Source organism: Rousettus aegyptiacus, unplaced genomic scaffold, assembly GCF_014176215.1.
Source record: "Rousettus aegyptiacus isolate mRouAeg1 unplaced genomic scaffold, mRouAeg1.p scaffold_m13_p_9, whole genome shotgun sequence".
In the NCBI taxonomy this organism is placed as follows: domain Eukaryota; kingdom Metazoa; phylum Chordata; class Mammalia; order Chiroptera; family Pteropodidae; genus Rousettus; species Rousettus aegyptiacus.
Window position 1 is genome coordinate 68,279,765 of NW_023416312.1, and position 288,358 is coordinate 68,568,122.

The 288,358-nt window shown below is 36.1% G+C and overlaps 1 protein-coding gene and 4 pseudogenes across 1 annotated transcript; all 5 read right to left on the reverse strand.

The window, feature by feature from the left end:
* Positions 1-10,477: 10,477 nt before the first annotated feature.
* On the reverse strand, positions 10,478-77,929 carry AMOT (angiomotin). Its single transcript, XM_016142753.2, has 14 exons — positions 77,545-77,929; positions 69,906-69,983; positions 63,280-63,428; positions 60,448-61,381; positions 53,646-54,171; positions 51,604-51,748; positions 50,668-50,760; positions 47,997-48,142; positions 30,065-30,214; positions 29,132-29,322; positions 17,451-17,573; positions 16,439-16,671; positions 14,619-15,341; positions 10,478-14,256 (listed from the first exon to the last, which is right to left on the reverse strand). Exons 4-14 carry the CDS (start codon positions 61,317-61,319, stop codon positions 14,159-14,161), a joined length of 3,300 nt encoding a protein of 1,099 aa, XP_015998239.2. The 5' UTR covers positions 61,320-61,381; positions 63,280-63,428; positions 69,906-69,983; positions 77,545-77,929; the 3' UTR covers positions 10,478-14,158.
* Positions 77,930-97,081: 19,152 nt separating this feature from the next.
* Positions 97,082-235,254, reverse strand: LOC107509879 (annotated as a pseudogene).
* On the reverse strand, positions 99,647-99,765 carry LOC118608311 (annotated as a pseudogene).
* Positions 235,255-237,601: 2,347 nt separating the features above from the next.
* Positions 237,602-255,601, reverse strand: LOC107509871 (annotated as a pseudogene).
* A 1,822-nt stretch (positions 255,602-257,423) lies between these two features.
* On the reverse strand, positions 257,424-257,736 carry LOC107509891 (annotated as a pseudogene).
* Between the last annotated feature and the right edge of the window lie 30,622 nt (positions 257,737-288,358).

Below are 288,358 nucleotides of genomic sequence, written 5' to 3' on the forward strand. Positions count from 1 at the left end.
AGGGAACTCGCCACACTTTCTCCTCTCTCCCTTGTCCTACAGGTAACACTGGTGGCTGCGAGAGGCAGCTTCTTTCTTTCTCCCAGTCCACCGCCCAACACCTGTGGTCCTGACCTGCAGTAGCTCTTATGCACAGATCCCACTCTCAGACGTGCTTGTGTACAGTTTGAGCATTTTTGTTTTTTGTTTTGTTTTGTTTGAGTTTTAGATATTCAACTTATTGTTGTTTCAAGAGGATAAATCTGGGGACTTCTCTCACTCCACCATGTTTCTTCAAACTCGGCACTGACTTTTTTATTATTATTTCATATACCTTGAATTATAAGTTTCTCAAAATCAGGGACCTAGGTTTGTATATTATTGAATTGCTTATAATGCCTAGTATAGGGCTGAGCCAAGATTATGAACACTCACTGAAAATACTTATATGTTTGTATAGCACTTTTACAGTTTGCAAAGTGCTTTCGCATATGTTTTATTTTTCTTCTTTATGGCAAATACCAAAATATTGTTTTAAGAAAAGTAATTTTGTCTTCTAATCCTCACGATTTTTATTTTAATGCATTCATTTTATGAGAAATTTACTGAGAATTAGCATTATTTTTATCATTAATAACTAACAATTTAGCTCCTATTATGTAACACACAGTAAACTAAGCACTGTGCCAAATGATGAGAATACAAAAATAAATCCTATGTGTCCCTCCCCTAAGGAAGTCTTGTAAATAATTATAACACAGTTTGATAAGTGCCCGTTAATAATCATTTGGCCTCTGGACTATACAACTCTTATGAGAATCTAATCACCCTCTCATCAGATAGTTCCAAAAGAAAGCTCTTCCGTACTTTGCATAAATCTTCCTTTCCTTTGCTTTTCCCCCCTTCCTCCCAGACCTAGCCCTGGGGACACATAATGTAAATCTTCCTTTTTACTTGACAGCTTTTCAAATACTTAAAAACAACTATTATCGTGAGTCACCCTCTCCTCAGCTTTCCTGTCTCTACCTCTTCTTGACCCCTGCTACTCCATAGCTTGGCTCACTCATCTACCCCCAAAATTCAACCCTGTCCCAGTTTTCAGAGCAACAAAAGCTTGAGATAGGAAGCTCTTAAGTGTCTGGCCTCAGTCTCCTCCATTCCAAATTCTAATCATTGGGGCTTTGTATTAGTGTACTCTCCTTGTTCTGTTAGTTTCTGAATCCCAGCTTCTTTCTCCACCTCTGTCCTGTTTGTAAAACAAGAGATGAACCTGAAGTTTCAGGAAATTAATTAGTTTGGGAGGAGGAATCCGGGAGGAGGGGTGAGGTTGCAGATAAGTGAAAGAGGGGACTTCATGGGTGGATCAAAGTGCTGGAGAAAATCAGTGTGAAGTCCAGAGCAAAGGTAGTGGGGTTGATCTTGGTCTGGAAGAAGGATAACATCCTCAGAGACTAGAGGGAAAAGGTGAGTTGAATTAAGTTGTAGACAAGTTAGTTTGCTAAGTGGGAGAGCTGGAAGTTGAGGTTGTTTCTGAGGCTAATTTTGAGCTAATTAACACCAACATTGCAATAGCAGTTGTTTACAACCCAAGTGCTTTCTAGATGTTCAGTGGCAGTGCTCTACCTATTGTTATATATATATTTTTAATATAAACCTCAGGTTGTCAGCTGAAAACTCTGCTTTCGCATTGAAGTTGGAGTTGAGGCCATCCTTGAGTGAGGGATGTAGATATTTACAGGCTGTGTAAGAAGAGTGCTACATGTGGAATGCTTTCCCAGGGGAAGAAGAAACTGGCCAAGGGCAAATACAGAAGTTCCCAGACCCTAGAATGTGTAGTGGCACCAATCTACTCATCTTTGTCCAGCAACCACGATAACTTACATACAGAAATGGAGAATTCAGTTTGTTGAATTGAGCATTCAGTCATTTATATAAAGAACATATTTATATCAGGCAGCTATGAAGATATAATAATGAACAAAAATAGGGTCATTTATAATATCAAAATAGCTGAATAAGTCAGCATTTTCCTTTTCACTTCCTAGAAAGCATGCAAGAGTAACAAGGGAATTGAAAAATAAAAAGCCCATGTGCTCCATCTATCTACTATCATAGATGAAATCTACAGACAAAAAAAAAGTTGCAGATGCTCAAGTATCTGATACAGGGGAGGAATGAGGAAAAAAGTATGGAAAGTGAATAAAAGAAACACTGAGAGTGTAGAAAGGAAACAGATCTTAGGAAACTTCAGCAAAAATATACTTCCTAAGGATGACTGGTATATCCTGAGGTGTTGAAACTATTTCTTAGTTTGAAGAAAGAGTCCCAGGGATTGTGATGAGTAGAGCAGGGGCAGATGCCTTTCTGGACAAGGCTTGGCTCAGAGAGGATGATGAAGTGGGACTAGACAAAGAACCATGCAGACATGCAGAGGAGCCATAGTCACTATAAGATATCCATCTCTCTGCCTGCAGGGGATAGACTTTTGGGGATAATGATTCATGAAAGGCATCACTAGAATCTCCTACAAATACCTGAGACAGGATAATCCAAATTATTCAATGATAGATAACAAAAAGGAATCAACACAATACTGATAAAAGTATACTGCCTTTTCTTTTAGAGACATAGTGAATTCTCTATTGGTGATTACTTGGTACTTGTACATAATTCATAATCTGTTTTCTCTTTTGTCAAACCACTCAAGCCTATGTAATCGATAGTAGATCTGAGCTTGGTATGACTTAAACTTGGGTCCATTTTTAAAAATCCTGATACCTGATCCCACCCCCAGATATTGTGACTTGATTAGTCTGGGTACATGCTGGGCATTGGGATATTTTAAAGTTCTCCAGGTGATACTAAGGTGGTGTCAAGGTGGGGAACTACTGGACTAGATGGAGGAGGTGTATGTGTTCCTTATCTGGTTGCAGCATTCCCAATTTATTCCCTTGAAATCCTGACCCCAAAAGACTGTTATATTCCCTTTAAGTAAGACAGGAAGGCTAGAGGGGGTTGGAGTGGGAGGATGCCCTTCTGTAAGCTAGGTAAGGCTCAGATAGTTCCATTCCCTCCCGCCCCCAATCCAGTAAGTAGATCTTTGTTATGGAGAAGGAGGCTCTGGGTAAAAAGTATACCATCTGATGGAAAAGTACAACAAAAATAAACACTGTAAAAAATGTTGCCACTCTATCTGACTTATTTCACTCAGCATAATAGCTTCTAGGTCCATTCATGTTGTTGCAAATGGTAGGATTTCATTTTTTCTAATGGCTAAGTAATATTCATTCCATTGTATATATGAACCAGAATTTCTTTATCCAATTGTCCATTGATGGGATTTTAAGTTGCTTCCATATCTTGGCTATTGTGAATAGCGCTGTCATGAATATAAAGATGCATAGATCTTAACAAATTATTGTTTCCATTTTCTTTGGATAAATACCTAGAAGTCCAATTCCTGGGTCAAAAGTAGATACATTTCTAATTTTTTGAGGAACCGCCATACTGTTTTCCATAGCAGCTGTACCACTTTGCAATTCCACCAACAATATATGAGGGTCTCCTTTTCTCTCCATCCTCGCCAAGACTTGCTGTTTTTTGATTTGTTGATGATAGCCATTCTGACAAGTGTGAGGTGATATCTCATTGTGGTTTTAATTTGCATTTCTCTGATGATTAGCGACCTTGAGCATCTTTTCATATGTCTATTAGCCATCTGTATTTCCTCTATGCGAGTGAAATAAGTCAAATAGAGAAAGCTAGATACCATATGATTTCACTTATACACAGTGCCTAAGAAACAAGAAGAACAAACTGATCAAAAACAGACTTGCAAATATAGTGGCCAATTTGGTAATGGGCAAAGGGGAAGGAGTTTGGGAGGCTGAGAGAATAGTGTGAAGGGTTAAAGAAGTACAAATTAGTAGTTGATAATTGGGCATGGGGAGCATAGAAAAGGGAATGCAGTTAGCATTAATATGCTGGCTAAGTGGATGGCCAGGGGAGGGTGGGAGCAATTAGGGGGATCATTTTATGAACATTATAGATGTACTCTATACTTAAACTAATTAAAATAAATAAATTTGTTTTAAAAAATATTGCCACCGAGTAGATGAAAACTGCATCTACACATTTCTTGTAAAATTTAAAAATAATACGTAATCAACTCTATGAATGAAAAACACAAAACTGGGAAGGATAAACTCTGGAAGAGATGGTGATACAACAGAAGATGAAGCTTACAGAACTCAGTGGAAGAGATCAAATACTGAGTATATTTTGAAGGTGGAACTGGGAGGGTCCCTAGCAATGGGATCACATGGTAGGTGTTTCCACAATATTTGCAAAAATGGGAAAGCTTAACTTATTAGTTAAAATTGGTTAAAACTGCTGTGATTACTAACTTTATGTTCCAAATTGCCTAGGCTATGGTGCCCAGTTGTTTGGTCAAACACCAGTCTCATTGTTGCAATGAAAATGTGTTTTAGATGTGATTAACATTTAAATCAGTAGACTTTGTGTAAAGCAGATAATGCTTCATAATAAGGTTCATCCCATCAGTTGAAGACTACTAAAGCAAAGACCAAGGTTCCTCAGAGTAAAAGAAATTTTGCCTCATATTTCAGACTTCTCAGCTTCTCACCCCTATATCTATCTATCTATCTATCTATCTATCTATCTATCTATCTATCTATCATCTATCTTCTATCATCTATCTCTCGAATCTACATCTATCATCTATCTACCTATCTATAATTGTTTTACTTGTTTCTCTATAGAACCCTAATTAATATGACTACTATCTCTTTCCAGACTGATATTCCTCCATTACACTTTTTCCCATGTTTGAGATCCAACAAAGGGGAAGTTTGGTTGGAGATATATTTAGTTTGTGTTTAATGACATATATTTATGTGGTCTTCAGTCAGTCCTACGTATAGACAAATCATTGCTAAACCATTCTGGTAAAGGAATGACTTCTAAAAATATCCCTCCTGTTCACTCTGCTGACTTCTCTGGCATGAGAATACAAAGGTGCAAAGCTGGAGGTCTTTTCACTATATAAGTGTGTCTTATGGTACTTGGCATGAAAGCATGTGGGTACTAAAATAAGGTTTGCGATGTATGGTTCCAGAAGCTAATCTGTGGAAAATTTCTTCCAATCACCTAATGCACAATATGGTATGCAGAGTATTCAGTTCTCACTAATGCTTAAATGAAGATGAAATTTTCCTCTGTTAGTAAAACACTCAATAATACAATGTAATCAACTATGCATAGTACTTTTATTCTGTTATAGGAATTGCATAAAATATAATTGATCAGAATCCTTATGTTTATAGAGCATAAACTAAATCAGTTCTAAAAGCGTCAGTTCTACTTCAACTGTGTGAAGCTGCATGCTTTAGCTTTCAAACTATCAATAATAGAATTATATTTTGATCAATTATGTTAGTCCAAAAACTAAATTACCTCCCTATTTTCTCAACAGAAAGTATTATAAAACCATAGTCATACAAAGAAGCAAACAAAAAAAATATGAAGCCAAAGTGTAGAAACTAGTATATTGGAGGTGTGTTGGGTAGTTAATTAACAAAAATTATTGTGTCTCTCTCTCTTTTTTTGGGGGGGGGTCATGTTTGTGGTATTTGTCAACTTTTTAAAATTTGTAATTTGTTGCAATCTCTCATTCCAATTAAATACTTTAACATCTGATTGTGTATTCATAATTTTTATAATTTTTTTTTCATAAGGAAGTCCTTCCAAATTGTCAAGACTTCAAGGCTCATGAGATGTGAATCTGTCCCTTGGTATAAAAGGAAAGGCATAATTTTTAAAAATATATACTTTGTGTTTTTTGGATCTTTTAAATTTGGTTATTGGGAATAATATGTTATGTATTTGTCACACAACTAGTTTCTAACACCGGTTTAGAAATATTTCCCTTTTCCCTTTTTCTAGCTCTACTTAGTCCCATGGGTATCATGGTGGCTCGGTGATTGCCATCCTTCTCTTGGCCATCTACTGCAACATGACACATGTCTTAATTCTCTTTTACTCTCTCTTTTTTGTGCCACCCAGTCACCTACAACTGGATTAATGCAAATTACCATAAACTCATATCTTTAAAAGAAATGTTAACTATCCCACCTTCCCTCTGTTTTGATCTCCTCGTATTTTGGGGGGGAAATTTATTCTTGTGGACATGTCATTTTTTTGGAAAATGATATGCATTGTAGGAAAATGGAGTAGGTATAGCTAAGACAGGAGAATACAATTTCAAGTGCGGGCAGAACCAGTGGGGGAAAAAATTGAAGCTTGAAGAATAGATCTTAGGCCTGCAGAGTATTTTCAGTATATTTGGGTTTTAAAACGTCTTTTATCTATGCGGCATAGCCAATTTTAGATCCATGTAAAGGAATTTCTGACCTTAGAGATAGTATTTAGTCTCATGGAATCAAGGAATTTAAGAGCCAAAGGAACATTAGAGATCATAATCCAGTGACCTCATATTACAGAAAGGTCATTGGTGCTAAATGAGCTGGCCAAGATCATAAATATAGTCATGGTTGTCTCGAGGACTATAAGCCATGTAAACCAACAACAAAAGTAAACAACAACATGTCTTGTTCAATCACAACAGTAAATCCAATCACTTAAGAGTCAAATCTGGGGAGAATAGGTAGTTATTTCACTATTGAGATTAAGGGTTACTGAAGAAAATAAAATGTGTATCTACTGAAATAAGGACTTACTCATTTAACTATGTGCAGTTGGGAGTCTGTCATGTAGCAGGGGAACTGAAGAGAAGGGAAGCAAGATAAATGCCAGGAAATCCTTGGTCAGTGTTTCTCAAAGTATGTAGTCTCAGGATAAGCTGCATCAAAAACTCCTGGGAAACTTGTTAGGATGCAAATTTTGGGGTCTTACGCTGGAACTACAGGAAGCTTCTCTAGGTGTAAGGCAAGAGAGTGCACATTGAATAAACACCTGAGGTGATTTCAATGCAGATGGTTTGGAGAGGACTTCAAGAAGTACTTTTAGGTTAATATCAGAGAAAACAATGATGTCATAGCAGTAATATCTTGTAAGCAAGAAAAAGAAATACTCAAATAATCTTGATAATGATTCTACTGGAACAAGAGTCCAAAATATCTGGATTTTAGTTTCAAATCCACAGCTAGAAAACTTGAATTAGTTGTTTTACTTCTTGTGGCCCCATTTTATTCACATTGCAATGGGAAGCTTTTAAAAATTTTAAAGCAGGGGAATGACATATAAATTATATTTGTTACTGTATAAATATTCATTGCTGGATAAATATAATAAATGAGTCAAACAATTTAGAAGTAGACCAGTGAATGTGCTATTGAAATATTCTAGATGAAAGATGTTAGCTTAAAGTAGGTTGTTGACAGTAGAGTTGGAAAATAGTAAATGGGTTTTGCAATTTATTTTGTTAGGATCAGTGATGGATTAGATATCAGCTATCAAGGAGAGGTGAGTGTCAAAGATAATTCATGAATTTCTGGCTTGTGATGAATGGATGAGGTTTTAAAGAATACAAATGATTTGAAGGTTTAGGTACTTGAGCATGAGGGCCAGGTCAAGTAGTTCAAAGCTAAAAGCCTAGAAAGAAATGCATGGCATGCAGGGACTTGAGGTCTCTCAGAAGTCAAAGGGCAGACAAAATCAGAGTAGAAGAACTGGGAGGATGGGAGATTGTGGCTAGAGAGTAGGGTAGTGGTGTATGTGATTTTCATGGTAGAGCAGTTCTGCATGATGGATGGCCAGGTCTGTGTTAGCCATGAGCACAGTAGGCTCAAGTGGAGTAGATGTGGTCAGGGGGGTTGATTGGCTAGGATGCTGATTGGTTCATTTGGGCCTGGAAAGGACAGCAGTGATCCAGCGGCCAGAATTGGGATAGTGACCAAATCAGTAGATGAGGGGAAACAAGGAACATCTGGATGACAGGGACTTTAAAGGAGCTGGAGATTTTTATACACATGGAGGAAGAATAATAGCTTAGAATCTGCATTGGGGAACCACTAAAGAAAATATTTTCCCCTTTGATATGTACATTGTGGGAGAATGAATCCTTTCATTTTGAAACAGGTTTCAGTTTGGGGCAGGAGTTGTGGAAACAAAACAAGAAGCTTTGTAAATACTAAAGAACAAATATGCTACCATTTTGTTTGGTTGGTAAGTTACATATTTTGATTCTGGGAATAGCACTTTAAATTTTTCATTAGTAAAAGTTTCATCTGTATGCATACTGAAATATTTATTGATGAAATGCTATGAATGTGCTTCAAAATAATATAGGATGGATAGGTAGAAGCAATAAATAAAGCAAGATTTACTATGTGTTGATAACTTTATAATTGTCGAAGCCCAGCAATAAACACGTGGAAATGCATTACAATATTCTGCCTGTTTTTGTTTATGCTTGGATTTTTCTTTAATCAAAAGTTTAAGAAACCATTTCATTTTTATAGATTTAGCTCATTGCATTGCCCGGCACTTTTTTATATTCTTACTTTTTGAAGCTCTCTTATTCCCTTTCCATGACCTCCACAGGTATACATAGATATTTACCACCATTTTACTGATAAACCTCTCTGATCTTGTTAAGGGACTTGTCCACTAGTAAACATTTGCTTAGCTGCTGATTTAGGACTACTGCATGTTCTTTGACTTCTGGACCAGTAAGTTATGCCACCTAATTGAGTGAATTTGTAAGTTTCCATTAAGAGGTTATTAAAATTCAAGGTAGTTCTCTGGGGCCTTTGATCTTGGAAACATAGTCTTCATTTGATCTCAGGTCTGACAAAATTAGATTGCTTTTGTACACTCTATTCCTTCTAAATGGAATGTTCTTTCCCTTTCCCTAGTTCACTAAATTAATGTCTACGCATCCTTCAAAGCTGAACTTAGTCTCTCCACACATATTCTCTGCCATCCTAACAATCGTTCCCTTTTTGCATTAGTTCTGCATCTCGTTCAAATTTTTTCCATGTCATATATCACAATAAATTTTAAATGTGTGTATGTGCATATGTGTGTGTAGTTTTCTCTCATAAACTAGAATCATGAACTGTATTCTTTTTCAACTTAAGGGCATTTTATATAATGGCAACATCTAATATGTGGTTATTCAACAACTCACACATGCCCAAAATGATTGGTCGAGGCAATAAGCAAATGAAAAAATATAGGAGCCAAAATAAGTACCCTGGGCTTGGTCAGTTTGTGCATCTGAATAAGTACTCTGTTATATGGTATGAAATTCTGGCATTGTGGAGAACATTTTTCTTTTTGGAAACTAAATCCTGTCACTCAGGGGTCTTCACTCAAATACCAGAATCATTGCCAATAAATGTTGAAACTGTTCTAAGACAAAATCATTTATACTTTTTTCCTCCAATTAAAACCTTCCTGCAGGATAAGAGGGAAGTAGAGAAGGTAGAAACCACATTGCATTCGTTTCTGCAACTGTGTAACTCATAACTCATAGACTGTGCAAATCATGTATTAATGTATAAGGGAAGCTCATAGAAAGGAAGATGACATGCTACACAGATAATCAGATCAGTTATAATACTGGATAATATCTAGAAAGGCTCTTATGATGTGATCTTTTAAAGGAACCCTTGCTTATTATCCTCATAAATGATTATATTTCTGAAAGAAATGCCTCACAAAACTTTGTAAGAAGGTATGGTTAACTTAGTATCATTTTCATTGTCCTGAAAAAGAGGAGTAGGTTTTCACACATACAGTTTTGAAAGTACTCATCATAAGTATGGAAGGACTGTAGCCCAATTTAATTTAAAAAAAATAAAATTTGGAATGAACTTTATACACTCATCCCATTTATTTTGTAACACCCATCAAGCCTATTCCATTGTGAAAAGTGTCACTTCCAAGCCTGTGGGCATTTTATCCTCTTAGTAAGGTTGGGGCTCAGTGGTAAACAGGAGACACAGGAAAGGTAGTGTAAAGGCAGCTTTAATGTTTTCAGTGAAAAGAGCCAACTTGTTTGTGGTTTTGATTTGCTTTCAATAAGCTCCCTCAACCAAAACTGATAATTGGCATAAGAACAAGAATACAAAGGAACATCAAGAGACTTTCCAAAATGCTAACGAAATGAAGAATTCTATACTTCTGGTGGCCATTGCTTTATTCCTTAAAACCAGGAGATAAAAATATGCAAAGTTTTTAACACGTGCTGCCTGAATCTATAAAGGAACCAATTACAGCATGAAACCAGTGGTTTTCTTTTAATACTTTATAATCATATTCCATACCTTAAGCAAATGCAAATTCTGCTGCATGCTGCCCTTGAAAACTGATTTCACTGCTCACTGAACTGTAATTAATCACAGATACAACACCAATAAAGCATCTGTTGGGTAAATACCAAGGTATTTTCCACATAGTACTGCATTTTAAAATAGCTAACTTTATTGTCAGTGAAAAGATAGGCACAGAGTGGATTCAAACTTGCTTAACTTTATTGGAACTAGCTCAGTTGATTACAGAATGGGGTCTTAATCATAATGGGGGCAATATATTTCAAATCAAAGGTGATTGTTCTCTAGCCATCTGCCAATTACAGCTATCCACTTTACAAACACATGCCATTAATAACATGGGAGGCCAGAAGGAGGTTTGATAGTTTCAGGTAACCTCTCACTGCTACCAGAAAAATAATAAACTCCTGGACACTTGTCCTACTGATGATGGATGGCACTTAGAAACTTTATTTCCAAAGATCAAGGTGGGCTAAAATTAGTGGCAATTAACCCATAGGTGATGCCTTCCTTTGAAAACATGTTCAGTAAGAATGCACACATTTTAAGTAGCACATTACATATGTGAATAAGTAACTGAGATATAACAGGAAATAGTATGGCTAAAGGACATGAGAATACAATTTATAAAACTTAGTGCATAGATATACACTTTAAGCTGCCACATTATTAGTATTTAGCCTCTTCATAAAAAGTATTTTACACAATAAGTTTATTCATTTTCCAATTGTTGTATCCACCCAACTGTGTAACAAACTAAAAGGAAAGTGATGGGTCTCTTAGTATGTTACCTATAGCAGATGATGACAGGTATTTCAGGCTTCTGCTATCCTGCCATCATAAAGCTCAAAAGCAGCACTGAAAATAAATCCTTCATTAAAACAATAATAGGATACATGATTTTAAAAGAATGCTCAAGCTACTTTTATTTAAGAAAAAAAATTGTTAATAAGAATTTTATATCAAGTAATTATTGTTCTAATGAAGTTTTTCTGTACATGGAACATTGGGATACAATTGACTTAGAAGGTCCCCCAGGGACCACTAGGCAGTACAAGTTAAGACAACAAGGTCACCCTCCTGTTCTGAGGTGCTAGTAAAATGTATAGGTAAGTGGGAGTCTAGAAGGAGCCCCCAAATGTTACATCCACGCATTTGTAAAAAGGTGTCTAACTTGAGAGTTGTCTCATAATCCTGAATTTTAAAAATGACACCTATTAGAGATCTTCCAAAAAGGCTTAATCTATCTTCTTTGTAAACATAATACACTGACATGGACTTCTTCCATCTCTTAGATGCACACTATTATTTTAACTAATTACCCGGGATTAAAAACTGAGCCAAAAGGGACTGTTTCTAGTGTGAGGGGTCAGAGATGTTGCAGAAAGTTCAAAATAGTACTTAGCCAAGAACTACCCCCTTTCCCCCAAAATACACGCGCCTAAAGAGATGGCTGACACACAGTGTGGAATGCATGACATTTGTCACCTTACAGAATGTGATTAAAATCATGGCTCCCAGAGCTAGCAAAAATTCTGGCAATGTGTTATAATCATGAAAGGGGTAAATAAAATTTTTGTTTTTATTTATTTGGATATAAAGTAGGAGTCCTAAAGTTTACTACTTGCTGCTTGTACTATTTGAGTTTCTTTTCCTTTTGACTAAAGGGTAGTATGAATGGGTAGTAACACAACCGCACCTTTAATTTCTATTTGGGATTCACTTGATAACTGAGGACTAATGTGTAAGATGATTGCTTCACTACTGAAAATGTCAGGCTGGCTGAAAATCACATCACTTTCCTCTTGTCTCTTCCCTCCTCATACATAAAACAATTCCTTTGGAAGATAATTAGGAATGAAACAAGAATACTGTTAAATAGGCCATTCCTATACTCATAGATGACCCTGTAAGATTATCCAAGACAGCCAATATCATAGCAAGAGAAGAAGTGAGGTTGATTTCTTAGGGGGGATGTTTCATGTAACTCCTAGGATCAGAAAAGGAAAACCTTGCAAAAGGCACTGCAGGAAAGGGAAAATAGGAATTCATAACCCTGGACAAACTACTCAATTCAGAGACATTATAAAATACATAAGCTCTGGATGATGAACATACCTTTTTTTAAAATGGGGCTTTTTGTATATAAGGGTATTTCCAAATTATCATGGTATTTGGCAGAGTGGAAAGCTGTGCTGAGTGCTATTGAAAAAGTCACTTAACCTCTCCAGGTCTCAGATTCCTCATCACTAAAATGAGGGGGTAGAGCTATAGTATTGCTAAAGTTCCTTCTAGCCACTATATCTCATAATGTAACAAATCAGGCCTACTCTTCTATTAATCTGATTTCTAACTAATACATCCCCAAGCCTCCACCCTCCTACCCTTACCTAATATCCCCACTCCCCTCACCTCCCCCCATATCCTTGAAACTGATAGTGACACTGTCTGTGGATCTGTCACCTTAATGAAGGGCAGAGAAGTGACATAGTGCAGGGACCTGTGGCAACAGGAAGCCTTTCTGTGTCCCTGGAGGTAGCCCTTAGGCAAAGTTTCGAGCCATGGCCTCCTTGATCCCTGCCCACATGCACATTTCCTGCTATTGTCTAAAGTATTCCAAGATGAATTCACTAGCCATGAGAAGAGGTAGCTGAGGACACTGTGGCAGACCACCTCTCCCCCAACTGCAGCATAGTACTTTGGGCTTCTAATGCTATTCCCTTGAAGGTGATAGTCAAATATGCCTTTTATGACATAGGCTAAGAATTTGGGAAAACAGAGTTATTTCAAAGTAGTTACCAGAAATCCAAGGTGTTCAACACATCACCAAATATGTTTCCTCACTTTGAAAATGACTGGCAATTTAAGCCTGGTGACATAGTCAGTGAATTTGTGGTAGAGAAGAAATAGAAACTAAGCTGATTGGTCTCAGGAAAAGCTGTTCATGGCTAGTCACAGATCACAAAGGTCTGCACACAGTACCTCATGCAACTCTCCATCAAGGCCTCTGATGGTCTAACTCCCTAAGAGAAAGGAAGTTTCTCTCCTAGCATCTGAAAGCAATATATTAATTATCCAAATGCAGAAATTACTCCAGAATGTATGTATGTATGTATGTATGTATGTATATATATATGTATATGTATACACACATATGTACATGTATATGTGTGTGTGTGTACACACACACATATATACACAAACACACACACTCCATCACAAGGGAATGAAAAAATCCACTTCCAAAGCACCATTGAAATGAAGATAAACACAATCTCCTGGCACAAGATAGCTGGAAAACTGGGAAGAAAAATGAGCTCCAGCATCCTTCCACACCCCAATACTCTCTACCTTTCCTCTGGCTTACATGGCTCCTAAAACTATTCCATTTTGTGAGCCTGAGGCAAGAGTTCTCTCTCTGGATGCTGCCTAGAATGTAACTCTACACAATAGCACATGAGCAAATTCTCTCTGACTTTCCATTTCTGAACTACATGTTACACACTGTCTTCTAAACATAGTGTGCTCTTAAATAAAAACAATGATCTGGAATATGGAAATGCTAGACAAATTTAAGCACAGTAAAAACACTGATATATATCCAGCTGTTGTTAACAGTCCTAATATTTGCATAAATCCATATAATATCCTTTCGAGCACATTCTGACTAATCTGTCTTTAGAGGTACTCTCCAAGTGTACCAAAATAGACTGGAGTTAATGTTATTACTTAAGTACTATATTGTTTCAATAAAAAGTCCCTTTAAAAAACATTCCCCCAACCCTTGTCCTCACCCTCAAAATAAAAATAACAAAAAGGAAAAATGCTTAAAAGCATTCTTGCTGATAAACTGCAGTTGTTTAGATGAGATATTCCACCATCTCTGCATCAGGCTCTTGTCCCAAGATCTGAATGGCAGCTTTTCTTTCCAGAGTATTGGAGTGGAAAGCAGGACCATCTAAATAGAAACAATGGGTTAGAAAAGACTTAGAGACAAGGAAAAAAATGCAAATTTCTAGAAATAGACAACTTTAGAGCCCCTATGAAGTCAATGGCTAACTGAAACTTGTTGCAGCCACCCCACCTTGTTCACCAGAGGATTTATTTACTTTTACTGGAAGAATGGTTTTGACTCCTCCACATTCCCATCCTGGTGTAGAAGTTGTCTACAAACTCTCTGCCCTTATCTGTTCTGATTAATCCCCTTTAGAATATGAAAATATTCCCTCCAAAGGACCAACTGTGCCCAAGTATCAGGCACCAACAAACAATTTGTAATTGAGGGCAGAACAAAAAGCTACTGGTACAGAGAATTATTACCTGTCTTATCTGAATTACAGGTCAGACTCGGTGTAGACAAATGACGTGGTCCAGAAGTGGTTGCCAGAGTTGCAGGAGACTCAGCTGGAGCCAAAGCTGGAGCTGGAACTGGAGCTGGAGTAGCAGCCAAAGCCGGAGCTGGAGTTGATGTCTGAGTCTGAGATGGAGTAGAAGCCTGAGCCGCTGTTGGAGCCGGAGCTAGAACTGGAGCTGTAGTACCTGGAGCAACCTGAACAACTGCAGCAGTAGCAGCAGCAGCAGCAACAGCAGTAGGAGAAGGAGGAGGAGGAGGAGGAGGAGGGGGAGGAGGAGGAGGAAGAGGAGCAACAGCAGCAGCAACAGCAGAGGCAGCATCTGTAATCTGAGCAGCAGTAGCTGGAGAAACCACAGCAGCAAGAGCAGTGACAGCAGTGGCAGCTGGAGCAGCAGCGGCAACAGCAACTGGAGCAGCAGCTACCATGGTGGTGGTATTGGTGGCAGAAGTGGCAGCGTTGGTGGCAGCAGTGGCAGCAGTGGCAGCAGTGGCAGCAGCAGCAACTGGAGCAGGAACAGAGATTGTGGCAACAGCTGCAGTTTTGTTTGGTTCCATTCCCCGTTCGGTTTGGGTGCTGCAGTCTCGGCTGCCTGTCTTAGAGTGAGCTGAGAGCAGGGGAGTTGAGGGTGGCACAGGTGAGGGTGTGGAAGGAACAGACTCTGCATGGTAGTCTCCACCTAGGAGAATACCTACAAAGGAAAGAGGCAAAGAGGTTAGAAAACTATAGGTTACTCAAATACTGCCATCTCATTACCTCTACTTATCTGTAGGAGGTTTAGGAGAAATATGAATGGCCCTAAATTATTTACTTTGCCCGCCAGCAAACCCAGGAATCAGTTTGTCAGGAACCTCCCATCATGGTTAAGTTTCTTTCAGACTTGGCAGATCCCTTTAGATCCTCATTCTCCAACCTCCAATACATCATATTAAACGTTTAAGTTTCCTGGATACGTGTTTTGATTTATTTTTTCCAATGGTGATTGATTTTCACCGAGCTGTCAGAATGCTTCTGCTCGGTTCCACTTATAACCAACACCACCTGTTACAATACAGCTGGAAAAGCCTGGTAGAAGAAGTCTGTATTCACAGATGGGTGTGATAATAATTGTTTGAGCTAAGGTTCTAACCCTGACCATGGTCTCTAAAATGCCTACTCTAACCAAAGGATACTACAAGTGTCAGAAAACGAAGAAAGACATTAGAAGCAACAAAAAGAGCTAAAATTTAAAAACGTACTTGTTTATTAAGGCTCTAATGGTGTGCCTTGTGGTATCCACAATACATCTGGGGTTTCAATTAGAGGGGAAGGAACAGACAGGAATGAAATAAAAAAGTACATTTTGTTCTTATCGCAGAACATTCTGGTAGCAAAAACCTGCCACCCAGCTCCATTCGGCTTAACTAAAACTCTGAGTCTTCCAACTTCATGAGAGAAAAGAAGATAGAAAACGCTAGAATTTTGAAATTTTAAATGACATGAAGGCCACATGGGCTTTGGACTCAGACAAAAGGTCACATATGGTAAAATCTGAGAATATTTTAGAGGAAACAAGTTATTTTCCTTCCCACCCAAATAAAACTCCAGGATTTTTCTAAGGTCATGACTTCAATGAGTGTTCTTTCAGTGAGACTTCACAGTATGGAGGAGCTCCTGATATGTAGCTAGCCTCTCAGGAGGACAAAAACAACCTGCTATATCTTCCTCTCTAGAATCTGAACCAGCACTCCTTTTCCTTGCTGCATTGATATGTATCTAAGTCAGGACTCTCTTTAAATATGTCATTACCTAGGCTCCCCTTCCAGCTCTTGTCATCCCGCTTCTCTTCCACAATAGGGGTGCCAGTCAGGGTGGAAGAGTGGGAGAGCAAGCCTGATCCGGCATTGGAAATGGACATCAGAGACTTTGCTGGCCGCATGGATGATAGCTGCTCTGTCTTACTTGGTTCCTTTCGAGAACGTTGCTGGAGTACTTTGATCATGGCATCCTTCTCAATAATCTGGGCGTGGAGGGTCTTAATCCTAGAAACCAAAGACAAAGAACATATAAATACCTTTTTGCCACTTCCATATTCTGGTCTCACTGCCTACATGGACTTGAGTTTCCATCATCTTTTTGACTAGGAGGTAGTCTAGTTATTTCCGAGTTGTAAGACAAGGGACACTGGGCTACCTTAAAAAAATTCCTTTTCTTCACACCCAAATGGATGGAGTAGAGCACCTAGGAATAGTTTCTTAAGCTTTAGTAAGCCAAAGTAAAATATCAGTGAAAAGAAAGATCATATATGAGAGTAAACCAATGTAGTGGTGCTGTAGTGAAGAATCTGAGTTAATAGAAATGATGTAGTCAGTGAGAAGAAGGAACCCTCTATGAATGGGCCACCACCTTCTGGTAATAAGTAAATGAGCACTGAGTTTGTAAGAGACATGAGGTGCTACATAAGTGAATGTTCTTTTATTGAGCACTCTGCTATCTAACAGGGTTGAGGTGCAGTGTTACAAATAATACCCCAGAGTACAAATACCAGTGGTTCAGTTCTGCTAGAGGGCAGATGGAAAGCAATTACCAAGACCAATGGGGAAAGCACATAACTTGGAATTCCACAGTGAGTGGAAATAATCTAGGTAAAGGTCACTGCATCTCAAATACTAAGTAACAGGCTGGTGGGGGTGCAGGGGTGAGTGGAAGTTACATTATCAGGTTTCCCAGTGGAGAATGAAGATGCTTGCCCTCCCCTACTGACATAACTGGTTTCTAAACCAACTTCTCAGATCCACCAGGGTCCAGATCAACATTTTACCTGCCCTCCATATCAAGGCAACGCTTGTTGGCCATCAAGATTTCTTCCTCCTCCTTCTGGATACGAGCTTCTAGACCTGTGTCATAGCTAGTGTTAGGAGAGTGGCTGATGACTGTTGTGTCCCTGGGAAGAAAAATGGCAGTAATATTAATGGGAGAGCAGCAAAATCAATGAATCCTATCTCCCTCCTAAGCCAAATGTATTGTTGGGAAAGCCCTAAGTTAAAATCAAACTCATTAGGAATGGTTGGTTTCTGGGTGACTTACTGATAAGAGCCTCTAAGATAGGAAAGTTCAGCTTTCAGAGCTAGAAGAGATTATTAGCATGGATGTAGCTGCAAAAGTCAGTGATGTATTCTATGAGAGATGCACAGGTTTGTTTTCAGAAGTAAACATATATCCACCCCAAACCTTCTGGTTTTTAGATAATGGCCAGGCAATAGAAAGATATTTATATTTCTACTTTGTATTATTTATATTACTTATAATATATTATATATTTCCACTTTATTCTCATGATAGTCATGAAACAGAAAAAAGCTAGACCTTGAAGGAAGTCAGAGAATGTACCAAATAGCTATTTGCTACAGATGATTAGCAATAACTACACTTGAGTGCTAGAAACAAACTATAGATATGTCAACAGGTAGGACACATGAGCTGAGTGAGAAGCAGAGCCTTTGAGTCAGTGCCAAATGATTCCTATCTAACATATCTGAAAAAGTCTACTGCCAAACCACTGAATCTTCCCCAAATAAGTGACTGTTCTTTTGCCAGAGTCCAACTACATGAGGGACCATCGTGTTCCATCTTAAAGTGTCTCAGGCCATTGACTCAAAGACTAATTAATAAGGATGAAAGTGTGTGTGTGTGTGTGTGTGTGTGTGTGTGTATGTGAGAGAGAGAGAGAGGAAGAAGGGGAAAAAAAAGAAAAAGAAGAGGGTCTAATTTATGGGCAAGGTTGACATCTAAGCAACACAAGTCAAAGACATGGGAATCCTTAATCCTGTTGATAAATGAGATTGTGCATCTTTCTTTAATTACTATGAGTGGTGGAGATGAAAGAAGAAGCAAATGAAGAAAGCCGTATCTTATTTGAGTAACTTGGAGAGAAACAAAAAGATTAGGAAGGATATCAATATAATTATATTGCCCTTAAAGGAAATCAGACAATAAACTGGGAAAACAATGAACTGGCACTGCTTCATTATATTTCCTATGAGAACAGGGATCTGTAGGAGACCTCCAGGCATATTTTTTGCTGGTAGCTAGCCGTGTTCTCTTAGCTTAGAGATTGTAACCAGTGTAGACGGGGGTAAAGTGACAGTGGAACAAAGAGGCCAAAAGTTGATATTGAAGTTGAGAAATTTGGGTAGGTTTCTGCAAAAATACTATTCCTCCAAATGCTTGCACCTTATATGCAAGGCTAAAGCAATTTATTTGAATAGTGAAATAACTGGATAACAAGAAGGGCAAGGACCACAGTGGCTCTTATCATTTGCTAAATTCAAACTATTTTAACATCTCAGAATTCTATACTTGTTCTAATGCAGTTCAGTTGCTTGTAGTACTACTGGGAATGGCTCCTGTGTTCCAAAGTACCCAAGAGGAAGTGGCATTGTGTAGTGTTGAGAGCACAGCTCTGACTATAGACCACCCAGCTTTCCCCAGTACACTGCCACTAACAAACTCTATGAGCTCAAGAAGTCAGTTAACTGTTCTAAGCCTCAGTTTCTTTATATGCAAAATGGAAATAATAATTGTGTCTATATCTTATGATGTTTTTAGGGGCTAAAATTAAAGTATGCATGTAAAACATATAGTGCCAGACACAGGATTAGAGATACACAGTAAAAACACTTGACAAAGTTATTATTATGGGGGGAAACATTGCTAGGAGAGATAATATTCAAGAGAATATGACCTGAAAGAATTCCAGCTCTTGATATAATCCTGAAGGCAATTCCTGCAGTACGGAGTTCCAATTTGATGGCCGAGGCTTCAGGGCCAGGCCTCTCTAAAAAATGCATGGTATCTATGGACACTGGGGACTTGAACATATGGATTATCACAAGGGAATCTAGTGTTGCTTACTGCTACTTTCATTGAATAAAATACCATTTGGTGGGCTCAGGGCCCTGCCAGTTAATTGATATGTACATTGTGAGCTCCTCAGGAATGGATCCTGAAAATGTAAGCCACTTAGTGAATTTTTATAGAACTGCCAGGATGGCCTGAAACATCAATATTCATTCAGAAGACTTGGGCTACTACACCAATGGCTTATGCAAAAACAAGCAAGCAGTATTTGAAAGAGCAGCATGACCTGCTAACTTTCAATACTGTGAGAAGACCCTTAAGCACATCAGCAGAGAGATGTTGGGCTTGAAAACACAACCTGCAAACCTCAAAACCTCTTTCCCTTAATTTGACATCTTCCATCTCAAATTCTTAAGTAAGCAATTTCTGGAGACTATCCCTCTGGTCATCTTTTCTCTCCGTCCTTCCTCTGACAAAGTTATTCCCCATCACATTACTTACTCTGTTTTCTAGAATGTCACCTATGACCTCCTAATTAAAACATATAGTGGCCTTTTAAACTTGAAGTCCATCTTTTCATATTGATATCATACTTTTGTTCATTTAATATGTGAATGCAACCATGAGTAGAACACTGGGTTTAAAGCTCCTGGGAGGCTGGAGAGGGGCTAGACATAGATAAGACTAGTCCCTGACTATAGAAAACTTGTTAGGGGAAGTAGAAATGTAAATATTTAATGGTTACAGAAATGAGTTTGAACTTTACTCCAATAGGCATTGAAAATTATTAGAGCTTTCTGAGGGGAATGAAATGATCCCAGCTGTGTGTTACAAAGATAGCATTATCGCTTGCCAAAATGTGATGGAGGGATTAGAGAAACCATATACTAGAATCCATCAGACCAGTCAGAAAGGTTATATCATAATACTTCTAGCAAGAAACAATGAAAACGTGAACCAATGAAGTGGTAAGGGAAATGGAAACAGACTATAGAAGGTAGACTTACTAGAACATGGAGACTGTTTAAATGTGTGTGTTAGGGAGAGGGAAGAATGAGAACTTTTTTTGTTTCTAATTCAAAGGACTAGAAAAGACAGCATACTTCTAATTTTCTGATGTGAAACCATGAAGAGATTTTGTTCAAAAAACAGTATGATGGGTTTTGAGTGTAGGTACATTGGAATTAAAATGTCTTATGAATAGCCATATTTTCAAGTTCTTGAAAATTCTAACTCTAATCTTTGAGATGTCAGAGTTATTATCTGAACGTATAGTACAGAACGAGATAACTAAAAATGCAGAATGAGAAGAAACTGAGGATGGAAACTTACAATGAAGGAAAAGATAGGCACGCGTAATATAACAAAATTCTACCTCCTGCTTTCCCCCTCTTCCTTCTTTCCCAGATTTACTTTGCCCAAAATAAAAACAAAACATTGCAAATTCTGAGAAAGATAGCAATCTGATTTAATAAATGTAAAACTCACAAATTACTGGTTAATCAGGTATTTTATCTTTTTATTCTTTTGCTGATCTTCCAAAATAAATTCACCATTTGTGAGCTGAAACTAAAAATCTGCACTGCCAAATCATTTCTCCTGGGATTTAACTTCTATTTGGTAATAATTTTCCTCATCTATATTAGGCATCTAGAGAGGAATCTCTAGGGATACAATATGGAGTTATAATAGAGGCTTTATTATTGTGATTATAATATTTCTAAATGACTAAACAATAAGTCTCAAATATTAACTCTTGAAGAGGTAACAATCCCTATTTCATCATTTTTGAAATTATCATATCTGGGAGGTAGCAGAGTACAGTGATTAAAGCGTCAGACATGTAGATTCAAATCTCAGTTCTTCTGCCTCTTAGCAGTTGTGTGTGATCTTGGGCAAACTAACCTGTGCCTCAGTTTCCTTATCTATAGAGTAGATAATAGTATTTATCTCAAAGAATTATCATAAGGATGAGCGATAATTGTAAAGTGCTTAGAAGAATACCTTATATATACAGTAAACACTATATGTGATTTCTTGCATGGACATCTTTCCCTTTGACATAAGGTGCTTCACAGAAGAAAAGTGCTATAAGGGGTATAAATAGATCACTAAATATGTCTTTTCACCTGAGGAAAGATAGTCTTCTATTCTTATACTAAAAATCTGTATTTTATTATTCACAAAGGGCAAATGTTGGGAACAGTCCAAATATCCATTATCAAATGAATGGATAAATGTCTATAGTAAATCCATACCATAGAATACTACTCAGCAATAAAAAAGAAATACGCCATTGATATATGCATTGACTTGGATAAATCTCAAAATAATTATGCTGAGTGAAAGAAGTCAAACAAAAAGAGTACATACTATATGACTCTTTTAATATGACATTCTAAAAAAGGCAAAAGTATAACATAAAGCAAATTAGTTGTTGTCTGGGATCAGGCATGAGAGAAAGAAATCAAGTTAAAGGGGTACAAAGACCCTTTGCAATGTGTCTGCTATCTTGATTGTTGTGCTGGCTACATAACTTTACACAATTACTAATAGTCATCAAACCATACACTTAAAATACATGATTTTAACTATGTAAATAATCCCTTAATCAAAAACAAAAAAACTACAACTACCATTGATACCATCCAAACAACATGTCCTAATTGTGTAATCTGTTATTTACCTATGAGTTATTACATTGGGAATACATTAAGGTGAGATACTAGCAGAAAACATAGAAACCAAGAAGGCCATTAAAATGGGGTACCAGATTTAAGAATTTCAATTATAGAGTTAGAAATCATCTCTTTCCTTCTTTCTTTATTTCTTTCCCCTCCCTTCCTTTTTTTTCATTCTTTCTTTCCTAACTTACTCAAATATATGCTAGGTATTTTCCATACTGGGTACATAAATATAAAATTTATTTTGGAAGAAAATGGAACCTTGGTCAATACATTTATTTAGGGCTGAATGCAACCATTGCACAGAAAAGTAATAGCAGGAGATGTTGGAGGAGAAGGCAGAAGAGCCCAGTTTTTGAAATAAAGTTTTCTGAACATTACCTTCCAAATTTAAAATCTAATAAATAAAAAAAAAGTGGAGAAGAAAACCAATTTCCATGGCAGAGAGTTGAGAGGCACTATCTTTAGAAATGTAGTATATAGTTCCAGAAATAAAAGAATTTGAAGGAATCACCTAGTCAAATTCTCTCTTTTTATAGGAATTTGAATATATCTCTCAATCTCTCCCATGGGTTGCATACAAAAGGCACACAGTCCAGATACAAAACATTTGCCCAAGGAAATGTCATGAGGAGTACCCATTAGGAGGAAACTGGCTGCTTTTTTATCATATTAAATTATAATTACTGAAAACAGTGATTACATGGAAACTTTATATCTAGGGATTTAATGGAATTTGATTTAAATTAAATCTATCTTTCTGTTTTGTTTGTTTGCTTATTTTGTTCTTTAGCTTCCACATATAAGTGAAATTGTATGGTGTTTGTCTTTCTCTGTGTGACTTATATTTCACTTAGCATAATACTCTCTAGGTTTATTTATGTTGTTGCAAATGGTAAGATTTCATTCTTTGTATGGCCAAGTAATATTCCTTTGTATATATTATCATAGTTTCTTCATCCGGTCATCTACTGATGGGCACTTAGGCTGCTTCCATATCTTGTCTATTATAAATAATGCTGCAATAAACATAGGAGTGCATATATCTTTTCAAATTAGTGTTTTGAATGTCTTTGGATAAATACCCAGAAGTGGAATTGTGAGGTCATAAAGCAGTTCTATTTTTAATTTACAGAGAAAAAACTGAGGGTTGCCAGATGGGAGGGTTTTGTGGAGCTGGGTGGAAAAGCTGAAGGGATTAAAAAGAACAAATTAGTAGTTACAAAGTAGTCATAGGGATGTAAACTACAACATAGGAAATATAGTCAATAATATTATAATAACTATATATTGTGCCAGATGGGTACTAGCCTAAGTAGGCGGGGGGGGGGGAGGAGGTAACCTTGTAAATTATACAAATGTTTAACCACTATATTGTACACCTGTACACCTGAAGCTAATATAAAATAATACTGAATGTCAACTTTAATTGAAACATTTAAAAATTAATTAAATCTACCTTGTGGAAGTCAACAGATCCTAGAAAGAAATCCATCTGCAAGGGTGTTCCCTCAATACTCAAAACTTTCCAGGAAGAGAGTGACATCAGAAGCATGGTGGAGTGAGGGATCTCCCTGATCTCTGTCCTTGAAATTACAAGCTGAATACCTATAATCCAACAAATAATACCCAACCTGCACACAAGCATGTCTGAGATCTTTGCACCAGAGCATCTGAAGGTGGGCGAATTGCATGAGAAAAGGAGGTGGAAAGGGAGAGAGGAACAAAGCCAAGTGCTGCAGAATGCAGTCTCAGAGCTCCCTGTAGGGTGAGGGAATTATGCGGTGGTTGTTTAACTCCTTAAAGCCCCATACGTTCCTGTCTGTGGGATCAGAATATTGCATGCAGGAGAGTCCAGTGATGAGGGCAGAGAGCAGGGGAGAAATAGAATGCAGAGGGGTGACACATGTGTCTTAACAACTGCAATTGCTAGGCAGAAAGCTGAGTCATGGAGCCTGGCCACCTCTCCCCACCATCTCAGAGCAGGCCCTCTCCCCTCATACCCTTCCAGAGCTAGCACCAAGCCCCAAGGAAATCTGCAGTAACCGAAGCTGAAACACACACTGCAGCCATTCCCAGTGACAGGGGCAGAGATATAGAAGCAAGGCAGCTGAAGATTGAGGGCCAGCGTTACTGGAAGCAAAAAAAGCCACACACACTGCAGAATTGTCCCAGTCCACCCTAACTCCACTTAGTCATGCTGATTGAGAAGGAAGCAGCAGAGTATTGCATCTGACTGTTAGGGCAGTACTGCGAATTCAGGACATTTTCAGAGTCTTTGATCACCCATCACCCTTTACATTCTCCCATGGGGTTGGAGTCCTGGGACCGAGGTGACCTGATCACAGAGGTGACACACACTTCCTCAGAGAATAAAGGTTTTTTTTTTTAAATCTCAAAGCATAAATACAGGAGGCTTGGGCAGTGCAGGAGGCTTGGGTGTCACCTACTAGAAATAAAAAGAAATCCCTCTTATCAACCTGCTAAAGAGAGATCATTATATAATAAATGTTCTTAAAAAAAGCTGCGTGCAGTCTCATTAATGTCTAGGCAGAGAAATAGTACATTAAACACCATGAACAGCCAAGGTGGCAAGGCAGCTCAAAAAGAAAATAAAAAATCTCCAAAGTAAGCTTTAAGATATAAAAATATTCATTTTAAATGACAGAGAATATGAGATTTCACTTATGAAAAAAAACTCAACAATATGCAAGAAAAAACTGTTCGACAGTTCAAGGAATGAAGAAACAAAATTAACAAACAAGGGGAATACTTTACCAAGGAAACTAAAACTCTAAAAAAGAACCAAATAGAACTTCTGGAGATGAAGAGCTCTTTAACAGAGATAAAGAATGAAACAGCAAGCTTAGGAAACAGAGCCGAACAGATGGAGGAAAGAATTAGTGATATTGAAGACAAATATGGAAATGATGCAGATGGGAGAAGATGAGAGTGAAAAAAAATGAAATAACTATACAAGAACTATCTGATACCATCAGAAAAAGCAATTTAAAAATAATGGGTATACCAGAAGGAGAAGAGAGGGAGAAAGAAAGAGAGCCTATTCCAAAAAAATAGTCGAGAATTTCCCAAACTGATGGAAAGACCAAGATCCTCAAATCCAAGAAACAAACAGAAGACCTAATTATCCCAATACAAAATGTCCTACTCCAAGACATATTACATTAAAAGTGTCAAAAATTAATGATAAAGAAAGAATTCTCAAGACAACCAGGGAAAGAAGGTGGTAAATTATAAAGGAAAACCTATTAGATTATCACTGGACTTTTCAGCATAAACTTTATAAGCTAGGAGGGAGTGGAATCAAATATTCAAACTACTGAAAGAAAGAAATTACCAGCCAAGAATAATATATCCAGCAAAGTTCTCTTTTAGATGTGAAAGAGAAATAATGACCTTTTCAGACATACACAAGCTTAGGGAATTATCCACCACAAGGCCTGCATTACAGGAAATATAGAGAAGATCATTCTGCCTGAAACAAAGGACAAAAAAATATATGACTATGAGTAAGATGACTAACAGGCAGACAGAAAGAATAAAGTGCAATCCTTAGTAAGAACAGGATATTATAGCAATGAATTTTCAGAAAGAGCAATGAAAAAAAATTCCTTTTCCAGTTGCTACAAAATGAATAACCAGGAAATAATCCGAATGAAGCATGTTAAGGACTTATACACTGAAAACTAAGAGATATTATTATTATTATTATTTTGCATTTGGTTAATTATCATTTTTTAATTTAATTTTATTATTAGTTTTAAGTATACAATACAAAAGAAAAAGGCTGGCGGTATCACCCTGCCTGACTTCAAATTATACTACAAAGTGACAATAACCTAAACAGCATGGTAGTGACAGAAAAGCAAACACACAGACCGATAGAAAAGAATCGAGAGTCCAGAAGTAAACCACGGTATATATGCACAAATACTTTTCAACAAAGAAGCCAAAACAGACAATAGAAAAAGGAAAGCCTCTTCAATAAATGGTGCTGGGAGAATCAGAAAGCCATATGCAAGAGAATGAAAGTAGACTGCTATCTGTCACCATAGACCAAAATTATCTTAAAATGGATCAAAGACCCAAATATGAGACATGAAACAATAAATTGCTTAGAGGAAAACATACATACTAAACTCATTAAGCTCGGATTAAAAGAGGATTATATGAATTTGACCTCAAAGGCAAGGGGAGTAAAAGCAAAAATAAATGAATGAGACTATGCCAAACTAAAATGTTTCTGCACAGCAAATGAAACCGTCAGCAAGACAAAGAGGCAACCATCCAAATGGGAGAAGATATCTGCAAACAACGCTTCTGATAAGGGCCTAATATCCAAAATATGTAAAGAACTCATACAACTCAACAATAAAGAAACAAACAAGCCAATTAAAAAATGGGCAGAGGACCTGAACCAACATTTCTCTCAAGACATATAGATGGTGAACAGACATATGAAAAGGTGCTCAACTTCACTAGCTATTAGGGAAATGCAAATCAAAACCACAATAAAATACCATCTCACACCTGTTAGAATGGCTATCATCAACAGGACAAGTAATACAAACTATTGGAGAGGATGTGGAGAAAAAGGAACCCTCATACACTGCTGGTGGGAATGTAATAATTTATGGTACAGCCACTATGGAAAACAGTATGGAAGTTCCTCAAAAAATTAAGAATTAAATTACCATATATAATTACTATGAATCCAGCAATTCCTCTTCTGGGTATTCACCCAAAAAACCTGAAAATATTTATCCTCAAAGATATATGCACCCTGATGTTCACAGCAGCATTATTTATAGTGACCAGGACACAGAAACAACCGAAGTGTCCTATGATAGATAACTGGATAAAGAAACTACATTGGATAAAGGTAGATATATACGATGGAATATTATTCAACCATAAGAAAAGATGAAATGCTGCTATTTGCATCAACGTAGATGGATCTTGAAATTATCATGCTAAGCAAAATAAGTCAAACAGAAAAAGTTGAGAACCATATCATTTCACTCATATACGGGATATAAAACTAAAAACAACAAACAAACCTGACAAACAGAGATTTGTGGACACAGATAGTGAATTCATGGTTACCAGAGGGAAGGTGGGGGAAGGAAGAAGATAGATAGGGGTAAATGGGGTTAAAATTTTCATGATAGAAGGTAGTATAATTTTGGGTAGTGGACACACAATGCAATATGTATATGACCTAGTATTGAATTATACATTGAAATGGATTTGATTTTATTAACCAATGTTACCCCAATAATTTTAATTTAAAAATGTTAAAAAAGAATCTTTCCATGGAGGAAGGAAAGGTGGTCATTTCTTTATACCAGGCCCCAGTAACAATCCCTTTGCTTTCCTGCATCTTGACTTGGAGTCCACTATGAAATCAGTTTCAGCAGAGAACCTCCTAGTACCAAGAATCCTGGCTTTCCAACATTTTCTCATAGCGCACACCTTCATGAGCCATATCTTTCTAAGTTTCTGTCCAAAGGTGTCAGAACTACCTTGCATCTCCTTTACAGTGTTAGGGTTTCCTAAATAAGCGCTGAATAAGTGCTGCGCACAGGTTTTTTTCATGGAAGCTAGCAGATAAAATTAGAATTAATTCTGCTTCTATTCTGCCTACAAACTTCTCAATCATCTAGCACAGCTGGGGTTTCTGTGCACTGTATTACTATACTGGTATGTACTGAGCACACTGTTCTGAGAAAACAAGACAAGTAAGCTTAAGCCTATGAGGACCTCAAAATCAAGATAAAGGAGATTTAAATCTATTTAAGGTTTATAGGTAATATCTAGAGAAAGAGCATATGAGAGAAACGTTAAGATTATTCCTGGTGGATTGGAAGCAGGTTTTAAAACCACCAGTCCATCTCTTAAACTAATCTCCCTCAGATTTGGCATGAGAAGGATTCAAAACTAAATGTATCCACTGCCCGCTCCACACACACAACCCAGCCCAATATCTGGCAAGCACTTCCAGACTCTGCCAACTCATTGCTAAAACCAACACCGTGATTCTTAATAAGTTTCTGGACAGAGACCTAGCTGGGCGCAATATGCTATATCCCAATTTAGATACCCAAATCCAGACCTAGATTCTGACTGTATCTCCACAACCAATGTCATCTCTTGATTTGAACTTACTTATTGTCATTGTTTCTTTCTTTTCCAGCTGATGATTATGAACTATAGTGAGACGACCTGGATAAGAACATTGTTTCCTCCAAAGATCAATAATTAACATTTATAATGTGATAAGGGGAACATAAGAAGCAATAAATTTTAAAAAGTACTCCTGCTACTTTTTCTTACCAAATGGAATGTGACTACTTACATGTGATGGACTCATGGACACAGAGAATTTAGCCCTTAAATATAGACCTTCTTAAAGGGCAAGGGTGGATTCATGTTCAGCACAGGCTTTGGCATACCTTGGACAAGCCAGAGCTATCAAATGGCAACAGCCACTCCTGAGTGACATTTAGTTGTTGAGTGGCATTTCTCTGGAGAGGCTTTCACTCTAGTCCAGGGGCTAAACAAAGAAGTCTTCATATGTGGCTAAAAGAAACCATGACTCTGTCAAAGTAGGTGTGCAAATGTTCAGTTGATTCCATTTATAATTGTTCTGGCTCCTGAGGAAAGTCGAACTATGGTTCCAATAAGTTTGTAAGTAACTTTCATTTTCAAATCCTTGACCCTCTGCCCCCATAGTTGTTCAGTTCCTTTATAACCAGTGCAAGAACACACTTAAGCAGAAACTGGGCCGGAGGAAGGGTGGGGGGGGGTGGAAACACAGAACATTACAGAATAAATAAAAGCACACTGGGAAATCTATTAATGTTACCTTTTTGTTTTACCCGCCCTCCCCTCTCCCATGCCCTTCAAGGAGTGACTCTACCAGCCAAGTACTTACCTCTGAGCAGCTACGGTTGCAGCAGCATCCAGAGCAAAATGTCTCATTACATTCTCCTCTAAATACTTCTGCTCCCACTTAGTCATATCAGCTTCCAAGGCCAGGATCCTCTCCTCCTTCTCACGAAGGAGCTCCATCAGTGCCATAGCATTGTATTCTGAAACATTGGTGGGCTGAGAGTTGCCCTGGCGCTGTTAGGGGAGATGCCAAAACCCCTTAGATTAGTGAAAGAAGAACCATGGTGGCTAAGTTCCATTTGAAGAAGCCCTGTGTTTGGAAAGGATTTTTGTCCAAGCCACTTCAGTTTGGACTCTGATTCTGAAGCAAAGGGAATTCAGATTTCCTCCTAAGGCCATATGACTTTGTCTCTTGGGCTTGAATATGAGACTCCCTTGATCAGGAAAGGAGCTTGCCATACCAAATTGTCATGCTGCTCAGCAAGTGGATCAATGATTTAAAAGCCACCATCCCTGCCTGCTGGCATGGTACAAAATAGAAATGGGAATTAAAAATCTAGAATTTGGTCTCTACCTTGCCCCCAGCTTGATATGTGAGCTTCAGTGAATCAGGCAACCTCCTCTGGGTCTTGATTTTCTCTCAACTAAAAATGGGGAGGGGTATAGCCAGATGATTCTAAAGACCATTTCCACTTCTAAAATGATTAGGAGTGTATTTGTATAGTATCTTCACTTCTTGTTGGTTCTACTGTTTCTGGGGTTCATGTGAAAAATAAAACATGCAAAATAATAGGCATTAAGGTTTTTGCTGGAATGGAAAGCTAAGGAAGCAGGCTTCATTTTTATAATTGGGAGTTAAAGCAAGATCACATGGGGCAAAAATCCTAAAGATGAGCAAGAGTGTGATTTTTCTCTTTATGCCAAACACCAAGTGAGAAGTAAGCAATGAAGAACACTCATTTTCTTTTCTCCAAACCTGTTGAATTCTGAGGGATTCCAGCTCTCTCTCCAGCCGTGTCCGGAGACGTTGTTCTAGCTGCTCACGTTTTTCACATGCTGCCTGGAGCTGTACAAGGGCCTGCTGCATCTTTTCCACCTTATCAACATACACCTGCTTCTTTTTCAGCTGAAAACCCAGGTTAGGAGAGTCACAAGATGGAAGGAAAGAGAACAGCAGGGTCAGTTATGCAACTCCAAATTCCAGCCCTCTGTTTAGATCTCTTCATGTCCAGCTCCAAAACAGAATGAATGGCAAGAAGGTTCTTCTTGAAGAGTAACAGGCTGCTTTGTATTTATCATACAGAGACTGGGATGAGACATAGGAATTAGGAGTTCCCTTTTAATCTCTTCCTCTCTCCCCATCTCTAAGTCTGCCCCAAGTCTATTTCCACCAATAGAATCTAAGACAGACTCTACTGCTGGAAGTAACAGTAGAGGGAAAGCTCTTAATAGTAGATGGCAACCATTTATGAATGTCCTCACTTCTGCTCTTCTTCACTTTAAACTGGAATATTCTAGGGGAAAGGCATATCTTACCTTTGTTATTATAGTAGAGAAATGCTTTAAAAAAGGAGGACTCTCCAGGGAGAAAAGCTTAACTTGGCATGGAAAGGAAACCCACTCCCCTTTATATAGCTGTCTCCTCTCTAAGAAAGAGAAAAAAGTATGAAGAGGCTATAATTGTCTTTTTGAAGTCTGTAATCTTGGTAATTACCCTTTATTAAAAGAATATATGTTATTTGCAATTTCTGCCTCACCCATGAGCCTGAGTTGATAACATTGGACTGTAATCTTTCAACTTTCATTCTGAGACCTTTAAAGATCCCTAAAGAATCAAACTAATGAATCAAATATAAGACTAAATTAGTAAAACATGATTCTTCCTCTTTGGAAGTCTATGAGCCATATATAAAAGCAAAGGCAGAAGCAGGCTGAGACTAAGAATTTGAATTCTTTGTACCCTTGCAACTTACAAGCCAAATCCTGGCTCCACAGGGAGGAAGAAATGAGGAGGATCTCTCTTTAAAGAAGGTATACACACCTTCGACAACTAAGAAAACAAGAGAAAATGCATCCTTCCCAAATTTGTGAGTAAGTTAGTAGATTTTGTTTTTCATAATACTTGTGGGGTGCCTTTCTTGCTAATAAAATCAACTGGACTCTTTATAAAGCATAATTCTTCCAACCCATCAGCTTTTTCATGGAAGCTGAGGTTAGGGATTTTTTCATTATTACAATTTAAATCTGAAAACATTGTCGAAAACTTGGTCAAAGGGAAATTCAAGATTTTATCTCAACTCTAACTTTTCAACAAATTCTCAAGCCCTCGAGCTACCTAAACAGACAGTTTCAGTGTAAGAGGTCACCCACACTACCAGCATTGCCCACACTCATTTAGCTGGGGCCAACCCAGCAGGACCAACTTGACTTTCCTATTGCAGAAACTAGGTGATTCCTTAATTGTAATGAGTCCAAATCACTGCTATGCAGAATGTCCATTCAGACAGCAACGACATGTAATAATGGGGAAATTCTCCAAATTGGAATTGCTGAACTTTCCCTAGGTGCAAGAAAACCTATCTTATATTTTCCTACCAGACCTATGGTATGCTTTGTCTACACGACTGGGAAAAGAAAACATTTAAAATTTTTCTTTACTTTCTTGACATTTCCTTTCACTCCAAGGCCTAGTTCAAAACTAACCTTATAAACCAGATGAGACAAGTTGAATCTAGAGGTTTTTATCCATTAGACCTTTTCCTGAGAAATAAAACAAACAAAAATCATCATTCTCTTTGTCTCAATAAGCTTAAACCCTTCTTTCCTTGATTATGTAACTATTTATTTGTTACAACACTTGAGAAGGGCAATGAAGACCTTTAGGTCATGGGTGCCTCTGCCTTCCTATTTGCTAAGATTTGAATAATTGGAATGCAGGAAATATCCTCCATTCTTCATCTTTGGGGTTCTATAATCCTCATGAGCCATTTAAATTTGAATGCATTTATTTGTGAATCACTCTGAAAATCTTAGGGGAGTAGTGCAGTGTTAATGCAGAGAATGCTAACTATAATTACTGAGGCTTAAAGCAGTTATACTTAAAAGCAATTAAAGTTAGAATGCATGTAGTTCTTGCCTTGATGGTAAAGTACTGCAATGTAAGTTCAGAGAACTGAAAAATAAGCAGTCCAGGTCCAGGTGAATTTCTCCATGATCTGTCTTTCTTGAGAAAGGAAACCTCAATATCATATAGCAAAGGCATCCTCAGCAGAAGTCACTAAGTCAACCCTATGAAAGGGAAAAACCATAAAGGCCTAGAGACTTTTCTGAGTTGGCTGAAGATAGGCATGCAGATAAGACAACTTCCACAAAGCAGGCCATGAAAAAATCCCATTGTGATTTTCCAAAAGGTACCAGGACCTCTATTGCTGGCATAATTCTCCTAACTCCTTTAAAAGAAGAGTGCCACTCACCTATAAACACCATGATCACCTAGTAAAAGCTTAATCTCTGGATAGGTAAGGATAGAAAAAGACAACTTTTGGATGTTAACAATGCAAGACCCTATAGATGCAATCAGCAATGTCACCTATCTTCTAAGTTACATACTGTTTTCTAGATCTCCTCTATATAGAGAGAGACTCCTCTACTATCCTAGATATTATATGCTCCATTTTTATCTTTATCAAGATAAATCCCCTCTGTTATCTGCCTCTCCTTTACAAACTTATCTTATGTGCTAAGCCCCTCAAATGTTATATCAATAATTAGGACATCCTGGGCCCCCAACTTCATCTTCCAATGCCAACAGAAATGTCGGTCATTCCTTCTTAGGTAAAGAGAGAGGCCATACAGTAAAAGGGTAAAGGTCACAAGCTCTGGCCTCAGACTGCCCAAGTCCAAATCTTGGCTCTCCCACTCACTAGGCGTGCAACCTCAGGCAAGCTACTTAATTTCCCTGAGCTTCCACTAACTCATTCATCAATAACATGGAGATAATAATACAATATACATCTATAAGGATCTAATGAGGTAATACATGAAGTGGTTAGTAGACTGTCTGGTACAAAAAGTACTCAGAGTCGTTTTTCTTTATTAAAAAAGTTGATGCCAGAGTTATGCTCTAGTCCTCTCAATTTTGAACATTCACTTCGGGTAGCCTTGGCAGAATTCTCATTATGTCAGTAACTCTAAATATCATATTAGTGTATAGTCAAGACAGTAAAATCATAGCCATTTTCCCCAGAAAGACATATAACACGAGGCCTCAAAACTTCATGCAGGAGAGATTTGGTTATCTTTATACAGCAAGGCCCTTCATTGGATATACAATTAAAGGAAAGCAATGAGTAGCTGCCAGGAAACCATACTCTCTCAAAATGACATGATTTAGGGGCACTTCTACTTTATTAGAAATGGTTTACCTATACTCAAAGGTACTGTTTAACTAAAGACCCTTAGGCAGAGCTCATTCCCCACCACATACACACATTGTGAGTACACACACACACACACACACACACGGGGGGGGGGAGGGAGAGGGAGGGGGAGAGGGAGAGGGAGGGGGAGAGGGAGAGGGGAGAGAGAGAGAGAATCAGAAATTTATATTTGACACCAAAATGAAAGGTGAAAGAACAAGGTGGCAATCATGAAACTTAGGATCTAGTCCTAGATCTGCTTTTAATGATAATCTGCTTCCCTGCTCTCATCCTCAGAGTCCCAATTTGTGAAAAATGAAGAGGGTTTTAGAAGTCAGCAAATTAAAATAGTCAGCAGTGGACCAAATCCAGCCTTAGCCATTCATTTATATATTGGCTATGACTGCTTTCCTGCTTTAGTGGCAGAGTTGAGCATTTGCAGTTGCAAAAGAAACTGTATTGTCTACAAAACCAAAAAAACGTACTGTCTGGTCCTTTATAAATAAAGTGCAAGCCGCTTGAGTTCTTCAGAGGGCCCTATGGTTGGTGAGTTGTATCAAATGGCTCTTCTTTTATGTGTTTTATATAATAGAGCTTTACATAAAACTTCATTTAAAAATATTGCTATATCTTTGAATATATATAACTTGTGTTGTCTGTCTTCCCTGGAGAATGGGCCTCCTATCTCATTTATTTACCTCACTCCATTATCTTTTCACACTTGACACTTCCCCATGGTTACAAACTTAAGATTTCTGAGGACCCCATGTTATTTCACCATTCATTGCATGTACATGTATACAAGACACAGAACATATAATGTGTATAGTATCCATAGGATATTAAATTATTTATTTTTCTATATCTTCACTGTTCAAGGAAGTAAAAGCTTCACATGAAAAGTTCCCAAAACTAAGGTTTTAGCTCAGGTCTAGAGATGAATGAGTTCTTTATAAATTTTGGATATGAACATCTTATTACATGTATCATTGGTGAATATTTTCTTCCATTTAGTAGGCTGTTTTTTCGTTTTGTTGATGGTTTCCTTTGCTGTGCTAAAACTTTTTAGTTTGACATAGTCTCATTTGTTTATTTTTTCTTACATTTCCCTTGACCAAGGAGATATATCCAAAAAGAAATTACTAGTAGCAATATCAGTGAGTTTACTACCTATATTTTCTTTGAGGAGATTTATAGTTTGGGGTCTTACATTTAAGTCTTTAAACCATTTTGAGTTTATTATTTATATTTTTAAATATGGTGTAAGAAAGTGGTCTAGTTTCATTTTTTTGCACCTATTTTTCCAGTTTTCCCAACACCATTTATTGAATAGACTGTCTTTACTCCATTGTATATTCTTGCCTGATGTGTCATAGATTAAATGATCATATAAGCATCGGCTTACTTCTGGATTCTCTACTCCGTTACTTTGATCTGTGTGTCTGCTTTCATGTCAGTATCATGCTGTATTAATTCCTATAGCCTTGCAATATAGTGTGATATCAGGCAGCATGCTACCTCCAACTTTGTTCTTTTACTCAAGATTGCCATGGTTATTTGGGGCCTTTTATGGTTCCATATAAGTTTTTAAATTCTTTTTTCTGGTCCTATAAAAAATGCCACTAGTATTCTCTTAGGGACTGTATTGAATCTATAGATTGCTTTGGGTAGTACAAACATTTCAATAATGTTAATTCTTTCTATCTATAAGCATGGCATATGCTCCCACTTATCTGTATCTTCTTCATTTTCTTTCTTCAGTGACATAATATCTTGAGGTCTTTTACCTGCTTGGTCAAGTTTACTCCTAGGTATTTTTTTTGATGCAACCATTAATGGGATTGTTTTCTTAATTTCTCTTTCAGATAGTTTATTATTGGTGTATAAAAATGCAACCATGTTCTGAATATTAATTTTGTATTCTACTACTTTACCGAATTCATTTATCAATTCTAATAGTATTTTTTTTTTGGTGTGGAATATTTAGGGTTCTCTATATACATTATCATGTCCTATGCAAATAATGACAGTTTTACTTTTTCTTATCCAATTTGGATGCTTTTCCTTTCTTCCTTCCTTCCTTTCTTTTTTTTTTCTCTCTGATTGCTGTGGCTAGGATTGCCAATACTATGTTGAATAAAAGTGGTGAAAGTGGACATCTGTGTCTTGTTCCTAATCTTAAGGGAAACACTTTTAGCATTTCCCCATTGCATATGATGTTCACTGTAGGTTTGTAATAGATGGCCTTTATTATGCTGAGGTATGGTCCATCTATTGACACTTTGCTGGGAGTTTTTATCATAAAAAGATGCTAAATTTTGTCAAATACTTTTTCTGTATCTATTGATCACATAATTTTTATCCTTCATTTTGTCCATGTGGTATATCATGTTAATCGACATGTGGCTATTGAACCAACTTTGCATTCCAGGAACAAATTACACTTGATCATGGTGTATGATCTTTATAATATATTGCTGAATTCCATTTACTATTATTTTGTTGAGGATTTTTGCATATATGTTCACCAGGGATATCGGCCGATAATTTTTTGTAATGTCTTTGGTTTTGAAATCAGCATTACTACATAAAATAAGCTTGGGGGCCTTCCCTCCTCTTGAATTTTTTGGAATCATTTGAGAAGGATAGCTGTTAATTTTCTGAATATTTAGTAGAATTGACTTGTGAAGCCATCTGGTACAGGACTTTTGTTTATTGGGAGATTTTTGGTTACAGATTCAATTTCTTTCATAGTAATTGGTCCATTCAGATTTTCTGTTTCTAGGAATTTATCCATTTCTTCTAGATTGTTCAATTTGTTGGTATATAATTATTTGTAGGATTTTCTTATAATCCCTTTTATTTCTGTGGTGTCAGTTGTCACTTCTCAAATCAGTCTTACTCTCTGTCTTGATGTTTTAGACCCATCTTCCTTTCCAAACTCACCCCTACTTTCTGTTGTACCTCAAAGATCCAACTGATGGTAATTTACTCTTTTGCCTCTATCCAATGCTTAACTGGGGGCGATTACACTTCAGGGAACATTTAACAATGTGTGGAGACATTTTTGGTTGAAATAGTTGGGGGATTGGTGCTACCTTGATCTCATGGGTAGAAGACAAGGATATTGCTAAATATCCCACAGTGCATGAGACAGCCTCTTCCAATACTACCACCAAACAATTATCTGGCACCAAATGTCAATAATGCTGAGCTTAAGAAATCTTGTTCTACACTACTGGAGATCACCTTCATCCATACTTTCAACAGCAGTGTATATTTATATTTTTAGAGTTATCATGTTTTCTCTCATCACAAACTTCTACCGGAGTACAAAATTTCTTACTATGACACTTAATATGTCCAAGACTACTTTCATCTTTTTCCAAAATGCTATCCCTTCTATAGTTCAGTCATTGTCCTCACTTACCCTATTTTTCCAGTATCAACATTTTGGAAATGCTATTCTTCACTCTTTCCTTTGTCCACCATATCCAATCTATCACTATTTATCACTATGTCTTAATTCTAACTAACATTCTCATAATCTTTAATTTCCTTATATTTGCATAGCCTACATAGTTTAAGTACTTATTTTACAACTAAGTTGTTATAATAATAACGTAAGGCTTCCCAGGCAAGAAGGCAGAGTAAGTAAATACTGTATTTGCCTCCTGCCATGACCATCTCAAAATTACAACTAAACTACAGAACAACCATCATTGAGAATCACCTGAATTCTACCTGAACAGAAGTCCTACAGCTGGGGATATACAGAAGAAACCATCTTGATACAGGTAGGAGGAGTAGTGATGTGAAACATGCTGGTCCCACACTCATATGCAGTGGTTAAATGTAGGGAGGAATATCTCAAATATGGAAGTTTCCCCGTGGAGTGAGGGGTCCCAGCTCCACATCAGGCTTCTAAGTTCAGTGTTCCAATGCTGGGAAGAGAAGTCTACATAAGTTCTAGCTGTGAAAACCAGTGGAGATTGTGGCTGAGAAAGACAGGGCTGCTGGAATCTGAGTAATTCCTCTTAGACAGTGAGGCATTCCTCTTAAAGAAACTGTGTAAGGGCTTATTCTCTGACAGATTCATAAACTCTGAGTTCCAGTGCTGGAGTAGAAACTCTAAGGTTACCAGGGTCATATGGGGAGGAAGAGAATTGTCTGCCTTCAGGCCAAGGGCTAGAGGGGCAACTTTCACCCTGACAGAAATGCTGGCAGAAGTCACTGTTCCATTGTTGAACTCTCCCATCACCAAGCCTGCACTCATAGGCGGGCTCTATATCTGGGTGTCTATAGACCCAGCTAGCACCATTTGCCCCACCCTGGTGGTTTTCTGGGACTCTTCCCCACCCAACCTGCAGGTCCACCTGAGCTGCTTACAGTGGCTTTTCCATACAAATGGCCTGTCTTGGCTCATGCCAAAGACTCTCCTAAAATCTCCCAAACTAGCAGCATCTGGCCTACATGTGCCCTGTACCTCTTGCTAAGCAGCCTGAAGCCTAACACTAGTGGCAACAGGCCTCAATCTGCTGTTTAGCCTCTCCCAGACACCTCCAAGCATAGCACAAGTGGCAATCATCTTCATATCACTTGGTAGCTCATATCAAATGGCCCTGGGTGGGGCACAGTCAGCAGCTGACCCTGGCCTGCACCAGAGCCTCTCACAAAAGGCCCCAGAACCAACACACCAGTGCACAACTTCAGACCACACCAGAGCACCACTCAACCACCTCCAAAAACAACACAGCCAAACTGCTGACTCAGAGAGGCACCAGAATGCCACTAAAGTGAATCTTGTTCCATCTGGTCAGCCCCTCCTCCACTGTAGTACAGCCAGTCTTCAAAACCAATTGGCCTGGGGTCAATACCTCCCACAGACGTGCCAATAGCAATTAAAGCACAACTACACTAGGAGGACATATACAAACCACAGAAGGGACATATCTGGCTCACTGAGCTCAGGTGACCAAAGAGACTGCACCATTGGGACCCACAGCACACCTACTACATAAGGCCATTCTACAAAGATCAGGAGACATAGCAGCCATACCTAATACATAAAAACAAACATAGGGAGGCTGCTAAAATGGGGAAACAAAAAAACGTATTCCAAATGAAGGAACAGAATAAAGCTCCAGAAAAAGAACTAAACAAAATGGAGACACACAATCAACCAGATGCTGAGTTCAAAACACTGGTTATAGGATGCTCGATGATCTAAGTGAGAACTTCAAAAAAGAGATAGGAAACATAAAAATGGAAATAACAATATTTTAAAAGTCAGAAATGAAGGATCAAATAACTGAAATGAAGAATACATTAGAAGGAATTGACAGTAGATTAGATAAAGCAGAGGACCGAATCAGTGTTTTGGAAGATAAGGTAACAGAAAAAACTCAATCAAATCAGCAACAAGAAAAACTAATCCAAAAATATGAGGGCAGTTTAAAGGCCATCTTGGATGACATCAAGCATACCAACATTTGCAACACAGGGGTACCAGAAAGAGAAGAGAGACAGCAAGGAATTAAAAACCTATTTGAAGAAATAATGACAGAAAACTCTCCTAAGCTTGTGAAGGAAATAGACGTTCAAGCCCAAGAAGGAGCGAGAGTCCCAGACAAGATGAACCCAAAGAGGCCCACACCAAGATACATTATCATTAAAATGCCAAACATTAAAGACAAAGAGAGACTGCTAAATGCAGCAAGAGAAAGGAAGTTAGTTACTTACAAGGGAGCTCCCATAAGACTGTCAGCTGATTTCTCAACAGAAACTTTGCAGATGAGAAGGGATTGGCAGGAAATATTCAAAGTGATGAAAAGGACTTACAACCAAGATTACTCTACACAGTAAGGCTCTCATTTAGTACTGAAGTACAGATAAATAGCTTCCCAGACAAGAGAAAGCTAAAGGAATTCATCACCACCAAACCAGTATCACAACAAATGTTAAAGGGACTTCTTTAAGAAGAAAAAAAAGGATAAAAAATATGAATAACAAATGACAATGACTACATATCTATCAACGAGTACTTCAAATGAAAAAGAATTAAATGCTCCAATGAAAAAAATAGGTGGCTGAATAGATAAGAAAACAAGACCCTATATATACTACCTACGAGAGACTCACTTCAGAAGGAAAGACACACGATGAACAGGACAAACAAAGACTCACGGACATGGACTACAGACTAGTGGTTACCAGAGGGTAGGAGATGAGGGGAGGGAGGAGGTAGACGGGGTAAAGGGGGTCAAATATAGGGGGTAGGGGTAGGGTGAAGTGGGTAAAGGGGATTAAATATATGATAGCTGAGGGAAACTGGACTTTAGGTGGTAAACACACAATAGAATATACAGATGTGAAATTATAATGTACACCTGCAAAAATATAATGTACAATTACATAATTTTATTAACGAATGTTACCCCAATAAGCTTAATTAAAAAAAAGACACAAAAACTGAAAGTAAAGGGATAGAAAAAAGATATTTCATGAAAATGGATACGTAAGAAAAGCTGAGGTACTTATGCCAAAGTATACTTTAAAACAAAGGCTATGCCAAGAGATAAAGAAGGGCCCAGTAATTCTACTTCTGGATATTTATCCAAAGAAACTCAAAATACTCATTTAAAATGAAGACACATCTATATGTTTATTGCAGCATTATTTACAATAGCCAAGACTTGGGAGCAAACTAAGTGTACATCAACAGACGAATAGATAAAAATGAACTGGTACATATATGCAACATTACTCACTCATAAAAAAGAATGAAATCTTGCTATCTACAACAACATGGATGGACCTAGAGGTTATTATGCTAAAAGAAAAAAGTTAGACAGAGAAAGAAAAATACCATATGATTTCACTTATATGTGGAATTAAAATACAATATAAACAAACAAAGAAAGCAGAGACAAAATCATAGATGCAGAAAACGTTTTGATGGTTGCCAGATGGAAAGGGGTTTGGAGAGATGGGTGAAGGGAGGGAAGGAATTTAGAGGTACAAATTGGTAGTTAGAAATAGTTATGGAGATGTAAAGTATAGCATAGGAAATATAGTTAATAATATTTTCATAACTATGTATAGTGCCAGGTGGGCATTATACTAAGCAGGGGGGTAACTTCATAAATTTCATAAATCTAACCATTATTATGTATACCTAAAACTAATATGAAACAGTAATGAGTATCAACTGTAATTGCAAAATAGAATAACGATAATAATATGATAATAACTATGTATGTTGCAGGTGGGTATTAGATTATTGAGGTGATTCCTTCGTACATTATATAAACATCCAATCAGTATATTGTACACCCAAAACTAATATGATATTGTGTATCAACTGTAATTAAAAACAAAAATTATTAATAAAATAATAATAACCTAACATATCTCCCTACTTTCCAGCTGCCCTCTTCCATCTATACACAAGTAGTCATGAACACAAGGACACATACACACGATCAGTCCAGCCTACATACAATGGCTATAACAGACTTTCCCATGGAATATATTATGAAAGTGCAGTATTTAAGAACAAAAGCAATCTACTGCTAGCACATCCATTCAAGCAGTATTGAGTAAGTACCTACTATATCCGAGGCACTTTTATACTACCTCTCTTACTTTTTCAATCAGAACTCTCTCTCATATCTCAAACTACTTGATTCTTTTCAATCAACCACCCCCCAGTTTACTGTCATATTTTCTCCAGTCTAGCCTACATATGGCTCTTCAAATGCCTTTGTCAATATTCTAGGCTCCTAATGAAAATTCTACCAGGTCTATAATGTAAATGATCAATATTTGTATCAGTCTGATCATTTCTTCATCCCTCCTCACCATCTCACTGAACTCTCTAGTTCTTCCTTGAATAATCTTACCTAGCCCTCCCTGATTGCTGCTTTTTCCTTAGAGTCTCTCATAATGTGTGCTTTATTAGCAATCATTTTAGAAGATTTCGTTCATTTGTACATTCATTTATTCATTCATTCAAGAGATATTTGTTGAATGCTTATCATGTTCCAGGCCCTATTTTACATCTGAGAGCAGTAGTAGTGAAATGGGAAGCAAGACAAAGTATTTGCTCCATTGGAGGGCAGTATCCCATAAGCCACTTAAGGGCAGGGTCCTTGTATTTTCCATCATATTTCTCTTAGGTTTTGGTTCTAAATCATTGTTCCCTATACTCTTGGTGACCAGTTAATATTAAATAACTATCAAATACAAAAAAAATGAGCATAACATAGCTTAACTATAATACTGCAACTATACTATAATACCGCAAACAATAAACACATATTCTTAAATGTATTTACTTTGCTTGGCAAATCAAGATAAGGGTTTCAAATTATTCCTATGAAGAAATAAGTTTTTAAAGGGATAAATTAGGAGAAATAACAGCAGGAAAACAACCTATTGAAGAATAGAACAAATACTCTTGAGCTCAATCTCATACTTTTCCATTGCACTTTTGCAATAATTTGAACACATTCCGAAGCATTTGGCACACCTCTTAACCCCCTTCTGACTCAGGAAAAATCTGATCCCTGCAAATGAATACCATGTGATAGCATATCTTTCTTTCTTCCAACAACTGTGGATGTCTTTCAAATTTATTTTTTAAAGAATGGCTACATACGGAATTACTTCCAGGGCCCCTAATGCTACTCATTTGTCTTAGCCATTTCCAGAGAAGTGATTTAATCATTAACCTTCTCTATTTATTCACTGGTGGAGAAATTATAGGATAGAATATTTTAGAATTAAGAGATATGGGTTTTCTCCTAGATTTATCACTAACTATATAATCTGTGTGCACTTTATATATATGAAGTAGGAATGAACAGGTAGAACATGGGATTTTTAAGGTAGTGAAAATATTACATATGGTACCATATTGATGGATATATCTCATTATACATTTATCCAAACCCATAGAGCCTACAACACAAAGAATGAGCCACAATGTAAACTATGGACTTTGGGTGATTATGCTATGTCAGTGTGAGTTTAACTGTAACAAATGTACCACTCAGGTGGGGGATGTTGATATTGGGGGAGGCTATGCTTGTGTGGGGGTCAGGAGATATATCGGAATTCTCTATACATTCCTCTTAATTTTGCTATAAACCTAAAAGAGCATTTAAAAAGTAAAGTTTTAATAAATTATTTTTTAATGTAGAGGAACAGGTAGAGAGAGTGGACTATTATTAATAGCTGGATGAACACCAATATATACACACACTGCATTGTTTAAAGGACATTGAGACTATTAATACAGAGCTAAGTCCAGTGCCACAGAGGATATCCTTCATTATGTCTGATTTTCATCTTTCCATCTATTGCCTATAACTCTAAACCATCATTGTGTCACAAATATCACAATAGAAGTATATGTTCTTTGTTCCTCTCCTTCATGCAACTAGTTATATGTTGCTCCATAAACCTTCAGTGATTTCCATTTGATTTGATTTAGCCTTACCCAGGAGCCCCTGGCTCCAAGAAAGAGTTCCCTCTGAAGCAATTTGGTAACACTACCCTGGTATTAGCAAGCTGCCTCTGTCCATTGCCAAGAGGCTGTGGTTCACTGGTGGATATTAAAAGAATTTAAGAGTAGAAACCACCTCTAGAAACTTGCTATCAAGGGAATGGAGTTTATTCTCTTAAGGAGATTAAAGAAAAAGTACACAAAGCTTCCAATTTGGGAATTTCAAAAACCAAAATTTTCTGGGGAAACTGAGAAAAATCAAGCTTGGAGAGGTCACTACATCCATACTTGGGGTGGGGGCATAATTTCTTAAAATATTGGGTGGAGCAACACATACTTCAAAGAAAATAAGCTGCCTTAATTATGGGAATTGTCATCCTTAGATAAAATGTACTTCAAATATGTTCAAAATTCATCAACAGAACATTCTGGAAGATTCCTGGGTATATATGTATGTTATCTGAAATCCTATCAACCCTTTAAATGCACACATAATTCACACCCTCGGATCCTCCATCCACATTTATGATCCATCATAACCATTGTGAGTTTTACTTATACAACAAAATCCTATCGTTTGAAGATTATTTTGGATTAGACATATAAATGTCTATGCCTAGAACATCTTCCTCTAATATTGGGAAAGGAAGAGACTAGTTATGGTACATCATGGATAAGTGTGATGGCAGAAAATTATGCATCTATAATCAAAAAAGTTAAATCAAGTAAGTGGCAAGAGATCTAGAAATAAGATAAAATATTAACTATGAAGAATAATGGAGAAAATATAGTGAAACAATATAAATTTAGTTTTGGAGAATCAAGTGGAGTTGCAAAAGGGCTCTGGAAAAAGCAATGCCACCAAGAGTAATCCCTGTGAGGTCTAAATCATCAGCAGCCATTGCAGTTCAGAAAGGGTTAACACTTGGGCCCTTTTTTCCTAAATTTCTGTTAACACTTGGGCTTTTTTTTTCTTTTGAATCTCTGTAGCTATCATTCTAGCCTAAAGCTAAAGAACAAAGCTCACTGGCTTTTACTTCCAGTCCTCCCACATTCTGCTCTGTCCCTTCCTGTGCATTTTGCTCAGTTAAGCAACCCACCCGCAGCCTCTTCTCTCTTTGATTTTGCCAGGGCCTTTTTCCCACCATCCTTGAAACAATTACCCTAGTGGTAGCTCAACTCTGTATCCTAAGACAGCAGCCAGCCTTGAGCCTTGTAAGTGAATATGCTAGGCATCTGTCAAAACTCTCCAGTGAGGTCAAATTAGTGGGTGAGGACAGGGGGAGGTCTCTTTGAATGGTTAATACCATGGTTGCTGTAGGACACAAGAGTTCTTTTGAGTTGGAGTTTAATGAACCTCCACTTCAGTAAGACCTATGTGTACTGAAAGATAAAGGCAAGGATAGAAAGGCACCATTTGTCTCGGCTGGCTGCCTACTGTGTAGGCAGAAGATTGGTGGCAAGACCTGGATCATAGTGACTCACCAAAAACAGGTCTGCTCTTTATAGTGCTACCCCCCTTCCTAGTAAGATACCTCCCTCCATGTCAGTACAGCAAAGTCCATGAGATAATCTGTGCTGAACTTCAAAGAGAAAGTTGTGATTGGAGGAGAATATTCTCTATAAGCCAGAGGCACCATTTCTGTGTAGAGCTTAAAACACAGTGAATGTAGTATATCATGGGCGAGACACTTAATGTGATTAGAAAGATGGAGTGGGTTTCAGAAAAAGTATCTAAATGACGACATTGTTGAGAAAGACATAAATGAAAGCAAGATTCCTCAAACCATTAAAGTAGTCATAATCTTTCCTTGACCATCTTTTATTTTATTGAGATATAACTAACATATAACGTTATATTAGTTTCAAGTAAAAAATATGACTCGATATATGTATCGACCTGCCCATCTTGATACAGTGCAAAATAGTTACCTGAGTTACCTTGCACTTAGTAAGCTAACAAAATACTCTCTAGACGAAAGGTTTAATTTGAGTAAGTTTCCCAATTTCTCATTTGCTAAGTAGACTAGAAAGGTTTTCTTTGGAAGAATTTCCAAGGAAAATTTGTGGTGCTGTTTGTAAGCCATAATTAAATTATTTGTTTATATGAGACACAGGCAGTCATCTGACATATTCCTCTGCCTTCAAACATTAACTTATTGACCTATTTCTAACAGATAGAGAAGGCATTCATTTATTCATGAATGCCCTTTTTTCTTTAAATTTTTTCACCAATTTTGTAAAGGAATCACAAGAAAGACTCCTTCCTAAAGTAGTTCCAGAGCTACCTATTCACCTTAAATACCTTCTTTATGTTCCATAATTTAAAAATTACCCCAAAAAGAACAAGGCTTGATGGGAGTTGTGTCACAGAAGAAAATCAAAACTTCAATTATCAATTCCTCTATTTGAGGGTGAGGGAAAGGAGTGTTTTCCTTTGTATATTATAGAGTATATAGGATAAACACCACCCAGGAGTAAATCCTGCTCTGATAGTCTATCAGAACAAAAATGAAGATAAGAATCAGTTGATTTTCCCTGAGATATGATTTTGAGCCTCTCTATGTGCTAGAGGTGATCTGATTTGAGAGCATAAAGATATTACATGGCCTCTGCCTCTGGATTCTGCTGGATAGGAGGTTCCCAGCCTACTCTCCCCATCAAATGTTCCACCGCTTTCAGCAACATCAATTCAGAATTTCCCAACAACTATACTCCAAGACAAAGTACAAGTTGGATGAGGACTAAAAAATTAACAATAATTGATGACCTCATTTGAGATATCTGTCCAGTAGATGTTATCATACAATCCTCACCCAATATTAACTTCTTCTTTAAATTATAAATTATAAATCTACATATTTGGGGGTAGGGCCCTGAAAAAAGACTAAAATCTCTGAAATTCCCAGAAAAGCCTCAGAAGTCTGAAACCAGATATATAGTTCAGTCAACTATGTCAATGAGGGCTGCCCAGAATAACATTCTCTCCATACATGTATATTATTTTCATGATTAATAAGTAACCAGTTACTATTGAGCCTTCGTTCAGTGCAAACCGGAATGGTTACAGAGTCTTTGTCCCCATTTATCTCCAACTAGATAGGCCCCTTTCTCGGAGAGACCATGGGGCTGTTGTGTACACCCCAATCTCAGCACAGTCTGAATAAGCTTCTCATAGTCTGTCAAAAAAGAAGGGCCCAATGGGTGAAACAATCTTTTTTAAATTAAAAGATGCAGAGGTTACTAAATCTAAACAAGCGCCCACATTTTCTTTTTGGGAGTGGAACCAAAGGATGATTCAGACAGGGAGACAGGCAACAAGGTCTAAGAAATGAAGAGTCATGAGATTATAGTTTTATTCTTGACTCTATCTAAGACTTGCCATTTGACCACCAGCGAACTACTTCTTCTCAGCAGGTCTCTCAGTTTTCCCCTCTCAAAAAAAATGCAGTCAGCTTCATCCTGTAATTTACTCTGTAATTTCCTCACAAAAAGGGAAAGGAAGGGAGTATATGAGATATAGCAAAAGGCTAAAGGGTGTGCTAAGCTCTTTAGGCCTGGACATCATGAGTATACAAGTATTCCTCATTTTCAGTAAAGCGACTTAGCAGTATTTCTGATGTAGACAATTCATGAAACAGGACATTAGCCTGATTTATACAACCCAATATTTAACAATTAAGCAATTAGGGTTAAAAGACACCATAGATTAGATGGTACTACCTACTAGAAAAGTATAAACCCACAACCCAGCTCCAATAAGTATTTTAATACCCTCCAAAGGAAGCAAAAGATATCTGTAAGTCAAGAGATCTGTAGGATGCCTAATCATTCTTACTGAGGGAAAAGAACCCAGATAATGAATGAAGGTAGGAAAAATACTTCACATGCAATAACCACAATTCTGAGGGTTTGGCCACTAAAGATTTTTTTTGTCTCAAGTTTATAAAGCTTTCGACTTGTTATAATGGAGGCTACTTATTCTCTTAATTCAAATTTTAGAATAGATAAGTCAGTGAGATGTGAAATTTTCTTTACCAATTTATACTTTAGCACCAATTTTTGCTGGAACACACCCATTCCTTGAAGTATAAAACATCTAAGAGTTAGTAGTACTCCAATATAATAACAACTGACATGCAAGATTAATTAATGACAAGCCAGCAACAAATCTCCCTCTATTTCACACAAATGCAGTTTAGTGTTATAATAGAGTAACATCTACATTGAGATTAATCATTATGCTTAGTAGTTTGGGGTCCCCTGCATTTATCAAGGGAAGGCTCCATCCTCAGACAGAAATAACTGACAACTTCATCCCAACACATATCTACATTCCAGAACCAAGCCAGTAAGAGCCAGGACGTAGCTCCTGGCCTTCCATAAGCTAAATCATCCCTGGGTTCCATCCCATTCCATATCCCTCAGATTGCTTCCATCCTAAAATCCATCTGCTAAATAAGTCCAACAACAAGAGGCAGAGCTGTCAAGATTCATTTTTTTTTACCTGAAGAGACCAAGTTTGCACTGAGCATGTGGAGACAGGGATCATTCTGATTTCAAAATCCTTGGGGTACTTTAAATTATCTGAAATCATTTTCTAGCCCTTCCAAAATAAAGCTTTAAAGCCCTGGAAGGGCAGGAATTTAAAATATGCATATATGTCATAGGCTTAAGGCAGGGCTAGGCTCATAGTAAGAACCTGGGAGGGTTGTTAGCTTTTTATGCGAATGAGCAAATGGAAATTGCTCCTTGACCTTGGTGATTTTCTATTCTGGAGCAAAAAGAAGGAACTTGCAGAGAAAATAAATCAGAGTCCACTCACATCAGCACAGCTGTAACTAGAAGTAGCAGATGGTACCTTCTTGTTGGAATATAGTGCAGCTGCCAATTCACCAAAATAAGGAGCCCCCAGGGCCCTAGATTTCCCAGATCTTCCAACCTCAGGCTTGTATGATACCTGAGGAAACTACACATACCTCTTCCTCTAGCTTTACCACCTTGGCCTGGGCGTTGCTCAGAGCCTGGTCTCGGATTTCGATGTGTCGTCTTTGGTCCTCATTGGTAGAACGGGCAGTGGCCAGCTCCGCTTCCAGCTTCTCCTTCTCCCTCTGGCTTTCCTTATCTATCAGGACATGAAATACCAATACTGCCATTCTGGAGCTGGCTCAAAACCTAACATGAGGAAAACTGATAATCATACCAATCACTAAACATTCTAGTATTCTAACATACAGCTAAATGAACCAGGACACCAAGATCTGGACTCTATCACTGGCTCTACCACTAGCTGTGTAAATCAAGAACAGTCACTTAATGGCTGTACAGAAGCAATGAGAAAGAGGAGATATAAAAACTGTTAGAAAAGTAATACACACACAAAAAACACACACACATATCATAAAAACAGGTAGGCTTACCTCCTCAATTTTATATCTTCAAATGGTCTTATATTGGCAAAAGAACAATTGATCCCCCTCCAAATTTTCCCCAGTTTCCTCATGAAAGCATATTAAATCAATCTAAAAATGGCATTTTATAAAACATATAAAACCTCAAATCCTACCCTTTAGTTATTAACATTATTTTTAAACTGAGATCAATCCAAGATTGCATTGTAGCTACAGATGATCATGACACATGTAGTTATGTTCCATGCCTTTCTAGGTTCCTCCCCTTTTAACTAGGACAGACCTCATACCAGATATTCAAATTAACAGTTTTGATTCCTATCTGGAAGTAGAGTATCCTTCTTCTTGAGACATTAATACTTAAGTTTGTAGGAGAAATTTTAATAAGGCAGCCTGGCCTTCCTTCCCACTCTGACTTTACATATCAATTCAGATGTATCTTGGGAAAAAATGAACATTTTCTGAATACTTATTGAGTACTAAGTGTTATACTAACTTAATCCTTAGAACAACCATATAAAGAAGTATTATTCTCTTCTCCATTTTGCATATGAGAAAATAGAGACTCAGAGCACAAGAGTAACTTGCTCAAGGTCCCACAACTGGTAATAAGTATTGGAGATCATACTAAAGGACAAGTTGTTCTAAACATTGTCTACCATGCCAGACTGCCTTCTAGTAGGGTCTAGTTGGTCTGGCCTCTCTAGGGTGGATTGAGCACATTCCCCAGGGAGGCTTCTCAAGAGGGCTTTCTTTTCTCCTGCCACAGTTTCAACCACGCAGCACCCTGTTGATGTCCAAAGGCAACAGAAATTAAGGGACCATAACTCATGTCCTCTTCCCTGACTACTAGATGGAGTCTATTTTTCTCTTCTAGAACCAGTTAACAGTCTTTCACTCTGCTGTTAATACAGTTCAATTTACTAAATTACCACATTTTATAAATCAGTATAAAAGCTACTAGGGCACCTGAAATGCCTTCTCTACACAGGGAGGAATGTCAAGTAGCAGTTTCAGGTCAAGAATCCATACATTTTCTGTTTTGCTTTGTTTTTCCCTGGGAGTCTGCCACCATCTCCACCAGTTAGCTAGCTTCCAGGATAACTGTGACATCAGAAGAACAACTTCACAATTTACCCTAGGTACCAGTGATACTAGAAAAATTACATTCCTTCTTCTAAGATATGCTAACAAAGGAACAGGAGGTTCAGAGAAATGAGGAAGAAAAAAATCCCAGTTCTGAAGCCAGAGCATGACAGAGTAACCCAGGAAGGGAGGACAGATATTGTAAGAAAAGAGCAAAAAACGTGTAAAAGCTAACTGGAGGCTACATGGAATGACCATCAAAGGTCATGTGGAAGCCCAGAAGAGATGGGGGCTGACAGACAAGTCCCTACCAAGCATTACTCCAGCTGGGAGCTGCACTGAGGGAGGCTGGAGGTAGGGGACACCAATTATAGGCATCTGAAGAAATGAGGGTAGTTCATCTGTTTTTTGCAAACTCATTCTCCCTATGGATTCAATCAAATGTGCTGTTTTTATTGCTGGTTTTATTGTGGCAAATGGAAAGAATGAGGCATTGTCTAGCTGAGTGGAGTCCATTAAGGACCAATAAAGAAGAGGATTAATTCATTGTAACTGTCCTAGTATTTCCAGACAAAGGAAACACTATTATTAGGAAGATATAGCTCTGCCTTCCCCCATACCCTCCGACTCTACCAGAGTCATTGGTTCAGGCTCTAGAAATGGTTCCCCTCTCCTATGCTTGCAGTCCACCAAGGTGTAATGATATAATAATACAGAGTGTTATAACTAAGGGAGCCCCACGTGCAGGTTAGGTACGGCAAACAGCAATCATCAATCCTGCGTGTTAATCCCATCTCTACCAGAGCCAGCACATGAAGCCTTCAATAACAAATCCCTTCAAAATTAAGAGACTTCATGGTCACTGAGGTCCTTTTCAGCTAGCCATGACAAAAGCAGGGATTTCAAAGGGCTTCTCTGGCTTAATACAGAAGGAGCCATGCTGATGTGACTAGATGTTTTTGAGAGCAGCCTTCTTGGCCTAGGAGGAAAAAAACAAAATCTCCCAACTTCATGCTTGAACACAAAAAATACTCCCTAGATGATATTCATTCTACCCTGGCTGTTCTAGAAGGCTAAATGAACTGTATGACATTTCCACATACCTCATTCCCATCCATACATTAATACCTACTGCTGAAGCTTTCAGACTTACTTTTTGCAAAGAGCTGAGAGATGGTTTTCCTGGTATCCTCTGAACCTTCATATTCCTTCTCTGCAAGCTGCTTGTTGGCCGTCTCCAGACGCTCTGTGGAATTATGACAGAATAAACAGGGCCCTATACGCAAACTTCCATGCTGTTGGCTCTCTGAGGGCTGATCTTGGGCAAAACAGGCCTACTTCTTCTTGTTACACAGGAATGGGCAACGCAAACATAAGTTTGCAAATGTGGGCCTAGACCATGGCAGGGAAAAGGGAGGGGAATACTTAACATTTTCACTCCTTGCTAACAAAATCAAAGTGCAGAATTCTAAATTTCCACAAAGGAATTTATCCCTGAATATATACCTTTCATTCACCTTGCTAAAGAGCATCAAAGTTATTATAAGTCTTTAAAATCATGTAATGTCAAAGCTGGAAGGGGATCATAGGCAGCATCTAGTTAAGTTCCCTCATTGCATATATAAGATACCCTAAACCCAAAGATAGAAAATAACATCTCCAACATCATCAGTTTTGAAGATGTTGAAGAGGTTATTTTTCACCATCTTCAAGATTACATGTTAAGGTAAAAATACAAGGAGGGAGTCCTAGAAACAATAAAGGGTATCACTATTTCAAGGTTGCACATCGAAAAGATAGGCTTCTTTCTGAAAAAGCTATAAAGGAAGAGAGGCAGCACAGATTGTGGAAGCCAGGTAGGTCCAGGAGTCCCACAATGGGTGCCATCTGATTAACACATCAGCTCACCCCACTTTTATTAAGCAAGTTTGGAACCAAGTATTACTGTGGCCACCAAAACCTAGCCTGGTCTATGCCCCGCAATTTACTGATCATACTAGTGGGCTGGATGAACTTAAGAGCCTTAATGTATGCTCCTTAGCCCTTCCCTTCACAATCTTGGCCAGTGTTTCAAAAGTTATTCCCTCACCTCTCAGATCTCTGTTGAAGTCATGCATCCTTCGAATCTCACCCTCAAGCTTGTTTCTCATGGCTTTCTCCAGGGCCTCCCTTTTGGATGATGACTTCACAAGGTTCTCATATGCCTCTGAGACACGCTGGATTTCTGTCTCCACCTGAACAAAAAAAAAAAAGGAAAGATAGTCGGATGGTTGGAGCTTGATGGGAAAGATAGTCTGAAAATATACATGCAAATCCTTAATGACAGCTTCTCCCAAGGCTTTTTCAGATGGCCAGGAGGCAAGCACAACACAGAGAGGAAAAGTTTCCCAGAAGGACGTATAAATTAAACTTTAAGCTCATAGTCAGTAGGAAACCAGTACAGATTTCTGAACAGAAATTCATGATCTAAGCTGTGTTTTATGACAACCTTGAAAATCTTGTAAAATGGAAAAAACAACAACACAAAACCTCAGAAGGTAAGAGTTTTGTCCCAAATCTGGAAGAAATAAAAAAATTATACTCCAGAATATTTCTGTAACCAGTATAGCTTCATTGCACTCATAATAACCACAGAGATATCTGTATATAATTTGTATAAGAGAAATAAACCCCATGGCCTATTAAGCAATTTTCAAATTAAATTTAATTCCTGCAACCATTCAGCATTCCTTCTCAGTTTTCCACTATCCTCCTTAACAAAGCTCACAGTAATTTATAGAGAGAAATATCAGGGTCCCAGTGGGAAACTGGAGGAAAGGTGGGTTTGCCATAAAACTCAGATTCTACCTGCCCCAGCTCCAAAATTAGGCCTGATGCAAGACTGACTGCAAACAAATGAGGCTTACACCACAGAAAAGAGCAGACTTGAGAGTGTTTTTCTTTTTGCAGATGGCACCAAGATAGCAGCACAGAAGGGGAAAACTGGTGAATGGCATTCAGAGACATGATCTGCAAGGCCTGGGCCTGATAAAGCTTTTGAGCAAAATTCAAGTGCTGAGCTAAGAAAATAAACATTTCCATTTCAAAGAGCAGCTTGGTGTTGCTCTGCTCTAGGTAGCCTTTAGAGTACAAGCCTTTCCAGTCCCCCCACAGAATGCCACACCTGGAAGGCAGTCCTTCTCCTCAAGTTGTTCAGAGTACTATTTCAAGATCTTATACCAATCCTTTCCCTACCCTGTGTAGACACTGTACCCTCCAAAAGGGCAAGTTGTACGTCCATTAACAGAAGTTTCCAGGAAAAGAATTCACAGAAGGCTAAATTCACTACTTTGATCTGTGTGATGGTAAGGGCAGAGAAAAGGGGGAGTGGTGGTGAGTTTCCAGACTAATTCTGTCTACTCACTCCTCTCATGAACCTCAGGCCTTCTTATTTGTTCTAGCATCAGCTGTTATCTACCTTATTCTCCTCATTTTCCTTTTCCTCTTCTACCTGACATGTGCCTCTCATCCACTGCAGCACTAGGTTGGCCTTCACTTCCTTAACACTCATTCTGTGTCCCCTAACACACTAGAGAAAGAGAGTAGATGTTGAATTTCAGCTGCAAGGAAGGACCAAAGCAAAAAGGAGGAAAGAGAAAGGGCACTGAAAAAGAGTTACCATGGGAACTCTCATTTGGGAAAGTGCTATAATCCCTTTTCAGAATAAGGCAGGGGCAGGATCTAACTTCAGTGGTGAGATTTCCTAGGAACTATAATTTTATATTTAGGATTCAAATTCAGTATTTGGGAAAATATAATCAAGACAAAAAGTCTTTATGCTGGCAGGTCCTTCACCTACACAGATACACCAGTGTTCTTGACCTTATGAAGAAGTTTTCTTCAGTGCTATGGTGTCTGGGAAAACTGTATAAATATGTTTTTTTCTCTCTCCACATAAATGTAAAATGTTACTTCTCCTAGAAAGACAGGTAGAAAATTTTTCCAAAGTTTGATCCATATCTAACCTTCAGATATAAGAATCCTGAAGACATGCCCATAAGCTATGCAGGTACCACAAGTGGAGACTTTTACATCATTATTAAACAAGTAAGGTTTAAAGGAGACTCTAATATTCCAACACAGGGACCTCACCTTCTGCAGTCTCGCCACCTTCTCATAACATCCTTCCAACTCCTGCTGCAAGTTCCGGTTCTCATCTGAGAGGATCTCAACCATCTGCTGGGCTCTGGAAACAATGGCAAAAGGGTCTGCTGGCATTGGCTGATAAGAAGATGGCTGCTGAGCCCTAGGCATAGCTGAATAGCCTTCTGGCTGCTGCTGCTGCTGCTGCTGCTGCTGCTGCTGCTGCTGCTGCTGCTGGTGATGCTGCTGCTGCTGCTGCTGCTGCTGCTGCTGCTGCTGCTGACTCAGACCCGGCTGAGTGAGACGGTAATGATCACCCTGGTGAGCCTGATTAGGAAGGAAATATTGCTGCGGCCTAGGTAGGTGAGCTTGGTGGTCTCCTTGGTTTGAGACCAATGGGTGCTGGGCAGGAGATAATCTAGTGGATGGTGGAGACTGCAGCAAGGGCAAGGAACCCCCAGACGTGAGGGAAGAAGTAGGGCTGTGAGGCTGAGAGTTCCTGGCCGACAATGGCAATAAGATGTCCTGTGTTGGCCTGTAAAACATGGAGGGCATGCTAAGGTTAAGCTCTCTCTCTGAAGGCACTGGGGGAGAACACAAGAAAGTGAAATGAAGAGGCTTCCACTGCCCCCAAGACACCTTCAACATGAGGAGCAGGTAGTGATAGACTATGAGATCTCTACAAAGACCTCTACAGTCTTTTCCAAGCCTGACCTTCTGAGACTTCCAGACAAAGGTGTGATCCCATGGAGGACTGAACAAGATGATATCAAAGGTCGCTTTGTGAAAATCCAAGTATTTGATTGTATTCCTGTACACTCGGTGCTCAAGTCGAAGCATTTTAAATAAGTCTTTTATAAAGTAATTTTCACCTCGTTATTTTAAGCTAAACCCTTTCTGACACTCTATACATGTTCTGGCACATATAAAGAGTCAAATTTAGAAAATATATTCTGCTTGCCCAGACAGAAACAGCAAACAGCAGTCAAAACCACCCCTCATTTTGCTACCTGCATCTCTCTTTGGTAACACATATATTTACAAAAAATTACTTGAGGATATGTGGATACTTATTACATTAGAGATACCAAATAATTATCATTTATATTAACAACTGACTGATGCCTATTAGCATTAATAATACCATGGTTTAGAGAGGATTATAGAGAACACTATCATACTATTTTTGATTTAATGAATCACAAAATATAAGAACAAGAAAGGACTTAAAAATACTTTAGACCAATTCTGTCATTGGAGGGAGGGGAAAACAGATCTAGAGAGAGGAAGCACTCTGTCAAATATTAAAGAGTGAGTTAGTGGTAGTGCCAGGGTAGAACCCTTGTTTCCCAATTCCCATTTTCAGGCTCTATCCACTACCATAATACATTGATTTCCATGCACTGATGTTCAGATTCCTAGCCTAATATTTACAGAAAGCTCCAGAAAAAGAACTTTGGTTCTCCCAGTTTTATACCTAATACCAGAGTATTAGTCATTAAGAGAAACAATGAGAGTATGTGAATGGATCCTTCCACCATTATCACTACCGGAAATAATATCTGTCAATAAATACTAAAGACAAAAAGCTTGTTCACTCCCCAGCCCATTTCCAACTAACCTCATACACTCCCACATCCTATGGATGCTTATCCTACAGTTGATATTTCTCAATCCATGGAGGACATATGGCTAAGAGAATGGGAATTGAATCCCAACAGAGTCTGGAGACCTTTTCTACTGCTTATTAGCTGTGTAACTTTGCTCAAATTACCTAATTTACATGAGCCAGTATTGTTCATGAGGTTGCGAATTAATTACAAAAACACTGGGTGCTTCTCATTTTTGAGCTCAATAGGAATTACAAAGAGTCTCTTATCTACCTCTCAGTAAGATAGGTTGACCTTGTTAGTGATTTTACTTATGGGATATCCATAAAATCTTTACAATAAGTTGCATAAAATTCATGGTAGAACTGGGATAAATCGCCAGGAGCAATTAACTTTTAACTGGCATTTCGTATGCTAAAGCACATCCCTCCTATACACACTCCAATTATCATTATTGTTCATTTATCTATCCCTTCAATAGATCCTCACTATCAGGCCTTTTTATAACTACAAAATCATTCCAAATACTTGCTCATGAATACCAAATTACCCAGATGTTCACCAAAGCCATCAAACGTACTCAAACCCTAGGTTCTGTTTCTCAGTCCCATTGACACCTCCAGTGTACCCACATTCTTCCAATTTCATACATATGCCACTATAAATAATTGCTGAATATCAAACAGAGCACGTGAACTATTTGTGGATAGAGAATTTACATGGTTCTCATGATTACAACTGGAAAGTTGTTACCATACATAACCTTTCTAAGAACTCAAATCATTCATCCAATCAAAAGCCCAGGAGCTGTGGAATAGTATTTCTCTATTTTCCATACTGTGGATCTTCAGTTTCCTCAGAGGTAAATGAATTATGTGTTCTTCCTCTTTGAGTAAAAGCTATTATAATTTATATATAATACATATTCCTAGAGTTAAATATAATGTTCTGGGATTTGTTGGAGCTTTTGAACACCCTGGGCAGAAAAGAGGGGCTTACATTTCATGTTCTCCAACCTAGCTCTCAAAATTTAAGGGAAAAACATTCATATTAACTTTCATCCTCATTGTCAGGATTTGAAAACTCAAGGCCTAGAAGGTGTTCTCTTTTAAAGATTGAATGCCCAGTTCTGAACTGGGCTTCCTTTCCCCACCTACCCTGGGCCCCATCAGAAGACAAGCCTCTCTCTTGAATAGACCAGACACTGGCCTCTCTCTTGCCTGCCTGAGGGCTTAAAGGCCCCTACATACCCTAGAGAGGACATGGCCTCCTGGAGGTCTCAGGAAGGAGGAGACCACAAGGTCTCTGGAAGGAGGTCTCCAAAGTCAGATAAGTGCAGGACTGCAGTTACCTTGGCTATGACTCTGGGCTCTGCCTAGAGATAAGTGTAGACAGGGCAGCTGCCTCTCAGGTCCCCCAAACTGGAAAAGGAAGTAGATTTCAGTGTACAATGATGTTGGGAAAACCAAGGGAGTCCATCCCTGGCGGGTCTGAAAACATTAAGCAAGGCTTGGGTAGTTGGAAAGAGAAAGAAAGCCCTCCAGCCAATGAACTACACACACACACACACACACACACACACACACACACACACACACAGAAGAGTACTATTAACACTCTTATGAAGTTCCCCCTGAGAGGAGGGGACTGAGGAATGACAGGCATGAGGGAATGCTGGGGGGATGTCAGAGGAAGCAAAAATATACTCAAGATTAAATAATAAGAGTAACAGTAAAACTAAAGGTGGCAGCTGGGTGAGTAGCATATTCCCCAGGTCCTTCCACAGTACAGCAGCTTGAATTGCTCCCCACAAACACATTAACCAGGAACAACACTGCTGGAAGACAATAGAATCACACGATCCCATGAAAGCCCTGACCTGCCTCCTTGCCCCTTCCCTCCCTTTATCTTGTCCCTTTTTAAGACAACCTGGGTCCCTGGTACTCTGTGGAAAAGAGTACATGGCATACATTCAGGACAGAGGCCAAAGACCAAAATCAGCATTAGCCACCCAAAGCCAGGGGAAGTCACTCTCAGAGACAATTTTCAAAGACACAAAGAGAAAGCAAAAGCTGACCCATTGAGCTGACAAAGCACCTTCCACCCTGCCACCTCACTAACTGGGAGCCCTCACCCTCCCTAGCCACACACCCACCCACAATCCACAAATATACAACACACTCCTGGCCCACATCTGTGCAAGCCCACACACTCACACTCTCATCAGAGTAGGTGCCACCAACAGCCTGGAACCCAATTTATTCTCCCCAGAGAAACAGCGCCTTTCCCAGGCTCAGTGATGGTGAATATGTGAACCTTGGAGAAAGCTACAAATTCCTGATTATTTCTCTTTCACAACCAGCTCTGCTCTGAACTAAAGTGAGGTCACTCTTAGATTCCACTAAACAAGGATTTCAAGAAACCTCAGATCTGAGCATGATTTCAACAATTGAAAAAAGGTGGCTGCTTTACAAACAGAAAGGATTTAAGTTTTAAAAGCAGTTGATGAATGTATAAACCCCAGATGCAGAAATGGCTCAGTACTTAAAAAGACAAAGATTCAAAAAATGTTGAGTTCTTCACAGGGTTTGGCCTTATTTCCCATCTGGAGTTTAGGGCATTCGGGATATTTATTTTGTTTTAAGTGGGGAGGAGGGCATAGGGAAGACAAAGTAATATAAAGATTGTTTAGAACATTTTGTTCATTTTAACAGTAAATGTCTAGCATTTTACTGCACCTCTAAAGGCAAACAAAGATTTTTCTAAGAGTAATTTGTTCAAAGAGTTTGCCTTGCATCCCAATTGGTAATCTGTAGATTGAGGACTAAGAACTTCATCTTCTAATTCTTTGGTTCCAGCAGCAGTTACTTGGAAAGGTACTCACAAATTCTCTAGCTAGTTAGTTAAACAATATAAGGAAGACAAATGTGTCACCACCTAAAAGCATACATTTCTAGAAAGCTATTCAACTACCTCCCCTTGCTAGTAATTTGTCAATAGGTGCTACTCCCTCACTCCATGCCCTACAAACACTTTATTGCCAGAATTTGTCCGATGCAGACCCAAACTTCATACAGAGCATCTTCTGACTAGAACCATTTTAAGTATGATTATACATTGAGCATAGTCCATATTGGAAAAATCTGTTCCTCTCCTATTGAGAAAAAGAAAAACTGTTAAACTGTTAGAGCAAAGCTGCATATTATAATACTGCCCAATAAAGGGTAATCGGTGTGGCTCTACTGTTTTGGGGGATAGGAAGATAGATCTACAGATAATGTAGGAGTGAGGAGAAAATATAAATATCTTCTTGTAAAATATATGCAGCTAAATTTCTCTGGTGGTTTAATCAGGATGAGAAGAAAAGAAATCCCTCTTTGGGTCCCTTATTATTTGCTTAGGCAGATCAAAGAGCTTTTCCATCTAGCTTCAAATACTGTGGGAGTCATTTCAGATCACAAACAATATTGTTGAATGAATTCTGAAAATAGCTTTTCTGGAAAGGCAGGCCATGTGCTGAGTGGGGCTTTAGATTCTGCTCCACAATGCAGCCAACACACTCCCCTCCCACAAGGCAACAGATGTCAGCTCGTCCACATAAGGGAGAGAGTCTGACAGACTCTTCCAGACTGATTGGAAGAGCAAAACAAAACCCCCAGCTTCATTGACATTTCGCTGTCTTAGATGGGTTTCCACCAAGCTAAGCAGTCCATCAGACCAACCCCTCCCTTGTTCTTCCGTTTCACTGGGCAGATGGGAATCAGGTTCTTGTTCTCATTTAAACCGGAAGGGCCCTGTCCATTACCCCATTTCCTGTTCCAAGCCACTTATCAGAACTCAGGCTCCTGCCCTTTGAAAGCTATACAGAGAAGGTTGAAAAAAGGTTAGAGATCCAACTGGGTTAAGGAAAAGAATTCTAAACTGGCCAAGTTAGAGGTGGAACCCAAAGCGAATTACCTCTAGCTAAAAAATGGACCTAGAAGAAGAAAAGAATGAAATACCAGAAAATGCCAGGTGCATTCTTTTACATTATGTTTACTCCACCCCCTGACTGCCTTGTCTTCTGAGCCACCACATGAAACTCAAGCCGAGAGGCTCTTCCCCAAAGAGTAAGAAGGGGACAGAAGGCAGTATTAGATATCAAAGAGATCGCAGGCCTAGTGGTGGGGTAGGGCTTTGGAAAAGGCAACCCTAGGTTCAAGGACTTCAAACATTGTGGCTTCAAACATTCGTGGCCATCCCTAATTACTCATAGTAACAGGACAAGAAGAATACTACGTAACTTCCACCACCGTTCCCATATCTGAAACCTTCCCTTTGCCCCATTTGCTAAAATCCCACTGATCAGAGACATGGCCATTATAACACTAGGAATGATGAATAGAATCATGGAATCATAGGGTCTGGTTGATAGAATGGACAATTCAAAAGTGTATTTAGAAAGAACTGAATATATGAAATAGTCCTCATGAACTAATGGCAAGTGGTACAGAAGTCATGAGTATATTTTTATTTCTATATTTTAGTACCTGACCAAAACCTCTCTATAATATGATGTGAAATTAACTTAGATGTTTAAAAACATGTCAGACGACTAACGAAGTCTCTAAAGAAGAAAGATGAAGCAATCCAGACTTCATAAACTATAAGGAAGTACATGACAAGTTACACTCTGAACTTGCACGTATATAGTTCCCCCCACAGTAATATCTGGGTATTTGTTTAGTGTCTGAAAGAAGCAGTAATTCTGCAGAAAGATGTGTTCACAAAAATATGTGATGAATTTTGTGGAAGGGAATAAGTAGAAGTGATAGGATATTCCAGACTAACTAAAGTCCAAGACAATTTGCTTCTGCTCCTCAAGGAAGGGCTTAATAACTCACCAGATGAGGAACAGTGACCCTTCCTTCAATATTCAAGGAGACAGGACAGTGAATAGCTACTGAAATTAAGTCTTGTGCTCCTGTTCATTCCTAGACAGCTGAGGCCAGTTCAACCTATAAAGTTATGGGAATATTAATACAGTGCTAATTATGGCTAGAAATTCAGATTGGTAGGAAATTTACTAATCAGAGGCCAGCCATGCATTGCAGAATCTATTATACCAAACACCTGTCCATTCCTTCCATTAAGATTTCCAACACACCGCAAAAGCTGGTTAGCGAGGAGGTCAGGAAATTACAGAAAGAGAACTCTCTTACCTGGCTGCTCCATACTCAGGGGGATGCTGATACCTCATCAGTTGCCCCTCTGGTCTCCCTGGCTGGTTCAGACGATGCTCACTATAGAAGTGCCCTGTCTCTTGGGCCTTGCACACTAGAGACTGGGGTGGCATGCCCTTGAAGGGATACTCTGGTGGGGGGCCTCGGTGTTCCATGCCCTTCAGGCTGTGCTGGCTGGGAGGTGGCCCTTGGGCCTTGTAGAACTCATTGGAACTTGTGGAATTCTTGTAGAGGTCATTGGGTTGTGGTGGGGAGAGAGGAGCACTGGTAACAGGTGGATGGGCCTTAACTCCACTGGTGGCCAGTGACATCTGCATTAGTCGTTCACTCAAAGAGCGGACATGCCCTTGCTTAAGGTCTCGGAGTCCTTCATCCTGGTGCATCTTCCCAGGATTGAGCCGCTGAACTGAAGGGCGTCCCTCAGTCCTCATCTTCTGATTGGTGACTCCAGTGACATAGAAAGCAGCTCCAACACTGGCATGCTGTTGGCCCCGAAAGTACTGTGATTGGACTTTGGCTTCTTCATAAGTTGGGAGTTCTTCATTATTCTGCATTCGAGGGGAAAGCTGCTTCTCCATGATGATGTTTTCTGACTGGATTTCCTGCCCCTGGGGTTCTTGTCGAGCAGCATGTGCCACAAGCTGTTGGTGGTGGTCCTGGGGACTCAACACATCATTCTGAGGACCTGGGTTCCCACTGCCACTGAGGAAAGGAGGGCCATTCCCTGTGGCTTGCTGGTGTATGGCAAGCAGGTTACGATTCTCATTAGGATTGCCATAGCGAAGCTGCTCTTGTAATAGACGCTGCAATACCGTGATTCCTCCACTTGGCTGTTCTTCAGAATTTCTCATCTCTATTGCTGGTGGTGCCTTGTGAAGAGAGAGAGAAATTGGGCACCTGGGCTGCCCTTGACCTAGGAAGGGGAAACAGGAAGCTTAACACCCAGTTGATGGATAAATCATTCCTCTAAAGGGGATGAAAATGGGTATTTGGGAGTAAGGATTCCATTGCAGTGACAAAACAGATAACTGAATCTAGAATTAACAGGTTAATTGCTGGCAACTTCTGGCTCTTGCATTGATATGATGAGGGACTTGGAGGCATAAGAGCTCTCTATTTTCTCTTTCATTTTTAGCATATGTTAAATATTCAATCTTGACTAACTCTTAAAAGATCTGGGCAAACCTGGAGCAGTCAAGTAGCGTGATCAGAGAAGGCAATTTTCCTAGGTCCTTTCAAGGTTCATCTCTCTGTATTCTATTTAAATTAAAAATCCAACTCTTATGGCTGTGGGAGAGGGGGGCAGGATGGTAGGGAGAAGCTACCCCATAGACAGTATCTGAAAAGTGGTTCGGCATGTGAAGAGAACTACAAAATGCCAAATAATAAGTAAAATAAATAAAAAGTGAAGAAAGCTTGGCTTGTACTAGATAGATATGATCCCTGCTTGATGTATATCATTTTCTCTGATCTCATAAAATTCTGAAATATATCTTTTTTAAAAAAGAAATCCTTTTTGTATTGTCCATTTTGAATGCTCCTTGGCTTAATAAGAGAAGGCCTTGGGATAATTGCTATTGACAGTCTCTCTTTCAACCATCCAGGAATTGTCTTTGAGATGTTGTTGCTGTTATTGTTGTTGTTGTTGTTGTTATTGTTGTTGTTGTTGTTGTGTAGGAGGAGCTTAAAGGGGAAACCCTCTTTCATTTGAAGTATGCCTCTGAGAGCATTTAGAAATTGAAAAATAAAAAGGTCATCCTTCTGGAAAGTGTATAATTACAACATACACCACCACCACCACCAATTCTTCTTAAGGAAGCAATATGGATTGAGTGAAACAGATACCCGTAGTAAGACAACTCAAGATTCAAATTATAAGCATTCCATGGGTGTATAGGGTAACCTAAGGAATTGATTCCTCTTTTCTTCTGTTCTCCAACCTGAAAATTGTAGTAGATGACCTCTCCGCTCCTCTCCTCTCCACTCCTCTCCTCTCCTTACTTTCTCTCTCTCTCTCTCTACCCCTGCCATGCTAAGTACTGTAATTCGATATTAATGTTCAATAATGAAACTTTCACTCTAAGGATCATAAGTAGTGTTAAAGAATTGGCATGATGTGACACCAAGTCACAATAGAGGTCAACCTAACCAGCCTCAGGTTCCTAGATGAGAACTCTGGAATCCTGGTTACTAGGCCCTGATTTCTACATTAAATAACCTCCAATCTCTCTGGCAACATGAGCTCCTTTCCTTTAGTCTTACAGGGAGTGATCCAGAAGATGTGTATGGTAGATGGAAAAAATCATCTTTCTTTTCATACTTCTTGCATGATTACTGCTACCTGGTTTTCTTATTGTATACAGCAGTTTGATCCCACAGTTAAAACCTTCCAAAACACCTTTTTAATCTCATTTATCATATTCTTTGGAGAAGTGAACACCAAGAAGCTGAGCAACCTGCCCTCTAGTCTTCTTTTCCTTCTTCCCAGAGACCCTCATGGACTCTTGTCTTTGAACTGTCAGATTGGTATTTTCCAATAAGGTGACATATAAAGCTCTTTTGCTGCCCGAAACTGGAAAGATGACTACCAAACTACTTTTCCTTCCTCAAAAAAAAAAATGGAAATGAGAGCAGGTATGGTTACAATAAAATCACTTGTAAACCCGCCTTGCAAGGCAGGGAAATCCAGACATTGAGCTGCCCCAGACCCTGAAGAGTAGACCACCCCCTCCCATCCCACACCCACCCCACTCTGCACGCACAGGCTCACACATACACACAAGCACACATGCACACACCAATGGTCCATACCTATTTCTGCTTTCTTTCAGGCTTAAAGCCTTGATCAGGATAGGGAATTCTTGCTTATGAGCAGCTCCAGAAACCGCAACGGCAGATTCCCTCTACCCTAACACTCAGGTTCAGGGTAAGCGCCGCCAAGAGTCCAACCACTGGTCACTCTGAAATGTTCAGGAGGGGGAGGGAGGGAGAAATAAAAATGTTGTTTCTATTTTGCCACCAATGGCCAACAGTTAACCAAACCAGTCCTTCCAATGGAATGACTTGTCCTCCCATGTGCTTGCCTTTTATATGAGTGGCAGTGTCCATTTATACCAGGAGAAAAAGAAACCTCACCATCCAGCAGTGTGTTCAGAGGGTTGGCCAGTCTCCAGGGAGTGGAAATGTTTAGGTCTGAGACTGGAAAAGATTGCTGTTCTAGAGTTACACTTCCAAAAAGTTGCTACTTCCATTCTGAGTTGGAATTGTGGGTGATGACAAAAGCCACAAAACTGTCATCTTTAGGGTGCGATCTTTAAAATGCTATCAATAGAAGGGCAGGTGAGTAAGGCTCCCTGCCTAGACCCCAGAAGGAAAGGCAGTCATCAGAATGTAGGTTTTTGGTCAAGGATAGAATGCTCAGTGAAACTCTCAATTTAACTGCCACAGCCTCAGATGGGCAGAAGAAAACTCACACTCCTTTTTAACCAAGTTACTAAGTACTTATTGCATGCTGGCTATTTCAGACATTGCCAGCCTCATGCTAAACAAAATGAGGAATACAAAACACACACAACATGTAATTCTTGTCCTCATAGATTTAACAATCTGATCAATGGTCCATCCATTCTTACCAGAGTAGCAAAGGCAATTGCCATTCTCAATGCATAGCAGCAACTCTCCGTCTTCAAGGAGAAGATGCCACTGCTTGCTTTCTCAGCACTTCCACTTCCCCAGTATCTCCACAAAAGGAAAAAAAAAACTAGACTCACACTATAGAAACTAGCTGCAAACACCCACCACATATGGATTTGAGTGGGGAAAATCTCATTTCTAATTACCGCTTTGACCTTCTGAAAAGGCCTGTAGTTCCAACCAAAATGGTTACCAAACTGAGGAATTTGTGTTTAGGTGAGATGTACGTGATCCACATTCCTATCTTCCATCCTAGCTTAGCCATGACTCACTCATATCACTTAAAGAAAAAAGGCTTTAATCTGCACCAGAGACACCGTTTGAGAGGCAATGCAATGCAAAGAAAGCACACAAGCACCTCTTTATTTTGGGGGCATGTCCAAAATATCTAAGTTAAAAGGAATCCACAAAACCACACAGTGATTAATTTAACATCATTTCCTTGCAATGTTGCCAAAAATAAAGTGATCAGATACAGAGTGAACAGACATGGAAATTTGTCTTTCCATCTTGTTTCAGCCCAACGTGTAATCACAATAAAAAATGAAACCATCTCCAATCTGCAAAGTAATTATTTTGGGGCGTCTCCCCTAATTTCAAAGAGAGGACCAACTTCTAACCGGAATCAAAGATGGATTATTTAAGAGTTATGGTAAATAACCACCATGCTTCTATTATCTAATTCTGAACAAAATAGTTTTCTTTTTCTTTTTAACTGAAACACATGGAAAACAGTCCAAGGCTTTTAAATTTGAAACCCTTTAGAGAAACCATCATACAACTATTTGCCAGTACTATTGAGATTCTTCATGTGGACTTTGACTGGCTTTGCTCCTGACACCCAGCTCCTAAAAAAAAAAAAAGCAAAATAAAACAAATTTAAAAAAACACTTTACTGTCCAAAGTCTTGCTCTCTTCCATCAATTTTGTCCTCTGTCTTTCATATCCTTTTCAAAACCCCAAATCATTTTATGTCAATGGGACACATACAGATTGTTTCTCTCCACCTCCCCACCCCCTGGCCTTTCTTGTTTCTGTTTAAAAGAAGAAATCTAAGAAAAAAGCTTTGCAGACTTCTCTCCAGTTTCCTGATTGTTTTCTTAGAACTTATGTTCACCTACATGTTGAGTCACATAAAAAGGAAAACACTATTCCATTTACTTATTAGAGAAAAGAAAGGAAAATATCCCTTGTCTCATGCACAAGAACTAAAATAGTATGAACTCTGCAACCTTTAATTTGCCCATAGCTTTAATCACACCACTGTCAGAGGTCTGACATCATCCTCAATCAATGAAATAACCTTGTTTCTCCTGGATAAACAGACTGTCCCTGAGGATATTTAAAAGGGGAAGAAAGGATATTTGTGGTTCTCTCTGTAAAAATGCGATTTGGATCTATATATTCGACTCTTCTGTAATAACAACAGGGCAGCAAAGCCGAGCTAAATTCTTACTCCATTTGCAGTCATTGGCCTCTCTCCTAGTATACCTGGAAGGTTGAGCCAAAACACATTACTGAGAGTTCCAGATATTTCCAAGCCAAGTCCCAGAAAATCAAAATTGCAAGGCAGCTGGAGCAGACCAAATTCCCACCCTTCAAATACATTTTGAAACATGCTTGTAAGGTCTTCTTTCTATCCCTTCTATCTCCTCCTCCTATTCTGCCCCCACCCATCACTGCACCAACCAAAATGAGGAATCTAAGTTTAGGAAACCTGTTTCTCTGCTAAATCTTGGCCAACTTGTTTCATACAATTTTACTTCCAGCTAAATGGAAAAGAGCCAGTTCACTTTTCCCTACCTCTACATGCATATATTCGTGCATAAAACAAACACACACAGACACATAGACACATAAACACACACACACAAACACACACACACACACACACGCACACACACACACCCTCACACACAAAGAGAAAGGCAAAAATGGCCCACTGAGTTCTCTAGTGTCCTCTTAGGTTGGTCCATATTGTGGCCCAAAGCATCCTAGGGAACACCTTTCCCAACAGTTTTTCAACCCAGGACACTAATTTACTTTCTTTGGGAGGTAAGAAACATTAATCCTTTTGCCGGTTATCCCTAAACTTTCCATGGGAAATGGGGCTGGCTATATAAACACCATAATTATGAACCTGGACTTAGAGTCACTCTGTCCAAGTTCAAATCCTAGATCTATGGCTTACTAACTGACCTCATGCACGTCTCTTGACCTCACCAAGTCTCAATTTCATCATCTGCCAAATAGGGATAACAGTTCTCATACCTCATGGGGTTGTTATAAAGATGAAGGGAGGTAATCCATGTAAAATGTAAGCACAGAGCCTGGCACACAGTAAAAGCTCAATAAGAGTTAGCTATTATTATTTTAAAGTGGCCTTTTCTAGAAGGGTGCAGTAATTTTATTAAGTAGAGTCGTTTTTATAAAACCTTTATTTGAAACTCAGTGTTTTATACAGGGGTCCTTAAATCAGAAAAGGTTAAAACTAGACTTGTGGAAGACTATTTAGTGGTCCTACCTCCTCTTTTTACAGATGAGATGCCACACCTTAAAAGGGGTAAGAGCCTGTACCAGAATGCAAGTTTTATTACTCCTAGGGCCATAGTTCTTCCACTACAATATATTATCTAGCACATTAGCTTGTACATAGAAGATGCTTAATAAGTATTTATTAAATTCAACTGACTCCAGTTTTAAGAGACTATACACCCAGATTAATGGTACCACCAATTTTTCAATTCCATTGGAAGTAAAATGATAATGGCAGAGGGAAAGTCCAAAGAAGTGAGAGGGATGGGTTTAGTTAGAAGTATAACAGAAGACCTTTACAAAATCTCTCCTCTTTAGGCCAAGAGATGCAGGTAAGTCATAGAGTAACATGAACATCTACTTATCAATCTTTCCAGGCCCCTGTTCTATGTCTTGTCTTCATCATAACAATGGCATTTACTTAAGTCCAGCACTAGTTTAAGAAAAAGCTTTGAGTTGGCCCCACCTATTTGTTCCTATCTCTACCTCTATCTAGATCAGGTTGGAAAATTATTTTGAGAACTACATTTCTTGGTATTTCCAATTTACTGAGGATAACTGTTAGTTATCTGTTTCTGAGATGGCAGTTCAAAGGTTTGATCAATTTGGTCCTAGTTTTACTTTTCTGTACTCTAAAGCAATTAAGTTCACCATGCTAATATGCAAAAGTGATTAAATCTAAAATGTACGTGAGCAATGAAATAATGGGTAACAAAGAGACTCTTACTGCCACCATTCTTCCACCTCCCTCCACACATACCCATTCCAAGGAAGGAATAAATAGTTCACTCCATCACATCCCATTTCTTCTTGCCTCAGAAAAAGTATAGGCAGTCCATGAAAACAGATTGAGCATAACCGAGAAACGTTTAAGAATATACCTAGAAGCTTCTGCTTTACCTATATCCTATCTTCAGTGGCAGACTACCCACTTTTGGTTTTTTTTTATTTTTACTTTCTTACAAGTAATATAAGCACAATATGCAAATATTTATAACAAAAGGAAACAATCATTCATAATCCCAGCACCTCAACACAAACACTGTTAGTATTATAGACTATTTCCTTTAGTTTTTTCTTTGTGCATTTGTGTTTTTACAAAGCAATGAAATATGAATGCACATATAATTTTGGGTCCTACATTTCATTTTATCATAAGCACTTTATCCATGTTATCATATATACTTCATAACAAGCATTGCAATGGCTGTGTAAATAAATGAGTATATTAAGATTCAATTATCAATTCTCCAATTGTTAAGACATTTAAATTGCTTTAAATTTTATTCTAGTTTAAATAATGTCATAAAAACATATTTTTGATTTAGCCAGTTTTTCAGTATTTTGGATAGTTTCCTAATGATAGGAACACAGAAGCGAAATTAATGGGTCAAAGAGCATGAATGTTTTTAGACAGCCCACTAAAAAATAAAACTAGCAAAACATCAACGTCCCATGAAATCTCTCCTTCATTTAATGAAAAGTTCTTTTGCTCCCAATTTTCCACCAGGGCAGAGCAGGACTCCTAGGAGGGAAAGAAGTCAAAAGAAGTAGTGTAGTATCCCAGTGGCTTGCAAAATGTCAGAGTGGAATGTAGGCTCCCTCTGTGAATCCAGCTTGTATACACTTGCCCCAAATTGCCACCAGGCCAAGAAGCTAATTAGTAAAAGCATCAGGTGGGTGAGAACAGGTTCATGGCCTATAATGGCTTATATGTTTCATTTTTACCCTTAGAAAGATCTGACAGTCAGCCTAAAAACATTCAGTTCTTGGGACTTGATCTACTACATTCTCAGAATTAAATTTATTAGCTTTCAGATTCCAATCTTCAATATATTTTAAAGGGTATTTTGCTGTACAGAACTAAGTATGCATAACCAATGAGCCTGTGTGTGTACCTCTATTTTTCAGCCACGATTAAGGAGGCATATTTAAGGTCAGCCCTCTTTAATAGTATATGGCTAAATGGCACCTGTCTTAAGTGGTCAATGTGTTATAGAAAGAGGTTTATTGGCAGACCCAACCATAAAAGTCATCCAGTCCTAAGGCAAGGGAGGCCAACAGGCCAGAGATGCCTCTGGCTTAGCAAGAGTAGACAGAACAGGCATTTCTTTCTGGGTTGCTTAGAACTCTCAGAGGAGAGCAGTACTTTCCACCATCTCTTTGAAGGTTTTTTTCCTAATTGTCCATCTTCCCCCTGACCCCAACTCTCTTCAATAAGCAAAAGTATTTTTTTCTCCTCAGTGTTTCTACTGAACTTTATGTACATCTCTATTAGAGCTCTTATCACAATGTATTTTCCACAAACATTTATTAAGCACTAAACTATAGCCAGGCACTGTACAGGTCATAGAGTGGATGAGAGAGAGAGAGAGAGAGAGAGAGGGAGAGAGAGAGAAATAAAACAGAGTCCAGTCCTCAAGGAGTTCCCAGTCAAGCAGAGGGGGCACAATCTAACAGGAAACCAGAGGTGTGATCAGATATCTCTGGCAACACAGAGGACCCTGCAAAAAACTCTGGGACACCTGAGCAAAGACCTATGAGTTAAGTAGGAGACATAGAATCTGATCGACAACTTGATGCTAGGGAAGTTGGAAAGGGAGGAGTCAAATATAGGTTGAGATATATCTTTGGAAATCATTAGCATATGGATAATAGCTAAGGTCAACCAGTGGGCTGGATCATATATAGTAGGAGCAGAATGGAACCAAGTGTGAAACTAAGAATAGGTCCCTGAAAACACTGAGAAAGGGTCAGGTACTTTGCAAATGTGGAAGTGAGAGAGAAATTCCTTTATTTACCCCATGGCTCTCCACCCTTTCCCATATGCCTTCAATCTAGACCTTGGAGTACACTGCTCCAGGAACAGAAGTCCCAGTTACAATGCAGAAAGAAAATAAGAAGTTAATTCTTGTCTTGTAAGCTTCTAAGTACTGAGGCATAAATTACTGTAATAGGTTGAGCCAGAAATTGAAGTTGCTAGACTGCAAGATCTTAAGAGGGCATGGGCTGGGTGCAAGCTTTTTCTCTGTATCATTTCCAACAGCTAAAACATTAATTGGTACATAAAATATGCTTAATAATTGCATATATATATATATATATAATAACTGCACATAAATCACAACTTCTAAAAGACTTTGCTAGAGGCCACAGAAAGAGAAGAAAAGGAATATAAGACAGGATAGCAGGAACGATAATACTATTACCTTTAGTTTCTCAGCCTTTCTTCTAAGGAGACAAGAGCTCTTTCACTTCTGTTATCTTATTTGTCCTTCTCAGCAGCTCTGTGAGGAAATAAAAGCTGATGTGATTAATTCCATTTTACAACAGCAGAAGTTTAAGTCCAGAACAGATAGCTAATGATAACTAATTTGACCAAGGTTTCACTGTGGTTCACTGGTGGGGCCAGGATAAGGACCTGGGTCTTGTGATTTCCTGCCCTGTGTTGGGTTACTAGACAAAAACCTCTACAGAACTGACTCTCCAGTTTGCAAGAGAGCAGTTTACAAGTGAAATTCATTAGGAAAGCAGATTCCCTCAGGACTCCAACAGTATCTTGAGCAAGCCAGTGCACTGCACCTATAAGAAAATACCTAAGGTTTCCCCTCACCAACACTGGAATAGCTAAGTATAATTTACAGTGGTGCTCCACTAACATAATTTTTGTTGTTCCCCTTTTTTGAAGGGAGATCCGGTTGCCTTCAGTCTGGTTTTTGTGTCTGAGTGGGGCTCAGGTGCTGACTGTAGGTGTGGCATCCAGCAGGTGCATGGATAGGAGCCAGCGTTTCATATCTTCATACCAAAGGGCCTGAATCACTCCCCAAAGTCAGCCCCTCCTCCTCCTGCTTATTTGCAAGTCCCAACAACCTGTCTTGACTGAGTTGCTGTTGCAAAACTAAATTTAGATCCTATCTTCCACAGAAGGACTAGGGTGAAATCAGTTAAGCTACAATTCATATAATCCAGGCAACTTTCCCACTTTCTAGAACTAGCGCAGGCATATGCTGCAGGTATAGCGTCAGAGAATATATGTAAAGAATGACTGTCCTAGTCATTCTAAGGAAAATTGAGGACCATAACAGACCCATATTACATAGTTAGCATTTATTATATTACGAATTGCCCTGAAACCTCAGGAGTAAGTATTCATTTCCCTAAAACAGACAGAGTACAGTAGAAAAAAATGTGCTAGGAATCCTGCACTCCAGTTCCCATAATAAATACTTTTCTGCAGGTTTCCAAGGGAGAACTGTTTAGCCTAGTCACAAAAAGTACCAGGTCAGGAAAGTCATCACATTGCCCTAACGAATGCATGAAAGTCTGAGGCAAACAGAATGTTCTTGGGAGTAAAGGGGGTCATCAAAATTTTCTTAGCTCCTAAAATTGTTTGCTTTTAAAAATTTCCTCTCCTAAACACACATATACACACACACAATTATAAAAGAAAAAACAAATGTTACCTTAATAAAATGATTTATTGTTATTCTTTGTTTTTCTCCACTTCATACAGGGAACTCAAATTAATAAGCTTTCATTTACAGCCCATGATCTAGAAAGTAAAACGCTACTAAACTAAAATGCGATCACTGTACATAAACAGAGTGGAACAAAAATCTGAAAAACTTGAAAACCTAAATGTAATAAGAGGAAATTAGATTTCTTCAAAATGGCCAATCTAAATAATTTCTCCATCTGTGATTTTTATCTTAGTTTGCTATCACATGGAAAAAATGTCATTAATTCAATGCAAATCCATGCCCCTTGAAAACAACCCAAATGAGTAAGTGATGTACTAATTAGCTTCCTAATAGGGAAGGTTTTAATTGAACTATTCTATAACAACCTTCATCAAAGTTTCCAGGGCAACTTCATAAAAGGATGTCAAACCTGGCCCATATTTTTATCCCCTTAAAAATAATTCTGAATGCACAGAAACACAGAAAGCTTATTTCTCTTCAGTGCTGTTAACAGTCAGGCCACTACATTATCTGATGTCAGCAATCCCCTTCCCACAAATATTCCAAGTATGCACCACCGTCATTCTCCTTTCAATTATGTGGTTTCTCTGCTCCTTTACTGATTGAGTCCAGGCCTCTCAGATAATGAGAAGCATGTGCAAGGAAAATGTGCTCTTAAAAAACACATATATCAGTTGCATCTGCATTATGAAGGCAGGGAGAGATCATTTGTTCATATCAAAAGAATCAAAATGTAAAGTTTGCTATGGGTTATACAAAGGGGAAAGAAAAGATCAGCATCAATGCCTAAGGTTGGGAGGGGGCAGTTATTGCAATCTTGAACAACACCAATAAGAATTAGGGAGACTTCATCAAAAAAAAACCCCACAACATTAACAGCTTTGCCACATTAATATTTAATGTTATCTTAATGTTGCTTTGGGGGGGGTATTTAAGTCATGACATACATATGGAAATGAGCCACGAATTGTACAGCAAGCATAAATATTCCATCATTAATAAAAACCAACTGTGTATAAAACACCACAATAGCTGGGTTTCAGTTACTGGCTATCATCAGTATGTGTCACAAGCAAATATTACTCAAAACTTTCTCCCTTGAAATACACACACACACACACACACACACACACACACAGATAGACACACGTAGAAATTTGCTTTACTCTTTAATCTTCTGGAAGAGCTTTGAATAACCTCACTAATCTCCACGGCGCGTTTCAACTAGTGTCTCTTTCTGAAGCTATTTTTCATCATCCTGTCAGATGCCAGTGTCCTCTTAATAGAACTTCAATTTACCACATAGAATGAAAATATTTATTTTTTTAAGAACCAAGAGAGTCAATAAAAAAAAAATTGCTACAATCAATTATAGTTGGTAAAGCAACAAAACACCAAGGGCCATGTATGTTAAATGAAAGCAAAGCTCATTAAAAGTCAACACCTGCTCAGGACCCTATAATAAACCTGCTCTGCCATCATACAAACATACACCTTTCATTCAATGACCTCAAATCATGTGCCCAATATGAAACACGCCTAAACACCTCTGTGAAGTATTAATATCCTTGCTTCCCAGAAGGGTAACCGAAACTCAGAGTAGCTAATTCATTTACTCTTGGTCACATGACCAGAAGGGCAGAGAAACTCAGATCCCGGCTTCATGTCACACAGTCTAATGATATTTCATGGAGCTGAGGCAATAGTGAAAATGACCTGACACATGCCAAGGACAGCCTATAAAGTTAAAAAGCAAATTTTCAAAAATTACCTTAGGAAATATTAGCAAATATATCCATTGCATTTTCCACATGAACATATATCATTAAAAAAAAAGTCCCTGTACAGAACTTAGTACTAAGTACTAAAAACCTGTACTTTACTTTTCTATTCTAGTTAAAGAAATTTAATCTAATTTACGATGAGCCACCGGTTTCCAGGAATGAGTCCATCTAAACTGGAGATCATACATATGTTATATCTTGAAATCAAAGGAAAATTAAAGAACCATGTAACTGAATTTTCACTATATGATGAAGACCTCAAACAAAAAAAAAACTCATTATGTTTTGGTTATACTGCTACACCTACATGTTTTTATTTAATTGTCTAAGATCCTTAGTTCCCTTATTATTTTTTGTCTAATTTAAACATATTATTTTCTAAGCTATAAAACAAAACATTTGTGTTTTCCTGCTTTTCCTTTCTTGTTTGGGAGATTTAATTGTTTACCCAAATTTGTACTCTCTTGATGGGATATCATGATACAGTGAATTGAGAATCATTGCTAATGATTTAAGCAAAGTAAGCAGTGAACCCTAGTTTTCTTCTTACTTAAAAAGAATGAGTAGGGGGGTGACAGGAGGTCAAGGGAACAGAAGTAACAGTGTCACTAGATACATGAACATCCCTAAATCATACAAAGGATTGAGGTATTACTTATTAAATTTGTTAGTCTTTTCTGGCATTTGAGGAACAAATATATGTGATTCTTCATGTGTAACTCGGTCAGATTCTGACTTCATTCCTCCACACGAGTTTACAAAGATAAGTCTTAGGTGGGCTCTTATTTAAAAACGACAGTGGACATTTTTATGACTCTACGTAAAATTCATGTAAGTACAGAAAAAAGGACTGAAAGGAATAAGGAAAAATGAAAACAGGTGATATTTTCCAGTGATGGGATTCTTAATGAAGTTTTGAGCAGGGTCTTGGCTTTTTAATTCAGTACGTTGTTAAAATGCAACACACAATGCATGTACTTTTATATATCTTTACAGGCATCAATTAATATATATTTGATAATGCGATGGTGTACTTCATTCTATTAGGAGTCACTCAAATTCACACCAGAAACTAAAGCCTAGGAAGAGAACCATAAACTTTTAAGAACTGGTTCTCAAAATCACCCTGTCAGACCCTCACAAATTACAGAAGAGAAAACTTGCCAAGGGTGGCCAACTGAATTAGAGGTGGGTGAAGAGCCCAGGTCCCTCTCACCAATAAGCTCACTAGAAAAGCTTATCAAATATTCTTCTACTTAAAATGGCATCGGTTGCTGTTATTTACCAACAATTTTCTGTATCCTTGGACTATTTGAATATAATAACTAGAATTGTTTTGTTTTTCATCTATATGAGATAGAGAGTCCCATCTTTAGACTTACCAAAATCTGTGAAGTATGATTCCAGAAAATCAAACTAGCTTCCTTCTACAAGTATTGTAGCCTGGGGCTGAATGTGGCCAGCATTAGTACAAGCCAGAATGATTTAGACAATTAATTCCATCCCATGCAACAAAAAGATTTCAAAAGCCAAATAATGGCCTCACTTAACTAAAGTGAAAATTATTACAACAAAATTTTAATATCTTCCTTTATGCAATAAATATGTTTTTGAGAAGGCCCAGTTATAGTGGATTTTTATATATCAAGTTATAGCTCAAAGGCACTTAACTAGGAAAGCTAATTTTTTCAAAGAAACCTGTAGTGTATTCTTTTATAAAACAAGTGATCTCCTATTTTTCTTCTTTTTCCTTTTCTTTAGTTCAGATTTTCTGTGTAGTGAATGGAAGGGTTGACTTCCCTCCTTTTCTGGGTTAAAAGAGGTCTGGAGCCCACTATGGAGCAGAATAATACAGTATTAGCAGCCAAATTCTAACCTTTGACTTGGAAGTGAGACCCTAGATTTTAACCCAAAGTCTACAAAAAGCAGCAAGGAAGGAAGAAATAAGACTAACGACAACATGTCATAATAAACCACCAACAAAAAAAATTCCTGGGAACAGGAAATCAATGGAGCATAATTTTAAGAAATTGGTTAGTCTCACGCTAATTAACTTGTCAAGCAAACCTCCAAACCCACTGAATCCATTGGGGAGGGGTGCTGTAATAGATTTGAGAACATTTACCCACTTCCCATCCTAAAAGGCTCAGCCACGACCACACACACACACCTCTGTTTACCCCTCTCAGTGGCTTTAAGCTGGGCTTAATGGGTGCAAAGGACAATTTCTTTCAGACAATCCCTAAGAAAAGACTGTTCTCATGCATTCCAAATGCTCAGTCTCCATGGAGGAGGCTACCTGGTCACAAGCATTTCCCAACATGGAATGCACCCTCTACTCCTCTTCATTGGTAACCCTCTACCACCACCACCAACAACAAAACTTCTAACCATCTAGAGGATTTGGGGGGACTTATATTTTGGCGGGGGGGAGGAAAAGAAATCTTAAGAGGGGAGTTGGAGAGTATGAGAAAGTCCTCTTGCTGCCAAATGGGAAAAAAAGGCCTTAAAAAGCTGGATCAAAGGAAGAAAGGAGGATGGGGAAGAAGAGCTACTTAATTACAGTGACACCCTTTTAAAGTAGGCACAGGGCCCGAGAGAAGGCTCTTTGGAGAGGCACAGAAGCAGATGTATCCACTTAGAGTTCTGGCACTGAATAGGACTTCAAGGTCATAGCATCCATCCCTGTTTTCTGAATAGACTGTTCTTAAGGCATTCTAGAAAGAGTCTGATTCGTTCTCAGAAAAAGCAACTCCATAAACTGCCTTGGCTATGCATTAGCCTAATAAATCCTACTTCACAAACCAGAAATGAAATTTAAATGTCCAAATCCAAACTAATACATTGAACATGAATTTTTAAATTCCCTTCCAAAGTCTTTTAAATGGGTAAACAGATGCACAACTTTCACAGAGAAGTTCTACTACATACAAGCATGGTTAGAGGTTTACTTCATATCTAGACTATGAAGTTAGAAAAAGCACTTTCAATTTTATAGACCTAACTTTTCCAAAGAAAGAAGTATCTTAAAATGAAGTATGATGTAGTGCCAGAAAGTGTCTGTAAATGATACTGGATAAACCCGTACAGAATAGCTGGAACCTGAGTTGTCATCTGTAAATAGATGCAACTACTCTACAACCACCTGGCTATTAAAATGTCCCAGGCCAGTTATAAAACGTAGTTTGGTCAGGCCAATTTTTCCCTCAGCTGATCTGAAACATGATAGCCTTTAAAATTGTCGCCCTGTTTAAGTTCCTTCTCTCCCTCCTTTCCTTTCCCCCATTAAAATAAACCAATGAAATTACTTTAAAAATATGTCAATAATTTGTTTCCAAATAAGCAATGAGTTGGAGACATCTTGGTAACAGGTCTCTGAACACCACCATTCTTATAAGTTTTACCATGCTTGTCAAATTGGAGATAGTTGGGAGATGGGTGAAGATTTATCCCACATCCGAAAGGGTATCTCAAACTATTCTTAGCTACCAAATTAGGGTGCCTGAAGGTCTAACTGAGACGACTTCACAAAGGCTGGCCTGAGAAAGGATTTTTCACAAAGGCTAGTTCAAGGAGACCTAAATAACCTTAGCCCTCCATTATTAAAGATTATGGTGACTACTTATCTTCTCTCTGAATGCAAGAAGAGGGTTATATCAAAAAAAAAGTTTTTAACTGTCTCCCAACTTCCATTCTTTAAGGGGTGGGAGAGAGGAGTGGGAGGAGGAAGGAGAGCTAAATTAGATACTCCAAGGCATTAGAAAATTCTTTCTAAAATACATGCTAGAGACAAAAATGCTGTTTCTCACCACCTTTCCTTTTCTTACCTCATTTGAGTCTATTTAGTCCCTTACTGAAAATTGCTGTTATATTATTAGTGGCAATTTACCAGGAACTGCTCACAGTCTACAAAAACTGTCACTTTCCCTTCTCTTCATTTTCATATATTGGTAAGACTATCTTGCTATTGAAGAACCAACATACAGTGAGTGACCCAGGCTTGGGACCCTCAAGACGCCTGAATGATCTCGCAAAACTAGTCACTAACATATATAAAACAAACGGCAACCTCCTCCTCACCAACACATACACATACACATAGAGTGTAGTGTTATAGATTACTTCCAGACTTTAAGACTTCAAGAATTCACAGCCTGCACAGGAGGCGAATGTGAGCCCCCACTCCAACCCTAAGTATTTAAGACGAAAGCATCTAGCAATCTGAGATAAGCATGTTGAGTTAAAAGTAGACCTCAAGTTACCGTACGCCTTTATTTATTTGTTTGTTTGTTTGTTTTTGTGTGTGCTTAACTACCTAGAGACCTACACGGACCCCAGGAGGCAAGAAAGTAAAAGTACCGTCAAGTTGTGGTACCAACTAGCATCTCCATCGGGGAAGGAGCACACACTTTTTAACCAATTTAATTTGCTGTGCATCTCAGCCAGATGCAAAGGAAGTAAAACACACGGGCACCCCCACATGCATGTAGATCGACTCACTCACACCGAGGGCATGATCGAGTTCATGCCACCATGGATTTCTGCCCCAATTCCCCCCGCGAAAAGTACCCCGCGTCTCCTACCCCTGAAGGCAACGAAGACAAAGTGACGACTGTCTACTCGCTCAAGTGGCTTCTGTCCCGGGCCAGAGGCCAGAGATGGGCAGTGGGGAAGCCCCAACTCCCGGCTGTTTCCCTCTTCTCTGCTCCCTTCAGGCTCTCCTTGGTGGCAGTGGACAGGCAGGATACCGGGCCGGAGGGTGGAGCGGCAGATGGTCGGAGGCGAGACAGACTGGAGGTGGGGGTGGAAGGGGCAGTGAGGGAAGATGAGGCCAAAGAGAGAGATGGAGGAATAAACCAGGGGTCTACCAGCTTGGGCAGTCAAAAGCTCCTCGGAAGGAAGGGGCGTGACTGCGATGATGGCAGCTCCGGAGCAAAGGATGGGGCGAGGGGGGGCGAATGAGTGGCTTTTCTTCTGGCGGTGAGCTGCTAGGACCGCCCAAGAGAGGGGAGTGGACTAGAGAGTGGGGCGGAGTAGAGGGCGGGGAAAGAAAGGAGGGAGCCTGCTTGGATCCTGGAGTAGGGGGATGGAAGAGAGGCGGGGCCAAAGGGCGGGGAAGTTTCAAACAATTGTTTGGGGGAAAGCCGGAGGGCCTCGTCCTCTCACTAACGTGGCACAGCTCGTTTAGAGTAACTCTGAGACTCTACCCAAGGGCTGGCTGGGAGGAAGAAAGGGGTTTTGCAAAGACTGCAATAATAATGTAAGACAACAGTGGAACAGAATCTCGTGGGAGAGCCAGTGCAGCTTCCTGCCCCACTGTGGGAGGAAGAAAAATAAATAATAGAAATGCTGAATAGCAGCTTCTCGAAAAAGTCTGCTTAAAATAATGCAGGAAGTAGCAGGGCTCCTTCGTGTTCCTTCCCTCTTGCTTCCTATTATTAGCAGGCCCGAACCCAGGTCGCGGCTCTGCAAAACACCCTCCTTTTTTCACCTCCACTCCTCCTAAACTCCCCTTCCTCCCACCACCACCACTTCCCAGACTCCCAATGGCCCGCCGCAGGGGCGGCGGGGGTGGTGTGGGCGGGGCTCTGCGTAGCCTCCACCTCTGGAGTGGGCTGGGAGGGCCGGCGGGGCGGAGCGGGCCCCAAGGGTAGGTCCCATCCAGCACTCTTTTGCAGCTACCGGTTGGCTAATCCTGACCTGGGGTTCGCTTGCGATTGGTCGCTTGCACTGTCGATCCGATTCTTTTGCCCACCCGGCCTCAAAATTAATAAAACTAAACTAGAGGCTATTGTCTTGCTCTTGGTTTACCCCCAGCTACTGTTGAAAAGAGGGAGAAGAGAGACTTAGTTTCTCAATCTCCTAAGAGAGGACGATATGTGTCAGCCGGCGCTGGTACACCTTTAGGGCGCCGTCGGCTCTCTGGGAATAGGTCATTTTCTTCCCCTTTAATTCATTAGGCCAGGAGTAGGAAATGTTCTTGAAGTGTCAGTGCGGTGTTCACATTTCCCGGCGGCAAAAAAATTGGTATTGCGTAAGAACACAGTGTTGAGAAGAGCATCCTGGGACCCTGAAAATCTACCCTTTTACATCTCGGAAGTGAAAGCACAAACAGTGTAAGGGTAGCAGAATTTCATGGAATATGGAACTAAAGGAAAAACTTATCTCAGGCTGTAGCACTTACCAGCTAGTTGGGCGACTTCGGTTAAGTCGCTTAACATTCCTGAGCCTTAACTGTCCTATCTAAATAAACACTATGAGACATACCCTATTAACTTAATGGCACTATGAAAATAAAATGAATTGTGTGTGAAAACTAAGCCACAAAGCACTCCACACGTGTATATTCCTACTTGTGTATGTTACATGGTGGAGAGTCACATGTGTTTGAAAATCAAATATTGTGCTCATCTGTTTTAAGCGTTTACATCCAAGATGTGTAGGTTTTGTGGTTATATTTTAAAAAGTCAACTCTTCCTACAGTTTTGGGGGTGGATATGAACTTGGCTCCCTGCAGTTAGAATAATAAATTACCTTTTTTTCTAACAAGGGTAGATGAGATTACTTATTTAAACAGTTCTGCAGTGGCACCACAACCTAAATCTACTGTGGTGCTGGTACTGAAAAAGGAAATCATGCTGTGTATGTCCAAAGTGAACTTGAGAAAACAAATATGAGGGAACATTTACATAGAAACCACCATTCTCTACAGATCCGTATTTCCTAGAAAACATTAGAAAGAGGAAGCAAGTCTAAATGTAAAGGCCAAGACAACACAGCAATTATAATGAGCTTATGCTCATTATAATGAAATAGTGACATCCAATTCAAGCCTGCCTAACGGGAGCCTTCTGAGGGTCCATGGCTCAAAATATGCAAAAGGAAGTGTGCCCAAAGGAAATACTATCTCACTGTGAAAAGAGTCCCAGAATAATTCGTGTGCAGGTAAAGTAGTGGACTAGTACCATGATGTGGGGTAGCATCAGTGTGGGCTGCTGAAAGATTCAGAAGCAGGATCATGATGAGCAAAATGCATTCTTGATGTGATTCTGTTTATGGGTGAGGTGAAGTTATATGGGTAATTTTTAAAGGATAAGGTGAGATTTTGAGTGTTAAAAGACACAGAGATACCTGGTTTGTGAATCAAGGGAAAGTTATTCCTGCCCTGTTATTTGGAGTAGAAGATATGGACAGCTAGATAGAGTAGATATATGCTGCAAGACTACTACTGATCACAGTGGCAACAGGATACTTATTAAAATTAACATGCCGCTAAAATGGAAAAAGTGAAATATGGACAAGGTAAAATTAAAACAGTACTGAAAAGAGTAAAGAGTTTCTCTCTACCACTCTATTCTCATAGTCCCTTTCTCCCTTTCTAAGTCTATGTGTAATATTCAAAATATATTATGTCTCTTAAATATCCTTCCATCTCAGGGTAACTTCCTTTACCTCATTCTTCGTAATGATAGCTCAGTGTTCCATTGCATAGATTTGCCAAAATTATTTTACTCATTCCTCTATTGAGAGGTGATTTCAGCCATTTCCCATCCTTTACCATTACAGAAGATGCTGGGAAACATTTCCTAGTTAAAAGGCCTGGTGACTATGTTTACAGGATGTTTACCCACAACCTTGAAGTTGCCCTCAAAAGACTTTCCCAACCTGTGTTCCCAACAGCTACTGGGGCCTTCATACAATGGAATCTCCTAAAACACTTAATACCCCCTCCTCACTTCCTGCCTTGGGCATTACTCTTATCCTTCGAATTTAAACTCTGATGGAATAGAATGAGCACAACTCTGAAATTAATGGTGGATCAGGTCGTGCATAAGTCACTTCTTAGCCTGTGGCAAACAACAGATTTTTGGTACCTGGGCTTTACCCAGGTCTCTAAGTGTTTTAGGTATTCCTTATTTCCTGCCTCCCAAAACTTACTTTTGTTTTTACCCTAAAAACGGTTTGCTTTGTTTAAACCGAGTTTGAATTTAAAGCTATGCATTGGCAGCTTTACTTAAAAGAAAGGGGGAGAGGAGGCCAACATCAACAAACATTGATGGAGCTGCTATTATGGATGAGACTGAAAAAATAAAGAGGGATGAGACTTAGCTCCTTGCCTTCAAGGGTATATACAGAAAGAGACAACTAACAAGTGTATGCTAAGTGCTAAGTGAATGGGATTGACAGTAGAAGCTGTCGGAGTTGAGAGCAGGGGACAAAAACTAGTTCCAGGAAGTGAGTTTATACAGCAAAGTATGCCACACGTTTTTAACTAATTCCCAGAGCATCCCTGTGTCTTCATATCCTGACTCTAAAAGATGGAGAAGCCTCTGGGGGATACCAGGAGAATTAACCACTAACTATAAAACACCTGTGTAAAGACACTGGGTTGACTAAGTACATTAAGGATCTCCATATATCGATAATGGATATATATAATGATCATTTTAAGCTCAGAAGACAAGAATCTCCATCCCAAATCACCCGTTCTGTCTGGCCTTTTATTTATTTATTTCAGTAAAATGCAACTCCTCCTTTAATATACAATAAAAATCAATGACTCTGCTCTAAAAAAAGTCAATTAAAAAATCAATGTCTCCCTTGAAAATGTTATGCTAAGTAAAGAAGCCAAACAAATATGGACAAATATTATATGATTTCACTTATATGAAGTACCCAGAGTAGGCAAATTTATAGAGACAGAAAGTATAAAGGTAGCTATCAGGGCCTGAGTGGAGGAAAGAATGAGGAGTTATTATTTAATGAGCAGTTTCCATTTGGGATGATGAAAAGTTCCAGAAATGGTGGTGATGGTTGTACAATATTTTAAATGTACTTAATGCCACTAAGTTGTACACTTAACATAGTTTAAAATGGTAAGATTTTATGTATATTTACCACAATAAAAAATTAAAGGTAACAGCCTTTAGGCTTGGTGGCAGGAGACAAGACCAATGATGGAGGCTGCCAAGAAAAGAGCAGGACCCATGTAAAGGGGGTAGCTTTCCAATTGTCAGTACCATGAGAAAAGCAGGCTCAGTGTGGCCAGGGCTTCTGATGTTTCAAGAGAAACCAGAGATCAAATGTTTTCATGTAAATTTCCTGATTCTTAATTTTGGCAACTAATTAATGTTTTAATTAAAAAAGTCTTCCCTTTGCATGTAATATTTTTGCCCAATGTACAGGAAAAGTATGAATGAAACACTGCTTACAGTCTATTCTTCCATTTCTGGCTAAGTTCTTCTAGGAGAAAAGACTACAAAACCATGGTGCTTTTAATTGAATGACCTTTTCCCCCACCCAGCCAATCAACTGTAAGTGTGAAATGAGAACATCTTACTCTAATTCCTTGGTGAATAACTAAATCATTTAAATTCATTTAGAAACAAAAGCAGAGGCAAACTTGTACACTGAGGAGTATAAATCCCAAGGATTTATGGCTCTACATAACCCCCACCTCCCAAAAAAAACACCCTACAAATATATCAGAAGCTCTGAAAAGCAATCTTCTCCAGGACACCTTCTAAAGTCAGTCTCCTATTTATTAATAAGGATACTAGCCCTTCTCATGCAGAAGCCAGCTGATCAGAAGACAGTAGCTTTGCCTGAATGGGAAAGGAACAAAGGGACACATGCAATCCAAGCATGGAGGTAAATGCTCTTTCTTTTGGATCCCCTTACCCCCTTTTCCCACCCTTTCAAGCACATAAACACACACATACATGAGCAAGCACATGTGCAACACACACACACACACACACACACACGCACGCACGCACACAGTCCAGACACAGGAAGTTTGAAGCCTGATCCATGTGTGGAAGACAGCCATGTGGGAATTCAGGAAACAATGCCAGAACTGTGCTCCAAGGCCAAGACCTGCTCCAGCATTTGGGAGCCAAGTTACTCCTGGGGTACTCGGAGGCCCCAGCATTTTGGAAGTAAATCGTCTGTAAAAAAATAAAGCTGCCTGCAATTCCATTTCTCAAGTACCTCCTAGGGTCCTGTTTGAGTAACCTGGGTTCTCCTCTTTATGATTTATGCAGGACTTCACTTCACCTTAACTAAATACTATATCTCCTTTCATAGCTTGAGTTTCTGGAAAGGCCCAGACAGTCCATACTTCTCAGTGGATTTGTTTGCAAAGTCCTAGGTTAGCTGGAGCAAGAGGGAGGTAGGGAGATGCAGGAACACAAATCAAAGTCTGTACTCTAAAAGGTGGTGGGGTGAGAGAGAGAATGTGATTTTGTGATTTAGTCAATGATAAAAAACATATCACTGAAAGCAAGTCATAGGGGAATCAAATTCCTGTGCCAGTAAGCTCTTTAACGGTACAAAGTTTGCAGAATTGAGAGAAAATTCATCCTCTGGCATTGCCCTTTGCAAATAAACTCTGATTGATTCATCGCTTTTTCTGGTTCTATAGTTGCCAGAGTGTATAAGAATTGTTATCCCAGTTGGAGGAGAAGGTTGTGACTGGAATAGATTTATCATCTCTGTTATGCTGCTCCACTTCAAGAACTACAAGCAGAAGGTAGGTCAATGCCATTCTAGCCTGGCTTAAGGCAGGCCCTCTTTGAAGTCCCCAAATAGCGTTCTCTTCAGGTCTGCCATGGTCCTGTGATAGTCGCACAGGAAAGACCCTTGTTAAATTGCAGATATGTAACCTGTGAAGGGTTAAATATTAAGCCATCTTTGGTGTGCTCTGATGGAAAGGAAATAGACTTTGGGAGTCACTCGAGCCTGTATTCCAGTCTTACTTAGCTCCAGTACTTAACCATGAAGGAAATTACTTAACCACCTTGAGCCACAGTTCCCTCACCTGTAAAGTGGGGATAGTAGATTCTCCACCATGAGGGGTTGCTGTGAGGATTAATTGAAATAACATGTTTAGAGGCCCTATCATGCTGTCTGGAATGCAGCAGTCACTTAACACAGTTTATTTCTTTATGCCACTTCATACAATCTTCTTAGGAAATTCGAGGGACAGGGGTCAGGGAGGCTGTGGGTAGGACAATGGGTTTGCTTAGTGGCCTACAGGGATTAGGGCTCTCTTCCCTACTAATCCTGCTTGGTAGTTTAGTGTAGTACTAAGCATATGGGTTTTTAGTCTTCATTCTGTCACTTATTAGCTATATGGCTTTGGAAACTTTTGGAGCCTGTTTCCTTATTTATAAAAATGAGAGTAATAACAATGTCTATTTTTTTAATACACCAAATATTTTTTATTCTCATTTTTAAATTACTAACTACTTATTCTCAGACAAGTTCGATTATATCCCAATTACCCAATTGAAAATGTGTTTACCTGTGAAGCATTTAAAAGTGAAAATTATACTTTCAAAGTATACTTTCAGTCTTGAAAATTTCTCCTCCAGGCCAGGTCCCCAAGGAGAAGCCCTGGCACACACACCCATAACTTTCCTTTGGGATCCCTAAAGGGTTGCTCCTTGAGTGGAGGTGAACTGGAAATAGACCAGCCCTCACAAAATCTGAATGAAGCTCAGTTTCAAATTGCTTAATCCCCAATTAGACTAAGGAGACATTTCCATATCAATATATATATACATATATATATATATGTATACACACATATATATATATTATATATATATATATTATATATATATATATATATATATATATATATATATATATATATATATATATATATACCGCCTGCTGGAGAAAAATTATTTCCCTCCAGAAAAAGATAAAGTCATCTAGAAGCTATGGGGAATCTCCAATTAGGAGAGTGATTATATTAATGATTCTTTACACATGGATGAACATTTCTTTTTACAATATCCTCTCATAACATAATTTCTCCAATGACCCAGCGAAGTAGATTTAGCTTATTTTACAGATGAAGAACACAAGATAGACTTTATCAAGAATTCCAAAAAGTAGTTACTGGATTCTAGGTGTATTTAGCTTCCTTACCTCACATATTCATAGGCTTTTAAAGAAGTGTAAGGATGTGATAGATTCCTTAAAACAAATACGATTGCTTATATATATATATATATATATATATATATATATATATATATGTAATATATCAGTTTTTAACATGTTTGACCAAAAAATAAATACTTGTTGAGACTATGAAAAAAAAAAAACTTTTTCCTCCAGTGCCTGAAAAGAATTGCAATTATTTAAATTATTTAAATGTACAAGAAGTTTTGAATCAATAAATTTTAGTTAATTTCCAAATAAGTTTTCTATAGCAGCATTTTAGATTTAATTTACATACCGTAAAATGCCAAATCTTCATTGTACTACTAGATGAGTTTGGCAATCATATTCATCCACATACCCACCATTAAGATATAGGACATTCCCATCACTCCAGAAAGTTTTCTCCAGCTGCTCTCTAGTCATTTCTCACCTCCACATGCCATACAGGGATAGCTGCTTCTGCAGGCAGATTTTATTCTTATTTGGTTAGAAAATTAGGCCAAAAAATTATTTTATAATTTACAACTAATAAAATAGCACTAAGAACCATAAAGCTCCATGTTGCCTGCAGGTACATTTAATATATTTTAATCTTCTGTCAAAAGTTTGTCTACTGTGTGATAGAAGGAGTGCAGAAGTCCTTGAGCTTGGTTCACTTAACAGTGTGAATGTTAATACGATTTCAACAGCACCTATTTTTTAGGGCGGTGATGATGATAAAATGACAGTCATATACAAATATCGGCTGATACTGTTATTAGTAATACTTTGTGCAATGGGCTGACTAGAGTTTACTTTTATATGAAGAAGTTTCTAATCTAAACCAGTTTTAGCAAGTGTTGAAAATCCTTAAGCAATGACAGCTATGTTTTCCTTGCTTCCTGGTCTCGGCTAAGGAATTTGAGGTGAAACTGGAGCATCTGTAGACATCTTTCCAGGCTGTTGGATCTCCTCTCTCCCAAGATATTCAGTGTTTTGGCAGAATGTGAGTGAAAAGAAGGACTCCTAGGAGGTCCTGCAGGAGATCCTGGAATAATAGAATAGCTTCGCTGTGAAGTGTGTGCCTGGGACACTCAGGCCTCCAGCTCTTTGAGTTCCACATTTTTCCCTGCCTTAGAACCCTTGCACATACTATTCTTTCTGCCAAGGACACTATACATACCCTTCCTTCACTCCACTCTCTTCCCATTCTTCACCTTGCTCACTCAATCTTATTTCTAAGAGTTCAACTTAAATGTCACTTCTTCAAGGAAATATTCTCTGAGCCATAACCTCTGCCCCAGTCTCCTGTTTATCTTTAAACATTCATGTGAATTGTGTATTCTTAGATAAACTATATCAGAAATGATTTTAATATAAAAATATTTAAATTATTCGATAAGCCAATTATTTGTCTCCCAATATAGAAAATTATTGGTTAAGGAAGAAGTTTCAGGCTTATCCTGTAACATTATATATACCTGGTACCTTCTTGCCTGCCCCCATAGGGATACCCATGGGCTAGCCTGAGTTCGTACATTTTTAGAGTTTTTCCTTACCTAAGAGGGAATATTGAACTAGATGACCTTTAAGGTTTCTTGCAACTCTTGACTACTGACAGTTGCCAGAATGCCAATGTAATACTAGAGTGGGGAGCTATATCAGAAGTGTCATCCACATCTTCCCATCTCCTAGTTCCTTGATCTTGGTGTATAACGGGGAGTTTGGAAGTGTGCTGAGAAAATGTGGGTGTGACCTGTTTAAGCAGAAGGTGGTATATTTATTTGGCGCCTAGCAAATAAGTGCTGTGAGGTCAGAAGAAAATAATACAGTCATAAGCAGTAGGGAGTAAATGAATTAGAGTGTGACTGGCTGGCTCAGTGCCTTTGATGGCAAGAAGATGGTTCCAGATAACTTTATGGATGGTGTCATTTCCTATACCCGCATCAAAACTGTAACCCAGGAACATGTTTACCAAAAGGAAGCACAATATAGTGGCAGAAACAAAGAGATTTTTCATTCAGATAGAACTGGGTTAAGATCTCCACATTTGACAGAATATGTGACCGTGGATAAATCGCTTAACCTCTTAAATCTCAATTTTATAATTTATTGGTTGAAAAAATATGTATTGCATATCCACAATGTGTTCAACATTGTTTTAAGCATTTGGGATGCATTGGTGAGCAAAATAGACACAATCTCTGCTTCTATGGAGCTTACATTTTGGAGAGATGTGGGGATGGTAGGTCGACTTCTAAGGATCTGTGAAGATTCATGATGTTGTCCACACAGTACTAGAACATGGTAGGTATTCAATAACTTGTATCTATTATTTATAATAACATTTTTTTAAAAATAAAACAATCATCACCTGTGAAGCCAAATAATTTGTGTACAAACTCAAATTTCTATACAAAAGCTTGTTAAAAAGAAACAAATAAGAAAATTCAGATAAAACCAGATAATTTATATACAAAAGATAATAGATGACTTACATAAAGTTCTTGAGATTCTTGTAATATCGCAATGGCAGGCGGCTTGTATGAGTTTTTCGATCCTAGGTGGCAATATATTTTTTACACTATGGTTTCCTCAGTAGCAGTTCCATCTGTAGCAAAATTTAGCTGAGGGTGACCCTGAGCAGTAAATTTAACCCCCATTTGGATAAACTTTCTTCCTTCATTATCTCCAAGAGATTAAAGGGCATAAATCTGGTATCATGACATTCCCCTACAACTATTTCTGTCATGCTCTTACCCAGGAGACATTAACCAAACAAACTTTTAACATAAGTTCTATTCAATGTCTCACCTCTCTAGTCTCATAACTCTCTTCCAAGAAGCTTAGCATCAGAAGGGGAGAAGGAAGGGAATGATGCTTGTAGTTTTTCACAGTTCGTAGTTTCCAGCTTGATAAAAGATTTGCAGTTTTTACTTTGTTACAGAACAATAGAGTCATGATTTGTTTTGCAATTTATGTAGTTCATTTCATGAGGTGTCATGTTCCATGTACTATCACCTTTCCAGAATTTCAACTCTCCCCTCCTGCAGGACTGGAGCTGGCACTAAGTCAGTGTTAGAAAAGCATGGTGTCCTGTGGGCTAGCAGCACTCTGGCTTCCTTTCCTTTTCCCTAGGCTTCATATCTCATCATAGTTCTTCTCTGTATCAGATTACTTAACACATCATTTTGTTGCTATTTATTCTCTGGATTCCCAAGTTCCTCCAAGATCACATATGCACTGTTGTATCTATCCCAACACCTAGGACATGCTATACCTGACATATAGTGGGTACCCAGGAAATATTTTTTGGGGTGAAAGAAGCATGTATTTCATTGCACAGGTTTTTGTGTAAATGAGTCATTTACAACACTTTTCACTTCCCCATCTTTGTGTTTAAATCCAAAATCCAAGTTATTTTTCTCAGCATCTATGATTGAAGAGGAATTTTCATTCAAAAGGCTAATCAGCTTTCTGTTCTGCTTCCATAAATATGCTTGCTGCATGGACTGTACTTGAAATTGACTAAAGACTCACCCTCCCTTTTTGTTTGATCTGTCTAAGCTACAAATATAACTGTTTGTACCTCCCAGCAACTCCCACCCTTGTAATGCAATGTAACTACCTGCAACCATAGCAACTCCCACCACTTGGTAGCAGCCTGAGTTCAAATTAACCAATCAGGCTGTGCCAATAAGGGTCTACATAAGGAATGTCGCAACTGAGTTCTGGACCCAGATCTTTAGAGCACTAGCTCCTCTGGGACCACCGGCATAATAAACCTGAGTTCTCCAACTCTCCAAGTGCTGCTTGGTTTTTCGCCAGTCTGATTTTGGATCTTTTCCACAACATTTCTGGAGTCCCTAGCAAGATTCCAACCATGCTGGTCCTTTGGGCCATGGGACCGGTGGCTCGGCTGGGCTGGGCCATAAGGGCTCTGAGATGAACTAGGAGGTGTGCCATCTGATGAGTATTCAAGGTTCTCTTTCAGACCAGTGCCCTGACTCCAAGGACAGCTGAGTCCCTAACCGGATTCGTAGGATGGACATACCAACTCACCAGGAATGGCCACAGGATAAGGAAAGGTCCTGGGATCAGCCCCAAGGCAGGTCCCATCTCTGAATGGAAAAGGAGCTTGATCACCTCTTAGTCTTCAGTTAGAAGACATTGGTCAGGGTCTCCCCAGTGGGGGAGACATAAGATTAGGGCCTTCCAAAAGTGGGAAGACAATGTTTTAACCTGATGTATGAATGAATGAATGAATGAGCAGCTTGGCCATATTGATCAGTCAGATACAAGTTTGTAGCTCCACAGCTGGGCACTCTTAAGGTCCCCTAAAGGCTACAAAGTTCATGTGGGCTTATTTCGTGGTTCTGTGATGAATGGCATATAGTCTAGGGCGGCATTGGACTAGAGTTCGATCGTAAGTCACAAAGCTGAGTTTGCTACAGCTAAGCACCACCTAAGTTCCTTCAGGACATGCCCAGATGAGCATTTGAATGGTCTCCTCTTTGGAGGGGGCACCCACCTTTGTTTGTCTTTGCATCACTGTCACAGGGTGGAATGTATTTGGTTAACACTGGGCAAAGAAAGGCCCAACCATCCTCCACAGAGTAACCAAGCATCCTCTACAGTTTAAGAAGATCAAGTGCTTACTCTCCACAGGACAGGTTAATGAAAGGTGGGAGGTTGCATGAAAGAGAGTGAGTGCTGAATGATTGAGACATGGCCCTGCCATGAAGCGAGAGTTGAGCCCCCATTCACAGTTCTGTGATGAACCTCATATAGCTTAAGATGATGTCACTGGATCTTCGTGAGGCATCTACTCCAGTGTTCTGTGTCAGGGATTTATACTGACCCACCAATGCTAAGAGGTGCCTGAAAAATCCCCATGACTGTGAAGCCAGAAATGGGCTAAGCAAGTGACATCTCTTTCAAAGTTTCCCCAACCCTATCCTCAAATCCTCCATGTGGCATGATTGTTGTCTGTCGTGGGAGGCATGGGGGGAGGTTCCTCTTAGCCAACTGTCTTAAATTGTATGTTGAAAAAAATTAAGAAAGGTTTCTCAGAGGATTACAGGGTCAAGCTGACCCTGGGAAAGCTTCATACTCTTTGTGAGCTTCAATGGCCCTAAGAAGGGTCCCTAGACTTCCCCACTGTGAGAGCTGTGTACCAGGTAGTGGCAGGGAGCCCTGGACATCCAGACCAGTATCCACACATAGACTCATGGTTGCAAATCACCACTATAGTGCCCCCTTGGGTCTGGTTCTGTGTGAATAGGCAGGGACAGAGTAAGGTACTTGTGGCCCGACCAACTGAGGGAAAGAACAAGGAGGGGCCAGCAAAAATAATCCACCAAGGGGACCCTGAGGAAGAACCTATCTTCTCACCACTGTACATCCCAGAAAGCTCCACCAGTCTCTGCACAGCCATTCTACACATAATTGTCAGACAGCTCTCCACCATCGATACCTTCACTGTCCCAACAACCCAAGTGACCACCAAGGCCGAGCCCACAGTACCTTTGCTCAGCCACGCAAATCAGCTCAGCAATTTTCAGCCCTTCAGATGCCCCTCTGAGAGGTGCAAGGTCCCTTTGAGATCAGAGCAGATGACACACTCCAGCCAGGCCACCCTGTCCCCTACTATCGGCCATTCAGCACAAACGATCTCCTCAAGTGGAAGCAATACACCCCACCATATTTGGAGAAACCCCAGGCAATGATTGATCTGCTTGAGTCCATCTTCCAAACTCATCAGCTTACCTGGGATGACTGCTGTTAGCTCCTCCTAACCTTCTTCAACACCAAAGAATGACACCAGATTCCGTCAGAAATGTGAGAATGGCTTCAAGGTCAAGCACCAGCTGGTGTAGTGGCCCCTGTAGCATGGGCCTCAGAGGCTGTGCCAGACTCCAGGCCCAATTGGGACTTCAATGTCCCACATGGAAGAGAGTCTGTCAACAAGTACCGGCAGGCCATACTGCAAGGCGTAAAAGCTGGGGCTAGGAAACCAACAAACATGTCGAAAATGGCAGAGGTACTCCAGAAGCCAAATGAGTCACCCACAGAGTTCTATGAGAGACTATATGAGGCATTCCACCCTGAAGCATGAGAGAACCAGCGCACGGTCAATGTGGCATTTGTGGTGCAATCCTTTACTGATATCTGCTGCAAGCTTCAAAAATTAGAGGGCTTTGCTGAAATGAATGCCACCCAGCTACTGGAGGTCACAAACAAGGTGTTTGGAAACCGTGACCAGGAGGCCCAAAATGTAGCTGACAAAAGTATGAAACAGAGGCATCCCTGAGGCAGCTGCATTAGGGAACCCGGGTCCAAGACAACAGACTGCTGCTGCCCCACGGAATAGAGAAACCCGAAGGAGACCTCCACTTTGTTGCGACCAATGTGCCTACTGCAAAAAAACAAACAAACAAACAAACAAAAACGGTCATTGGAGAAACGAGTGCCCTCATCATAGAAAAACGCCTGAAAGGCCGAAGAAGTTCAATCAACCCCATAAAGGAAAGTGCCAGCTTGAACCAGTTGTCCAAAAGCTTGTTGGCTGGGCCAAAGAACAATCAGACTAGGAACAACAGAGCTCCCTGATCCTAGGCCCCTAGGAGCCTACGGTTGCAATAGATGTAGGGGGATGATCAATGACTTTTATAGTGGACACTGGGACTGAATACTGTGTGGTAACTAAGCCTGTGGCTCCCCTCACGTATCAAACGACAACTATCATTGGGGCTACGGGGAACCGAGTCATCTGCTCATTCTGTAAAGCCTGCTCATATCAGTTAGGGGGACACCGAGTGACTCATGACTTCTTGTACCTACCAGAGTGCCCGATCCACCTTTTGAGTAGAGACTTATTAATAAAGCTTGGAGCACAAATCACCTTTATGTAGGGAAGCCCACCAGTCTCAAACTGAGGAGCCAGCCTACTCTAATGATGGTTGAGACTGTGCCCAGGGAGGATGAATGACATCTTTATTTTCTGAGAAGAAAACAAATAAATTCAACCAGTCTGCTAGAAGAATTCTCTGCTATCTGGGCAGAAAAGAGGGCCCCTGGTCTAGCCAAAAATCACACACCCATCATGGTAGATCTGAGACCAGGAACCTTCCCTGTCACACAGAGGCAATATCCAGTGCCATGGGAAGCATGCCTAAGAATTCTGGACCACATCCAGTGTTTACATGATACCGGAATTCTAGTTGAATATGTCACCTTGGAACACTCTGCTCTTGCCGGTCAGGAAGCCCAGAGAGAATGACTACCGCCCCGTCCAGGACCTCCGCACCATTAGCAATGCAGTAGCCACTATCTATCTGGTTGTCCCAAGCCTGTACACCCTCCTGAGTTTATTACCTACTCGAGTGAGCTGGTTTACATGTCTCGACCTTAAAGATGCCTTCTTCAGTCTCCAATTATTACTGGACGGGCACCCTTTACTCACCTTTGAATGAGAAGACCCACATACTGGGAGAGAAACACAACTGCCCTGGACTCAACTGCCTCAGGGCTTCAAGAACTCATTCACCCTGTCAGGCAAAGTTCTGGCTGCAGATCTGGCTGACTTCTCTGGAGAAACTTTGAACTGCACTTTACTTCGGTACATAGATGACCTGCTACTAGCTAGACTATTGGAAAGGTACTAGAGCCTTACTGGCCCTACTCTCTACCATGGATACAAGGTGTCATGAAAGAGGCTCAAATTTGCAAACAGGAGATCAGATACCTTGGGTTCATCATTTTGGAAGGATGTTGAGCACTTGGACATGAAAGGAAACTGGCCATCTGCTCAATACCTCAGCCAAACACCAAGATCAGTGAATTCTTAAGGGCTGCCGGATTTTGTCGGATCTTGATACCAGGATTCTCTGAGATTGCCAAGCCACTGCATGAGGCCACAGCTGGGTCTGATAAAGACCCCTGGAATGGGGCTCCAAACAAGAAAAAGCATTCAGAGAGATAAAGAGACTCATAACCAGCACCCCAGCATTAAGGCTACCAGATGTGACATGGGATTTTAACCTCTTCATACATAAGAAGAATTGCACTGCATTGGGGGCCCTCACACAAACAGTTGGGCCATTGCGATGCCCAATTGCATATTTGTCCAAATGGCTAGATCTCGTGGCTGTGAGGTGGCCATCGTGTCTCCAGGCCTTAGCTACTACAGTAATCCTGGTCAGAGAAGTGGACAAGCTTATGCTGGGACAAAATCTAAATGTAAATGTCTCCCATACTGTAACTGCATTAACGAATAATCAAGAACATAAGTAACTGACCAATGCCAGGATAACATTATCAGGGACTACTGTGCGAAAATCTATGAGTCCATCTCAAAACTGTACGTACATTAAACCCCGCTACATTTCTACCCACTGAGGAGGGGCCTCTCAACCACGATTGTGAGGAGGTCACGGATGAAGTTTACTCAAGCAGGCCAGATCTGACAGATGTTCCTCTTCAGGACCTAGAACTGATATTATTCACTGATGGGATCAGCTTCATCCATGAAGGACAGCACAAAGCTGACTATGTAATAACAACTACCAATGAGGTAATCAGAGCTGAAGCTCTACCACAGGGCTGGTCAAAACAGCAGGCTGAACTATGGGCACTTATCTAGGCACTACAACAGGCTGAAGGAAGATGGACCAATATCTACACAAAGTCAAGGTATGCCTTTGCTACCTTGCACATACATGGGGCCATTTATAAAGAGAGGGGATGTCTGATGGCAGGGGAAAATAAATCAAAAACGAAGAAGAAATCCTCCAACTGCTAGAGGCCATCTGGAAGACTTCCAAAGTGGCAGTCATTCACTGCAAGGGCCACCAGAGAGGAACCAACTCTATCAGTAAGGGAAACCACCTAGCAGACCAAGCAGCTCAGGAAGCTGACAACCAACCAAATGCTGCAACGGGTCCTAAACCAATCTCCAAGGTTCTCCTAGTGCCAGAATTGCCTTTATCCCCAAAATACACTAAGGTGGAAAATCAATGGGTTTCAAGTGAAGGGAGATACAGGAGGAAGGAGGGCTAGTGGGAGCTTCCAGATGAGAGAATCATTATTCTCACTACTCTAGCAGTTCATCTAGTAAAACAACACCATGAATTAACTCACCTAGGGAAGGTTCTTTAGAAAGCCTGTTAGGCCACTACTATTTCATAACCAAACTCCCAATCCTGTGCACCCAGATCAGTGCTACATGTGTGACTTGTGCACAAAACAAAGCTGGTCAAAGACCAAGGTCTAATCCAGGGGTGTAAACAATTGGAATTATGCCATTCAAAGACCTAGAAGTGGAGTTTACTGAGGTCAAGCCCTGCAGAGGCCACCGATACTTGCTTGTGTTGGTTTGCATCTACTCTGGATGGATTGAAGCTTTTCCTACACACACTGAACGAACATGAAAAGTAGCTAGCTAGAACCTTATTAAGACAAATTGTTCCAAGATAGGATCAGACAATGGACCTGCCTTTGCGTCTGAGATAGTCCAGACCTTGTTCAAAGCTCCAGGAATCCAATGGAAGCTCCACACAACCTACAGGCCACAGAGTTCAGGGAAAGTCGAATGCATGAACCAGACCCTCAAAACCACTCTAGCTAAGCTTTGTCAAGAAACCCAGTTACTTGGATTGATTTGCTACCTTTGGCTCTACTCCAAACACAATGCACCCCAAGGCCTTCAGGCTACTCCTCATTCAAAATCATTTATGGGAGACCTCCCCCAGTATTAGGAAAGTTAAAAGGATACCATAGATTAATAGCTCACCTAGAAGTGTCCCAACACCTTCACGCCTTGGGAATGATCCTCCACCGTATCGCTCAGGAAACTTTAGAAAGAGCCCCTATCCCTTTAGGGAATTGGGTCCACTCCTTTCATCCAGGAGACAAAGTATGGGTTAAAGATTGGAAGAAGAAGCAATTCCAGCCAAGCTGGATAAGCCCTCCCACTGCTATTAAAGTTGCAGGTATCACACCCTGGATCTACCAGGGGAGAGAGCAGCAGCATCTCCAGAAAACTGGGAAACTTGGACTGCAGAGCCTCTTCCTGATCAGTCACTCTGAATCAGAGGCAGCAGAAATCCACCTGAGATCTTCGGCCCTGCTCTGGCCACTCCCGGAACCTGGCCAGTTCGTGCACAGCAGAAGCTTGAGGATCAACTGTCTAAACTGTCCAAACGTTCACCACAGTCAGCCAAAACTGGCTTCTCCTGAAGAAATCCCTTTGTGGATGGTGCAGATGGATCCCACCAACCCTTGTAAGTTGACCCTGAGAAAGACGACAAGCCCTGCTCCAGCCACAAACCAGAGGCTGGCTGGTCCATGCACGGCCGAAGCCTGAGAAACCTCATCATGCGGCTCCTTATAAATTAGACCCTGGGGTCTGAGGAAAATTGGGGCAGAGAACTGTGAACTGTGTATCCATGTCACCAAAGAAGGTCAAAGAATTTCTACTACCTTACTTTTCTATAGCTACTATGAATGCAAGGGAACTCATAAAGGGACCTGTACCTATAACCAGATTCAATATTCAGTATGTGACCTAGGAAATAACCAACCTTATGTACATTATAACCCAAATGACCCTCCCACTTAAACAGTTTTTGAAATAAAGGTAGCTTTTGGGACTGGGGATGATGGACAGATGGACCCACTTTGGCCCAGGCTAGAGTAAAAGGAAACCCCATTCAGATTACTGTAAAGTTTAATGCTTATGCTGCCGTGAGTCAGGGTCAATGGAAGGAAGGGAGATCCTGCAGCTCTCTCAGTTGAGAAAAAAAGCTCTCAGACAGAAGAAAAGTATATATGTCCTCGCAGCTTCATATGTGAAAGAAGCTGTGCATATTGGTCATGTGTCCTATGGGTTACTTGGGAAAAAGACAGCACCAACAAGAAAGAAACATATTTTTTTAAAAAAGGTTAGCTCTATAAAACTGCACCACACATAAGTGCAATCCATTAGAACTAATCATAGCCAACCCCCTGAACCCCTGTTGGAAGTCTGGAGAAGTATTAACACTTGGCATTGATGGGATAGTGCTAAATCCTTATGTTCAAATTTGTATCAAAAGTCAAATACTAGACTGTGCAGCTCGAGCCTTTCAGGTTTAAAAGTCCTTCTACAAAGAAGTAACTGAACCACTACCCCCATCACCACAATCAACTAAAAACTTATTTCTCAAAATGGCTGAAGAAAGTGACTGAATGACACTTTCTGCTATGTATGTGGGGGAATTCTAATGGGGGATAGGTGGCCATGGAAAGATACAGAATTAGTTCTCACCAAGGCAATGCCCCCACACCTCTGATGATGGTCAATGGATTTTAAAACATACTATTATAGGACAATACTGCCTGGCTAGAGGTAGAGGCAATCTCATAGAGTCAGTCGGAGACTTAATTTGCCTAAGCCAATGATATTATAATGACACCTCCAAACAAAACATGTGCTGGGGAAGCAGGACAGAAAGAAATCCATTGGCCGGATTCCCAGAGCTAATTAGAGCCTGGCAGGACCCAGGCAGGGTCCAAGACTGGATAGCCCCACGTGGGCTTTACTGGATTTGTGGAAACAAGGCCTACATCTGCCTCCCCCAAAATTGAGAAGGGAGCTGTATAACTGGCATGATAAAGCCTTCTTTTTTCCACTTACCTCTGAAAACAAGGGACTGCTTGGTTACCTGGTCCCGCAACCATTACAACGAGTAAAAAGAACTCCAAATAAGGGATTGGAATGATGATGAATGGCCCCCAAAGCGAATAATCCAATACTTTGGACCTGCCACTTGGGCAGAAGATGGATCTTGGGGATACCGTGCCCCCATTTACATGTTAAAACGGGTTATCTGACTGCAGGCAGTCTTAGAAATCATTACTAATGAGACTGGGAGAGCCCTGACCCTCCTTGTGCATCAAAAACTCAGATGAGAAATGTCATCTACCAAAACAGGTTAGTACTAGACTATCTATTAGCCGCAGAAGGAAGTGTGTGTGGAAAATTCAATCTCACCAACTGTTGCCTGTAAATAGATGACCAGGGCCGAGCAGTTGAGAATCTTGTTGAAAAAATGACAAAGCTGGCACATATGCCCATGCAAGTATGGCTTGAATAACCTTTTGGGGAGATGGTTCTCTACCTTCGGAAGCTTTAAAGCCTTAATAGTATTCCTCCTCCTCGAGGCCTGCCTCCTTTTCCCTTGTCTGTTGCCTCTTGTTGTCCAGTAGATTACCTCCCTCATAGAGGCTATAGTTGAGAGAAAGACTGCAGCAAGGATCCTTATGCTGTGGAATTACCAACCCCTGACCCAGAGGGGTCAAGAGGTTGATGAGGTTGATGCCCTATAAGAATTTAAATGGGCATCAAAAGGGGGGAATGAAAAGGAATTTTCATTCAAAAGGCTAATCAGCTCTCTGTTCTGCTTCTATAAATAAGCTTGCTGCATAGACTGTTCTCGAAATTGACTAAAGACTCATTCTCCCTTTTTGTTTAATCTGTCTAAGCTAAAAATGTAACCGTTTGTCTAAGTTACAAATGTAAATGTAAAGTAAATGTAAATGTATCCCCTAGCAACTCCTATGCTTTGTAACACTTTGTTACTTCCGGTAACCCATAGAAACCCATAGCAACTCCCACCCTTGTAATGCAATGTAACTACCTGCAACCATAGCAACTCCCGCCACTTGATAGCAGCCTGAGTTCAAATTACCCAATCGATAGGCTGTGCCAAAAAAGGTCTATATAAGGAATGTTGCAACTGAGTTCCAGGCCCAGATCTTCAGAGCACTAGCTCCTCTGGGACCACCAGCATAATAAATCTAAGTTCTCCAACTCTCCAGGTGCTACTTGGTTTCTTGCCAGTCTGATTTTGGATCCTTTCCGCAACATGATCAACTGAGCAGGCAGTCATTGCTCTGGTGTATCCCTCTGCCCCTAGTGGAAACCCCTGGGAGCCATCCCAATCCTATCTTACTGGTTACCCTGAACATTTTAAAAACTAATCCCCCTGTTTCCTTGGAAAGCAGACTCTAGATTCAGAACTGTTTCAATTTAAAAGCCTTTTCAATTCTCAGTCCTCTGTAAGCCTTAACTTTGGTTCACAGGCCCACTTTCTAATTACTCATTTCTGTCCCACCCTCTCCAGCTCCTGAGTCACCTCTTCCAGGGATACACCTCTTTGCTAGCCATTTTCCACCTTGTTGTTTTCTCACTAGGAATAGGGACAGTAGTGTAAAAGTAGCATTGGATTTGGAATCTTGAGGGATTTGAGGAAAGTAGCTCAAACCTTTGGACCATCAATTTCTTCTATAAAAATTGGCAGAATAATCTCTGTCATGTATTAGGGACTTCAGATCAAACAATGCTTGCAAAAATACCTTGGAAACTGAAATACATGGTTATTTTCAGGAGACCTGTGGTTGTTGTAGTTCTAACTCTTCCTCCTCCCAATTAGGTGCCTAGCTCTTATTCAGTCTTAAAGGTTCTAGCCCCAGGCTATAGTGAGTGGGATGAAGCATTATTCTGCCTATCTTCTTAACAAGTTGATCTAAGTTTAAGACTTTTTGACCTCTGGTCTTTTCAGTCAGCATCAGGGAGAGCCTCTCCTTTAGTCTCTCAAAAACTTATTTGTCAAGTGATGTTTAGATACTCGGTAGTTTCTCCATAGTTTCTATCTTCAGCCTTGCTTTCTCCTCCCTAAGGAAAAGCAGTCCCCATGGGGGGAGGGAAAAAGGAAACATTTCTAACCACTTCCTTTCTAGCACCAGAACTCCCAAGGTTTGCAGACTCCAATTTTTCAGGCATAATTTCTCTACATCCATCAGGGTCTACCCCATAAAGTATTTTAGGCTGATCTCAGGCAGGTAAATTACATTTTGCAGAGATTTCACTTAATCCCAAAACATAGTCTAGGCTACTTGGTAATTATAAAACCCTGGACTTCCTCTGCCTTGTGGTCAAAAAATACCCTGAGGGTTTGCCTCTCCTTGACGCTAGCATCCAGATTGCATCTGGGTTTGTTCTGAAACTCCTGGGGGAGTTCCCCAGCTTTAAGGTTACCAGGTGCTTCGTGTCCTGCTCAAATTACACTCCTTGATTATTTTTTCACTTTGAATAGGTTTTGCACAGATCCTGAGATTCACTCAAACCTGGTCCCCTCCACCAAATAGCTCTTCATGCTGGGAGTAGTTGCCCTATGTGCGGGCTGAGGATCCCTTGTTAGTAAGTCTTGGATTTAGTCTTTCCCTTATTCAGAATCTTCTTAGCATTTACCTCAGAGTAGGAGCCCTCAACTCCCCACCCCCCCAACTGTGGACGGGCGTCAATCAGTGGCCTGTTAGGAACCAGACCGCATAGCAGGAGGCAAGTAGCAGGCTAGCCAGCGAAGCTTCATCTGTATTTGGAGCGGCTCCCCAGCACTACCATCTCCATCTCAGCTCCACTTTAGATGATTGGGCATTAGATTCTCATAGGAGCACAGGTCACTGGTGCCAAAATAGTTGGGTACTGCTGCCCTAAGGGTTTCCACTGCTAATTCTGCAAAGTTGACCTTACTACAATAAGTATTCTTCCAGGCCAAATCAAATTGTAATTTACATACACACCGTCTTCTAGAACAAGTTTTGATAAACTCCTACTAAGAATTTATTTTATTTTATTTTATTTTTTAGGCGAGGCAACTCTTTGTTTACCTCACAGATTGCAAGGACCTTGTCACCTTACAATCCCTACAACACCTGGTCTTCCTAGGTGGTCTCCCATCCAAGTACTAACCAGGCCTGACCCTGCTTAGCTTCCAAGATCAGACAGGATCGGGCTTGTTCAGGGTGGCATGACCGTCAAGAGTTTTTTTTTTTAAAAAAATGTTTAAATATTTGTTAAAAGTAACAAAAGAGAATGTGTCTCTGAAGACGACGGGTTTGTAGCTTGCTATCTGGACCTTTACAGAAAAAAAAAATTTGCTGACTCCTAGTGTGTTCCTCAATATACAAAACGAACAAACAAACAAACAAACAAACAAACAAAAAAACAAAGTTTGAAGCAGTTTTGACCTTATTATCTTATCTTCCAAGTTACAGGAAATTGCTACATTTTACCATCTTATCTATCTCTTCCATTCAATTTCTAGTCTAGCTGTGAAAAGTTTAAAAGATTTCTGTTCTACCTTCTGAACTCACATTTCATTTCTTTGTTAGTGAATAAACTAACTTCTTTTGGTGAGACCAGCTCCCTGTTCCTTCCCTCCTGCCTCTAATTAATATGTCTTTGGCTTTGGTGGACACTTAGAAAGTTAGAGCTTCTTACTCATTTTCAGAGTCTTAGAAAAATGCCCAAGGTAATTTGAAAATGGAACAGATGTTAAATATCAGGAGATTTTTGTGAAGAAGTAAACCATAGAGACACTTAAAATTCCCCTGCAAATAGAGACTAAGTCTATTTCACCCACGAGGTTATTTATTTCCACAGCCCTTTACTAGGGCTCAGCTTGCTCAGCAGAAGGCTAATCTCCTCTGTTAAAATGTATTTTCTGCTGAATTTAACCTTACTTTCATTAGTTTTCCTCCTGCTCTACCTTCATAGTTACTGAGGATGGGCTGTACCTAAAGCTTCAAACAAGGAACAGCAGAAGTTAGTCCAAACACAAATACTTACTGAAGAACTATTAGATCTCTAGAATGTGATTGGTGTCATGTGGGGTACCAAGGAGTCTAAACTTGGACTCAGCCTCCAAAAACTCCAGTGTAGTTGAAGAGACAAAACACCAATATTATTACACAAGGTGTTCTCTAATACAATTCAGATGAGAATAACCTCAATTTTAAACAGTCTCTTCTTAGTGTCCCGTAGCACACATATATTTGTCAAAACGACATTTTATTTTGGATTTATGGTCACTGTAACCGTACTTGCTATAATATGGAAGAGAAGGGAGAGAGCTATATGAACCTAGATTGGCATAGGAGATACATAGTATGTGTTCAATGAAGATTCCTTGATTGACTAGGTAGAGAAGTTAGTAGGGAGCTTTCCAAGTTCATGGAATAATAGCATTAGCAAGGGTTTACAATGTGAAAATGTCTGGTTTGTTTCAGTATAAGTGAGTAGACAGTTTGTGTAGAGACTAGGACAAGTTCAGTTCAGCTATGTAATGTTGACCCCAAGAAGGAATATACTTGTCAAATAGGTCTCTTTGTGGTTAATGGGGCCCAGATTTATAATCAGAGTTTAGCAGTCATTTTTTACAGGGGGCCCCTCAAGCACCCTGTATTACAGGGAAAAGACACAGACTGGGCTGCTAAGCCTCCTGCAAAGTGTTCCTGTCCTCTGAGCTGACCCTTATAAAGAAGTTCCTGGAATTTTATTTCAACCAATGGGCTAAGACCTGCCTATACAATTGGAACTGCATAGTTATATCCTCATTTGTGTCTTTACCGACCAATTAGAATACCTCCATAATGAAGAATCAGGACATGTCATTCTAACCAGTCAGGACAGTGTTATGTGAAACAATCAAACTATGCTAATTTGGATTCCTCATTTGCATAAAAGTGGACAAATTAGGGACCAGGGCGGGCACTTTCTCTATATAAGTGGACCTCCCCTTTGTCTCATTGGGACATACTTTCAGTTTCTACTGTAGGCTGCGTTTCTCTGGTTTGCAAACTCTTCACTTTAATAATGTCTCTCCTTTTACTGCACCCCTGATTGGGGATTCCTTTTGGCATTGAATTGGTGACAGTAACCTTTTGTTGACAGTAAGGTTGGACCATATTTCTGAGGAACTCAAATGACCGTAGAAAAATTGGAACTTTTTCTTTTAGAAGTTTGGGAGATAAATGAAAGTGGTGTTTTACAAAGAATCTCCTGGTGGTGGTCCAGAATGGTTTAAAGGAGATATAAAACTGGAGGTCAAGAAGACTTTACAAAGCATTAAGAACAATGAAGGCTAAAGCCAAGAGCATACAACCTCTTATTCATTCTGTCCAGTTCTCTGTAATGCATAAATGCTATTTAGTGAGGCACTAAGATGGGCAGATACCAAGTTTGACTTTATTGGGTCTTTCACCAGCCACTAAAGAATACCTTAACCACTACATATGTCACATTTCATAACCAAAGTCCACACACCTATCCTGGATTAAGAGCAGCTAGACTGAGCGGGTAGGGCAAGGCCAGCTTGTGGCCAAGATCATAAAAGTGTTTCAAGGATGTTTCTCCTCACTTTAAAATGTTTCTTCTGCCTGCTGTTGAGCATTCAGAAATCAAAGGCCTTTTTATCACCTCATAGAACAACAAGGGGACATGTTGACTGATGATTCCAAAATCAATACAACCTGCTACATCTCTTTAAAGATCAAAGTATGTCCCAATGAGACAAAGGGGAGGTCCAATTATATATAAAATTGCTGAAATCTCCTGAATGTTACATAAGCATTTCAAAATTAACAAGTATAAAAACAAACATATTACCTGCCATCTGTCTCCATCCCTACTCATAATTCTCATCTGCCTCTTCTTATATCACCCATCTGCATGAATGACACCACCATTTACCTTATTGCCTAATTACCCAAACCAGAATCGCAAGAGCCCTACGAATTTCTCTCTCTCCTCTCTCTCTCCCTCCTTCCCTCTGGAAATCTTTACCTCTTTCCTTGTTTATTTACTATTTTATCCTTGGAGATACGGCTTAGCCATTGCCTTCTTGAGAAACCCTTTCTCAATTCTCCTAGTGTGGGCTAGATGTTCCCCTGTCTTAAATGGTACCTTGGTCATACTTTAAATATAAAATTAATGACATTCTGTGATATTATAATGATCTGTCTATTTTTCTCACTAGAAAATGAGTTTCTTGAGAGAAAGTGTCCATGTCTTTTTTTCCTATCAACGATCTCTGCATATAGTACATTCTTCCGAGTATTTGTTTACTGTAAGGGATGAATGGATGAATTTGAACATATTCATAGTGGCATGTAAAGAGTTGATACCTTAGCTCTTCTGGAGAGCAGGTTTGATAGATACAGAGTGAGGAAAGCATGATGATGACAGGATTGAAAATATGGGGATAATGTTGGTATGTGGAGCATTACAAAATGCCGTGAGCAGAGAAAAGATCATACTGAAGATCTCACAGAAACTACTCATCATTGGAGATGGCAAGCCTTGTCAATATAGGAATATGCATTTTATCAGAGAAAGAGTGAGGCTTATTTAGGAAAGACAGATGACTTCCTGGGAGGCCGGAGGTTATCAGGATGCTGGAAGTTAATAGGAGGCTACTGCTTACCCAGGGAGAAATAGACAGTGATTACAGAAGAAAGACTTTCAGACTTTTGGTCACAAGAAGGCATTTGAATGAAAGCATCATCAACCACATCACCTTTTTCTCTTGATCCTGAGTAACTATCTAAATGAGACTTTTTAGACCTGTGTAAGACAATCTATGAGATGCAGGTTTGGCCTTGAGGCACTAACTATATGATATGAATTGAAGGAAATACATTTTAAGTTTTTAGAAGGCATGGGCACACTGTACTCATTTCTGCATCATCCCATAAGGCTCAATGCATAATCTTGCAGATAAGGAAGCATTCCTTTGATTTATAACATGTTTAATGAGGTAGTGTGGTACAGAAGAAAGAGTACTAGGTTTGGAGGCAGAGAGACATCAGAAACTAGTTCTAACTTTTATGCATTCCTGCTGTCTGACCATGAGAATCCAATTCTCTGTTCCTTAGTTTCCTTTTCTTTAAAATTATGATGTCAATATCTTTTTTTTTTTACCAGATTGTTGTGAGTAATACAATGAACTGAGTGAGTGAAAAAAAATATGTGACACAATTGGGTAAAGAGTACATTCTCGATACATATCCTTTGGGATTGAATACATGAATATGACAGGATACAGGACCCCTGCTCCAAAGGATTCATCCACTGCATGCCAGTTCTTCATTAGAGCTATATTTCTTTTGGGTTTGAGGGGTTACGATCTCTAAAATAGCTTTTTTTAAAAAATAAAATACTTATCTGAGGGGTCGTACCTCATGCTGACACCATGTTATCAGTTAGTACCTTAGCAGGCAAAGTTATCACAGCAATAATGTGACAATGACACAAGAGCTCCTAACTGAGTTTAGTCAGAGGAGAAGATGTGTAGTATGATAGAAAATAGTGTCTCTAACCATTAATGTAGGAGTTGAAATAAAGACAAATACTGCCTACTTCATCAATTTGCCAAGGGCTTATAATGGTGGCAGGGAGGTCCAAGAGACATTTAATTGGCATTTAATATGTATCTTCCCCCCTACACACACACACACACACACACACACACACACACACCACATCATAAACCCTGAGTTAGAAGCCTCACATGGTGATATAAAATGAACTTTGTATTTCATTAAATTGGAGAATGAAACAGTGCCATAGTGTGGTCTCTGCATAGTGTTTCATAAAGTTTGTGAAGATCTCCTCATTTTAGAACTGGATAAATGTCATTGGGAATATGGATTAATTGGGAAAGATATGGGCAGAAAACAAAATTAAAGCTGTTCTAGAAAATTTTTCTTCCCCACTTCCCTCCCACAGCAACCCCAGAGGGAGAGAGAGTGCTATGAATGACTGTGTCCCTGGATAAAAGAATTTGTTAGAAATTCCAGGAGAAATCTGGTCTTTGGAGTACCTACATACTCTACATACATGAACAAATAAGGCAAAAAAAATATGTTTGCTAGGTCACAGGGTAGGAAAAGTCATCTGTAGGGCCCTGGAAATGGCCTAATCCATTGTAGAAATATGAAGTCTGCTTTAACAGAATAGGGCCTGTCTCATTTCTGTATTTCTCCAGTGCCTAGAATAGTGCCTGGCACATAGTAGTTATTTAGTGAATGTCTCATGGATACCCAAATAAGGGCACATATTAGTTTCCTTCAGCTGCCTTAACAAAGTGCCACAAACTGGATGACTTAATAGAAGAGAAACATTTTCTACCACAGTTCTGAAGACCAGAAAAATCAAGATGTTGACAGGGCCATGCTGCCTTTGAAACATCTGGGAGAAGATCTTTCCTTGCTTCTTCTAGCTTCTGGTAGCCCCAAGCATTTCTTGACTTCTGGTAGCATAACTCTAATCTCTGTCTCCATCTTCATATGGCCATTGTCCTTTTGTGTGCCTTTATGTCTCCACATAATATTTACCTCTCTTTTTTTTTTTCTCTGTTATCTTCTCTTCTTGTGAGAAAGACAGTCATATTAGATTAGGGCCCACTCTAATGACCTCATCTTAACTTGATTACATCTGCAAACACCTTATTTCTAAGGTCACATTTACAAGTACTGAGAGTTAGAACTTCAACATATATTTTTGAGGACACAATTCAACTCACAACAGGGCCCAAGATGAGCTCAGGTCTCTCAAAGCATTTCCTGGTTATTTAGTTTGGAAAACATAATCTTTCTCCAAACCTAGCTTCAGGCTTGATCTCTATCAGGGTCAAGCTCTCACTGTCTCTAACATTCTTTTTCTTTTCTTTCTTTTGTACAATCTGCTCTTGAATGGCCACATTTTTAATATCTTAATTTATTTGGGCAAATCGTATGCCCATTATAACTGTGTTAAGTTTGCTTACTTTCTTTTTAAAGTGCTATTTTTTTCAAATTCTTTCAGTGTGACCATATATTTATTCTCTCTAGTTTGCAAATATGGGGAGTAGGAAAAGGAGGGTTCTTGAGGAAGCAGGAAGAACTCAGATGCTGATAAAGTACATGACAAAAGTTTGAGTCCTACCCCTTGATTTGCTAGGCCTAACTAGCATGACTGTGTTCCTTGAGATTCTTTCATATCTTATCCCTCATCAGAGGCTTAGAGTTGCCACAGTCAGCCCTCCCTTCCTTTAGTTCAATATCTAACTTTGGATTCTACCTGAGTCCCTGGTTCCTGATTGGTAAATGAGAAAGCAGGATAAGAGCAGAGTTTCTTAACCTAGGGTTCAGAGACTAATTGAAATCTACAAGACTGTGAGTAAGTATGTGTGTTTCTGTTACTTTCCTGTGGCTGATGTAATACGTTATTACAAACTTGGTGACTTAAAACAACAAAGTTTATTCTCTCAGAATTCTGGAGGCCAGAAGGCCAAAATCAAAGCATCAGCAGAGTCATGCTCCCTCTAAAGTCTCTAGGGGAGAGTCCTATCCTTGCCTCTCCCAGCTTCTGGTGGTTTCCAGCATTCCCTGACTTTTTGGCTACATCTCTGCCTCCATCTTAACATTGCCTCTTTCTCTCCTGTCTCCTCTGTGTGTTTCTTACGAACACTTGTCATTGAATTCAGGGCCCACCTGGACAATACAAGATGATCTTGGTATCGCAAAACCCTTAATATAATTACATCTGTAAAGGCTTTTTTTTTTCAAAGTACAGTCACATTCACAGGTTCTGAGGTTTAGGACATGAACATATTTTTTAGGGTACCATAATTCAACTCATTACAGTGTTGTCATTGTTTTTGGTTGTTATTGTTTTGATTTTTCCCCTGGAGGGCAATTTTGTAGAGTTTTCCAGATTCTCAAGGGTCTGTAATACAGAGAAAAATTAAGAAGTAATGATCTTTAAGGCCTTTTTAAGTCCAATAGTCTATAATTCTGTAAGTGGTGAGGTAAATATGACTTGGCTTTAGTAAAATATCTTGCATGAAAGAGGTACTCAGTAAATTTTATACTCTCGATTTGGCATTGGAATCATAGAAAAATTGTTATATATAACATTATTGATCATGTATCATATGATAGGTGTTATTCTAAGTATGTTGTGTATATCAACTCATTTAATACTTATGACAATCTTAAGAAGTACCATTATCAACTCTATTTCTCATATGAAGAAGCTGAGACACAGAGACATTAAGTAACTTGCTTAAGGTTGCACAGATAATTGGTGGCAGCACTTGCACTCTAATTCAGCCAATCTGGCTTCAAAGCCTATGTTCTTAATTACTATACTTTGTGGAAGAACTCTGTTCCACTTTTAAAATTTATGGAACATCTGTGGAAATATTCCAGATTAAATGAAGTTAAAGAAATATGACAATTAATTTAAATACCCAATTCTAGACTGGGTCCTGTATGAGAGGAGTACAATATGCTATAGAGGATATTATTGGACCTATTGAAAAAACTAGAAAACTGTTGATAGATTGGAAAAATATTGTATCAATGTTAAATCACTGAATTTGTTAACTGTACTGTGACATGTAAGAGAATATCCTCATACCTAGGAACTACACATGAAATAATTTAGGGGTAAAAGATCATGGTGCATAGCACTTACTCTCAAATGGTTCAAGAATATAAATATATTAAATAGTTAGGTGAAAGAAAATGGGGCAAAATGCTAATAATAGGTAAAGCTGGATAAAGGGTATGCGGATGTTCTATGTAGCACTTTATTCTTGCAACTTTTCTAAATTTGAAATTATTTCCAAACAAAAAACTATTTTTTAAATGTATGAAGAAAAAAAATGAAATAAAATAATAAATTCTATGTCAATAAGGATTAAATAAAATAAAACAAAATAAAACGTGTGGAACATTCATTGGGCTCTGGATGACCCCTGTTTGTTAAAATATTTGCATTTTATGCTAATTAAGTAAATAACAGGACAGTTCAATATATTGTCTTATTTAACAATTTCCCAAGCATTATACTATTTATTACTAATCCCATTTTACTGTTAAATAAGCTGAGGTCCATAGAAATCCAGAGATTTGCTTAAGGTCACAGGACAGTTATGTAACAGAGCTGGTGGATTTTACGCTATACCCCAATGACTTCCAGTTACAAATGATCCATTTCAACATTTATGAACATAGAAATCTTTATTGTCAGCCTTTCTGACCCAGTGGTCAGAAAGTTACTGGGAGGATTTTCTTCCTTCTCTGGCTCATTCTAGTGAGTATATATAGCCTTGGGCCCTGAGAAGCTAAAAAAGGGAGGATCAGCTTAAAGGAACAATGTTTCCATCCGTGTTTGATAAATGGAATTCGCATTCCCAAATGAACAGGAAATGTTGAATTGTTAATAGACTCCCTTGGGTTTTTTATATACAGTATATCTACATGCTTTAGCTATACACAGGAGGTGTGTAAAACAAACATTCTTGATGGAAAGTGATGCTGTTCTGTTTTCTGTCCGTCTGTCTACAGACAGACAAGAGTAGAGATTAAATATACTGCTTAATTTTATAATATTACAACATGACACAAACATGGTAACTAACTTTATAGTTAGTTACATGTTGATTGAAACATTCTTTATGATAGGATGAACTTAAAGCAATCAATATACTTATCAAATGCATATAATGTGATGTGTTCATAGCACTGAAATAAGTAGAGTAGGAACATGTGGTAGATATAGACTTAAAAACTAATTAGGAAAATGAGACATAAAAACAGAAAATACTACAATACAAGGTGATGCTTAGAAAATGACTATATAGGCTAAAGGTGCCATAGGTGCCCAGAGGGTTGATAATCACTGTGGTCTGGATCCCTTAAAGAAAGCTTCTTCTTGGATAAACTGGACCTTTGAAGGATGAATAAGATTTGGATACGAAGGAGAAAGGCATTCCAGTAGATGGTTATGGAAGTGGGGAGGAACAGGTTTCATGAGATAGAATTGAGTCAAATTGTAAGAAGCCTTGAACTTGGTCAATGGAGTCTTATTAAAAGTTTTGAGCCAGTATGATACATAATGAAAGCAGTGTTTGTAAAGGTCTTGGCAGTAGTGAGTAGAATGGAATAAGCACCAGTTCTCAACTTAGATGGACATTAAAATTAATTGAGGGCTTTTCAAAATACTGATGCCTCAGTTATAACCCCAGAGGTTCTAATTTAATGGTATGGGATGTAACCTGGGCCTAACAATTAAAAACAAATATCTCCAGGTATTCTTAATATGCAACAAAGTTTGAGAACCACTGCAGTGGAGAAAGAACACATTAGCTGGAGACTAGCTAGAGGCTGTTATAATGCAAGCTTAAGATCATGATTTCTGGGACTGCTAGAGTAGGTGGCAAAGGGAATAGAAAGGTAGATTTGGATATGGGTGACATTTCAAAAGAAAAACTTACTGAGCTTCAGGATAGACTGAAGACACAGCATAAAAGGCAAGATTTAGAAGAAAGATTTAAAGATGTTAACATAATTTCTAGGCTAAATGTCTTGTTCATGGTAAGCACACAATTAATATTTGTTTAAAGAAACTAAATAGAATTATTTGGAGACTCATGCCCAATTAGCAGAAATCTGTATGTCAGGGAGCCAACGTCAGTTTGGAAGAAAGATGGGAATTTTGTTCCTATGCCAAGTATGAGATAATAGTAGGTTATCCAAGTCATCAGTCACTTTCGAGAGGTAAGACTGGAATTCGAGGCAAGTGTGAGCTGAAGATGGCCCCTTAGAAACCATCTTCATAATTGATAATTGAAACATTGAGGTTGGAAGATAACACCTAAGAAAAAGAATACAGTAAGAAGAGAACAGGTTGATGATCAAACCTTAGGGAAGGCAGAGTCATGTTTTCATTGTTGTTTTACCAGTCAGAAGGTTCTGTGCATGTTAGTAAGCAAAGAGGAGCAAGTTAAAACATCTAGCAGGAGCAGAAAGAGAAGCATTGTATAGCTATTTTAAGAAGTAAAAGTCAAGGTCCCTCTCTTCAGGTATATTATAATCCAATTGTGTAGACGAGCTATGGAACTGGCTGTTTTAGTCAGTAAAGGTGTACATGCTAAATGTGATAGTAAGTGCTAGAAATGTTCGTAGAAAAGGCAGGAAAGGTGAGCTTGGACAATGATTGTGCACACATATTATTTTGAGGTTGGCGGGAAGGAATAAAACAAGGATTCAAAGACAGAGAGAAGCGAAGGTAGACAGGTCAAGTTTACCTTTTAAAAAGAGCCTGAGGCCCATACCTTCTGTCACCTTCCCTTAACACTTTAACCCATTACCCATCCCTTCTGTTCTCCATGGGCCCCACCCTTAATATATCCCTTCCTTTGAATCCTGCCTTGCCCTGAATCAGCAGACAACCAGAGCAAATTCCTTTAAATATTGTATGTCTGAGTAGTTGATTCCTTTAAATGAGTATGAGTCAGAGAGTTAAAATAGAAAAAAAGTCAGGTGACTTTAGTCCATCTCAGAAAGACCTGAGGGTCTTTTCTTAAAGTTTATTCATTTAAGTATTTAGTGAATGATCGTGTTCTGCATGTTCAGTACTATGTATCAAGACGAGATGTGGGAAGGTGGCCCAGACAATTCTTCAACTTCTCAGTGCTGCTGTGGGGCTGGCTTGACTGTGCTTCTCAGAAGAATTTCAACCTATGGTACAGGCATGACCTGAGACACTCCATAGGTTACTGAATCGGCTCATTATTTTTTTAGTGCCATACCATTTGTTTGGCATTATGTAGACACAGACTATATTGAATGAGGAGAATATGTTTGCTGGTAGGGTCATAACTGAAGCCTTGGAATTACAATCCAAATAACTTGTCACACATATCAGTCACACATAGCAGCAATATAATTCTGTTCCTTTGAAAATAGTTAAAAGCTAGTTTTACAATAAGAAGATAAACTCTTGAAAACAGGGAAGGGTGGGTTTGGGGTGTGATTGACAGACTGCTGTTAGTATTTAACTGATATCCATGATTGTTTTTTATAACATGAAAATGATGATTCTTAAAAGCTATTTAAGATTCCTGCTTATATTTTTTTTTAAAGAAGAAAGCCTCTTTCTTCAACTTTCCTGTGTAGTGTCAGTAAATGAACTTTCTCCTCTCAAATCATGCAAATTGCCTTATAGCCTTCAATTGTGCAGTAATATATCACAAACATTTGGATGCAGGAAGGGGAATAGACAGAAATAACCATTTAGGTCATATTGGCTTTCAAATGCATCTGTTTACACACAGAAGGTCCCTACAGAAGACTGTTTTATTTCAGGGAATGAATAATTTACCCTGATGACAAACTAACTGTAAGTCAGTCATTTTCATGGTCTGACATTTTGCTGTAAAAGTGCATGAGAGAGTGTACATCACTTTTACAGGCTACTTCTGTCCCAAAACAAAGTTGCAGGTATTGCATATGATGCACATAGGTTTTATTGAATGATGGACCCTTACAAGATTGGGTGAAAATGGAAACTCACGGTTTTCAATTTTATTTCAATCACCTTGTTATAGAACATAATACTAGTTTCAATAATGGGTGTTTTTGAGAACTACATACTAAGATTGGTATAACCTAGACATAATACTTATAGTGGCACAGTTAAATATAGACATGATCACTTTTCCTCTGATTAAAACTCTTCATTTTTATGTATCTCTAGAATCTCATTGATACATTCACTGTACTTCCAAAAAGAATTCAGGAAGTCTCCAGGTTAAGTTCCAAAGGTTTTGTTGTTGTTGTTGTTGTTTTAACTTAGGAACAATTTTCTCATGTAAACGATGTCATAAATTACAGGCTTATTTCCAAGCAATCTTCCCAAGACTAAACCCATAATGTGATTGAAGTAAAGTAGTGTGAACAACATATATAATAGCATTTCTATGAAAAACAAGTTCATTTTCAATATGGGAAGACCAGAATAAATTTCCCTTTCCTCAGTTACTCCTCTTCATTGCTGTCCCCTTCCCCAACTTTGAATCCTTTCTCAGTCAGGTAGTGTGAAAGGGGAACACCTTTGGCTTCAAGACTGATTTGGTTTCTTTAGGGGCAGGAAAGAAGAAGGAAGGTAGAGATTTTAGACATTTGAGGCTGGCCACCCTTTTCTTTGCCATCATCAGGTATTGGTCTGCCTGCTACTCTAATATAGATTCCATTTAAGCTTTTTTAAAAAGGATTTTTATTAATAGTAGTGGTGGAAACAGGTCAAAAATGAACAGATCTGTGCTTCTACTTTTCTATATTTGTTTACTCACTCAACAACGGATCGATCAATTCCTATGTAGGAGGGATTGTTCTCTAAACCCTGAGGATACAACAGTAATGAGCCTTTGAAATCCTCCCAGTCTAGTGAGGGTCACAGACATATAAACAAATCATTGCAATGCTGCATGATACCCGCAGTGTTAGAGTGCTAAACTAGGTAGAATGGTGGTACAAAAGAGGCAGTGTTCTGCTTGGCCTAAGGAGGAGTGTGTCAAAGGAGGCTTTCCAGAGCAGATACTAAGCCAAGTCTTGAAAGGTGAGGTGTTCTTGAGGCAGATAAGGGACTCTGAGAAGGTATTTTAGGCAAAGAAAAGAAGACATTAAATGACATATGTTTGGAAAAATAAGAGCAATTTGTTATGGCTTAACCAGAGATACAAAATAAGGCAGTGTTAGAAAATGGGGCTAGGAAGGGACTTTATGTGAAGAGCCTGGCATGTCAGGCTGAAGACTGCATTTTATCTTATAGCAGCTAATGGGGAGTGTTGTGGTCAGATTCACCATTCTAGTGGCACTGTGGAAAAAAAATTGAATGAGAGATAAAAGGGAGGCAGAAATCTTCTAAGAAAGACAAGATGAAGAGAAAGAAACATTTTCATTTGGTTGTTTTAATTTTAAAAATTAACTTAAAAATTAAGTTATGGTAAAATACAGCTAACACAGAACTTACCATTGTAACAATTTTCAAGTATGCAATTCAGTCGCATTAAGTACATTCATATTGTACTGCCGCTGTCAACACCATCAATCTTCAGTAATTGTTTTAGCTTCCCAAACTGAAACTCCTTATCCATTAAACAATAACTCCCCATTCCTCTCTTGCCTGAGCCCCTGGCAACCACCATTCTACTTTCTTTTTCTATAAATTTGACTATTCTAGGTACTTCATATAATTGAAATCATATGGTACTTGTCATTTTGTGGTTAGCTCATTTCATTATTTACTTTTTTAAGTAAGGGTAACTCATGGATAAAGTGGTGAAGGGTTAATGAAGTATAAGTTAGTAGTTGATAGGTGGTCACGGGGATGGGGGGCATGGCATAAGGAATGCAGTCAGCAGTAATGTAACAGCTAGGTAGAGAGCCAGAGGAGAGAAAGAGTAATCATGGGGATCGTTTCATAAATTCTATAAATGTCTAAACAATATATTGTATACTTTAAATTAACAATAAAATACATGTATAAAATGAAAAGTAAAAGCATGGAATGGATGGTAGATTTTGTTAAAGAGATTTTCAATACCCATTTGGGCACTAACGTTTGCTGAGTGTATGCCATATGACACTGTGTGGGGTGCTTTACATGTATAGTTTAATTTACTTAAGACAGATATGATTTTACTTACTCATCATACTTTATCACTTAATTATCTATAGTCCCTAGGGAGAGGTGTCTCACAAGAACTAGGTAAACAGTCAGGATTAATGCCATAAAGACTATAATGTAGAGAAGAGCTTCTGTGCCAGTGAAGAAGCTAGAATATTCTCCAGAAACCAAGGAAGTGCAGCCTTTAACACTGAACAGAGTAGATTAAGGCAGAGGATGGGTATATAGTCCAGGTGGGCCCGGAGTTTACAAGACCCTCCTCAGACACACTGGTTTCTGAGCTTGAAAGACTCATCAGACATGTTCCCCAGTGGGATAGCACTCTTATCACGCTTTCTTTGAGTTGACTTAAGAATTTTTTGTTTGGCTACCAGAAACTTCTAACAGCACCTTGGTTCTCCAGTATAAACACCAATTGATATATTTCATACCTATTGCTACACTAGCTCAGATTCACATTCCTTAAATATACTACTTAACATTCATGAAGATATACTAGTTTTCTATGAGATGTTAGAATGCAGTCATCAACAAGAAACAAAGAAACAAAAATCTCTGGTCGAGTATATTTATAAAACAGTTCACCTAGATGCTTGTCCTAAAGATTCATAGTATATATGAGTTATTAAGACTTCTGAGAAATCCTGTAACAGATAACCCTGTTGAACATTTAAACCACTATTTCCAAACATTTTGACCATCATATTATTGTTTTTCTTTTCTCCCTAGCAACATCAATATAGATGTGTTGGGATCTTAATGTTCTATGGAGCCCAGAAGTATAGTGAATAGATAGCGTCTTGGCAAAGTTATATCAGTTATCCAGGAATTGACAAAGGCTGCCCTGAGGCAGCAACCCAGATATGCAGAATTCAGAACTGAGCTCAATAAGCAAGAAGTCAAGGAGGTATCCTCAGCTTCAAATGTGATTAGACTATCTCCCAAATTCCTGGAGTGATGAATTCTGCCAAAAGATATAACTAAATTTCAAACTCTAAGTTCAAGTTCTTTAAAACTGCTTACACAGAGTCAGCCTACACTTCCTACTTCCCACTCAAATTTCATAACTATTATTGAGGCTTCAGTGTCATCACTGTCCATGATCGATGACTGAATCCTCATATCCATGACTTCCTAGGCTACATTTTCTCTTTCCTCAGTTTCTGAAAGACATATACATTGATATGAATTTGAAAGGATGAAACAAAAACCACCTTCACCTGAAAACAAGTAATGTGATTACCAGTTTGTGCTCCTGTGTGACAGTTCTGAAGTTTTCCTGAGATTTATGAACATTGCATTTCATTATGGACTAGAACAGCGTGGGATTATCAGCCTACTTTAACAGTAATGTGATGTACTCTAATGTCCTTGCTTGAATGAATAGAACACTTTATTCTGGACAGATCTAGAGGCAGCACCAATTCTATGAAAAATTCCAGAAATGTCAATTCAACCTTCTAAACATTAAGTTTCTCATCTGATGAGAAATAAAGATGCTAACTACCAAGGTCCACACCATTCTTTACATATGAAAAATATACCATAAATTGCCCAGTCTTTCTAGGTTTCAAAGACTATCACTAGCCTTCCATGGGAAGCCTGTGGTATAGTGTTAAGAACACAAACCTTGGAGTCATATACACAAAATTTAGATTCCAACTGCAAACAAACATTTCTGTTATCTTAACAAATTATTTAAAATAGAGTATCAATACCTATCTAAATAGGGTTATTGTCATATAATGTATATAAAATACCTAGCATAATGCTAGTAATAACAATAATAATAATAATAATAATAGCACCATTGACTGTATAACTAATATGTGCTCATTGTGCTAAATATTTTATATGCACTACATAATTTAATATATCAAACAATGGTTTGTTCACAGACTTTCATAATTCTGAATCTGATCACAGATGGATGTTTTGAAACTGGGTTCTTTCAAAATTATGCACACATCTATGCATCTTTAGGCAAATGTCCTGCTCCTTATCTTTCCTTGATGACTAACTCTCTAATTGCACCCCAAATTTATCTCCTGGAGGGTTCATCTTTGACACCTTACTCATTACATTGTACTTCTTTTCTGTACATTATCCTCAGATCTTTGAGCAATGACTCTATTTCTATACCTGTAATAGAAAAATATGCAGGTTGCCTAACCACCTTTGCTGGACTTCTCATAAGATTAGATATTTGCAGATTGTATATTTATTAAGAATACTCCATTCTACAACAAATGTGGTTTTTACCTTTGTATCTTACAATTCCAACCATGCCTGTTGCTGTTTTCCTTAGATATGACTACCTCACAAAGATTCTAATAGCATAAATATTCTTCTAAACAACAGTATCCTAGAAGAAACTTAATTTCAATCTGTGTCAAACCCCTGGAGAACATATGAATAGAGGTTCATATTTATTTATATCTAAATCTGAACTCTTTTCAGAAAATTAGATTACAAGTGCTTATAATGGGTAGTGGTTATATCTTGATGTTTCTGTCTAAGTACCCCTACTTCCTTTGGGGAGCTGCTCCTCTTGCTATCCAATTATTTGATTCTGGTGAGGCAGTTGGTAATCATAATGCCCTATCTCACTGGCCACAGGGGTAGACTTCTGACCCAGGCCCCTCTAAACATAAACTCCATTCCTCAACCACACTATTCTTGGTTAATCATGTGATGAAATTTAGAAAATTTGAGGTTTTTCTTGAGATTTTCAATTTTGAGCTAGAGGAAAAAAAACTTGTTTTTTTTTGTCATAAACCTAGATGAAGAAAGGGAACTGCAAGCTATCCTCATCCCTGCCATAAAGAAAAACTTAATTAGAAGAGAATGAGGCCAGCAAACAAACAAAATTAAAGGCAAAAGATAGACATAGATATTCCTGATGGCATTATTTGAGTGTCTGGTCCAGATATTCCACATCTACCTCAGATTTCCCAATTATATGACCCAATAATTTTTTTTCAAGTGACTTTGATTTGGAATTATGTCATTTATAAATGTACTTTCCCATAACTGCCATTGTCTGTCTGTCTGGTTGCTTGGCTCTCTCCATACCTCATAGTATTCTGTCTTCCAGTAACTCTTCCTTTTGTATAAACAGGACCATACTTCATACCTGGCTCTTTGTGGCCCACTACCATTGAGCAACATTCCATCGATATTGGACTCCAGCTGATATGAAACCGACATTTTAAAAGTAGTCATCTAGTCAAGAAATTGATCTTTAACATCAGGGTAGTGTGAAGTAGGAGCAAATAGGGGTTACAGTGAAAAAATGGGGTGTCCTAATAGCAGACATGTTACAATAAGGAGGAAATCCAGAGGTAGACAATACTCAGAACATGAGAATAGAAAGTTAAAGATGAGAGGAATGTGATTTTCACTTTTTGGATGTCCTTAAGTTATTCTAGCTATATCTAGTTTACTTATTTACTTAGTTATTACTAGTGATATCTAATAATCTCTGGTTTTTCAAATAAGAAATAGGACATTAGAATTTAATGAAATGTGTGTTTCTGATCCTCTCGGTTTACTCCAGTTATTCTACTTGTCTATAGTATGTAGCTATTAGTTTGTTACTAGTTATCTAATTATATAATCTCTCTATTTGTCTCTAGTTTTTTATAGTTCTCACTTGCTATTCTAATAAGAAATGAGAAACTAGATGTGAGAAATTAGTTTTTTAGCTTCTTGCTTTACTTTATTCTTGTTATCTAGTTACTCTAGTTAACTAGCTGTGTAGTCAACATGAGTTATATGTAGTTATCAATAGTTATTCAAGGAAAAAATGAGAATTTAGATCCTCTTGGCTTATTCTAGTTATTCTACTTATCTAGTTATTACTTGGCTAGTTACTAGTTGAGTTTCTCTATTTTTTTCTAGTTTTCTATAGTTCTCACTTATTCTAATGAGAAATTCGAAGTTAGATCGAGAGGTTTTTTGTTTGTTTGTTTGTTTTTTAGTTTCTTGACTTCTACTTATCTATAGTTACCTCTAGCTAACAAGTTATCCAGTTGCCTCTAGTTATATCTACTTATTTATAATTATTTACCAAGCTTGTTTCCTTTTCTTAGGGACACAGCTGAATTACTTTCCCCAGTCCAACTTTGTCTATGTGGGGCCATCTAATTGGTAAGAGTGGATGTGTTTTCTCCACACTCTTTTTCTTTCCCCTGCATGATCTTAGAAATTATGTGTTAAAGATGGTAGTATTATTAGATTTAAGGGATCTGTGCCTCTGAACTACTGGCTGGAGTAGAGGCCCCTCTGCCTCTTTCTGACCACATTGGACTTTGAAAGAGCAAAAAGAAAACTTTTACTGAGTTTAGCTTATCTTTACAAATACGTATTATGAAAGTACTTATATTCTATTGTAAATCATCTGTGTTATTTCTCTGTCTCCTCCAATAGCCTGTGAGTTTCTGGACGGAAAGACCAATGTCTATTTATTCATCATTGTATCCCTAGTATTTAGTGCAGTTTTCAGCACACAATAATTACAATAATGGATATTATTGTAAGAGTACAATAAATGAATGTATGTGCACTGACATAATTGCTCTTATTGTCTCATTAATAAGGATGGATCACTCTTCATTAAAGAGGACATGGTAATTCTTCACTAATGAAGACTTAGTGCCTCTCCCTCAAGTTTTGACTGTAGGTAAGTAGAAGAGCTTTGGAATGATTTTGATCTGAGTGATAAGGTTTAAAAGTTAACCAGTGGCTTATTCACAGTAGATTTGAGATCACATTTTAAGTTGCTTATAAGCAGCCAATAGGATTTTTCTAAAAAGCTGAATTTCTGTTATGGAGTCCATAGATGTCAGTATAACATAAAACAAGTACACCAAGAACTGGTTTCATGGAATATAAAATGCACATCGCAAGAATATTAGTAAATTCATATATATGAGGGAGGGAAGTCTACAAAATGGCAATTAAATTAGTCGTTCTGGATAAAAATCCAACCAACGAAACACAATTAGCCAAACTAGTATTTGGCAATATGCAACCTAAAATAAATCCGTTTTTTAAAGAGAATTTTCCCTTTCACAGGTTGAGCAATCATATATAGAAACGAGCCGAGTATTTTTTAAATGAGCGTTTATAATCGTTGAGTAAATTTAAGTAAAATCTCATGAATTTATAGCACAAGTTTTTAAATGCAGCAAGCATTTTTAAGCTTTTGGGAAAAAGAAAGTTGCAGTGTTAGGCAGAAACATTTTTCATTGAGTCTTTGAAAAGGTCACTTAATGGATTTCTGAGAAACCTCTAGAACATTCAGACTATGCCACTTCTGAATAGTTTGTCCATTTGAAAAGGAAACTGAATCCAAACAATAACAACAACCCCTCCACCCTCACCCTCACCCCACCCCAACCCCCCAAAAAACAACTGGGTGTTATCTCAAGGTACACTTTATGCCAAATAACCATTTTGCTTTTATTTTCCAACTATCCTTTTGGCTTTGTTTGATGTAATCTGAGAATGTGTGGTATTAGAGTGCAATAGGGCACTGATTGACTCTGCTATAATTCAATATACTGGGTACTTTTTTTTTTAACTGTTTTACACATATTCTTAAACAGACCTAAGGAAAGTTTAGAGTGACAGGCAGCTGTTGTGCTACTAAAAGGCAATGGAGATAGGTTGCAATTTATTGAATAAAAGTTTTTAGTTATAATCAAATTCATGACACATTCTTTAACCCTCTACATAGAAGACATTGCCAATTACTTTTGAGATTCGAAAAGGGACAATTAAGTCCATATTCATATGCTAATAAGCACTGCATTATTTAAATCTGTTTTTCTTTTTGAACTGTGAAAATGAGAATTGAGCAGTGGCAATTGCAACATAAAAGTAATAATTGCCTTCTTCGAAGTGCAACTTTTCACATAAACACATTTCGGCTAGTAGGTTTAATAGCCATTTTCAACAATGAAATTTGGTGGATAAACTTCATTTTTCCCCTGAAGAAATAGACTTTAAAATACAGAATATCAAGTTACCTGAAAAACATCTCCAAGGAAAGCAAAATTTGCTACACATACTGCAAACTTCCCATTTTTTTTGTTTTTAAAAGCTTGCCTTTATAAGATGTGCTAGAACCTCCATTTTATTTCATTTTATTTTTCATTTTTGAAAAAAAAAATCAGCAGAAAGGAGAGCAGAAGGTATTTCTGTGTTCCCGTTAATTGGTATTTGTTGTTAGAGGCCGGAGATATTGGGATACATGTCTATTTAAAGCCTTGAAAATTAATCTCAATCAATTTTGCAGAATATCTCAATTTTGAGATGTGACTCTCAGAGTGAATAGTCAACAGGCTAATGTTTGACATTCATTAGGTGGCTAGCTGATGATTAATAAAACTCAGGCCATAAGAAAATTTCTCCCTGGTTTGCTTGAGTAGATTTTAATTCACCAAGATTATCAGGAAATAAACAATCATGAAATCTAAAAAAAATTTCACACCTTAATCAGGGTGTTTTGTGGTGCTTAGGTCACACTGCACATTGATTATTTGGCACATAATGTTAAGCAATAGCTCATTATTGAACATTAGCTATCACATTTGCATCATGCCAGTTTCACTGAGCAACCTGAATGTCTTCTGCTTCTGTACAACATTTAAACATACTGAAAACACTAGTTGAAATAAAGATGAGCATGCCACACACTGCTGTGAGATTTTCTTCTCAATCAGGATTTATAGGGGACAGAATTGTGAGTTCTTCAGATACTCCCACTCCTCATTTATCTAGCACGAAAGATACTGATTCTTATACAGACCAACTCACAATGCAACCTTGGGTAAGTCACTTTTCCTGCCTGAATTTTTTCATCTGTTAAATGCCTGTAATAATGAACACCTGTCCCACAGGGTTGGTGTGAATATCAAATGAGATAATGGAATGTAAAAGGGCTTTGTAAATCTAAAGTGCTGTACAAGTGCGCTGTTTTAATAATAATTATAATAATAATAAGCTGTTAAAAATAGATATGGCTTTTGTTTCTGCTGCTGACCTTTTACCTTAGAGAAGCTAGACATTTGACCTCCTGTTCCTAAAAAAAATCAGAAATTCTGAATCAATCTGTCTTCCTACTTTGTGCTTATGAGGTTGTTCCAAGGCGGATTGCTGTTTAACGAGTTGCACAAGCTTAAATCTCTGGTTCAAATCAGATATAAGCTGGAAGGTATGCTGTGAGGCATTTGAAGTCTGGCAAAAGTTCTCTCTATACCGGGAAGGATAACATGGTCAAAGCAGAATTACACACACAGATTCTGCATAATAGTGCCATATAAGTAGGAAAACCAAAGAAACATTCATGTTTTTAACCTAATAAGTAGTGTGAACTAATGAAAATGTGTTGCTTATCATCTTTGATTTTCCTCATGAAATAATCCTAGATATTTCTCAATTCCATAGTAAAACCTAGATGTTGTATAAAAATCCTTTTAATTAACAGGAAAATGAAAAACATATAATATGTTATATTACATGAAAAGCATATAAGGCATAGTAATCCATAAAATCTCAATGTGCAATATGTTGTTAGGTCTGCAAATATTTCTTAGGAAAGCTGATCTTATAGCCGATTCAAATGCTATGATTGCCTAGCCTCAGAAATGTGCCCCTGTCTACTAGTTGACTGTAATCTGAAGGTTCTTTTTTAATTGAAGCTTTGTTCCATGTCTTTAATTTTACTCTTCTCTCATAGTTTTTCTTTTTAAGGTGTTGCAAGTACTTGTGTGTTATTTAGAAATATAGAAAACCTACCTGTTATTTACAACCTAAAGTTAAAAAAAAAGCACTATGATCTCTTCGCAGACTAAGAGAAGTGATCCTTTAGGCTAAGGGGCTTCAAGTTCTTATGTGAGAGCAAGGATGGATCATGAAAAATCATTTAGGGAAAGAGAGCCTGAAGTTATCAAGTGTCCCATAGAAGATGCAAAATTTGGAGACTAGAGGCCTCACCTACTTTAGCATATCCCCTGTATACACATTCAAAAGAAATATTTTATGACTACAACGACCTTGGAATATAGAATTGCACAATTACATACCCTATTACTGTGGAAGTCCTTAGAAGTTTGCTTCTTTTACCAGGCACCTGGCCAGCTTGAAAGAATTTTAATCAAGGAGAGGTTTATGAGGTAACATCACTGGGACTTTTTTCTCTGGAGCCCTTTTGATACCAGGCAAAAGGTTGTTCAGTCAACTGTTTGCTTATCAGGCTTATCTTAATTATACCTTGAAAATTACTATGCAAGTTAAATAGTCATTACGCTGGTACTATGCTCTTAGAAAGTGTGTACTCTGTTCATTTCTGAAAGGAGATTTTCTTCATCTTGAGAGTCACAGTTGGAGCATGACTAAAATCTAACACAAGCCAAGAAACTTCCTGCTGTGTGCAGTTTCCTAGCTTTCAGCATAATTATGTAAATCCACCTTTAACATTAGAGAAAGGCCAGTGGCAATATCTGGCAAATGTTATCCAATTTTCACTTATTGCCATTTTAGGTATTCACAGAGCCTATGTTTAAGTGCTAAAACATGAATGCCATTCAATGTCTAAGTGAGTTTCAGTTTGGTTCCTGCCACTGGAGTGGTTCAATTAAAAGAAGAAAGTTATCTGCACAGGGCCTCTCCAATTCTATCTCCTCAACCATCAACGGTGCTTTCATTTACTGGTTATTCTTCTGACACTCCCAGGCAGCAATTTCCATGACACCAACCACTGTGAACTCTGCTATTCTGGAATATGGTTGTGTCTGAATGCAAAACAGAAATACCTGCAGCCAGAGTTTAATCTTGACACAATCACAATAGCCTAGGAAACTATAAATGTTATGTGGCTTTTCAAACAATAAAAATGTCTACAAAAATCTTTCTTATTGGTTACAGAAGCTACAGAAATAGATCAGTGGGCATCATGAGCTGGAAACAACCATAGTATGACCTAGAATGGCTTCTATATTCTGCATGTGAGTTACCATAAGTCTGCCATAAAGGACTTGTTCAAAGTCTCTAAGTAAATCAGTGGCATAGAAAGGAGGAGAACTCAGATTTTCTGACATCCAATCTGGTGTTTGTTTTACTACAGTACATTGTTTTCAGGAGATGTTTGAGGACTCGGGTCTAGCTTCCTACAGCGGTAATATGGAGGATCTTCTTATGCCACGAAATTTGGGAGGTTTTCAAAACCTCTTGAAGAGAACCAGAATCCAAAGTTTTTATTCTACTAAAGAACAAAGTTTAAATATTTGCCAAACAACAATATGACCATGAAGATCAAATGACCCACATGATATGTTTTTAAGAGGGCTGACTACTGAAGAAGATTCCTACAATTCCAGAGTAGGTAAGTTGGCTTTGAGAGACTCTGATAACTTCACTGAAGTATGTTTTTTTTTTTTGTCGTTGTTGTTGGGCAAGCTGGATTCCACGATAAATATGTTAGCCTTGGGATCCAAGAAGTATGGAAAATATGCACGGTCCATTAAAAAATGTGTTATAGGTTTTCAAGCTTTATCATAGTGTGGCTTTGGAAATTATCAGGATAAATTACCAGGGTTTTAAAGGGTACAGGCCAGAGGACAAAGAAGGATGGAAGGGGAAAATGAGATCAATATGTGTTAAAGGATAATAGAACAAAAGAGAGATGTAAGAGCAGGAATTCAATGAAAGGAATCAGGGATCTTATCTCAGTTTCCATAATGGGCTTACAGACCTGTTGGACTCCTACTTCTGAGGTAGAAATAGCAAATTCTGTGAGTATTATAGACAGGATACAGAGTGCCAAAGAGTGGACATCATGTAAAAGTAGAGTTGCTGGTAAACCAAGCTCTGATACCCAAGTCAAAAAACCGTATCTCCAAGTAAGAGCAAACAAAAATCAAATTTGAAAGGGACAAATCTGATATAAGAACTAATAAAGTGAAACCAGGATGCTTATCTCCTGGCCAGTTTGCAGTGTTCTGTGTTCGTGCTAGAGCAAGCCTCAATTAAAGAAAGCACTATGTGCTTCTGCAAACAATTTCATTTTCAACATTTAGCATAGTGCCTGGCACATAGTAGGAGTTTGATAAATATTTGTTGAATGAATGAATTATTGAAGTATGTTCTCTCTTAAAGACCTATTTTTTGAGTTGGGTGATTGTCCACAGTGACAAAAATAGAAAATCCAGAGGATACGTAGGATGAGAAGAACATGCCAGAAAGGTGTGTGGGTAGAGTTTGAGGGTATAACTTGTAGGGGCCTGGACAGATGCCTAAAAGATAGATTTAACGTAGTTTATTATTTTGCTGAAGGTAAACTTTGTGTTTGTTTTCATATAAAATAATATGATGTCTCTTTGTGAACATACTTTGAAGTTCGGAGTATTAATGTAAACATGAATTATTATCATCATTGCGCAATCTAAGTTGAGTCAAAATACATTTATTCTGCTTGATCCATTCCCTTGAGGCTTTTGTGAGTACAGAATGGGTGTGGATATACTAGATTGAATAAATCTCAATATAGTTCTTTTCTTCTTCATATGAAAAGGACTAATGTGAAAACATTTCTCATATGCATTACTTGCAGTGACATAAAAAGTGAGTCTTTAATGTCCTTACGATCAAAGGATACAAGTAGAGTCACTGAGTTACTATGCCAAAGTATTTATTGGTCTTGAAAATTCAAAAAGACCCTGTTTATAAGTCTCCCACCCCCTCAATTGTCTGTTTCTCAGTGTTTTCATGGCAAATTGCAGAGTGACCTCAAATTCTAGTTCAATTTAGGCTCATAGGAGCTACTTAACAAATGCCTAGTAACAAATGAATGAATGGATGATCTCAGAGGTAATTATATTGTACAATAAAGGAGATGTTTAAATGTCTCACTAGTATCCATTAAAGAAAGAAAACAGTATTATAATATTCTTTTCTTTAGTCAACTTCGTATAACCCCAGCTACTGGGTCATGATGTTGTTGGCATTCAGCAAAATCAACTGTTTGAAAAGAATCATTACAGAAAATTAGTTTTTTTTTTAATCCAAAGTCCTGCTGCTTGGCTTACTGGTCCTTTATGGTTTAGTCTAGTATGTTTGGGTTTGAAGTCTGTCTCCTTCATTTACTTGCCTTCATAAACTTTGTGAAAGCTATATGATCTTTAGCATCTCAAGTTTCTTCTCTGTAAAATTATGATAATAACAGTGTCTATTCTGTAAGGTTATTATGAAATATATATGATGTTAAATGCAGATAATTTTATAATAGTGCTTGGCACATGAAAAGTCTTCAATAAATGCTTTCAGTTATTATTTTTTCATTATTATAATTTTTAAAGATTTTTATTAGCAGATAGATGAAAGTCTGGAAGAAGAACTATTGGTTTTTAGAAATGATGATGGGTCTGTTTTTTGGCAGATTGTGTTTAATGTGCTGGAATATTCTATTGTGTTATCCAGCAATTTGTTTTAAAAGTACAATAGTGTGTTAGGATAGTTATTGATTTATAGAGGAAGACTAAGGAGAGAGCTGTATAGAGGTGAATTCTGAGGCTAAAAGAAGAAAGAGAATACCTTGGGAGAGATTGTAGGAGGAGAAAAGGAACTCAGGCCTGAACCTTAGTGAAAGCCCACATTTATGGAGTCAGAGAAGGAGTTAACAAAGGTCAGAAGAGGATGTTGGAGAAGTAGAACTAGAAGAGCACCATAAAATGCAAGAGAGGGGATGTCTTTCAAAAGGGTTAGTCAAGAGTTTCAAATACTTCTGCAGAGGAATCAAAGATGATTGTGTTGAGAAATATAAATTATTTTCATTAGATTGCTTCTTGATAGCAAAGATTGTATTATCAATATTAACATTCATTTTCCTAGCATAATGCCTGGCTTATGGTAAGTGGTAATGTATATATGTTGAATGAAAAAAAGATATTGGAAAGATAAATTTCTATGGGGTTTTCATGAAAAGTCAGGTTGAAAAAGGTAAAGAATAAATTGGATGGGAATATGGGAGGAACAGTTTGAGAAAACGGTTATGATGCAGGTGGGGAAATTAGGATGGTAACTGAAAGAAGTCACAGGGTAAGTTAAAGGCCTTTTTAAAAATCTGATGGTAATGGGAGAAGTAGGCATGTTTTTATGTAGAAAGAAGAGAGCTGTAGAGAGGGAGAGATTAAAGATGCCCCAACAGCAGTGGCAAATGATGCAAGAAGGATAGATGGAGAAATAGAATGGGAAGAAGAAAGTACACTTGGAGCACCTCATCCTCTGAGAGGGAGGAAAAAGGATAGGTGGCAATATAAAAATATTGTGGTTTAGGAATGGAAGATGTGGCAAAGGTGAGGTCTGCAGGTAGAAAGTTAGGGAACATGAGAAATCTCACTTCAGGTGATCTAAATATCCTTGGTATTGGAAAGGGTAGGTGAGACTAGAAATTTGAACAGGAAAGATTTGGAGCTCCTCTACCAAATGCTCTGTCTGTGATTTATAAAATGGAGGCATAAGCCAATTGGCTTAAGCCTTTGTCTAAGGTTTTTATATATTCCTTGGGTTATAAAATTATTTCCTTGTAATAATTTTCTTTAAGTTATTGGTGATAAAGATGGAGGAAATATAGATAGATCTTCTAAGAACCAAGCAGCACTTTAAAAAAATCATTTTGAGTTCTAAAAATGTGTGTTACTATCAATAGTCACACTAGCAGAGCATAATTGATTTTATTTCATTTACTCTTTCAACACTAAGGCAATAACATTTTAAATTAGAATACATGGTTTATTATTTTCATGACAATAATTCAAATGTGTAAATTACTGTTTTATAGGCCTTACAAGTGTCACTGTCACATTTGTAGCCTCGTGGATTACAGAGTTTTAACTTAATTGGCCTTTATTAAACAGATTTTTTTTAGTAAGTTTTGGTTTGTTTTTATGTTTTATATTTTTGCCTCATCATTTTTTTCCAGAAGAGAAGGTTTTACTGTATGTCTGCATGGGAGCAACTGGACTGAATCTGAGCCAAAAGTTTCAACTTGATTTAGTCCACTTTCCTTAGAATTTTGGGATTGTAATAGAAAGAAGCAGAGCTGGTTTCGGTCATAGAAATCTACTATAGTTCAGAACTGCACAACCATGTAATATTCATCTCCTCTAGCATACAAATTACAATAGACTTCTAAAATACACAACACTGATTCCACCCTGACACCACCATTTTATAATCAGCATAAGTGTTTGTTGTGGGGTCTATGGGGTATCCTAGTGTTAGAATGCTTCTGTTAGAAGAGTTTGCTTGAAATTTCTAGGTGTTTTTATTTCTGCAGCTGTAGTAGCCAAATAAGTAATATTATTATTTTTTTCTTTGTGGCATTGGAGGATTTTCAGCAAGTATAATAGAGAGTTAAATGGCTTTCGTTAACATCTAGATTTTATCCTCAGGATCTCTTTTATTTTGCTTCAGTGGAGCAATTTTGTAAAGTCCTGCCATTTTAGGTCTGGATCAAATTTAATAGCAGAGGTTTGTTAGTTTAATTCTGCAATAGTCTGTAGCTCTTGTATTGGCCAGTTAACAAAAGGTGATTTTTTTTCCCGTGGAGTTCTTCATGATTTTGTCCTTCTCTCCTCATTCTGCTCTTTGGCAGCAAAATAAATCTTTAAAAACTTTAACGTATGGTTTAAAACCTAAATTTTGATTTCTGAAAGTTTCAATGGTTTTGTTTTTATAAGGCAAGATGTTTTGATTTTTGAGAATTCGTCAACTATCAAGTTTATTTTTTATGGATTTTACATTACTTTTTAGCATCTTTATTTTTTGTGTTCAGTACATTTAGGATGGCTGCTATTATTATAACCCTTTGGGTATGAGTTCCTGAGGCTCAGATGCTACCACATTTTATTCATGTAAAGATACAATTTTAACTTTCAAGCACATAGATGCAAAGGCTGCATTCAGATAGTTATTTTCTGCCCACAGTGAGTTTTATAACTGATCAAAGTTCCTTCTTTACTTCAGCCAGTAGATAGCTTTTAAAATCAAATTTGGAGACCACTTTCAGTAGCTTCATATGATCATAGGTCCATCAGAAATGTGACTGATTCCTTGTTTTTTTTTATTATTTTCCATTTGTCTTGTTTCTCTAAGCTGTTTTAAATTATTTTATGTATACTTATGACTTCAAATTCTTGGCAGAAGGAGGTGGGTGATAGTTAAATACATATAAATGGTGCCTATAGCATGGGCTTCTCTTAACCTCTCAGTCTTCTGGAAGACACTTTAGGAAATTCATTATTACACACGCTAAACAGTTCTTCTAAGAATATTAATGGTTTCTTAGTTGCTTCCTAAGATGTTACTGCACTCTGGCCTTACTGTTACAAGTGCAAGCAAGTGTCTCTGTTGAGGAAGCTTCCAGCCATGTTAACTCTGTTATTTTACTCTTGAAGGGTCAATAACCTTGGAGTGTGGTCCTTTGAAACAATATTGTGGAAAGTGTCTTACCAAGTTAGGGACACACCATCTTACACTTATGGCTACCGCTTAGTATTACTGTAAGTATTACAGTATTCCAATTTGTTTTGATTTGTATTCTCTGGATGCTCTACAACTTTTGTGCTTTGTTACCTTGAAGCATAAATGCTTACCTGAAGTAAGGTAATGTGAGATTATGTGATGCCATTAGGACATTTAAAAAATGGATTTTGAATGGCAAACTCCAAGAATGGCCTTTCTTCTTTGAGAATCTGCACTCTATAATCTTGAGTCAGCAGGCACAGTGTTAATATAATCCTCCAGAGCCAGAGCTGAGGTTGGTATATCTGAAATGACCTGTAGATTTTTTTGGGGGAGGGATAGGAAACACCCGTGTCTGTTGAATCAACTGTTCAAAACTCTCTGTCTGCATATTTTGAGCAGGATTAATATCATTAACTGCTCTTTTGATTTAGGAGACATTTAGCAATGCTGTTTCACCATCTAGAACCTTTCTCTGGGCCATTAAAATGTCAAATTGAATTCAGTCAAGAATTTCATCATGTTTTTCCATGTACAAGGTGATTCTGCAAAGTATTAAGAAATCATCAAGTAATATTGAGTCTAACGGTGAAAATTGGGGTTGTAAGCACTGAGAGCTATTGATTAGGATTTTTATATTTACATTTCTGAACTAAGGGTATAAATGTGCTTTTTTAGTACTTTGACAATTTCACACAATATATTGATATCAGGTGAAGTTAGTAAGGTGAGAGATATTAAATTGGCATATGTTTGAGACCTACAATGGTCAAGAATAATGCATGAGTCTTTCTAACATTTAAAATGTCTGTTTCAAATTAAAATGGAATATCTTGGCATACTTGACTTCACTGAGCATGTAGAGAAACAACATTAACCTAGCACCAAAGTGTCATCTTTTATCCCTAACACAGACACATTATATAAAACATTGCCTTGGTTCCTGGGAGAGGAAAATATAGTAGGTAGCCTCTGTGGGACACAAATTAAAACTTGTGATTTAGCTGGCAGTCTAGATTTGAGATGTTATTAAGGCCCTAGTGGGGAGTAGGTGAATGGGGCAGCAAGTGGTTAATCTGACCTAAGCTGGTAGAGAGTAAGTTCTCCATGTCAGTTTAGCTGATTTTTCTCCTGGGGATATGGAGAACCTTTTATGATCTCTCCTCTTTTAGCCTGTGCTTCTGACAACCCTTGTTCTTTTTTTATTGAATAAATTTGATATATAACATTGTATAAATTGAAGGCCTATAACATTTGATATATTTATATATTTGATATATTTTTATATTTTGATATGATTGCTGTTGTAATAATATTTATCACAGTACATAATTATAATATAATATTATTTGTTATGTTTATTATAATATGCATTAGATCACTATGCCTTTTTACTACTCATGGCAGATGTGTATCCTTAAACAACACCAAACTTATCCCCCTGTGTCCCATTTCCTGGTAACCATTATTTTACTCTTTGTTTTTTATGGATTTGACTTTTTAGATTTCACATATAAATGATATTGTACAGTACTTGTCTTTCTCTGTCCAAATTATCTCACCTAGCATAATATGTTTAAGGTCTATCTATATTGCTGAAAATGGTAAGGTATCTTCCATTCTCATGGCTGAATAATATTCCATTATGTAGATTCACCACATCTCTTTTATTCATTCACTCATTGATGGGCATACAACAATCTGATCAAAAATTGGGCAGAACTAGATTTTTTTCAAAAGGATATCAAAATAGCTAACAGGCAAATGAAAAGATGCTCGACGTCACTCATAAGGAAAATGCAAATCAAAACCACAATAAGAATCACCTCAACCTATTAGAATGGCTAGCATCAAAAAGACAAGAGGCAATGGGTGCTGGCAAGTATGTGATGTAAAAGTAACACTTATATACTGTTAATGGGAATTTGGTCCAATAACTAGGGAAAACAATATGGAAGTTCCTCAAAAAATTAAAAATAGATCTACCATATAATACAGAAATTCCATTTCTAGGTATATCCCAAAGGAAATGAAAACAGGATTTCAAAGAGATATCTGATCTCCCTTGTTCTCGACCTATAAATAGCAATGTAACTGACTCCCTGTGTCTCTGACACTTTCACATCTGAAAAACCATAACTCTACATCCTAATGTCCTTTTATAAAACCCAGGCATGATACATTAATTCCACTCTTTACCTCCACCACCTGCCTTTTTTTGCTTCACTTCTCTTCTTGATCCCTGACCACTTCCAAGCTCAGACAAATCCAGTCACTCTTACTCAGAAGGAAGGACTTGGATCCTAAAAACTCCATGAAAACATGTTTAAAGTAATATATTGATCTTGTGCTATGATATTCTATTGCTAAGAGAGTTATTAAAAATGATTAACAACCTGAACACAGTTAATGGTGATTCTGCAAATCCTGGAAACTTTTAAGACTAACTGTTTATATCAGTTGAATATCGGCCTTGGCTGTAGCAGTTCCACCAGATGAATGCTCAAGTATTTTACAAACATAAAGTCAGTCTTTCATTCATTCACTCACTAAATATTTATAACAAACATACTATGTGCCACACACTGTGTAAAGTACTAATTATAATAATATCTGTAAGCTAAAGGAATTTGTAAGTCCTAGACTTATATATGATGGAAACTACCTTACATTTTTTATTAAATCTAGGGAGATAAATACTCTGACATGACAGGAAACTCTAATCCTAATGATTTGGATACTGTTGTTGGGATTGTAAATTGGTGCAACCACTACAGAAAATGGTAGAAAGGTTTCTCAAAAAATTAAGACTAGAGTGATCATATGGCTCAGTAATTCCTCTTCTGGGTATTTATCTGAATAATAAGAAAACATGAATGAAAAGATGTATGCACCCCTGTGTTCATTACAGCATTATTTACCATAGCCAAGATATGAAAACTACTTAAGTGTCTATTGACAGATTAGTGAGTAAAGATGTGGTATATGTGCACACACACACACACGCACAAATACTACTCAGCCATAAAAAAAGAATAAATCTTCCCATTTGTGATAACATGGATGGACCTTAAGGATATTATGCTAAGTGAGATGGGTCAGATAGAAAAGAATAAAAACCATATGCTTTCACTCATACGTGGAATATAAAACAAAAAATATACAAATAAAACAAAATCCAATCCATAGATACAGAATACATACTGGTGGTTGTTAGTAGGTAAGGGGGGTTGGGGAAGGGCAAAATGGGTAAAGGGGCCAAATGTATGGTGATGGATGAACACTAAATTTTTGGTGTAAGGATGCTGTAGTGCATAGAGATGTCAACTTATAATATTGTATAATGTTATTAATCAATGTTACCTTGAAAAATTCCAGTGCAGACAATAAATAAATAAAATAAAAAATAAAAATGATAAGCATTGGATTTTCCTTTTTATTACATCAGTAGAAGGATTTAGGATTTCCTTCTTAAATCTGGAGCCTCAAAGAGCTATACAGGAAAAGTAGATTTAACTAAATTTTTAAGAGTAATGTGTAGGAAAGAGAGAGAATATCATTTGCATCACCACAAGGAAAAAAAACCCTTCATATCATTTCTTCAGTTTTGTATTTTTCTTAAATTAAAGAGAGCTTATTTCAAACAGCATTTTCTTGAATTTCTTCAGATGCTTTGATAGTTGGTGAGCAGATGAAACTACAGACAATACATAAGACAAAAGGGAGAAAAGACATTCGAGGTGAGCCCTGAGGAAAGTTCACATGCCTAATAATCAAGAATTATCCAGAAATCCTGTGTGTTTGGAGACCTCCCGCCAGACTGGCAACAATTATCCAGATGTTGTGGCTGGAATGAATGATGTGGGAGGGGGTTTTTTTCTGCAGGAAATGGGCTTGATGAATGCTCCTTTTCTTCAACATGTGGCATACTGAACATATATTTCTCTTGATTATATTTTTACAGCAATATTTAAAAAATATGAGTCTAATGGTTTTGTTTTCAAATTAGCATTTACTTTGGATGTCTTATAATAAGTGAAACATAAACTAAAATATTATGCATTAGGAATTTCCTGTGGAAGAAATACCTCTCAGAATTTTCTTGAATGTCATGAGGGTTATGAATATCTTAGAGAATGTGAAATTTTCTGGATACTGATTTGTCTTTAAATCATTTCAAAAATCCCAGTTTAAAACGGCAGGTAAATAGTTAGCTGCTCAATAAATGATGCTGGATGCATGAGTGGATACATAGATGGATTGAAAGGGATGTGGAAGTATATGGGATTGGGTAGGGATGTGCAACCTTGTTTTTGCTTAAACAATTGTTTTGCTTTTTTGCTTGTTATTTCTTGAAGAATGAAAAAAAAGAACTGCTATATATAATAAAACTTTCTGGTATAGATCTCAACATCCTTGAAGTTTCCATACATTCAATGAAGAGAGTCATCAATTGTTTTTTGAAAGCAGAAGCAATTTTAATCTTTATTTCTTTCCAAATTTCTCCTCCCCTTTGATAAGGAAAACTATAGTATTGTATATTTTAGTCTGATTTATATATTATTTCATTTTATCTGATTTCTCTTCCTGGTAGACAACATGTTTACTGGTAGTAACCATACTGAAGGCTTTGTCAGAGCAGTTGAGAAGGTATAAACAACTCCTCTTAATGTAAAAGGAAGATAATAAGTGTTTAGGCCTTTTTAGTTGCTTTGGTCATGCCTTTAAAAACTTATCTATGACGGAAATTATACTTTTAAGAGGAACAGTGGTTTCAAAATTTGCCTTCATAGTCTCCTCTCTCATGGGTAAAATGCCTCCTCAAAGTCGGAAACTTTTAAGTAAATATGGTAATCATAAATCTCTGTGCCAAGTTTACTGATAAAAAAGTCCTTTTAGACATTTCATCAAGAATAGTAAAATAAATTTGAAACTATATTTTATTTTAGAAAATGCATTAATATATTTGTTGTACTTTAGGAATAATACTAAATAATTTCCTTTGCTAATCATACTTCTAATTACCATGTGTTTGTAAAAACGTGATTGTTCTGAAAAAAATAGGAAGTTATAACCCTTTGCTTATTTCCAATTTAGATCACGTCTACATAATGTTAATCTTAACAAATTACCTGCTTTGGTCATTGATGAATCTATATGAGGAAACTAAAGATTATCCTCATCTACATATTTAAACTGTTATATTGTCCAGGAATCACTGATTCCATCCTTTTAGGTTGTAGCATCCAAAGAGTCTTTATAATGACTGAATCTTGAGAGAGAGAGCCTAGTTGTTCTTTGTCGAACTAGTATCCAGTTGTAAGTGCTTTAGGACATTTGTTTAAGCTTGGGAAATTAAAGTGACTAAACTTTCTTGATTGTGAATCTTCAATGAAGGAGATAAAATTAATTTAATCATTGTTTGTTGTTGTTAGCATCGACTAAATACTCAGTACTATGCCAGGTACCGTACCTGGAAAGAGAGTTGAACAAAGTAAATGCTACCTGTTTATTTAGAGCCTCCAAATGCAACCCATTTTTCCCAAAATACCTGAAAAGATACAATGTGTTTAGCTAATTTTCCAAACAGAAGACTGTTTTGTTTGACTAGTGATGATGGCTATACAAGTCAAACCTTGATCTTGTCAATATATTCCACTTTTCATGAAATGGAAAGAAAAAATATAAAAATAACGTTTATTTTCACCAAAATGTTTCAAAACTTGAAGAAAACCTGTAGTTTTGAACTAGTTTTAGAAAAAGAATGCTTAAAAGTCTGAAATAGTCAAGGACTTTGTTAATTTTCCAAGGGTTTCTCTTAAATCTTTTATGTCCGAATTATTTTCTTTTGATGTGTCTACATTGGTATCATCCTTATTATTTTTCTTCACTTGTGAAGAAAAATTACTCTACCAGAATTGTCAATGGTGTTGCATACGAGCAGAGTAGTTCTCCAGCATCACATTCATCAACTAAATGCAATCTTAAATATTTTATAAGATTTGCAATTTCACTTTGAAATTGGTTTGCATTGTATTGTCTGGCAATGTCAGAAAATCTGCTGGACACTGATCAATATAAGCTCAGGAGGAAAAGATGCTTAAGTAGAGACTAATTTTATAGGTGGTTAGTTCATTAGTGAATAATTTGTTATTATTTTTTGCTTTGGCTTTTGTTTCCTTTCACAGCCTCTTAATTTCTGAGACATGAATAATGGATATTTAGATAATGAAGACCACCTCTCCTTGTGTTTCCTGCTAACTGAAGCAAATGCATAGCTTTTATTTTATTTTTATCTTATTTTTCAATTACAGTTGACATTCAGTATTATTTTATATTACTTTCAGGTGTACAGTGCAGTGGTTTAACATTTATATAATTTATGAAGTGTTAATTCAGAGCCATTAAATGAGATCAATACTGCTAAAGTCTCCTAAGTGTAAAATTTTTCTGTACTATTTCATTATTAAAAATAATATATCTTATCTGTTAAATTTAAGCATTGAGTATATATTTTTATTGTTATAATTGTTAAAATGTGAATGAGTTGGTCTTCTCTAAATGATTGTGAGCTTCCCAAGGGAAGTACATCTGGTAGCAAAACATAGAATACTTCTTTCATGATGAAAGATTATTTTTGAGGTAGCACTCAGCCTAGAAGTTGTTCTTTTTCCTTTTCAAAACCCAGGGTGCCCTATAACAGTGTCTCCCAAACTACGTCCTTTGGTATTCTGATTTTCCATGAGAAGTTAGTAAATGATCCAAGAGAAAACATTTCTGTGTTCAAAATTAATTTGGGGAAGGAATGTAAAATAGAGCAGCCACTATAGATAGAAAGCAGTATGGAAGTTTCTCACAAAAGTAAAAATAGGACTACCATATGATCCTGCAATCTCTGTACTGGGCAATTATCCAAAGGAATTGAAATCAGGATATCAAAGAGGCACCTGCACTCCTATGTTCATTAGAAGCACTGTTCACAATAACTAAGATATGGAAACAACTTAAGTGCCTATCAAAGGGTGAACGGATAAAGAAAATGTAGTATATACATACAATGGAATATTATTCAGCCTATTAAAAAGAAGGAAATTCTGTCATATGCTACAACATGGATGAACCTTGAGGACATTGTGTTAAATGAAATAAGCCAGTCACGAAAAGACAAATACTGCATGGTTCCATTTATATGAGGCATCTGAAGTAGTCAACTTCTTAGAATGGTACTTTTCAGGGGCTGAAGGAGGAGGAAAAGGGTAATTATTGTTCAATGTGTATAGAGTTTAACTTTTGCAAGATGAAAAAGTTCTAGAGATTTGTTGCACAATAATATGTATATAGTTAAGATTACGGTACTATGCACTTAAAATAGTTAAGATGATAAATTTTATGTTTTCTATCATAATAAAAAAGTTAATTTTGGAAACATTGTACACTTCTTTTGGGTATTTGCCCTAAATATTAGTGTTGAGAATCACTCTAATAAGGAAGTTTGTTTACCTTTCTTTAACCCACCACATTCCAAACTCATTTTTGACAACAGAACCATTTTTGGTTATAAATGAGGAATATTAATTAACATCCTGGAGGACACTAGTATTGTGTGGACTACAGTTCGGGAAATGCTGCCCTACAGAGACCTTATCACACCACAACAAAGAGAGAAGAAAATATTTCCAGGACACTGTAATATAATATATCCAGTTTCAAAGATAACAGTTAATGAAACACATGCTGGAAGAGCATCTCCACTTTTAGTTCTTTGAACATTTAGAAAAATTATTGCAGTAGTAAATAGAAAGCAAGAGTTATAGAAATGCATTTAATGAAAACTTTACTTAGTTTAATGTCTCCCAAACCTGGCTGAATACCCTGGGTCTCTAAAAAAAGAAAAACAAAAAAAACATAGTTCGGCCTTCACTACCCAGAGATTCTGACATAATAGATTAGAAGAGCAGCCAGCCAGGTTTGGGAGCCATGGCTTTAGAAGTTTGAATTTTGTATAATTGCTTACAAGGAGATTGAAAATCATTTGAAAATTTTGTTTATTACAATATAAGGAAATGGGGTGCAGATCATGGATGAAGGCAGAATAACAAAAGATAAAGATGACTTGGACTAAAACCAAGATAGAGGCTTTTGGCTAAGGATTTTATGAATTCCTAAGAAAGGACTGGAACTAAGTCAATCCCTACATCCTTGTTAGTGATGTTTGGAATGATTTGTATGTTGGCGCATGTACAGATAATCATGGTAAAGGTAACTGCCTAATAGATTACACAAATATTTCATCATGGAGGGCAGGCTCTTCACCCTGAAGGTCATGATTTAAGAATTTTGTCTGTTATTACTGATGTATTTGAGGTAGTATTCTCCTTTGAGAACTGTGATCAAGATTCTTGTCCACAGAGTGGGCAGAGAAGCTAAAAACACTGCTTGCGCAGTGGCATTATACCAAGACTTATTTTGTTCTGGGTTATACTGTCTAAGTGTTAGACAAACACTGAGTGAGAGAATCATGATATCAAATTGACAGAAAAAGAAACTCAAAAATAATAAAAATAAACAAGAAAATATGAAAATAGTGTAAAAGTAACCTTAGGCGGCAAACTTTCCTGTTAAGTCAGTATTAACTCAAACTCAATCAATACATAAGCGATTTGATAGGTCACATGAGAAGATGGAACACAGCAACACCAATCAAGTTAATGTGCCAAATGATCTTTTTAAAAAAAATAATAATAATAATTCAACAAAAACTGAAATAGTGGCCTCAATCTGGGAATTTTGCATTAATATAAACTCAAAATGGTCTAAAATGTGCCAGAATACCTAGTCAATTATACCCTCTTTGATACTTCATACTTGAAATTCAACCTAAGGGATATTATTTCTTTATTTAAGGTTATATCTCTGACATTAAAACAAATGAACAAACAAACAAACAAACACAGGACTGGGGTAGCATAGGATAGTAGGCAAGCTAATAGGTGCTCCAGCTGGAATGTCTGTGTTCAAATATAAGCCTTGCCACTTGTGAGTGGTACTAAGTCAGTGGTACTTTGCCTCTCTGTTTCTCATTCCTCCACTGTAAAATGTGGGGTTATAATTATACCTATCTCATATGGTTCTGAGTATTAAATAAGATCATATATGTAAAGCACTCAGAATAATATCTGGCACATGAAAAGCACTCAATAAATAACAGCTGTTATTATTATCAGCCATTGATTTCTTGCCATGGGCAAGTTTCGGACTATTTCCTGAGCCAGAATTTTAGGGAGAGAGTAAGACAACATAGGGTGAGGTGTAGAGTCAGGAGTTATAAAGTGGTGAGAGACAAAATTCACTTTCTGAGCACTAAGTATGTCCGTGGCATTCCAATTGATCTTAACTTTTCCTTTTCTTTGGGTGGGATAAATCTCATTCCAAATGATGTTTATTATACCACAGCAATATGTCATTTTACACTATAAAATTAGCTTTCTTGACTGCATTAGGGAAGAAAATATCCTTGATGTGCTAATTCTAATTTGTTTGCAAGTAATGGCTTCTGATAAATTATTTTGTCTCTTAGACTAGAGCACTTAATATGGCAACTGCAAAAGAATGCTGTTAAGGGTGTCAAAGTTCATTTTTAAGAAAGTGCTATCAGAAGAGAAATAATCACTTGGCAGAAATAAAGCCTTTCTCAAGGTGGGCATATTTTATGTCTCCAGGAAAAGTTGCTGGCATGGAGGCTTGGAGCTTAATATCTAGGCTGAGAGCAGAAGTAGGCACTTTCCAGATGCTGAATTCTTTATTTTAACATTGGCTGTGACAGTTAGGTTTTTCAGGTCAACCAGCAATACTTCTGACCCATGCTTTTTGTTGCTTTCATCACTCAAGTGTATGCTTGATGCACTACAGGTTACCATGTCAAATTTCCTGTTTAATTTTTTTTATGATTTTAGTATTGGGGTTGTATGGAATGAATAAGGGGAGAGGGAGATCTCCCAAGACACAGCCTCAACCCTTTATCCTCTGCCTGTGACATATATTAGCTCCCACTGTACTCTATTTCATATACTTTTATTCTTGTCCCTGACTTGTCTAAAATGCTCCATGCTTTCTTGCCTCTGGATCTTTGCTCATTTATTAAATAATTGCACAAACATGTATTGAGCACTTGCTGTATGCTATGAACTTTGCTAGGAATTGGAGTTATGGCAGTGAATATGACAAATGAGATTCTGGCTTGAAATACTTTTTATTTTTCATCCTCTCTACCTTTAAAAATATCCACCATCCTTCAAGACCCAGCTCTAAGTCGTCCTGTTATATGTACCTCTCCCAGATAAACTCACCCTACTGGACCTCTTCTTGCTTTCAACCAGCACTTAAGTGGTATACCATTCATTGGACTCTTATTATACCTTCTACTTTTATTGTAGTTGTTAAAAATGCTTCTGGCTGCAAACAGTAGAATACCTAATTAATAGCAGCTGAACCACAAGACAGTTAAAAAGGAGATGGACACAGAGTTGATCTGACATCTTAACAATGTCATTAGGAGCCAGGCTGCTTTGATCCTTCAATTCTTCATTCCTCAGTGAGTCAATGATGTCTTCCCTCATGGCTTGACAATTGCTGCTGTAGCTGCAAGTAGCACATCGTTATGTTACAGTGTCTAAAGCAGGATACAAGAGGGCAACACTGGCACCAAAAGAGCCTACTCCTTCCATGCATCTTTCCAAAGCCTCAAAAAATTTTAGTCATTGGCAAAGGGGTATGTGATTGTCATTGCTGGCTTAAATCATTTCTGATCCATTTATTAGGTCTGACATATTGCTGCCAGAACAATATTTGGGGAGAGAAAGAATGAAAGATGACTGTTGGCTAGGAAACCAACCATGTATACCAGAGTGTTTATGATTCTGATTTGTGCATTTATTAGCCATGTTACCTCGGACAAATTAGCTAACCATTCTAATTCTCAGTTAGTACATCTGCAGAATTTGGCATAATAATACCTGTCTCATAGTGTGGCTATGGACATCAAATTAAATGCCGATTGTAAAAATGCCTCACATATAGTAAGTGTTTAATAAATGTTTCCTATATAAAATATTAGATAAGGCTCTAGATTAACAGACTTCCAACCATGCTTCTAGATTCCGATCTGTAGTCCCAGCTTATACAAATAATTATATAGTAAAGTTTTGCATTGTTGGTTCTATGTACAGGCCTAGTAAGTAATTGCCTATGATTGTAATACATGGATTGTAAAGAAGAATTCTCAAGTAAAAAATGCCTTCTTTACAATTCTTGTGGCTCAGGTGTCCTGTTAAAATTCAATGACCCTTAGAAGGATAACACAGAAAACTATTTATAAGTTAGTAACATCTTTGTGTGAATTTTGTGATTAGAGCTTTTCTAATAATAACATAGAGTAAGTTGAAGGATGAGAGATAGATCTAGAACATCAAATAGAGTATGATTAACTCATTTTTCCTTTAGGTTCCAGAACTCGGGAAATAATAAATGATTTCATCATAAGGTGTCAATATATAACTCCAATCTAATGTGTTCAATAGTATAGCATATGTAGACTTTCACATCTAGGTCAAACTCTGGAATCGGACAAATCTGAGCTTGCATCACATCTCTCACTTGGTATGTGATTGTGAGCAACTTACCTAGCCTCTTTGGGCTGAATTATCAGCCTGAAGCTAATTGAAAATAGTAACAATAATTTCATAGAATTGAAAGCATTAAATGAGACTCTAAGAAGAGTTCAGCGCATGACAAGCATATGTTAAATGTGCCCAAATGTTCACTATCATTGTTATTAATATAAATAGTGTAATGGTATTGAAATAACAAGGAAGATAATTCTTACATTGCCTTTGAAATAATGGGTGCATAGAGTTTAACTAGTTTGCCTTACATTTCATAGGAAGGTAATGATAGAGCCAGAACTAGTATTTAAGCCTCCAGCACAGAGCCAGAGGTTCTCTTTCCTGGATTAAAGAATCTCTCATTGAATTTATAGACTGCTTTAGATAGTATGAACATTTAATAATATTCATTGTTCCTATCCATGAGCATGGTGTATATCTCCATTTATTTGAGTCTTCTTCAGTGTCTTTCTCCAATGTCTTATATTTTTCTGAGTACGGGTCTTTTACCTCCTTGGCTAAATTTATTCCTAGGTATTTACTTTTTAATGCAATTGTAAATTGGATTGCTTTCTTAATTTCTCTTTCTGATAGTTCATTTTTGGTGTAAAAAATGGAACAATTTCTAAATATTAATTTTGTTTCTTGCTACTTTACTGGACTCATTTATCAGTTTTAGTAGTTTTTTTGTAGACTCTTTGGAGTTCTTTATATATAGTATCCTGTCATCTGAAAATATTGAGTTTCACTTCTTAGTTTCTAATTAGGATGCCTTTATTTGCTTTTACTTGTCTGATTTCTGTGTCTAGGACTTCCAATACTATACTGAATAAAAGTGCTGAAAGTGGACATCTTTGTCTTGTTCCTGAATTAAGGAAAACACTTTTAGCTTTTCACCACTGAATATGATGTTAGCAGTGGGCTTGTCATATATGGCTCTTATTATGTTGAATTATGTTTCCTCTAGTTCCACTTTGCTGATAGTTTTTATCATAAATGGATGCTGGGTTTTGTCAAATGCTTTTTCTGCATCTATCGATATTATCATATGACTTTTATCTTTCATTTTGCCTATGTGGTGTATCACATTAATTGATTTGAAGATACTGAATAAATCCCACTGGATGGTAGTATGTTATTTTTTAAATGTATTGCTGAATTTAGTTTGCTAATATTTTGTTGAGGATTTTTGCATATAGCTTCATCAAAGATATTGGCCTATAATTTTCTTTTATATAGTGTCTGTTTGGTTTTGGAATCAAAATAATGATGGCTGCATAAAATGAGGTTGGGAACCTTCTATCCTCTTGAAATTTTTGGAATAGTTTAAGAAGGATCACTGTTAATTCTTCATTGAATATTTGTGAAATTCACCTGTAAATCCATCTGGTCCAGGACTTTTGTTTGTTGTGAGTTGTTTTTATTTTATTTTTAATTTATTTATTTTAATTAGTTTCAAGTATACAGTACATTGGTTAGACATTTATGTAATTTATAAAATGATCCTCGCAATTTCTCCCTCCTTCCCCAGATGAGTTGTTTCTATTACTGATTGAATTTTGTTAGTAGTAATCAGTTTATTTCAATTTTGTGTTTCTTCTTGACTCAGTCTTTGAAGATTGTATGTTTCTAGAAATTTATCCATTTCTTCTCGATTGTCCAATTTGTTGGCAAACAATTGCTCGTAGTATTTTTTTTTACAATCCTTTGTATTCCTGTGGTATCAGTTGTTACTTCTTTTATTTCTGATTTTATGTGGGTCTTCTCTATCATGAGTAGGAAGATTTAACTTCTTTAAAATGTTTATACTATCCAAAGCAATCTATAGATTTGATGCAATCCCTATCAAAATATCAATAGCATTTTTCACAGAGCTAGAACAAATAATCCTAAAATTTACATGGAATCACAAAAAAAAAAACAAATTGCCTATGCAATCTTGAGAAAGGACAAAGTTGGAGGTATCATGTTTCCTGACATCACACTGTACTATAAAGGCTAGAGTAATCAAAACAGCATGGTACTGGCATGAAAACAGACACATAGATCAATGGAACGGACTAGGGAGTTCAGAAATAAACCCACACCTATAGGGTCAATTAATCTATGATGAAGGAGGCAAGAATATACAGTGGGGTAAAGACAGCATCTTTAATAAATGATGAAGGGAAAACTGGACTAATATATGCAAAAAAAATAAACCGGACCTTTTTAAAAATCATATAAAAGAATAAACCCAAAATGAAATAAAAACTTAAATATAAGACCCCAAAACATAAAACTCCTAGAAGAAAACAGAGGCAATAAATTCTCTGACGTTGCACTTAGTAATATATATATATATATATATATATATATATATATATATATATATATACATATACATCCAATAAAGGGTTAATATCCAAAATTGATGAAGAACTTATACAATTCAACACCAAAAATCCCAAACAATCTAATTTTAAAAAGGGAGAAGGACGTGAATAAACCTTTCTCCAAATAGTATATACTGATGGCCTATAGACATATGAAAAGATGTCAACGTCACTAATCATCAGAAAAACTCATATTAAAACCACAATGACATATCACCTCACACCTGTTGGAATGGCTCTCATGAATAAATCAGTGAACAAATGTTAATGAAGATGTGAAGAAAAGGAAACCCTCATGCATTGTTGGTGGAAATGCCAATTGGTGCAGCCACTATGGAAAACAGTTTGGAGGTTCCTCAAAAAATTAAAAATAGAACTACCTTATGACCAAGCAATTCCACTTTTGGGTATTTAGCTGAAGAAATCCAAAACACTAATTTGAAAAGATATATTCATCTCTATGTCCACTGCAGCATTATTTACAATAGACAAAATGTGAAAGCAACCTAAGTGTCCATCAATAGACAATTAGGTGAGGAAGATATGATACATATGTAGTGTAAATACTCATCCATAAAAAAGAATTAAATCTTACAATTTGTGACAACATGCAGGGTCCTAAAGGGTATAATGCTAAATAAAATAAATCAGACAGAGAAAAATGGATGCCATGTGATTTCACTTATATACTGAATCTAAAGAACAAAAACGAACAAACAAAACAGAAGCCGACTCATAGATACAGAGAACAAACTGATGGTTACCAAATGGGATGGTTTTGGGGGGTTGGGTGAAAAAAGTGAAGGGAGTTAGACGTACAATTGGTAGTTACAAAATATCATAGATATAAAGTACAGCATAAAAATATAGTCAGTAAATTATAATAACTATATATGATGCCAGGGGTTTACTAGACTTATATGGGGATTACTTCACAAATTATCTAAATGTCTAACTACTATTCTGCTCAGCTGAAACTAATACAAAATAATATTAGCTATCAGCTGTAATTAAAAAAATAAATTAAAAAAAATTTTAAAAAGAGTATCTCAATGATCTCTATGGTCTTCCTGACCAAGGCCGATTCTTAATGACACAGATATTTGTGGCAGCTATTTTGATAAAAGTACAGAGTTAAAAACACTTTTTTTAAAATTAACAAGAAATGTATGCTGTAGACACTCCTAGAACTTAATTCATCTACCACTTCATTATTACTCAGGGTCAGGAAGGATCAAGCTAACATGTGAATTGAAAGTAAGAAGTGTGGCAAGATGGTCTGTGGCAGGACAGAACCTTGTTTGTCTTGTTCACTGTTATATGACTGCAGTTACCAGAGAGCCTATCATATGATTGATGTTCAATAAATACTTGCAAAATCAATGAATTTTTTGATAATTTTTAAGAGCTGAAAATGTAATGGTTAGGGTTTCTTCTTTCTTTTTTCTCTTTCTTTCTCTCTCTATTCCCTCTCTCCCTTCCTCCTTTCCTCTCTCTTCCTTCCTTCCTTCCTTCCTTCCTTCCTTCCTTCCTTCCTTCCTTCCTTCCTTCCTTCCTTCTTTTATTCCTTCCTTCTTTCCTTCCTTCCTTCTTTCCTTCCTTCCTTGCATAAAAATATTAACCTACTTGATTTTTACAATTGGATCATTTGAACAACATATATCTTGTTTCAAAGACAGAACATAAGAATGAATCAGTCAAGCTGGGGTTTTTAATTTTCCCAGCACAAAACTGGACTTTGGATAAGTTTTCATTTTATACAAGGTTTGACTGTAATTTTAGTCTTCTCTCAAACTGCTCACAAATCACTTCCTACAGTGAGAGCTAATTCTCTAAAGGAAAAGTAAACCTCAATCCTTTGGGGGCAAACTCAGCTAGGTCCTTCTGGCCTCTTGAGAAATGAAACATTTAGATGAGGGTTTAACATTTAAAAAAATCAAATAGCACCAATGTAGTGGTTTGAAAAGTGAATGGATGAAGTAACCCCGAATTAGGAAAATATGACAATCTCTTTAACAATGGGCATTCTGTAGTCATGACTGTCAGTATTCTTCCCTATATCTCTTTTGTAGTCCTGGTAGTACTTTTGTTTTCTTCTCCATCCTTATTCATAGGTAATGGTTTCTTTTCAGTCCTTTAGATGTCATGGTAAATATAAATTACTCATGCATTAATTTATTCCTTTGTCATTTTGTTTAATATTTTTCTTTGCTTCCTGCCAGACACTTGTAAAAATCTTAAGGAGTTCAGAGATGAATGAGGCATAGTCACTGACCACAAGGAATTCACAACCTCATGGGGTTAGACAGAAAAGCAAGCATATAAATTATAAAGCAACATAGTTAAGTGCTATTACCAAGATATGAGTCAAATGCTGTGAGAGTCCAGTTCTCTCTTTTGGGTATCTGATTTATCATCTTTATTTCTAATTTTGAAAAAAGAATGGTAAATCCTCATTAAATGATTTCAAGCCTCAGAGAACAAGACGGAGAGATATTTTTGGCAAAGGGCACCTTCTTGTTGTCCCTGAAATAATTCTAAGAGGTTATCTGCCCCATTTTTGTGTAAGGCCAGTCTTGTCAATAATAGTATATCTTTAAATAATTTAATAATACAGCATCTAGCTCAAAGAAAACCCCTCACATCAATTAGTTGAAAGAAAGATACGTCTGCTGTGAGGCATCTGAAGCAGTGCTAGGGATGAAGGTAGCATGACAAGGAAGTTACCTATTTCTGAAACTGCTTCAAACGCACTCATCTCTCCCACCATGGTAAGTTTAATGGAAACTAAGCAATTGAAAGAATAGAAAGTAAAACATTTTCTATAAGCATTCATACATAAAAAGTTGTTGGGACTTTTACCAGTTCATATGGGCCCATTGAAAAGTCATATTTTTCATTTTGCAAAGAGATCCTGCTATTTCAGTGTTCAACAGTGGGGAAAGCTCCTGAGATCAGCCTCTCTGACTCTGGATCGGGGAGGTTTCACACATGACTTGCAGTGGAAAACTTTTAGCAATGTTGCTTATTAACAAAATAACTAAAACAATGAATGAAAGGTATCTCTGCTTCAGGAAGTATGTTGGGGAACCTATATATGATGAATGCTAAGTTTGCCATGGAATTGTAGGATATAATACTTTAAGTCACATTTCCAGAATGTTGAAATTAGTGGTAACATTGTTTTCTTGTAGAGTTTGATGCTATGTGTGGACACAGACTTTGCCAAACCATTATCTCACAGTAATAGAGTGAGGAAACAGCAGCATGCTCTCCAGATTGTAATATCATTTATTTTAAGGTCTATTTACAAGTGTGATGAAAAATTGAGGAAGTCTGGTATTACAGATTAAATGTTTGCATCCCTCACAAATTTAAATATGGTAACCAGATTCCCACAGTAATGGTATTTGAAGTTGGGACCTTGGTGGGAGGGTGATTAGAAGGTGAGGGAATAGCCTTTGTGAATGGGATTAATGCCCTTATGAAAGAGGCCCCAGAAAGTTCCCTTGCTTCTTCCACCATGTGAGGTCTAAGCCAGAAAATGGCCATCTATGAACCAGGATGTGGGCTCTCATCAAATATCACATCTGTCGACACTTTGATCATGGACTTCCCACCCTCCATAAGTGTAATAAATGTTTGTTGTTTAAGCTACACAGTTTATAGTATTTTTGTTATAGCAGCCTAAAAGGACTAAGACGTAGTTTCCCATCCAGCATATAAAGAGCTTGGAAGTTTCCACTATATCTTAACAAGTAAAATGCAGAACAAACTGAAAAATCAATTGTTCTTAGATCCATCAGAGAATTGAGGCCACAGAGAAAACCACCACCCCAAAAATCAAAGAGACAGGCAGGAAAATACAGAAAATCTCAACTTACCAAGCAGAAATCCATAAGCAGAAACCTCTGCAAGAACCAATGATGGGGTAAGAAAACATGAATTATAATTGACAAATTCTTGGATGCTCAGTGTGGACAAATCTGAGATTTAAAAAATCCAGGAGGGCCCAGTCATAGAGAGGGTTCCACACTTAAACTTTATTCTTCAATTATAAATGACATACATTATTATATTAGATTTAGGTGTACCACATAGTGATTAGACATTTATATAACTTAGAAAATGATCGTCCCCATAAGTCTACCAACCTGGCACCTTACAGTTATTACAGTATTACTGTATTGACTATATTGACAATGGTAACTATATTCCCTATGCTGTTATGTACATCCACGTGATTGTCTTTATTCCTGGTAATATGTACTTCATATTCCCTTTATATTTTTCACTCAGAACCTCTACACCCCTCCCATCTGGCAATGATCAATTTGCTCTCTGTATCTATGAGTTTGTTTCTGTTTTCTCGGCTCACTTATTTTGTTTTTTAGATTCCACTTATAAGTGAGATTGTGTGGTATTTATCTTTCTCTGTCTGACTTATTTCACTTAACATAATACCCTCTTTTGGAGGAAGTGGGGTTTCTTTTTTCCAGCTCTATTGAAATATAATAGACAATTACTTGCTCATATTTACATTCTACATTTCAATGAGTATTTTTCAATTACAGTTGGCATACAATAATATATTAGTTTCAGTTGTACGGCATAGTGATTAGAGATCTATTAACTCACAAAGTGATCACTCCACTAAATCTAGTAATCCTCCTCCACCTCAAATATTTTTTTACAACATTGTTAACTATATTCCTCATTATACACTTTATTTCTCCATGTCTATTTTGTAACTATCCATTTGAACTTCTTAATCCATTTGCCCTTTTTTGCCCTCCCCCAACCCCCACCATCTAGTAGCCCTTTAAATATTCTCTGTATCTATGAATTTATTTCATTGTTGTTGTTGTTTATTTTGTTCTTTAGATTCTACATGTACGTGAAATTATGTGATATTTGTCTTTCTCTATCTCACCCATTTCATTCAGCACCATACCCTCTAGGTCCATCAAGGCAATATCTTTTTCCATCCCATTTCCTTTAGTCTGTGGGTGTCTTTTAATCTGAAGTGAGTCTCTTGTAGGCGGCATATGTAAGGGTCTTGTTTTCTTATCCATTCAGCCACTCTATCTTTTGGTTGGAGCACTTAATTCTTTTCCATTCAAGGTACTCATTAATAGATATTTAGTTATTATCATTCATTATTCCTGTTTTTAATATATATTTTTTTCTTCTTAAGGAAGTCCCTCCACATTTCCTGTTACTGGCTTGGTGATGATAAATTCTTTTAGCTTATTTTTGTCTGGGACGCTCTTTATCTATCCTTTAACTCTAAATTATAGCTTTGCTGGATACAGTATTCTTGGTTGTAGATCCTGGGTTTTCATCATCAAATATTTTGTGCCAAACTCTTCTGTCCTACATGGCTTCCTTTGAGAAATCGGCTGCCAGACTTATGGGTGTTCTCTTGTAGGTAACTAACTGCTTTTCTCTTGCTGCTTTTAAGATTCTCTCTTTGTATTTAAACTTTGGAATTTTAATTATGATGTGTCTTGGTGTGGGCCTTTTTGGGTTCCTGGTTTTGGGGATTCTCTGAGCTTCCTGGGGTTATACGTCTATTTCCTTCACCAGGTTAGGGATGGTTTCAGTCATTATTTTTTTAAATAGCTCTTCAACTTCTTGTTTTCCTTCAGGTACCCCTATGACACAGATATTTTTACATTTAATTGTATCCCATAGGTTCCTTAAATTATTATAGGCGTGGCTTCTTCTTCTTGCTTTTCTGATTGAGTGTCCTTGGCTTCCCTATCCTCTGTCTCAGTAGTTGGATCCTCTTCTTTATCCACTCTGTTAATTCCCTCCAATATACTTTTCATGTCATATAATGTGTTTTTCATTTCTGATTGGTTCCCTTTTATAATTTCCTTTGCCATTCTTGAGTATTTTATCTCTTTGTTAAAGTTCTGAGTTCATCTACTCTTCTCCTAAGTTCATTGAACATCTTTATAACCAGCGTTTTGAACTCTGCAATTGTTAGATTGCTTGGCTCTATTATTTCTGGACCTCTGTTCTATTCTCTTATATGGTTTCTGCTTCTTTGTCTTCCCATTTTGGCTGCCTTTTTGTGTCTGTTTCTATGTACTAAGCAAAGCTCCTAAGTCTCCTGTTCTTATTTTGTCTAGTAGTTATCTAGTGGCACAGTCCTGAGAAGGGTTCAGCTACAGGCCAAGTTTAGCCCCAGCCTGAGTTGCTCTGGGGCAACCTGTTAAGATTCATCAAGCAATCTACAGCTGCTGAGCTTATAATTGCCTCAAGAGGCTACTCCAGAAACTGAGGTCAGCTGCCACCAGTGCGAGTCTTGGAGTTGGGTCAGTAAAGAACACGGGACCCACTGAGGACACAACTGGCTGTATCATGGGTGGGGCCACAAGCTGAGTGAGTCAAAGTTTCAGGGAATCCTCTGGGTGGAGTGACCTCTATTGTCCAGTTTGATGATGTGTCAGCTATGGCAGCGCTGTGTCCACGCACTGGGAAGGGGGAGAGCTCAACAGAGGAACAATGGGTAACACCAGCACTTCTGCTCAGGAAAGAGCCTCACTTTTGGCCCTATCTCCAACAGCTCAATGTCCCCCTGTAAGTCCCTGGTGATACGACCTGGTGCTGTTGCTCAGTATAAGCTAGTCCATCACTGGGAAACTCCGCTCATGGACACAGCCCCTTTAGGAGGCATCTGCAGCTGCTGGCTGCTGCTGCCATAGCCTCTGTTCCAGTCAGCCACTGCTGTAGGCTCTGTCCTACTCAGCCGCTCAGGACCGAGCACCCTTGTGTCTTCTCCCCCTTCTACGTTCTACAGTTGCAGGGTGATTTCTTATTTCTCTCCCTAGTTCCAGTGCTCTGCTTATCTAGATCCCAGGTGACTTTGCTTGCTGTTTGCTCCATGTTTCTGTCACGACTTTGATTTGGTTGCAAGAGGGATGAACAAAGCCCCTATCATCTACGCTATTTTTCCCCTCCCCATATAATACCCTTTAGATCCATCCATGTTATTTCAAACGGCAACATTTCATTCTTTTTTTATGGCTGAGTAATATTCCATTCTATATATGTACTTCTTCTTTACTCATTCATTTATCTATGGACATTTAGATCGCTTTTACATCTTGCCTACTGTAAATAATACTCAATTAACATAGAAATACATATATATTTTCGAATTGGTGTTTTGGATTGCTTTAGATAAATACTCAGAAGTGAAATTTCTGGGTCATATGGTACTTCTATTTTTAATTTTTTGAAGATTCCATACTGTTTTCCATAGTGTCTGCACCAATTTACAATCTCAGCAACAGTGTATCAGAGTTTCCTCTTGTCAACACGTATTTGGTGATTTATTGATGATAGCCATTCTGACATGTGTGGTGTGATAGCTCATTGTGGTTTTAATTTGCATTTTTCTGATGATTAGTGATGTTGAGCATCTTTTCATATGTCTACTGTAAGTCTTCTTTGGAGAAATGCTTAGGTCCTCTACTCATTGCTGTTAAGTTGTACGAGTTCCTTTTATATTTTGAATATCAACTCCTTGTTGGATGTGTCATTGGAAAATACCTTTTCCCATCCAATAGGTTGTCTTTTCATTATGGTAATGGTTTTCTTCATTGTGCAAAACATTTTAGTTTGATGTAGTCCTAGTTGTTTATTTTTTCTTTTGTTTCCCTTGCTTGAGGAGATAGATCTCAAAAGATATTACTAAGAGTAATGTCAGAGAATTTATCGACTATGCTTTCTTCTAGGAGTTTTATGGTTTAGAGTCTTATGTTTGAATCTTTAATCCATTTTGAATTAATTTTTGTACGTGGTATAAGAAAGTAACCTAGTTTTATTCTTTTACATGTATCCGTCCAATTTTCCCAACACCACTTATTGAAGAGACTGTCTTTACCCCACTAAATATTCTTTGGCAGGACTCTGCACTTCTGGGAATGTTAACTTTAAGAGCTTGTCCTAGTTCTAACAGTGAATGTCGGAGAAAAAAAAATTCCTCATGCTTTTGGCGGGAGGAAGGAAAAAGTAACCATTTTGAAATATGATAGAATATTATATTTTTCTCAAAAAAATCTGCCCTCAAGAGAAATTGTTTTATCACAACCAAATATATAGAAGGAAAATATGTGACTCCAGACTCTTCTGGCCTTCCTTGTGAGAAAATGGAAGTATCCAAGTCCTCTATATCCATTCTGTGCCATTTAAGGAGGTGAAAAAAATGGAGAAGCACTTGTGAAGTTCACAGTCTAGAGGCAGAAAGAGATATAAATATGGCAAGGATGTTGGATTTGTCAGTTTGGGAATTTAAAACAACTATGATTAATGTGCTAAAGTTACTAATGGATGAAGTAGATAACGTGCTCAAACAGATGGACAATGTAAACAGAGAGGTGGAATACTAAGAAAGAATAAGACAGAAATGCTATAGATAAAAAATACAGTAACAGAGATAAAGAATGCCTTCGATAAGTACATCAGCAGACTTAATATAGCTGAAAAAAGAATAACTGAACTTTAACATATTGCAATAGAAAATTGCAAAATGGAAAACCAAAGAAAAAAAGAACTAAAAAAAAATAACAGCACAGGATATCCATGAACTGTGGGAAAACTATGAAAGTTGTAATGTATGTGTAAAATGAATACCAGAAAGAAAAGAACAAAATAAATAGTTGAAATAATAATGACTGAGAATTTCCTCAAATTTATGACTGACACCAAACCACAGATCCAGGAAGTGCAAAGAACATTAAGCAAGATCTATAACAACAACAACAACAACAAAGCTACATCTAGGCATATTGTATCCAAACTGCAGAAAATCAAAGATAAAGAAAAAATGTTGAAAAAAGCTAGACGAGGGTAATGCATTATCTATAAAGGAGCATTTGACTTCTCTGAAGCAATGCAAACAAGAAGAGAGTGGAGTGGAATATTTAAAGTGTTGAGAGAAAACCCACCAACCTATAATTATGTATCCTGCAAAATTATTCTTCAAAAGTTATGAAGAAATACTTTATATACACCCAAAAACTGAGGGATTTTCTTGCCAGTTGAATTGCTTTGCAAGACATGTTAAGAGAAGTTATTTAAAGATAAAAAATTATATGCCATAAATTCAGATATACATAAAGAAAGGAAGATATACACAAATTCAGATGTACCTAAAGAAAGGAGGAGGACTAAGTGAAGGTAAAATAAAAACTTTAATTTTTCTTATTCTTAATTAATTTGAGAGGTGACATTTCAAAATAATAATAGCAACAACATATTTGATTATGTATGCTTATGTATTAATATATCATTATGTATGCTTATGTATAAGTAAAACGAATTACAGAAATGACACAAGGAAAGGGATGGAGGAATTAGCACTATTTTGTTATTATAAAATACTCATGCTATCTGCGGCATGACATACTGTTGTTTCAAAGTAGTCTTGGATTAGTTTAAACATATTTTAGAAATTCAATTACAACCATTAAAAATATTAGAAAAAAAAGTTTTACTGATATGATAAAAAAAAGAAAGAAAATGGAATAATTTACAATGTCCAATTAAAACCACAAAAGGCAGAAAAAGAGTGGAAGAAAAAGATAGAAACCAAGAACAAAGGCAATGAATAGAAACAATAATACATATGGTAGATATTAATTTAAAATATTAATAATCACTTAAAATATAAATGATCTAAACACATCAAATAAAAGACAGAAATTATCCGTGTGGATATAAAAACAGCTCCTTTTTACCACTCTTCTTCAACATCATATTGGCAGCTAATGCAATAAGACAAGAAAAGGAAATAAAAGGTATACAGATTGGGAAGCAAAAATAAAAATGTCTCTATTCATAGATAATATGTCTATGTAAAAAATCTGAAGGAACTACAAAAAAAGTTCCTTGAACTAATAGACAATTATATCGAGGCTGTAGGATACAAGGTTAATATACAAAAGTCAATCACTTTCCTACAGCCCAGCAATGAACAAGTGGAATTTGAAATTAAACAATCACTGCCATTTACATTAGCATCCTCAAAATGAAATATTTAGATATAAAATTAACAAAAATGCATAAAATTTATATGAGGAAAATGACAGAACTCTGATGAAAGTAATCAAAGAACTAAATAAATAAAAAGATATTCTATATTCATGGATAGGAAGACTCAGTATTACCAAGCTGTTAATTCTTTCAAAATTAATGTAGAGATTTAATGCAATCCCAATTAAAATCCCATCAAGTTACTTTGTGGATATTGACAAACTGATTCTAAAGTTTATATGGAGAAGCAAAAGACCCAAAATAGCCAACTTGATGTTGAAAGACATACCAAGTTGGAAGACTGACACGACCCAATTTCAAGACAGTATAAAGCTATAGTAATCAAGAAAATGTGGTATTGGCGAAAAAATAGCAAAGAATAGACATTTATTATGTGCCAGGTACTATGTTAAGTGATTTATATACATTGTCTCATTGAATTCTTACAACCTTTCAAGTAAGTGTTATTATAATATCAATTTAATAGGTGAGAAAACTGAATGTAGTGAGGTCAGAAGACATAGGCAAGAAGTGTGAAGCTGAGACTGGGGTCCAGTGCTGTTTACTTCACCATCATATTTCCTCAGATGAATGTTGGACAATAGGGTAGAAGAAGAGCCTGGCTTAGTGCTATGAGTGAAGAAGGGCTTCCTTTGAAAGATTCCATTTATTACTAGAATCTTCTATTTAAAAAAATATACTATTAGCCAATCTTAGGCTCTTGTTGTGCATTCTAGATTTACAATAGATTTCAAAAAAAAATAATGGCACTCAGATGGAATATATCCAACCTTAATCAGAAAACTTAGCTAAGTTGGAGGTGAGAAGATTTGGAAAAAAATTAAGAGCTGTATTTTCAATCCAGTGAATAAAGATGAGGGCTTCGGCTTCTCTTACTGTAGTCAGGTTTTAAGAGCTGGAAAGTAAGGAGCACTTTGTATGGAAATTCTAGTCTGTACCTACTTTTTTGTTTTTATTTTTGCATTTTGTTTATCTTAAGTCGAAAATATTGGGAAATTAATGCCCACTATAGAGGTTGATTATTTCCTTTGAGACAGTGGTTCTCCAAATATCATCCTGGAACCAGGAGGAGCAGCATCATCTGTAAACTAGTTAAAGATGCTTGTTCTTTGGCCCTATCCTGATAATCAGAAACGCTGGGTGTAGATCCTAGAACACTGCTTTTATTTTTTATTATTTATTATTATTTATGCCTACAGCACCTGGTCTTCCTAGGTGGTCTCCTATCCAAATACTAACCAGGCCCGACTCTGCTTAGCTTCTGAGGTCAGACATTGGGCTTGGCTGTAGACCATGGACCATGGATCCACTGGGGTGCAGACTCAAGACCTTCTGTGTGTAAAGCAGATGTGCTAACCGCTACGCTATGGAACTACTTCCCCAGAGGACTGTTTTAACAAACCCTCCACATGATTTTTGATGTACACTACAGTTTGAGGACCACTGGTTTGAGCTATCATTGGGATAAGGGCCTATATGTTGTTTCCCTGGTTTGCTTATGAGGACAACTATTTTGTGTTAATGAACTGTTAATAGACATTTTGTTTCGTGTAATTGAGAGATATAGCAGCTCTCAGAAGAGAAAGAGTCTATACTTATAGATTCACAGCCCTGCTCTCAAGAAATGTATGTCATCCTCCCAGGTGTGCTACAACCCTGATGCATGGTAAAATTTGAGAATCACTACTCTAAGATGTTACTAACAATTCTAGTAGCTGTCACCAGGTGGATGGTGTTAAATCAGTTTTACAGGTTTGGTACAATTGTAAAGTTTACCCAGACATGGATAACAACAACAACAACAACAACAACAACAACAACAAAACAGAAAAAAAGAGTAGAAATTTAGATTCTTCTGCTTTTTCCACAAAAATGTGACTGTTGGAGAAAGATTTTTCAGAAAATCTGTATAACATGATCACATTAAAAAATCCAAGAGAATCTTCTGTTTGTATGCTTGCATATGCATAGGAAAAGTCTTAATACACATCAAACCCTTAACAGTAGTTATCTGGGGATAGTGGGGTAGGGTATGGTAGCTACTTCTAAATTTCATTTTATACACTTTTCTATTTTTGAATTAGTCACAATGAAAATATATTATTCATAAAATATATTTTAAAAGGACCAATTTTTTAAATTGAAAAATAATACCCATATGATAATTCAGATAGTACAAAAGGGTAGGCAATGCTAATAAATGTTCTTAAACTTTTAAATTTAAATCTTTACAATATTTGTTCCTTATACAAGTAACAATAGTTCACATATAGAGTAAAAAATTCTTCTAAGTACCCAAATGTATTATGGAAATATGATATATTAAGTTAGAATGAATAAAGATCCTGTACACAAGAAGAAAAAAATCAAGGTAAATATTTAACACTCATTATATCAAGTAGGTATAAACCTAGATATACAAAATATATGAAATGAAAAGAAATACTACTACTACTTAGGCTGGTTTCATTTTCATGAAGCTCAACTGTTTTTAATGTTTCTTTCCATGTTCCAGAGAATGTTTGCCATTCTCTGCCACGATGCTTCCAGACATTGAAAGTCTGACACTTTGTATTTTCACAGCATCTGGACAAGGGCTGGCAGTTTTTTTAAGCTACTACTTTAACTGACAATTCTCAATCTAACAGTGGTGAAATCTCCAAGCCCTGCTGCCCTCTCTTTCCTAAAGGGGTCAAAATCTCTTAGCTATCTTTCCTATCCTTTCTGGAAACAACTCACTTTCTTAGTGCTGCTAATTAGATTTAGAGATCAGTGTCAATACTTTTCCTTCTCTTCTTTATTATTCAAGGCAAAAAAAAGGGCTTTCCGATTCTTTCTCCTTTGTGTTTATTTTCCTCCTAAATGCCTTTCTTCTAATTAGGGAAAACTCCTTGAGGAAGCCAAGTTACCAACTCATTGAATTGACTTCCCCTTCTTCCAGATAAATGGCTCAGATTCATAGAAAGAAGGTTCATTATCATAATGTTGCAGGTTTAATATTTCCAATCTGCTACAGATGTTCACTAGCCCTACGTTTGATGCAAATTGCTTTTGACCTTTCCCCTAAAAATGCTTTAAAAGACATTTAAATATGATAATCCGGTTTTATTTAAAGAGTAAGGCAGTCCTCTCTTCCACAATATATATGCTAAATTTGGAACAAAATGGAGAAGATTAGAAGAGGAAAGATGACATGTCATTTCACAAAGAATATCATATATTTTCTTTCCTAGGATAGTAAATATCTATTCTAAATCAACAGCTAACATCATATGTAATAGTAAAACACCATAAATTTATCCTCATTTAAATTAAAAACAAGGTAAAAAGAAATACTATCATTATGATTTAATTTTTAAAATTTTGTCACCAGTGTAGTAAAGCAGGTAATGTTGTGGTGTGTTTAAATTTGAGGCCCACGGAGCCAATTGAGATTAATTATGTCTTTATTAGCCGGCTGGCAACTGACTCTCCCCACTAGAGAATCAGCCCCGAACTTTGAGAGGAGGTAGCTTATAAAGCCTAAAACCACATCAAACAAGCAAGCAGGTTGACAGAAGTAGAAGTTAGCCATTAGTATATCTTTGCACAGAACTACACCCTAGTTATACATTAAGCAGATTATAGAAACAGAAGTTGGCTGTTATCGCCTGGTGCAAAAATGTTGTTTCTGGGGGACTCTTGAATCTTACAGTAAACAGGGCCCAGTAGCCAGTTCTGTTATCTGCATCCTGGAGGTGATGTTGTTTGCTTTTTTTTTCTTTCTTGGGAGCTGGCATTTGAAGATATCGCTACTCACTGTCTTGCCCTAGTGACTAATTTACCAGAGAATTTTTTCACTCTTACAGTAACAGAAATAAGACTCATCACTACTGGAAATCAAAAGACGCAATATTGCAAATTTGATGATTCTGTAACCCAAGATAATCTAAATTAAATATGTTTAGAATGAGAGTTTAAGAGTTTACCAGTTTTCCTAAACATTTCAGTAACCATTTATAATATACAGTAGAGAGTTGATGGTTACAACGCTAAAACATAGAAAATGTTTAGGAATAAACTCAACCACACATAGGGAGAAAACTATAAAACTTTATACCAAAAAAAAAAAACCACTTGAAAAATGGATGAGAATACAAAAATTCCCAAGTTATTAAGTCATCTGAAATTAATGCATGATTTTAATAAAATTTACGATAAAAATATCAGAGATTATTTTCATATTATGATGAAATGAATCTAAATTCCATCCTAAAGAAATATAGATAAGCATAACAAGTACATTCTGAAAAAGAAGACCAAAAAAGAAGACTTAGTCTATCAAATAATAGAAACTGGTTCAAAAACTATAATAGCTAAAACAGCATGGTACCCATACTCAATTTAAAAACAACAAAGACAACAACAGCAAATAAATGTAATAGGCTATAAAGTCCCCAAATAATAAACTAGATCGTAGTATGTTTCGCCACAAATTCAAGCATGTGCCATTTTGGATCTGTGTTAGCACAGTGATAAAGGGATTTGTGTTGTGGCAGCTGCTGCTTTTCTGCTGGGCTCCTGGATTATTTTGAAGGGAACACTGACAGAAAGTCAGAGTCCTTGACAGTCTATAAGCTCCTAGATAAAGTTACTGGGCATAGTTTTAATGGACAATGATTTCTTCAGATATTTCCTTCTCCTTCTTTAGTGAATGCATATGCAACAAGGGTTGAATTGCTTATTTTGGCAGATAGCCTTAAATATTTAGAAGCTTAGCACTACTACTGGATTTTCTTTCCATGGATTTCAGGTTATAATGAAGATATTTCACCGTTTCTACCCTCTGATCTAAAGAACTTTCTAAAAATTGACTTCAGTTTAAAAACTATAACAACAACAGATTCTATTTCTTTTAGGGTAGTTATCCCAATCAGCACATCTATTAATGTAGCATCATAGTCATATTTTGGCAGCCTTCATTTTAAAAGTAAAGCAGACAAATGGAATCAATTACAGATCCTTTGCTTTAATCTACAATGTATGAAGGACCAAATATGTGCCATCGGAAAAAAAATGATTTACAATATATGACATTAGATCTACATAGGAAAAGACAATTATTCTCAACCAATCAGCACTAAATTGAAGAGAAACCATTTTTAAAAACCTTGCATTTTATTTATTTTTGTAAATCAAATGTATCAAGAAATATTGGATGTTGATACTATCTAAAATTATGTCTATTTCTTTAAAAAACAGACCACAGTTGCACTAAAGTTTATAAGTATGGATAAAATCAGGTCCTTCATGAAGGCTAATTTTGTCCTATTTTCACTATCTAAAAAATAAATTTTGGCAACAAATTATCTGCTTATTATTTATTTAATAAAAAATTATTTATCGATTGTCTATTATGTGCCAGGTTTTATACTAGATATTACATTGCTATAACAAACTAGACACATTCTCTTCCATGATGAAAACTCCAGTCTGGGAGAGACATACGGTAGATATTTAAATGGCCAAATAGATATATAATTACAAATGTTGATATTGGAAGAAGTTGAGTAATCATTTCTGGCTGGTGGGAGCTGTGTTCAAAAAACTAAAATAACCCTGAAAGGCAAAAAATTTGATTTCAAACTACCATGTTTTGTTGTACCCACGCTACACCCATGGTGCTTCTCTTTAAAGAATTATGTACATGTTCTAATCGTATTTCACAAGCTAATAAACTATGGCAACATGCTTCTTTATCTTTTTTAATTAAACATATAGGGGTGACATTGATTAATAAAATTATATAGATTGCAACTCAATAATACATCATCTGTATATTCCATTATGTGTTGACAGCCTGAAGTCAAATCTCCTTCCATCACTATATATTTGAAACCCTTTACCCTTATCTACCTCTCATGCTTTTTCTTTCCCTTTGGTAACCATGAAACTGTTGTCCTTGTCCATGAGTCTCTCTGCTTGTTTGTCTCATTCGTTGCTTTTAGTTTTGTATCCCACATATGAGTGAAATCGTATGATTTCTAACTTTTTGTATGACTTATTTCGCATCGCATGATTATCTCAAAATCCATCGATGTTGTCACAAATGGAAGTATTTCATCTTTTCTTATGGCTGAGTAATATTCCATTGTATATATGTACCATATTTTCTTCATCCAATAATCTATTGTAGGACACTTCAGTTGCTTCCACGTCCTGGCCACCATGAATAATGCTGCTATGAACATTGGGGTGCACATATCTTTACAAAATAAATGTTTTCAAAATTTTGGGGTAGATGCCTAGAAGAGGGATTGCTGGGTTACATGGTAATTCTGTTCTTAATTTTTTGAGGAACCTCCATACTATTTCTCATAGTGGCTGTATCAATTTACATTCACACCAGCAGTATATGAGGATTCCTTTTTCTCTGCACCCTCTCCAACACTTGTTATTGGTTGTCCCATTGATAGAAATTCTAACAGGTGTGAGGTGGGATCTTATAGTATTTTTGATTTACATTTCCCTAATAGCTAATGAAGTTGAGAATCTTTTTATATGTTCATTAACCATTTGTATGTCTTTTTGGGAGAAGCGTCTGTTCAGATCCTCTGCCCATTTTTTAATTGGATTGTTTGATGTTTTGTTGTTAAGTTGTATAAATTCTTTATATATTTTGGATATTAGTCTCTTATCGGAGGCACTGTTTGTAAATATTTTCTCTCATTCAATTGATTGCCTCTTTGTCTTGTCGATGGTTTCTTTTGCTGTGCAGAAGCTTTTTAGTTTGAAATAGTCCCATTCATTTATTTTTGCTTTTATATCCCTTACCTTTGGGATAAAATTCATAAAATTCTTTCAAAGACCAAGGCCTATGAGTTTGGGATTAATGTTTTATTCTATGAAATTTATTGTTTCAGGTCTTATATTCAGGTCTTTGACTTCTTTTGAGTTTAATTTTGGTGTATGGTAACAGATAGCAGCTAAGTTTTATTCTTTTGCATGTGGCTTCCCAATTTTCCCAGCACCATTTGTCGAAGATGCTTTCTTTTCTCCATTGTATGTTTTTGGCTCCTTTGTCAAAAGTTATTTGCTCAAATATATGTGGGTTTATTTCAGTGTTCTCAATTTTGTTCCACTAGTCTATGTGTCTATTTTTCTGCCAATACCATGCTGTTCTGATTATTGTCACTTTATACTATAATTTGAAGTCCGGGAATATAATTCCAGACTTGTTCTTTTTTCTCAGGAATACTTTGACTATTCAGGGTCTTGTGTGATTCCATAGAAGTCTGATGGTATTTTTGTTTTATTTCTTTAAAATTGCCATTGGGATTTTGATGGGGATTGCATGAAATCTGTATATTGCTTTGGGTAATATGGGCATTTTAACTATGTTGATTCTTCCAATCCGTGGACACAGAATATCTTTCCTTTTCTTTGTGTCTTCTTCAATTTCTTTTAATAACGTCTTGTAGTTTTCAATGTGTAGGACCTTCATATAATTCGTTAAATTTATTTCTAAATTTTTTGTTGCAATTGCAAAATGTTTGTTCATTTTTTAAATGAAATTTCACTCAGTATATAGAAACAATGAAATTTTGTACATTGATATTTTTTTCCTACAACTTTATTTGTTTATAGTTTCTAATAGTTTTTTTGGCGGAGTCTTTAGTGTTTTCTGTGTAAAGAATCATATCATCTACAAAAAAGTAACAATTTGACTTCTTCATTCCCAATTTGGATGCCTTTTATTTTTTTCTCTTGCCTGATTGCTCTACTTAAGTATTCCAATACAGTATTGAATAAGAGTGGTGACAGCGGATGGATTCATCTTGTTCCTGATCTTAGAGGAAAAGCATTCAGTTTTTTACCATTAAGTATGATATTAGCTGAGGATTTGTCTTATATGGTCTTTATGATGTTGAGGTACTTTCCTTCTATACCTATTTAATTGTTTTAATCCTAAATGAATGTTGTATCTTGTCAGATGCTTTTTTTTGCATCTGTTAATATGATCCTACAATTTTTATCCTTTATTTTGTTTACATGGTGTATCACATTGATTGATTTGCATATGTTGAACCATCCTTGCACCTCCTGGAATGAACCCTACCTGATTGTGATGTATAATTATTTTAAGGTACTGTTGTATTCTATTTGCTAGTCTTATGCTAAAGTTTCTGCATTTGTATTGATCAGAGATATTGGTCTGTAGTGTCCTTTTTTATGTTTTCTTTACAAGGTTTTGGTATCAAGGTATGTTGGCTTCATAAAATGAGTTAGAAAGCATTGATACTTTAATTTTTTAAGAAAAGTTTAAGAAGAACAGGTATTAACTCATCTTTGAATGTTTGGTATAATTCATTAGAGAAGCCATCTGGTCCTCAACTTTGACCTTTTTGGGAGATTTTCGATGATTGTTTCAATTTCCTCACTGTTGATCAGTCAATTTAGATATTCCATCTCTTCATGGTTCAGTCTAGAAAGAGCCAGCGCCATCCCAGAAGCCCCCTCTTCCCTCCGGGGGCTTGTAAGGACTGGCCAGTAACTATAGTGGAGGAGCTATTGTATAGGGGCTGACCCTATAGAGGAGGATGCACTTTAGGAGGACTCTGGTGCCTCCCCAGTCTGCCTTTGGGTGTGCCGTCCTTGGATGTGACCCCAGGTTGTGCTCCAGCTCAGACTGAAGCTAGCCACTGGCCATGCAGCCCAGATCTTCCTTGGATGGGTTTTGCCACAGGCCAAGTTCAGCCACAGCCTTTGCCCTGCCCAGAGCCAGCTGGCATGAGCCACCAAAGAATCCACAGATGGTTGCCAGCTAAGTTGGGCTTGTAGGTGTGTCAAGAGGACAAACCACGAACAAACTTGCTGCTGCTAGTGCTGGGCTTGTGGCCAGCAAGAGATATGGGGCACACTGAGGCCAGATGCTGCTTGTTCAGGTTTTGTTAACCTTTGATAGATTTTAGAAAATCTTGCAGCATGAGCCAGCATAAGCCATTAGTATGGAAAATCCACTGCAAGCAGCTTGGGTAGACCTACAAGTTGGGTGGGATGAGATCTCGGAATCACAAGGGTAGGATGACCAGGTTGATAAATACTCAGATATAGCTGCCACGGGTGTCTGCATACTGGAAGAGGGAGGGCTTAACAAAGGATGTCCTCTGCCAGCATTTCTATTGGAATGCCCTTGCCCTAAAACCAGACAACTCAGTTCCTCCTCATATGTCCCTGGATCCTTTAAAGCTGTTGCCTCAGCTATGGAGCCCAGGGAGTAAGTCTATCAGCAAGTAAGCTTGTGCGTGGGCCCCTTAAGAAGAATGTCTGAGCTCCTTCTTCCTATTCAGCCATAATCTCTGCTGATTTTCACAGCCAGAAATATGAAGACATTTCTTCCTGGCACTAGAACCCTCAGTTGGGGAGTTCAGTGTGAGTTTGGGTCCTCTTGCTTTTCCAGGGGGACCTCTGCAACCGATATCCCTCCTGATTCTCATCCACCACATGTGGATGTGTGACTGACCCATTCTACATCTTCACCTCTCCTACCACCTTCGAGGTGGCATCTTCTGTTTGTCCTCAGTTCTAGGACTTCTGTTTAACTAGACTTCAGGCAATGTCAATGATGGTTATTCTATAGTTTAGTTGTAGTTTCAATGTGGTTGTGAGAGGTGGTCAGCACAGCATTTATCTACTTTACCATCTTGACCAGAAGCCCGAAAAAGATTATTTATTGATAATGTAAGCCCCTATCTCAAAAAACTAGAAGACCAAAATAAACTTAAAGCAAGAAGAAGAAAGGAAATGGTAAAGACAAGAGCAGAAAGCAATTAAATTGGCAATACAAAACAATAGAGAAAAATCAATGAAATGAAAAGTCTGTTCTTTGAAAAAAATCAAAACAACTGACAAATCTTTAGCAAGATTGAAAAAAATAAAAAGAAAATACATAAATCATCAGTATTAGAGATGAGCTGAGGATATCTCTAACAATCCTACTGCCATTGAAAGGATAATAAAAGAATACTATGAACAGCTTTGTAGTCATAAATTTGAAAAGTTAAAAAATAGACACATTTCTTGAAAACCACAAGTCACGAAATCTTAAGAAAGGTAAAATAGATAATCTAAATTGCCCTATAACTTTTAAAGATAGAAAATAGAAAATTCATAATTAAAAAAAGAAAAACCCTCTCCAAAAGGAAAACTTCACTCCTAGATGGTTTCACTGGAGAATTCTGTTAAATATTAAAAATATATATATTAAAACCTATTCTACACTATCCTTTCCAGAAAAGAGAGAATAGAACACCTCCCCATTTATGCTGAAGTTTGTATATTTCTAACACCAAAACTCGACGAAGACATCACAAGAAAACTAGAGACCGACATCCATATAAATATAGATGCAAAATTCTCCTCAAAATACTAGTAACCAAATCCAGCAAAATATAAAAAAACTGTACATCATGACTAAATTGGTTTTATTATAGGAATGCAAGTGTGTCCAACATACAGAAGGTGACCAATAAAATGCATCATATTAATAAAGAACAAAAACCATATGATCATCTCAATAAACAGTGAGAAGACATTTGATAAAAATTAACAACTACTTATAATAAAAAAGAAAAAACTCTCAAAAAAACAGTAATAGAGGGGTACTGCCTAAACTTTATAAAGAGCATCCAAAAATCCTACAGCTAACATTATACTTAATGGTGAATGACTGAATGATTTTTTCTAAGATCAGAAACAATGCTAGGATGGTCACTCTTACTATGCTCATTCAACATTGTTCTGGAAATTCTAAGCAATGCAATGAGGCAAGGCAAGGAAATAAAAGTCATATAAATCAGAAGGGAAGAAATAAAATGTTCTTTAGTTGAAGATGCAATTTTTGTCTATGTTGAAAATCTTGGGGACTCAACAAAGAAACTCCTACAAGTAATAAGTGAGTTCAGCAAAGCCTCAGGACACAAGATAAATAAACAAAAGTTAAGTGTATTCCTATATCCTAGGAATGAACACATGAAAACCAAAATTAAAAACTTAAAGTTTATAATTGCTCAAAAAAAGAGCAATTATTTAGTAGGATATCTAATAAAACATATACAGGATTTATACATTGAAAGCTACAAAACACTGACACAAAGAATCAAAGATCCAAATAAATAGATGTCTCTTTCTCATGGATTGTAAGATTCATATAAAGGTGTTAATATTTTATAAATTAATATTCAGTTTGAACTCATTGTTATCAAGATCTCAGTCAGAATTTTTTTATAGATATAGGCAAATTTACATGGAAAATAAAAGAAGATAGAAGAACTAAAACAATTTTGAAAAGAAAATAGAGAGGAATCAGTAGACCCAAATTCAAGACTTATTATAAAGTTACCATAATTAAATCTGTGTAGTATTGGTGGAAGGATAGACACATAAATAAAAGGCACAGAATAGAGAACCTGGAAATAGAACCACACAATTATGTACAACTGCTGTATGACAAGGAGGCAAAAGCAATTAAATGGGGGGAAAAAAGTAACCTTTTCAACAAATGGCGCTAGAGCAATTGGATATCCATTAGCATAAATAAATAAATAAATGAATAAACTTGATCTAAGTCTAACTCCCTATTAAAAATTAACTCAAAATGAATCATAGCCTTAAATGTAAAATATAAACTTTAGAACCTTTAAAAAATAAAGGGAATACTCTTTGGTACCTAAGGATAGACAGAGATCTTAGCTTTGACACCAAAAGCACAATCCACAAAATCAATACTGATAAATTTGACTCCATCAAAATTTAAAGTTTTGTTTTGCAAAAGACCTTGTTGAAAGTTATAGACTGTGAAGAAATATTTGCAAACTACATATTTGCAAAGGATTAGTAATACTTACAATATATAAAGAACCCTCAAAACTCAACAGTAAATATATAATCCAATTAGAACATGGACAAAAGACATGATGAGACATTTCACAGAAGATATACAGATGACAAATAAAGACATGAAAAAAAGTTTAACATCATTAGCCATTAAGGAAATATAATTAAAACCACAATAAATTATTATGACACACTTATCAGAATGCATAAAAAAATGTGTCAAATATTGATAAGGACATGAAGAAACTGGATCATACATATTTTGCTAATGAGAATGTAAAATAGTACCCTTACTTTTAAAAATAGTTCCACAGTTTCTTAATAAAACAGATATGCAATTATAACATGATTCAGCAATTGCACTCCTGGTGTTCATCCCATAGAAATGAAAACTTAGGATCATATAAAACATTTACAGTAGCTTTATGTGTAATAGCCAAAAACTGGAAAGAATAACGTTTTAACAGGAAATGGTTAAACAAACTATGGTACATTCATATTATAGAATACTATTCAGCAATAAAAATGAATAAATTATCGACACATGAAACAATCTGCATAAATCTCCAGACTATGCTGAATGAAAAAGCCAGTTCCAAAAGATTATATGCCATGTGATTCATTTACAAAATATTTTAGAAATGATAAAATTGTTGAAATGGGGAACACAGTAAAGGTTGCCAGTATTTAAGAAGGGAGTAGAAGGAGAGGGAAGTGAGTTTGGCTGTAAAATGGCAATATGGGGACTTCTTGTCATGATGGAATTGTTCTGTATTTTGTCTGTATCAATGACAATATCTTCGTTATAATATTGTACTATAGTTTTGCAAGATGATACCATTGAGAGAAACAGTTAAAAGATACATGGGATCTCTCTCTACTATGTCTTGCAACTGTGTGTGAACCTACAATTATCTCAAAATTAAAAAAAAATAATTTAAAAAATTCCCCCAAAGTAGATTATGCTTGTCTTAGGTAGACAATCTAAAATAATGCATTTTTGTTCACTCAACTTCAAAAGAAAAGTAGCATTGCTTTCTTTGAAGGAACTTAGCAGTTACAAGTGCTCCAAGTAAAGATTCCTTTTCTATATAAATAGTTACACAAAGCGTGTCGAAGAATATCATAATTTAAAATATGAAACACAGGAAAAATTCACCTCTAATAACCAATATTTGGTTAGATATATTAGGATAAATTAGGATACATTATTTGATGAATAATTTACAATCATAAAAGCATATTTTCAAAGAATATGCAATATGAATAATAATCATGATATGTTGTTAACAAAAATTACGTTATAATACAATATAATAAAACATGATTAAAATTTTATAAAACCAAAATGTGAATATAATTACTTAGGAATGACTGAAAAAATATTTTAAAAGCATTAAAATTCTATCTTTTCCAAACTTTATGTAATAACACATAACTTCTACAAATGAAAAAATACTATTTAAATTAAAAAAAACTTGTTTTTAAAAAGAGTTCTCCCAATTAAGGTAAAAAAATGATGATGACTTCTATATAATTAAAGCCTCCAATAAATTAATTATTCAGAAAATTATACTTTTTATATCAATGGAAAATGCACAAAATTCTTTGACATTGCTGTTAAGTTAGAAACAATACAAAATTAAAGTGTAGTCATAACCTGTTATATCTTATAATGAACAGAATTCTAATATTTGTATATTTTAAATGTGTACAGTTTTGTGAAAATACAAATAAAATCGGACTTACTTTTCTCAACCACATGGCAATACACTTCTTCTAAAAGGAGGCAGCAAAAAGCAACAAGCATGAAATTTGGAGCAAAAAGCCATGGCTTTCAGTCTCTGGGCTGCTACCTATTAGCATTGTAACTCAGGGCAATTATTTTTCTGACCTCTCATTTTCTCTTCTGTGAAATAGAAAGATTAGTAATTTCCTTCTAAGGCTGCTCATGTGGATCAAATTAAATAATGCACATGAAAGCACTATGCAAATTGTTAAATGCTATATACACTGTTTATTATTTCTATTTTGGATGATACAAACAGCATCATTTACTTTGGTTAGTAAACCCTCGATGCATACTACTAGTATAAATCTGCAATCAGACAGTACTAATAGGGATAAACTATATTTTGTAGAATTTCATTAATGCTTCAAACATACAAATATTTTACAGTGGCCTCTCCTTTCTTCCCATTGTAAAGAAATGTCCTTCTAAAATAATTCATCAGAAAGCTGCTTGTGTTATGACATTTGTTTATTTAGACATTGCAACCTGCCCTCCTTTCTATTAAGATCATTTGTAGTTTCAAAGATGAAATTGCATTTTTGAGGCTTTCCCAGTTTGGGCGTGGTGTTCATTTTTCATCGGAGTTGATGTCCAACTTAGAATCTCGCTCAAACCTAATTAATGGCTTCTCCAGTGGCCTTCCAGTTTGAGGAAAGGACTGAGTAAAGAAAACAAACTCTGTTATTGTTTTTTGCAGGACCGTTGTATTGATGTTCATTAATGCTCAAATTGATCTAGCAATGAGTACAGTTTATGTAGGTTTGGTTAGGTAACTGTGAAACTCTTGCCTAGTATAAAAAATAGAGGTAAAGGACGGGTTTTGTAAAATTATTCCAAATATCAGCCATTTCACATAATAGTTTATGGTGCCAAACTTTCTTTGCAATGAAGTATTTATGTTTTTTGTTTGTTTGTTTGTTTGTTTCATTTCTTCATCTCGATATAATGACAGATAAGGCATTTTACTCAAGTTCCCCAGAGCAAACTTTGCATAGAAGAGGATGTAAAATTCATACAGAGAATGACTCAATAGCAAGTGCCAAACAATGTGAAAATAACCTATCTTTTACTCTGAAGTATTGTTACTTATATTCCACTTGTCATCCAGTGTACCAGTGCCCTCTTGTGAAAGATTTTTTTATGGGTGCATACTTCTGGCCATTTTTCTTATTTCTTCTCGGAAAAAACAAAATAAAATGTTTATCAGAAATCGGCGGAAACGTTGTTGGTCTATCCTTTTCTCCTTTCCCTTTTTTGTTTTTATTTAGTCTCCATTTCCATTTCATCTGCTCTTTATGCACTCTTCCTTCTTTACCTCAAGTCCATCTCATCTTCCTTTGTGTTATTAAATATATAGCATGAAGTTGGATATAAAGGATTTTAAAAGTCTTTCTTACCTCCCACCAAGAATACAGACATAATGGAAAATATAGAATCATTTGGGTCTTTAGTCCTTTTTCAGATTCATCTCCAGGGGTTGAAATTATCGTAGACTGAGAGGAAGCAGTATTATTTGGGAACTAAAATAAAATTACTCTCTATGCTTAACTTTAAGGTTTATTATATCTTGCTGAGCTAGAAGTAAATTGTAAAACTGTTTCACAGGGCAATATTCTTGTCTTTAAAATAGGGATGAAAATACTGATGGATAATTAGTATTAATTACAGGAGGGAGGTACCAAATTGTGGAAGGACATTAACTGCCTTAAATTTCAAAACAAAACTGAGCAAAAAAAGTAGAGTTAATTGTTACACAATAGTCATCAAATTTGTTTGTAGTAGGTTAGTTTTAAGAAAATTGGTGTAATGGCAAAGAGTATTAAGGATTGGAAGCAGGAGAGACTATAAAGAGGCAGATTATTTGACATCTCCAAATGATGTGTAATGATAATAATTGCTAACATGTAGTGACTGTTTACTATATGCCGGATGCTGTGCTAATCTTTTTTCCTTCAGCTGCTCTATGAAGTAGATCGCATTTGTTGTCTACATTCTACAAACGAAGAAACTGAGACACAGAGTAATTAAGAAATTAACCTAAGTTGTCACTTAGTATGAGGTTCTCAAAGAAAATCTGAGTAAGTGACAGAGCCAGGATATGACCCTGGATATCTAGCTCTAAAACCCTCATGCTTAAATACTATGGTGTGTTGTCTCTGATGTGTCAGTCAATAACACCCCAAAGTGTCATTTCTTTCACTCATTAGCATTATTTAAAAGACTATTTGACAATTTGGGGATTTTCTATGTAGAATAATTATTCAGTTGTCTTACATGATCTGGGTATTAAGTGTCTTGACTTGTAATTTTTTTTCCCCAGAGAACTGAAGCTCTGTCCTTTGAGCATTTTTTAAAAAGATTTTTTTTATAGTAGAACTCTTCCTAAAATATACTTTAAGCTTCACTGCCTTTGTAAAGAGTTTTTTTCTCAAATATGATTGACTCGGTGTGTTTATAAATATCACTTATTTTGCACTGGAAACTAAACCTTTGAAACTATTGTGGTTTGAAATATGGTATGACCTATGTTGAATGACTACCTTTAAATTCATGCTTCTTTATTTCAGTTTTTAATTTTTCTTTTGACTCCCCAGCTCAGTGATTCTCTCAATTTTTAGTGACAGCTAAGTTTCTCCTTTGGCTGTAAGCCACCAGACCATTAGTAGGTGCTTCCTGTTCTCTCCTTTATGATCTTCTGTCTCTGATCACAGAGGTCAGTGGGTCTGTTGCTTGGTACTCTTCTTCTTCTTTTCTTTTTTTTTCCAAACATAGATCTTCTTTTCCCTTTGATTTTCTCTCTTTCCATTATTTTTCTCTGATGTTTTTCCTTCTCTTACTCTTCTCAGTTTTGCTGTAATGGGCCTGGATTTTGCTATCCAGGCTAATCCATCAGCTGTTCTTTTTCCCTGGGGTGCAGGGATGGTGTGTGAAAATTTACTTCTTTTCTCTGGACAGTGAAATAACCATTAATAAGAACTATGCACTTTTACTTCTTAGCTATTTTCATGATTTCTTTTATTTTGGGATTCTTGTTTGCTTTAAATAGCCGAGATTACTAGAATCTGAATCTGGAAAACCTCACCTCTATTTTATTTTTAAAATAGAAAGCTTAGTTCGGGCATTTAATTTTGAAGAGTCTAAGTCATGTTACATTTAAATTATTATTTTTTAAATTTTAATTAATTTATTTATTTGTTTTATGGTGACATTGGTTAATGAAATTGAATAAGTTTCAGCTATGCACTTTAACAGTAAGGCATATATATATATATATATATATATATATATATATATATATACACACATACACATACACATACACTATGTGTTCACCTCCTATAGTTAGATTTCTTTCTGCCACCACATATTTGACTCTCTTTACCCTGTCTACCTCCCCACTACCCCTATTCTCTACCCTTTGGAAATTAAATTATTTTAATCAAAGTATAATAGTTAGATAGTTGATGTTTTCCAAATATTTGCTTATTAAATAATCTACTTTTTCAACTGTTTTTTATTTTTAAAAATATATAAGTTCTGAAAATTTATGTCCACATAAAAACCTTCACATAGATATTTATAACGGCTTTGTTAATAATTGCCAAAACTTAAAAGCAACTAAGATATCTTTCAGTTGGTGAATTGATGTATAAACTGTGGATAGACCCAGACAATGGAGTTTTTTTCAGTTCTAAAAAGAAATGAGCTATCGAGCAAGAAAAGACATGAAGGAACTTTAAATACACATTACTAAGAGAAAGAAGCCAATCTGAAAACGCTACTTACTATATGATTCCAAATATATAACATTCTGGAAAAGGCAAAACTAAGGAAACATTCGAAAGATCAGTGGTTGTCAGAGGTTGAGAGGTGAAAAGGAAGGATGAATAGGTGGAACATAGAAGATTTTTAGGACAGTGAAAATACTTTATATGATATCATGATTGATACATATGATTAACATTTGTCCAAACCCATAGATTATACAACACCAAGAATGAACCTTAATGTAAACTATGGATTTTGGATGATTATGGTGATCAATGTAGGTTTATCAGTTATATCAAATGTACCACACTGGGTGGTGGTGGAGGGTGTTGATAATGGAGGAGGCTATGTATGTGTGGGTGCAGGGAGTATACGGGGAATTCGATTTATTTATATTAGTTTCAAGTGTACAGTACACTGATGAGACACTTATATAGTTTATAAAATGATCTTCCTAATTACTCCTTGCCTCCTCTGGTTTTACACCTAGCCAATATATTAATGCTAACTGTATTCCCTATGCCATGCTCCCTGTCCTCGTAACCATCTATCAACTATTAATTTGTACTTGTTTAGCCCTTCACCCTATTCTTCCAGCCCCCAACTTCTCCTCCCCACTGTCCATCATATGGGAAATCTTTATACCTTCCTGTCAGTTTTGCTATGAACCTAAACCTGTTTTAAAGTATAAAGTCTTTTCTAAAATTTGAGATAATTAGCATATAACATTGTTTGAGTTTATGGTGTACAATATGTTGATCAATTTTATTCATTTGTATATTTACAATATGATTACCACCTCAGTGTTAACTAATGTCACCTTCGTGTCACATAATTATTATTTAATTTTGTAGTGAGGACATTTGAGATTTAGTCTTTTAGCAACTTTGAACTTTATAATACTTTATTGCAAACTATAATTACAGTGCTGTGCTTTAGATCTCCAGAACTGATTCATCATCTAACTGGAAGTTTGTACCTTTTGACTAATATCTCCCATATTCCCCCACCTCCAGTCTCTGGTAACCACCACTCTACTGTCTGTTTCTATGAGTTTGGCTTTTTTAGATTCCACATATAAGTGAGATCATACAGTATTTCTTTCTCTCGTGGCTGAATAATATTCCTCTGTGTGTGTCGTGTGTGCGCGCGCGCACGCGTGCACGTGTACACTTATTTTACATCTTCTTTATCCAATTATACACTTATGGACACTCAGGTTGTTTCTATCTCTTAGTTTTTGTGACTAATTCTGCAATCAACAAAGGAGTGCAGATATCTTTTTTATGTCCTATTTTCATTTTCTTTGGATATATACCCAGAAGTACGATTGCTGGATAATATTGTAGTTATAGGTTTAACTTTTTGAGAAGTCTCCATAATGTTTTTTATAGTGAAAAACATTGAAGAGATTGCCCTTTAGTTTTAGACAGACAAATATCATCAAAGCTCATCTAAATTAAAGGTAGGCCAAATAAATGCTTTCTGTGCCTTAAACTTATTAGAAAAACATAAGGCTGCTTTATTACTAATGGATTTTCTTCAGCAAATTCATGTAAAATGGCCCTTATCCCTGCTCTATTTAACAAGCTGTTTTCATCTGTTTGAGAATCCTTAAATCAGAAAAGAGGTATGTTCCAGTCTGTTTACTTGCTTGTAAATCAGGCCAGGAAACTAGAGGAAAATCTCCTCTGAAAGAAGAGTTTTATTTGATAGGAGGAAATATTTTAAAGTTAGGTGAAACTTCTGATTTAAACATTCAATTGGAAAAGTACCAGTACAACCAGCTTCTGGAACTATTTTATATGAAGAATTGCTAAGAAAGCAATCACTTTTTCAAGAACGATTTCCCCAGGAAATGGGATCACTTTAGAAAAATGGAAAACATTACGAATGACATGTGGAATGGTCCCATAGAATTAAAACCTAAGACTTTCTACTGTGGCTGGGTCAGCAGGGCGGTGGCATTATTACCTTCAGGTCATTGTTATGGGTCATGAAGGGTTAACCACAAAATGCAAGGCAGAAGCATGGTTGGGTAGGCTCTGTCAATCTCTGTGAATATATATAAAAGGCTTATACAAATAAGATGATTTTGTTCTTAATCCTAGGGCCATGGGTAACATCTGTGGACTATAGAATGACATTGGGGATTGAGGTCAAAAGGTTAAAAGAAAAAATTTCTCTGAAGCCTCATGAAGTCCAGGACTGTAATTGCTCTAACAATTGCAGTATAGATGGAAATATACTTAAATATGATGTGCTAATGTGAATCCATCACTTGGTAGTTGCTGTAAAGAGATTTGTGTTGAGAAGTTACTCTCAGGCTCATCTGAAAGATTAGGTAGCAATGTGTGTCATAAACCTGAGAGTAAAAAGTGGGTGTGAATTTGTCACCTGATTGCCATTCCTGGACTGGGAGTTGCTACTATCTTTTAGGTTTAGTCTTATTGGCTCAGTCATGTCGTTAGCTCCTCATTAGTGTTCAAGCAGTTTTCCTCACTTTAGTAAGCTATGATCAGGGTAAATTTCCTCCATCAAGTTTAGGGAGGCTTTGAGGGAATCTCAACAGTCCTACTTTGAGATTGATGTACCTACTTTTATGCTTATTGATGGGATCACCTCTTATAAGTTGGATGGGAATATGGTTATGTTGTCTCATTTTTCTTGAGGCTTTCTGTATTGTAGGACTGGATCCTGACACCGTGCTTCCACATCCTTCCATGACCCAGGTGGATAGTTAGTCTACTTTTAACTGCCAGTTACTATTAACTCCTCAGACCAGACAGGTGGTCTTTCTCAGCTAGTTGCCTATGTGTGCTCTGGAAAGATTCTTTTCCTAGTAGTAAGTATCCACTTACATCAGAATAAAGACTTTTCTGATGGTTGAAAATTCATGTCTGTTCTCCTATTTACCCTGCCTTATGCTTTAGATTCTGGATAATCTCTTAGTCCCCAACCACCGGCCCAGAGCTTTATCAGTCATCTTGTCATTTGGAATCTGACTCCCTGAGGTTCTTATCTATCTGCTCAGGCATTGACTCTCCATTTTCTTTTTTAACCATTGGTACATATACTTTCCAGGTTTTTATATCCATATTTACCTGGTTTCTGGCCCACTGCTATCTACTGGTAACTATAAATCCCTCATTTATAATTCATTGCCTCCTGCTGCCTTTAACTCATTAATTCTTTTAGACTGAATTTCACAGATTATGAAAATGCTTAGTTCTAGTTCTCCACCATCTTTCCATAATGCAATGTTTCCCAATGTTAAGGGGAAAAAATCTAGTCAGGAGAGTTAGGAAATTTGTATGGGTCAGGTGCATGATGGATGTAGTTTGCTCCATTCGGATCAATACAATATCATGTCCAGAAGAAATCGGGGTCTTCAGAAGCAAGTCTGGGACATTTAGACTAGAGTATCAAAGCTGCAGGCTCCAGCAATGTCCATCCAATAGGCTGACATTATATTTTAATTTAGATGATATGACTTAAACATGCATTCAGTCAGAAAAACAGAGGGATGGAATAATGAGAATGGGCTTATAGGTCTGTACCTAGAGCGAGTCAGTAATTCGTTAAACTGTAAGGTTCTATACTATGATGAAACCATATTATATCTATGCTTGTTTGTCCAAGAAATAATTTAAGAGCAAAAAGAGACTTTAGGGATCATATAGCCCAATCTCCTAATTTCACAAATAAAGAAACTAATGCCCGGAAAGGTTAAGTGGCTTGTCCTAGGTCACAGTTGACTAGTGGTACAGCTAGGACTAGAAAGAATCCAGGTCATCTTACATGCATTCCTTTATAGGCACTCCTCTATCTGTCCACAGTTGCATTTTTTTAAAATTATGAGTGACTCAAATCACTTCAAAGGGCAAAGAACTAATTTTCTTCTGACTGAAATGAGGCAGTCACAAGGTTTCACAAAAGAAAATTATTTCTTTGTTCCTTTCTGGTTTCGTCTCTGGGTCAAAAGGCAAAGAAAGCTAGAAAAATAGTAGGAAGCAAAACAAGACAATCCAAATGCTAGGGCACCCACATTAGGAAAAGCAAACAAACATCTGCTCATTGTCGGAGTATAAAAACGGCAATTACATCTGTCTCATTCAGTAGAGAGATAGAACAAGCCTGTAGCTGTCAGATTTCTTTTTCTAAATTGCTCAGAGCCTGGAAAATGTGTATGCTGATACAAAAGGGAGTAAACCATTCTTTATTAAGTGTATCAACCTTTGTACTAAGATAGAAGAACAACTTGGAAGAGATCTAAATCTAGTTGGAGGATATGGCTCTTCTTTTATTAAAGAGAAAATGGAGACTCCTGGTTTAATGAAACAGTCCTTAATTTATTTTGAAATTACAGTTGTTCATCTGAGCTCTTTTACTTACGATCATATGCAATCTGTCTAACTTACTAAATTGGACCTGCTTACCTCTTTTGTTCATTTGTTCATTTATTGTTGTTACTGTTGCTGTTTGTCCATTAGCTCATTCTTTCAGCATTTTTAAGTGCTTACTACATTAAGATACTAGTCTAGATATTAGAGATACTATGTGAAAACAAGTTCAAATTCTTGCTTTTGTGAGGCTGCAGTCTAGTGTGAAGAGAGATATAGAGATGGAGATGGATATGGAGATGGAGATAGAGAGGAAGAGGGAAAGGGTGAGAAGGGTGGAGAGAGAGAGAGAAGTAAAAACAATACAGTACGATAAAGGAGGTGATGTAAGTATCCTGGAATGTACTATGGAATAGCAGAGGCAAGGTAGTTACCTATCTGAGGTGGACAATAAAGTCTCTCTGGAAAAGTTAGATTTGAAAAAGAAGTAGGAGCTGAGCAGTAGGTGAAGAAAACAGATGAAACAGAATGTACAAAGGCAAGAAATTGAGTTAGCCTGGCACATTCTGAGAACTCACAATGTATTCCATTTGGCCTGTAGAGTTTGAGTGGAATAGTGAGAGAAAACCTGGAGAAGTAAGCAAGGGCAAGGGCTGAAGATGTTTGAAAGTCAGCAAAGGCTGCTAAATATTGTACCTTTTAAATATTCTTAAAATCAACACATTGTAGGAGGGCAGTGTGCTGTAGTAAAAAAAAATCATGGTTTTTGTAGTCACGCACATCCATGTTCAATCATTTCTTTTTATTTAAGAGTGTGATATATTATATTCAACCTTTGGGACTGGATTCAACTGAAGAAAACCAGAACGTTTTAAAAGATACTTGGCTAGATCAGAATTCAATCATTTCTTAACTGTGGACCTTGGGTAAATTATTTAACTGCTTTAAATATGCCACTTTGCTTTTAAAAAAAGGCCATGATTATTTTTGCTTCATGTTTGTGGGGGAAAGTTAATAATGTGTGTGAAATCTCCAAGCATAGAACTAGTAAATAAGTTTATCTCAGACTCTTTCCTTTATATGTTCCTTACCTTCTTCCATTTGTATCCTGACAAGTTCTTCCTTCCTTCACTTCCTCAGGAGATTCAGTGGGTTTACAGAAATTGAGGGTGTCTTTTGTGGTTTAACGTCTTTGTTTATTAAGTGTATAACATCTAGAAAACAATTTCGTGTAAGTTCTGTCCTCATAGTAGTAAATGTACCAAACTACTGCAATGTCCACAATTGATTGGATCTGTTTGTTGTTGGTGAGTGACATATTTAAATGATCTTGTCATAGACATGAAACATGAAGCATTTCTGCAGTAATTAAAACTTTGTAATTAAAACTTTACCTGACAAAAATGTTCGCAGTTGTGGTACGATTGAATTCATTCCTCTACTCCCCTTTTTGCCAAACCTATCAAGCTGTCAAGGCTTGCCTTTTGAGAAAAAGCTAGATATTGTAATGCTGCATTTTTTTCCTAGTGTTACCATATGCAATTCTTCTGCTTGTGCTGTGAAGCTATCGGGGTTAAAAAAAATCTCAAGAAGCTAAGGAGCTTAACAGGCTTGAAGAGAAAGAGTTTCCATAATATTCTAAACTAGAGTGACTATCAAATACTCACTGCTCCTTGATAGGTTGGGTGTAAAGTTTACATAGATCCTGTTGGAACATTTTTCTTCATAACCACATAATTTACTTGATTCCTAGAGTAAGAAGGATGTAGAACGATAATATAGTTTTCAGCTTCCTTTTTTATGCTTGAGTCCTTTCTATAGCATTGCTGCCAATTAATTTTGGGGCCTCTGCTTTACCAGATGCAGTGATATGATAGACAACTTCAATCAGTTAAAGGCAGCACATTCCATCTTTGAACTGCTTTTACTGTTTAGAAGAGGATTCTTTTATTTTTATTTTTTTAATTATTTTTTTATGGTGACATCCATTAAAGAAATCCAATAAGTTTTAGCTGTACACTTTAACAGTAAGGGGTGTATATATATATATATTTACACAGTGTGTTCACCTCTGATAGTTAAATTTCTTTCTGTCACCACATATTTAAACCCTTTATCCCATCTACCTCCCCCTCCCCCCAACCCCTACTCTCTGGTAACCACTAGTCTATAGTCCATATCCATGAGTTTATTTTTGCTTGTCCTGTTCATTTGTTGCTTTTAGGTTTATATCTCACATATAAGTGATATCATGTGACTTTCAACCTTTTCTGTCTGGTTTATTTCGCTTAGCATATGATTATCTCAAGGTCCATTTAGATTGTCACAAATGACAGTATTTCATCTCTTCTTGTGGCTGAGTAATATTCCATTATATATATGTACCACAGCTTCTTTAGCCAATCATCTATCGTAAAACACTTTAGTTGCTTTCATGTCCTGTCCACGGTGAATAATGCTACTATGAACATCGGTGTGAAAATATCTTTTATGATATGGGTTCTCAAGTCTTTGGGGTAAATACCCAGTAGAGGGATTCCTGGATCATATAGTAGATCAATTCTTAGTTGTTTGAGGAACCTCTATACTGTTTTCCATAGTGGCTGTACCAATTTGCAGTCCCACCAGTAGTGTGTGAGGATTCCTTTTTCTCCACATCGTCTCCAACATTTGTTATTGCTTGTTCTGTTGATTATAGCTATTCTAACAGGTGTGAGATAGTATCTCATTGTGGTTTTGATTTGCATTTCCCTAACAGCTAGTGATGTTGAGCATCTTTTCAAATATTTGTTAGCCATTTATATGTCCTCTATGGAGAAATGTCTATTCCAGTCCTTTGCCCATTTTTTGATTGGATTTTTTTTGTTGTTGAGTTGAAAGAGGTCTTTGTATATTTTGAATATTAGGCACTTATTGGAGGCATTGCTTGCAAATATGTTTTCCCATCTGGACGGTTGTCTTTTTACCTTGTTGACGATTTCTTTTGCTGAGCAGAAACTTTTAAGTTTGAAGTAGTCCAATTTATTTATCTTAACTTTTACTTTCCTTGCTTTTGAGGTCAAATTCACAAAATTCTCTTTAAGTCCTAGGGCCTTGAGTTTTGTTCCTATGTTTTATTACCTTTGTCCCAGATTTATAATCATAGTCATACAGAATAAGTCTGATTACTTTTTTTTCACTTTTAGACTTCTAAAATATTTGTAACCAACTAAAATTTGACAAAGGTCTCTTCTCCACCAGAATTTTTACCCTTAAGGTAACATTTCCATTTCAATCACTGGTTGCTTGTAAGAACTGACTTTATTTTTCTTTACTATCCCTGTCATGTGCCTCTGAATATATTTGTCTATATACCTCTTAAAAATAGCGCTTAGAATGCCATGTATACTCACATTATGCTGCAACTCATGTAGAATAGTCTATGTTATTACCTGCCTTGTTCTATTAATGCAGCCTAAAATTAAATTAGCTGCTTTTGGTGGCTACATCACAATGTTATCTCATATCATTTACTATTGACTAAAACTCTAACTTAAATCTTTTTTTATATACTATCCATCACAATCTGTCCTTCGTGTTCTTTTAAAACTTTGATTATGTCTTCTAATGCATCATATATCTCTCCCATCTTCTGCCATCTCCAAACATGATAGATCAGACTTCTCTCACTTCATCTAAACAACTGGTAAAGTTGTTGAACATTAAAGAACCAGGTCTTCATAAAGAACCAACCCTGACAATATCAATAAATTTCTGTTGTTTAAGCCAAAAATAAAAAATAAAATAAAATAAAGAGAGAGAAAAAAAGAAAAGAAAAAAAAAGAACCCAGAAGTTTTCCATTGAAAATATTCTGGGACAATAGTTCTTAACCTGGAATCCAAGAACCAACAGTAACTTAATGAATTTTATACAAAATGCATGAATTTGTCTTTCCTGGGACAAAACTCCATAGCTTTCATTATATTCTTAAAAGTGTCATTGTCTGAAAAATTAGAAACTTGTATTCTAGAATGGCATCAAAATACTCTGGCTACTGTTATTCAATCATTTTTAAAATCTATTTGAATGGTTTCCAGCCAGTCATTTTCCATCTTAAGTGCATGGTCATGAAAGGCATTGTTAAATACCTTGGTTCATACATTAGAAAACATAGTATGCACATCATGTATCTTTGATTTTCCAGGCTATTGGCTATGTCAGAGAATGTAATGAAGTTAGTTCAAGCTAACCATCGCTTATATTTTTAGTTACTCATGGATGATTCTTTTAATTATCTATTCTAGAAACTTTCCCATGACTCAAGTAGTCAATTATTCATTCAACAAATAGTTATATAGATCCTACTCTGTGTCAGAAACTATTCTAAGCACTAGGGATAAAACAGCAAGCAAGACAGGTCTTCCTTTGCTCACATGAAGTTTAGTGAGGGTGTCAGGGAATAAACAAAAACACAGGATACTCCAAAGAAAATAAAAGAAGGAAATGGGATAGAAAGTGACTGGGTCGGAAGGAGAACAGTCACATTAGATAGGTATTTTAGCTGAGATCTGGTTTATGAAGATTCAGTCTGCAAAGATGTAGAGTAAGAATACTTCAGGCAAAGATAACAGTAATGCTAAGGCCCTGTGGCAGGAACGATCTTAGAGTGCTCAAGGAACAGAAGGAAGATCAACGTTACAAGCATGACAAACAGTGAGGCAGTGATAGGTGATTGCATTTAAGAGGGAGACAACTTAGTAGCAGCAATAGTAGAGTGTAAACTTTGTTGTAACTGCAATGCAAGTAGTTGAAAGCAACAGTAATTCCTGGACTGATTTACATTATTCGAAAGGTCTAATTTCTGTGTGTGAAGAAGGAATCATAAAGGAGTAAGAGTAGAATGGAGACACTTTGCCTGTATTTAATTGTCGAATCTGCCTCTTTCTCATCTTAAAAAAGTAGGGATAAAAAAAGAAAGGGGAAAACAAAAGGTGTGCATCTCCAGCAGTCTTCTATGATTTCATTTCTTCTTTATGATTCCTCAAAGATCATTAATATAGGTTCATTAATTGTATACATTCTTAGATATAGTTCATAATCCAAAGAGATAGAAAGGCATTTAAAACACTGGATGTCTAGGTTTTTGTGCATGTGCATGTATGCTTTTGCCTTCTTTTTAACAATCTCTTCAACCATCTTAGGCTTAAGTTACTTCTTAACAATGATTATTTTTTCATGCTTTTCAGCCTGATAATGATTCTCTGACAGGGAAGACAGAAATGAAATCAAATTTAAAGGGACCTACTTTCCTTATCACCTTGGACAACTCACTGGTTCATTTAGGTATTCAATTCTATTTTTTTCTGCTATATTAGTATAACGTATAACTGCAAAATTAGAATTTTCTTATTGGAAGTTTCTTTGAACCATATCTTTAATTCCAGTATCCCACACTTGCTCTACCATTTACTCCTTTAAATAAAGTATTTAACCTCTCTGTGTTTATTTACTAAACTGTAAAATGGAGACAATAATATCTATCTCATAGATTCATTTTGAGGATTTAATAAATAAACATTAAAAATGTTTCGAACAATGCATAGAAATAGAAATTGTTCAATAAATATTAAATATTTTTACTACTACTATATTTTAGGCATGAGCTTCAGGTTGCATACCTCCTTCATACCACTTCAGCCTTGAGATGTCTACAATATTAGATTTTCTTGACAGCTTTTTTTTCTGTTCACATTTTTTTTGGGGGGATTAATTCTTGTGGCAACATTTGGAGGGAAGTTATGCAAACCTGAGTTTGAGTCCTGGCTCTGAAATTTACTACCTTTGCAATAAGGATTACTTTCTTTAATCTTAAACTTCCTTTTTAGTAAAACAGGAATAATGCTATCTTTCACTGTTAGGTACATTGACTGGAAAAATATATGTAAAGCTAGTAAAGAGCACGGCATATAGTAAAGTCTCAATAATTTCAAATTTGCTTCCTTTTTCAGTGTCTTTATGCTACTCCAACCTTCTTTTGCTATCTGTAGGGAAAATGAGAACTCTTCTTAAAGTATGATATACTCAAAACAGGTTCTCTCCTCTGGTCTAACCTTTTGACCAGCTAGGCTACTCGTTTCAAGTTAGCAACCATATATTCCTTGGCAGTACTTAACATTTTGCTGTCTTTGGATGGCCACTAGTTATGCTGCATTACCTGATACTTGGAAATCTTCCATTGCAGTGCCATCTTGTGCTAGATTTAATTTATAATTCATGTCACAATCAATTTAGTTTTCAGGGAACAAATATGTAGTCAATGCACAAGATTTCCTACCAATGCTATTCAATGGTAATGAATCTAATATTATTAGTTTGATATATTTTCCTCCATACTTTATCCTACATTAGCCTCAGTTTCTTCATTGGTAAAATAAAGATTACTACTATACCTAAATCACAAGTTATCAGTAAAGTTAAATAAGATAATTCAAGTATAGTACTTAGCACAGTGTCTGATTTACAGTAAGCACTCAATAAATGGTAGATGCATAGACACAGACTATATATAAGAATATATAATTATAGATATATGAATTATATGAATATGGATTTGAGTTCAATTCCCAAAGCTGTTGCTTATTAGTTATGAGATAGGAGTTACACTAGGGACCCTCCCCAAGGCAGCCAAAATGAAATATAGTCTTAAAGCAGTAGCCTTGACGTAATAGTCGGACCTGACAAAATAACAAGGCAATGATAGAGAAATTCTCCAACAGGCATGCACAGAAGGACAGCTGGTGTAACCTAGAATTCACCTCTGCTTCATTATATGATAATTACAATAAATTTACATTGCAGTTTTGACACCCCCTCCATGAGCAAACTGAGTGCATTATGGATATACACATGCTCAGAAAGATTATATAAGAAAATTATCTGTCAATCAAGACTTGTAGGAGAAGGGCAAATATGACAGGGGAAGAAGGATCAAAGCCTTGCAGAATAAAATAAAAGAGCCCAGAGCAGCAGGCTTTGAGGTTGACCTCTCTTGGCAGCCTACTCTCCCCACCTGAGAAGTGTACTTTTGCTTTCAATAAAACTAGCTGACTTAAAAACTGCTAGGTATCTGCCTTAAATTCATTGTCGTTGGACACCAAGAACCAAGGACCAGGAGTTCCAGGACTCCCCAGTGTGATAGGATCCCCATTCCTTCTGTTTATCATTGAAAATTTATTGCTCTTTTATTCTCTCTCTTTAACCCCTTGCTTCCCTGTTGTACAACTGTCTTCATAACTGCATGTACTCAAATAGAGAGATAGCTATTTGACTCTGCCGTTGGGTGGGGTTAGACTCCTTATTACTATGAAACAAGAAAATTCATTACCCCCTTTAACAGATGAGGAAACCTGAAGCTCAGAGAAGCACATCCTAAGTTATTTGGTATACCTTCTGAATTGTAATCTCCCCCAATCAGCAGAACTGAGCCTCTGTTTCAAAGGACTCCAATTCCTACTAGTCCTGGGTCTCTGCTTTACATTCAAACTGTATTATCCTGAAACTCTGATGCTCTGCTTGGCTGTGGCCAGTCCTTTCTAGTCTCTTCCCACAAAGCATTAGACTCACTATTTGCTTGCTCAAGATGTCTGTTCTGAATGAATCATTCACTCTAGACAATGACATTTCTACCTTCAAGTATTGCCTGCTTGTAACTTCTGTTTCTATGCTCTACAGGGAAGATTTACTCCCCTGGCTAATGAGGCCAGTTAGAACCAGGTATGAGATAACAACATCCTGTGCTGAAATTTATTCCTCCCTGTGTCTATTTACTCATCTATAAAATGGAGAACATGGACCTATGCTGCTACGATCCAATCAAGCCTTATGCCTAAATCCATGGGGAATGAGGAAAGGATAATTTCAGTCTGTATGGATGAATCTTCTTTTGATAAGGCCCTTCCTTGAGTCTTTTAAATTTCACTGTATATTTCCCTACTTATTAACTCTATTATACAACCTGGAAAAGCATTATATGGCAATCTTTAATTATCTTCCGATGTGGAAAAATGGCTTTCCCCATATTAATAATACTTTTGCAACATAATGGTCTTACTCCTGTGCATGATCCTTGCTTCAAAATTCTTCAATAAATAAATTGATATGTTAAAACAAAAGCTGTTTTTCTTTCAGACTTGCATCCATCTGGGGTCGGGGTTGGGCTTAAAAATAAAAACAAATCTTATGGCTGTTAAAATAAATAATAGTATACCTTTTTATCTTTATAAATGTCTTCTTATAAGAGCGAATTTTACTGTTTTCTTTTGTAATTATGGTCTTAGTGATGAAGATGAGTTTACCTGGTGCTAAAGATACTATCAGATATTGATATTCTGGAAAATCTCACTTTAGATATGAGTGTTGAAAAATAGAAGAGAGTTCAAGTTTTGAGGGGGAAAATGAAAGAAAAATCAATACCAAAGAAAGAGTAAAGCCACCTTTCTGACTTTGGATTTGATGGAATTGAAGTAACATCTAATTCTAAGGATTTCTGAGATGTCTTTTGCTATGGCAACTAACACTATAGAATTTATACAGTTGATGGAAGAAAAAAATAAAGTTTTATGTTCTAAACTATTAAATTGATATATATTTTGTAGAGATATATATTAAATGATCAGGATAGTGAGGTTACCAGCTTCTTGAAGGGTTTTATTTATGGTTTAAAGTTTATTTTGGTACTAAAAAGAGCTTAAATTCAAAGAATGTTATTTTTTAAATCTCTAAATCTTAACAGAGATAAGTTGTCTTAGTTTGTGAAACCTGCTCTTGTGGGAGTTGGTAATTTATTGTGAAATGTTAGAACAAAGGTAATTAAAACTATGGAAGTTAGTGATCAATCATGTACAAGCGAGTGTCTTTAATGGGCCCAGCACTGTGCTTACAATTGTGCTAAATACAGCTTGCAATTCATCTGCGGGGACATATATTCCTGTGTATGTGTCTTCGAAGTCTCTGCTCTAAGTTGAACCTAAAACAGGTAAATTAAGGACAGATAGAAATGAGCTAGATGTTTACTTAATATAAAACAAACAAAAGCTCATAGACACAGACAACAGTTTAGTGATTACCAGATGAAAAGGGAGAGAGGAAGGTAGATAAGGGCAAAGGAGATCAAATATATAGTGATGGAAGGAGATCAGGCTTTGGGTGGTGAACACACAATGAAATATACAGAGGATATATTATCGAATTGTACACTTGAAACCTATATAATTTTATTAACCAATGTCACCCCAATAAATTTAAAAATAAAATAAAATAACACAGGGTTTCGTTTTATGACTTAGAAACTGTCAGGGAAGCCAGCGTTGGGAAAAATAATCTATCCAGGGCTCAAACATCCTCTTAATTATGTTCATACTCAAATGTTAGTTTTTCTTATTGTCTTATGCATCAGGAGAGCAAGGTATCGTGAAAGGAGGGAGGCCAGAGATGGTGATTAGACTGAAGATAAGAGCATGCCTTCCTTTATTTCTGAGAACTGCTCTCTCTTTCCTGATATCTGAGAACCCCTCATTCTGGAGCTCAACTCCAGTATTACTTAACATTCTGGTCATAGTGAACTCTTCTCCAAACTCTTGGTGGCATGAACACCACTAATTTTGAAACAGCTAACTGTCTTCAACTGCCACTTATGTTGTTTTTTTCCCCCTCACAGTGCTTTGCACATGGTAGGCATTCAAACATTCTTCTGATGAATGGAATGATTCATTTGTTGTTGTAGTGAAGAAAGAATCAAAGGTTGGAGATTAAGTGCCCCGATGGTTCCATTTACTTTCCTCTATAAAAAAGCTCTATTGTGTCTGTTGTGTATTATGTTAAAAGTTGCATGTAGTGCTTTGTAAACAATCCAAACAGTACCATATATACAAAAAAAGACAGTATGAATCACCTATAATCCAGATATGAGGATCACAGTCTCTGCATTTGCAAAATGGGGATAATAATAGTGATTATATCATATGGTCAGTGTGTGGATAAAATAAGATGGTTCTGGGCACAGAGAAAGTGTTAGTTAGTTAGAATCCTTTTCATCTCTCTCATCATCATCATCGTCATCAACATCATCATCATCAACAACAACCACCACCAAAGAAAAACATGGAGAAATAAAATTTAGAATCAGAGATGTTTTAGCAGTAGAAAAAGTGAAGTGGTACTTATTTCTTTGAGATTTATGAGAAAGGAGAAAGAATAACTGTAGAAATAAACATGATGTGTTAAGAGTAGATCAGCGAGAACATTTTAATGGGATTTCACTTTACAAAAATAGAATGTTTTCTGAGAGCAAGAATTAAGTGTAGTAGGGGGAATTGGGTTTGGAAGATGGAAGGTCTAGTCGCCAACGTACCACTCAGCAATAAATTCTATGAATCTGTGCTTTGTTCCTTAGGAAATGAAACAAAAAAGTATATTTTCTCTTTCCCTAGATTTCTCAAATATCTATAAAACTGAAGTCAAATTGAGAATCTTTAGTGAAAATTTAAACTTCTAAAAGAAAAGAAATGATATGTGGGACAGTGCTGATAAACAAGTGGGTGCCTGAACTATAGCTTAATTTAAAGTTCAATCATAATTGCTTTTTGCTGCAGCAATTAGAAGAAAAAAAATTAAGCAGTTTGTTTCAGATAAACAAAAACTGAGTGATGATGGAGCTCCTAAAAAACCAGAAGCTACTGATAAAAATTGAAATTCCTCAAGCACTTCAGGGATAAGGATTGACCAGTGTAGTCAAAATAGTAAGCTGTTACTATGCCTCCGAGAAGAGCATGTGTTAGGCAAAAAGGATTGCATATTGACACTGTTACCAAGGGTTAATGAGTGATAAAAAAGATATTATTTTCAATATTTCTATTTGTCTTTCTGAAAAAAAGAAAATCTAGTGGCCAGTAAGAAAAAAATCTTGAAAGTTAATAAATTAGACACTGATTCTCATGTTCAAAGATGGTATTGGATAAACAGGGGGCTATGAAAGAGCTTTTATTCATTCTAGCTTTCTAACAGAGAAACCAACAGGTTTTATGTGGGCATTTTACAGATACCTTAGGCTCATAACTCAGCTGGGCAGCTTAGTTGGAGATAAAGGTATTTTGGTTAGCTGATTTGCTATTGTTTGAATTGAGTTTTATTAACTCATTTGTACATAAAGCCTCCTGACATATGAGCACTCCTACAAGCACAATACTTCTCCAATTCATTCATGTGTATGTAATTGTATTAGTGTAACTCAAGATTATATATTTTTAAGGAGTAGTAATACTACAATATTATTATTTTTTATATAGTGAATGATACAAGACTTTCCTACTTTGTCTGATCCAGGCCTATTGGTCTTTTTTCAGTTCCTGGAATGTATCATGCTCTTTCGGTCTTCACACATGCTGGTCCTTCTGTTTGGACTACTCTGTCCCCTGACTTTTCTCTTTGTTACCTAAACTCCCAATGACCTTTTAGGTCCTAGTTAAACGTCACTACCTTGAGAAGTCTTCTATGATATACATGTACTTGTAGCATTCTGAACTTGTCTTTTGTAGCACTTAATATAAGTGAAGTTAATTATTTTTTTGATTCTATATTTTCTACTCGACTGACTTGGGAGGATGCTTATCATTCACCATCTCTCCTCTTGGGTTCCAACCAATTGAACATACACACAAAGTATTCAGAACAGTAGCCAATAAGCACAGGAAGTACAGGAAAAATTATTAGAGGATACAGATTAGGCCTGAGACTAAAACAGACCTTTTTACTACCTTACCTCCTAGATTGAAGATTCTTGGGTTCTAGTACTAACCTGGAAAATCTACATGCCCTGGCGAGGAACAGGAAAAGAGTAGAGTCTATTGTCATAGAGAAGTCCAGAGGTGGTGATAATGCTGCCCTTCTTACCCCATGAGTGAGGCAGACAATGGAGAAGACAAAGCGAAGTTTCTTTCCAGTTTTTGGATGAAAAGGGACTCCAGCCACTAGGAAAACATAGCTCAGTGACTAATTGGATCCAACTAATTAGATTAATCTTTCCTCCTCATGTAGAGAGAATTGAATGTGTCAGTGAAGAGAAGTTAGTGAAAGTGAGAGCTGGGGCAGGGTGGGGGAGGGAAGAAATTTATTTGCACCTCCAAGTCTAATTAGAACTGTAAGAAGTTAGAGGTGATTCTAAAAAGAATACAAAACAAATACAAAACAATTTCTTAAAAAAATAGCAATTAGAAAGAACTTTTAAAAGTAATTAGCAAAACAATTTATATCTCAAGTTTTTGCCTTGTACAATTTAGTAACTGAGGATAAATATCTGTGAATTATTTTTTCCCCTTCAGCCAAAACCACAGAGGTTAAAAGCACTAAGTTCTAGAAGTTATTAGAGGACTAGAGGTAAAGCAATTGGTTATACGTGGATTCTAATTGCTTACCCTGCAATCTGGCTCTATAGTTAATGTACACAACTTATCAATTTCTGAATTATGGTTCTTAATATCTGACACTTTTTAAAAAAATTATGAATACTTCACACACAATTATAGATAATGTGTATATTTAGGGGTTTTCCTTGGCATAGCCTTAGTTGCCAACTATGACTTCTCAGTTTACAATTATTAAGGTTTCTAGTAACTTAGATGTTAGTAGTCAGGCAGGACTTTCCTGAAGTTCTGAATTTATAATTATTCACAGAAAATATTTTGTCTTTATATGTTTTATTATGAAATGTTAATCCTTTTAGCAAAATATTTTAAAGATACTACTATGTTTCAGGGATAGCGATGGGCATAAAAAAATGAATAAGAAAAGTCTTGGTTTTAAGAAGTTGACAGTCTAATGGAGGATAAAGTCATGCAAAACTACAATTTCATTAGAAATAAAAACATTAAGTCCTTGAAGTTGATACATGTATCAGGTGCTATTGGAAGACAGAGGAAGGAGTAAACAATTTTTCTCAGGGAGTAAGGTAAATCTTCATGAAGGAAGTGACATTTGAGTGGGTATTAAATGATGCATAAGGAGTAAATATATTTCTAACAGAGAGAATAGTATATATAGAGGAAAGGAGTTAGCAAAGGAGATCATTGTTTTAGAAAGGAAAATATCTACAATGAAATAACAGAGGGTTGAAATCTTTCATATATAAAGAACTTTCATAATTCAGTGGAAAAGTTGAACACCCCATAGAAAAATGGATAAACATTGATGCAAAATATGTATTTGGAACTTATTATATTTTTAAAAAAATAGTAATGACAAAAATAGCAATATACTCCTTGCCTTCATGGAGCTTGCAATTTAGTGAGTATTCTTGGGGCAAATGGGAAATGGGTTAAACAGCAGAGTTCTTTCTCAGGGTTCTGTCCTAACACTCCGAGATAACTTGCGAATTACAGTCCTAACCTTGCCCCCAAAATTTGCCCCAAAATATCTTGCTTTTATTATTATTTTCTCACCTCTCTAGCATATTGATAGTCTTTAGAGACAAATGACATCATTCTATCTATAGTACTCTGTTTTAGTAGTGTTATTTCCATTTACAAAATATTGTAATTCTTGATGACTGAAAACGTCAAATCCTAGATAATGTAGCATTCCTATGCATGATGTTAAATTAACGCTGGCAGAGAGCTGCACTTTTTTTTCTAAACAGGTTAAGGAATACACAGAGGAAGAAAAGCCCTCAAGATGAGAAGGAATGGCCAAGAGATAGGCAAAAGGAAAGCCAGGATAGTGTTGTGCCATGAAAACTAATTGTAGATAATGTTTAAGAAAAAAAGAAATGGCTAACCGTATCAAATGTTGCTGAGAGGTTGCGTGAGATAGCACTAAAGAGTGTTCATTAGACTCCCTAACAAAGAAGTTGATGATGACCTTGTGGAGAGAAGTTTGAGTGGAATGTTGGGGGTGGCAACTAAGGTACTCACCAGTAGGTGGGAAGTGAAATGATCACAGGAATAAGACAAAAGAACATAAACACATAATTCACAAAACAGATACGAAGGGTTAAGAAATGTAAAGAAGTTCTATCTCATTTGTAATAAAAAATACAAAATGAGCTACTTATCTTTAGTTAGTCAAGTTGTCAAATAGAGAAAATTATTATATTGTCATTCACACACTTTGGTGGAAATATCACTTGATACAATTTTTGAAGGCATTGGCAACATCAAAAGTTTAAAAAATATGCATAACCTTTAATATCATGATTCTGTTTCCTCCTTGGCAGAGAGAGGAAAACATGTTCCTCATTACACATTTTGTGCATATGCGTGCATTCTCTACTATAACCACATTATATGGCTGTTTGGAGTTGAGAATACCAAGGAGAGCTACAATTTTTCTTGTGCATTTTTGTTGTTATTACTGTTATTTTGTTTTTTTCATAGTGGTGTAAAAGGTTCATTTTGGGAGTCCTGGATGTCAAGTTAGGTTATCAGGAATACTATCTTCTGGAGGACATGACATTGCAGGCTTAGAAAAGACTGAAGAGAATGGTGGGACTGTTAGGTTGATGACTTTCAAATAAAGAAGGGGAGATGAAGTCCGTTATTTCCCCTACGAAAACAAAAACTAAACAAACAAACAAACAAACAAAAACCCTAAATAAAACCCTTTGAGATGTGGAGACATTCACCTTGTCATGGTGGGGAATTAATGACAAGTATACTGATTTAAAATCCATACTAAGGATAGAGGAAGTACAAAGGTGATGCAGCAAGACAGACCACACAAATACTTTTCTGTCACAATTCCTAATGGACTCAGGATATATTTCCAGTCAGTGGGAGCAATAAAGGAAAAGGAAAAGGGAAAGGTCATTGAGGATTTTTTTTCAGTGATCAAAATCTCATGTAAGTAAAGAGGTAAACTAGTTAGCAAGGAGTTTTGGTGAAGTTAGCCTCACAAAATCAAAATAAAGCAAAAGATAAACTCCATTAGGGCGAGGATTTATGTCTGTTTTGCTGCTTTGTTGTTATGACAACAAAGAATGCCTGGCATATAGTAGATGTTCAGTTAATAATAGTTGAAAATAGAATGAAAATTGAATGGGATATTTGGGCCCAATACTCCCCAAAATGTAATCTGAGCCCTTAATTACTTCCTGTGACTGGTATGGTCTCGGGAGTAAACGGTTACATTTGCTAAAATGGATAGCTTACGAACAAGGGAAGTGAAGTGTGAATTGTCGGCAGAACCTAGAGAGTTTTTTTTTTAATATTATTACTTTCAATTTATTTAACAACAAACAAAAAGTCTAGAGTCATCTAACAGGTGTTCGTTATCTTTTCTTCAGACATTCGATGGTATAACTAGAAATCAGACTGACTTGGCAAATAGATGGTGATTTTAAACTAATATTGTTATCTCATTCTATGTGGAGAGAGAGGGGAAAACATTAATCAGTCTCAAAATTGAATATATCTTTGAAATATTCTATTGTCTTAATTTTCCTGATGCAAAACTCTTGTTGTTTTCTACCTATACTTTTGGCTTCCTTCTTTCTCTTATGTCCAGGTTCATCTTATACTACCTAGTCAGTTTTAGAACCTCTTCTCAATCTGTATCCTCTCCTTAGGTGACCTCATCCATGTCCAACGCTTGTATTACCACCTTATTCAGATGAGTCAAAATTTTATTTCTAGCATAGGTTATTCTTCTAGTTCCAGGCTCTTAGAGCTTCCTATGTGATATATATTTGTTCTTCCTAAAGGCACTCAAACTCGCCATATCCAAAAATAAAATTATAATTTACCTCTCCAAATAATGGTTTTACCAAAGTGACACCATCTGTTCTGGTATATAAGCCAGACTAGAAAAATCCTCAAGATGAGAAGGAATAGCCTAGAAGTAGGCAAGAAGAAAGCAAATGTAGTGTTATGCTATGAAAACTAATGGTAGACTGTGTTCGAGAAAAAGGAAATGGTTCTTTCTTTCTTCTTGCTTTGCCACATTCAATCCATCAATCATTCAATTTCTTCCGAATATCTCTCAATTCTGTTTCGCCCTGTTTCTACAACCATTAGTCTGATGCAATTTATTCTCTCTCACCTAAACTACTTCAAAAACATTCTAAGTCATCTTCCTGCATTCACCTTTGCCCCATTTCAATCTTTTTCCCACAGTGCAACCATTGCAAAATACAGATATGAACATGTAATTCTCCTTGCCAATGATCTTGAAGAAAGTTTAAAAGTCTTAACATGACCTACAAAGCTTTGTATAATCTGACCTATTCTCAGCCTCTCCAGTGTTATCTCATCCTGCACTTGCTTTAGCTCTTTGGGCTCCAATTACACTGACCTTCCTTTAATTCCTAGTCTCTCTATGCTTCTTGCCACAGGGCCTTTGAACTTGCTCTTTTCTTGCCTAAGCATACACTTACCCTTTTTCTCTGGCCAACTCACACTCATCATTTAGATCTTAGTTTATTTTTATTTAAGACACTTATGGTTTCCTCAGCTTGATCAGCTCTCCTTATAATCTTAGACTCCATTGTGCTTATCACATGTATATGTAGTTGAGGAGGGTGGGAGCTCTCAGTCAGCCAGAGAGGTGGCAGGTGGAAGGTGCTGTGTCAGCTGGAAACTGTCACTGGGAAGAAGTTCTCTGGATTTGGGGAGACATCTGGTTGCCATCTTTATTTATAATTCAACCCTCTGTTGTACTTGCTGTTCCTCAACTATACCTTATAGATTTCAAATTAGATGCTCACTCTGCAGGGTAGGACGGCTTTTTCTTTTTCTATTGGAATATACTTTCTCTATAAAAAATAGTAAGAATAATAATTTGCTAGTTTCGTACTATATGCAAGGTCTGTTACTTCTATTTTCTCATTTAATTCTCACAACTTGTTTCATACATTCTATTATTATTTTCATTTTACAGAAACTTTGAGAGGGTAATTAACAGTATCAAACTGAGGCTTTGAGACGTCAATGAACTTAGTATCAATCACAAAGTTGGTAAATGTCAGAGCTAGAGTCTGTGCTAAAAACCTGACAAACTGATTTCTGATATGTTCTACTCTGTGAAATTATATTTCCTTCATGAAGCCTTTCGTAATGTGCTCAACAAAATATGATCTATTCTTGCAAATTTCTCTGAATTTTGCATATGCTTATATTTTCTACTTTATTATAAATATGAGTATTCCTTGAAGTCAATTATAAGCTCTTTGAGGGCAAAGGCTATATCTACTCATTGTGTTCTCCCCTTGAATGACTAAGATAGTCACTTAACTTCTGAGTTAGTCAACGTCTATTATATAAGAAGGTTGGACCAATGAGCGGTTGCAAACTTAAAAGAGTATAGGCACCAAGCTCGTAGCAAATAAATGAGATGGCCAATTTGGCTGTGATATACTTAAGAACACAGCCTTATTTGAAGAGAGAGGCAGCTACTTGATTCCTTTTGATAGTGGTCACACTGGAATTTATGCCTGATGTTGGCAGATCTTTTGATTTTTCAAGAGCAGTCAGAAATAGAAATTTTTTAAAAAGTGGTATCTCCTGCTTTTTAAAGTTGGATCATTTAAAACATAGAGTAGAACCAGGTGGACTACATCTTGGCCAATGACTGGTAAATGTTTTTTCTACTCTTCCTTCAAGCTCTTGTTATGTAGAATCACGATTTCATGCAAATGAATATTATAATACTTATCAAATTTGTTCTAGAAATCACTGCTATAGTGTTTGAAAGTGAGAAGAAAGAGAAGAAATATTTAACCACCAATTTTACTAACATTTTGAAAGAACAAACATATTTTTAACAAATAATCAGAAAGCCTGTTCTATAATTATCTATTTATATATTTATAATCATAAATGTGTATACAATTAGCATATACACCATTGAATATGCATACAATTATTTTATATACAGAAATTTTACAGGTTTACATTTTACATTTACGCAAATCTATATTTGAATTTATAGAATATATAAATTCATGTTGAGACTTTCAAAAAAATCAAATGGTACAGATTCAATTTTAGTTGAAAAAACTTAAAAACTGGACAGTGATCTCATTGCTTTGATAATCCAATTCCCTAAACTAACCAGACCTTGGAAAAATGAGCAGCTTAAAAACATTTCTTCCTGTGTTAAAATTTAAAATAATTGTTTAATCTATTTTAATCATATCCTATATATTAAAAATATTTTTGAGAAGCTACATGTTGACGAAAATGAAAATGAACTAGCTCAATCACCTCTAGTAATACTAACTATAAACTATTTTCAAGTTTTATTGCAAGAACTCTGGGTTTCCCAGGTCACCAGAGCCTTATACTGAATAACAGTCTTGATAAGATCTAAAAATAGGTGTAAAGAGTTCATCATAGATGTGGCACAGCATGAAGTACTGCAGGAATATTGAAGACTGGTAACATTTCCAAGGACCCAAAGTTTAACCAGTATTGAACAAGAATGTAAATATTTGGCACTATTTTGTTAGTTTCTCAAGAAGATTACCCAGGAGAATTTAGAAATTTCCTTCCTATGTTGGCTTTACAAATAGGCTAGACATTAATCTAAGTGATGCTCATTTTCTTTCTAACTTTATTAGTGCTCCATATTACAACTTCTTCAGGGGTAAGAGTATTGGGTTAAAAAAATACTTCAAACTTTCTTCTTTCGAGTTTCTTCCAGTCTATAAATTGAATTTTTAGCACAAAAATAAATAGAGATGGTTATATATAAGCCAAAATAATGACAACAAAAAAAGAGCATAATAAAATCTCATTGACATTTTGTAGATTAGAGAATGTTGGGACTGGAAAAAATCTTCCAGCAATTACTTGGCTTTTGTTCTATCCTCTTAGGAAGTTAGACTGCATATCTTCAAGACCCTTCATAGCTTATATATATATAGCCAAAAATACTGTAATGACTGTACAATGTCAGAAGTGTACTAGATTTATTGGGGTAATCACTTTGTCAGCTGTATAAATGTCTAATCACTATGCTGTACATCTCAAATTAGGATAATATTGTGTGCCAACTGTAATTGAAAAAATAAAGATAATTATTTCAAAAAGTGTTGTATATAGTGAGAATGAAGGTGGAAAGGTAAGATGTTGCTGTAAGTATAAGAAATAGAGATCAGAGAGTGGGAAATTGGAGTTAAGAATTTTTGATCTAGAGCAGTTCTAATGGACGACAAGGTCTACAGGGCTTCTATGGCAGTGAATGGGTAGGCTGAAGTGGAGGTAGATGTCACAGGAGTTAAAAGTTTAAGATCCATAAAGGTAAGGATGCTGAATGGACTGACTGTCTATAACGGATCTTTGTTGATTTAATGAATAGAGAGTGCCTATTCTGTGGAAAGTGTGGACATGTAGCCATAAATGAGGAAACACAGCTCTCAACAGAACTTCTAGTAGAGAAGATAGTTTAGCAAATAATTACAATAAAGTATAATGAGTATTACTTCTCAGAAACCAGAGAAATACATTTAGATAAGGGTAGTATATCCTCTCTGAGAGCCAATGATAATGAGATTATCTTTAGGAGATAATCTTACCCATTTTCTTTCTATTGCTTATTTTTTTTTTTAGTAAAAAATGGCTTGCTGTGTATAGACAAAAAGAAAATAGAGAAGTTAGATTATTTATCCAATGTCAAATAGCTAGTGAGTGGCAGAGCTAGGATTCAAAACTGGACCGTTTTTGTTGTAGTGCCACTATGGCTATGTAAGGCAACTATATAGCCCATCCTTCTGGCTGATAATAACTGAAAAATATGAAGGAATAGAGAAAACCACTAATTGAGGACTCTATAAAGTTCACAAAGGCAGTAAGATTATGGAGGGGAGTTAAATATGAAGACATAATTTGCATGAGGGTGAATTTCCCATTTTTTTCCTTGTGCTGCCTAGAGTGGGTCCCAGTTACATAGTGGTGTGGTGGTGCTGGAGACTAAAACTCTGATTGAAAACTCATGAACTTTCTAGCCAAAAGAAAAAGGGAAAGGAGCACCCCAAATTTGAATAGTGTGAGAATAATCACAGAGAGGAGAAAGCTAGTGAAGGTGTCTTCTGATTCTCCACAAGTCTCAGCTGAACCCTTGAGTTATGCGTGCAAAGGATAGAACCTAATGAGCAGAGCAAAGGATTTGATAACTGAAGTGGGATTAGAATCATCCACACAATTCTCAGATTAACCTAAATAATGCCTGCAAGGGACAGATCTAAATAAGCAGAAAAACTCTTAAGTAATAAAATTAAGCTTTAGTATTTTAGCAACATTATTGAGGAATACTTTACATCCTAAAATTCATCTGTTTTAAGTTTATAATTCAATAATTTTCATGGAATGTAAGGAGTTGTATAACAATCATTAGTTTAATATTTAATCATTTCCATCACCCAAAAAGATCATTTATTTCTGTTTACAGTTAATTTTTGTCCTCATCCTTAGCTCCTGGAAATTATTAATCTTTTTTTCCCCACTTCAACTTACATATTTTAATTTTAATATTTATTTTTTATGGTGACATTGGAAAAGAAATCCAATAGGTTTCAGCTGTACACTTTAACAATAAGGCATATATATATTTACATTACGTGTTCACATCCCATAGTTACATTTCTTTCAGTCACCACATATTTAACCCCCTTTACCCCATCTACCTCCCCCCTCCCTCTCTGGTAACCACTCTGGTAACCACAAGTCTATAGTTCATGTCCATGAGTTTCTTTTTATTTGTCCTGTTCATTTGTTGCTTTTAGGTTTATATCCCACATATAAATGATATCATGTGATTTTCAAATTTTTCTGTCTGGCTTTTTTCATTTAGCATGATTATCTCAAGGTCCATCTATGTTGTTGGAAATGGCAGTAATTCATCTTTTCTTATGGCTGAGTAATATTCCTATATCTATCTATCTATCTGTCTATCTATCTATATCTATCTATCTATCTATCTATCTATCTATCTATCTATATCTATATCTATATCTATATCTATATCTATATCTATATCTATATCTATATCTATATCTATATCATTTACAGCTTCTTTATCTAATCATCTATTGTAGGACACTTTGGTTGCTTCCTTGTCCTGGCCACTGTGAATAATGCTGCTATGAACATCGGTGTGCAAATATCTTTTCTGATATGGGTTTTCAAGTCTTTGGGGTAAATACCCAGTTGAAAGATTGCTGGATCACATGGTAGATCAGTTCTTAATTTTTTGAAGAACCTCCATACTGTTTTCCATAGTGGTTGTACCAATTTTCAGTCCCACCAGCAGTGTATGAGGGTTCCTTTTTCTCTGCATCTTTTCCAACATTTGTTATTACTTGTCCTGTTGTTTATAGTTATTCTAACAGATGTGATATGGTATCTCATTGTGGTTTTGATTTTCATTTCTCTAATAGCTAGTGATGTTGAACATCTTTTCAAATATTTATTAGTCACCTCTATGCCCTCTTTGGAGAAGTGTCTATTCAGGTCTTCTGCCCATTTTTTGATTGAATCGTTGTTGTTGTTGTTGTTGTTGTTGTTGTTTATTGTTATTGAGTTGAATGAGTTCTACGTATATTTTGGATATTAGGCAATTATTGGAGGTGTTGCTTGAAAATATATATTCACGTTCAGATGGTTGTCTCTTTACCTTGTTGACAATTTCTTTTGCTGAGCAGAAACTTTTTAGTTTGATATAGTCCCATTCATTTAGTTTAGCTTTTACTTCTCATGCCTTTGAGGTCAAATTCATAAAATCCTCTTTAAGTTCAAGGTACTTGAGTTTAGTTTCTATATTTTCTTCTATGAATTTTACTGTTTCAGGTCTTACTTTCAGGTCCTTAATCCATTTGGAGTTAATTTTGGTGTGTGGTGGTAGACAACAGTCTAGTTTCATTCTTTTGCAGGTTACTTTCCAGTTTTCCCAGCACCATTTATTGAAGAGGCTTTCCTTTCTCCACTGTATGATTTTGGCTTTTTTGTCAAAAATTATTTGCCCATATACATATGGGTTTACTTCTGGACTCTCAATTCTGTTCCACTGGTCCGTGCGTCTGTTTTGCTGCCAATACCATGCTGTTTTGATTATTGTTGCTTTGCAGTAGAATTTGAAATCAGCCAGAGTGATGCCTCCAATCTCGTTCTTTTTTCTTGGAATGGCTTTGGCAATTTGGGTTCTTCGTGCTTCCATACAAATCTGATGATTTTTTTTTCTATTTCTTTAAAAAATGCCGATGGGATTTTGCATTAAATCTGTATAATGCTTTAAGTAATATGGCCATTTTAACTATGTCGATTTTTCCAATCCAAGAACATGGAATATCTTTCCATTTCTTTATATCTTCTTTGAATTCTTTTAATCATGTCTTATAGTTTTCATTATATAGGTCCTTCACATGTTTCCTTAGATTTATTCCTAGGTATTTTATTGCTCTTGTTGTAATTGAAAAAGGAATGATTTTTTCCACTTCTTTTTCTGACATTTCTTTATTAGAATGTAGGAACACTGGATTTTTTGAACATTGATTTTGTATCTATAAACTTTACTGTATGCGCTTATTGTTTCTAGTGGTGTTCTTGGGGAGTCTTTAGGGTTTTCTATATAGAGAATCATGTCATCGGCAAATAGTGACAATTTGACTTCTTCACTTCCTCTTTTGATGCATTTTATATCTTTATATTGCCTGATTGCACTCTCTAGGACCCCCAATGTTATATTGAATTGCAGTGGTGATAGTGGACAGCCTTGCCTTGTTACTGATCTTAGAAGAAAGGTTTTTAGTTTTTCATCATTCAGTATAATGTTCACTGAGGGTTTGTCATAGATGGCCTTTATTTAATATGTTATGCTACTTTCCTTCTATACCAATTTTGTTAAGTGTTTTGATCATAAATGGATGCTGTATCTTGTTGGCAGCTTCTATTTTTATGCATCTATTGATATCATCATATGATTCTTATTTTTCAATTTGTTTATCTGGTGTATCACATTACTTGATTTGCATTTGTTGAACCATCCCTGTGCCTCTGGGATGAAGCCTGCTTGATTGTGATATATGATCTTTTTAATATGTTGTTATATTCAGGTCACTAGTATCTTATTTAGGATTTTTGCATCTGTGTTCATTAGAGATATTGGCCTGCAGTTTTCTTTTTGTGTATGTTATCTTTCCCAGGTTTTGGTATCATGGTAATATTGTTCTCATAAAATGGGTTGGGACGTATTGACTCCTCTTCAATTTTTTGGAAGATTTTGAGAAAAAATAGGTATTAAACTTGCTTTGAACATTTGGTAGAATTCACTGGAAGCCATCTGGTCCTGGACTTTTACTTTTTGGTAGGTTTTGGATGATTGTTGCAATTTCCATACTGCTAATCAGTCTATTTAGATTTTCCAGTTCTTGATTAATCTACTTTTTGTCTCTATAAATTCACATTTTCTGGACATTTCATATGGATGGAATCATACAATATATGATCTTTTGGAACTGGATTTTTTTCACTTAACATAATGTTTTTGAAGCCCACACATATTTTAACACAAATGAGTATTTTATTATTTCTAAATATGAAAAGTATTCCAATGTGTGCCTATTCTACAATCTAAAGTAAGTTTGGGGCTGCCAGCCATGTAAGGCAAGACAGAATTTATGGCCTAACCCTAACAGAATGATTACCTGATAAAACAAAAGCATCGGCAATCCCCAAATGACTCAGAAGTCCCTGACCTCAGAATCTAAACATCATAATAGTTAAAACATCTGAGAGACTATCAAAACTGGACATACTAAGAACCAGGGAAACATGACCAATTCTCAAGAGAGAAGACAATCAGCAGATGTGAACCTTATGAAGACCCAGATGTTGGAATTATCAGGCTATGTCTTTAAAACAGCAATTATACCTATAATCCATGAGGTTAAGGACAAAACCTTTGAAATAAATGAGTAGATATTCTGAGCAGATAAGCAGAAAGTATATTAAAAGGAAGCAAATTAAAAATTTATAACTGAAAAACACAACAAATATTTTAAAATGAAAAATTTACCAGATGGGCTCAGTACTAGAGATGAGAGTACAGAGTCAGTAACTAGAAAATAGGTCAATAAAAAAAATACTGGGAACTCCCACAACTGTTCTACCATGTGAAGACACAGTGAGGAGATGGCCATCTATGAACCAAGAAGCAGAACCTCACCAGAGACTGAATCTACCAGTGCATTGATCTTGAACTTTCTAGCTTCCAGAACTGTGAGAAATAAATTTGTATTTTTTATTAGCTCACCCCCAAACAAACAAAAATGAAAAACAAATACTGTATGATTTCATTTATATGTGGAGTATAAAAAAAGTCAAACTCATAGAACCAGAGAGTAGAATGGTAATTACCCAGGGCTAAGGAGTGAGGATAACCGGGTGAGGTTGATCAGAGGGTACAAATGTTCAGTCATAAAATTAATAAGTTCTGGAGATCTGTTATACAAAATGGTGACTATAGTTAATAATACCGTATTATATACTTGAAATTTGCTATGAGAACAGTGTTCTCACCATACCAAAAAAAGAAAAAGGTGAGGTGATGCATGCGTTAATTAGCTTGATTGTAGTAATCATTTCACAATGCGTGTGTGTATACCTACACGCACAAACACATCAAACCATCACATTGTACACTTTAATTATATACAATTTTTATTCCTTAATTCTACCTCAATATAGCTGAAAAGAAAAGGAAAATGGGTCAATAAATATTGTTCAATCTGAGGAACACCAGGACTCAGAAGACTGAACAAAATGAACAAAACATCAGGGACTTGTAAGACAATATCATAAAATCTAACATTTATGTCATTAGAATTCCAAACGAGAGAAAAAAAAGATTGGTGGATAAAAGTTATTTTAAGGACTATTAGCTGAAAACTTCCTATTATTTAGTGAAACATAAATTTGAAGATTTAAGAAACTCAGTGAACTTAAACAGAGTAACTCAGAGAAAACCATTCACAGCCATATCATAATCAAACTAATGAAAACGAAAGGTAATTTTTCCGCCTTCATTGAAATATAATAGACAATTAGTTACTTGTATTTACATTGTACAATTCAATTGTTTTTTTTCAATTATAGTTGGCATATAATGGTGATTAGATATATATATAACTCACAAAGTGATCACCCCACTGAATCTAGTAACTCTCTTCACCTTACATATTTCTTATAACATTATTAACTATTTCCTTATGCTATATTTTAAATCTCCATGTCCATTTTGTAATTATCCATTTATAATTCTTAATCCCTTTGCCCTTTTCCGACATGCCCCTCAACCTCAATCTCATCTAGTAGCCCTCACAATATTCTCTGTATCTATGAGTTTATTTCCATCTTTATTGTTGTTGTTGTTTGTTTTGTTCTTCAGGTTCTACTTGTACATGAAATCATGCAATATTTGTCTTTCTCTCTCTGACTTATTTCAGCTCAATACCCTCTAGGTCCATCAAGGCAATATTTTTTTCCATCCTCTTATGAAAGGTAAATTTTCAAAAACTCCCTAAAGCAACTAAGGAAAATATTGTACATTCATATATACGGAAGAATGACTCAAATGTCTGTGGATTTCTCATTAGAAACCATGAAGTACAGAAGACACTTGGACATCTTTAAAGTGCTGAAAACAAGGAACTGCTAACCCACAATTCTATATTCAGTGTAAGTATAATTCACAACTAAAATTAAAATAAAGACATTTTTAGAAAAAATAAAATTCAGAGACTCTTTCAAAAGCAGAAATGCTCTACAAGAAATGCTAACAGAAGTTCTTCAAGATGAAAGAAAATTATATCAGAGGGAAACTGGAATCCTCAAGAATGAAGGAAGATCCTCAGAGATGGTAAATATATGAGTAAATATAAAAGACTAGTTTTCTCCTGAGTTCTTTAAAATATCTACTACCCTTGTAATCAAAAGTGTAACATTGGTGAAGTTTCCAATGTAAATAGATTTTATACATATGAAAAACGTAACATAAAAGGGTAAAGGAACTTACATGGCCTCTAATTTTTTGTTTGAAGTGATAAAATACTAACTCTAAATAGATTGCGAAAGGTTGGTGTATATATTGTAATCCTCAAAAAATTCTTAAAAATATAATTTAAAAATAGCAGAAAAAACAATATATAAATTTAAATAGAATAGTAAAAATATTCAGCAGAACAAAAAAAACCTGAAAAACATAAGAAAAAATAAAAAAGAAGGCACAAACAGAAACAAGTCATGTTATATATATATCTAAATCAAATCATGCCAACAATTACATTAAATGTAAATATTCAAAACATGCCAATTAAAAGACAGAAATTGAAAATTGAATAGTAAAAATCAGATCCAATTATATGCTGTCTATAAAAAATACATTTAAATATGAAGACATATATAGGTTAAAAGCAAAGTGATGGGAAAAGATATACCATGCCAATTCTAATCAAAAGAATGCTGTAGTGCTTATACTAATATCAAAGTAAATTTAAAAGTGAGTAATACTACCAGGGATAAAGAGGGAATTACACAATTATAAAAAATCAGTTCACCAAGCAGACATAGCAATCTTAAATGTACAAGCAATTAAATAACAGATCTTCAAAATACACCTGACAAAAAGTAATAGAACTTAAAAGAATAGACAAATCCACAATTGTATATGGCGACTTCAACACAGATATCTTGGCAACTGATAGAAAAATCAAAGGAGATGAATATGGATATATAATACCTAAACAACACTATAACCAACTTTAATTCATCTTCTTATCAAGTGTATATGGAACATATTTGGGGCTATAAAACAAACCCAAAAAACTTAAAAGAGTAGAAATCATAAAAAATATCTTTGCTAGCCATAATGAAATTAAACTACAAATTAATAATGGAGATGTAAATATCTAGAAAATTCTCAAATCTTTTTAAAACATTATTAAATAATCAATGAATAAAAAAGAAAAACCCAAATGAAATTAAAACATTTTAATTAAATTTAAATGGAAACAACCTAAGTGCCCCTCAATATATGATTAGATAAAGAAAATGTGGTACATACACACAATGGACTGTTTATTACTCAGCTATAAGAAAAGATGAAATACTGCCATTTGCAGCAACATGGATGGATCTTGAAATAATCATGCTAAGTAATATAAGTCAGACAGAAAAAGTTAAGAACCATATAATTTTATTTATATATGGGATATAAAATCGAATGCAAAAAATGAATAAGACAAACAAAAACTCATAGACACAGACAACAGTTTAGTGGTTACCAGACAGAAAAGGGGAAGAGGAGATGTAGATGAGGATAATGGGGGTTAAATGTATGGTAACAGAAGGAAATTTAACTGTGGGTAGTGAACACACATTACAGTATACATATGATATATTATTGAACTATATATTTGAAATCTATATAATTTTATTAATCAATCTCACTCTAATACATTTAATTAAAAATATTGTATTAATATACTTCAAAGTTGCTAAGAAACTAGATCTTAAATGTTCTCACCACAAAAAAAGAAATGATAATTATGTGATGTGATAGAAATATTAGCTAATGCTATAGTGGATATCATATTGCAATATATAAAGGTATCAAATCAACATACTGTACACCTTAAACTTAAACATTGTTATATGTCAAATTTTTTCAATAAAAAATACCAAAAAAATAAGTTGCAGCATTTCACCTAATGTAGTTCTTCAAGGGAAGTGTGTAGTGCTAAATGCACCTTTTAGAAAAGAAAAAAAATGGTTTCAAAATAAGGGTCTAAGCATCCACTTTAAGAAACTAGTAAAGATGTCCAAATTAAATTGAAAGAAAACACAAGGAAAGATATAGTAAAGATAAGAACAACAATCGATGAAAATGAAAGCAGAAAAAACAATTGAGAAAATCAATGAAACTTAAAACTGCATATTAAAAAATTTCAATAAATGGCTATGTGTAGAGCCAAATGGGTGCTAGAGTAATTATGGTGATCACTTTGTGAATTATATAAATGCATAACCTTTATGCTGTATTTATGCAACTAATACAAAATATTTTTAAAATTCAATAAAATTGATAAATTTCTAGCAACACGAACAAAGATTAAAAGAGTGAAGACACAAATTGCTGACATCAGGAATGAAAGGCAGGACATCACTACAGAACCTTCTGACACAAAAGGGTAATAAAGTAGTACTAAGGACATACCTATAATTGCATACCTATAAATCTGAAAACTTAGATAAATTGGACCAATTCTTGAAAGACGTAAACTACTAAAGCTCAGTTAAGAGGATATAAGTAACTGGATAGTCTTGTACTTATTAAAGAATTTGAAGTCATAGTTGAACTTCCAAAAAGAAGAATCCAGGTCCAGATGGCTCCACTATAGACTCTTATCAAACATTTAATAAAGGAATATTACTCAATCTCTATAGTTTCTTCAAAAAAAAAAAAAAAAGTCGACATTACCCTGATATCAAAATCAGACAAAGGCATTAAAGAAAATGAGAAGCTCAATTTCCATCCTGAACATAGATGCAAAACTCAAAACAAAATATTAGTAAATAAACTCAATAGTATATGGAAATGATAATGCATCAAGACCAAATGGGGTTTATCTCAGGAATGGAGGTGGAAGGAAGGATATAAGAGGTGCTTGAATAATCTCTTGATTAAAATGCTTCTTATGTCGATTGTGGTGTGTTTTCAGAGTTGTATACATGTGTCAAAACTAATCAAATTTTATGCTTTAGCTATTGTGCAGTGTGCTTTACTTCAATTAGGTCTGAATAAAGTTTTTAAAATTATCTGTTTGGCCCTTGATCTAGAGTTTTTTTCATTACACCACAGTTGCCTTTCCTGGTTGGGGGATGGACCCTCTAAGGATGGTGGGCAGAGAGAATCAGTCTTCATGAGGTGATCTATTATATTTAGGGTGTCTCAGATAATGAAGCATAGGATTAGGTCAAAAGTCAACTAACATAGTGAATTATGTGAAATTCTTATTTTTATAGGCCAAAAGAGGTTGAACATCAGAATTTTGTGTGGTAGTAATTTCAGTTTTTCCGGTGGAGGTTTATACAGTAGAGAGCATAAAATATATGCATTGCATTTAGACTTAGATGCAAATTCTTAGAGTAGTGAAAAGTGACATCTGTGAGCTGATTCAAGGAATGATGTCGACTTCTCATTTTCAATACAATTTATTAGGGCTCAACAGAACATATGGACATTTTTTTCTTAAAATGGAAATAGCATTAGACAATATAGAAAATTTAAAGAAGTAAAAATCACCTGAAGAAAATCACTGTTAATTTGGTACAATTTGGGGGAATTTGTTTTTTTTTCTATACATATATAAACTCACATAGATAATAGCTTATTTTCCAAAGTGGTATTGTGCTATAGGTACTGATTTGATAGGAATGTAGAACATGTATTTTTATTTTCTTTTATCTTGAACATCCTTTCAAGGCATTTATAAAAGAACATTCTTTTGATTTTTAGCTTTCACATAGTTTTATCATCGTATGGAGAAATTCTAATTATTTTAAAAATGATTCTATGTTAACATTTTGGTAGCGTACAATTGTGCTATTCTAAGCAACAGTCTAATGAATATTGTTATAGCTACGTCTTTGTACATATACATGAATATTTCTGCAGTATAAATGCCAGGGGATGGTCAATGAGTAAAACCAATCTTAGGACTTTGCATGTGTAGTTGATAGTTTGGTAAATGCTTCTTGAAACAATGTTTCCTTGATTTTTGGTATGCTATTATTCTCTTGGTTTTCCTTTCAATGAGTTGGCTACACTGGTCTCCTATGCTGGATCTTCTTCCTCTTCTTAACATTCAAATGTTAGAATGTCTCAAAACTCAGTTCTTGAAGATCTTTATATGAAATGGCTTTCTACATGATCTCAGCTGGTCCCATGACTTTGAAATTTATATGTCTAGTTCTGACCTTTTCCTGAGTTCCTGACTAGGCACTTGGATATCTAGTGAATATTTCAAGCTTAACACGTGTTAAATCAATATTTTTATTCCTACTCAACTCCTCAATCTTCTCTTCACTTATTATCCCCTCTCCCCAGTTGCTCAAGCCAAACACCAAAAAATGTCCTTGATTCTTCCTCTTTCTCTCATAATCAACATCTAATTCATCAGCAAATTCATTCAGGTTTACCTTCAAAATATATTCCAAATGTGACAATCTCTCACATCTCTGCCTCAACATCATATCTCAGCTGAACTATAGCAGCCATCTCCAAAGAGCTCTCACCCTTACCCTTCTAAGGTCTACTTGACACACCATAGAATGAATGATTCTTTAAAAATACAAACAAGACTATGCTGATTCCTCATTCAAAATCCTCCAATGACTTCCTAGTATATTTATGGAATACATAGTTCTCCATTTCATATACACTAGGATCCTTGTTATCTCTTAGCCATCTCCTTTGTGCTTGCAGTTACCCTTTCTTAATTTCATTCAATTACCTGCTTAATTGTTACCTCTTCAGAGAGGACCTCTCTGACCACCCTAAGATAGCACCTTCAGCTATTCTTTTCCTTCTTATTCTGCTTATTCTTTTTGTCATAACGTTCATCAGTACCTGACTATTTACGTGTGTGTGTGTGTGTGTGTGTGTGTACATATCTTCATTTGTTAATTTAACTTGCTTATTCTGTCTCATAAATGTAAGTTCTACTGGGGGCAAGGCCTTTTCAAATTTTCTTTGTTGTTATACATACCAGACATTCAATAAATAAATGAATCTATGAGGCTGATTTTCAGTAAGCTTGCAATAATTTCCATTCCTACTAGCGGCATGAGAGAGTCTGTTTTTCCATACTCTTGTCAACAATAGATATCATGGATGTTTTCCATCTTTGCTAATCTGTAGGTTATAAACTAATGTATCATGGTAAGAAACTATGGTTAGAATAGATCTTTTTTCTTTCTTAGTAGTACATAAAATAATGTGCATTTTATAATCAATGGGATCTAAGATTTGATGAAGATAGTATTTGGGCTGTTTATCAATTTGTTTAGTACTATAAACACAAAAGAATAAGTCAAAATAATTAGAGACAGAACTGAACCTGCCTTTGAAAAATAGAAGAACTAAGTGGTAATTAAAATGTGCACAAATATTTTGAATAATTTAGGACTAAATCAGGTAGTAATTATTTCAAAGTAATTAGATTAGCAGTTTTCTGATTGCACTTGGTGGGCCAGCCTCAGGGGTTTTCAGAGTGTGGGTGTGGAGGAATGGGAATGGGTGGTGGGGCTTAGCTAGTAGAGGTTATATTTCAACTTAAATGGAGCAACCTTTCTTTTATCTATAGTACAGTTTAGATTTCCTTGATCTTCCCATTATTTCACTTCAATAAAGAGTACCACTGATTGGAAATAAGTATAAATATTTGAACACTACCATTTTAAATGTTTAGAGAAGGGCCAAAGGGCATATGCTAGAATTGTAGAAAAAGGCTTGAATTGAATAGATATAGGGAAATTAAAGAATATTCAGTTACATTTGTATAGTACTTTACACTCTTCCAAATCCATGTACTTATATTATTTCATTTAAACTTTATTGTATCCCCATGAGTAAGGTAAGTCAGCTAGCACTGCCTTCATGGTTTAAGTGGGAAACATGAATCCGTCAGTTATTCAAGATTATATGGCTAGTTAATAGAATCTATGAGAGAGCCAGGATTCACAAATCATACGTCAAAGTATTCTGATTCCAATAGAACAGTATTAGTAAAATGTGGGCTTTTTCTTAAGTAAGAAAATGTAATTTCTCTCTAAGACTTTGATTCTCTTATAATATTTTTATTTAAAAGTTTTTTTTCTTTCAAATATATATCTAAAGCTCAAATCTAATCTTCATACTACATTATTCCTATAAGTAAGTATTTCTAGGTCAGAATTTTGTTCTCTATAATATCCTGAAAAACAGGATAATGGGATCTCATTGTAATGTGTATAAGCAATTGGGTTGATTTTTTTTCAAATCATGAGTAGATGCTTTCATGAGATTGCAAAAATAAAGGGTTTTTAATGGTCTTTTATTACAAAATCATAAGGTAACTAAAGAAGAGACTGGATTTAGTTGACTGAATCAGGAGGCTTAACCATAATTGGTGTGTCAGATGTAATTAATTACTCCATGACAGACTCATTACCTAAATAATTTCATGTGATTCCTCATAACAACCTTATTTAATGAGATGAGTGATAGATCATGAATTGACTCCCCTCAGCACCACTACTCCACTCCTCCTTAAAGACATTCCATAGATAAACCTTGAAGAAAAATCATGGTTTTTTCATCATCAGCATTCAACTTTTAGAGACATTTGTATTCTTTAATATTACACTTTAGCTTTTTTACTATCACTTAATCTTTAAAATTACATATGAACAGCCAAGATTTGGAGAGCTTTCATCCAACAAGTAAACAAAATAGTTCAAGAAACTATAAATTTACCTTAAAAGTTGCAATTTTGGATGGGCTGAAATAAAGATTAATCTATTCCAAAAGGTAAGTTCTTAGAGATGAAAATAAGACTTTAGGCTTGCAGCTCAATCTTCTTGGTACAAGAACAGACTTATTTAGAGTAGATGCAAGAACTCTGAGACTTTTCAGGCTTCCCAGAGTCAGCTCACCCAAGCAACATGGAGTTAGACAGACTTCTCAGATCTTCCCAATGTTCTTCCTCATTCACCAATCTCCACACCAATCCCTAAGCTGCTTTAACATGCTTCAAATTCTGAGAGCAATTCTGCTTTATGCAATTTCTCTAGTGAGAAATAAAAGGAAAATGATGACATCTATTGAGCATTTCCTCTGTGTAAGACACATTATCCGAATCATTTAATTTAATTTAATTCTCACAGCAGTAACTATTGCCAACTCACAGAAGCTTAACATTAAACTCAAAAACATAGTTGTTGACTGATTGGACAAATAAGAAACATAGTTCTTAATAGTACCATTTCATAATTGTATAAATTGACACTTAGGTTACATATATTTCTCAAGTGTACACAGGTGGTAAGTTTCTTCTTCCTCTTTTTTTTAATTCCTTAATTTTTTCAAGTTATACATACTTGACATTACAAACTCAAACATTAAAAAAATATAGAGTTAAAGTAAAAGTCTCTTTTTCCTTCTCTCTTCTACACTCTCCAGTGATAATCCCTGTAATTCTGTGTATCCATTTCCTTTTCATTGTATCAAGCAAATTTTACAAATTGCTGCTATGGTCCTAGGTTGGACCTTATAACTGTCATATTTATAAAACTGAGCTTTGTCTTTATCTTTGATTTTGGGCTCTCATCATGTACCCCCAATTTTGCTGCTAAATGTTTTTGTTTTTGTATCCTTATGTTTCGTTTCTGCCACAGTCAACAAGAATATGTTGGTGTTGTTTATAATAAAAGTAATACTCCAGCTGAGTTTATCAAAATTAAATCTTTTCTGTTTAAGTTGCCAGTGTTTACATGGGGGTTGTGACAGACAGTTGAAATGTACTATACAGCAAATGTTTTGTGACTGTAGTAGCAATCGAAAGAGTAAGCACGGCAACAGAATGTACTAAAACTGATAAATAGATTGTAGGGAAAAGCAGTACATTATCAAAGAACTTGTAACTGCTTGTCTTTGTTCTCTGATTTGATGTGGTGCTGGTGATAAGGCTTCAGTCTTTCTGGAGGCAATCTGTGTTGTTGCAGAAAAGGTAAAGCTATCATAATAGATCTTTAGTTTATCATCACATTTCTTCTCTCATTGTGTTGTGCAGTAGTTTACCTTAAATAAAGAATCTGTAGCAATTCCATTTCCAGCAAATTTCTTTCCAACACATTCTTTATTTAGTCCATGTGACTGTTTCTTTAGTAAGTCAGTTCTAAGGACAACCCACCACTAACCTCTGACCACAATAGTGTTTACTTCCTTATCTTTATTACTTTATACCTGTTGACCCATCTCCTTTTGCTCCCACCCCACAAATAATCTCCAGTTTCTTTAGCTCTCCTGATCAATTTTTCATTTATTTTTTTTAACTTGCTTGCCTACCCATCCTTGGACACATGAGCAGCTATTTTAACATATTTTCTCATTAACTCAAATGATTCCTTACTTCTTCAATCTCTTATTAAGTCTGCAAAGCCAATTGTCAACTCAGGGAAGAAATTTCTTGTTATTTCATTCCTCTAACTTTATTTCTAAGACTGAGATTTCTGAGGAAAGTCACAAAACCATGACGATCAAGTTCACAATAAATTTGGGCTACTGAACTTCAGCTGGATTTTGCACTTTGCTTGCTAATTCTTTCATCCCTTCCTGACCTTTTCTGATCATTCCCTATGGTAGATGCCAACATTTCATATACAGGCTCTAGTATCTCAGTTCTAAAATGGTTGCTTAGTTCCCTGGGTAAAATTGAGATCATTCATTATGACTCTTTGACCCTCTCTGATTTCCTTCTAAGTAGAATTTTATTGCCAGACCCGCCGCATCACCAATATCTAATCATCTAACATCCTGCCTTTGTCCTGCAAAAGAAATTTTTTTTTAAAGACAAGTGACTCTTCTTTCCATCCTTTCCATATTCTTCTGGCACCTTGCTATATCAGTGGTCCTAGTTCTGCAATGTCAATCTCTCTTCTCTTCCCACAACTAAGATAAGCTTTCCCCAGAAACCTTCCCAATCTTCCTTGAAATTGAATATCACCTAAAACTACCATTTTATTCCCCTCTCACACTCTTTACTGCCAATACTTTTTAAAGAGTAGGCTAAACTTGTGGTCGTCATTTCTTACTGTTTCTTTGTACTCTTTAAAATATGGTTTCCATTTTCACAACAGTACTGGATTCCCTCCCCCCAAAATTCTGATGTTCTTATGTCCTGATAATAGTTTTGTATGATGACTTCTTCAATTGTCATCTTCTTAGTCCTACTCTGAGGCATATGGCTCACTAAAGTTATGTATTTAGGGCATAAATAATATGTTGACACCATATCCTTCTTAAAATTCTTTTCTTTTTATAGCGAGGAACTTCTCCGTTATGGACTTCTTCTTACCTTTAGATGTCCTCCTACATTAATTCCTGCTATATATTGTAAACTTTTACATGAAAAATTGAAAACATTATCTATACAAACATTTGTACTTGAATATTTATGAGGATTTATTCACAATAGTCAAAACCGAATTCAACCCAAGTGTCTTTCAATAGATAAATAAATTATGGTATATTCATAAAATGGAAAACTACGTAGGAATAAAAGTGAAAAAAAACCCTATTGATACACACGACATGGATGATTCTCAAAAGTATTATGCTAAGTAAAAGAAACTAGATAACTTTTTCAATTTTGAGGGGTAGATACCCAGAAGAGGAATTGCTGAGCTATATGATGATTCTATTATTAATTTCATGAGGGCCCTCCACAGTGGCTGTACCAACTTACATTGCCATCAGTAGTGTATAAGGGTTCCTTTTTCCCCACAACTTCTCCAACACTTGTTATTATCTTATTGATAATAGCCATTCTAACTGTGTGAAGTGTTATCTCATTGTGGTTTTAATTTGTATTTCCCTAATAGCTAATGAAGTTGAACATCTTTTCATGTCTTCGATAGATGATTGGATAAAGAAGATGTGGTACATATGTAAAATAGAATATTATTCAGCCATTAGGAAAGATGAATACTGCCATTTGAGACAACATGGATGAATCTTGAGATCACCAAGCTAAGTGAAATAAGTCAGACAGAAAAAGTTGAGAAGCATATGATTTCACTCATATGTGGGCTATAAAACTGAAAACAACAAAAAAAGACAAACAAACAAGATCTCATAAATGTAGATAACAGTTTAGGGGTTACCAAAGGGAAAGAGGAGAAGGATTGAGGTAGATAAGGGTAAAAGTGGTCAAATATATGGTGATGGAAAGAAAGTTGACTTTGGGTGGTGAACACACAATGCAATATACGGATGATGTATTATTGAATGTATACTTGAAACTTATATAATTTTATTAAACAATGTCACCTCAATAAATATAATTAGAATATTAAAATCGCAGAACTAGTGCAATGATTTTAATATTCTTATATATTCCTCAAAGAAATCAATTTTTAATGGTCATTTTCTTACTTAAATATTCCATTATTGGACAAAATGTAGTCTAAACTTATTTTTAGATCTATGACTGAATCCAATATTGTTGGTTACATAGGACGTACTCTGCAAGTATTTGAATTGTTGATGCAATTATTTTGAGGAGAATTTCAGATTGGGAAACACCGGAATGTAATATTTAAAACATTCATTGTTAGAGAAACCTGAGTTCAAATCAATGTTTTGTTTTTAGCTGTGTCTAAGTTTGGGCAATTTCTTGTTCTATGTATGCCTCCATTTCTTCTTCTGTAAGAGGGGAAAAATCAAGTACATATTTTATAAGTTTATTATAAGAATTGAAAGTAATAATGTGTGTAAGTAGTTGGCATGGAGAAAACAATAAATGCAAAAAGCACTGGAGAGAATAAAATCTATTTTATTCTTTTAAGAGAACTTATTCAGCATCTATTTTTTGCATGCATAATGAATTTATTACTCAATAAAAATATAATCACTATCTGACTCCATAGTTCTCTCTAGACAACTTTTCATGCTAGAAATAATTGCTGATGTATTTTCTTTCTATCATAGCCTACTGTATCCAGTTACCTATTTTTCTTCAATTGCTTTCTTCATTCCTTTGCTTCTATCATCTGAAATTTGCTTTTAATTTTTAGATATGGTATTTTAAGACAGGTACATAAGAAGTCATTTATTTTATTTCCATTGCTTTGTTTGCAATTTAAATGAATTGATTGCTAATTTGCGTAATGGATGCATCACTTTTCCAGGTAGTTATCCTTTAAAAGAAGATAAGTAATTCATAAAATAGCTAAATAGATCATTAAACACTGACAAGTGTTAATAAATCTTAAAATGATAGAGTAAAATTTTAAACTGTAAGACATATGAGTGATTATTCACTACAAGTCCCTTTTTATCTGTAGAAGAAACTGAAGTCAAAAGAGACTCAATGGCTTACCTAAGGACATGTAGCTAATTAGTGACAGAAACTCCAATTAAATTCACTCTTAATCCAGTGGCTTTCCATCAAAACAAATCTGCATCAATATAAATGTAATTAGTTACTTTAGTAAATCTTAAGGATTAGTGAATTTTACTGAAGTTAGCTTTCATTTTGCCTGGAATACATTTTTCAACTCACACTGAATATCTTAGATTGAGAGTCAGGTGTAACATAATTTTCCTAGTAATGCTATGACTCTTCTGCTCTTACCTTTCTCATTGATCAATAACAAAATACCACTGCCTCTTCTTGTATCAGCCTGCTTTACTCTTCGTCTGTCAAGACACATGACAATATTTGAATTTGCACTTGATTTAAGACTCATTTCTGTTATTTGACCTATCTTGCAGCCTACTGCTGGAGCAATCTTCAGAGATTTTAGTTCCTTTGATTAGTTTAGATCAAGGGTTAGCATACTATAGCCTAAGAGTCAAATCTGGCGCACCACCTATTTTTGTAAATAAAGTCTCATTGGAACAGAGCCATGCCCACTGGTTTCCGTATTGTTCGTGTTTGCTTTCACAGTACGATGGCAGAGTTGTATACTTGTGACAGACCATAAGAACCATGAAGCCTAAAATATTTACTCTCTTGCCCTTTAGAGAAAAAGTTTGTTAGATATGATAGTCTAGAGTATAATCAGTTTTTGGAGATGCTCGTGAGCCTTGGAAAAGAATATGTATTTTCTTTTTAAAATATTTTGTTAGATATATACCTACTAATTTAAATGCATGTTATATTTTCAAATTTTCTCCAATATTGTTTTTTCTACTTTTGTCTATCAAAGATTGAGTGATATGATACATCAACCTCTCACTACAATTATAATTATCTCATTTTCTCTTTGAATTTATAAATATTTTGCTTATACGTACATTCAGTGGTAGAGATACTATTTTATTTTGTAATGATTTATTACTGTTATATTCTCATTGTAAATTATACATTTTAATTAAAACAACTTATTCTTTGTATCAAATAATGCTCATTTTTCCTTGAATTCTATTTTGATATTAATATTGATTCTCCTGATTTATTTTGTTTTTATCTACATAATTGCTCATTATTTTATTTGATGATTTTATATCCTTGGGAAGGTGACACATAAGAAAATGGTAGTGAGATAGATCTTATATGAGTGATTTCCCTTTATTTGTCTTTTCCTCAATCAAAAGATACTGCCTGGGCCTTATGGTGCTGGACAAGACAGAGTAAGTCCACTATAGGCTATTTGCCCCATTAATTATGGTTAAAAACTATGGACAGAACACAAAACATAACTAATTTAAGACTCCGTAAAAAAAAAGGTAGATTGAGGAGAGAAGCAAACACTTGAAGAACGATCAGTAAAGTGAAGAATTTACTATTTGTTTTTGTTTTGTTTGGCTTTGACCCAAGGGTGGTGAATGTTTCAGAACAGAGCATTGGGTGTAGACAGCAAAAACTCTTTGAGTAATGCCTTTGTTCTAGCTAGGGTACTGACAAAATGGTCTGGAAAATCTAAGGGAAACGTTTATCTTCTTTTCTTTCTGGGCCTTGCCTGAGATCATAAATAGTTATTATAAAGCTGTAGTACTACGTTGATGTGGCACTCACCTAAAACCGTGAGGCAAGAAATTCCCATATATTTTTTTAGAGGAACCAAGGAAAAGAGCTTTGGTGGAACAAAGTATGTGTGTGGAATCCAAATTATTGTCTCTCTCTCTCTCTCTCTCTTTTACTTGCTTTGCTCTAATTTTGGCCCCAGTTGCACAGAACTCCAGAACAGTACATGAGTTTAAAACTACGAGAGAAACCCTTGTATTCTAGCTAGAGGAACCAAGGAAAGAGGCCTTTTGGAGTTGGAAACTATGGGGAAGTTTCAGATAGTAAAAGACTGAAGAAGGAGGTTCCCTAATTCTGGGTTTAAACTGATACAAGTTCTAAGCTGTGATTCAGAGAACAGACACAAAAAGCACAGAAAAGGCTTTGAAAACTGAAATGCAATATAAACTGCTGTTCAAGACCCAAAGTCCTTAGTGGTGCATATGTGGAGTAGACCCAAACAACATAGCAGTGATTTAGAAAACTGAGCTGATACTGGAACCACTGCTCATAGAAGGCAACTAAGAACTTGCATTCTGAACCTAAATGAATTGATCGCCGGCTAAACCAACCAACCAACCAACCAATCAACCAACTAACCAACCAACCAGCCAACCAACTAGTGAACCAATAAAAACAAACAAACAAACAAACAAACAAACAAGCTCATCATTCACCAGAGACTTTTAACAGGATCTGAAGTACAAATATAACATTCACAATGTCCAGCATAAATCCTTTAAGGAGACAATAAAAGATGCTAAACCTGAGATAATGCAGATATTGAAATTATCAGACTCTAAAGAAGCTATTTTATACATGCTCCATGTGGTAAAGATGGACACTTAAAATGAATAGAGAGATATAAGTTCTCAGCTAAGAAATACAAGCTATATAAAAGAATAACTGAAAATTTAGAACAGAAAAATATAATTATTAAAATTAAAACATCTATTGAAGAAGGAGATGACAGAGAAACAAGTCAGTAGAGCAATACAAATTATCTTGCCTGAAGAACAGGGAGAAAAAAAAGGAAAAACAATGTATCTTCAGGGACCTGTGTGGGACAGTATTAAACATTTTAATATTTGAATTGTATATTATAAGTGAGTGAATTGTATGATATATGAATTATATCTCAATAAAGCTAATACAATATCTTACCAGCTCTATGACTAATTGTTTTAATCATTTTAAAATAACATTATTAGCGTTTTCAAAACAAAGTTAATGTCATTGAAGTCCCAAAAAGGAGGCGAGATATAGATTGGCTGAAACTGTACCAAATTTGAGAAAAGATATAAATTTACAGATTCAAGAAGCTCAGAAAACCCCAAACAGAATGAATATAAATCATGGTCAGATACATCATAATCAAAATACTTAGAACCAAAAACAGGAAAAATTCTTGAAAACACCAGAGAAAAAAAATATATTACATATGGGGAAAACGATGATTTGAATAACTGAATTTTTCATCACAAACTGTGGAAGACAGAAGACAGTGGAATGATGTCTTTAAAGTGCTTAAAAAAAATAACGGCCAAGCCAGAATACTCTGCATTTTTGAGGTGATGAAACTGTCAGTATCTTGATTGTGGTGGTGGTTATACAACTATCTGTATTTGTCATAATTTATAGGTATGCACATCAAAAAAGTGAAATTTACTATATTTAGTTTAAAATTTTAAAATAAAATAACCTATAAATTTAGAATATATGTGATAAATTGTAAACGTATGTGAAAACGGGAATGCCTTTTTCTTCTCTAAAGATACAATTCTATCCCTTCTCAACCTTGGGAGCATGCTCTCTGAAACTATAATATTTTTTTTTCATTTTTAAGGTAAGCATCTTCTTAATTGTCATTTGTACATTAAAAATAACATCACTACTTTGATATATATAAATGTGCTTTTAGTAAATAACTTAATATTAGAAAAGTAGCTTGCACAATAATATGATTTAAAATTTTTAAGCATAATCATGATTTTAAACAAAGATCAAAGGAACATTTTTTCTACACTTAAGTATTATCTGTGGAAACACAGGAAGAGGTCTTGAAACATATGTACCAATCTCTTAACTGTAGTTAACTCTGAGGTTAAAATTTACAAGTACTGGAATTGAGAATGAAGGAAGGTTTCTCTACCTACTTTCTATAATTTGTTTAAATGTTACAATTACTTCTAAAAATTGTGTTGTTCTCTTTATTTTAAAATAAAAATTCTGAAACATTCTTAAAAAGTGAAAATATAGAGGAATAACCTTCATTTAACTTTTTCTCTTTACTTCCTGCTCAGTTGTCCTTGTTGGTATGTATCACGTTATCTGCCTGCTCACTCTCAGAGTGAAACAAGTTGCTGAGTTTTTGACTCAGTAGAGGCCCCTGGCTCTGATCTATAGCAAAAGAATGTACAAAGTTGTATTGTTTACATGCACAGTCCTCACTTTTGTAATAGTTTCTCTATTACTATCAGTAATTCTGGCCACCTTCAGAACAGTGCTTTGGAATGCAGAGCTGTGGAAAAAGGCAATGAGCTTTGGATGCAGACTACCTCAAAAGAGAATTCTAATTCTTGAGCCTACTGGCTATAAATTTCTCTACTATGTGGTTAAAGTAACAGTACCTTCCTTACATGTTACACATGAAACAACCCAGAGTTTGGACCCAGGTATGCCTATTTCCAAAGACATTATCATAGAGACCTTATTATCACACCATACTGCTTCTCATGCAGTGCCAAATGCATTTTCCAATGGAAAGCAATGCTATAAAAATGATTAATTATCCTGGTTAACATACCAAGGTAATCTGATCAATCCCATTCAAAACTCTTGCAAAGAAAGATAGTGCCCAAAATTCTTTAAGGTTAGAGACTGGGATTATATAAAATAAGAACAAAACAAAGTGATACATTACAAAGTACTATCTTATAATAATTTTCAATTTTCAGGTTTTCGTGTTAGTGCCCAAGAGCTTTAATATATATATATATATATATATATATATATATATATATATATATATATATATAAATTATATTCCACTCATTTAGTACCTATGTTCATGAGACCATAATCAAACACTCAAAACTAAAATTCTCCCTGGGAACCCCAATTTAAGAATTATATTATGTAAATGTCTAATCACTATGTTGTACACCTGAAACTAATATAATATTATATGCCAACTATAATTGAAAATAAAAATTATTAACAATCATGCTATATATTGTTACATGAGAAACTAGGTTTATAACTATTACAGATTGCTTTAACTATTTTATTCTTAAGGATTTCTAGATTATTTCACAATTAGGCAGACAATAAAAAGACTGCCTGATTGACAACTACAATATGTGGAGGTGGGGAGTCATGACCCTTTTCTTTTTTTTCTTTATTTTCCATTTTTATTTTTTATTTTTTATCAATTAATTTTTGTGGTGACATTGGTTAACAAAATCCAATTAGTTTCAGCTGTACACTTTAATGGCAAGGCACATATATGTTTACACTGTGTATTCACCTCCTATAGTTAGATTTCTTTCTGTCACCACACATTTGACCCACTTTACCCCATATACCGCCCCTTTTCCACCTCCCCCCCTAAGTTCTGGTAACCACTAGTCTATCATCCATGACCATGAGTTTCTGTTTGTTTGTCCTGTTCATTTGTTGCTTTTAGGTTTATATTCCACATATAAGTGATATCATGTGATTGTCAACTTTTTGTCTCTGGCTTATTTCACTTAGCATGATTATCTCGAGGTCCATCCATGTTGTTGCAAATGGCAGTATTTCATCTCTTCTTATGGCTGAGTAACATCTCACTGTATATATGTACCACAGCTTTTTTAGCCAATCATCTATCATAGGACACTTTGGTTGCTTCCATGTCCTGGCCACTGTGAATAATGCTGCTATAAATATTGGTGTGCAAATATTTTTTTGGATATAGGTTTTCAAGTCTTTGGGGTAAATACCCAGTAGAGGGGTTGCTGGATCATATGGTAGACTTATACAACTCAATAACAACAACAACAACAACAACAAAACACTAACTATCCAATCAAAAAATGGACAGACGACCTGGACAGACACTTCTTTCTAGAGGACATACAAATGGCCAACAAATATATGAAAAGATGCTCAATCGATCTAGCTATTAGGGAAATGCAAATCAAAATCACAATGAGTACCATCTCACACCTGTTAGAATAGCTATAATCAACAGGACAAGTAATAAATGCTAGAGAGAATGTGGAGAAAAAGGAACCCTCATAAATTGCTGGTGGGACTGCAAATTGGTACAGCTACTATGGACAACAATATGAAGGTTGCTCAAAAAATTAAGAATTGACCCTTTTCTAGATGGCACATTCCTGAAGATGACAGTATGGCACAGGCAGCTGCTAGTTTAAAGTGGATGTGGTCATTTTTTCCAGCAACTCTTCTGGTGTTATCAATATCTGTTTTCACAAATTGGGTTACTAGTCTTCTACAGAATGATGTTTAATGAATAGTCCATTAAAATATTTCTGTGGTAATATAAGTTTGTGAATTGCATTAAACAATATAAACAATTTAAAACAGATTACTATAGGTCATTTCAGAACATTTTAATATATGAATAAATATTCATTGTAAATTGTCAAGCTGGTGATAAAATAGGCAGTGGTTCCCAAACTTATTTATGTGGCACATTTTTTAAGGAACACGTTTTAACATCTCTCAGAACTACTAAATCTGTAAGACGTTTTGAGAATGTTATTGCCCTAACATTTACATACCAATGAATGCAGTATATACCAGATTTTTAAGCTTTGCTATGGAATGTGTAGGGGTAGGTACTAGTCCCAGGTTAAGAAAGTTAATTGGGCAGAAGAATAAATCATGTGGGTAAAAGCAAGCAGAAACTCGTTAGGCAGATCCTGTACCTTCTCATTAGCAAAATATTTACAAACCTCTTTTTAGTGTGAATTACTAGGGAAATTTCCAAAGGTGGCAATCTTACTCTGTTTCTTTTTCATTGTGTCATAACCCCAGGTGTTTTTTCTTAGGCCTAGTTTTCTAGTATCTGCTTTCATATTTTTCAGATTAATTTATTCAATCAGGTTTTATTCAACATCTATTGCATATATTTCACTATAGTAGGTGTTAAAAAAGTATGCAGACATATGTAATAAACATGGTTCCTGTTCTTGAGGAGCAAATTATCTCATGTATGAGTTGAAATGTATTACTCATGCAGCCTTCTTTCTCACTGTGGACAATATAACCATTAAAGGTATGTCAGGCTCATTGTTTTTCTCCTCTCCATTCAAATACATTCCATGCTAATTTTGTTCTCAGCCTTTTGCTTATGCTATTCTCTTGTTTTACAATGACTTCTTACTCCTTTCTACCTATCAATAATTGGCCTTCCTTTAAGGTCCAACAAAGGTTCCCATCTCTTCTCTGAAGCCTTCCTTCCCTTATTGCCCTTCTCTGACCTCCTGTTACCCTTTTATTTTACACTGAGGTTTATTTCTTCATGTATTTATCTTGCCTCTTTAAATAAATTTCAGTTTTTTTTTAAACTAGGAAATGGTTTATATCTATTGCTCATAGTATCTAGCAAAATCTTGGGAACAGACTAGGTTGATAATAAATATTTACTGGCTTATATACAAGATATATTTCTGTATTTTCATAGTATCTTGTGGATGAGGTTGGGGTATGGCTTGGAAGGGCAAACAACATTTTAAGAGAAACAATAGACGGTTAAAAATTATTAAGCTATAGTGATGAGACCTTAGTATTCTAAATTTTTAATTTGTTGACTCATTATATTTCTGGCCAAAATAACACCTTTGAAATGGTATTTTGGCATAGTTCAAGTGTTTACAATTAGAACCTCAGAAAGGATGTACCTACCATCTTCCTCCACTTTCAAAAATATTCTGATAGCACACCTTAAGCAATTAGTTTATATCCTCAAACTTATGGTTGCCAAAATATTATTTCATTAGTACAAAGATTCATTTTTCTCTCAGAAATCAAAATTAAAATTTTGGAGTGATCAAGATTAAAAAGACTTTACTCTGTCACTTTTTTGTTTATTATGCTAATTTTCCACTTGAAAGCAGCTTACTTTGTGATATATAAAAGGGCATACAGATATTGTTGTAGCTGCCAGCCCCCAAAAGACACACGGATCACCAGAACTCAGTGAGTTACAGGAAACACTCTTTATTCAGCCAGCTGGGTCTGCCAGGGGTACACAGACCCCAAATTAAGCAGCTCCAAATGTAGAGGTACAGGGTTTTTAAGCCCAAAATCCCATTCTTCATTTTGTCTAAGCACAAAGGGCTATCTTTTTTCTATTCACTGCCTGTCAACTCACAGGTCAGGTGCATCAGCAGGGTTATAGAAGCTGAAAGCTGTTTAGAATGTTAGGCTCCTATAGGTGACAGCCTATGTTCCCATAGACATAGCCAAGCAGTAATTTTCCAGCCAGCACAATATGAAATGAAGTGAACAATTAACATACATTCAAAATGGAGTTTGTGTAAGCCAATTTTAAGCAATAAGTAAAAATGGGCTGCATTCTCTACTTTGATAGAAGGATGTAGGACACATTATTTTCACGATCAGCTGCTCTTGTAAACAACACAATTTAGTTCAATTAGTGTGATCCATTTAAACAGGTCATTAAAAGGTGAAAGAAGATGTAGTTACAGGCTAATTGATTAGTCAATTTTTTTTTCAAAACTGAAAGTCATCACTTTATGTAAACTCCATTAGAGTAAAATCTTGGTTGACATGAATCAAAGTAACCTAAACCTTCAACTAACAGAATTTTCCCCCTTCATTTGAATTCTAAAAGAACAAGACAATTTCACAACAAGTATAGTATAGATGTAGTTAATTGTAGGCTGTTTCAATGAGTAGACCTATTTCATACATTTGAAGGAACACTGGGAAAAATTCTAGATCCTTCGCCTCAAATTGCATACAGTCAATGATGCCTGAACTTTTACTTTTGTTACTCATGCTTGATTTAAAGAATGGTAAAATACAACTCTTCTTGATAAGAGAATTATGTAATCTAATAATTGAGTTACACCTTATCAATAGAGTTTATTAGATATTTCCTAACATGAAAATTCACTAAAAGGTGCATAACAGGTCAGTTTAAAAGGGATAAGAATAGACTGAAGATCAAGGATAGGACAGTGTCCAAGAGGGTAAACCTCATGAGAGACCTACCACATGAGAGACCCTGGTTATCTAGTGAGGAAGTATGAGAAGAAGTGTCATTGGGAATAAAGTAACAAAGAAGGCTGGAAGATACCAGAGCAAACTTGATTTGCCTCACAGTTTTTCTAAGGTCAGCCTTACACTCACGCTCAGTATTTAGAAAGTGTCCTACTACAGTGCTTTCTGTAATTTCTTAAAAAAATTATTTTGCTAAATATAAATCACTGCATTTTACTGTAATAATTCATAGTAATGGGAATCTGAGAAGCAAATTTTGAATTGACATTTTGTTCTCCTGGTGTGTTCTTAGGCATGGTAATTATAAGGAGCCTATCCTAACAAAAATCATAGACAAAGAACTAAGCTGCACCTTAGCCTTTGATTCGGAAGGTTTCTTTAGATTTCTATCTCCCTTCAAGGAGAATAAAATACCGAATAACATCAGTCATAGTGAAGTCAAGAGACCATCTATTGCAGTCAGCTCCAGTTAACTTAGAAACAATTTCTCCATCTACAGAACAATTATATTGGCTTTTAATTTTCATTTCAACAATCTGAGCTTTGGCAGTATCATCTAGAGACTCTCTTGGGCCTGAGAGTGAATCATGTAATTAGGCAAGACTATCAGACTGGAAATGCTAACTGTAATAATAATACTCTAGTCCCTTAGATTCAGGGTAAAACTTTTTATAGTATTATTTTCTTGCTTTTTTTATTAAAGGAAGTATGAGTTCAAATGGAAGAGGCGAAAGAAGATGTATTTATAGAATAAATAAAATTATAATCAGAAAAAAATTGAGGGGGGAGATGAGTTATATGGGAACTGCTTTGAATAATTCTGTGAATTAAGTAATTCATTCATCAAATAGTCACTGAGCATTCATTATGTGCCAGCAACTGTAGTAAGTTGGCGATTCATTTATGACCTTTTTGTGCCCTTCTTTGTTAGACATACTCAGTAGAAAAGGGCCTTAGGTTTAAAATTGCTCTCGAATTTATTCTTAGGGTAATGAGTTTTAAGCATGGAAAGGACATGATGAAAGATTTACGTATCAGTACAGAATTTTTTTTAATGCAGATATTGATGTAAGAAACATCCAAAACTATAGAGAATTTTTATGAGTTTATTTGAGCCAAACTTATGACGTATGCCAAGGAATAAGATCTCAGATGCTCCAGAGAATAATTTTTGCAGCTTCTTTTATGCATTTGAAATTAAGGAGGAAACACAAGGAAGAGTACAAGAAGGTGGGGGAAAGCAAGGTGGGGATTGGATTATATGACCGTTAACAAGATTATGTGCTCTCTTGAGGGTTAATACATGTTTTGAAGGATTTTACTTATGGTATTTCAAAAGTCTGCTAACCTAAATGCCCAGAAACAATGGATAGGGCTTACTTAAGACAAAGACAAACTTTTTACTAAGTAAGTTATATGCCTGGGGTGTGATTACCTGCCATGACCTGTCCAGTTAGGAATTTATGATCAGATTACCCTATGAGGTTACTTTCCAGAGAACCGCCCTCCCCTTCTTTTTTTTGTCCACACAGAAAATAAAGAAATATTTTCAGATGGTGGAAATGACAAGATAAAGTGACTGATTGGATATGCAGAGGAGGACAGTGTTAGAGGGCAATTAAGGATAATGACCAAGCTCCTGATTTGTAGAATTAGGTTCATGTCAGTAACATTTGTTCTTGTTGTGCCTTCTAAAGTTTCGACTATTTGCCAGCCACTCTAACAGGCCCTGCTGTGGTGTAGGAAGAATTCTGTGTTCCAGTAGAAAATTATGCATCGTCTATAGCACATGTCTGAGTTATATAATTCTGCTTTTTTGGAACTCTGTAGATTGCAGATAACTGATAGAAATGTGAAATAATTATTGTCTATACACAGTAATGTTTCTCTATAGACAAGCAAATTTAACTCCCTCAGGCAAGGGACAACTTTTCTTCATGTGGAAAAACCAGGTTTGCCTCATTCTTTTCAATATTCCAGATTTATAAATGTGTCTGTTCTTTGTATTCTCTTTTCAATTAGCTGTAATACTTTACCATTTTCCACATTAGGGAGTTAAATAAAATCTTTAACATTCATTTATTTTTATTTTCATATGAGACTCAAGATTTTGCCATATTTTGGAAAATTATGATTAACAGTGGTAAATTGGACAAATATGACCTTTGTCCTCATATAACTTACACCTTAGTAGGGCAAACAGATAATAAACCAAAGAAATAAGTACATATATATAGTAAAGTATATGTTGCTAAGTGCTGTGGACTAAAATATAACAGGGAAATGGTACAGGGTGTGGGGGTGTTTGGGGTGAAATGAGTGGAGTTAAATAGAATGATCAGAGAAAGGCCTTAATGGGAAAGTTTTCTACAACTTACTAAAAACAACATATCTTTGATTTTGGACTATATCAGAGACACTCAAAGTATGTACCCCGTATAAAACATACTTATAATCCTATAAATTTCCCTGGTCACACCTTAAATCTCTTCATGGTGGTAAGGGTATGGAGCTGGTGGGAGTAGGGTGGGAAGTTTGTTACCCCGCCTGTATTTTTGTTTTCCCATTCCCTTTTCTCTTGTAGCCAGACCTACTCCAACTGTATCCCCTCCTTTCCGATTAGTGTCTTCATCAGTAGCAACTGGTGGTTTACATTAGCCTGACATAGTTCAGAGACAGTCTTCTGATACACAGCTTGGAGTTAGGGAAATTTCAGTTTATACTAGAAATTTTTCTAAAAGGTTGAGATCTCTCCCAAAACAAAACAATCAATGGTAAAGCATGTGTTGAATTTCTTCTATGTGAATGGCATTATACTTAGTACTGTAAAGCATACAAAAGAGGAAAATGTTATGGAAATAATATTTGACTTGAATTTGACATAAATTCAAGTCATTTGAAAACAGATAGTTAGAATAATTTTACTACCATTTCCATATTTAGGAGGATGCATGGAGCTGTTCCTTCTATGCCCATAGTTTGAAGGAGTTGTAACCATGTACATTTTCACTTCTTTAAAATGACTTTATCTCTTCTCTTTCTCCTTGTTTCAGACTGGCCTCAGGCTCACTAGCTTCTTTTCTTTCCTTATCTTTCTGCATACTGCAAGGCCAATCCCTTAATCATTAAGCCCTTAGGTCAGCATAAAACAGTCTTAGGAACAAAGCCTCAGGTCTGTTGACCACAGCAACAGAGTTTCGGTCAAACCGAAGATAACATCTTGCAGCTCCACACCAATGAAAGCAGAAGCACCCTACCAGCATCCCCTTGAAACCAGACAGAATGACGCCATGACTGACTGACATCAGGACCTGATGATACCCTATCCCCGACCAAACAGTAGAGCCCAGGACCCCAATTCCCTTAGCTACTAATGAGTTTTCCCCTATATAACCTATCCCCTAGAAGCCATTGGGGAACCAGATCTTTGAGTGCTAGCTAACTTGTGTCTCTGGCCTTGGTGCCATTTCCTTAAATAAACCTCTACTTTATTTTTTTTAATTAAGTTTATTGGGGTAATGTTGGTTAATACAATTATATAATTTTCAAGTGTACATTATAATTTAGCATCTGCATTTCTATTGTGTGTTTACTACCCAAAGTTCAGTTTCCTTCAGCTACCATGTACTTGATCTCCTTTACCCACTTCACCCTCCCCCTACCCCCATATATTTGACCCCCTTTACCCTGTCTACCTCCCTCTCTTCCTCCACCCCCTACCCTCTGGTAACCATGTCCATGTCCACGTCCATGAGTCTCTGTCCTGTTTGTTGCTTTTAGTTTTATATTGTAGCTGCCAGCCCCCAAAAGACACATGGACCACCAGAACTCAATGAGTTATAGGAAACACTCTTTATTCAGCCAGCTGGGTCTGCCAGGGGTACACAGACCCCAAATTAAGCAGCTCTAAAATGTAGAGGTACAGGGTTTTTAAGCCCCAAACTCCATTCTTCATTTTGTCTGAACACAAAGGTCTATTTTTCTTCTATTCACTACCTGTCAACTTCACAGGTCAGGTGCGTAAGCAGGGTTACAGAAGCAGAAAGCTTGTTTAGAATATTGTGTTCCTATAATTAAAGGCCTACGTGCCCATAGTGATAGTTAAACAATAATTTTCAGTAAGAGTCATTTTTTTAGCCACTACAGTATCCCATATATAAGTGATATCATGTGATTTTCAACTTCTTCTCTCTGGCTTATTTTGCTTAACATGATTATCTCGAGGTCCATCCATGTTGCCACAAATGGCAATATTTCATCTCTTCTTATGTGTTGGCTGGAAAATTATTGTTTGGCTATCACCCATGGGAACATAACACTCTAACAATAAGCTTTCTGCTTCTATACCCCCCGCTTGCACAACCGACCTGTGGGTTGACAGTAAAAAGAAGAAAAATAGACTTGTGTGTTCAAACGGGATGAAGAATGGGGATTGGGGCTTAAAAACCCTGTATCTCTACATTTTGGGGCTGCTTAATTTGGGGTCTGCCTACCCCTGGCAGACCCAGCTGGCTGAATAAACAGTGTGTTTCCTATAACACTAATTTCTGGTGGTCCATGTGTTTATCGGGGGCTGGCAGTTACAACACCTATGGCTGAATAATATTCCATTGTATATATGTACCACTGCTTCTTTAGCCAATCATTTTTTGTAGGACACTTCAGTTGCTTCCATGTCTTGGTCACTGTGAATAATGCTGCTATGAACATCGGTGTGCAAATATCTTTTCGGATATGGGTTTTCAAGTCTTTGGGGCAAATACCCAGTAGAGGGATTGCTGGATCACACGGTAGAACAATTCTTAGTTTTTTGAGGAAACTCCATACTGAATAAACCTCTACTTTTTTAAGTGCAAACTCCTTTCTGTCCATGTCTCTTTGGCTTTAATACATGTTGGCAAAATGAACCCTATGAGTTTGGTAACAAGGTAAAGAAAACCATAATAAATATTTTTTTGTAAATGCCCCATTCCTAAACAACTTCGAACTCCTTTTGCCTCTCATTGAGAACCACTGCTCTAAATAGTGCTTTTTAAACATCTTTTTGAAAATTCATTTCCCAAATCATGAGTTCAGAGCTTCAATCTAAGGAAAATTATTTTGTGTAGTTGCTGAACTTACCATCTGGATATTAGACACAAAAGTAATTTAAAAGCCATCAATTCTATTTCTAATGTGTTCACAAATAAATTATGGAAGACAGTTTTCTGGAGGTTTTTACCAAACAGTGTTTCACCCATATATTCCCTGGAACCTGCACCTTCACCACTAGAATGATCTAGCGCACACAGCATTTGGTGGGTGTATATGCTGTGGCTCAGGGCTTGTTTTCATAATGTACCCTGGACCATCTAGCTCTGCCAGATAGTGTTACTGGAGTTTGTTGGTGTTTCGGATAATCAAATTCAGGAAGGCCATTATACTTTGGTTATATTTTTACTTTTTCATCTGTGTTAATTTTATCTCCCTGGCTAAATTGTAAGCCCCTTTAAGTTATGGAGTACCAGCCTTATAATCAATGCTTCATTAATGTGTATTAATTAGAGAAGATGCATCTCTACTGTCCATTAGTCCTTTATCTAGTACAGTCAATAATTTCTCATTGCTGTTCTTGGAAGGGTTATAAAAACACCAATGATGGAATATATAATTTTACAAGTAGAAGAAAGGGAAGAAACAATTTAGGGCAAAAGGAAGCTCTAAGGTTTTGAAAGCCCCTATCAAAATTCAAAAGTGTAATCTGGTAGGGGCAATGTATTAAATTGTTTTCAGCCATCAACATCTTTGCTAAGTAACTTGCTCAGGTGAGTTTAATTAGAACTTCTAAATGAGAATAAGTGAAAGGAGCAAGTTTTAACTTGGGTAGGGAGGATGCTATGGAACATGAAATATGTTTAAGGAGGTGTCAGAGAAGAGGCAGCCCCATGTTAGGAGTCTTGGACATGTATTATTTCAAAAGGTATATATTAGGTCTGAGACTACTTGGGGTGGAGGAGTAGCATGATGGGAAGAGAGGTGAATGCAAAGGGAATGAAAGAAAAAAAAACAGACAACCTCCTTCATCCTCCTTCATGATTGCCACAAAGGCTAGCCCTTTGGATATCCAAAGGTTGTTTTTTTTTTCCTGTAGGCATCTTATTTCTTTTTTGTTAGTTTGTTTTAGTTAGACCATACTGGAAATTCCCTTATCTGCTTGTTCCTTATCTGTTCTTGATTCCTTTGCTTGTTTATGGACAGCAGGACTGAAGGTAACTTGTGAGATCTCTGGTTTCCTAGAAACTTTTCTTCTTTGCATCCACAGAAGACTTTTGCTTTACCCTGTAAACTGCTTTGGCCGGGCACCAGGGATTTACCTAAAGAGATATTTGAAGCAAAAACTGAGGTTTTCTAGTGTTTTTGGTGTGTATAGACTGAGTTAATGAGGGGGTTAACTTCTTTTCCTGCCGAGGTCATCAGGAAGAAGGTTGTCCTCTGAGACATGCTAACATTAACCTGAGAACTAAAGATTACAGATGTAGAGGGACCTTTGAGCTATGAGGCTTTCAGTCAAACTGCACTAAATCAGAATAAAAGCAAGGCCACTTGAAAAGAAAAGCTCAAATTATACATTCTTTTAGAAGAAACGCATCTTTCTGTTCCTCCAAGACAAATACAAAACCTCATATACTTTGTCTGATTGTATCAAGCCAGTGTTTTAAAGATAGCACAGTATCAGAAAGGCTACACGCAGGCTTTAATAAGGAAAGACTTCTGTTTGAAACCTGACTGAACCACTTAATAGCTGGGCAGCCTTAATCAAAACACATAACTGCCATTAACTCAGTTTCCCAATCTCTAAAACAGAGATACTAGTGCCTATCTCTCAAGGTTTTTAGAATTAGAAAAACATAGCAAGAGCACTAGCACAGTTGTCTCACAAACCAGGTGCCCAGTCAATGGTAGGCAATATTAATATAATACTACTGATGCAGAAATAATCTAAGTTCTTTCCTCTGCCTGGGAAATGGGCTGGAGAAGTTGAAACAAAGGAAGAAGATACTTTGGCTACAGGATGGTTAGAGGATTTTTAAGAGAGGTAAAAGATATTCTAGCATGCCAGAGAAACAACAAAATGAAAATGTTTCAGATAAATGACAACAGCAAGCAGGATAAACAAAGTTATATTACAGAGTGAGCAACCATTATTGGGACAAAAAAGGGCGGCAGCGTCCCTCTGCCTATGGGTGTTTAACCCAAAGAAGAGATTCATGCAGGTTTTGCAACAAAAAAAGTAAGGTTTATTAGAGAGTTGCAAGTCCCAAAGACACAGGTGAGCTATGGCTCAAAAGCCTGCTTCCCCAATGGCCTCTAGAGAATAGGTTATATAAGGGAAAACTCATTAATAGCTAAGGGAATTGGGGTCCTGGGCTCTACTGATTGGTTGGGGATAGGGTATCATCAGGTCCTGATGTCAGTCAGTCATGGTGTCATTCTGTCTGGTTTCAAGGGGATGCTGGTAGGGTGCTTCTGCTTTCATTGGTGTGGAGCTGCAAGATGTTATCTTCGGTTTGACCGAAACTCTGTTGCTGTGGTCAACAGACCTGAGGCTTTGTTCCTAAGACTGTTTTATGCTGACCTAAGGGCTTAATGATTAAGGGATTGGCCTTGCAGTATGCAGAAAGATAAGGAAAGAAAAGAAGCTAGTGAGCCTGAGGCCAGTCTGAAACAAGGAGAAAGAGAAGAGATAAAGTCATTTTAAAGAAGTGAACATTTATGCAGTTACACAAATACTTGTGTTTGTGGAAAGTTCAACTCTAGGGCAATAACTTATACTTAGTAACATTCATTTCTATGTAGACCATAAATGTACTAAAGAACTTTTAAATTGCTTTTTCCCTTAACTTGATTAATTCTGCCTTTTGTTTACATTGATGAGAAGAAATGGTTTGCTAGACACTTAAATGTCAACATTGGGCTAACTTGAGTTGAATTATCACAATTTCTTAATGAATGGGTTATGACACAGCTAGAAAATATTTTCGTTTGTTTTTCTTTTACTCAGAATTTCCTGCTTGATGGAATATAATCTTTTCAATTGAAATAATTTTTATTTAGGCTCTGATTATCAGCAAACAACCTATGGACACATTTTTAAAAGGTTTTATTTTATTTTGGTAAACATTACATAAAATTTACCATTATAACATAAATACAATGATTACCATTGTAACCATTTTTAAGTGTACAGTTCTGTGGCATTATGTACATTCACATTGCTGTACAACAATCACCACCATCTATTTCTGAATTTTTCATCTCCATAAACTGAAACTCTACACCAATTAAACAGTAACACCCTATTCTTCCTCCTCCCAGCCCTTAGAAACCACCATTGTACTTGCTGTCTTTATTAATTTGACTACTCTAGGTACCTTATATAAGTTGGATCATACAGTATTTGTATTTTTGTGTCTGGCTTGTTTTACTTAGCATAGTGTCTTCAAGATTCATCCATGTAGTAGTTGTTTATCAGAAAACTATTTTCTATAGTACTCGTACTCTTTTATATTCCCACTGTTGTGGTGCGGTCAAATCGAAGACCCACGGAGCCAATTGAGATGAATTGTGAGCCTTTATTAGCCAGCTGGCCACTGACTCTCTACCATGCAGGGTTAGGGGAGATCAGCCCCGAGCTCCCAGAAGAGGCAGTTTATATAGCCACCAGCACATCCCTGAGCAGATCACCACACCCTGGTCAACAGTTGGCCCTTAGCATATCCTTGATCAGATTACCCTGGTTAACAGAATTGCAAGTAAATATTTAATACTGGCTTACTGGAAAATTGTCCACCCATAACACCACCAGCAATGCACGAGAGTTCCAATTTCTCCACGTCCTTGCCAAAACTTTTTTTTCATTTTTTAAATTATAGTCATACTAATGCATGTGAAGTGGATATCGCTGTGATTTTAATTTGCATTTCTCTAATGACTAAATGATATTGAACATCTTTTCAGGTGCTCATTGGCCATTGGTATATTTTCATTGGAAAAATATCTTTTCAAAATCTTTGCCTATTTTTGAATTGGGTTGTTTGGGAATATTTTTAATCGCCATCTTTCCTAAGCTGCATTAGGCTCCAGCAATAGAGTAGAGTAAATCTTCTCAACAACAAAAATAAAACTAATTAAAAAAATCAGGGGCAAACATGAAGAGAAATCTTCTAGGAATTGTGGAGGGCAAATTATATTTCCTAAGTGAAGAGGAAGCAAGGGAGAACAAATGAGAGAACCAGGAAGCTGCAGGGAGAAGAAGAGACCACAAGAAATACCTTTTCTTTAATTAATTGGGATAGCTAGGCAGGGTGGCTAGCTATATCATGCTCAACTAAGCCAATGGGAGGGTGAAAAACAAAATTAAATTGAAGATATAAAAATCAGGAAGAGCATTTACTGCAAGTGATAATAAATATGAAGATTAGCATTCTAACCAAATACTGCTATATATATGGTTGGGACAAGGTATGTTGTATGCTAACTTTTAGAAATGGTGAATAGAAATGCATCCTGGTATTCAGTTGTTTGACATTTGGTATAAAATAATAGTTTAGGATTTAGTTATTATTTGAGTTTATAATATGCTTTTGATATGAACAAGATGCAAAAGAATATCTCTTATCTCAATCAAACAAGTCTCAGTTTACGCCCTATGGTGCAAACCTTGGGAGCTGTGGCATACAACTGCCATCTGGTGTTAGTATGTTCACATAGCAGGGTTCTGTATTTAATTCTTAAAAAGAAAACCCTACTTGGGGACAGAATTTGTAAAACTAAAGTAATGAAGAGATGGTAAGTTTCGCAGTGGTCTAAATTAATAAGGTGTTATTGTTTGTTTGTTTGTTTTCAGGACATCAGAAAGCAAACTCTAAGAATTCTTCCTTACGGAATTCAGAATGATGCAAAGACTGTTCCTTTTTATTATTGGCAAAGGAGTTTTTTTTTTATTTTTTCATGGATATGACAGTCTATGAATTGCGAATGTGTTCATTGTCTTGGTAACCTGGTTTACACTTGAATATATTGTAAATGTACACAGCCAAGAAAGTGATTAAATAAAAAACGCATTTGAGAGGAGACCTTTTATAAGTTCTAAATCTTTTGTTTTAAAGGTTCTAGTCCTTTCAACAAAATCAAACATTCTTTTTCTGTTGTGTAGTTCAATCTTTCTCTGTGTCATGTAAGAGTACTTAATGTTTCCAGACTTTATTTTACTCGAAATCAGTTTGATAAAATCAAGACCCATGATGCTTTCAGGATTACTAGACTTTCTGTTGAAAATAGGTATACGAGTAGCACAAATATAACTAATCGGCTCCAATCCCCTGAAGTCAGGAAGCTTGGCAGGGACAGAACACCTGGTCTCTGGTTGTCTTCTCTTGGGAGCCCAAATGTGGAAAGCTTGTCTTTCTTGAGCTTCATTTTAATTAGCTGACCAGGGGAAGCAGTGATAAAGTTCCTGAGGAAAACTTTTAAGTTGCCAATTAAACTTTACAAGACCGGTGCTCTTGTCTAAGAAAAGCTAAAGTATTACTTGGTTTTAAAGTGAAAAAATAACATTGGAGATGATTGGTGTTAAGAAGGAATGAGTCTTAAATGCACCCCTGTCTGCTCTGGTCAGGAAGTATGCTTAAGATATTATGGGCGGACAATTTTCCAGTAAGCCAGCATTAAGGATTTACTTCTGATTCTGTTAACCAGGGTATGGTAATCTGATCAAGGATATGCTAATGGACAACTGTTAACCAGGGTGTGGTGATCTGCTTAGGGATGTGCTGGTGGCCAGCTTCTGCTATATAAACTGCCTCTTCTGGGATCTTGAGGCTGATCTCCTCTAACCCTGCATGGTAGAGAGTCAGTGGCCAGCTGGCTAATAAAGGCTCACAATTCATCTCAGTTGGCTCCGTGGGTCTTGGATTTGATCGCACCACAACAAAGAAATTATAGTTTTATAAAGAATGCTGCTTCCCTGAGGAAAACAATCTATTTTCTTGACTAACAATAAAAGTTGTAAGTGAATTTCAGATTTTCTTGTAGTTCCCTTTGTGAGCAATTACCTATTTAATTCACAGTTGGGATTTACTGGCAAGGGAGGAATCTGAGAGTGGCAAAAGAAAAAATTATTCAGGATCAACAAGAAACTACATTAGGCATTTTTCTGAACCTTCCCTCCATCTTAAGTAATCAAGTCTTATTAAACCTCAGTTGATGCGTTACACATTTATCCAGTTCTACACTAAGCTTCCGACAATCTTAGTGTTAGCATTGAATAAAATGAGTAAATAGGCAAGTCTTAAAGACCTGAGACTGATATCTGCTTTTTCCTTCACCTTTCTTTCCATTTCTTTTCCTCTGTGTTTCTACCCATCTGAGATGAGTAGTTTGAAGATGGTGCTCCCCAATAATCAGTAGTCAGGAGTCAAATGGGCACCTTGCTATCTGGAACATTAGTACCTATTTACAGTAATGTCTGGATGTCCTCCATTTTTTGTTTCTATAGCCACTACATAAGTGTAGGTCTTCATGCAAAAATTGCAACAACTAAATGATTTCTCTACCTTCTATTTCCATCCTTTCAGGCCCATCCAAATAGAAAGTAAGTCAATCAATTTTCAAACATCATTTTCTCTTACTCAAGTGCTTAGAATGTTTAAAGTTCATGTAATATAGCCAATCCAAATTCAGTGGTATGACCTTCAATTTTCCATATTGTCCTCATTCACAATTTCCTTAGTGCATTCCCTTATTAGTTTCCAATATGGGCTCTGCTGCAAACAAGTTAAACAGGTTACATTGGATTATGGTATTGAATCTTCACAATGGCCTTATGATGTAGGTACTTTTATTTTAATACCACTTTGCAGATGAAGAAATCAAGGTTTATAAACATTAATTACTTTGTCCAAGGCTAATGCAATTAGTTAGTGGAAAACCTGTGAATCAGTGCTGAATACCCAGTAGGCCAACGGTAGTGACTTTAATCTATGTTTGAAGCAGCAACATAATTTTTTAAATTGATTTGATATTAAAGGGGGCATTTTTGAAAATATTAGAACTTTTTAAATCTTTTATTATATTACTTTGTTTTCATTGTCCTCATCTGACACTATTAAACTTTATCTCTTAACAGAAAATATTGGTGAGAAAAATGATAGGTATATTTATTTCTTTTAAAAAAATGTGTTATGGAGAATTTAGAATGTGCAGAAAATAGAACAATATAATAAATACCTATGTACCAAATTCCCAGCCCCAATAATAATCAATCCATCATGCTTCATCAATATCTCAATCTACTACCCCATCCCATTGTATATTTAAGCAAGTCCCAGTCATCAAATGATTTAATATGCGAATATCTTGGTATGTATCTCTAGAAAACAGGACTCTTTTGGGTAACATAATAACAACACAATTATTTCACCTATAACATTAATTTCCTTAATAACATCATATAGACTATCATTGTATAAATTTCCAGTTGTCTCATAAGTGTTAGATATTTCATACATGATATATAAATTAGGAACTAAATAAGCTCTATATATTTGATTAGTCGCTCTGTCTTTTAAATCTCTTTTACTCTATCAGTTACCCCTCCATCTCTCTACTTTCTCTTTGGAATGTTTTAAAGAAACTAGGTTGTTTGTCTTGTAGAGTCTTCCACAGTATGGGTTTGCTGACTGCATTTCATGGTGTAGTTTAACAAATTTCTTTGTTCTCTGTATTTTCTATGAAATGGCAATTGGAATTAGAGACTTGATTAGATCTAGAGGTTTTTTTTTTTCAGGACTTTATATGTGGTGTTGTCTGCTTCCATTAGAAAGCATGCAATATCTAATTGTCTCTATAAATATATTTATATTAACTTAGGATATTATGTATGTTTATCCATCTTTCAATAAATGATTTTATTTATTGGAGTCCAGTTTTATCTTTCTTTTATAAATTACACTCATAATTGTATTGCCTAAGACTTTTCAGTTTTAGGTTCTTTAATGTGGAGTAAGTTCTTGAGTACTCTCTTAAGGTGAGCTGAGTATAGAATTCAAGATGTTTTTATTTCTAATATCTTATAATTCTCTATCTTATGCTAAATTCTATAACAAATAAAGTTTAACTTGTTTTTATTGATTCTTAATAAGGCATTCAATTTAATTTTCATAGAAAACTTTTCCCATACATATTTTATCTGTTGACAAATTTAACTAAGTTACATAATCACAATATAAGTAAACTGGAATATATAGGTTTAGGAAGAAACACAACTGATTTTTCATACACAAAGAGTTAGACTGGCGGGTGAAGAAATTTGTGTTTACTCACAAATTTCATGATTTCTTGGGCATTGGTTGATATGTTTTGAAATGGCAATGAGTTAGTGTATCAAGTTAGTTAAAAAGTAGTCTATTAAAAGAGCTTCTAGCACACTGCTGTCCAATAGAACTTTCTATAATGATAGAAATTTTCTGCATTGTCTAATATGGTAACCATCAGCCACATGTGGCTATTGAGTATTTGAAAGTGACTAGAATGATTAAGGTGAGACTGTGGAACTTAAATTTTAATTTAATTTAACTAATTTAATTTAATTTAATTTAATTTAATTTAATTTAATTAATAACCTTGGACAGCTCAGTTCTAGGACATAAAATCCACACTGAGGAATAACTGGTTCCAGAGTCTGACTCTAGAGCCTGCACCCATAACCATTATATTATACTGTTCCCTGATTTGGTGTTTCTCAGGATTTTTTTTTAATGTACTGCTGGAGCCAGCCGGCTAAAGTTGATCAGTACCTGAAAGAGGGGGGATGAAGCCTCAGAAAAAAGAAGACAGGAAAGCGCTTCAGGAGGGCATACAGTCTCACTGCTGCAGCCTCGAGTTTATTTAGCACAGCCTTTATATAAGTTTTTGGATACAATAGCAAAGCACAATGTACATTGCCATAAGAATGCTGACATTTACATAAGTTCCTATATATCCTTCCCTCAGGGTACAAACATCCTTTTCTGGGCTGTAAAACATTCCGCTATCTCAAGAGGATTTCTTTAGGAGGCAAACCTCCCCTCCAGGGTCAGTAACGTTTAACTCCACACCCTGCTTCCTAGAACCATTGTTTAAGTGGTCTCAGCAGCTGCTTCATGGCTATCAGTTACCTGACTTCTTCAGTGTCTCATAATGGCTCCCGACATAACAAACACATTCATATTTAGTTTTTAGAAGAAAACGACAAAGACCCAGTTTACCAGCTTTACTTTTTTAAACCTAAGATTAACATACATATATAAACATTTGTCAAAGTTTACTAAGTTGACAGCATTCATACATAAGTAGACAACATCCTCAATTTGTATTAAACTAGAAATGTATTGCTATTAATGCATCCATATCTTTCACTACTAAATAATGAAAAAATCGATATAATTTTTGTGGAGGATTTATCCCAGTAATGTTAACTTCATAGCAGAGTGACATTACTTGGTCCATGTTTCAAACATAATGGAAAAGCAGGTGTTGGTGTACAAAAGAATCATGACCACCTTGGATTACATTTAATAAAAAAATCAAAGTGCATACAGAAATTTACACTTTTAAAGACAAAGAAAATGGTCTTATTATATGGTCCCAACAGTGAACTTAAGTCTATGACAAATAGATGCTCCCAGGAGTTGTTTATGAATACTTTAGATTAGATATAGTTATACTTCAAGTTGAGTTCCTTCAAAATCTTTAAAAATATGTTTCTGTTAATCCTCAAATGGAGCTTATTATAGTTTACGTTTCTCTTAAATGTATGCATTGAATTACCAAAGCTTACCAGCTGCTGCTTACCATTTATCATTAAGGATTTTAACTGGTCCTTTTCTTCAGCTCCTACTTTTTCTTGATCATTCTCAATGATTCTCTTGATAGTGATTTTTCAGCCACTAACAATTTTAGTAAAAGTTGATATAGATTTGAAATTGCCAATCCTACTACCTTTGAATGACATGGAAGAGAATGAAGTGAGGCTCCTGTGACCTAGGGAAAAGGAAGTAAATTCTATAACAAAAGAAGAAAATTCCTCTCCAAAATATGGAAATCTACCTAAGGCAGAGAAAACTGACCCTCAGCTTCTGCTTCCTTGGAGAACTCCTTTGATTCCAGAAAATCCCTCAAATGGGTCTTCAATGAAGATGAATGAAAATGGGTTTCTTACACCCGAAAATTGCCTGAAGGCATCATCTGAGTTACAGAATGTGAAGCCAAACTCAAGTAACTGTCAAAATAATTTTCACCTCCACCCTTTAATCTTTCTTTGCCATATTTGTCACTGATACCCTGTTTTTTTAGTATGTGATAGCGCCTCATATTCCTCAGCTACTTGTTTCAATTTTCTCTCAACTTTTACTAATTCTCAGGATTTTTATCTGCAAGCCACTTCAGTATCATTTTCTGATATGCTTGTTTAATATCTTTGACTGAGTCATGTCTGCACACCTAGAACTTCATAGTAGCTCACCACATTTTAACAGGCGGTTGCAACGAGTCCTACTTTCTGGTTATAGGTTCATCTACATGGGACCCAGAATGCCAGAGCTGGCAGCAGGAAAGAAGATCTCTGGATGCCGCCTGGATTTTCTCCTCAACTTCTGTAAGGCTGCGCTGGTGACAGCAATTACCTTGTGTTTCTCAGGCTTTATTCTTCTATGCCATGTTGCCTTTGTGTATGATAGTCCTTCTAGCTGAAAATTGTACCCTCCCAATCTCTCAAACCTCTTAGCCTGGTGTGGTTACCAGTCTCCATAATGGCCTCCAATAAACCACACTTTCCCAGTATTTACACACTAATGTGTCCCCTCCCAAGATGACCCATGTGTAACCAATAAATCATGATGGAAGTACTACTGCCTGACTTCATAGGGTAAGTTATAAAAAGCCTTACAGTCTACACGTTGATCTCTTGGGGCACTCTTATTGGAGCCTGAGACACCTTGTAAGAATCTACCTACTCCACTGGAGAGATCTTATGGAGAAGCCCCAAGACTTCATGGAGAGAGGGAGGATTCTAGCTGAGACAGCCTTCAAATATCCCCTCCAGCATGCCAAGTATGTGAGTAAAATTGTCTTGCATCTTACTTAGCAGCTGAGCTGATTTATAAGCTCAGCTGCTAAGTAAGAACTAACATTACAATATATGATAAAGTATTTGTTGTTTTAAGTTTTAGAAATAGTTTGTTGCATTGCAGTAGATAACTGGAATACCTGGCTAATTTCTACTCTACTTTCAAGAGTTAGTTTAGGTATCACCTCTAAGAAATGTTCAATTTTCCTTTATAATTCCCCTTCCCAGTTTGAGTTAGGTGTATATCTTCATTGCTCTCATGCATTATTACACTTCATTCTGCATTTCTCAGTTTATGCTATTTGCACCAGTGGACTGTAGGCTCCTTGAAGGTATGTATTACTTCTCTTTGTGAGAGGAGTTTATTCCAGTACTTGGAAATTAGTGGTTATTCAAAATAATTAGACTAAATCAGAGAATCTCAGGATTGGAGGAACTTTGGATACCATTTAAAACAACCCAATTTGGTCTATGAAGTGTTTATCCATAGAATCTCTGTGGGAATTTACTGTTTCCTGAGAAGTTTATCCCATTTTTAAATAGCTCAGACTGTTAGCACATGCTTGTCAACTTAATCCTCTTGCTCTGATCAGTTTTTCTTTATAGCTCTTCTCAGGGCTTATATAGTTGAAAATATGTTCATTCATGCTACCTGTACACTGTAAACATATTTTTAGCCTTTTAATTATTTGTCATATGTACCCTAATTGTACTATAAGCTTGAAAATAAGGTGGTGGTCTTAGATGTATTTTAATGTCCCCCACTGGAAAGTCCTGCATCCAGGAGTAAATCAGTTTATGCTCTTAGCTTACAAACTGGTAGAATGTCCTTGTTAAGAGTATGGGCTCTGTAGTCAGAAGTCTTTTTTTTTTTCAGAGGTTGTTTCTTTATACAAAGGTAATTGACACTATGGATCCACCAGCATGCTGCTGCGGTTCACCCTGGCCCTTCTCACCAGAAGTCTTGGGTGGGGCATGGTGGTCACTGTGGGGAGAAACAACACAGGCCTGGGGACAGGCAAGCACACAATCTGGGAGCTCCCAAAGGGCAGACACAGACACACAAACACTGTAAACCAAGAGCACTACACACAGTGACAGGAAGGAAATGCAGAGCGGCAATTAGCCATTGGCAGCCACTGATAATGCCCTCTTCTAGTTGTTCTTTGAGAGGCAGAACAGCAGGTGGGAGGAGCCCTAGGCCTGGAGCCAAGAAGGCCAGCTATGCCACTACAGAGCTATGCAACTTCATGTAATCACAGTCTTGATTCTGTGGCTGTAAACTGGGGACAATAAACTGTACTTCGCAAAGTTGTCATGAAGATGAAATAGGGACACATATCAAAGTACTAACACAGAGCCTGGCTCTGGCCCATAGAGGTATTCTATATATATATATATATATATATATATATATATATATATATGTATGTACACGCATACACACACACATATATATATATATGTGTATATATATATATATATATATATATATATATATATATCCTTGTTAAGAGTATGGGCTCTGTAATCAGAGGTCTTTTTTTTTTCAGAAGTTGTTTCTTTATACAAAGGTAATTGACACTATGGATCCACCAGCATGCTGCTGCGGTTCATATATATATATGTATGCGTGTATATATATATATATATATATATATATATATATATATATTTTTTTTTTTTGTCAAGAAAACCTTAGCTTGGAGAGGACCTTCTTCAGAGGCCAAGATGTGAGATAATTTCTCCATCAGAGGATCAGAACCCTTGTGTTCTCCTTGGAGCCTGCAGTTGCTGGAGTGGCCAGGGCCCCAGAATACACAGTGCCAGGGCAGTTGAGGAAAGCAAGGGGTTGAACCGCTATGGAGGCTCCTGCAGAAGCTGGATGGACACTGAAGGATTTAGAGGTTGTGCCAAAATGGTTCTGTACATAACACAGACCAGAGGCAGGCTTGTAGGGAGGCAGGCTGGGCATGTGCCCAGGAGCACAGGCTGGTCAGGAGGCTAGTTTCTGGCCACTGGCAGGCTACATCTGGACAACAGGATGGCTCAGGGGCACGTAAAGGTGGCCTCTCTATGTAGGATAGGAGCTGGGCACAGGGTTCATCTTCCGGCTGTGGGTTGCTCTCCTTTCAGCTGAAGACCTGAGATGTACTTGAACATTGAAATCTTCCTCATCAGGCTGAAGGGGAACTTCTGGTTGAGCTTCAATGCTACTTGCTCTGAGAAATCAAGGGAATAGCAACATGTGAAGCCATATGCTAGCCCAATTCCAAGGCCACAGACATTACTGAGAAAAGAGGTCTGAGGAATGAGCCAGGAGGCACACAGCAGGAGCCATGGCACCAGCATTGAGGGTATAACCATGCCAAACACAAGGGACCTCCTTATCTGAGAGCAGACAGTGTTGATCCCCAGCATAGCGAAAGCCACTGGAGTGAAACCTCTGGCATCCTCCACCTCCTCCGGTTTCAACAGCAATGACACAGCCTCAAACAACAGGAAGATGATAGCGGAGAAAGGGGCGAAGATCACAGTGAAGAAGCAGTGATGGTCAGTGCCTACAGTTCTCTCAAAATTGCCAGTGAAGTGCCAGATGATGATAGCACCACAGAGCAAGGAAACTGGATTTTCATAGATAAAGATGTAGGTTACCAGCCTGTAAAGTTACTAGTTGCACAAGCAATCAGACCTCAGTTAGAGGCCGGAGGGCAGCAGGGGTGGCTGCAGCAGGAACAGGCAGGCCCAGACACCAGTAGTGAGAGCAGGGAGATAAAGAAAGTAGCAGATGGCACCTCTGGACATAAGGACCACCTCTGTGGAATCAGAAGTCTTGAGTTAAAATCCTGACACTACCACATATTAGTGATTATGTGACAATTAAATAAGTCATTTGATCTACATAAGTCTGTTTTCCTATGTGACTAAAGGAGATAATAACTTCTTTGTACATTTGTTATAAAAATTAAATGAGAGTGCACATAAATAGCGCTTAGCCAGAGATGGAAGAGTACATAAATGCTGCACTTTCTTCCTCTTATGACCACATTAAAATTACAAGTAAACTATAGATTCACCATTACTGTGAATTGCCTGAAGTCTAGCAGAATAGAAGTCCTATAACTAAGAATATACAGAAGAAGCCACCTTAAGACTGGTATGAGGGGTGGAGAAGATGAGCAGGCTGTTTCGATACCCACATGTGGCCATTAAAAATAAGGAGGGGTATCTCATCTGCAGAGGTCCTCTCTGAGGAGAGATGAGTCCCAGTCCCGCACCAGGCTCCTAAGCCCAGGATTCTAGTACCAGGAAGAGGAATTCTGTTAACTTATGGCTATGAAAACCAGCGGAGATTGTGGCTGAGTGAGACAGAAGGTGGCTGGAGTCCCAGGCATTTTTCTTAAGAGGCCCACTCACTCTGAGCTTGGGCAGCAGCTTAAATGGTGCCAGATACATAGAAGAAAACATGAATTGTCTGGCTTCAGGTCAAAAGCTGTAGGGGCAGCTTTCTCACAGACAGAGGTGCTACCAGAAGCCATTGTTTCTTTACTAAGCCCTCCCACCATCCAACCTAAAGGAACCATATCTTGAGTCTCTATCGATCTAGTTAACACTGTTCTCCTTGCCTTGGTGATTCCCTGAGACCATCTCACCCAACTTGCTGGCCTAACCAAAGCTTCTGGTGGTTTTTTTTCATACAAAGGGCATATCTTGGCTCATGTTACAGACTTTCCTAAAATCTCTCAGAGGTTCACAAAACAGAAACAAGCGTCATCTGTCCTCAGTGTGCCCCTACCTCTTGATGAGTAGCCCCAAGCCCAGAACTAGTTGCGTCCAGCCATGGTTCACAGTTTAGCCTTTCCCAGGCACTTCAAGGCCCAGCACAAGTGACAATCGTCCACCGATCACTTTGTAGCTCATTTCAAGTGGCCTTGTGCAGGGTTCATGCAGTGTCTGACTTTGGCCTCTACCAGGACCCCTACCAAGAGGTCCCAAAATCAAAACACCAAGTGGCCAGTTTCAGACCACCCTAAAGCATAACACAGGCCAGAGGCAGGCTTGTAGGGAGGCAGGCTGGGCATGTGCCCAGGAGCACAGTCTGGCCAGGAGGCTAGTTTATGGCTACTGGCATGTTGCATCTAGGCAACTAAGTCACCTCCTGAAACATCAGAACCAAAGGGCAGACTTAGCAGGCACTGGAGCCCTGCTAAAGTGAATCCTGCTCTATAAAATCATTCCCTGCATAATAACTACTCCACTGTAGTCATGGCCAGGCTCCACAACCAATCAGCCCGAGGGCCAATCCTTCCCACTTATGTGCAAAGAGTAACTAAGATCAACTATAATAGGAAGGCACACACAACTTACACAAGAGACAAAACTGGAGCACCCAGCTCAGGTACCAAGAAGAATGTGCGAATGGACCCCACAGGACACCTAATACATAAGGTCACTTTACAAAGACTGGGAGACAGAGCAGCTCTACTTAATGCATAGAAACAAAAATAGGCAGACAGCCAAAAAAATGGGGAGACAAAGAAACATGTTCCAAATTAAAGAACAGAACAAAACTCTAGAAAAAAAATAACAAAATAGAGAATAGCGATCTGCCAGATGCAGTGTTCAAAAACACTGGTTATAAGGATGCTCAATGATCTCAGGGATGACTTCAGTAAAGAGTTAGAAAACCTAAAAAGAACCATTTAGAAATAAGAATATAATAATTGAAATAAAAAAAATGCATTAAAGGGGGGAGTTTGGAGAAACATAGCAGAGTGAAAGAAGTCCCCAGATCCCTTCCCTTGAAACAACAGTAAGCTGAACAACTAAAACTCAACAAAAAACACCCAAACTGCACGCCAACATGTCTGAGCATGGGATCTGCGCATGAGAGCTACCAGATGTCAGAATCTGGGGTATTTGGTGGTGGACTGGGAGAAACAAAGATGCCTCTCATAGGTGGAGCTCTGTATAGGAGGAGGGGAGTGGAAAAGATGTGGTGAGTTCCCTGAACAGCCCTTCCTGGGAGAAGTAGGAGTGCCACGTGGCCAGTGGCAGGGTCCAGTCATCAGGGCAGAAAGCAAAGAAGTGAGAAGAGCAGAGAAACAGCAGTTGATTGTTATCAGGAGTGGTTGTAAAACTGAGGCTGAGACACAGCTCCCATTCCTCAACCAAGAAGGCCCCACCTTTTATATCCCCCAAGACCAAACACCGTGGAGCCCCAGGGGAATCTGAACAAACACTACAGAAACTATCGCTAACAAGGACTGAGACTGAGGGTAGCGAGCATGATTAAAAATCTATAAGAAAAAAAGGCATTTTTAAGGCTTTATATAAAGCAGGGATCCAATAGGCTTAGACGCCACCTACTGGAAATCAAGAGAAAAGCACCTTTTTTGCAACAGGCTAAAGAGAGACCTTTATATAATAAATCTTCTTTCTGGAAAAAAAGCAGAATACATTTCCATTAATGTCCAGGGAAGAAATATTTCATTAAACACCATGAACAACCAACAAGACAGTTCAGAGAGAAAAAAAAATTCCAGAAAATAAGCTTACAGATATAGAAATATGCTACGTAAATAGCAGAGAATTTAGGACAGTACTTCTGAAAAAAACTCAGAGAGATCTGAAACGACTAATATCAACAATTTTAGGAGTTGAAAAAACATTAGATGAGCAGAATGAATTCTTTAGGAAGGAGATTGAAACCCTCAAAAAGAACCAAATAGAATTTCAAGAGATTAAAAAAACACACTGCAAGAGGTGAAAAGTGAAATAGCATTCTTGGGAAATAGAGTCGATCAAATGGAGGAAAGGATAAGTGATATTGAAGACAGAAATCTAGTAATAAATCAGAAGAAAGGAGAGAGAAACCAAAGTGTGTAAAATTATGAAAGAGAAATACAAAAACTAGCTGACGCCATCAAGAGAGAAAACAGAAGAATAATCGGCATTACTAAAAGGGAGGAAAAAGGGAAGTGATAAGAAAACATTTTCAGACAAATAGTGGATGAGAATTTCTCAAATTTAAGGAATGAACTGGAGCTTGGAATTCAAGAAGTCAACAGAACACCCAATTATCTCAACTCAAAAAGGCCTTCACCAAGACACATTGTATTAAAATGATCAAAAATCAATGAAAAAGACAGAATTCTCAGGGTAGCCAGGGAAAAGAAGGCGGTAACCTATATAGGAAAACCCATTAGATTATTGTTGGACTTTTCAGCACAAACCTCACAAGACAAACACGAGTGGAATCAAATATTCAAACTATTAAGAGAAAGAAACTATTAGCCAAGAGTAATGTATCCAGCTAAGCTTCCCTTTAGATATTTGACACACTTTACCCCGTCTACCTCCCCCTTCCCCAACCCCCTACCTCTGGTAACCACTAGTCTATATATAGTCCATGTCCATGCGTCTCTGTTTGTTTGTCCAGCTCATTTGTTGCTTTTAGGTTTATATCCCACATATAAGTGATATCCTGTGATTTTCAACTTTTTCTGTCTGGCTTATTTTACTTAGCGTTATTATGTCAAGGTACATCCATGTTACAAGTCCATTTGCAGGATCAAAAATAGTTGAATATATTCTGGAATCTTTAGCTCACAAACCAAGCCATTGAGACAGATTAGATGGAGGAAGTAAGAGACTATCACAATTAAAAAGAGGTGTGAAGTTTTTGATTGTTACCAGCAAATTTCCACTTTTATAGAGACAGTAACAGATATGTGACAGCTGGGTTAATTAAATGTCTGGTGGGCCTTTTTCTTGTGTACTGATCTACAAAACTTAATGGTTTGCTTTTCTTAGGTTGCAAGATAATCTAGCAATCAATTTTTGATGGTATGGTGATTAATTTTGCACAAAGGAAGCATGTACTATTATCAAAGTATATGGCAAAGAGCTTACAACAACATTTTCTATTTCTAGATTTTATATGAAGGCTTTGAAAAATATATATTGATGTGAATTTCTGAAGCTACATCCCCATCTCAGTACTACTATGTAGAAATATGAATGATACTGAAGTCATTGTGTTTGACACTTCCACAGATTTGGGCTGCTGGGGTATTCACTAAATTTGGACATGTGTAAGAAAGAGCATAGGACTGACAGAAGACCAGAAATCTAGTCACTGACTGTGTCACTCAACAGTTTAAGGACTTAGAACAATTAATCGTTTATCTCTCTGGGCTTCATTCAGTTTCCTATCTCTAAAATTAAGTGGTTGAATTAAATGACTTCTAAGTACCTTCTGTGGTTTTATCTCACTGTGGGAAATAAAGTAGAGCTTTAGTAATTTTTCCCTTTAATTATAAGATAAATTTAGGACAAATTATAAATGCCACTACTCAATAATAAAAAGTGCATGAAAAGCATTCAGTAAGTATTTGTTGATGGGCTGGCTGATTATTATTATTTTTTAACTATTTAAAAAATTTTTGATTACAGTTGACATTGAGGTTAACTGCATTATATTACCTTCAGGTGTACAAAATAGTGATTAGACATTTATACAAATTATGAAGTAATTACTCTGATAAATCTAGTACCCATCTGATACCACACATAGTTATTACAATATCATTGACTATATTCCCTATGCAATACGTTACAACCCCATGACTATCTTGTAACTACTGATTTGTACCTCTTAATCCCTTCATCCCCTTTACTCATACTTCTAACCTCCTCCCATATAGCAACCATCAAAATTTTCTCTGTTTCTAAGTTTGTTTCTCTTTTGTTTGTTCATTTATTTTATTCTTTAGATTCCACATGTAAGTGAAATCATGTGGTATTTGTCCTTCTCTGTCTATGTTATGGCAGATAGCAAGATTTCATCCTTTTGTCATGGATGAGTAAATATTCCATTGTATATATGTACTATGTCTTGATCTATTCATCTATTGATGGGCATTTAGGTTGCTTTCAAATCTTGGCTATTGAAAATAATGCTGAAATAAACATATGGGAGAACATGTCCTTTCAAAGTACTGTTTTGTGTTTCTTTGGATAAATACCCAAAAATGGGATTACTAGTTCTTTTTTCCCTTGTTACAGGCTTTGTTTTAAAGTCTGTTTTGTCTGGTGTAAATATTACTACCCCAGCTTTTTTTTCTGTTTGCATTTTCATAAAATATCTTTTTCCATCCCTTTATTTTCAGTCTTTGTGTTTTTGTTCTAAAGTGAGTGTCCTGTAGGCAATATATGTACAGGTCTTTTTCTCTTACTCATTCAGCCACCCTATGTCTTTTAATTGAAGCATTTAATCTATTTAAATTAATACATTTAAAGTAATTGTTGATATATATATATATATATATATATATATATATGTATGTATCTGGGGGGGGTTTCTTACTCTTTTTAATGAAATCCTTTTAACATTTCTTGACTGGTTCTGTAGTGATGAACTCCTTTCATTTTTTCTTGTCTGAAAATCTTTTTAGCTTTCATTCAATTCTAAATGATGGCTTTGCTGAGTAGAGTAACTACAGTGGAGGAGCTATTGTTCTCAGGATGATTCTATAGAGCAGGATTTGCTTTGTTAGGGCTCTGATGCCTGCTCAGTCTGCCCTTTGGGCATGTTGTTTGTGGAAATGGTTTGGTGGTGCTTTAGAGTGGTCTGAAACTGGCCACTTGGTATGTTGGTTTTGGGGCCTCTTGGGAGGGGTTCTGGTATAGGCCAAAGTCAGACACTGCATGTACCCTGCACAAGGCCAAGTGGAATGAGCTACAAAGTGATCTGCAGATGATTGCCACTTGTTCTGGGCTTGGAAGTATCTGGGAGAGGCTAAGCTGTGAACCAAGGCTAGCTGCAACTAGTTCTGGGCTTGGGGCTGCTCATCAAGAGGTAGGGGCACACTGAAGACAGATGATGCTTGTTTCGGTTCTGTGAACCTTTGAGAGATTTTGGGAAAGCTTACAGTATGAGGCAAGACAGGCTGTATTGGAAAGGCACAGATCAATAGTTACAAAACTGTCATGGGATTTGGGTTGTTTGGGTTGGTTCACAAGTTGAGTGGGATGGGGTATCAGGAAATCTCCAGGACAGAGCGAATGCTATTAGCTAGGTTGATGGAGACTCAGATATGGTGCCTTCCTGTGTATTTAGCCTGGGTAGAGGGAGGGTTCAACAAAGGAACAATGGCTTCTTCCTGCACTTTTATCTGGGAGAAAGCTGCTCCTCCAGCCCTTGCACTAAAGCCAAACATCCTGAACATCCTTGATGCCTTTCCAGTTGCTGCCACAATGCTGGATCACAGAGTGAGTGAGTCTGGTGATAAATATATTCGTGTGCTGTCTCTTTAGAGAAACACCTGAAACTCCAGCCACCTTCTGTCTCAGTCACAATCTTTGCTGTTTTTCACAATTATATGTTATGGGGACTTTTCTTCTTGGCACTGGAACCCTAGGCTGGGTAGCCTAGTGTCAGGCTGAGATTCATCTATCCTAGGGGGCACCTTTGCAGATAAGATATCCCTCTCAATTTTAAACAACCATTATATTAGTGTGGGGACAGCCTGTTTTACCATCTCCATCTCTCCTACCAGTCTTAAAGTGGTTTCTTCCTGATATCCTTAGTTATAGGACTTCTGCTCAGCTAGACTTCAGGTGATTCTCAATGATTGTTGTTCTGTAGTGTAGTCGTAGTTATGAGGTGGTTGTGGGAGAAAGTGAGCACATCTTTTACTTATCCCACCAATTTCTGATTATCTGGTGAGATGATTCTGACTAACTGGTGAAAAAGAAAAGTAAAAGAAAATGCTTAATTTTACTCATGAGGGTTCTTTTTGTTTTCCCATATATGTATGTATCTTCTGTTCTTATGTTGACATTAGTTTGTGTAATTTCTAGTAGCTGCTGAATTGGAAGAGGCTGCAAGGATTTCTTCAAATGTAGATGACCACCACACATGCATTTACAGTATGGTGGATCAGTAATTTTTAAAGTTTAATCATCTAGAGAGCTTGCAAAAAATGTAAATTCCGATCAGTAAGACAGGTACCATACTTAGAGAATACCACTATAGATGTTAATGTTTCTGAGTTCAACTTCTACCTCTGTCACTTATTAGCTCCACGCTTAGCACCCAATCCTATCAGATGCCACTGCCAACTATCAGATCTAACTCCATGTTTTTATCCCTCATCACTGATGCAAGACTAAGTAAGATGTTAGCTTATTTTCTTGTCTCCTTGGGTAGGAAAGATCCCTCTGTGAATATTACAATCTATTTCCCTTACTGCACAGCTGCACAGTTGAAGTTATTCTATGTGCAGCCATTTTGTCTCCCTAATGTCCCCTCTTCTGTTTGGGAATGACTACTGTACCTCTGCCTGAAATATAGTTACTGTGACCAAGAGATTCAGTGTTAAGTGCTTTTTAAATAAACTCGCTTTACAATTTTTGTAGTTTCCCATTAATGTGTACAAATTCAGTGCTATAACCTCTGAGTGAAAAATTCAGAGGCAGTCCTAGAGCACTATTCCAACTGTCTCAGGTGTCCCATCTAAGAGCACCCAACATTTCCCTGGTTTTCATTTATCACGTGTGATAAACATGAAATCAGAAGAGACTGCTCAGAGAAAACTGTCTTTGAGATGGGTTTAAAAAACAGGACAGGATTTGTGTAGACATGAAGAGAAAGGGCATTCCAGAAAAGAGCAATAGTGTAATCGAATGTATAAGAAAGTAGAGCATTGATTCTCAAACTTTAGTGTGAACAAGGAACACTTGGGGAGAGTGACATCAGAAGAGTGGCAATGAGATGTCTCTGAATCTCTCCCATTGAAATAAAAATAAGATGAACATCTAAAACTCAAGAAATAACATCCAACCTACACACAAGCACCTCTGAGCAAGTGATCTGTACATCAGAACTTCAAGAGGTCAGAACCATGGAAGTCTGGGGGATAGATTGAGAGGAACAAAGAAGTTTCCTCTCACAGCCAGAACTCCTTTCAGGAAGAGGTGGAGAGGAATAATTTAGGCTGGTTCTCCAAATTGCCCTGCCTGAGGAATCTGCAATTTCCACACAGTGTAGCCCAAGGATCAGAGAAGAAAGCAAAATGGGAACTAAATGTGGAGGGGAAACAGCTGGGTCTTAGCAGACTGATTATAAAGCAGGAGACTAGCAGCAACCCCTACCCTTCAACCCAGAGTGTGCCCTTTCTTCACCCCATATCCTCCTAGAACTAGCTCCAGGGAAATTTGAGGAAACACTAAAGAAACAAAAATTTACTATCAGTACCAGTGACAGAGGCTGAGACCAAAAGTAACTGATTGTGACTTGACTATTTAATTGTCAGCCTCAAAGCAGAGATCAAGAGGCTAGGAAACCACCTACTGGAAATAAAAAGAAAAACACCTTCCTATCAATAAACTAAAGAGAGACGTCTATATAATAAATATTCTTTCTGAAAAAAAAAAAAAAAAGCAGAAAACACTCTCATTAATGCCCAAAGGAAAAAATAGTCTATCAAACACCAAGAACAAACAAAGTGACAAGACAGCTCAGAAAGAAAGAGAAAAATCTCCAAAAAATAAGCTTAAATACATAGAAATGTGTGGTATAAATGATAGAAAATTCAGGAATGCACTTCTGAAAAAACTCAACGAGATGCAAAATAACTCAGATTAACAATTACAAGAACTTTTAAAAGATAAAACAGCAAAATGAGTTTTTTAGCAAGGAGATGGAAACCCTTAAAAAGAACCAAGTAGAACTTCTGAAGATGAAAAACATTCTAAAAGAGATAGAGTGAAATAGCAAACTTAGGAAATAGTGCTGACTAGATAGAGGAAAGAATCAATGATATCAAAGACAGAAATCTAGAAATAATTCAGAAGGAAGGAGAGAACAAAAAATGGAAAATAATGAAAGAGAAATACAAGAACTAGCTGACACCACCAGGAAAGGCAACATAAGAATAATAGGTATACCAGAAGGAGAAGAGAAGGAGAAGGGATCAGAGAGCTTATTCAGACAAATAGTTGATGAGAATTTCCCAAATATAAGTAAGAAGCTGGAGTTCTGAATCCAAGAAGCTAACAGAACACCCAATTATCTCAACCCAAAAAGGCCTTCTCCAAGACATATTATACTAAAATTATCAAAAATTGATGACTAAAGAATTTTCAAGGCACAGAGAAAAGAAGATGGTAACCTATAAAGGAAAATCCATTAGAAAAATCTTTGAACTTCTCAGCACAAACCTCACCAGCAAAGTAGGAATGGTACCAAATATTCAAACTATTAAGCAAAAGGAATTACAAGCCAAGAATACTGTCTCCAGTAAAAACCTCTTTTATATATGAAGGAGAAATTAAGACCTTTACAGACATAAAAGTTGAGGGAATTCTTCACTATGAGGCCTGCATTACAGGAAATAATGAAAGGGGTCAGCCTACCTGTAACAAAATGATAAAAAATACATAATTATGAATAAGACAACTAACAGGCAGACAGAAGCAGGATAACACAATACTTATTAAGAGCAAGTATTATAAGCTTAAACCATAAGAAGATAATTATTACTATAAGTTAGAAATGAATGTTCAGCATATATAGGGACAACTTGAGATGATAAAAAAAAGGAAAGGAAATAAAGATATATATTACAAAGGGAAATGGAGATAAGGAGCTTGCAGAAGAAAATAGACTACTGTGTATATAACTATTTTATATAAATTTAATGGTAACCACAAACCAAAAATGCAAAACCGAGATACAAAATATAAAATAAGAGAGACAAGAAGGGAACTCTACAAAGCCCCGCCAAATTAAAATGATAGAAACACAAAGACAAAGAAACAATGGAAACACCGAGTTACTAGAAAACAAAAGATGAAATGATTATAGGAAAACCTCATATTTCAATAATCACCCTAAATATAAATGTTCTGAATTCACCGATAAAAGGGCATAGAGTTGATGAGAATTGGATCAAAAAACAAAACCCAACTATATGCTGCCACCAAGAGACACATCTCAGTCTCAAAGACAAAGTGAAACAGTGGAAGGTGATAATCTAAGCAAATGGCATTCAGAGAAGAGCAGGAGTAGTGGTACTAATATAAGATGAAGTACATCTCAAAATAAAAAAGATAAAGAAAGATATGGAGGGACACTTCATGATGATAAAGGGAATCATACTTATTAATAATAATAATAATAAAAGACTTATTAATAATAAAAAGGCTTATTAAAATCTATGCTCCTATCAGGGAGGCCCAAAATATATAAAGCAATTACTAACAGAACAAATGGGAAAAACAGACCAAAACACTATCATAGTAGGGGATCTAATACCTCATTGTTAGATATGGATAGGTCATCTAAACAGAAAATCAATAAGGAAATAACTTCCTTAAGTGACATATTAGTCCAATTGGACATAATTGACATTTACAGAACCTTCATCCCCAAACAGCTGCTTATACATTCTTTTCTTGTGCACATGGAACATTCATAAAGATTGGCCACATACTAGGACACAAAACTACCCTCAACAAAAATAAGAAGATGGAAATCATACCAACCATATTCTCTGATCATAATGCTTTACAGCTGAAGATCAAATATAAAAGGAAAGAGAGAAGAACAGCAAGTACATGGAGATTAAACAACATGGTACTGAAGAATGACTGAGTCGTAGAAGAAATAAAAAGAGAGATCAAGAGATACATAGAAATAACATTTCAAAACTTTTGAGATGAGGTGAAAGCGGTAATAAGAGGAAAGTTCATTTCATTACAGGCCTATCTCAAAAAACTAGAATGAGCCTAAATAAACAATGTAACACTTCGCCTTTAAAAAACTGGAAAAAAAAAGAATAAATGAAACCTAAAATCAACAGAACAGAAGAAATCATCAAAATTAGAGCAGAATTAAGAAATTGAGACCACAAAAAAAATTGAAAAAGTAAATGGAACAAAAAGCTGATTCTTTGAGAAGATTAATAAAATTGGCAAACCCCAAGCTAGACAACTAAAGAAAAAAGAGAAATGATACAAATAAACAAAATCAGGGGTGAAAGAGGACAAATCATGACAGATACCATAGAAATACAATGAATCATGCTTGAAGACTATGAAAAATTATGTAACACCAAATTTAATAGTAGAAATGGACAAGTTCTTAGAATTATACAGCCTTCCTAGACTGCATCAGACCTGGAAAAACTAAACAGACAAATCAGCAGTATAGAAATTGAAACGATCATCATAATCTTTACCAAAAAGTAAAAGTCCAGGACCAGATGCCTTCATCAATGAATTCTACCAAATATTCAAAGAAGATTTAACATCTATTTTCCTCAAACTCTTCCAAAAAATCAGAGTGGCAATATTTCCTACTCATTTTCTGACACCAACAATACCCTGATATCAAAACCTTGTAAAGATAACACAAGAAAGGAAAACTATAGACTAATATTTCTCATGAACACAGATGCAAAAATCCTAAAAAAAAAAAGACACTAGTGAATCAAATCCAATGACACATTAAAAAGATTATACACCATGATCATGTGTGCTTACACCTAGGGTCACAGGACTGGTTTAACATATGCAAATTGACTAATGTGATGCACTACATAAAGAAAACAAAGAATAAGGATCATATAATTATATCAATAGATGCAGAAAAAGCCTTTGACAAGATACGGTATCCATTTATGATCAAAACACTTAATAAAATAGGTATAGGAGAAAAGTACCTCAACATAATAAAGGCCATGACAATCCCTCAGCCAACATTATACTTAAGTATGAAAAACTAAAAACCTTTCCTCTAAGACCAGGAGCAAAAGAAGACTATCTACTATCATCATTGTTATTTAGTATGTCACTGGAGGTCCTAGAGAATACAGTCAGGCAATAGAAAGAAATAATAGGCATTCAAATAGGAAATGAAGAAGTCAAATTGTCATTATTTGAGAAGGACATGATTCTCCATATAGAAAATCTCTAAAGACTTCACGAGAACACTACTACAAATAATAAGCAAATACAGTAAAGTTTCAGGATACAAAATCAATGTTCAAAAATCTATAGCATTCTTATACTCTAAAAATGCATTGTCAGAAAAAGAAATGAAAGAAACAGTTCCCTTTGCAATTGCAAAATAATAATAATAATAATAATAATAATAATAATAATAATAATACCTAGGAATAAACGTGGTGAAACATGTGAAGGACCTATATAATGAAAATTAGAAGACCATATTAAAAGAAATTGAAGAAGACACAAAGAAATGGAAAGATATTTTGTGTTCTTGGATTGGAAGAATCAACATAGTAAAATGATCTTATTACCTAAAGCACTGCATAGATTTAGTGCAATCCAGATCAAAATTCCATTGGCATTTTTTAATGAAATAGAACAAAAAAAATCATGATATTTGTATGGAAGCACAATAGACCTGAATTACCAAAGTCATCCAAGGAAAAAAAGCATAAGGCTGGAGTTATCACTCTGCCCAACTTTAAATTATACTACAAACCAACAATAATCAAAACAGCATGGTACTCTCAGAAAAACAGACACATAGACTAGTGGAACAGAATCGAGAGTGCAGAAGTAAATCCCCATTTATACGAGCAAATAATTGTTGACAAAAAAGCTAAAACATATAGTGGAGAAAGGAAAGACTCTTCAATAAATGGTGCTGGAAAAACTGGAAAACCACCTGCAAAAGATTGAAACTAAACTGTTGTCTATCACCACACCAAAATTAACTCAAAATGGATTAAGAACCTGAATACAAGACCAAAACGATAAATTGCAGAAAAGAAAACATAGGAACTAAACTTATGGACCTTGGGTCTAAAGAGGATTTCATTAATTTGACCTCAAAGGTGAGAGGAGTAAAAGCAAAAATAAATGAATGGGACTATATCAAAGTAAAAAGCTTCTGCACAGCGAAGAAACCATCGGCAAGGCAAAAAGACAACTATCTGAATAGGAAAATATATTTGTGAATGACACCTCCAATAAAAGCCTAATATTCAAAATATACAAAGAACTCATAATACTCAATAACAACAACGACGACGACAACAACAACAACAACAACAAATGATCCTATCGAAAAATGGGCAGAGGACCTGAAAAGGCACTTCTCCCAAGAAGACATAAAAATGGCCAACAAATATATGAAAGGATGCTTTACTTCACTAGCTATTAGGGAAATGCAAATCAAAACCTCAATGGGATACCACCTCACACTTGTTTGAATAGCTGTTATCAAAAGGAAAAGTAATAGCAAGTATTAGAGAGGATGTGGAAAAAAGAAACCATCATACACTGCTGTGACTGCAAACTGGTTCAACCATTGTGGAAAACAGTTTGGAAGCTTAATCAAAAATTAAGAATTGATCTACCATATGAATCAGCAATCCTTCTGCTGGATATTTACCCAAAAGTTTTAAAAACATTTATCTGAAAAGTTATATTCACACTGATGTTCATAGCAGCATCATTCACGGTGGCCAGGACATGGAAGCAGCTGAAGTGTTTTATGATACATGATTGGCTAAAGAAGCTGTGGTACATATATACAATGGAATATTGCTCAGCCATAAGAAGAGATGGAATACTGCTATTTGCGTCAACGTGGAAGTACCTGGAGATAGTCATGCTAAGTGAAATAAGTCAGACAGAAAAAGTTAAAAATCACATGATATCACTTATATGTGGGATATAAACCTAAAAGCAACAAACGAACAGGACAGAGACTCACAGACATGGACAATAGACATGCGGTTACCAGAAGGTGGGGAAGGCGGAGGGGAAGTAGAAGGGGTGAAAGGAGTCCAATATGTGGTGACGGAAAGAAATCTATCTGTGGGTGATGAACAAACAATTATATATATATATATATATATATATATATATATATATATATGACTTACTGTTGAATTGTTACACTTCATACACTTGAAACTTACTGGGTTTTGTTAATAGACGTAACTGTAGAAAAAGATTTTAAAAATACTTTGGAATTTTGTTTAAAATGCATATTCTTGAGCCACACCAAGAGAGATTCTGATTAGGTTGGGCTGGGAGAGAACCCAGGAATCTGCATTTTAATAATCACTTCAAGTGATTTTTATATAGCGATTCATAAGCGACACCTCGAAAAATAGTAAACTAATAAAAATATAGTTATCCTTACATATATTTGGATGCACTAAATATATGGTGAGTTTCTATACCTTAAAATATATTATTGACTCAATTAAATTGATCAAGTATTTATCAAATATCTATTATGAGCTATTACTCTATATAATAACTGAATTGTTGTAACTTTAAAGGGACAAATGAGGCATTATTTTCACTCTGTCATGATGTTACATCGCTTGCTATTATTCTATATAGAACAGTGGTTTTCAGTGTGTGATCTCTGGACCGGCAGCATCAGCATCACCTGAGATCTATCAGAAGTACAAATTATGTGTCTCTGCCTCAGATCTACTAAATCAGAAACTCTAAGGTTGAGACCCAGCCATCTGGTTTCGGGCAAGCCTTCTAGATGATTCTAGTGCCTGGGGAGTTTGAGATCCCCCTCTCTAGATTAGTATAGGCTTTGCGCAATATAGTTGATCTTCACATTTGCTATTAGATCCTCTTAATTTTAAAAATTCCAGTATTTTAAAAACAGGAGTGGAGAGAGATTTACCTCGTGATTTAATTTAGTAAAATAAAAGCATAGAGGTAATGTGTTATAGAACTGATAATTCTTTATCCACACTGGTAAAAAATATTAAATACTTTTGAAATTATTTCCTTAGACAATATCTAATTTAGTTGTTTAAACTGATGGATGTGATAGCATGAGTTTATTTTCATATGTATATGTAGATTACACATTTGTTATTATTCTCTTAACACGATTGTAATTAATATATGTAAAAGCAATTTAATTTTAGCTTACCCTAGTGGTTTCTACCCTTTGTTGCACATTAGGACCACCTGGGGAGCTTTTAGAAAGTAGATGCCTAGATGTACTCTCTCTCCATGTTCTGATTTAATTGGTCTATATCAGGGCCCAAGCATTGGCTATCTTTTAAGATATCTTTTAAGAGCTGCTCCTCAGGGAACTGTTATGCTGCCAGGTTTGAGAATCCTGTGGGCTAGAGTATTCTATGTAGCTCTTATTTTGCTTCAACATTTAACCTCTGTCTAACAAAGGAAGTATCCTTAAAATGCAACAATAAAAGAATTCAGGAAAAAAAAGGATTTTGAAAAAGCAATAATAGTTTTCAGGTCCAGAAATTATAATTTAGATTGCTTCCATTGTATGATCAATGAATTACTTGATTTTTTTTTTGGTGTTAGAAATCTGAATGGTAAAGTTTTTGAAATCTGGGACTATGTCTTGCCATTTTTATGTCCTCACTGTCAGGCACAAAACAGACACAGGTGCAAAAGTACTTATTGAGTAAATGAAACAAAATGATGATGGGAGGAAGGAAAAAAAGGAGGAAAGCAGGAGTTACTGAGTGAATTAACCAGCAAGTATCTGTGCTCTTATCTATTGTTTTCACATATTATTCTAAGATTGAGGGCTAATAGGGAAATAAATACCAAATATGTTTTCAATACTCTGAGAATTCACAGTATATATATATATATATATATATATATATATATATATATATATATATATAATGCAAAGATACAGAGGAATTTGAGAGAGTGAGAGAGAGAGAAAGAGAGGATTAGAATGAGAATGTTAACAGCATGCAAAGTTGGTGCAAGTTTACTGGTTGCTAGAGAAGAGAGTTTTTTAAGGTTAATTTGTTTTTTTTTCCAGTCCTCTTAATGATTGTACTTTTGCATAATCAATGGAAGCATCTTTGTAGTAAATCCTTTCTGTTTGTTAAAATGTCTGAAAAGACCAGATGGACCATTTTTCAGGCTGTTTCTTTTTTTTAATTTAAATTTATTATTAGTTTTGGGTATACAGTACATTGGTTAGATATTTATATAGTTTATGAAATGATCCACCTAATTGCTTTTTTTCTCTTCTGGTTCTCCATCTAGTCAGGCTGTTTCTTAATCACCTTTAATCAGAAATAATTTTTAAATCAGTCAAAAGTTCTGTGTTTTATACAAAGGGCATCTTTAATTATTAAACACTGGCAAAACCATTTTGTCTAAGACCTTTGTTTAAAAAACAAAGAAAAATAAAACTTTTATATCTTTTTAATGAAAATAATAGTTCATTATAAAAAGTACTTTGAAAATACAGAAAAAAATTTTAAAGTTAACTAAAAGCAGTCATATTTGTATAATAGAGACACATAAAATGTGAATTAATTATATCATCTCAACACTTTTTTCTATGCATAGAATGGTGGTTTGTATATAATTTTGTATCCTAATTATTATTTAATATTATACCTAAGGCATTTCCATATGTCCCTGAATATTTTTCTAAAACATAATTATAATTTCTATATAACTTCTATATAATATTATGTCATATGGGTGTACCATCTTTATTTTACTATTCTTGTACAGTTTGGCAGTCCCCAAACTTTTTGGCACTAGGGACTGGTATTCCTATGAGAATCTATTGTATGATGATCTGAGGTGAGGCTAAGGCAGTGATGCTAGCGCTGGGGAGCAGCTGCAAATACAGATGAAGCTTTGCTCTTGCCTGCCGCTGACCTCCTGCTGTTTGGTCCATTTCTTTACAGGACACAGATAGATACTGGTCCATTGCCCAGGGGTTGAGTACCCCTGCTATAGGATATTTAGGTTGTCTTCATGTATGGGATATCGTTAATCATACTGCCATAAACAAAACTCACTTTTCTGCACTCTTATCGTATCCCTAGGTTAAAAACCTATATTTGCAAATACAGTGCCCAAATATATTAAGATCTATAAGGCTCTTTAAGCATTTTATTATTCAGAAAGATATCTCTATCTACACAGCCACCAATATAATATATGGGAGTACTTTTCTCATTGTATTTTCAACAGAATTGAGTATACCACATGGAAAAACATGGAAATCATTTTTGTTTCTAGTAAACTGGCAGATCACGTGTCCAGACTGACTCTGTCATGGAAAACAAATACAAACTAAATACAAACACTATATAAATCTTCTTTAATACATCTATAAACTGAAAAGAAAATAAGAACTTATCATCCAGTGAGTAAATGAAGGTATAGACCTAAAAGAGTTAAGCAGCTCGCTGAAGCCAACTTTTACTTTGAGAGCATTTGCTGAGCTTAACAAACTTTTGGAGCTCAAGGAATAGGAGACAAAGCCCATGGTCCACCTAAGATGAAGAATCTAGGAGAAGACCCTTCTACAAAGCTTAGGTCCCAAAGAACCATACTCACAGTTTAAGGGTTAACTAGCAATAAATCTTTTCTCATTATGGAGACTGTATGAAAAACTGTAATATCTGCTTTGAACTTTGGTAGGAGTGTGAGGTAATCTCCTCTTGAGATGCCTTAATAGCAAGCTAGCCCTTGCATAAGTTTACCACCCAGATACATACCATCTGAGTGGTCTGGATAACCTAAAGCTGTGTATTTAGCTTAAAATAAATCCAGACTGACTGTTTCTCCAAGTGTCTGACAGAACCAACTCAAATTCTTTTTTTTTTGAGGGAACTCACCCGTATGCCAAGCCCAACATAATTCGCACAGATAGAAATCAAAAGAAAATGAGGGAAAAAATCATTTTAAAAAATCACCTTGAGTGAGCCAGTAGGAACAAAAGACAGAATAAGATCCACAAAACTGCATCTTTGTAACATTATAGCATAGAAATTGTTTTTTATATTTCAACAAATTATATTTCAATATAAAAACTGAAAGTGAAAAAGGAACAAGACAGAGACTCATGGACACAAACAATAGTTTAGTGGTTACCAGAGGGAAGGCAGGGAGAAAGGAGGTAGATATGGATAAAATGGGTCAAAGATATGGTGACAGAAGGAAATTTAATTTAGGGTGGTGAACAAAAAATGCAGTATACATATGACATATTATTGAGTTGTATACTTGAAACTATAATTTTATTAACTGTATCACTCCAATTAATTTAATAAAAAGAGAGTATTGAAAAGTATGAGTAAAAACTGAGTAGATATGAAAATAAATTATGCAGAACCCCCCAAATTGGAATATAACTAAAATTTAAAATTTAATGGATAGGTTTAACAACGGACTACACAAAATTAAATCAAGTTTAGTGAACTATAATAAAGAACTGAAGAAAATATATAGCCTCAAAAGATGAAGAGATGGGAAATATGAAAAAGAGGCTAATAGATTTGTAGGATAGATTGAGATCATATAACACATTTAATCAGCAATCTAAAAGAATAAGGAAAAGAATGGAACAGAATAAATATTTGAAGATATAATGGTTGAACTTTTTTTAAATTACACAACTATATTTTAATTCACTCATTTTCAATATGTCAGTTCGGGGGAAAATACATGCATATCCAGGATTTTTGCCAGTTATATATTTTAAAATTAAAAATTACAAAGACTCAATTTTTTTCATAGAAAATTCACTGCTTCTCACTTGGTGTATCACAATATGGTATATTTTCTATAAGAAGGTCTTTCCTAGGGACCAATTTCAGTGTATTGTGGTCTGTGTGAATAACTTGTACAACAGATGTTCTGAGTAACAATTCAACATCGGAGCCTATTTTTATTAGCTCTTCTATTTTTTTTTAGGAGAAGCTTCACTTTTATTACTTTTGAATTCTTTATCTTTATTTTGGCTGCATCTAATGCTCTGGCATCATTTTAAAAAACTTATTGTCTGCTTCTGTGCAGTATTTTAAAGAGCTATAAAACTTTGGCCGCCAGACCCATGGATAGCCTCACTGTGGCTACCTCTCAAGCAGTCTATTAGGATATTAGTACATAGATTCAAGAAGCCTGAATAATCTCAAGCTAAAATTTAAAAAAAGGAAATCAATTTTATGCAGACCATAGGAGGCATAATTTAAAGATAAAATAGGTGAAAAGCAAGACAATAAAAAATGATACAGTAGTTACCCTTATCCTCAGGGCATATGTTTTAAGATCTCCAGTGGATGCATGAAAATGCAGATAGTGTAGAACCCTATATGTACTACATTTTTTCTTACACATACCTACCTACCTACCTATGATAAAATTTAATTTATATGTTAGATACAGTATGATTTTAATGACTAACTAATAATAAAATAGAACGATTATAATAATGTACTGTAATAAACATTACATGAATGTGGTCTCTCTCTTTCTCTCTCTCTCTCTCTCTCTCTCTCTCTCTCTCTCTCTCTCTCTTCTCCCTCTCTCTCTCTCAAAATACCTTGCGCTGGACTTACCTTTTAATTTTCTCTTTGGCATATCCAAATTGTTAACATCACTACTCCTGTGCTTTGAGGCCATTATTAAATAAAATTGGGGTTACCTGGACACAAGCACTGCAATACTGAGATAGTCAATCTGGTAACCCAGTCTGCTACTAAATGACTAATAAGCAAGGAGTGTCTACAATGCAGAGCTTCTGGACAAAGGGATGATTTATGTCCTGGGTTTGACAGAGCAGGCAACTAAAGATTTCATCATGCTATTAAGAACAACATGCAATATAAATTGATGAACTTTTTTTATTCTGGAATTTTCCATTAATATTTTTGAACTGTGATTGACTACGGGTAACTGAAACCATGGAAAGGAAAACTGGATAAAAGAAGACTACTATATATCATGCAAACATAAAAGTATTAGAATGGTTATACTAATAGACAAATTAGAGTTTAAAATAAAATGTTTTTAGAGATAAAGAGAGATATTTTATAATGACAAAAGTGTCAATATATTAGGAATAAATAAGAATTTTAAACTTAGTTATTTACTGAATTGTGTTCCTTCTCTAAATTCGTATGTTAAAGATCTAACCACCATTGTGACTAGACTTAGAGACAGGGCCTTTAAATAGGTAATTAATTTCAACCAAGCCATAAGGATGGGGTCCTAATACAATGTGACTGGTGTTCTCATTAGAAGAGAAAGAAAGAACAGGGATGCTCACAGAGAAAAGGCCAATCTTAAGCCAAGAAGAGAGGCCTCAGGAGAAATTAACCCTACTGCTGCCTTGATCTGGGAATTGCAGCCTCCAGAATTGTGAGATAATAAATTTCTGTTGTTTAAGCCATCCAGTCCGTGGTATTTTTTAAAAGGTAACCATAGTTAACTAACTAGAGTTTTTGTACTATGAATTGAGGTGTTGCTAAAACAAAAACTTAAAAATATGGATGTGGCTTTAGAACTGGATAATTGGTAGAAGTTGGAAGTCTTTTTTTTTGTTTGTAGTTATAGTAAAAGTTATGTATTTTAAAATTATTTTTTTTATTTTAGAATTTGACATATTTTACTTTAAGGTGTACAATATTACTTCGCTACATTTATATATTGTAATATAATTGCCACGGAAGCAATATTTATCACATTACATCATTATAGTATAGTATTATTGACTATATTCATTATACTGTGTATTAGATCTCTATGGTTCATTTACTCATTACAAATTTGTACCCTTAAACACCATCAGTTTTATCCCCTCAACTCCCACCCCATGGTAACCAACATTATACTATTATTTTACAGGTCTGACTTTTTTAAAAAAAAATATTCTACATATAAACAGTATCATTCAGTACTTGTCATTTTCTGTCTGACTTATCTTGGTTAACATAATGTACTTAATGTTCATCTATGTTTTCACAAATGGCAGGATATCTTCCTTTTTCATGGCTGAATAATATTACATGGTGTATCTATACTATATCTTTTTTCCTTATTGGCTAAAGAAATAAAGAAAACTATTCCATTTATGATAGTGTCAAAAACAATAAAATATGTAGGCATAAATTTAACCAAAGAAGTGGAATATCTGTACAATGAAAACTATAAGACTTTGCTAAAAGATATTGAAAAAATTCTTTCCACCAGCAATGAAAAGTCATCCTGTGTAAATGGATTGGAAGAATAAATATTATTAAAATGTCCATTTACAGATTCAATGCAATCCCCCATAAATCACCAAATATGGTTTTCACAAAAATAGGAGAAGCAATCCTAAAATTTAAGTGGAACCACGAAAGACCCCAAGTAACCAAAGCAATCCTGAGGAAAAAAAGAATAAAGTTAGAGGTATAACACTTCCTGATTTTCAACTATACCACAAAGCCACAACAATAAAAACATATTGTACTGGTATAAAAATAGACACACAGATCAGAAGAATGAGATAGAGAATCCAGAATAAAATCCTGGCATTTATGGCCAACTAATATTCAATAAGGGAGCCAGGAACACCCAGTAGGAGAAGGATAGTTTCCTCAACAAATGGTGCTGAAAAAACTGGAGAAACACATGCATAACATGTTGTTTCCAGGTTATGGCAATTATGAATAAAGTTTCTATAGACACTCATGTGCAGGTTTTGTGTGGACATGTTTTCAACTCATTTGGGTAAATACTAAAGAATAAAGTTGCTGGATCATATGATAAATCTATGTTTAGTTCTGTAGAAAACTACCAAACTGTCTTCCAAAGTAGTTACACCATCTTGCATTTCCACCAGTAATGAATGAGAGTCCCTATTGCTCCATATCCTAACCAGATTTTGTTGTTGTCAGTTTTGGAGATCTTAGTCATTCTAATAGGTACGTGGTGATGTTTAACAAATGACTTTGTTAGTCATTTACATTTCTTTTTTGATAAATCACCTAACCAGAATCTTAGACTTCATGAGAAACGCAGAGAATCTGTATGTCTTACTTTAAGTAAAACTCATAAATAAAATTTTATTTAGTTTACCAAATAGATGGGTATGACAAGACATTTCTTTGGACATAATTCACACTTGGGTGAAAATATGATCAGCACAGAAAATTTGCAATGAGGAGAAATTCATTCCACAAGCAAAAATACCACTTGAATTTTCAGAAAATGATGGTTGTTTATTGAAACAAATTCTATTTGAATAATTCCTGTGTCTCTTAGTAAGAAGACATACAATTGTAAACACATTCTATGACTTTATGACCTTAAGTTTATTATGTTTGGTATATGAATAAAATAATCTTGTCTGTGTCTAACCTCACTTGTATTATACTGACTCAAAACAATAGATTTAACTAACATTCAGTTAACTATAAAAAAGATACTTGATTTTAATTAAAAATTTCTATCATCTCTATTATTATCCTTGAACAAAAAAATTGCAAATGCATTTACTCTTGGTAGGAGTTGAAGTAGTCACTCCATACTTGGCATCTTCCTATTTTGAACAATTATCAAGAATATACTATCCAGTAGTTATATTATTTCTCTTCTTTCTATGCGCACCACTGTACAATCTTTCATTTGCTTCTAACACTGAATCTCACCTTTTTTAAAAATGTGAGATAAGTCTCATGCATAAAGAGATCTATAAAAGTGAACTACAGTCTTAATTGGCAATTGTGTAAAATCCATTACTGTGCATAAAGGATAGTAAAGGTTCCTGATAGCTTAAAATAATCTGTAGACAATCTAGCCTATACCTCCTTGAAGATTTTTATCTTTGAATAATTCTCCCACCAGAAGCCCTAAATCATTACCCATTTCTTTTTATAGATTTTCGGGGACTTTTGAGATAAACTTGTTGTGTTCATGTTTAATGTTCCATAAACTATTGTAGGATAATATTCTCTTTTTTGTTTAACCTGCAGTTTTATCTTATTTTCATTTAAATTCTCTTTGAAAGTGGCTACTACTAATCAAGTTCATTTAATTCTGATAATTGTTAGTAATAAAGGGCATAAGGCTCAACTCCAATGGTCAATTTTCAGCTGTCATTTACTTGACTTTTCAGAAACATTGGCACTGCTTACCACCCCTTCCAAGTTGATATCCTTTATTCGCTTTGCTTATAGGACATTATTTTATTGTTTTTTTCTTTGTTGTTGTCGCTGTTGTTTTTCTGTTGCTTCACTGGCTCTTCATGCTGTCTTATTTCATGGATTCTTCTCTACTCCCACCTCTCAAAATGTTGGAGTGCCCCAGGGTTCAATCCTTAGTCCTATTTTCTTTTTTATATCTACATTGTTCCAGAATTGATATTATCCCTTGGCCTTAAATATCATCTACACACTAATGCCACCCAAATTTATATCTTCATTGTAGACCTGTTACATGAGCTCCAGATTGATATATTTCACTACATGCATGGCAGCTTAAACCTAGCATGCTCAAAATTGAGCTCCTGATTTCACCCTCTCCCACCTAAACTGTTTTTCCCTTGTATTTTCCATTGTAGTAAATGGAACCACATCAACCACTTTTCTAGGACAAGATCCTTGGAGTCATTCTTGACTATTTATTCTCTGTGACCCACATACAACTTATTGGAAAATGCTGAGAGCTCTACTTTCAAAATGTATCTAATATATCACCACTTTTCACTACTTCCAATACTTCTAACCATGTCCAAACAATGATCATCTCTCACCTAGATTATTGTAACAGGTTTCTGGCTAGTTCTCTTGTTTCTACTTTTGTCCCCAATGTTCTGTTATCCACCCAAAACTGAGACAAAGCTTTATGATATTAACTGAATGGTATTCCCCTAAAATTTATATGTCGAGGTTCTAACTCCCAATGCATCCGTATTTGAAGATGAGGATTTGGGGGTCGGTAATTAGGCTTAGATGAGATCATGAGGATGGGTTTCATATTATGATATTAATGCCCTTATAAGATGATACACCAGAGAGCTTACTTTCTCTTTATCCACCCATATGTGTGGAGGAAAGCCCGTGTGAGAACACAGCAAGGAGGCAGCTCTCTGAAATTCAGTGAGAGAGCTCTTACTACCCTGTTGGTACGTTGAACTTTAATTTCCAGTATTCAGACTGTGATGAAGGAATTACTGTTGTTTAAGCAACCCCAATCTATGGTATTTTGTTATGACAGCCTGAGCTGATTAGGACCCTTTTTAAAAATATATAAAATAAATTATGTAGTATCCCTATTTGAAACTCTCAAATGCCTTTCTATCATTCCTAGAATAAAGTCCAAAGACCTTACTATGACCTATGAGATTCTATAAGATCTGGATCCCTGCTACTTCTCTGACCTCATCTTTTACTAAGCTTCCCCTGGTTCACTACATTTCAGCTACTCTGGCTTCTTTGCTATTGCTGGGATACAACAAGTTCTTCCATCATCCTGGAATGTTGAATTTGTTGACCCTGCCCCTTGCCTCCAGATGGTAACAATATTCATTCTCTACTTTAGGATTTTTCTTAAATATTATCTCTAAGATGCCTTTTTATCTAAAATAGCCACATCTTTATCTCATTACTTGTTATCATCTTGTCTGATATTTTTTTCTTTATAAACTCATCATTAGCTGATATCTATTTCTAATTTTTCTTTTCCCCTATTAGATAGTAGGATCATGAGGGTAGAGAGGGGCTATTTCTGTTTAGCTCACTATAGTAGATTTCTAAATTGTAAATATTTGATAAATATTCAATGAATAAGTGAATGAGTCTGATTTCACAATCACTGTTCTCTGGCTCCTTTTTTTAACTGTCAAAGTTAAAGTAAGGAAAAGATGCCTTGAAGTGACTTTAAAAGTCAAATGAGAAATATATTTAGCAACTCACTGTCAGTTTAACGAAATAGCAACCCTTTTAACTTGACATTTCCACATATAGCTAAGTGCTCTGCTTTTTTACTTTGATAAAATACATGCTTGTGGTTAGGTAGTCTTCATAGTTTAAGATGAAGTAACCATCTGATATCTATAGAAGTGAGTTTAGATCCTGTTTAATTTTTTATTTAGTCTAATACTGTGACTTATTCATTCAGAAAATATTGAATATTTTGGGGGTGAAATAGGCTGGGGAACAAAGATAAATAAGGTTCAGTCCATGCCATAAAGGAACTCACGGTCTTGTAGGGATAGGCACACAATGTAATAATTTCAATAATGATATGCTAGGGTGGAATTCAAGTTATAGTGTGGGAGCTTAGGGTAAAAGAGTACTTATAGCTGCCAGTAAAAGTCAGAGAATGATTATAAAGGAGGTATCATTTGAAATAATCAATGAAGGATGAATAAAGCATGTTACCAGTAAAATATGCAGAGACAGTTTCTTAAGGATGTAGTGCATGAGCTGGATCATGAAAATGGTACAACTGTATAAAAGTAAATCTATGGAGGAGGAAATAGCACAGATAAAGGCACAGAGTCAAATGATTTTTTAAAAATATATGGTTTGTTTGGATGATGTGGAAGAAAACACTAATATAGCTAATCCAAGATGATTCGGAGACTTCCAGAGTGTCTAGTTAAAAGGATACACCATTATAAATTTCATTCCCACAATGGATAGCTAGTTATCAGTTAAGAAGGAAATTTAATAAACCGATCTAAACAATAGTGTACACAACTCATCTGTTAATGCTCTCAAGGACTTAAATTTTATAGGAGTATGCAGAAAGAGGACAATGAATTGGCTAGTAAAATTTTGGCATCAGCAAATATATCAGACTGAAACTTTGGAGTTTCTGGAAATTTCCCTGCCCTTAAAAATTATGCCATCTTGGTCTCTGTCTTCAATGTCAATTCGCTTCCCTTGCAGATTTTGAATTCTTCATGTAGTACTCTGGCCAAAAGGAACAAGAAAATGAATGACTTCAGTTTTTAAGAGTGTAATATAATCATTCCCCCTGATTGGAATTCCAAATATCCATAAGAGATAAAATAAAATAGTGTGATTTGGAAAATAATTGGTTGAAAGAAAAAAGAATTTAAGCAGCTGTTCTTTACCTGTCTAAGTAAAGAATAATAGTGAAGAGAAAAACATCTGTCTGTTTTGAATCATCCTCTAGGCTCCAAGAAGAGCTTATATCCAAGTGAGAGAGAAGGTGGTTCTCTCTGAGAAATTCAATTCTGAAGAACAGAATCTTTTCCCTGAGGCCTCTTGATGGGCTAGACCTTCCTCTTCCATCAGTCTAGGCTATTGAACTATAGATATGTGTAAAGGTTAAATTGCAATACCTCAATTGGATATTTTAGGCCTGATGGTTGTTCATCAGTGCCATACTAAAAACAAAAAGCAAAAAGACAAAACTTTTAAAAAAGAACATGAAGAAAAACTTCTTTATAAAAAGAAAGTAAAATTAAAATGAGTTCATCTTAGAAAAATGAAGCAATTAAAGGTATTTGGGCATTTTAAATGGCTATATAACTATATACAGAAAAGAAAGTTCTAAGAAGCCTGCATTTCTATATCAGATTGACCTTACATTGGCTTAAAAACTGGTTTCTACTTATTAATTATTAATGTTAAGATACATATATATCTTGAGTATCATGTTAAATGATACTGCTGATGACCGAAAAAATCTTTAGTCCTTTGCTGAGAATATAATTATGGAAGCTAGTCATACACTTGAGGACATTAAGACAAGTGGAAGTCATTTGGTACAAGCGTACATATTCATGCTATAGGTATTTCAACTAAGAGAATGGTTATTGAGAAATGGGGTTAGATTATGTAGAAATTATGGAGAAGATAAATCTTTGAACATAGAACTTTGAAAGAAGGACATTTTGGGTTTCAAATGGTAGAAGAAAAAAATGTTTTAGACATAGGGAAGAGGAATCAATGAAGGTATGGTACGTGATTGTAAGGAGGCCAGTTTGACAGAACTGGTGTCGGTGATCATCTTGAGGATTAGTGAGGAGGTGGGATGAATTGGCAGGGTTGAGTCAGTTGGTGGATGACCTGGAATGTCAGGTTGATTAGTTTTTACTTGGTCCTACAGGAAATGATGTCCTTTTAAGGGAGTGACATGCCAAAAGCAGTGTCTTACAATTAATCTAGCAGTGGTTTTAATGAAGGTTTTGCTTGTCTTTGTGTGGCAAGTGATAGATGGGTATGGGATCAGTGAAAGAGTTAACTATCAGTTATTGTATTAAGGCTTACCAGAAGCAAATCTTTAAATTCTCTAAATGATTGGAACAGGGAATAAATATGCTGTTTTTTTCTAGTTTCTTTGTTTATATTATCATAATATATTTTAACTCTCCCTTTTTCTAAATCAGCATGTTGCTCAGGGGCAGTTGGAAAGGAGGGAACCCAGGGATATATACAACACTCCCCCTACCTCCTTGTCACCCTCACTCCCATCTATTTCAGTGATTAGGAGAAGTCTTTTAAAACAGCCTAGTGATTCATTTTCCCATTTTCTGGGGAAGATATGAGTCATACAGCCTGTAATTGCCAAAAGACCCTAAGTCTGGGCTTGGTTCCTTGTTTTGGTCCTCAGCATAAATATAAACTGGGTTGCTTTCCATTGTCTTCCAAATAAGCTCTTCCCAGTGTGACTTCATTACCTGAAATTATGCAAGGTCATAATATCCTAATCAGATCCTTGTTGAAATAGAAATACAAAAACATATCAAAATGCCAAATAGGGATGAGCTTGGGATTATCTATATTATTGTCCCCCCCATTAAATTCAGGTCAGCTCAATTATTATTTATTGAACATGCCCATATTAGATTTATGGACTACATAGGGTTAAGTTTTGTCTATATGACATAAACATATAAGTACAAAAAATGAACAAACCATATTGAACAATTAAATAGCAATATGAGCTATATATGCTTAGATGCCAAAATAATGGCACAAACAATTGTAAAAATTGACTGCAAAAATTATTTGACATTAAAAAAGAAAACCCAAAGCTCTGCAGTAATATGTTTGTTATGATGTTATATCAACATTCTATATCTCATCTACGAGTTTCTCAACTCTGGCATGAGCACTATTGAAAATTGACAGCTAATAGACTCAGTATCAAAACATTTCCAAATGGGCTTTTTTCTTTTCTTTTTCTTTTTGAGTTTTGCTTTTATAACATTCTTTCTCAGTAACTGAATTGTCCTTTCATTGAGTGCCATTTTTTTCTTGCAATTAAGGGGATTACTTGCTCACTGAAAAATACCTGAGTATGTATATACGACAACTTCATTTTGTTTTGAAGGGTAGACTGTAGGGTTATGCAGAAAGTGAATGTTCTCACTCTGTTTATGGCTTAATGAGACAGGATTGGAATCTCTTATAGTGCTGCAGTCACATTTGGAGATGAAGTTTGCTTTTTGTGCCAATAAATACATGCCTATGTTCTCAGAAATATTTTGAGAATGCTGAATTTTTGTTGGAAGGTTTGAGAATAGGTGGGATAAATTAGAGTAACTTTCTAAAGGGAATGGAACCTGTTCTTTCGAATCATTCTGATAAAAAAAGAAATGTGCTGGGATAGAAAGATGAGCTGTTTCTTGAATAGTGTTAGAATGCATTAGGTTGCCTCACCTATTAAACCTGTAAGTATGTATTAAGTTAAGGTCCCTGTATTTTGTGTATAATGCCTGGTTAAGAGTAAGGGTCTGAGGGAAGAAAATCCAGGGGATGATAAAGACTTATGAGAGAAGAGAAAAAAATAGAGAGAGAGAGGGAGAAAAAAAGAGAGAGAGATAACAAGAACATGAATAGGAGATAGAAAGGAGAGAAGATTGCACATACTTGGTTTGGACCATTAAAGAGCAGCATATTCTTGGTGTTTTGGGAGAACAGTTGTTCAAAAGGTAGAGAATGCGAGTAGAGGACATGGATAACAAACAAAAAATGGCTCATCTAGACATCTCAAATTGTGTCTGATTCTCCAAAGAACTTTCCTTCTTTTCCATGTCTGGCATATTCAATGCACTGAAATCATATGAAAAGAAATGTTTCATGGGCGTGTCACTGGAGCTACTCAAGGTATCAAAATTGTGTAATTTAAAATTGAATATTTTTGAAAAGTTATTGCTCAGTACCTATATTATATATGATGATGTAGGCAATTCTTATACTTTCTCTATAGCGAGATGCTTTGAATGGTAACTAGTCAGTCTGATACATAATACCCATTCATATGTAATCTAATTTCCGATTAATAATATTTTGAAAGTATTCTATTTTTAAATAATTCTAAATTCTCTTTCCCCAAACTCTCATTTCCTACTATTCCAAAGTGAGTCTCCTTCCACATCCTAGCTAAAAACTTTTTTTTCTTCTTCCTCTAACCACACCAATCAGACATGGAAAGGCAGGAGATGGAGGTGGAAGGAGCAGGGAAGGTGGGGCAACTCAACCCAGTATTGTTTTTGTCAGCCCTGGATCCTAGGGAAGGTCTTCCTGGAAAGATCCTAGGTAATTTGTGTGGATTTCTAGAAACTGAATAAAAGCCAAGATATAATAGTCCATATTTTCTTATTCGCTAATTACTTTACTAGTTTAGTGTGACTCAAACTAGTGCTAAGATATGACTATGAGCCAACTTCTGAAAGCTAGCTCTATATCATTAGACTGGCCATCTTGGCTTACTTGATAATATTCCTAGCTGTAGCATCATCTCAGAGTGTTTTTTTGGAAGCCCCAAATTAAAGACCCTTAGAGTCATATCAATACAAATTAGACCTAGAAGGTCATGCAAGGCATCTGAGAGATCTGCAAGTGTAGGTGGTTAGCTCTGAAAGGCTTTCATTTGAATGAGTGTGGTAAATCTAAGCAATTTTCTAAGTCAACATTAAAGATTCTCATTTTTCAGTGTTTAAACACTTGAGAAGAACTTTTTGCCTCTTCTCATTTTCCCTTTTCTTACTAGTTTTAGTAGGATTGGCAGAATTCACACAGAAGTCTTGAGCCTCCAGGGACTCTAGGGTCGACCTGGTTATGTATTTTTCTGTCTTCATAAGAAATCTCAGCAGAGTTGAATGTAATGATTTTCAATACTTCTAAGATGATTTTTCCCCAAGAGTTTAATGAGACATATGGGAAAATAACTTTTTTTTCAAAGTAGCAGAGGTAAGGGTATATTCCTATATAACTGTCTCGATAAGACTTAAGTTGAAAGAAAAGTTCTGACTTAACTCCAGAAGTGGAAATAACTCTAACCTCTTATTAATCAGATTTCATCAACTAATACTGCCTTCTTCACTTCCCACAGTCAAAGCAGCATTTTAAAGGAAGTGTATTAGGTGTTTCTTTCGTGGCCATTGAGCAAATATAAGTCTCTGTTATGAAGAGAGTTCCAGTGTTCCCAGAATATCAAATTAATAAATTCATCTCAGGAGCTCCAAGAAAGGTGTCATTCACTTATCAATAAAAATCTATAGAAAAGTTATAAAAATTCATAAAAAGTACTATGTGTAACACCCTACTTGCCATAGTGAACAGTCTCTCAAAAATTCTCAGTTGATATAATAACCAGATTTGCTGTTAATAGGAATATTCTTTGAAGAATGAAAAACAACCTAGATGAGTATAAGACCTCTTTATTATTCACTGTCTGTTCTAAAACCCAGTAGGGAACTGCTTTAATTATTTTCAAGATACTAAGGTACCTTAATATTATGTTCTACTGAATAACAGATCAGTGACGTGGAAATGTCAATGCAGTTAGAGGTCAGTTCTCAATCATATAAGTGAGGTTGGTAAAGCTCATCTTTGTAATTCCTTTATTTTCTCTTTCAGTGCTTCCCCCTCAACATCATAATACTGTTATGTTTAAAGTGTGACTATTATGAATGTAATATTTTTACAATCAAATTTAAGTGTACATTTTAATGAATTTTTGTAATTGGATACAATTGTGTAAATACTACCACAATCAATACATAGAATGGTCCATTGCCCTAAAAAGTTTTCTCATGTCCCTTTAACTTGAGTTCCTCTCCAAATCCCTGGCCCCAGGCAAACATTTATTTGTTTTATGTCACTATAGTTTTGCCTTTTCTAAAATTTCACAAAAATGGAATCATAAAGTATTTAATATTTTGTGTTTGACTTTTTTTCATTTAGCACAGGATTTCTCAGTCTTGACACTATTGACATTTAGGCTGTAAAATTCTTTGTCATGGAGTACTATCCTGTGCTTTTTAGGATGTCCCCTACCTGTTGGATGCCAACAGCACCCCTAGTTGGGAAAATCAAAAATGTCTCTAGATATTGCCAATTATTTGCAAAATTGCTTTTGGTTTTGAACTATAGATTTACCATAATATTTTTCAGATTTGCCCATGTTGTTGTATGTATGAGTAGTTCACCCTATTTTTTTATTGATGAGTAGTTTTCCAGTTTATGGATATACCACAGTTTATTTTTTATTCATGTGTGGATGGACATTGGGTTATTTCTAGTTTTAGAATATTATAAATAAAACTACTATGAACATTCACATATATATTTTTGTGTGCATATATTTCCTTTTCTCTTGGGTAAATGCTAGGTCATATGATAACTCTGTAAATAACTTTTTGTGGAAATGCCAGACTGTTTTCCAAAATAGATACATCATTTTATGTTCCCACCAGTAATGCTCCAAATCCTCACCAACAATTGTTATTCTTCATCACATTGATTATAACCATCCTCCTGCATGCATAGTGGTATCTCATTGCAGTTTTGATTTGCATTTACCTAATGACTAGTAATGATGAAAATTTTTCATATACCATCCGTATATTTTCTTTGGAAAAATATCAATTGACATTCTTTGCCTATTTTAATCTTTTAAATTTTATTTTATCATTAGTTTCAAGTATACAGCACATTGGTTAGACATTTATAATTAATAAAATGATCCCCCTAATTGCTCTTTCTCTCCTCTGGCTCTCCACCTAGCCATTACATTAGTGCTAACTGTATTCCCTACCCCATACTCCCCATCCTGTGACCATCTATCAACTACTAATTTGTACTTCTTTAACCCTTCGCCTGGTTCTCCCAGGTCCCAATCCCTCTACCCTCTGGCTGTCACCAGATTGTCCTTTATTTTTGTGAGTCTGTTTTTTGATTAGCTTGTGATTCTTGTTCCTTAGATTCTGCAAATATATATTAAACCCATCTGATCTAGTGTTTATTTTAGGCACATTGTTTTCTTGTTGATTTTTTGTCTGGAAGATATGTCCATTGGTGTCAATGGGGTGTTCTTTTGCCTATTTTTCAATTGGGTCATTTGTCTTTTTGTTCTTGAGTTGTAAGAGTTCTTTATATGTTCTTTGTCAGATATATGTTTTGCAAATACTACCAAGATGTGGCTCATTTTTTGTTTTCTTAATCATGTTTTTCAAAGAGGAAACTTTCTTAATCTTAATGGATTCTATTTCATTATTTTTATTTATTTTATATTTTGTGTTATATATATACATAATATATTTTATAAGGCATATATCTAATATGTATAACATAATATATAAGACATATGCATATAAGAAGTATATATATATATATATATATATATATATATAGTATTGCATCCTGTTTAAGAAACTATACCTACTATACCTAACCTAATGTCACAAAAATTTTCTTCTTTATTTTCTTCTAGAAGTCTAATAGTTTTAGCTCTTACTTGTAGATATATGACCAATTTTGAGTTAATCTTTGTCTTTGGTGTTTAATAAGAGTCAAGGTTCATTTTTTTTCCTATATAGTTATATAGTTGTTCCAAGATCATTTATTGAAAAGACTATCTTTTCTCCTTGAAATTACCTTGACACGTTGGTCAAATATCAACTGACTATATAAGTATGGAAAGGTACTATGTGTACTTGTTAAAATGTGTATTCTCCCATTTTTGTGTGTATTCTATGAATATCAATTAAATTGAAAAGATGAACAGTTTTGTTCAGATCTTAATTTTTATTGAATTTTTTAGTCTGGTTGTTAAAATCCCCAACTGTGAGGAATTGTCTATTTTTACCTTTAGTTTTATCATTTTTCCTTCAGGCATTTTTAAGCTTTGTTATGTGGTAAATGCACATTTATGATGGCTATGTTTTACTTAATTGACACTTTTATTACTATGGTAACACCTTTTTTCATTTCTGATATCACATTTTGTGTTTTAAACTGTATTTTAGTGGATATTTATACAGGTTCTCTAGGCTTCTTATGCTCACTGTTTGTATGGATCCTATTTCCAAGTTCAATCACATGGCTGTTGGCTGAGGCTTCAATTTCTCACCATCTGGCCCTTTCTGTAGGGTTATTAATGACATGCCAGCTGGCTTCCCCCAAAATGAGTCATCCAAGAGATAAATAGTATGAATGGCCAAGATAGATTTAAAAACTAATCTCAGAAGTGACATATCCACCATTTCTGCTCTGTTCTGCTAGTCACACAGATTAAACCTGGTATAATTTGAGACTATACAAGAGTGTGAATGCTAGGAGGTGGGAGTCACTGGGACAGGATTAGAGGCTGGATCTTATAATAGTCTTAGAATAATCACCTGAAAGTGAAGTTTATACTTAGAGGTCTTGATTTAAAGAATAATTTCTTTTCTGTACAGTGTTCCCCAGGAGCCCAGACATGTCACACTCAGAAGATATTTAAGAAACATGCATTAAAAAACATTTCTGACATTCTCAGCATCTAGATCTTATGATTGGGGGACAGGGGTGTAAGAAATGTAATGTTTAACGTAGCATTAGCTTTCAAATAAATCACTATTCAGTTGAGACAATACCAACATTACTGTCATTACTATTAACCTAGTACATGCCCTCATCTTATTTCCTATTACATTAACATCTCAACTGATATCCTTGGTTCCAGACACTATTCCCTTAAATTCATTCTTTATTTTGCTGCCTGATGTATCTTTTTGTATGTCTGATTACAAACTCCCTTTTATAAAATATTTGATGTTTCTCTATTGCCTGCAGAAAAAAACAAGTCTAATATCCTTAAAAAGTCATTTAAAATACTTCAAAATCTAACCCCAGCTGTTTCTAGCTACATCATTCACTGCTCTCACCTTTTTCCCAATGAAAGTTATGTTGTAGTCAATTTTTTCCAATGAATTTGCTAGAGAACCTTAATTTCATTAGCTCCGGGGAAAAAGTTTCTGAGGTCATGTAAGTTTGAGAAGTATTGCATACTATATTCCCTTCTTAGAAATGCATGCAATGTATTAGTGTGTTAAAAGCACTGAAAAATAATTAATGTTAAATAGACATCTTCATTATGGTAGTTTTTCAGAGCTTTTAATGTTAATCAGTTGTTTTCCAATTTATTTGACCTTGAAACCAATTTTCGAAGCACACCTCTTAACACCCTGCATAAAAATCTCTCATAGGGCATGTTTTTGGAAAACACTGCTCTGTCAAATGGGACTATTTATAATTTCCTGAATAACCATGTTTTACAGTTTTTAACATGGGATTGAGAGTTCTGGTAGGTCGTTTCTGAAAGTAGAAACTATAACACCTTTACTTCCCTTACCAATCCTAAAAACTTTCTTATTCTTCAAAGCCTAGGTCATGTTTAATTTTCTATAAAATCTTCTCTGTCACACCATACACATTTCTTTAATGCAAAATTAATTGGCTGTCTGTGTCATTATAGAACTAACTTTTCAATATTACTTCTCACATTTTGTGTGTCTGCCTCCTTCTCTCAAAATCTGTCAGCTTCTTGGGTAAAAGGGCCATATTTAATGTACTTTCTTATCTTGAGTGTCTGCCTAGAATAGTACAATACAGGCATTTCAGAGGCATATTCAGTTAATGTTCATTGCATGAACACACATGTAGTCATCCCAATACAAGCTGATATATAAAGATTGAATTATATACTATATACTAAGTGCTATACTAACTATATTAAATGCTATAAGAACTTAAAAATGAAATTAATGAGGACCGGAATAATTAAGAAAAGCTTCATAAAAGAGTAAGGTCTTCAGCTAGAACTTGAAAAATGAATAGGATTATGTAAGGTAAACATTCTAAATGAAGGCAGAGCCGGGCATCATCCTGACATGCTAGTGGAATAGTCTAGGGGAAATAATGAAGGTTGAGGAGTAGAAAAAAAAAGTTGGATAGTTAGAGTAGTAAAAGATTATAAAAAGCTTTGAATGCCAAGTATAATAGTTTAAAGGCTATTGATTAAAGGATTAAATCAGGATGAAAGCAGGATTTAGCAAAGATTACATAAAAACAACCAAAATCGATTTAAATTAAGTTCTCTGTTCATTACTAGAATCACCAATGTCTGTCTGTATTTGTTAAGTCACCTGTCCAATTTACATATGGAAAGTATTAAAGCTCATGTTTGAATTGCATTAGCTTTATATTTTCTAACAGGAACTTAGTAATTCTTAGATTTTATAGATTAAGTATTATCATGAAAGTGGAATCTTCCTCCCTTCCCCAAATATATATATATATATATATATATATATATATATATATATATATATATACACACACACACACACACACACACACATACGCACAAATATATATATTTTTCTGATAAAATGTTTCTACATAGAGCTATAAACATGGTCTTTGTAAATTTAAGTACTTGAAGTGAACCCCTGTACCTAGCCATTAATCCAAATTCTCTAGTTCTTACATTTTGAAATGTAGATGGAGTCCTTAGAACTCATTGGAAGAAAAGTATTCCCCAACAGGGAAGTAAAATGTTTCTTAAATTGACATTTACCTTTCTTTAGCTTTAACTCATTAAAATAGTGTGAAATTAGTTTTTAAGCCATCATATTGGTTTTTAAATGTACACATTGTCAAAAAAATATATTTTTTTCTCTTAATGAGAATGATAAGCTCCAGGAAAATATTTAAAATTTAATAATTGGATTTCGCATTGGTTCATTACAGGAATATATTTTCTAAATTTTTCTGAGTGCTATTGAATGAAGATTTTAAAACTTTTTCAATCTAAATTTCACTTTATTGGAACTGATAAATCCAAATATGCTTCCTTATTTATAAATAAAACCTTGACTTTTGCTATTATATCTTTAAGGAATATTATTAAGAAATAGTTCATTATATTTTATTATTTATATTGAGATATTGACATATAACATTAATTTCAGGTATATAGCATAATGATTTGATATTTGTATATATTGTGAAATGGTCAACATAATAAGTCTAGCTAACATCTGTCACTACATATACTTAATTTTTTTTCTCGTAATGAGAATTTTTAAGATCTACTCTCTTAGAAACTTGCAAATATATAATACGGGATTATTAACTATAGCCATCATGTTGTTCATTACATTACAAACTTGTTTTTAATGGTACCTTACAAATCTTCTCTCTGCCTTTATTCTGTTTTTTCTTCACATGATTTATGATTTATCATAACTTGGTATATTATATATTTATTTGTTTATTTTCTGGCTCTAATTACTAAAATGTAGCATCTATGAGAGCAAGGGCTTATTTTGCTTACTGTCACATTCAGAGTTTCTAAAACATTGATTAGTTGAATGAATGAGTAGGTGAATTAATTAAATAAAGAATAATCTAAATGTTTTTAGGCCTAAGATGAGTTATTTGAAAGCAGGGCATTTATTTTTTCAATGAGCAAATAAATATTGAGCCGCTTCTATGTGTAAGATATTGTACTAGGTACCAGGGTCATACAAAATAAATCACACATAGCCTTGTCATGTCTGCCCTCAAGGAGCCATTTAGTGGGGAAGGTAATATATGCATATAAGTAACTTTAATATAAGGTAAAAAAATTAAATTTGAAACAAGGGGCACAGTTAAAGTGCTGTGATAATTAAAAGAAGGAAAAACCATTTTTGGCTGATGGAATCAGGGTGAATATAGACAGGAGAGCACTTGACACATGGTGGATAAATATTTGGACATGGTTTGGAAGTAAATAACTTTCAGACAGAAGAAAAAGCAAATAAAATATAGGAGCATGAAATTTTAAGATATTAGCTCACTTTTTAAAAAATTTCTATATTCATATAGCTGCCACTTTACAAAACGACATTAGGGTAATATCACTGAGAAAATATTGAGTTGACAACATATAAAGTTGTTCACCCATTTTCTGTCACTTTGACTGCAGGTAAGCCATATCATCTCATTTAGTGATATTATGAGTGGACAGGTGGTAATCAACCAAATATTCTGAACAAAAGGTTCTATATGTATGAAATATGGCCTCATACTTTCTCCTTTTTGATCACACTCAAAACATCTGTGACATCATCTTGAAAATTCAGACATCATCTTGAAAATTCAAGCAAGGATTTTGACAGCCCGGCAAATGAAAAGGCTAGGAAAGCTAAAAAAAAAAAAAGAGATAAGTTTCTAGCTTAAATTGTGTTGTAAAAAAGACTAAAATGCAGCTGCTATAAGGTCAAAGTGTAACTTTCTCATCATAAAATACTTTAAAAAAAACAAAAAAAGTAAACATTTTTATTCTTGTAGAATGAAATGTTCTTCGTTATCTTTTCAATGAATGATTATCAAGGGACTACTATGTGTAAAGCACTGTGCTAGACACTGTGGGATAAAACATGATTAATATGCATTATTCATCAAAAACAATTTAAAGTATACTAAGGAGAATACAGCATCTCCCTGAAATGTCACAATACATTAACTAGTAAGTTATAAGTGCCATAAGAGATGTTGAAGCACATGTTTGGAACTTCAGAGGAAGAGGAATGAATACTCATTGGTGAGGAAATTGGTGAGACTGATTGCATTGAATCTGAAACTTGAAGGAAAAATAAGATTCAATCTGCAAAAATGAGAGGGGGAATTTCATGAAGATGAAACATCATGAGCAAAAATATAAAGATAAGCTGGTGAGAAGCTTTTATATTATTTTTTATTTTTTTGAGCAGTCTGTGTAATGTTCTGTAGATTTAATAATTAGAATCCGAATTCTTGATATGTATATGGCTCATAGCCTGCAAATATTAAATGTGATTATTTTTCTTTCATTAAAGAGGCCCAATAAAATTTTCTCCTTAGTTGCTTATTTAAATCTACTCTTACTGTAATAATTCACAATAGTGAAGCATTCAGTTATAAATGAATGCCGTGAATTGAGAAAAATATAATGGCTCATTTCAAATTGTGTCTGATGGTCTATATGATGACAAATAACTGGCTTGACAGAATTTTTGTCAGTTAATGCTTTCTCACTGTATATGTAGATATGCAGCTATGTAGATGTGTTTGCAGTGCATTGTCATGACTACCTGTTTTAGGCATAAAACAGAGCAGATGTTCCTTTACTTGAATACCTACATCAGCTCTCTACAAATAACATGTACTAGTCATTAAATCAAGGGAAGTAGTAGGAATAACTGAATTGGTAACACTAAAAACTGCCTTTTCCTGTCTACATCTGTTCTTTTCTGAAAAGCTGTTATTGCTCTGATAGATTAAAGACCTACTTTTCTACTGGGCATAAGTGTGTGATTTTTAAGTGCCTGGACTTAAAGGTATGTGTTTCCAGCTAGCTCATTAAATTCAAGATGATTATAATTGTAAGCCCATAATAATAGAATTGTGATATGATAATGTTTACGTGCATGAATATATTGGTTTGAGGAAGAATTGAAAATAATTTATTCTTAGTTCAAAGGGAAAAAATAAAATTTATGACTTAGTGAGTCATGTTTTCTTTATCTCATTTAATTTCTTGTTTTAATGCAATATAATAGGCCAAAAATTCTGGCTATATTGAGATAATACTCATTGAGTAGTTTTGGAGCTAATAGTTGATTCTGGAGGGGTTTTATGATTTTTGGCTAAATAAAATAATTTAAGTGACCATACAGATGATTCACTCAACACTTCACTTAGTCTAGCCACCAATCCAGTAACCCAATTTAAAGGTTACACCCAAGCCTTTGCTGTCTATACTAATACTTCAATAATCTTTATAAAAATTTATAATTTAACAATTATAATAATTTAAAAATAATACTATGTACTAGGTACTGTGTTAAGCACTTTATATAACATGTTTTCTTTCTGACAACTCTTAGAGTAAACACTACCGTTGTCATTATTTTACAGGTGAGGAAACTGAAGCTAGAGAGGTCAAGTAAATTTACCCAAAAGTAATACAAACATATAGATAAAGAAACTAAAGATACAAACCAGGATTTGGCAAATTCCAAAGACTATACAATTTAATCACTCTGCTTCAACTCTGCAACTTTAAACTATGATTTCTTTCTTTATTTTTTTCTACTTCTACCTCTAAACAGATCCTTAGCCTCGCTGAGAGCTCCAATCCTTTCCAGTACATATTTTTCCAGAGGATTATTCACTTTTGATTTCACATCCTTCTTTACCTAGAATGGATACTCCCACCAGCACCCAATCCTTGTCTTTTTTATCATTTCCCTCAGCTATCCCACACATTCTCACATTTAGATCAGTCCAATCATCCATTTATTTTGCCTCTCCTCTTAAATTGTCCAGTCTTGGATAAGTTGTTTGTGATGATTATGTTGTGTAATAATTTGGCACCATTAAATATGTATTTTTCTCACCTTGATTTGGTTGTCAGCATTGATTAGCAATCCTTTTATTACCTGATAACCTTTCTTTTTCAGTCTCCACTGTTGCTGCTTCAGATCCTATCACATTTTTTTTTCAGATTCTCCTTTACTCCTCTTCCTACCACCTCAATATATGCAAAATATTTTAACTACAGGTAACATTATAGAAGACAAAGAACCACAGCAATTCTTTCTTCCCTCTCCAAATGTACCTATTGTTCTACCTATTTCTTCTACCTGATTCTTTTGCAAGGTTAATCTGTGCCCTTGAACTTTCCTCTTCTCTACCACCCAGTCACCCTATCCCTCCTCCAGGATCTTCATCCATCAATTTAAAAATCTCTCTGCTTTATTTCTCTATGTCTCCATTTATTGTCTGCTTTCTTTCATCCAACAAATAAGTTCAAGTCAGCTCACTCACCAGGCTCCAATAACTAAAGGAAACAAACAAAAAGGAAACATTGGCTTTACACAGCCTCTCCCACAAGCTGCAGTTTTCTCTAACATATTTCATGAGAAAACATTCTATTTCACTCCCTCCATTTTATTACATTTGACTCATCCTCTCACTTGATGAAATTTCTTCACTTGGTTAAATAGTCTGAAATCATACTAGACTGAGATTTATATGAATTGCCAAATGCAAATACTTCTGGTGAGGCTGGAAAAGGAGAATGGGTATCAGATTATTTATTCCCACCTTTATGTGACTAATTTCAAATGAATCGATTTACTTATAATGCTAAACAGCTGTTTTGAGAACATGCCATTCTTTGATCAGAGAGGGGGGATAATTTTGGTAGTGAAGTACTTGGAAGAGGGAAAAATGGCTATGAAGGAACAAGAGAGGGGCAAATAAAGGTAGATGGGATGTCTTATAGGCAAATCATTTCTATTTAGCAGTTTGCCTCAATCCAATACCAACAGACCAATAAAATAGTGCAGTGCCATAGGGTCGAATGTACTAGGTTTCTGTGGATTTTGCGAGAGATTTTCCCACTGATTTCTGGTATACTGGGTATATCAGAGAGGTAAAAAAAAATCATAGATTAAGGAGTAGTTCACTTTATTCTGCATTTCTGCTCAAGTTCATGACATTGGGTGTTTTTCATCAGATAGATTATGAAACATTAGAAATGTATAATCAAGAATATTCTGGAAAATTTATTTAGGAAACTTCCCACAGATAAGGGTTTAAAACACTTAGACTATAATATTAAAACTTTGCAGAGGAAAAAAAATGGCATAGATGATAGAGGTATTGTTCATCCCTCTTGTGACCAAATAAAAGTTGTGACAGAAACACGGAGCAAGCATCAAGGAAAGTTGTCTGGGATCTAGATTAAGAGAAGCACTACAAGGGAGAGAAATCATTAATCAACCTGCAACCGTAGAAGGTAGGAGGGGGTGAAGACATGAGGCTGCCCATTCTGAGTGGCTGAGTGGGAAGGGCCTGTGGCAGCGGCAGCTGGCAGCTGCAGCCGCCTCTTAAAAGGGCCGTGTCTGTGAGGGGAGTTTCACGGTGATGAACAGGCTTGCTCTGAGCACCAGCACTGGGTTGGATGCTTGTGGTGGGGCACCAGGGACTTACAGGGGGACACTGACTTGTTGGAGCAAGGGCCTCAGGCGAGGATCTCTCCTGGAAGGAAGTGTTGGCAGTATCGATCGTTCCTCTGTTCAGCCCTTCTCCCTCCCAGTGTGCAGATTCAGTGCCACCATAGTTGAGATCTCATAAAACTGGATAAGAGGTCACTCCACCCAGAGGATTCCCTGAAACTCTGCCTCCTCCAACTTGAAGCCCCACCCAAACCACATCCAGGTGTGTCCTTGGCAACTCATACTACTTACTGAGTCAACTCAAGTTCTATTGTGTTTTCCTGAAGCAACTATAAGCACAACATCTATGGATTGCTTGCTGAATCTTAACAGGTGGTTTCAGAGGGGCACAGGCTGGGGATAAACTTGGCCTGCAGCTGAACCTCTCTCAGGACTGTGCCATGGGACACCTATTACACAAAGCCACACTAATAAAACTGGGAGACTTAGGAACTTTGCTTGGTAATAGAAACAGACACAGAAAAGCAGCCATATGGGACGACAAAGAAGCAGAAACCATATGAGAGAACAGGACAAAGATACAGAAATAACAGAGTCAAACGATCTAACAGATGAGGAGTTCAAAACTCTGGTTGTAAAGATGCTCAATGAACTTAGAGGAAGTGTAGATGAATTCAATGAGAACGTTAACAAAGAGATAAAAAACATAAAAATTGAAATGGAAACTATAAAAGGGAACCAGTCATAAAGGAAGAACACATTATCTGAGATGAAGAATATATTACAGGGAATCAACAGAGTGGATATAGAAGAGGGTTGAACCACCGATATGGAAGATGGGGGAACCAAGGACACTGAATCAGAATGGCAAGAAAAAATAATCCAAGACTACAATAATAATTTAAAGAGCAAATGGGACACTAATAAATGTAAAAATATCCATTTCATAGGGGTACCTAAAGGAAAATAAGAAAAGCTACTTGAAGAAATAATTTTGGAAAACTTCTCTCACTGGGTAAAGGAAATAGACCTACAAACCCAGGAAGCGCAGAGTTCCCCGCCACCCCCACCCCCACCAAAATGAATCCAAAGAGGCTCACACTAAGACACATCATCATTAAAATGCCAAAGGTTAAATACAAGGAGAATCTTAAAAGGAGCAAGAGAAAAACAGTTCGTTACTTACAAGGGAACACCCATAAGACTGGCAGCTGACTTCTCAAAAGAAACTATGCAGGACAGAGGGCTTGGCACAAAATATTTGATGTGATGAAAACCCAGGATCTACAACCGTTCTACTTTATCCAGCAAAGCTATCATTTACAATCGAAGGACAGATAAAGGGCTTCCCAGACAAAAATGAGCTAAAGGAATTTATCACCACCAAACCAGTATTATAGAAAATGTCATAGGGACTTCTTTAAGCAGGAAAAACATGCATCAAAAACGGGAATAAAGAATGATAATAACTACATTCCTATCAACAAGTACTTCAAATGGAAAAGAATTAAGTGTTCCAACAACAAGATAGAGTGGCTGAATGGGTAAGAATACAAGACCCCTACATATGCTACCTACAAGAGACTCACTTCAGATTAAAGGTACACACAGACTTAAAGGAAGGAGATGGAAAATGATATTGCCTTGATGGATCTAGAGGATATTGTGCTGAATGAAATTGGTCGAATAGAGAAAGATGAATATCATGTGATTTCATGTACATGTGGAATCTAAAAACATAATAAAGAATAACAACAACAGGAGCAGAGATAACTCATAGATACAGATAATATTTGAGGGTTACTAGATGGAGAGGTTGGGCAGGATGGGAAAAAAAGGGGCAAAATAATTGAGGTACAAATGGATATTTGCAGAATAAACATAGAGATGTAGAGTGTAGCATGGGGAAGATGGTCAATAATGTAATAAATATGTAAGGGGGAAAAGGGGTACTAGATTTAGCAGGGTGATTGCTTTGTGAGTTATGTGGATCTCTAAGCACTATGCTGTACAACTGAAACAGGTATATTATCGTATGCCAAGTCTAATTGAAAAAAAAAACTTCATTGAATTGTACAATGTAAATATAAACAACTAATTGTCTATTATGTTTCAATAAAGCTAGAAAAAAATACAAAAATAAACAAAAAATCTTGCATTAGTAAACAATAATTGGAGTAATGCCAAAACTCATTATTTTTTGACAAATACTTAACAATTTATCAGAGATTTTTAAAAAAATCCTAATATGTATAATTCGGCTTATAAATAGAAAGATTAGAATAAGAAATTTAGCATATCATTTTGATACAGTAAATTTCTGACAAAAGTTTGGTCTTTCTCCAGTATTCTTTTTGTTTTATTTTATTTTGGGGTGATGTAAATGGAAGTAGGGGTAAAAACAAAGGTAATGGATAATTAGAAATGAAATTAGTACAGATACAGGTTGAATTAACTCTTAAAGATAGCTGAGTATTGAGTATCTGAGTGCCAGAGTTCCAGGCCACTGAGTAGAGCTTGGAATTATAGAAGATCCTAAGATATATATCAAAGGGAAGATTTTCTTGGGTTAAACTTTAAAATGAATTACTTCACCCCCTTAAAATTTGTTTTGGAGTGAGCTCTTCATTTGAAAATCCAGAGAATTTCCATAGATGTTAAAGAAGGCTTTCATTTCCTCCTTTTTTCATTCACTTTTCTTTATCTCTGCCAATGCCCCCTGCCCCTGTTCCTGTTTTATATATTATTCTTTAGATGTAGGTGGCATAAATGATATAACCTAAGGAAACTCTTTTAGAAAGCTAAAGCCTTGGTAAGAAGCTATTCCCTGTCTCTTCTGTTATCATGCATCAGTAAGAAATGCAAAATTCTTAATTGGATGCTCAAAGTTCAGTTTGGACATCTTTAATTTTCTCATTATTTTGGCAAGTTAGAATATCATAGTTATTCTCAAAAGTATGATTCTCTGAGTATATGTTGTTTGATATTGTCTAGCATTGTTTCAAAAAAGAAATTGCTATGATAATTCATAATTGAGTGTCAAAAGCTGAGGTAAATTCACTATTTGATTTTACTCTCTGATCAAAATAGTGTCAGTGAACTAAGATGACTATATACACTGTGAATGCTTTGTTATGATAGCTAAGTCAATTTTCTTAGCTTTGTTACTGCCCACAATGTCATTCAAGCCTCCTGTGTTCCCCATCTTAGGTGATAGACTAGTAATTGTCTTTTATCATTGAATATGGATTGTCTTTTTCTTTCATTTCAGCCTTTTTGGAGTCAACAGTAAATGAAACTTACTTAAGCTACAGCTCTTTTATAAAATTCCGTGATCTTATTTTATTTTAAAAAATTATTGAATTTATTGAGGTGACATTGGTTAATACAATTATATAGGTTTCAAATGTAAAATTCTATAATACATCATCTGTATATTGTATTATGCATTAACCACCCAAAGTCAAGTCTCCTTCCATTACCATTTATTTGACCCCCTTTACTCTCTTCTACCCCACGCCATCCCCCTGCCATTTCCCCCTTGTAACCATTGTCTGTGTCTAGGAGTTTTTGTTTGTTTGTCTTACTTGTTTGTTTGCTGCTTTCAGTTTTATATCCCACATATGAGTGAAATTATATGGTTCTTGACTTTTTCCATCAGACTTATTTCACTTAGCATGATATTCTCAAGCTCTGCTTTTTAATACTAAATAAAGCAACAACAACAACAGCAACAAAGATCCACAGATGGGAGGGATTTATTTCTCTGAGATCTGGCAGGTTTGGAAACACAGGTAGTTCTTTCATGTGAACATTTTTTCACCCTTTTTAACCTGATCCATTTGTTGGATGCTGTATTCAAGGGCTGGTAGGAGATGAAATTAAGGACAAAAAGAACAAGACAGAACTCTCTTTTGTCTCCTTTGCAGATGACTGTGTAGATACAGCTTGAGTGGCTTTTATTATTTATGAAAGAACAATGAATGCTTTTCAAATTTACAAGTTTTATAGATATAAATTAAGAATGTGTACATGTGAAAAATATATTGGATGATAAATATAGAGACAATATAGAATTGTAGTTAGGGGTGTAGATCTGGATTCATAACCTACTTGTCTACTTACTAACTTTGACAATGGGTAAATGAGCTAATCTAAGTTTCAGTATTTTCATCTGTAAATGATTATGACTGTGTCATGGGATTGTTATAGACTCGATGAGAAAGTATGTAAAATAGCACATCATAAATGACTAATATTTATTGTTGTTTTGTACTGCTGTTTATTAAAAAGCTCTTTGTCATGATTATATGTTTTCTTGTAGTTCTTTTATATTTTCTTTTTTGTTTTGTTTTGTTTTGTTTTACACTTCAATCTTTAACTCAGTGATTCTCAAACTTTTTCATCTCAGGATTTATTTACACTCTTAGAAATTATCAAGGACCCTTAAAAGCTGTTGTTTATGTGGGTTATATCTATCAATATTTACCATATTAGAGATGAAAACTGATAAATTTTTAAAAATCTATTATTTTAAAAATAGCATTAAATCTGTTACATATTGATATACATTTTTATGAAAAATAACTATCTTTTCTAAAACAAAAATAAATTTATTGAAAAGAGTATTGTTATTTTATACTTTTTCAAATCTTTGCAATGTTTGGCTTAATAGAAGACACATTAGGTAGCCTATGGTAAACTCTATTACACACATGTAAGTGAATAAGACTAGAAATGGAAAACAATGCTGTATTATTTTCATGAAAATTTTTCTTAATCTTATGATCCCTCTGCAAAGGTCTCAATAACTTCCAGTGGTCCTGAGAAATGTTGCTTTAACCTGATTGGTGTATGACATAAGATGTTTATTTTCTAAGTGACCTAGATCCATATACATTTTTATTGAACAAATTTGGAGTGATATCGATTAATAAATCAAATAAGTTTCAAGTGTACAATTCAACTATATGTTGTACATAGATATTGCATTGTGTGTTCATCACCCAAAATCAGATTTCCTTTCATCACCAGATATTTGACCCACTGTACCCCTATCTATCTCCTCTGTCCCCTCTTACCTCCAGTAACTACTAATCCACTGCCTGTATCCCTAGCTCCATATATTGATATTCTTTTTCTTTTCCCATCCCAGATTTGAAGTGCCACTATTATTTGCTTACTGTAAAACAGAGTGTATATACTTGGTTTGTTTCTAAGCTTTTTCTTCTCTTTCATCTCTGTTATGCTTTGGCACTAGTACCACTCTTCTATCTATGTTAGGTTTATATTATATTATTTTAATATCAGAAATATAAATTAAACTTCTTATTCTCACTGAAAGTCATTCTAGTAAAATTTTTATCTCCAGAAATTTACTTAAACAGCTCTTATCAAAGACGCCAATGACCTACATGTTGCCAAAGCTATTGGCCAATTATCTGTCATTATTTTAACTTTTCGAATGTATTTACCATGATTGACCATTTCCTCCCTTTGAAGCATTTTCTTCTCTTGGCTCCCATAATACTACATTTGTCTTGTGTCTTTCCTAGTCCATTAGCTGCATTTTCTGGGTCTGATTGGCTGGATTATTCTCTCTCATATAACTTTTAATTGTTGAAATGCTTAAATTATAACCCGGTCCTTCTTTTCTCTGTATAAATTCTCTCCTTGGGCATTGTTTCAGTAATTACAGAACTTAAAATACCATTTAAAGGTCAATCCTCTCAAATTTTCATCTCCAAAATAATAGCCATAGCCATGACAATTATAGAAATTTTTAAAAAGCTAGAGAATTATACCACCAGATATTAAGATAGACAAACTGACTAACAGAACATAATGGAGTAAAAAATATTTATATACCTACATATATACAGTACCCTGATTCATAACAAAATGACACCGTGGTGCATTAGGGAAAGGATGCTTTTTTCAATAAAAGGTACTGGCTCAATTAGATATCCAAGTAAGGAAAATTGTATCTTGACTCTTACCTCATATCATATACAAAAATCAATTCCAAATGTATGGTATGTGAAAGGTAAACCAATAAAGTCTTTTAGAGAAAAACATGAAAAATATATTTGTTACCTTGAAGTAGACAAATATATATTTTTAAGTTTATTAGGATAATATTGATTAATACAATTATATAATTTTCAGGTGTACATTATAATTTGACATCTATATACTCTATTGTGTGATTACCAAAGTCTAGTTTCCTTCAGCTACCATATATTTGATCCCTTTACCCACTTCACCTTCCCCCAAACCCTCTATATTTGAGCCCCTTTACCCTGTCTACCTCTTACCTTCTCCCCTACCCCTACCCTCTTGTAACCACTAGTCCATTGTCCATGTCCATGAGTCTCTGTTTGTCCTGTTTATTTGTTGCTTTTAGGTTTATAGCCCACATATAAGTGATATCATGTGATTTTCAACTTTTTCTATCTGGCTTATTTCATTTAGCATGATTATCTCGAGACCCATCCAGGTTGCCGCAAATTACAGTATTTCATCTCTTCTTATGGCTGAGTAACATTTCATTGTATATATGCATCACAGCTTCTTTAGCCAATCATCTATCATAGGACACTTTGGTTGCTTCCATGTTCTGGCCACTCTGAATAGTGCTGCTATGAACATTGGTGTGCAAACATCTTTTCTGATATCAGTTTTCAAGTCGTTGGGGTAAATACCCAGTAGAGGGATTACTGGATCATATGGTAGATAAATTATTAGTTTTTTGAAGAACCTCCATATTGTTTTCCATAGGGGCTGTACCAATTTGCAGTCCCACCAACAGTGTAGTAGTGTTGCTATTTCTCCACATCCTCCCCACATTTGTTATTACTTGACCTGTTGATTATAGCTATTCTAATAAGTGTGAGATGATATCTCATTGTGGTTTTCATTTGCATTTTCTTAATAGCTAGTGATATTGAGCATATTTTCATATATTTGTTGGCCATTTGTAAGACAATTTTTTTAAAGAGCTAACTGTAAAAGGAAAAAAAGAAAGAATTTACAATATGGAAATTTAGAACTTGTTTTAATCAAGAGATTGCATTAAGAGAATCAATAAGTAACTCACAATTTGGGACATGATATTTGCAAGAAGAATAATTAACTAATGACTAGTATTGGAAATAGATAAATTAGGAAGTAAAAATTGCCAGATATAAAGTACAATATAAGAACTATAGTCAATAATATTGTAATAACTACATATGGTGTCTGATGTGTACTAGACTTAATGGAATGATCACTTCGAAAGTTATATAAATGTCTAATGACTGTGTTACATCTGAAACTAATATAATATTATTGGATGTCAACTGTAATCGAAAAAATAAAAATAGAAAAGAAACAGAAAGAAGACAGTCATTCAAAAAGAAAGATAAATTAAAAAATCAAAACAAAGAAAAAATAATTCTTGCAAGTCAATAAAATGGTAACGAAATAGAAAAATATGTAAAATATTTAAATGTACTTCACAAAGTGGCTATCAATAGCCAATAAAAATAAAGTTGCTGAACTTCATTAGTCATTATGAAATAAAAATTAAAACTGCAATACAATAGCACACACCCATCAGCATGGCTAGAACAAACAAAAACAAAACAACCAAAACCCAGAAATGTTGATAAAGATATATAGTACTGATGTTTTCCCATTATGCTAGCAAGAGTGATAATCAGTTTACCGCTTTGGAAATTGTTAGTATCTAATTAAACAATAAATTCACAGTCTATGACTCAGCAATTCCACTCTTAGGTAAATATCCAATAGAAATTCATACATAAATTAAAGAGAAAACATGCACTACCATGTCATGTTCGCAGTGGACTAATGTAGCTAAAGAATGTAAATTACTCAAGTGTTCATGAACAAAAGAATGAGTAAATGAATTGTGGAAAATTCACAAATATAATACTATACAGCAATAAAAATGAATGCCAATATATGGATTTCATAAATATAGAGTAAAAGAAAGCAGAACCAAAATGTATTCTCTATGATTTTATTAATATAAATAAACATAGATATATGAACCAATATATGCTCTTTATATATCAAGATAGTTATTACTCTTTGAGAATGAGAAGCCTGACCAACAGGGGGCTCATGGGGTACTTTTGTACAACTAGTCACATTTTGTTTCTTGATCATGGTGTTGACTATACAGGAATGCTTAAAAATTCATTGAGTACTCATAATATGTACACTTTACTCTATGTATATGGTACTACAATAACAGGGTTTTTTTTAATTTCAAGTGACTTTATTTTTAAATTATTTTTATTTTTCAATTATAGCATATATACATATATACATATATATGTATATATAGCAGCATTTTATTGAGAAAATATGGGCAGGAAAAGATAGTTTTAGAGTGTCAGCAGTGTATGAATGCAGGCCTGAGTTGGGGACTACAATGCA

Coding starts and splice junctions, on each gene's coding strand:
- AMOT (XM_016142753.2), bottom strand. CDS start 61,319: ATGAGAAATTCTGAAGAACAGCCAAGTGGAGGAATCACGGTATTGCAG. Junction 48,143..50,667: donor CTCTCAGCTCTTTGCAAAAA/GTAAGTCTGAAA, acceptor ATGTCCTGATAG/ATAAGGAAAGCCAGAGGGAG. Junction 16,672..17,450: donor TGCCTTGATATGGAGGGCAG/GTAAAATGTTGA, acceptor TTTGGTTTCTAG/GATTAAGACCCTCCACGCCC.